At 39.9% G+C, this 288358-nt stretch overlaps 5 protein-coding genes and 1 long non-coding RNA gene across 11 annotated transcripts in view; 3 read left to right on the forward strand and 3 right to left on the reverse strand.

Annotated features, from left to right (window-relative positions):
• LOC124115755 (uncharacterized transporter slc-17.2-like) overlaps positions 1–8548 on the reverse strand; it is a 19955-nt gene extending 11407 nt beyond the window's left edge. Inside the window, exons 1-2 of one of the 2 annotated variants that reach the window (XM_046476873.2) lie at positions 8460–8548; positions 4290–4330 (exon numbers count right to left, since the gene is read on the reverse strand). In XM_046476873.2, coding sequence (XP_046332829.2) covers positions 4290–4317 — 28 coding nt within the window. In that variant the 5' untranslated portion in view covers positions 4318–4330; positions 8460–8548. Of the gene's footprint in view, positions 1–4289; positions 4361–8459 lie in introns of those variants that run through there. The other variant, XM_048382265.1, reaches the window with a different exon arrangement.
• A 15445-nt stretch (positions 8549–23993) lies between these two features.
• LOC124114199 (uncharacterized transporter slc-17.2-like) lies at positions 23994–41165 on the reverse strand. Of its 4 annotated transcripts, XM_046474803.2 has the most exons (10): positions 41047–41165; positions 39818–39943; positions 34144–34469; positions 32104–32337; positions 31024–31207; positions 28815–28951; positions 27425–27577; positions 25712–25844; positions 25175–25416; positions 23997–24705 (listed from the first exon to the last, which is right to left on the reverse strand). In XM_046474803.2, exons 2-10 carry the CDS (start codon positions 39831–39833, stop codon positions 24553–24555), a joined length of 1578 nt encoding a protein of 525 aa, XP_046330759.2. In that variant the 5' UTR covers positions 39834–39943; positions 41047–41165; the 3' UTR covers positions 23997–24552. The 4 variants fall into 4 exon arrangements, with proteins under 4 accessions (XP_046330760.2, XP_046330759.2, XP_046330754.2 ...); XM_046474798.2 differs by lacking the exons at positions 39818–39943; positions 41047–41165 and adding an exon at positions 37138–37754; XM_046474802.2 differs by lacking the exons at positions 39818–39943; positions 41047–41165 and adding an exon at positions 37771–37853 and having other exon boundaries at positions 23998–24705.
• Positions 41166–59092: 17927 nt separating this feature from the next.
• Positions 59093–80028, forward strand: LOC124114189 (uncharacterized transporter slc-17.2-like). Of its 2 annotated transcripts, none has more exons than XM_046474785.2 (11): positions 59093–59231; positions 67390–67488; positions 68041–68231; positions 68752–68985; positions 69092–69179; positions 69959–70054; positions 72417–72550; positions 73799–73948; positions 74554–74686; positions 76249–76490; positions 78526–80028. In XM_046474785.2, exons 2-11 carry the CDS (start codon positions 67452–67454, stop codon positions 78730–78732), a joined length of 1512 nt encoding a protein of 503 aa, XP_046330741.1. In that variant the 5' UTR covers positions 59093–59231; positions 67390–67451; the 3' UTR covers positions 78733–80028. The 2 variants fall into 2 exon arrangements, with proteins under 2 accessions (XP_046330741.1, XP_046330732.1); XM_046474776.2 differs by lacking the exon at positions 59093–59231 and adding an exon at positions 61935–62214.
• Positions 80029–85787: 5759 nt separating this feature from the next.
• Positions 85788–106364, forward strand: LOC124114182 (uncharacterized transporter slc-17.2-like). The gene is made up of 10 exons (XM_046474763.2): positions 85788–86029; positions 87735–87976; positions 93471–93704; positions 94518–94605; positions 95087–95182; positions 95681–95814; positions 96763–96912; positions 102266–102398; positions 103045–103286; positions 104554–106364. Exons 1-10 carry the CDS (start codon positions 85951–85953, stop codon positions 104776–104778), a joined length of 1623 nt encoding a protein of 540 aa, XP_046330719.2. The 5' UTR covers positions 85788–85950; the 3' UTR covers positions 104779–106364.
• Positions 106365–113026: 6662 nt separating this feature from the next.
• Positions 113027–170994, forward strand: LOC124115459 (protocadherin Fat 4-like). Its single transcript, XM_048381599.1, has 45 exons — positions 113027–116729; positions 117274–117345; positions 118504–119810; positions 120332–120439; positions 120812–120928; positions 122460–123908; positions 124338–124518; positions 125028–125122; positions 126063–126203; positions 126937–127045; positions 128316–128630; positions 129180–129319; positions 129623–131162; positions 131667–131884; positions 132589–132771; positions 134155–134305; positions 135021–135145; positions 135885–136009; positions 137236–137415; positions 138288–138417; positions 138840–138886; positions 139636–139777; positions 143918–144860; positions 147331–147516; positions 147790–147861; positions 149550–150829; positions 151241–151345; positions 153102–153221; positions 154329–155804; positions 156525–156702; positions 157299–157393; positions 157633–157773; positions 158667–158796; positions 159139–159432; positions 159861–160000; positions 162146–162323; positions 163672–163901; positions 165092–165271; positions 166051–166189; positions 166715–166839; positions 167319–167443; positions 168296–168469; positions 169050–169215; positions 169760–169809; positions 170516–170994. The coding sequence occupies exons 1-45, from the start codon at positions 116258–116260 to the stop codon at positions 170592–170594; spliced, it is 13953 nt and encodes a 4650-aa protein (XP_048237556.1). The 5' UTR covers positions 113027–116257; the 3' UTR covers positions 170595–170994.
• Positions 170995–235358: 64364 nt separating this feature from the next.
• Positions 235359–280793, reverse strand: LOC124114176. The gene is made up of 3 exons (XR_006857849.2): positions 280607–280793; positions 248314–248554; positions 235359–236634 (listed from the first exon to the last, which is right to left on the reverse strand). It is a non-coding gene; the product is annotated as an uncharacterized LOC124114176 (long non-coding RNA).
• Between the last annotated feature and the right edge of the window lie 7565 nt (positions 280794–288358).

Genomic DNA, 288358 nt, shown 5'->3' on the forward strand with positions numbered 1-288358 from the left:
TTGGTAAGCTGTCCATCTATTCCGTGAGTCATGTATCGTCCTTTGTTTGATCACATGGTTGTATTGTGTTAAAACAAGTGCATATTGAGTTTCTTATAGCATGTTCATCTCACGCCAGATGTTCATATGTCAACAAGACAACACTACGAATCGTTACTCTTTTAATTTGGCATTCTCACAGTAAATCAGGTGCTGGTCCGGATAAACTAAGTAATAAAAAGCTTGTTTCTTAATTATGTTAGTATTCGACTTAAGAGCATTTCAATGTCTCTATTGTTGGAGGATTTTTTTGACAAGATCAATGTCGAGGACGACGATGCCCAAACCCAAAAATTCAGTCAATCACATTTACATATATGTTGAAGTGATTCAGGTTGCATCCCGGCGTGTCAGCTTGACGTGGAAGGAAAGCATGAAGGCGTTAACCACTTCGGTGAAACCGACGAGCACAGGCATTGTGCTGACAAACCTAGAAACATAATCGGGGCCAACCGGGATTCGACCCACGATGATATGGTTCTGGCCTGCCCAAGGGATAACGACTCACCACAGCGAATTACAGCGCCCAAGACGACTGAGCCACCCATATCCCCATGTAGTGATGTAATTAGTCTCTAGCGACTGACCATGGTATCACGATATGTTTGTAAACGGATACAACCTATTTTAAATTTGGGTTAGAAATATGTTTCCTCTATAAGTGACTAAATACTACAACGTTCACTATGTTGTCAGTGGTTAAAATACAAACTGAAATAAGTTTAACAAAAGACAAATATATTTCTTAAGAGAAAGCATTGGAAATTGTCAAGTGGGTAAAGTAACGAAAACATGAAACAGTATTTATATATGATCAAAGTGAAAGAGTTTCTTGCTGTTCTTTGAAGTTTGTTTCCATTACTGAAATTAGTTAACATATTCGATGTTCTACATTAATGTCAATCACTGGATTGTCTGGTCCAGACTCCATTATTTACAGACCGCCGTCATATAGCTGAAATATTGCTGAGTGCGGCGTTAAACAACAAACAAACAAACAAATAAAACATTGATTAAAATATACGTCTAAAATCAGAATAATACGAAATTTAGGGTATTGACACCCTCACACGAAGAATCACGTCAGAATAAGTGTCAGCCAAGCGAAGTGCCATATCAAATCAGCCCAGACTATTTTTTTGTAAAGGGAGGATATCTGAACGACCACTGCTTCGTGTTCATGTGCATTGTGTTGAGAAGATCAGTATTCCTTCGCTTGGATGAAGTCGGCTGGCCTGAAAAGTGAAACAGAAGGCTTTCTGTTTGCTGTTCAGTACCAGTGACTCCCTACGCGTTCTCGGTGCCTTAGGTATGGTACCTCCATATCTGTTGACTGACATTGGCAGTGTACCAGGTTTACTATTAGGAATACATCCCTTCTGACAATCTAGGTAATGCAGGTGGCTTCAGTGTAGGGAATCTTCACATTCTCGGAAAAGTTCTGGGTGGGTTTGATAGGCAGAGCTTGAGGCAATGGCCCTGAACTGATGATGAGCCTGGCTGTGCCCAGATAACCCAAACCCTCTTTGCTGCATTTTTTATTTTAATCTTTACATAGTAAGACCGCATTAATATATTTAAAGCACGTTGTAATGAATGTGATATCCCCATGACAAAAGCCATGAACTCTGAAGCAAATGTGCAGACCTCCGATCAAGACCCCAGTTGTCGTGATTCAGGTAAATTGGTCACACAACACCAACTCATGTAAGGCGATCTTACTCCACAAACTATGACCACCGTGTTATGTGTAAAGGATTTCATCGCTTTATTTACACAGCCAGGTAACACAACACGTTATAGCGCACGCAAGCAGGACCCTTATAACACAGTACACACACCCGAGGTCCTGTATCTCCGTCTGATCACAGCCATGCTTAGGGTTTGTTTGTCACAATATTTATTTAATACTTTTCGTGTAATGGAACGTGTTCTTAAGCAACGTATTTAAACGAACAGTCATAATTTGAAATCATGTGGGTTAATGAGCATCGTGTTCGTCTTATGTGACGTACGTTACACAAAGTTGCGTTCTGGGATCTGCTCCTTAATGTAAATATAAAATGTAAAAACGCCAGAGAATAATCAGCTTGTATTATATGCCGAAACAGATTTGATGGACCTTATATGAATGGGTCATTGTAAAGCGACGATAACACGAGGCGGTCTCAACAAGGGTAAAAGTGTCCTGCTCTACCGGTAGCACCTGTCACAATATGTGTGTGTTTGTTTATTGACATGAGAACCTTAGTGCAAATGCAGGGACATAGTGTCAGGTTGCAGCCGGATAATGCAACGTTGCAACAGCCTTTTAGAGGCACCATAACATTGCGTACTGCCATGGCAGCCTCATTCTCCAGGCCTTTTCCCCATAGAACATGTCTGGGATGTCATAGATCGATGCCTACGACATGACCATAAGCAGCCAGCAACGCTAGCTCAGATGGACCAATGTTTCGTGCATTTGGAACAACATCCCCCAGGCTGTTTTTAATCATCTGGATTCTTTAAAATGCCGCCCCTGCCTCGCTTGTATCAACGGAATTGGTAACCACATTGACATTGTTTATTGCGTTGCTACATACCCCCTCTTTTAGGGCGTTTCTCTCTGTCTCCTTTTACCAGGTATGTGTTTTGTCAATGAGTGTGAGTGTGTTATGATAACACATTGATCAAACAAATGGCCAAATATTATGTCAACTTGCTAGTTTCAATAACATAAGATTTACACCACTTAATACGAACCACAGTAACTTTCATCCGTTTGTAGATTAATCCGCATCCAACATGAATGTGTCACTATTCCACATGTCATAATGATGCATGCAGACATGTCTGAGTATGCGGCCAAAGAAATAGGTATTTTAGGTGGCCGTGTATAAAATCCCAATTGGAATTCTGTGAGCAGGGAACACTATCACTTAGACTCCCCTGAAACGTTTCATTCATTCATTCATTCATTCATTCATTTGGATGATAATTAAAAAAAACAATGTCCGATTGATTCATCAACACTCTCACGTGTATCGGGGGCACGGGTGGCCCAGTCTTCTAAGGCGCCGCAATTCGCTGTACAGAGTTGCGTCCCTTGGGCACGCCAGAAACCTATGATTGTGGGTTCGAATCCCGGTTCGCCCCGATTATGTTTCTAGGTTTGTCAGCACCATACCCGTGCTCGTGGGTTTCACCGAAGTGGTAAACGTCTGAGACCTGCATCACTTCGGGCTTTCCTCCCCACATTAAGCTGACTTGCCGTGATATAACTGGAATACTGTTAAAAGCGGTGTTAAACCCAACTCACTCACTCACGTGTATCGTTAGTGTGAAGGACACAAGGAAAAGAGCTACGTCGTGAGAATTGGGTACCTGCTATCTCTTACTGTATACAGCCTTCTGTAGTGTGTTCGTGGTGTTACAGAAAGGAGTGTATAACAGTTTACCTAACCAAAGGTTATCATGCATAAAGATGGCAGGCATTGGCAAAAACACGTTCTTCCTCACCCACAAGTGTCGGGGACGTACGTGACACAATACTTTGCTTTACTTTGCTTGGATCCTTTGATCCTAGATTTGCCCGGACCCCGAACCCGTCCGTCCTCCTTTGTGTTCGCCGGAGTGATAAATATATGTGTCACTAGGTTGCATTTCAGTTTTAAAAGGATTGGGAAAAGACTGTTGTCTGTTATAACTGAAATACCGCTGCAAGACCAGTTAAACTATTTTACTCACTGCAAGTAGTGAATATTGTACTGTGTAGGCTTGCAATAAACTAACGCTCACGCTATTCGTAATTCATTTCCACACACTTATGCCCATATAGTTTTGCTTGTTTGTTCTAAAGTTTAACGCTGCACTCAGCAATATTCCAGCTATATGACGGCGGACTGTAAAAATAATCGAGTCTGGACCAGACAATCCAGCTATTGACATCATGAGCATCGATCCGCGCATTTGGGATACGATGACATGCAACAACCAAGACAGCGAGCCTGACCACACGATCCCGTTACTCGCCTCTTACAACAAGCATTGTCGCCTTTTACGGCAAGCATGGGTTGCTGAAGATCTATTCTACCACGGATCTTCACGGGCCATGCCCATATAGAGAATCAATTGTATTGCTATTGTATACATATTCTTCATGAATGTTTACTAAATCTGACATTACCAATATGCTGGTGTACATGTGCATATGTACTCCTGATAACGTATGACACTAATGATTACTGTAACACATGGTAAATACATACCTGATTCGTGAACAGCTGTTCCGGGCATGGTTTTTGTCAGACTGAAAGAAATATAGGCCATACAATGAAATCGTTCCAATGTGTGTCGTTGTCAGTAGGTCATCTGTGTCACAGAATATCGGGTATAGGTAGTGTATGCATACTTGTATGTCTATACTATACTATTGACGAACTGAGATAAGAGGAGAACGTTCCATTGTATTTTAGCACCTGGACTCCCATAATCCACACAGATAGCAGGCGTTAGTACACACGACTGGATGCTGTTGTTCTGAGTAATAACTGAAAGACAACATTCTGAAGTAGCTCAGTGATATTTGATGTCGTGGATGTGTGTGCCTTATTATTGATGAACAAGATGTTTCGGAATTTGGTGGATTCATTACAAAAAGAGGTTCGCATTTCTTTCTTTTTGTCAACAACCCTTAACTTGAATTACAACACATATATGTACATGAATATTCTTTACATAACACTCGTTACCTAACTAATTAAAAGATTAAGCGTCATGACTGTCGAAGATACATGCACATCAACTCCCTCAAAGACAGAAGCGAATTATATTCACCTGCACTTCCTCCAGATTGGTGTAAGTTGCCAAGCCTAAGATACCCTGGCTCCTCGTATTAGTCACCTCGATAATATATAACTTTAGTCAATGACAGATATCTATTAGACCACACTCCGGCGCAGTGGTGACTCAGCATAACACCACTGCCACAGGCGGTTGCATATCACGTGACGGACTTTTCTCTTGTTTGTAAACAATCGCGCTTGTTCAGAAATCAGTAGAACGGACTAATGCAAGTATTTAGGGGCGCTTTACATATTGTTTTGCATAATTATATAGATATGCTACTACAACTGCGACAGTGAGTTGCATGACAATATATATTTATATATCAAAGTTACCGTATCTCTAGCTCTCCGTTGGGCTTCGATGACAGCACGTGGAGCCGTACAACCAATGTAAGCAAAGGATTACTACGCAAAAACAAGTAGATTTCCACGTATTAGGATACTTTCGGAATGAACCGTAACCATTCTTGGACATTTGTTTATGAAAATGTGTAGACTTGTCAAACATGAAACGGATGAAAGGCATATGCAATATCTTGAATGGATTGTGAAAGATGTGACGAATCTTCACATGGCGCTGACCTGTGGCAGAGGTTCTATGCTGGCTTGCTGCCGGCCGCATGGAACTCTGGGTAGGAGTGTGCTGTTAGACGTTTAGAATAAAAACAAGTCCAAAGATTAGCTGACCTGTATTATTTACTCAAGCGGTTTCACAAATGTGATTTTTAAGTGTCTAATATTAGTGTATATATAGAGGATTTTCCATGTTGACGTAAATTCTCCCTACATAACAGACAGGGACGGGTCACCACCCCTTGCATTTGAGACTTAAAAAGTAGTCTATTCTTTAATAAATCATAAAAAAATTAGAAACAAAAAATATTTAGGGTCGCGAAAAGATTCTGTATCATACGTGTAGATGTGATTATATACAAAATCAACTTTAACAAAAACTATTCTTGAAAACTTCGAGACAGCTAACAGAAGCGAAAGAATACACGCTGGCCAAGTAACAAAAAATGCGCTTTATGAACGAACGGTCTCGATTAAGTAACAAATTGACAGACAAACAGAGCATTTTCAAGAGAATAACAAACGTTATGAAGCGATATTAACTCTATAAATGACCGTCTGCCATTATTTTGTCTTGTCAAATTGGAACTAAGGTAAAAAGGAAGTCAATTGTTTTTTAACAGGCTAGACACTTACGAAAAAGGGAGACAAATTGAGGGGAGGTCACTCTTGTATGACTATAGTTCCGTCAAAGTGTTATGTTCACAGCTGTGAAATATCAAGTGTTATGTTCACTGCAGTGAAATATCATTCGTTATATTCACTGCAAGGAAAATATCACTTTTCTCAACTTCGGAAAACTCAGTCTACCTCACTTAAGTATATAATAATGTATGTCACTTAACGCCTCACTCAGCCAATTACAGCTATGTGACGGCGATCTGTAACTGATTGAGTCTGGTCAATCCGGTGATTGACATTATAAGTATCGATCCACGCAGTTGGGAACTTGGGATACGATGACATGCAATCACCGACGCCTCTTACAACATTCACAGGATGCTGGTGGACCATCTTACCCGGAACCCTTACGGATACTGTCAACGCGCATGTTGACGGGGAATTAGCTCTTTGGGGAATAAAGGACAAAATCGACATCACTGTCCCGGAACACTTTAAGCACAACATGTAAACAATCAACAATTGCACAATGAGCGGAATACCTTCTCTGACAACACAAACACAGCGATGAGCGGACCTTCCAGCTCAGGCATACATGAGGTGAGCGTCGGAATACCCAGCTTGACTAACACCATGTAATGGTAACACATATATAGTAATGAACAACAATGGACAGACAAAGAGACAATGGCGTTGCTCTTGACATTGGACATACGGGCGTGATGAACCGTCACAGTTCAGTGGATATTCAATTAAGGCAATAAATGCCATACTATAAAAGCAGAAGTTAACGGGAAGTGATATGGTAGTCCAGGCTGACTGACAGTCACAATACAATGAAATGTTGGTAAGGAGTAACAACGGGGATTAGTGTCTTATAAATAATGACAAATGAATTAAGTAATAGAGACATATACATGTCATGGCTACTGGGTAATTAGCCTTTGGAATCAAATGTTCTTCAGACAATGGTAGTCGTAAATCAGTCGCTATGACAATAATATAAGTTACTGTACATGTCATCATATCTAACTGCGTAAAAAACATGTAACTCTATCATTACTCTAGCTATCTGATTGGCCAGTCGCATTCTTGTACACAGACATATTAGTCGGCTGTTCGGCATGTTTGTTTGTTTGTTTGTTGTTTAATGTCGCACTCAGCACTATTCCAGCGATATGACGACGGTCTGTAAATAATCGAGTCTGGACTAGACAATCCAGTGATTGATATCATGAGCATCGTTCTACGCAATTGGGATCGATGACATGCAACAACTAAGCCAGCGAGCCTGACCACCCGATCCCGTTAGTCGCCTTTTACGACAAGCATAGTCACCTTTTACGGCAAGCATAGGTTGCTGAAGACCTATTCTATCCCGGAATCTTCACGGGTCCTACACAAATGGGATACGATGACATGCATCAACCAAGTCAGTGATCCGTACACCCAGCTCGTGTGACATTTAACCGAGACATCTTGACAAACGACATACTTTCTACTAAAGGAAATCACACTTACGTTTGTTGTTGAGTCGGGAAAATACTTATATTGTATTAACACCGTAACTAGTAAGTGAGACGTATTTCACACGTGGATGTTTCACAAATTGACAGTCAGAGATACGTCTAAAGTCCGAGTAAACAAGTGTAACGGTAACCTAGTTCCGTTTGAGCGGGTCAGTGAACTGTTCACGTGTTTTATGTGTGTACCCTGTGACTGCGTTTGAACTGTAATACATGTAGAGAGAACCTTCTGGATGCTTGGTCATAACACTTCTAGATATTAAACACAAGTTGGAACGTGTAGTGTTTTTTTTGCTTGTTGTTTAACGCCACACTCAGAAATATTCTATATAAACTATATGACGATGGTCTGTTAATAATAAAGTCTCGACTAGACAATCCAGTGACTGACACCATGAGCATCGATCTACACAATTAGGATACGAAGACATGCATCAACCACGTCAATGATCCTGACCACCCGATCCCGTTAGTCGCCTCTTACGACAAGCATGCTTTGCTGAAGACCTCTTCTAACCCGGAATCTTCACGGGACTGTTCGGCATGTACACACATTATGACGACATGCCGTTGAAGTGACGTACGTGACACGTCACAGTTGACCCCGTTCCCACTGTTACCAAACTGAAAGTCTGTTGGTCGTCACAAGCTAGATCTTAGTGTCACACATAAATGTTGTGTCGACAATATCTTAGCGGAGTGTGCGCGGATGTGTGATACGGTCTCACGTGTACACTTCTCGACATTCCGTCTGCTTGTCCACAAGCCATTTCAGCTTGTAAAGCCCCAACCACACCGCAGGTGAAACATTTAACCGAGACATCTTGACAAAAGGCCCACATTCTATGAAACAGAACAAAAGCACACTTACGTTTGTTGTTGAGTTGGGAAAATTCACAGTTGAGGCGTATTTCAAACGTGGATGTTTCACAAATTGTCAGTCAGAGATACGTCAGAAGTCACAGTTGACAAGTGTAAAGGTGACCTAGTTCCATTTGAGCGGGTCAGTGAACTGTTCACGTGTTTTATTGTATACCTTATGCCTGCGGTTGAATTGCAATACATACAGGGAAAACCTTCTGGATGCATCGTCATAGCACTTCTACTTCTTGTATTGATCATACTGTAGTTTTAAATGCCAATGAGGCAAATACCTTTTCCATAACAGAACGAAACTGTCGGTAAATTATATTTGTTTTTATCAACAATGATACATAACACATGATTTATGCAAATGTATGCAAATTTTGTGAGTGTAGTGTGTTTCCGTTAAAGGCAGGATGAGCTTACCCTTTTCGCGAACAGCTGGTGTCATGACTGAGTTTTAGTGGTGCATGAATATCATATTCACCGCAATTTTACCTTGAAAGCCCAGGTGAATCTGGTTCGCGGGATAATTGAGACTAGTTTTTCTCTGAGGTTGTTGTTATATATTATAATATGAACACATGATGTCCCAAATGTTTCATTAGAATGATCAATTAATATATATTCTGACAAATATTGCAAATATTAGTCAAGCTGAGGACAATACGGTTTATGTAAGTAAAACCTGTCATTTACGAATTCAGAATTATAGAATTCAAAGTGATCACAAAAATACATCATGTGCTGAATGGGAATTTGGCAAGTGTGGTGGGATGAGTTCGAATGGTGGCTATTATAATTAACAACATGTCGAGAATATACCATATGCTTCCCATAGTCAGTCGGTGGTCAGTTTGACACGCCAACGTATACTGGTAGATATAGTAGATATACTGTAGGTAATGAAGATTGTATGATTTGGTTGGTTTGTTGTTTAACGCCGCACTCAGCAATATTCCAGCTATATGACGGCGGTCTGTAAAATAATGGAGTCTGGGCCAGACAATCCAGTGATTGATATCATGAGCATCATTCCACGCAATTGGGATCGATGACAAGCATCAACCAAGTCAGTGAGCCTGACCACCCGATCCCGTTAGTCGCCTTTTACGACAAGCATAGTCACCTTTTACGGCAAGCATGGGTTGCTGAAGACCTATTCTATCCCGGAATCTTCACGGGTCGAAGATTGTATGAAGATTTTCAGTCAATAATGTTCAGTTAACAATTTTATCAGAAACATATGGTGTATTTTACACTGTGTACTATTTGTGTGAACTTGATTTTCATGAATATAGGTATTTAGTTGTACGTTTTGTTATTTATTAAATGTAATGTTCCTTTAATATTCTACATATTATGTATTATATTGTATACGTATTATGATTAACTGCCATGATAACATATTTATATAACTATTTGGAGCGGCGTAGTTTTGATGGAGATAATTTGTCAGTCTTCGTTTTCGGACGAACAATTTCTTTAATTGTTCAGAACAACCAGTAACGTGAACGATTTTAATTGTTGTAAAATTTGAGGAAAATTAAGTGTGGAAGGTATTTGACTATAGCCTCATAATAGTTCACTCGCACATACAACCTACACTTGTCACACTCATCGTTCAAATCACGCGGTAAAATTGGAATTTTACACTCAAGACTCACACCGAGTCTATTGTTGAAAATGTCGCTGGACCCGGTGCTTATTGTGGAGAGTAACTATTGTCAGCTGTCAGTTTGGCGAACAACATGGCGCCGGAATGTTTTGTAATGATCTATAATGTCAGCCATGCGTCAAGCAGAACGTGTGGAGAATAACATCACGTGGTGAATGAAGTTGTATCTGAGAGTGTCTGTGACTGTGTCTGTGACTGTGTCTGTGACTGTATGTGTTTTGGTGTCCACCCACTTCACCTAATTTTTGAGTAAAAGTAATTTCCGTATTCGACGTAATAAGCGCCCGCGGCGATATTTGCTAATTATATTTGGTAGTGAACAATTTCAATTAGCAGATCAATTAGATCAATGTATGACTCATTTATTCGTGTATAATACGCACTCGTGTGTTATATGCATCCTTAATTGTGAGCAATTAAATCCTGGAAAAATATATCTGTCGTATATAAACATTTCAGGCTGTCGGCATAAACCACGAAATTTACGATCTTTCAACTCTGTTTTTTTTTCACCAAAATATTTTTTTCAATAGGAGCCCCCATTTCTAATTTTGTGAGCGCCCTGGGCGCTTATTACGTCGAATACGGTAGGTGATGTGGGTTTACTATGCTTGACTGGACTTAGGTAATTCTGTCATCGGGTCTGGAAGATCCTTCTCTTGAATTCTTTAGGGGTTACAAAATACTGAACAATTAACTAGTAGATGGTTTTTATTTTACATGTTTGTATATTACTTTCATGCACTGTCAACGTCGCTATAGAAATGCAATAATGTTGGACGCGACGTTAAACCCCTTTTTACCTCGCCTCACCTCATACACTGTTACAAACTAATACAGTGATCATGTCCTTTCAAACATTGTTACACATAAATAGAGCACTATAAAGCATACGCTGACCATAAATCTAGTTTAAGTCTAGATATCCAACACTGCAAGAAGATGAGTAATGGTGTCGGTATAGTCCAAATCAGATAAGTGGCCATTGATGAGTCTGTCCTCAGGGTGTTGGAAATGTCAAGATGTTTATGTCATTATTACTCCAAAGAGCTAAAGAAAGCTTTCAGCAAATGTGGATAGAAAAACTAAAAACTAGCAAATGTACATATACGTATTCTCTCTTCAAACAACAATTTATACTCGAAGAATATCTAATATCTGTTACAATAAAAAAATTCGAGTATCGCTAGCGCAGTTCAGAGCAGGATTTTATGATTTAAAGATCTATAAAGGTATATTTAAAAAGTCTAACAATATCTGTACATCTTGTAACCTTAATGTTGTAGAAAATGAGTTTCATTTTATGCTTGTGTGTAAACTCTATCGTCAATTAAGAAACAAGTATATTCCAAAGAAGTTTATAACTTACCCAAATATTAATTTGTTTTGCATACTCATGTCAACTTCAAATATAATAATTATTTTATTTACAAAATATTGCATTGTACATACATCATGCATTGTTAGTTAGAAGAAACACCCATACCTTGTAAATACGTTGAACTATGGGCCTATTCAGTTTGCAATGAATAAAACAATTTGAGTCTGTCCTCAGATTCCAGCAGCCCTTGGTCGATTGCAATATGGCGACGTTTTTAGGTGGTTGTGTAAGGTGACCACACTGCTGGGAGCGTTTAACAAAATCAAAGATGTTAGTGGCAAGCCCCCTAAGTGTATTCCACCCTTCGATGTTGATATTGGTCCAATGACCGCTGTAAGCAAAATGGTTCCACTGAACTTTATCCCAGTGAACACTCCCTACCCAAGTAGTCGTCACATAGTCAATCCTCTTTGTAGAGAATAGCAAGACCTAGATGTTGGATCTTGATTGAAAAGGCCTGAGAATAGATGGACAAAGCAGCCACGTATCTGGATATCTTCCAAAACTGCACTGGCATCATTGGTAGCTACTTTCTCAAAATCAGTCTGGAATACTTGGGGTCTCAGATTAAAATGATGTGGTTCTGGTTCACCCTTAATTACTTTGAAGCCGGCTGTGTAGGATGCTTTAGTCTTATTCGGTAGGACGCAGCGAACAAGAGCATGCATGATTCCTTGATGTTCAGCATGGAGGGTGTAAATTTGACAAAACCGCTTTGGGAAGGAGTAGATAGAACCATCTGCAAATATGGTCTCAGCTTCACATAAATGTTCCACATCTCCTCGTGTTGTGAAGACGAGAAGTGTGTCGTTGTCTCCTTGAGGACGTTTTCACCAGCAGTTTCAACAGTTATTTTCCCAGTTGGACGGATGCTCGTATCTTGGGTAGCTTGGGTAGATTATTTTTTATAGTGTCAAAAGTGGGAAATGCTGAAGAGCCTGGATTAGGATAATGTCGGATTTCTTTCAAAGTACACACAGTTCGTTATCGTAGATTTTGTTATCTCCTCCCTTGTACTCTCCAACAATCTGGACAAATGGTGTTTCTATGGACGTATAGACTTGCAACATCACGTTGACTCGATCCTGCTTCAAGCATACCAATGGCTCGGAGACGCACAGGCGTGGCATTTCGTAATGTGGAATAATTGCGTAATTTTGGTGTTTTTCTGAGTGGTTGTTGTCAGCACGATGCCAAACAATGCATATGGAATCCCGTAAACGCACATGTTTTATACCCATTCTTTGGTAGTGAAATGCATGTGGCTTGCATAAAAGTCAACTTTTGCATGGAATGCATGCTTTTCTGTAGCAGTTGCGTTTTTTGTGACTTAATTCCATACATGTGCTACAATATTGAAAACCAAACTTTACTTGTTTGAAAAATACACTACAATATTGGTGTCACTGGACCTTTTGTTGTTGAGTATATATACTGTCGTTCCTTTAGGTTCCTTTAGGTGTATTCATTGTATCCCAGTTCCGTAGATTGATGCTCATTATTTCAGTCACTTGATTAGCTGGTCTAGACTATATTATATATTTATATATTATATTATTTATTAAACAAATAAGAACCTATGGCATAGGTTTGGCAAGTACATTGCACGTACATTATACCTGAATGGCAGAAATCCCTACCATAGAAATAGAAGACAGTGGGCCATCCGCCGGCAAAGTTCACCTTACAGGGTAACGCAGAGAGAGGAAACACCAGAGCCACGTTGTCACAGAATGTGATGCTTATGAGACGACTTCTTTCGGCCCCCACAGAGAAAAGCTTCCAGCTAACATGAAACCCTACAACATGAGAATGAGGCATAATTTGTTATAGCTTACATTTCTGCGGAGAAAACAAATAAGTGCGGGAACATCTTTAATTTCAATTTATCAAAATTAATTGATAGACACGCACGCACATAATTTTACACAATATTGATAACTATTTTTTTAATATTCAATTTGAAGCCAAGAATTATGTTAGTGTAATGTGACATTCCTCGTGTACACATTCTGACACTTTCTTTGATAGCAAAATGATACCAACATTAAAGACACCAATCATTGCTCGGAGTACGAGCACTGCCCAGAGGGACCACCATGCCGTGACCGGCGTCAACAACGTGAGTACTGACATGGAGAACATTCCAGTCGCCACCACCTTCTTTGTTCCACATCGTTGTGTAAGGATTGAGCAGAAACCTGGAGCCCCAGAAAAGCCCACCAAGCACGAGGCCCTGTGTCTCCTTGTCCCACACCAGTTCCCCATCCTGTTTGAAAATATTTCAACATGCACTCTCAGACTGACAATAATAACACTGACTGAAATAAGAAATGCTATTGGCTTCAATAACAAACACGAAAGCTCTTGAAACTTGACCAGCATATTTATACTTCTCCAATATACTGCAGCATGTGCTGGCATGATCATGATAATGGTAAGAGTCAACGTTAATCATAATTTACCTCTCGCTCTTGTGAATTCACTGCAGATGTCTTAGTGTCACAAACATCACGTGAATGTTCTCCATCGGTGACATTGTTAATGACTCTGATGTCAGAGGTCGTTACAGTTATGTTCCTGTTGATTCCCATGTACAGGTTCCTCCCTGTGTCGTTCGTGAAGATGCTGACATTGTCGTCCGTTGAATAACCGTGTTTGAGTATGTCCACGAGTATGTGGTTCACCATGCAGGCGAAGGCTATGCTGAGGTCGCCGCGTTGAAGAAACGTATCTCCGATACCCATGGAGCCAATGAAAGCCGGGTGGAGAGGTACCAAGGCGGCGCCTCCCCATCTGCAAATGGTTGTAAGAAACAATTATCATTTTAATAAATTAGTAACGAAAGAACAGGAACAAAATGCCTGTCCAACGAAACACAAAGATGTCGTAACGAACAGTCACGCACACGTCGAAACATGTTGCCAAATGGATTAATAGGGAGATACGAACCGAATACACAGCCCATCGGACAGTCGGACTACACACAGGTTTATGCATTTCCAAAGAAGCGACAGGCCAATATCGTCAGCAAAACGGAACAGGTTTCGACCGCGACATGCCACATACATCAAGATCAAAGTGACGAGGTTTAGTGTGTAAACATTTGATTTTAAAAGGTTAAAATATGCTTATGTTGTAAATTCGTTAAGCCGACAGAATGATTGGTCAACAATGTAAAAACCGCCTCCGTGGTCTAGTGGTAGAGCGTCCGCCCGGAGAGCGGAAGGTCCGGGGTTCGATCCCCAGCTGCGTCATACCAAAAGACGTTAAAAGATGGTACTTGTTGTTACCCTGTCTGGCGCTCGGCATTAAGGGGCTAAAACAAAGACTGGTCGGCTCGGAGTCAGTATTCTGTGTCTTAGTTGGGTATTCATGTTAAACTGCTGCATGGTAAATATAACTATAAATCGGCATCAGTCCGGACTAGTACAAGCAGCCGCACACACAAAACATGTGCATGCACGTCGCTATATAAGCGCAATAATCTTGGACGCGACGTTAAACCCAATTTCACCTCACCTCAACAATGTAACATTAACACAAGGTTCGTCACACCAAATATGATTGCCGGTACACAATGAACCAGCTGTGTGCTCGTTATCTCTTTGAAAAAATAATTTTGTAACCAGACAGATGAATACCTATGTCAGTACAGAATGAACCAGCTGTGTGCATGTTATCTTTCGATATAATATTTCTAGCTGGTTCGTAAATTTCCCTATCACGCCTGTCAAGTAATATGCACCAATATTTATTCAACGACCCCATACTTCCGATCGACGAAACAGAAATAAATAGAGAGGAGAAAAGATAACAGTTATCGGTCATGCAAACATATTAGTCCTCTGGGTAAAAACAATACTTACACTGAAAATAATCTGTCCTGCTGCCATGTAACTTAAATATCATTTGAATGATCATCATGTGAGATAGTCTGTGGCCAGGAAAGCAAATAAAATTATCTGTCCATCTGCCATGGCCCGTCACGCGTTAATGGCGTGATTTTACCTGAAGTTCCTAGTAAGGACCATAAAACCATAAATCAGTTTTAAGCAGAAATCCGCGAATTATCTGCGACTTATTCGCAACTTTGTGGTGATTATTCGTAATTTTACAGCAGATCAAGACAACAAACGTTTGAGTTGTAATAAAGTAGTGGAATATAAGTACTGTAAATCTAGAAATTAATGCGTCTCCAAATTAATACGACTGCTGGCCCCTAGCCAAAATGCGACTCAAAATCTATGCGACTCCCCCCAACCCCATCCCTAGTGGAATGATGCATATCCTTACCTTAATCCAATCAAACAGCAAATAGCACCTCTTATCAGCACTGAGTAAAGCACGTCCGTAATAACAATAAACAGTGTTTTCCTAAATACAACACACAGGTTATATGTTTACTCTTTTGACTGGCATTTAGGAAGTTCAAAGGCAAAAAAATAATTGAACCAACAACAGTTCACTGATTGGAGTGGTCAATGATGGCTAGTTTGACACGAGTGGGTAGAACACTTGACCCCAGCAGTGATAGCAGAACAGAGATACGAATTGTTGAGACGTTTGTTTTTCTCACAAATGCTGTGAAACAATATGAATGGCCTCAAAAGATATGTTCACTTACTACACCTACATATTTGTTTTGAGAATTATGTATTTATATTGGAATATATGTGACGTATTGTCCATGTGTGAACTTGGTCTGGCTATTGTGAGACTGACTTTGACAAATTTAGTTATTTTGTCACTTACAGGTAAAATCAGATTTACCTTCTTGACATAATTATCTTGGACAATGTCACAGTCACACGATTTAGTAAGCAGTTTTCGATCCACATGCCCACATTGACACATATAATCACTGTTTCTATCGCAATATCGCAAATCAAAATATTATTCAGATGCAATTTCGGATTTAAATATTCTGTACGTTACAGATTTTGTTGATTTCAAACCTTTCAGATGACCATAATTGGAAATACTGATCTTGGAATCTATTTGACACAATATTTTTTGTGAATGAACAGAGTAAAATCAATGTGAATGCCATCTATTCATCAATCCAGTTTTAATAAAGATAGAATCAATTGACATAAACCATGTATTCGTATTACCTTCAGCACGATTACCATCTAATACTAGTTTGTACAATATATAAAGGATTTTGGTTGCATTTCCTGACATGATACGGGCCCAAAATGACACCATACGTGCAAATATTTGGATATAAAGGGGTTTTCTATGTTACTGTGTTTTATTTATTGAATTTATGAAAAACGATACTAAGACACTTATATTTCCATCTACTACCTCCAACGTTTCGCCATCTACTTGCAAAGATAGTAAGTGAGGGAGTTAAGATTTATAGTCAGATCGGCAATACGTCAGCCATATCGTGACTAAATCAAGTTGTACATACATAAATTTATATTATGAGACCTGTTGACAAAGGGCAGTAAAAGAACTAGATTATCACAAATACATGTAGGGATTGAAAACTACTATGTAACCATAACAACTGACTATTCATAACGATACATTATACAAATGGGCTATAGATGGCCAGCAACCAAAGTTAGTCCACCACACTAGGGACCGTGTGGACTTACGATACATCTGCTACCTACATGGTTCTCCAGCAGGATTTTCACCATCCCTCCCGCCGCCAACGATTGTAGACAATGTGAACCATCAATTAAAACTAACAAATATACTACGATTAAAATTTCGGTAGGCCTATCTTTACTTTGAACGATGTGAAAGCTACGTATACGTACCCTCTCAGGGAGGACAATTATTTTACTGTATTTTAACCCACTTCGAGGATACAACAACTAACAATCTCAGCTTCTCATTGAATCTACCAAGTTTAAAACATTTAGGTTTTTAACAAAACATATTAATCAAAATTGTTCAAACAATTCTATTTCCTTTAAACTAAATAATTAAATGAGAACTGAAACTATTAAAACGATCCTTGACAGATGATTTGAAATAATCATTCCTTATGATAGCAAAATACTAACAGTGTAGCAGAACATGCTTGACCGTGATTTTCTCATCACAAGGAATGGAGGATCCTCACCTTTCAATGAATATTCATATGTATATCTGCTGTGACCAATACGACGTCGTCGCATAATGGAGATCCTCACCTTTTGAATGAATATTCATGTATATATCTGCTGTGGCCAATACGACATCGTCGCATAATGGAGATCCTCACCTTTCAATGAATAGTCATGTATATATCTGCTGTGGCCAATACGACATCGTCGCATAATGGAGATCCTCACCTTTTGAATGAATATTCATGTATATATCTGCTGTGGCCAATACGACATCGTCGCATAATGGAGATCCTCACCTTTTGAATGAATATTCATGTATATATCTACTGTGGCCAATACGACATCGTCGCATAATGGAGATCCTCACCTTTTGAATGAATATTCATGTATATATCTGCTGTGACCAATACGACATCGTCGCATAATGGAGATCCTCACCTTTTGAATGAATATTCATGTATATATCTGCTGTGGCCAATACGACATCGTCGCATAATGGAGATCCTCACCTTTTGAATGAATATTCATGTATATATCTGCTGTGGCCAATACGACATCGTCGCATAATGGAGATCCTCACCTTTCAATGAATAGTCATGTATATATCTGCTGTGGCCAATACGACATCGTCGCATAATGGAGATCCTCACCTTTTGAATGAATATTCATGTATATATCTGCTGTGGCCAATACGACATCGTCGCATAATGGAGATCCTCACCTTTTGAATGAATATTCATGTATATATCTGCTGTGGCCAATATGACATCGTCGCATAATGGAGATCCTCACCTTTTGAATGAATATTCATGTATATATCTGCTGTGGCCAATACGACATCGTCGCATAATGGAGATCCTCACCTTTTGAATGAATAGTCATGTATATATCTGCTGTGGCCAATACGACATCGTCGCATAATGGAGATCCTCACCTTTCAATGAATAGTCATGTATATATCTGCTGTGGCCAATACGACATCGTCGCATAATGGAGATCCTCACCTTTTGAATGAATATTCATGTATATATCTGCTGTGGCCAATACGACATCGTCGCATAATGGAGATCCTCACCTTTTGAATGAATATTCATGTATATATCTACTGTGGCCAATACGACATCGTCGCATAATGGAGATCCTCACCTTTTGAATGAATATTCATGTATATATCTGCTGTGGCCAATACGACATCGTCGCATAATGGAGATCCTCACCTTTTGAATGAATATTCATGTATATATCTGCTGTGGCCAATACGACATTGTCGAATCTGGACTAACAAACAAAGTAAGTGTAACCGATAGTTGGTTTAATTTGATGTAATATATTTATAACTGCTTGGGTATCCCACTTCTTTTGAGTAAAAGCCCTTATGTAAAATCTAATTACAGGTTTAATATCACTATATGGCATAAGAAGTGCTGTCACAGATTTGTTGAGTGCTGCTTTTGCTGTAGCATCAGCCATTGTTGTACTTAACTTGTTATGCCAATATAACTAGACAACCAACAAATGACGATGTCGTATTTGCCAGTTGAAAGATGATTGTATAGCTCTTAAATATTTAAATAATTGGATGAGTCGAAGATACATTATTCAGTGCCTGACGACAAGAAATAGAATCAGAAACGATTATGAATTGTTTATATTTAGATTGGCGCTGAATGTACATTAAGGTTATTTGAATCGCCCTGGCTTCAGCAGTGAAAATAAAACTATTATAAGGTATCCTGGAAGATATGATTTCGATCCAACGACAGTGGCACTTGACACCTTGCCACCATACTTGGATCCATGGGTAAAGATTGAACGATGACTGTCATATTTTGTTCGTAATTGTACATTTTCTGGATGATATATAATTATCCCACGACACGAGGTGGGGCGGGAGATATAGGAACGGAGTTAATATGTAACCGTTATGACATGTGTTTGTCTTATTAATGTTTTATTTTGGTCTACTGTATATTCTTTTATGTATCTAGCTATTGCATATCTGCATGCTTTTTATTGACGAACTGAATATATTTTGATTCACAGATCATGTCGAGCTTTTCACTACTTTCATTTTCCTAACCTACGTACATTCTACCAACACACAAAATCTAAAGTATTACTGATTCAGACTTTATGTTATGAAGAACCATGCACATTTTGTATAATATTAGATTTTATCATTTGATGGTAGGCCTTTTCATTATGGTTTAACATAATGTAATTTCCACATTGTATAGAGATTTGCAGTTGATATCGGATCGAAAACATATATTCAGGTACATTCAATTGCATGTTTTGATTGTTTTGATAGTTTTGTTTATGGCTGACAGGTACACTACGACCACAATATGCATCCTTCAATTTCTCGATAATTTGCATGATATTAAAACATACTTTATAAATGTTTTCTGAAAACTCATAATTCATGTCAGGACGATGTCCTGCGTATAAGCGTGACAACAACCAAGTGATGAGAGGTATATATGCATGACATGTTGTGATAAGCAGCAGATCAACATGGCAACAACGGGTAATAGAAGAAGAAGAAGAAGAAGAAGAAGAAGAAGAAAAATAGTTTATTATTGTGTCACATATTATATATTAATGATGTGCAACAATAGAGGAAAAAATTAAAAACTTTGATAAAATATACAACATCCGACCAACAGGCCTATGGGACACACAGCACAATACAGTACATAATAAAATGGGAAAAATAAAGACGATACATACAAAGACCTAATCGCAGTACAATCTGTAATATGATAGTACTAATATTATGGATATATAAGGCAAATATTACCTGCTAAGGCTACTCCTACGGCGCAAGTACATTTGCCTTACTAGGGCGGCTAGGGGTTTAATCAACTTCTTGCTTTGTAAAAGGAACACGGCCCGGTTAACAGGAGATAAACAATGGTTGTAATAAACAATGGTTCTGATCTCATTATTTCCCGCCACAAGTCGTACCTTAAATCTGAGTAAAAACTACAACAGATCAAAAAGTGAACTTCATCCTCCACACAATCACTATTACAAAACTTACATGTCCTATTTTGCAGTGGTGTCTTAGGGCTAGTAAATTTACCAAGTTCTATTTCTAAAGGCAAAGTGCCACAGCGTAATTTACTGAGAATACTGCGTTGGGATCTATTCAGTATTGTAGTTACATATGGTTCAACTGACAAGAAGCTTTTAAAAAGCCTGTAAGTACGGAGTTTATTACCGTTTTCCTTGCCTCTATCATTCCATAGCTCTCTATACCACTCATTCTGATCTGATGAATACAGCCACGACTTTGCACAATTGAAATCATATCCGGATAAATGATAAAGATCGGGAACAGGCAGATGGGGACTGCTTAAGAACGCAAACACTCTGTTATTCCAAGACTTGCGGTAATTAGCCGACCACTTGCTAATGGCACTTAGTATTCTGTCTTGATCAACGGCACACAGCCTGTGCCAAAAACGTAAAGTTTCAATTTTCTGTCTAGTAAATTGTGAAATCCAGCCCATTTCGCCTCGTACTGACAAATTTGGAGTCTTACTACCCACAGATAAAAAGAAACGAGCGGCTCTGTGTTGTACATCGTTGATACAACTAAACTGTCTGATGCCCCAAATTGCAGAACCGTATGACAAGATAGGCTGGACTAAATTATCATAGAGTTTATTATAAACCTCGTACGGCATACCGCCAACAGATTTGAATTTGCATATCAAAACACCAAGTGCTCTATTAGCAGACTTTGCAATCTCTCTTGCGGTGAAATTCCAATCAAGATGTTCATGCAACCAAATGCCAAGATACTTGTAGGATTGCACAATATCCAGCTTATCTGAATTAATAGAAAACTTAAAATCTGACCTAACGGCCGAGCAAGGGCGGTAGTGTACAACCTCTGTTTTTTTTACATTAACCTGAAGTCGCCAACGCGAGGACCAATTAGTAACACAATCCAACATACGCTGTAAAGAATGTTCATCCGGGGCAATAAGGGCGATATCATCCGCATATAACACAATGCTCAACATATATCCATCCATCTGAATGCCACATCGCAGGCTGTTCATTCTTCAGCTAAGTCATTAACAAACACTGAAAATAAAGTTGGCGCCAAACCACACCCTTGACGGACGCCAGAATTTACAGGGAATGGGTCCGTTATATGACCATTTAATCTGACACGGGACCAAGTGTTATCATACATCGACTGAACTGCAGAGAAAAATCTACCGTTAATACCACGCTTCATATAGGTAATAGATGACAAGCCCGGAGAGCAGAAGGTTAGGGGTTCGACGTTAAAAGATGGTACTTGTTGTTAGCCTGACTGGCGCTCGGCATTAAGTTGCTAAAACAAGGACGGTCGGCTCGGAGTCAGTATACTGTGTCTGAGTGGGGTATTCATGTTAAACTGCGGCATCTCAGTGGGATATCGCTATAAAATCGGCATTAGTCCGGACTAGGATAATCAGACAGACACACATGCATGCACTTCGCAATATAAGTACAAAAACTTGGGACACAACGTTAAACCCCATTTTATCACAAGCGTCCCAGACTGTTGTATCCGCCATCTGTCCAGGAGGGATTGTCAGTTCGCTTCTAAGGGGTGGCTCGAAACCAGGGTTTCGTCAGTAAGCGATTAAGGGGCACTTATGATCTAGTACTGACTTACACTTGTTGTATTGAGCTTAAGTTATTAGCAAGGGTTTTCATACTTAGGTTTTCTAGTAATCCGTGGATAACAAAGTTTCCCGTGATTGTCTAGCTTTCCTTGCTCAAAGTGGCTGAGTCTGTAGTATATTACACTAATTCGATATTCAGACGGTTTTGTCTATTATATTGTCCAAGGGACTTATTTTAGTGATAGGCCCCATATTTATTTCCCGTTATTTAACCCAGCTGAAGTTATGCTCTAATTAGTTAATTAACTGAGGTGTTAATTGGACGAAGCAGACTAAACTGGCTGCCTCCGTATCTTGTCAATTTCTTGTCAAATTGTTGTTTTAGCTACTATCAATTTTTTACTGCAATACATTTGCTCTGATTTATTTGATCTGCGATCACTTTCAGTTTTTTAAAGTTTTATATTGTCGTCCTTTAATACGATCAGCTTCTAGTAATAAACCTGTGAACATATTACCACGTTTTATTATTACTTTGTTTCTTGTTTAATGACATCCCTGATCATTGGTGCACAGCTCCTTGATAAAAGGTATCTGCGGTTGCGGAACTGAGCCGCTCTAAAGAGGTATGTGTATGTTGTAGTGAGCAGTGTACATATTCATACTTCAAATGGACCGCCACCATGGGCTGGTGGTAGTGCGTTCGCCCAGAGAGCGGAAGGTTGGGGGTTCGTCGTTGAAAGTGAGTGAGTTAAAATTTAACGTCGTATCGGCATTATTTCAGCCATATAGCGACGAGACCAAGTTAAAATATTTAAAATTCAGTTATTTATGCAAAGTTTTATTTAAAAACAATTTATGAAACACACTTGAGCATAACAATATGATGTATACAGTTTTAAAACACGGGCCATAGGCCACCAGTAACCAAAGCTGTCCACCTCGCTGGGGATCATGGGGACTTACAATACCTCTGCTTCCTGCATGATACCCCAGCAGGATTTACGTCATCACTTTAGTTACTGGTGGTTGTGCGCAATACTCGACGTTAAAAGATGGTACTTGTTGTTACCCTGACTGGCCCTCGGCATTAAGTTGCTAAAACAAGGACTGGTCGGCTCGGAGTCGGTATATTGTCTGAGTGGGGTATTCATGTTAATCTGCGGCATGGTATCTCAGTGGGTTAGCAATATAAAGTCGGCATTAGTCCGGACTAGCATAATCAGACACACACACCTGGGGGCACTTCGCTATAGAAGATCAAAAATCTTGGACACAAGGTTAAACCCCATTTTATCTCATCCAACTTAAAATAGAATAGCTTGGTTGTTAATATATCTGTCAGTATTGAAGGAGAACAGTTGCATACTCATGCATCACAATCAACGAACACGTTGTGAGCATTCCAGTTGTGTTCATGGATATTAATAATACATATTTATGAAAAATATATGATTTTGCAGAGACGTAATATGAATTGGTATGACACAGAAGGCATTACTGGTTCCATCACACGTAAATCAAAAACATACGACCCGTGAAGATCCGGGATTGAATAGGTCTTCAGCAACCCATTCTTGCCGTAAAAGGTTACTGTGTTTGTCGTAAGAGGCGTCTAACGGGATCGAGTGATCAGGCTCGCTGACTTGGTTGACGCATGTCACCGCATCCCAATTACATGGATCGATGCTCATGATGTCAATCACTGGATTTCCAGGTCCAGACTCGATTATTTACAGACCGCCGTCATATTACTGAGTGCGGCGTTGAACAACGAACAAATCAACAACAAACAAATTACATATAGTGTCGGGGAAGTTTGATTATTGTCGAAAGCATAATCCATATCTGCATTCTGTAATGTCATTTCATATTTTGATAAGCCCACGATAGCATTTAATTCACTATTTATATATGTTCATTTGAACATGAAGAACTAAACATGTAGACAATGTTACTGCAGCTGCTCTCATCCCATATTTCACATTATTCTAGAAACTATAGAACCATGCAAGCATTTCGTTAAATTAAAAACAAGAACATATTTTATCACTAAAATATAATTGCCCTTTTATTTCCAAAACATGCAAACAAATCAACAATGCACAAATACCATACCATTTGACTAAAACAACACAGTGTCCATGGCAACTGAGTTAATATGCAAAGTGTTGCAAAAGATATAATCATTTAGTGAATAACTCATGCCGGAATTTCGATTGAGTGAGCATGGTTTTACGCCGCTTTTAGCAGTATTCTCGCAATATCACGACGGGGTCGGAATTATTTGTATCTGCTCATTTACTCTGAAATGGCGTGTTGCAGGTTGATCATTAAGAAGGAAGAGCTATTTCTTCCTCAGGTGTATCCCGGATGATTGCCCACTTCTGCACGTGACCCTGTCCAAGAATTAGGTACACAACAGTTCCGATCCCAAGCAGACCGGCGGTCAGGAAAAACACTATCTGCCACTGTTCTCTAGTTTTCTGAAAGCCGAGCAATAAAACAATCATCTGTGCGAATCAGAGTGAATAACAATAAAAAAAATGTGTTCAAGAGTTGGCGGTGGAGGATTTTCCTGGACATACTACACGAAAATGTTATAGAATGAACATATCCATAGATCTAAAGATAAATCACTTGCAAAACATTAAAACAGATGATCAATAAATATGTTTAAACTTTTACCTATATACTAGTATGTTGTTCACAACCTTGCTCTAAACCTTTATCACACGATCGTAGACTATCAAGTACAACTACGCGGATTCATACAGTTTGCACATCGGTTTTTCGATTCATACCTCAATGAACCAAAAAAAATACACAGTCAATCCTTAAATAAAGAAGCACACACATGACATACTCATATGTTCGTTCTATGTGTTAATTAACGTTGTTCTTTCTGATAACCATTTTCTGTAAAATTACGCCAAGGAGAAACATGCTTCTTACATCTTTCGTGACCTCAGCAACAACATAGGGCACCAGTATTCCAGGAATCATGCTCACGGCGTTGGAAACAGTCATAATTTTGGTGGCAAATACAGGCGCGATATCATAGAAGTTGACCAAGATTCCACAGAAGGCCAAACCGCCAAGGCCGATGGCTAACGTCAGAACGGCCACAGCGATGTGACTCTGGGTGCAGTCTAGATAGCTCAGTACGATCAACAACATGCCAGGAACAAGATGACCTGAAAGTAGGCATTGGATTACATATGTGGACACTGTGCATCAAAGTTCAAATTGCCAGCAGCAGCAGGGGTTACTCAATTGGACAATGACAGAAATGACTTCTCGTTGACGAAATGTATTTCTCATCTTTGAAAAATATGATCTTATAAGCCTAAATCGCATGAACAACCAGACCATTTTGGATTAGCAATTACAAATCTTGTATAAAGGTGTCATAGTGACCCAAAATGGAGACTCCATATTTATACTTTTCTATAAAATTATTTCCTGTAGCTACGGAAAACACGTACTTACCTATGACCGTCATGAGTTTCCTTGTGTACTTTACACTTAGCAACTGTTTCTCTATGAGAGCATCTGCACATAATGACCCGAGAAGAATTACGAGGAACATGGCCAGATAAGGGATGAAGGAATATACGCCATTCTGTTAATACAAGATGAGTTTGAATGAGTTGGGTTTAACGCCGCTCTTAACAGTATTCCAGTTATAACACGGCGTGAGAGCTGTGGGAGGAAAGCCCGAAGTGATGCAGGTCTCTGACGTTTATCACTTTGGTGAAACTCATGATCACTGGTATGGAGCTCACAAACTTAGAAACTAATCGGGTCGAACCGGGAATCGAACCCACGATCAATGGTTTCTTGCCTCCCCACGGGGCGCAACTCTGCAGAGGGAATTGCTGCGCCTTAGACGAATGGTCCTCTTGTTAACTTAAGGAACAACGATGATGAATTCTTTTTATAACCTACATGGCAAAAACACATATAACCGTGAAGGTTTTGCTGACTTGTCTACTCCATGTATTTCTAATCAAAACCCCTTTGCCACAACAGCTTGTGAGGGTTCTGGAATAACAAGTTATTGTGAAAAGGTAAAGGTAGTCCATCATGCATCGCTTTGTCGCTAATTGTTTCCCGTCATCCGGCAGTAATTCACATATTTTCTTAACCTTGAGATGATCATGCTTTTGTTCACATGTACCAATTAAAGCGTTGAAATTACTTCATTCGACATCTTCCTTGTTGTTCGAGGTTGAGAACAGATGCCAGTATGGGCTTCCATGTTTCACATGATTCAAACAATATTTGTCTTGTTAGCGCACAACGACCGATGCGTGAAATAGAATAGTAGATAACAATATATTGCTTTTCTTAAAACTCTCCTTAATGATATGCTTAGGAATATCATAAATAAATTCCAACGTGAATAGCCAGGCAATTGGTTGGTCAGTCACGCTGAACCGGGATTCGATTCCTCGCATGGGTGCACATGGGTATAGTGGGTACAATTCCTCATATGGGATGAAACCCCTTGTAGCCTAATGATTCGAGCGTCACGCATAAGACCCAGGTTCGATTCCCCACTTGGGTACAACGTGTGAAGTCCATTTCTGGTGTCCCCAGTCGTGATATTGCTGAAATACTACCGAAATGGCGTGAATGCATGCTTATTCACTCACTCAATAGCAAGAAGAAAAAAATCATATTTAAATACATCAATAAACTCATATGAGCTTATTGAACACTATATGAACAGTCTACCAACAAAATTCTAATATGGATTTAAGTTCCTGATGCTTCGTTTCCGTTGGGATATCGTACGACAAATATGGTAAATTAATCATGTACAGATGGATCTACGGGTAAGCAGTTTGAAACAAAAACAGGGTTTGTGTTGACAATGTTCTGTAACATTTGGCATCCTGGTTTATATAGTTGTTGATCCAATTATACAATTGTTAAAATCGAAAAAAATAAATTCATCCATAAAGTGTTTGAAAATTAAAACAAACTATGCCTGGGATTATTACAAAAACTACAATTTGGCATTGAGGTTTTTTTTTCAAAAACAACGTGTAGGTCTAAGGGTTTAATTTTAAAAAAAGAAATCTGGTCTTGCAGAGGAAAGAATACCTAGTCTCAAAACAAGACCCAGCAGCCCCTTACATTTCTGATTGTTTACTTTCATATTTGAATATTCAAGGTTTCAGTTTATCCACTGACCGATTTAATGTCGAAGCGCAGTACTTCCTTCATGTAGATGGGTAGGTTGGACATCATGAGGAAGATGCTCCAGTTATAGGTCACCTGAGCACATACTATAGCAAGGAAGGGTAAAGACGTGCATATATCTACCCATGGAGTAGGTATCTGTACCTGAAATTGAAAACAAGACACTGGACTAATAAAGGTAAAATAAATCCTCATTGTTGAAAAGTTCTTTTGAAGGGCTCCATACGATTCAAGATATATACAGATGAGCTGTTGATATTGTGAAAGAAATCATAAATCAATAGAAATATAAACAACTCGGGAAAAACAATTGAATTATCCCTTTGTCCCTATTTTTTACATTGGAAGTTCAGGTCAGTGGGAGTGGGAGTGGGTGCGGTGTGGGCGGGGGTGTAGTGTGCACGGGTGAACCTGTCGTCACAGGCGCTGCAATTCGCTGTGAAGGGAGGGAAACCTCCTCTGGGCGTGTAAAACCTGTAATCAAAGGTTCAGTTCCTAGATTCCCTAATTATGACTCTAGGTTTGTCAGCACTATGTACATGCTCGTGCTTTTCACTGAAGTGGTAAACGTCCAGGCTTCATTTTCCCAAACGAAGCCGACGCGCCACGAAATACACCAAATGATGTTTAAAACGGCGTTAAACCAAATTCACTCACTCACTCATAATGAATTGCCTGTAAGTTTCACATCCTCGCTCCCTAGAGTACAGAAAACACAGAACTGCTAAACGTTTACAGTTACATTCGATCATACATACGGTCATACAGTTCATGTAAAAGTAACCAAATTATTAGGAATCGATTAATAAGTATTGCTTTCCAGGCTAAATCTTGACCTATTATTGCGTGAATATTTCTGATTGATATCTTTGCTGTATTTCGTGCATTAGTGACTTCTCTGCGTGTTAATGATTCATGCTTGAAAGATGGAGCGTCTGTATTCATGCAGTCAAGCAGGCAAACACACAACACAATTTCTAACGACTGCACAAATACAAGGCATACTTATACATACATACATATTAGACATACTTAGGCATACATATATTCTTCAATCTTGCATAGCGCATCAGTAAACCGGTTCGATTTTTTGTCCGCATTACTCAAAATACATTAAAAGATGGTACTTGTTGCTTCCCTGCCTGATGGTCACCATAATGGTGATAAAACAGGGACTGGCATGGTAAATGTGGTATGTACGTCGTTATGTGATGAAAAGAAATTGAATGCGACGTTAATACTATACTTCACTAACTTTTCTTGATTGTTAATCTCTTTATTGCCAGACTCACATTGTCACATAATTAAATCATCTTTCTTGAGTAGACTTACAAAATAGCTTACAGATGCATGGTTATTAGAGAAAGATGTATTGACTCACTGACACGTCTTTCGTGGTCGACCTTCCAAGTGATGCTTCTATATACTGCAGTTCCTTTGGGTGTATTCTAGGATGGTGTGCCGGTTCATCGTACATGCAGAACATCCAGATGAACGTCCACAATAAGCCTAGGACACCTGAAAATAGTGAGTGAGTGAGTTTGGTTTAACGCCGCTTTTAACAGTATTCCAGTTATATCACGGCGTGTCAGCTTAATGTGGGAGGAAAGCCCGAAGTGATGCAGATCTCAGACGTTTACCACTTCGGTGAAACCCACGAGCACGGGTATGGTGCTGACATACCAAGAAACATAATCGGGGCGAGCCGGGATTCGAACCCATAATCATAGGTTTTTGGCGTGCCCAAGAGACGCAACTCTGCACAGCGAATCGCGGCGCCTTAGACGACTGGGCCACCCGTGCCCCCACCTGAAAATAATATCGTTTACACAAGACATCTGAAAATAATATCGTTTACTCAAGACATCTGAAAATAATATAGTTTACACAAGACATCCTGCTGAGTGCCCCAGACAGGGTTAACGCCGCTTGTCAACACCACCACAGCGGCGGACACCAGACATCGGTGTTATGAGTGCACGCGTAAACCACGAGGCTAGTCTACTGTCCCACATGCAGCTCAATGATAAACACATGACTCATACATATGCAGAACCATGGTACATACATGTTTTATGCTCGTTTGTTTATTTAGTGTTGTTTAACGCCTCACTCAGCAATATTCCAGATATATGACGGCGGTCTGTAAATAATCGAGGCCAGACCAGACAATCCAGTGATTGACATCATGAGCATCGACCCATGCAAATGACATGCATCAACATTGTCAGCGAGCCTGACCGCCCGATCCCTCTCACGACAAGCACAGTCCATGGGTTGCTGAAGACCTATTCTACCCCGGATCTTCACGGGTCGGTACGTACATGTAAATACATGTTATTTGATTATCTTTGGATATAACATATTATGATTTGTCTGTGTGTCATCGTCGATATGTGATAAATATATTTATGAATATAAAATATATTAATGAAAGTCAACTTTAATGTTGTCAAATATTTGACTAGGATACCCGCAACACCGCGATCACATTTCAATGAGATCATGTTCCACCACACATGTACATGCATACACACGAGACATGGCTTTTTTTTAGCCAAGAAACATATGCAGACAGAACGTCTGACTCGCAGGTACATATAATACCATATAGCCTCGTGATTGCATGTCGTGATACACCAATCATTGTGGGTTTTTTAAAGAAAAGGATCAAAGAAATTCCAATCCTATTGATTGTCAATAAAATATGTTGAATCGAAATATCAATATGCTTCATTTGCAAATAGCTACCAAACTGTATTTGTGGTATTATGTAGAGCATGGATGTCAATGAGGCTGCATGAAATAATTGCAAGAAGCGATAGACACTAGGAGTGTCACAATATACCCACCTCACACACTCAATTAGCCCTGTGTTTGTGTGGAGGCTGTGGAGTAGCCTAGTGGTGAAAGCGTTTGCACCGAAGACCCGGGTTCGATTCCCGACATGGGTACAATGTGTGAAGCCCATTTCTGGTGTCCCCCGCCGTGATATTGCTTGAATATTGCTAAAAGCGGCGTAAAACCATACTCACTCATTCCAACACATTTCTTTTGTCCCTCGCCGTGTTAGTACTGGAATATTGCTAAAAACGGCGTGAAAGAACATGCTCACTCAATCACCGTATAAAAGAAAATGAGGCGTCATCTTGTTGACAACGATTCAAATTCGGGATATACAGATTTCATTTCATAGTCCTATTCTTCTATTACCGTAACGTTTGACTTTGTTCAACAGATACTTTCCGCTTGTGGTGATTTTTCCGCAAAAAATGTATCAAAGTTGAAGTTGCAACACCATGCCATTATGGTTGGGGCAGGGTACAATGAGCTTGTTTGTTTGTTGTTTAACGCCGCACTCAGCAATATTCCAACTATATGACGGCGGTCTGTAAATAATCGAGTCTGGACCAGACAATCCAGTGATTGGCATCATGCGGATCGATCTACTTAATTGGGGTACGGTGACATGCACCAACAAGGTCTTTGAGCCTGACCACCTGATCTCGTCAGTCGCCTCTTACGACAAGGATGGGTTGCTGCAGACCTATATAGGGGTATAAAGAGAGTCAGACGCATATGATGCTTACCATAGAGATAGAACACGGAGGGCCATCCTCCGGCAAAGTTCACCTTGCAGAGGAACGCTGATAGAGGAAACACTAGAGCAGTTGCTGATATATTGCCGGAGTATGTGATGCATATGAGTCGACTTCGTTCTGTCGGAGGCGCCCATTTTCCCCAGACAGCAAACAGACCAGGAATAGTAAAACCCTACAATAAGCGGTCTATTAGCGAGATATATCACATAACTTGATCTGTTTCTTTGTATGTAAATAATCGAGTCTAACCAGACAATCAAGTGAGCATCGACCTACGCAATGGGATACGATGACATGCATCAACCACGTCAGTGAGACTGACGTTAGTCGCCTCTTACGACAAGTATAGTCACCTTTTACGGCTGTTGCTGAAGACCTACTCTAACCCGGATCTCACACATAATTTGGCTAGTTATGGTACAAAAACTATTTTCTTTAATCCATAGAAGAAGACCTGTTGTTTGGATTTTACAGAAAAGAGACTGTCTGTGAATTATCCGCGAATTATTGGCAATTTTACTGCAGAACCCGATAACAACCCTTTGCACTCTAGTGTACATTGTGCCTATGTGGAGCATCGAACATAGGACTTCGGTGTGAGACCCGTGAAGATCCGGGGTAGAACAGGTCTTCAGCAACCCATGCTTGCCGTAAAAGGTGACTATGCTTGTCGTAAGAGTCGCCTAACGGGATCGGATGGTCAGTCTCGTTGACTTGGTTGATGCATGTCATCGATCCCAATTCCGTGGATCGATGCTCATGATATTAATCACTGGATTGTCTGGTCCAGACTCGATTATTTACAGACCGCCGTCATATAGCTAGAAATAATGCTGAGTGCGGCGTTAAACTACAAACCAACAACAACAACAACTTCGGCGTGACGAGCGAAAGATTTAACAGCTTGGCTACCCCACCGCCCAGTTCAATCAGAAGAGTGCCTGGGAAATTAAACTGATACCATGGACATACATAGGTGGATCGGTATATTTAAATAACAATTAGATATCAAATAATTATATCAGCAAAATGTAAACATTCAACTTCCATTGATAAAATGACACTAACGTTAAAGACTCCCATAATTGCTCTGAGTACGAGCACTGCCCAGGGGGACCACCAGGCTGTGACCGGCGTCAACAACGTGAGTATTGACATGAAGAACATCCCAGTCGCCACCACTTTCTTTGATCCCCATCGTTGGATAAGAATTGAGCAGAAAATCTGGAGAGTCATGTAGCCCCAGAAAAGCCCTCCAAGCACGAGGCCCTGTGCCTGCTTGTCCCACACCAGCTCCCCATTCTGTTTGAAGATACATCAGTAAAATATATACTATTGTTTGTTTGCTTCTTTGTTGTTTAACGCCGCACTCAGCAATACTCCAGCTATATGACGGCTGTCTGAAAATAATAGAAAATTCACCAGACAATCCAGTGATTAACATCATGAGCATCGATCTAAGCAATTGGGAAACGATGATATGTATCAACAAGTAAGTGAGGCTGACCACCCGATCCCGTTAGTCGTCTCTCACGACAAGCATAGTCGCCTTTTACTGCAAGCACGGGTTGCTGAAGATCTATTCTACCCTGGATCTTCGCGGGGCAAAAAAGAGTTACAAACTGTCATTCAAACAAGCGCTAGACTTTCATGAATGAATATATGTAATGTTCATGGGTGGAAGATACAACTGTAATTAACATGTTTGACGGGACCAACAGGAAGCGGTTTGGTATAAAGAAAGGGTTACATACTCATTTGTGGAGCTGATCTGATCATTCGAAAGTCGCATGAGTGCATTCCTGCCTTTGATTAACCCACCCGAACCACCATCTGATTTATCAACTGATTTACCCACTTTTTAAACCACCTAAAGGACGTCTCATTTAGATAAGCATGTTCAGAATGAGAGTGCCAAAAAACTCCCTACAAAGTAGAGATAATTTATGGATAATTACTTCGCTATTTACTGTTAAGGGGACGTTTCGGTATAGATCCTTATACCATTGTCAAGCAAGGCACACTAGAATTATCTCTACTTTTTCATCCGTCAACTTCTAAGTAATGCCTATCAAACAACTCCACACACGACTGTATGCCAATAAAGAAGACTTCAACTTTCAAGGAGTCAACTTTCCCTCTAGGTCGAGCAGTATTCTAGCAGTTCCAGCCTTTGGTACGATCGAGCACGCTTGTTCTACCAAAATTTCTACCAAAAGCGCCATACGACTCTTGCTCAATACTAGTTTGATCAAGGTTCCAAAATTCAAGGCCTCAGTAACGCTTTCAAACGGTTTGATGGTAGACACGTGGAGGACGCATTCTTGACGCATCCGTTTCCAAAATAATGTCCAATGTAAATCCTTATTTTGACTTGTTCCATCCGTTGCCGTGCTTTTTTCAGGTGAACAATTTACTTGCCTTTGAATGTGTTTGTGACGGGTGCAACCGGTGGGGCAGGATACGATCACATTTTTGAGTACACCTGGTATCATTGAGTAAACTTAAATATCAGTACACATGTCTTTCTGTATGCTTGCAGTGTTCAGGTCTTTCGATGTGTGTTCTAACTGTGTGGTGTATTATTTGAATACAATAAACTTGACGGGCTACTCACAGGACGAAACATTTTATGTGTACTTAAAATGACATCACTGTCAGATATAAATCGCATTTCAATCATTAAAACGCTACCTTTTGAAACGCAGGATGTATTCCTAGCTGATTTGTTGTTCAGTCAATTCGTGTCGCACATGGGTTGCTAAAGACCTGGGCCTTGTTCCTCAAAGCGATCTTAGAGCTACGATGTTCCTAAGCCTATGTTAAAGTATGGGAGTTACGATCACCTTAGTGCTAAGGTCGCTTTGAGGAACGGGGTCCTGTTCTACCATGGATCTTCACGGGTCCTATTACCACGTAGTCATCCACACCATAGGCATGTTTTATAGGATTCCTGTTCATTATTTCTATTCGTATTCATTAATAACTTACGAATGACTTGTGGGATTCATGTTCATAGCAATATATTCAATAGCGATGGAATTCAGTCATTCCCGGAATATTAATTGACAGATGAAGAAATGGAGAGTCAATATGAATTATGCTTACCTCACGCTCCTGTGAATTGTCATCAAATGTTGGAGTGCCACATGAACGGTATGGAGACTCATCATCAGTGGCATTGCTCGTGAATCTTATGTTAGAGGTTGTGTTGATTCCCATGTACAGATATCTCGTTGTGTCGTTGGTGGAGATGGTGGCATTGTCGTTCACTGAATGGCCGTATTTTAGGATGTCCACCGCAGTGTGGTTGACCATGCAGACAATAGCCATGCTGAGGTCGCCGCGTTGAAGGAATGTATTCGCCATGCCGAAGGAGCTAATGAAAGCTATGAAATATCGGGTGGAGCGGTACCAAGGCGGGGGCCCTTCATCTGAAACATGTTGTAATATATCCTTTAATAAAGCGACAAAACCCTTTATATCTGTAGCAGGGCGTGGAGTCATCCCACAGATGACATCCTTACTTTGTCAGCTTGCTGACGGGGTTAACCTCTTTGGTCATGTGGACAAGGCGTCCGACCTCTGATCAGAAGGTCCGTGGTTCGAATCCCATCACGGGACTCGTAAATTGTATGGCCGCTACAAAATTGGCGCCCAACGTGGGGCTGAGCATGTTTATATTAAATTTGAGCAAAATAATCCTCAGTACCCTACTATGCGGCCCGGGGCGTGCCTTCTGTTGACTGGGGAGTATGTAGCAAGGCGTGGAGTCATCCCACAGATGACAGCTTGCTGACGGGGTTAACCTCTTTGGTCATGTTGGACAAGGCGCCCGAACCTCTGATCAGAAGGTCCGTTGTTCGAATCCCATCACGGGACTCGTAAATTTTATGGCCGCTACATATCCAATAGAAAACTCTGCGTAAAGCAGTGTCGATTGTACGATTCCGACTATATCATGAACATGAGTTTATGAATCACTATCAAATAGAGATGATACCAGGATCCACTTGCACAAAGCGATCTTAGAGCGAAGATGATCTTAACTCCCATAATTTAACATAGGCTTACAATAGTCTTGGCGCTAAGATCGTTTTGTGCAAGTGGACCCAGGTGTTCGCGAAAAGGTGAGCGTACCCAGTCCCACCCGTCACAAACACATGCAAAGGCAAGTCAACTGTTTACCAGCATGTACGTACGAAAATTGGACATTCGCCTTTTTAACCGGTATTGTGCAACTCTGGTAATGCTCTGGGTGTTACTATTGATAAGGTGAGGTTTGGTAGGAGATAAACAGACTTTGGGTTCAGCCAGTTTATGTGTAGACCTAATCGCGCTAAATTGAACCAAGCGAACCGCGTGAGTATTTCAATCTAAGGTAAGCGGAGTTAAATCTACAGGTTATTTAGCTCTATATTGAAAACACATTATTCGCGTCTCTATTCCGCAATGACAAAAAACAACTCGAACTGTTTGGTGTTGGCAAAGATTTTGTGTGAAGCGGTATGAGTTGAGTTGATTTTTTGTGTGGTTTGACCAATCAGAATCTAGTATTTACTACATTCATGACATCATTTCGAATTCCTGTTCCCTTTTACACGAATAGTCTTTTACACGGTTTTGTGAAATATAAGGCTTTTCTCTTTTAGAATCGCTCTTAAAGATGTAAAATTTAGTACAACGTAAAGAGCATCTCTTTGACAAAACATATTGAGTTCATTAATCACGACAAGCAACCTGTGACCTCTGCACGCCGATACCATGATGGCTAGACATTTTGTAATTGCTCTTTCAGTCAACTGTTATTACACCCAACGTTAAAGTCACACAACTGTCCATACAATTCTGTGATACATTTAAAGGATAAATGCTTAGTACTAATTGATGCAAAATTACATCAAGAGGTACTTCGGGGTAGATTACGGTTTAAAAGTCACGTGTCGCCAATAATCTGACAATTATTGTTAATTTAATTAATTGTCTTTTAAGTCATAAAATTGTATACGATAAAATGTACAGTTAACGCTAGTTAAAACCTTAGATGTTGATAATCAAACAATGTTACGAGTGCTTAACAAAACTCGTTTTCAAACTTAAATAAATAATAACCTTGACCACTTGTAAGAACACATAGGGTGGGCATACACAAAGATCGTATTATATTGACTATTAACTCCGTTTGATATAAGCGAATCATATCCAACTTTAGAAGAAACGAGCTTGAATGATTTGCTGGTTATGCTGTGCAACAGGTTGTTGCATTGATTTTCACATATTACAGTCAATAGACTCTGTTTTTGACATTAAATAATCAACAAACAGCTGCTAAGTTAATCCGTGTTTTTTAAAAATGATAATTAAATGAAACAATAAAGCAGACGCAGCGAATAACAAACGCGCTACGAGGTGTTACGGTTTACCTTTGGCGAGGAACTCACAGCATTCATTTACGAGGCACAGATTTTCGCCATTCCGACCTTCGAGTAGGTTATGCTATCTGTACAGTTACGAATGGATAATGAGAAAATAAATACGCAAACGTATAAAATGTCAATTATAAATGACCTTCATTGAATGGAGCCTATTGTTCAGATGACGACATGTAATCAACGCGTGACATCATGAACAAAATATGACGTATAAATACATTTGTCTCAACAAAGAAGCAATATGACGTATAAAGGCTCGCACTGACCAATAAGCATTGGTCATAACCGGTAAGATGCACATGTGCAAATAAGTACATGTGTAAAAGTAATTTATGATGCTGGACTATTGCTCAATCCGTCGTAATGTCATACTCGCTAACTAACTCATCTCAAATGATACTGAAATAAATAACACAACTGAGACTGTTATAATTATTAGTTGGTAAATATCGATTAACACACCACTGCTCATAATCAGGGCTTACGAATCACAGATAAAAACGTAATAAACTATATAATTTCTTAAAAAAAATGATGATGAAAATGACAAAATAACATTTACTCTGGTTCGGCTCACAAAAGTGACATGGCTAAGTACTTGGTAGATGTCGCGACAATACTATTACAATTTTCCGTACAAAGGCTGTAGGACTATAGAAGCAAATATTACCTCTGTGGTCTGTTGGATCGAGCGTCTGTGTAACGTGTCTGAGTGGGGTATCCATGTTACACTGAAGTATGGTGGCTGACGATATGTGCGCTTGCACTATAAAAACAGCCCAAATCACGACTAGTACAAGCAGCCAAACACACGCTATAGAATACACAAATCTTGAACGCGACGGTAAAAACAATCCACCTTGCCTTACTTCACAAAGAACAAACCGTCCCCGTGTGTATTTTTAGCTGAGGAAGTACGCTCCAACCACTAAATGTTGGCTTGCCAGGGCAAATCGAACACTGAACTGTTTGTTACCCTTTGAAGCTACATGTCACTTTAAGTTATCGCCTACTGGTGATCAGAAACAATTGATCCCTTTGGCGCCCAACATTCGACATAATATCTTGTACATTTATGTGCAAAAGCTGCTTATCTCTGCCAACATTTCAGTCGACTATCTTGCTTCACTTATCATGGCCGAGATGTGGTGTGTATCCCATCCGGGATCGATTTTTCACGTGAATGTCATTCCTCATATTATACAGCTTGCGGTTGTAGCCACGACGAAGGTATAACGTAGCAATTGTTGTAACCAATTACATGTAATACACACGAGACTAATCTATAGATGATTACACAAACCTCCGGTGGCATCACCTGTTCCCGACATGTTAACATAAACACACGTTTTCCTGACTGTGATAACCGTTTCCTCCAGATTTTGTGGTACACAAGCCAGATGGAGTTACCGTTCTTGAGTATCGACATCACTCAGGACGCACGTGTTCGCGGTGAGGACATATTCCATGTGATACTGTCATAAATATCCCCGTGTGGTCCTATGTCTGCATTTGTGGTACATATATAGTATTAGTTACTAATTACGTTACCCAAATCTATACATTTGGATGAACAAGCTTAAGATTTGACGATACCAGGACTCACAATTATAGGTGATCTATTGAACCAAAACATTTAAATTCATGTTAAGTAGTCATACAAAGTACATATTTACGCCCCGCAAAAGTCATATGTAATTTCACTGTTATCGACAACGAAACAAACAACTGTCTGATCATACAACCAGCACGTATACATATCGAAATCCCTGCTATAGGGTGCGCTGTACATAGCAGTGATTTCACAGTAGAGAGACGCACAACATGTACGCCATTCCTTTTCTTAACAGTGACCATGAATTGATTTCCGTTATTCACGGTGTAATGAAGACTAGAAAAGGGGTATTATATTGCGCCCGTGTGTGGGAATGGGGGTGGGAGTGTGTGTGTGGGGGGGTGTCGGGGGGGGGGGGGGGGGGGGGGAGGTAGGATTAGTCGTACTATAGTTGATGTACAATGTGTCATTTCTTCATATTTCCAAGCAAGAAGACCGAGTTAGCGAGGGGGAAAGTTTGGATACAGGACGTTTGGATGTCAGCATAGAGCAATGGAATGCAATCCGACTGGACACGGCGTTTTTGGTTCTTTGCATATAGAGGCATCTCCCCATGAGAGAGAGTCAGCCATACTGAAGGAACTCGTTTACGGACATGAGAGTGAAAGTTTTAATATTAATATTACCATACCAACGGTTAATATTCATCACCACGGGGACAGGTGTTTGCCTTAGGAATGCCTTTCAGCTAAATGAGTGAGTGAGTGAGTTGTGTTTAACGCCGCTTTTAACAATATTCCAGTTATTTCACGGCGTGTCAGCTTAATGTGGGAGGAAAGCCCGAAGTGATGCAGGTCTCAGACGTTTACCACTTCGGTGAAATCAACGAGCACGGGTATGGTGCTGACAAACCTAGAAACATAATCGGGGCGAACCGGAATTCAAACCCACAATCATAGGTTTCTGGCATACCCAAGGGACGCAACTCTGCACAGCGAATACCAGTGCCCCCTGTGAGTGTTTGAAGACGGCGTTGGTATGTTTGATGACGATAAATAGCACTAAAATATTACCATGCCTAATAACTTCATGATGACACAGGTGAGTAGAAAGGGACGTCTCTCAGATGTAATCATTATTGAAATTCCAAGACATTCCGTACGCAGTGACGAAAGTAGTTTCTGGGCGTGGCCAAATAGTTCACATTCACAAGGTAATGAATGCAGTAACACGTGACCAATTCAGCTACTCAAAATGCAGGAACGACAATGGAGTTTAATTATGTAGTGACGTACAGAATGGGACATGAGTGAGTGTGGTTTTACGCCGCTTTTAGCAATATTCCAGCAATATCACGGCAATATCACCAGAAGTGGGCAGCACACATTGTATCCAAGTCGAGACGTGACTTCTGTAATTGGCACAGATAATAAATAATGGCTTTATTGAATGTTCATAGGAGTACATTTGTATCAGTGCACTTTGCACATCAGGTTGACATATCTGACAGATACAGGTGAATTAGGACTTCGTTCAGTTCATAATCAGGTCTACAGGACTGTAGACATAGCACAAGCTCAACACGGAGAGTCTGTGGAGAAAGACACTCGAAGTCGGTTGGTCCAATGTTGATCAGTTTACACCAAACTTGATCCCGTGTATACTTAAGGTAATCACAGTGAACCACTGCGTGGACGGGGTCACTGGAGGTTCTACACATTTCTCACAAAGGAATATGTTATGAAGGAACATTATGGATTAGGAGCTGTGCTGGGGTCCTGCACAAGGTACTTACCTGAGCTGTCGTCCATGCTTGGTGAACCACAACAGTTCTTCGTCCGTTCACACCACGTTGTCTCATGGAACTTCCTAATAGTAGCTTTTTACAGTCTGTTTCTACCTCTTTTGACTGGAAATGTGCCTGTGGACAATTACCCATCTATTACATTTCTCAGAGTGTACTTGTGCATGAGTCTAATTGCATCATGTACAAATTCACGTTGTGTACATAATAGGCCATGCACATCACAGAGTAGTCTAGTCACGATACCTGATTAATCGTATTGGTGGTTATTCGAGACAGGTTATTCTCTGACGTACAGGTAGATGTTTTATATTCATTATATGCTAATTCTCATTGTTAATCCTTATCAGCCAGCCTGCACAAGCAGTGGAACAATGGCGCTTCTTCTTAATTGTTGTTGTGACTTTCATGACTTAATCCATGACAGGTGGTAATCAATGTTAGGGAAAGGCTGGCTGCTCCCCGGCACCATACCATTTACAGGCGTCTCAAAGTTTTGTGCAGGGTTGCGTCCCCTTTGGCCGACATATAGCTGGAATATTGCTGAGTGCGGCGTTAAACAACAAACAAACAAACAAACAAACAAGCAAACTTCTTTGATAGGCATTTAGAAGTTGGAGTACTAAGTAAGGATAAGAAATTTATGGATGAACAACTTCTTTATTACAATTAAGAGCGACGTTTCGGTGTAGGTTCTAACACTTGCTTGATAACGGTGTTAGAACCTACACCGAAACGTCGCTCTAAATTGTAATAAAGAAGTTGTTCATCCATAAAGTTCTTATCCTTAATTAAACAAGCAAACAACGTATATCAACGTCATTACTTACATGCATTATACAGAATTCACACAATTTGCCATGCAAACAGGCTTGCACTAGTTATATTACATAAATCGGTAAAATTACATGCAAATATAATGAATTCATCATATATGAAGGGGGCCACGCTGTGCAGAGTTCCGTCCCGTTGGCACTCCAGAAACCTATGATCGCGGGTTCGAATCCCAATACGGCCAGATAATGTTTCTAGGTTTGTTAGCACCATGCCCGTGCTCGTTGGTTTTACCACAATGGTAAACGCCTGAGACCTGCATCACTTCGGGGTTTCCTCCCACATTAAGCTGACACGCCGTGATATGACTGGAATACTGTACAAAGCGTTAACACGTCTTATATAACAACGAGTAGATAGAAGCACATATGTAGATGCAAACTTACCTATAGAAGAGACCGGCTTGCTTATCATTTGTTAAAGAGATCTCTTGTATAATGAAAATTGTTATAGACCAATCTGTTTTCAGCAACGTAACTGGTATCACTGAAGTTCAATGTTTGCCTGTGCAATATAGTTTGACAATACCGTACGTACCAGCTCTGTCCGTGCCCGCGATTGTGTTGACCTCATAAGCTCCAGCAGTTATCAAAACATTGTCTGTCACAACACAAAACAATGAAACATTCTTCATTTGGAATGTGAATAGTGCAAGCAGCAAGCTTACAGAAAGTAGAAACGATTTCATAATATAATGTATATATTTTTATTCTTTTTAAAAAAAATTAAAATGTGTATCGCGTTATAGAACGACTCTTCTTGATGTGGGAGGAAAGCCCGAAGTGATGCAGGTCTTCGACATTCACCACGGGCAGGAGTATGGCCCTGACAAGACTAGAAACATTATCAGGTCGACATGGGATTCGAGCAAAGGAGCATAAATTCGCACAACAACTGGTTCATCTTTGCCCCCGACCAGACCACTATACATTAAGGTTTGAATTAAAAAAATTAAGTGATATTGTAACGCGTTTCCTCAGTAGCTGGTAATACTTTCGTACCGTTCTTGATTATGAAACGCCTGTGACAGTTAGCTTAATCTTTATTTCAGTTGTAATGTGTATTTGCGTTTTCTGCTCACTAAATTTAACAGTATAAACCAGACGAATGTTTGCAATCATAGATATTCTGCCGATACGCATATTAACAACTATGCTAAACATCAGTTGAAGCTGTAGTGCTTTTTGTTCATAGCGTGTGCACATGTTAAATAGAAGGTGTTGGGATATTGACTCGAAATTCGGAAAACGTTTTTAGAGAAAATTGCGCCTTATGAATGCTTAACGAATCCATTATTTCACCAACATCTTCATGGGTAAAACCTGTAAATAAAGCGACAAAACCCTTTCTATATCAAATAGATATCTCTGCATAAAGCAGAGTCGATTGTACAATTCCGACTGTATCATGGGCATGTGTTTATGAACATCATCAAAAAGTAATGATACCAGGTGTTCGCGAAACTGGTGGCGCCGGTCACAAACACATGCAAATGCAACTCAGCTGTTCACCTGAAAAAACAACAACATGGCAACATATGGTACAAGTAAAAATAGGGGATTGCATCGGACATCATGTTCGTCACTGATGCGTCAAATTTGGAAATGTCCACCACATGTCTACCATAAAACGTTTTGAAAGCTTTACTGGGGCCTTGAATGTTGTAACCTTGATCAAACAACTTCTGAGCAAGAGTCGTATGACGCTCTTTGAAATCTTGATAGAAAGAGCATGCTTGATTGTACTTCAAAAGTTGCGAAATTTAAACACAAAAGGCTGGAGCTGATAACGTGATGATCTAAAATTACATAACTTACAAAGGGCGTCTGGGCACGCTATTTCAGAACATGTCTCGTGGAAATTAAGATGATTGCAAGTAGCTTTTGAAACAACCGTAAAATCGTAGCGCACAGCCTCAACACACGACACGGCGATTGAATTTCTGCTAACGCTTCAAGGCAATTAAACAAATGGTCTTATGTAAATGCCGAACTATTAGACGACTGACCCCAATCCCACCCAAGTTGGCTAAGTAAAACGTACTTTTATTATATTGTGGGTAGTGTGGTTACATGGCTTAGACCCGTGTCTTCCTCAAGTTCAGCATTGATAATACGTCAATCTGCGAAACAGTTTTCCTATCTCCTTGATTGAATCTCCATCGAGGGATGTCCAGACATTGTTTTGGGGCGTCCAGGCCTGGGGTCATCATCAAGGCAAGTTCTCGCAAATATCAAATATCTATATCAAATATAGATCTCTGCATAAAGCAGAGTCGATTGTACAATTCCGACTGTATAATGGGCATGTGTTTATGAATCATTATCAAAAAGTAATGATAGTAGGTGTTCGCGAAACTGGTGGCGCCGGTCACAAACACATGCAAAGGCAAATCAACTGTTCACCTGAAAAAAACAGGCCGGAACATATGGTACAAGTCTAAACAGGGAATTGCATCGGACATCATTTTGGTCACTGATGCGTCAAATTTGGAAATGTCCTCCACATGTCTACCATAAAACGTTTTGAAAGCTTAACTGAGGCTTTGAATGTTGAAACCTTGATCAAACAACTTCTAAGCAAGAATTGTATCACACTCTTTGAAATCTTGGTAGAAAAAGCATGTTTGATCTCAAAAGTTGCGAAATTTAAACACAACAGGCTGGAGCTGATAAGGGCGTCTGGGCACGCTATTTCAGAACATGTGGAAATTAAGATGATTGCAAGTAACCGTAAAATCATACCCCACAGTCTCAACACACGACACGGCGATTGAATTTCTGCTTACGCTTCAAGGCAATTAAACAAATGGTCTTATGTAAATGCCGAACTATTAGACGACTGACCCAAATCCCACCCAAGTTGGCTAAGTAAAACGTACTTGTATTATCTAGTGGGTAGTGTGGTTACATGGCTTAGACCCGTGTCTTCCTCGAGTTCAGTACTGGTAACATGTCAATATGACAGAACAGTTTTCTTATCTCCTTGATTGAATCTTCATTGAGGGACATCCAGACATTGTTCAGGGGCGTCCAGGCCTCGGGTCATCATCAAGGCTTGTTCTCCCAGCCTTAAACATAGCTGCCCAACGTTTAACAGTGGAATAGCCAGGGCACGTATCCCCATATACTTATGACATGAGGTCAAAAGAGTCAAAAAGCTGATGACTGATCGGTACTCGTCTTTTTCCATTTCTGTGTCCATTTGGATCCCTATTACGTTCAAATGGCTGTCACTCGCATACAAACGGCCTCAACAGATCAACTGAACTTGCAATGGACTACTCAAACATCGTTTGCAATCATAGATATTCTGCCGATACGTATATTAACAAATATGCAAAAAAACAGTTGAAGCTATTCGTAGCGTGTGCACATGTTAATATAATGAGTAGTGGCCATTGTACGTGAGATAAAAAGTTTAAAGTGTGATTGGTAGTGAGCAGTTGAATAGTATGTTGTCTATATCCTTCACTGAAGATCAGTGGTTGAAGTGAAGCCTTTGACTTTGCTTGTCGTAAGAGGCGTCGAACGGGATGGGGTGCTCAGGCTGACTTGGTTGATGCGTGTACTCGTATCCCAATTGCGTGGCCCGATGCTCATGATGTCAGTCACTGGATTATCTTATCCAGACTCGATTGTTTACATAGTCGCCTTTTACGGCAAGCATGGGTTGCTGAAAACCTATTCAACTCCGGATGTTCACGGGTTTGTAGAACATAAGAACACTGTAACAAGCTGCCATAGATATCAATATGCATTTCTTATTATTATTACACTAATATTGCAATAATGTAAGTTGTTTATGATGCAGACGTTATTGAAGATGAAATCTATTTTATATGGACACAATATAATGAAAATGGGAGTCAAGAAGTTTTCTATAAACTTTAATCAGTCAGTTTATTCGGAAATAAGGCCTCAGGCCCATGTACAGGTATATACCATTTAGTTTCAAGTGCAGAATGAAGTAATATTTACAGGTAAGAAGAACGAAGATAACATGCATCTTTAACATAATTGGCCAGGTTCTCAAGACAGTTTACATCAGAAGATTTTAACATTCTAACAAGTATGTCTGTACGATTATTACCAGTAATAAAGTCTAAATATGGGAAATATTTTTAGCGAATATCTTCATAAGAAGGGCAAACAAGGATGCAATGAATTTCATTTACAACTGCCTTTAACTAGCACAATGGAATAAAACGGAGTGACTCATCGATGCCATCCCTCCTTCTTGTGTGATGCATAATTCCCAGTTCTCCAGTACGTAAAAGTGTAAGCATTTCTTTTCATAATACATTTAATAGATACGGTTCAAGTGATAATGATGGTTTAAATATTGAATACAGTCAAAATTTCGAGCATCCAGACACTTGAGAATACCATGTGTGTGCATGACAGTCCTTAGCCCTCAGTATAAACTCATTTATAAAATATTCAGGATCACCAGCACCTTGAAATTCCTACGCATGTTCGAAGCCATGAAAATAAAACATATTCTTAACCAATGTATTTCTACCAACGGCATCAAACCTAACTAACATATATCGTAAAGCCGTTTTTTGGAGATCTCTCTTGAGACATATTAAGGAGCTTAAACCAGTATCTTAAACAGCTTGTGTAAGAATCAATATAAATATCATATCGACCACATTCGCCGAGCTCTGCAACATTTGTAGACTTGGAACTAATACCAAAAACAGATTTAGAAAACTTCGCTTGGAAACATTCGGGAATCAACCATTTATGAACACCCCAAATCTCCGAACCATATACAATAATTGGTCTAAATTGAGAGTTGAACATTTTATACAACTTTAGGAGCGATATATTTCGAAGCTTATAACTGAGCTGTTTTATAGAATTAAAGCTTTACTTTCAAAACCGTTCTCGGCCAACACAGCCTGTTTGAAAATATAATACCCAAATATCTGTAATATGTAGAAACCTATATACAGGCATATGCCTTGTCATGTCGCGTAGTTCCTTAACGTACCATCATTACAAAGAAACTAAGATATCAGTTTTATCCATGTCAACTTTTAAACCCCTATTGTTACAAAATTTGTGTAATAAGTCATCCGCATATAAGAGAAGAACTAATTCCAGTAAACCCGCATGTACAAATATCCCTCTGCCACCACACTGCTGAATGTCCTCTCCCAACTGATTATGTGTAACGAAAACAAAAACGCACCCTTGTCGTACACCACTGTGACTGATAAATTAATCTGCGATGCTACTTTTTGAACTTTTAACCCAAGCTAGAGGTTTAGAATAAATATCCTGTGTGATAGTTAATATTTTCCCATGAATTCCATTTGAGTGGAGAACAAACCAAAGACATTCCCTATTACAGTAAACTAACTCAAAGGCACCCCTTAGTTTAGTTCGTTATAACCGTAGTTCGTTATAAACAGATATACAGCATATATACAACAAAAGGCAGGGACTAAAAAATAAGTTGTCCGTTATAACCGTAGTTTACTGTAATAGAGTCGAAAGCTTTCTGAAAGTCTATAAACAAAATCTTCCTTTTGACAAATATTTCTACACTAATGATTGAAGAATAAACATGTTATCCACTGTGGAATATCCTTTTCGGAAGCCAGCAAATGGAATGGAAAAAAAATATAATGAAAATCTGAGACGAGAAGTTGATTGTATATTGACACTGTTTATGTACTGCTATGAAACGGTGAATCTAACTGAAACGCGACATAAAGGGAAGTATTAAAAAGTCGCAAGCTCATAGAAATGTACTTTATGTAACATCGATGACCCATATCCACTGCTCTTCGGTATGCTAGTGTTCAGCTTTACAAAGAAGACTCATCGCCTCGCATACAAGATGACCTGGTCCCTGTATGTGCTTTGTGTTGTATAAACATATATTCATTTCCACGTTGTGTATCACGTCACTTTCCGTGTGTTTGCATTAATGATATGGACCATTGCAATCTTAGATCAACGTACGCCTGTTCCAAGGTCACATGTTTAAGGCAGGATCCAGTCAATAAAGAAGACTCGGTGCATCCCGACCCAACGTGAGTAGCTAAATGTACCTTCATGAACAAATTAGACTTGAAAATACAATCTATGCATCTCAGGGGTAATTATCGATATACGTCATATAAATGAAAGCATATATTTTGCGTTTGTTGTCATGCACGTGTGCACATTATACCACATGCACACTCGCTGCGGTATATTGAATTTGGGCCTCTACGGCTGTAACTATCACTGTATCACCTTAAAAGTGTCATGGCGTACCTTGCCGAGGACGGCTGGTGTTGCCACCGTTGCTTCAAGTGTTGACTTCACAGGGTGGATTCCACAAAAGTGTTCATTTGAAAGAGTCTTCAGCCTGTCAAGTAAGCATATAACTCGAAGTGTGTCATTTTCGTCGTAACAATGTGGTATTAGTTTTAACACATGTGCATATATGTAACTGAGCAGATATGCCAAGATAGACACAATTTTATGGATAACAACTTCTTTAATACTGTGAAAAGCGACGTTTCGGTATAAATCCTTATACCGTTGTCAAGCAAGACTAGTTAGTTTGCTTAGTTGAGCAGATATGTGTTTGCCTTATCAATGTTTGATGTCGGTCGTGATGCTCGTGGTTACGTACAATAACCAACATACATATTTTCACACACGTACCATGTTAATGTCAATGTCTTAATATCAAACAGATATGTCATTGACACCGGGACGTAAAATAGGTCAAGTCATGGTCTATTTACCGTATCGCTTCTCTCCTTTCTTGCCCGCCGTCGGCACAGTTCGGCAAACTCCGGCGGTCGTCGACCTGTGGTGTCTGTGCGTTCATTGTTAGAGAATTGGTAACCCGCAAATGTCATTCTCGAGCGGTTTAAGGCATACTATTATCATCTATTGATTTGATATAGGTTATCTCGTATATTTTTGCTACCTTATACCTGTATGGAAAATGTTTTAGTAACATTTATTTTCGCGCAGTAGCGGGATTATCTAGTACTGGTAGATATTTCTCATGTAGTTATAGTCATTTTTGACACCTCAATAATTGTGCATATCGAGTTGTAACTCTTTTGTGGTAGCGTTGGATAGCTTATGTTCAGTGGGTTTGTTTGGTACTTGCATTTTAGTACTAAGTTTGCTGACTGCCTCCGTGGCCCAGTGGTAGAGCGTCCACCCGGAGAGCGGAAGGTCCGGGGTTCGATCCCAGGCCGCGGCATACCAAAAGACGTTAAAAGATGTTACCCTGTCTGGCGCTCGACATTAAGGGGCTAAAACAAGGACTGGTCGGCTCGGAGTCAGTATACTGTGTCTGGGTGGGGTATTCATGTTAAACTGCGTCATGGAATCTCAGTGAGCTAGCACTATAAATCGGCATCAGTCCGGACTAGTACAAGCAACCACACACACACACGTGCATGCACGTCGCTTTTTAAGTGCAATAATCTTGGACGCGACGTTAAACCCAATTTTACCTCACCTCACTAAATTTGCTATTCGGGTCTTCCCTATGTGAGGAGACACACTTGGGTTACCTCACCAGGTTATAGCCGTCCCGCTGTTGACAAGGACAGGTTGTCCTCTCCGACGTATGCGCTCACGGGTTAAAACCTTTACCGGAAGCATTAAATCTTCCCCCACCCCCATCCCCTTAACAACATCACTCACTACCAAACAAACAGGACAGAATGTCCAACCCATTGAAACCACTAAAATTATCAAAAATATACATCCAAACCAGGTTAAACCAACAAATCCACCCAACCCAAACTAGCAAAAACAATAAACACCCAAACGCCTCGCCAACTGATGAAGACCAAACAACTGTTCTAAACAAACCCCATCGCCATCAGCTACTCCGAATTTCATCCTTTTGGCCATCTCTGCTGTCTCTTCTACTCCAATATCTGACACGTTTGCACTCTTTCTAAAAAATGTCCAAATTCTGTACAAATGTATAAAGAAATGTGGAAGAGGGTTCAAGATCGCATCCCCATCCCAAACAGGCTCAATAAAGCATCACGAAATCCATCATCAGTTGGCAGATACCAAAATGGCCAAACCAGATTCAGGGAGTATACATATTAACCCCAGGGACACTACAGACGACATCAATGAATGCATAAAATTAACTCTCTTCACAACCACAAATCACAGAACACAAACACATAAAAGAAAAAAATCAACAAAGACAAACAGTATTTCTAACTTTCAAAGACTCATCCTACCTACCCATATCACATTCGGCGCAATAAATCACAAAGTACATCCAGTCAGGAAAACCAAGTCCTCAATGTACCATCTGCCGTTTTTTCCAAAACATATCAATTCACTGCAAAAAAAACCCATAAATGTGCCTCAAATGTGGCTCTGATTGACATTCAATCCACGAAAGCCTGTGTAAACTGCTGCGCCGAAGGCCACATAGCCATTACGAACAGATGCTCCTACAAACAAAAACAAATCCGCAGGATAAACAAGAACATCACACATGATGACCTACTGAGCAAAGCTGCAATCACATCATACTATCAAATACCCGAGGACTCACAATCATACACTAACCAAACACTAATCTCTACAATAAACACCATACCTGACTCCCACCTAACCCCCAACCCCGAACTACCACCCTTCCAAATCAACCTACTCTGGCTCCATTACATTACCCTCAAGGTCAGCTATCCCAATCCCAACTCACGAACACCACGCAACACAACATAAAAGACAACATCCAGGAAAAACTTCCTGGCACATAAAATCCAAACACTCAGACAGCCCCCTCACTACTAATTACATCACAGATGATACATACCAGCATAAACAATATCATAGAATTTGCCATTCTCATTTTTTAAAAAAACACCGCAAAAAACTGCACACCCTTGCCCTCATCGCCAGTCTATTCCAAATATTCTTCAAAACTGTCAAACTGTCCTTAACACACTAAATTAATAAAAGACAGCTAAATCGCAATCAAAATTCAGACCCCTCACAATGAGCATGAGCTTAGGGCACTCCCTTAACAAAATCCAGCCATTCATAATTCCCGTCCTAAGAACTAAAATATCACCCAAAAGTGCCTCCAAAATAAAGCCTACGATTTCATTCGGCAGAATAGACCCCGCCCTCCAAAAACCCCTGGGCCCTCTCATGACGAGATACAGTAAACTACGGTTATTACGAACACAAAGGGACAACTTATTTTAGTTCGTTATAACGGTAGTTCGTTATAAGCATATAAACAGCAAAATATATATACAACACATAGACGGGACTACAAAATGAGTTCGTTATATCGGTCAGTTCGTTATAAGCGTGTTCGTTATAACCGTAGTTCACTGTACTCTCCAAGTATTCAACTCCAAAACCCTCTTTAAAGGAGGCCCAAATGCTCTCTACTCACAGCAAGTCACATAAAATACACATACAAATTTGGCAAAACATTAATAGATTGGATTGGCAGCAACAATCTCATCTGTGTAAATGATAATCAACCAACACGGTGACCCTATGGTCAATTCTAACTACAAATCTCTCTCCAAACTTAGGGGGCACGGGTGGCCCAGTCGTCTAAGGGCCGCGATTAGCTGTGCAGAGTTGCGTCTCTTAGGCACGCCAGAAACCTATGATTGTGGGTCCAAATCCCGGTTCCCCCGATTATGTTTCTAGGTTTGTCAGCACCATACCCGTGCTCGTGGGTTTCACCGAAGTGGTAAACGTCTGAGACCTGCATCACTTCGGGTTTGCTTCCCACATTAAGCTAACACGCCGCGATATAACTGGAATACTGTTAAGTGCGGCGTTAAACCCAACTCACTCACTCACTCACTCACTCTCCAAACTTTAGCTGGGACGCTCATAATGACACCTGGGGCAGCGACCATTACCCCTTCAAATTACTTTTTACACAGCATCAAACTCCCCAACTCCTTCAGATCCTTCATTAGACCTAAATTCTCAGGAAATAAAATATAACTTGAAAAAAGCAGATTGGAAGTTGTTTACTAAACTTTTAAACAACATAAACATAACAACTATACAGAACATATCTAATTCAAATTTCACCAAAGTAATAAATGAAAGAGCCTACATCACTACATCCCAGAATCTAAAACATACACTGCCCACAACCAAGTGAATGAGTGAGTATGGTTTTACGCCACTTTTAGAAATATTCCAGCAATATCACGGCGGGGGACACCAGAAATGGGCTTCACACATTATATTCATGTCGGGAATCGAAACCGGGTCTTCGGCGTGACGAGCGAAAACTTTAACTTCTAGGCTACCCGACGTCCCCTCCACAACCGTGTAGCTTGGTGGTGCAAATAAATTATTAATGCACGAAAGCAAAGAAAAAAGTTACCTTTTTCTTTACTTATGGCTCCCTATATTACATACCAGCTCAACTGATATACATTATCAAACCCCATTAATTACCTCTTATTGTTAATCATTTAGTTTTCCCCAGATGGTACTTATACTTCAAAACACACTATTTTGTTCCACTTTTTAAATTCTTTTTTGCGTTAATTTCTTAGTTTATCCTCCCAGTTACATTTGTGGGGGACATGTATTCATAATTATATACTTTTTTAATACAATCATGGTTACTTAAATTAACCCTTCCCCGTCCATGAAATTGGAGCTCCAGAATTGGACGAGCTTTCTCGAGCTTTCTCGAGCTTTACGGCACTCGTTTAACCTGGCGACTTCCATTTCAGACTACGCTTGAAAAATATGTCGACACTGAACAAACAAACATTCCGGAATGTTTAATATATGGTTGCGATTGTATGGCAGTGCATCCCACATTCTGTGCAACGCCTCCTCTGTTCAAATGTTTATCCCACGGAAGCGAGAGATAGACGATAATTTGGACGGAATCAGTCGTACGGGCCTTAACTGTCGTTCGGAATACCCCGTGTTAACGTTTACGAGGTTGCATGATTAGAAAACACATTCCAACTGTCACTTTTATGATCTGGTAAGCCCCGCTTTGATTGATCGGATGAAAGGTCGCTCTGACGTGTCCCGTAAGGGGATGTCCTCAGATCTTTGTTTAACGATAGCGAGAACTAAGATGTGATTTTAATGAGATTGGTAATTACGGGGCAGTATTGAACTATTACTTCCTTACTCTGGTTCCATTGATCCAAACATTTTTGGATGTTTCATCTGGGTTGCAATTCAGAAACAATCTTACATTTCTGTATGAATGTTTGCATATACACAGGTCAAAGAACCAAACGGTACCTCCTACTCATGTGGATATATTAGTGTTTTAATATCTCTGAATCTTTATCAACTTTTTAGAAACTTTTTACTGCACGTGGATACGAAAGCACCCATGGCGGGGGATATGAGTATTTTATGCTTGTTCTTGTTTAATGACACCTGGTCTATTTGTCTTATCAATGTTTGATGTCGGTCGTAATGCTTGTTGTTACATAAAATAACCAACATACATATTTACACCCACGTTTGTTGTAATTTTAAACAGATGTGTCATTATATATCAGGGCACAATTTTGTCCTGTCTATCGAAACAATTGATGTTCGTCTAAATCAGCGTGTATATTGTGTATATTAATTTGTTTGTTTGTTGTTTAACGCCGCACTCAACAATATTCAAGCTATATGACAGCGGTCTGTACATAATCGAGTCTGGACCAGACGATCCAGTGATTGACATCAAGAGCATCGATCTACGTAATTTGAATACGATTGTGTACATTAACACATACATCATGTGAAATTGTGTACTGACACAAATACCTTTGGAGTTCTTGATACACGCGCTATATGAACTGAGACATATACAAAGTTTGAGGTTACACTATGTTCGTCCGGGGGGCACGGGGGCCCAGTCGTCTAAGGCGCCGCGATTCGATGTGCAGAGTTGCGTCCCTTGGTCACGCCAGAAACCTATGATTGTGGGTTCGAATCCCGGTTCGCCCCGATTATGTTTCTAGGTTTGTCAGCACCATACCCGTGCTCGTGGGTTTCACCGAAGTGGTAAACGTCTGAGACCTGCATCACTTCGGGCTTTCCTCCCACATTAAGCTGACACGCCGTGATATAACTGGAATTCTGTTAAAAGCGGCGTTAAACCCAACTCACTCACTCACTATGTTCGTCCAGATCTAGTCCATGTGTATGAAGGGGATATTTCATGTTTCGAGTGAATGTGGAGTGCCGTAAATTCGCCCTACCTAACACAGAGGGTCGTTTTACCACTTCTTGTAATTGCGACTTCCGTGTTTTCGAAATCTTAAAAAATATATAAAACAAATATAAAAAAATATTTAAGGTCACGGAAATTATTTACCATATAGATGTGATTATATGCAAATTCAGCTTAAAAAATATTCTTGTATCCTACGAGACAGATGTTGGTACCGAAAGAAAACACGCTGGTCAAATAACAAAACTGGCGCTTTGCGTCTCAATTGATGAGACATTTACAGAAATTTACAGTTTATAACCTTTTCGAGAGAATAACAAATGGCAGGAAGCGACATTAACTCCGTAAATAACCATTAGTCATTATTTTGCCATGTCAATGTGGAACTAACATTAAATGGTGGTGAACAGTCTGTGTACGGGCTAGACATTTTACGATAAAGGGAGACAAGGGTGTAGCTCTTGTATGACAATAGTTCCGTCCAAGTGAGAAATATCAAGCGTTATGTTCACTGCAGTAAAATATCAAGTGTTATGTTTACTGCAATGAAAAGTATTTAACACATGAAGTATATAGTAAATTATGCATGCCAACATATACATCACGTGCGTCGTAACAATAGTTTGTGTTGGCATTAATAGGCTTGTATGCATATTAAATACCTGACACGAATATGATGTTTGCAGTTCGATTTAAGAGCATTATTGTTGCTTTCATAAATGCCAATCACACATAACATGTTAGTTGTTAAAAATGATTTGTAGGACAGTAGGGTAGTCAAGAGGTTAAAGCGTTCGCCCTTCACGCCGGGTTCGATTCCCGATATGGATACAATATGTGAAGCCCATTTCTTTTTTTTAAACAATATTTATTTCCACTTGGTACAGTGAAATGGGATTGATAAACAGACAGAGCCTTTATAAATATTTCTCCCCGACAAAATTCGAACAAGCAGCAGTAGTAAAATTATACTGTAGTTTTGACTTGGTATTAGTTATATGTGGTACATCAAGGGTAAACAGTTGTTTGTCAAATTTATATGAGAGTGCATGTGTAGACAAATCTTTTGCTCATAGAGAAGAAATGATGTACAGAGTCAACAATATTCAGCAGTATTTCTTCGAAGCCCATTTCTGGTATCCCCGCCGTGATATTGCTGGAATGTTGCTAAAAGCGGTAAAAAACACACTCACTACAATTATTTGTGTTTGTTTTCACATTCGTGTATATATATATATCTACTACTTGTACTATTTGACCCTGAGCAGGATCCACAGATCACCAATCATCTGATGGTAAGACACGCTGGTGGAGGAAAGAGGGTTCACGGGGGGCGCGCTCGGCAAGTTTAATTCTCAGGGTTTAGACAAGGGTTGGGACCTTGCCCCAAAGCAGAGACCATACACCGGTTCCGGTATATGATCTCTGCCCGCAGTGAGACGCGTGTTGGCAAGTGGGAACTGAGCTGGGTGAGATTGATGGGCAACTGCATGTAAACCTTCTAACGCTTAACAGCCAGCTGAGAATGTATCATTATGTTCATCAGTGAGATAGGAAAGTAACATGAGTACACAAAGTAAATGAATGACCGGGGTAATAATTGTGTAGCAGCATGAGAAGACCTTAACGCACGGACAGCAACATAGATATACGATTTGCATTATTTTCAGTTTTATAGGAACATACATGTTTATGATATACATAGTAATGAAGACGAATCCTAATATATTTTATGTGTACAAAATATAATGAAATCAGGGACAAGAAGTTATTTTCCTTCTAAAAAGCGTTTCCGCATATTGATTCTAGGTATTCACTACCTTGAAGTGGTAAATGTGTCCGGAAGCACTACGTAGAAAAATGTCGCAAGCTCTTGTGCAATAATGGTTTCAATGTATAGTGATTTCTATTCCACATTATGTAACATCGGATACCCACATCCTTTCCTTTGTTAGTATTATTTATTCAACTGCACAAATAGGTCTCACAGTTTGACTAAGGAGCAGCAGTTTTTTGTGCAGCGCTGTGTCCCCTCGGGCACGCCACAAATCCCGTTGCGTCCCGATAATATGTCTAGGTCTATTAGCACCATACCCATGGTCTTTGGTGTCCCCCTATTTTGGTAAACGTCTAAGACGTCCATCACTTTGAGCTTTCCTCCAGCATCAAGCTGAAAGGCTGTGGTGAATCTGGATTGTTGTTCAAAGAGGTCTTAAACACAACTGTCTCACTCGACTCACATACACAATAGCCTTGTCCCGTATGTGCCCACTGTGGTATAAACGTGTTCCAAGGCGTAATTGTTCTCATAAGTGTTGACATTTCCACGTTGTCTGTCACGTCACTTTCCGGGTGTTTGCATTAATGATATGGACTATAGCAAGCCTATATCAACTAACGCCTGTATAAAGGTCACACGTTTAAGGCAGGAACTAGTCAATAAAGAAAACTCGGTGCATCCCGATCTCACGTGAGTAGTTAATGTACTACCATGAAAAACATAGACTTGAAAATACAATCTATGCATCTCAGGGGTAAGTATCGACATATGACACATGTAAGAATTTTGTTAAGAGTTATTTTGTGTTTGTTGTCATGCACGTGTGCAACATTATAACACACATACAATGATCGATTCCCCACATGGGTACAATTGGAGAAGCCCATTTCTGCTAGCCCCCGACGTGATAAACCTAGAATAACTACTTAAGGCGGCGTAAAACCATACTCACTCACTCACTCAATTGTTGGGTTCACGGAGTGGATTCCTTAAATGCGGTATTTGAAACAGTGGAACATGACCTTCATCTTGTCAGTTAAACATATCATTTATGTCGCACAAATGAGGTGTTAGTTTCAACAAATAAGTATATATGTAATAGATATTAGATATATTTGTCTGATCAATGTTTTATGTTGGTTTCGATGCTTGTGGTTACATCAAAATTCACATAAATATGTATACCCACGTTCCACGTTTGTCGTAATAACAAATTGATGTGTCCTTTTAATGCAGGCGAACGCCTCCGTGGTCTACTGGTAGAGCGTCCGCCCGGACAGCGGAAGCTCCGTGGTTCGATCACCGGCCGCGTCATACCAAAAGACGTTAAAGACGATACTTGTTGTTACCCTGTCTGGCGCTCGGCATTAATGGGGCTAAAACAAGGACTGGTCGGCCCTGAGGCAGTATACTGTGTCTGAGTGGGGTATTCATGTTAAACTACACACACACAATAATCTCGATTGCGACGTTAAACCCCATTTCACCTAAACGTTGGTGCAGGCGTAAATATTATGCAACAATTACATCAGCCTATCGTTCGTGTTTGTACAAACGTATGTATTGTGTATGTTAACATATTAGTTATGTCTATAATCGTAACAATGGAATGTGTTTGCTTTAATACAATTATGTACTTTACGTAACTAACACAAAAATCATGTTTGTCGTAACACTGTTTGACATTACACTGTGGTTGTCTAGTCCAGGTGTGTCTATTACAAATACCAACATAAGCATCACCTGCGTCGTAACGATGTTATAACTTTGCTTTAATACACTCGTGTGTGCGTTTACAGTTAATAGTGGACTAACATCTACCGCTGAAATGAACATATTTTACAGAAAAAATGTCCTTAAATTAGAGTTATAAAATATAATAAAAAGGAGCCAGAGACTTTCTTCCTGATGCTGCAGTAACTGAGACTTGCCAAACATTCTAGACTTGCATGGGGTGTATTGGATATATTCGTTTCAGGGTCTGTATAACAGACTATAGTCCTGCACCATGACCGTGGAATATATTAATTTAATGAAAAAACAAAATCTAGAAATGCATACAAAAGCAAGTCTAGCCAGCTCAAGCTAGCTCTATTCCATCTGAAATCAGCATAGGGAATTTTTTGTATTTTTAGAGTCAAGAAGGATATTTTGTTATATAAGATTTCAGAGACTAAATGTTAGTCTAAAGAGACTAGTAACAGGTAACATGTATAATGTGTGACGTCACATGTTCACGTTTCACGTGTAAAAAATAATGCTAATATGCACATCTTGTACGTCATATCAATGTTTTGTGTTTGCTTAAATACACGTGTGTTTGAAAAGTAACTGACATATTTATCATGTTTGCAGTAACACAGTTCTGTGTTTATTTTAATACACTTGCGTTCATAATTGACTGTCACATATATCATGTTCGTCTACACATTCGTGAGGGGCCACGGGTGGCTTCGTCATCTGAGGCGTCGCAATTCGCTGTGCAGAGTTGCGTCCCTTGAATACACCAGAAACCTATGATCGTGGGTTCGAATCCCGGTTGGCTCCGATTATGTTTCTAAGTTTGTCAGCACCATACCCGTGCTCGTGAGTTTCAGCAAAATAGTAAACGTCAGAGACCTGCATTACACCGGGCTTTCCTCCCACATTAAGCTGACACACGGTGATACTCCAATACACTTCTAGGGGGCGTTTCACCCAACTCACTCACTCACTCGATCTTTCATTCACATTCGTAAATATGTGTAACGGACAAAAATCTTTTGTTGTAGCAATGGTATGAGTTCGTTTTGATAAACGTGTATAATCTAAATCACATGCACCACATTTGTAGAGCGTCTAAACATTCGCGTACATGTGTAACACATACATCATATCTTGTTCGAGAGATAACATATGCTGCAAAAATCCACAATGGGCGTATGCCTCTGCATGATATAGCTGACGTATTCGTTACTTATAAGCATATGCTTATGTGGAAATAATACCTGCGCTGACCGCCGAGCACCTCAACTTTTGACCCTTCCTCGGATCTCTTCTTCCTGTATCATTAAACCCTTGACCGCTCTGGCCGTTTGGCATTGTTTCGGGATAACGTAAATGCCCTCTGAGACGTATGCACGCTAGCTACATAATACCAAACTGTACGAGCAATACGTTGAATGCTTATCGTAATGCACACCCTGTTGAAGCTGTAGTCACTCACTCGCTCACTGAAGCTGTAGTCCACTCGCTGAAGAGTGATCAGCTAGAACCTTCTGTTGATGTAAAATATGTGAATAAATTGATGAAAGTAAACTAATTTAAGAATGCAAAGTGAGTGGGTGAGTATGGTTTTACGCCGCTTTAAGCAATATTCCAGCAATATCAGGGCGGCGGACACTAAAAATTGGCTTCACACATGTGGGGAATAAAACCCGGGTCTTCGGCGTGAAGAGCGACCGCTTTGATGACAAGGCTACCCAACCCCCTCTAAAAATGCAAAGATTAAACACTAAACTTTTAAATTATCCCTCATCAGCCATCACCGACCAATCACACACACCAACAAAAAAACAATACGAAAAACGTCAATTGACAATGGCGTGACTACGGCCGAAACCTGTTTTTCGCAATGTTCTGTAAATTAATGGTGACACCTTATACACTATCTTGATGATATGTTGTAAGTTTAACATAAACAACTTTAACCATGTACATGAAAACGATTAAACCCTTTCCATAACCATACGAATATATATTAAAGGCAGAGTCCGACTTTTTCATGAGCAGGTGTTAATGAATCACTATAATGACACTGGGTGTTTGCGAACAGGTCCCACCGGTTGCTTTCGTCAGAAATATGTCTGTCGTTTTCATGGATACTCAAAAGGCTCATTCAAATTTTATATTACAAAGCTCATCGCATTAATGCTGATAAATAATCTATTCCAAAATCGTTAACAGCTGAACTGGAAACGTTTATTTTGACAAAATTATATGATATTATGATAGGGTATTACAACGGGGATCTATTTTTATCACTGATGCGTCAGAGTTGAAATGTTCTCCACGTGTCTCCCATGAAACCTTATAAAAGCTTTACTGAGGCCTTGAATGTTGTAACCCGATCAAACTACTCTTGCGTACGTTAATAATAGAATACTATATGACATTATATGACCGAAAATATTTTTAACCGGGGATATCCAAAGGGGATGGTTATAGGAAGCAGTGTTTTCATTTCTGACAACACGCTTTGTTGAATGCATATCAGTAAAAAGATGCCTCTCAGAGAACGACTATTCAATGCCACATATTTTGTCTTTCTTCTCTGCAAGGCGGGGATATAATTATTTTACCTTTAACATAGTATTTTTCTTTCTATTCAGCATTTCCAGTGAATATGATGTAGATGAAACACATGTCTTCAAGGGATTGTATGCAATTGTTTTGCTCGCGTCCTTGAGCGTAGACCATCTGTGACGAATCACTACGCCTGACGTCATTACAACTGCCAATTTCCCATTACAAGATGAATGTAGGGCAGTTGTAACTAGTTTGATTCGGATATAGAAGAGACGTCAACGCGGATGTTCAGACCTGTTACTGGTAGGTAGTCAATTTCTCTCTTTCTAAGCAATATTTTGCTAAATTGGCGTAACCAGAAGGTATGATTAGCCCGTCAAGTCTTTAAGACAGGAAGAAAATGAAGCCAAATGGATACAACTTTTATATTGTTCGTAACGACGTTTTAAGGTATTCCTCGCCCCTTCATTAGGTGAATTTGACTGAATGGACAAGCATGTGGCCGTAAGTCGGGGCGGCTTTATACCGGGACATCGACCCATGACACGAGCCCACATGTGAGCCCACAGCCCGGGGTGAGTTTGCTCTGGGGCGGAATTACACTGGGACACCGGCCAATGACACGACATGTAGTGGGGAGGTGGGTAAGTGCGCACGTTTGGGGCTGATGATATTACAGTGAGGAATCTGTTCGAAAGAAGAAGTTTCGTATTCGTCCAGAGAGATCGTAACCTTTGGTCCAGCTGCTTGTGGACTGGTTGATGTCTATCCAGCTGTCTGCAGCGCTGCATCAGGTTTATGACGTTGGTCCAAGAATAACTGAAGGCTTTTGCTACGTGAGTGTGTCTTACCCCTATCTGCATCATGTACATTTGGTTCAATCGCACTGTTCCGCTGTTCCTCCAGATGTTCCGGTGTTCCACTGTGTTTATATTCACCATGCATGTGCATTCACTGAGCTCTGTCACATGTTTCAGATTATTTCAGATTGTTTCGCCCTTGTCAGAAACCTGATCTATTTTACAGTTAACCCTTTCTTAGAGCAGCTAGTTGTGTTCGGTCAAGTCATTGTAGAAATGTTATCGTAGATATTCAGAGGAATTTACTAATTATGACACGCTTGTCAACACAATGCGCGATGATATCCAATACTATGGGAGTTTTCACGCCTCTTTCTACCTGAATGGATCGAATCAGATGGTCGTGCTTGGTGGCTTGCTTGACAGCTTGGCTCTGTACTACAACAACGTGGATCATTGTTCATGATACTGATCTCTGGATAATCTTGTCTACATTCTCTTACATATGTCGTTGCATGGCAGGGGTATAGCTTGAGGAACTAACAAACACTTACTTTTCTATGAGTACTGTGTGAGTGTGTGTGTGTGTGTGGGGGGGGGGGTGACCAGAACAGCAGAACACTATTACCATTTTCGTAAACATATGGATTCATCCCTGATTTGAAGTGATCCATTCATTTTTGAATTCTGCAGCTGTTGAAGCTCATTCCCCTTACACGCATGGGCAACGAGTACCCATGATAAACTGAACTTGGAGGTGGTAACAAGGAGAGAATCTTTTTTTATTTTCCTAACGAAAAATGTTAATACACATTTTATTATATATGTACTTGCTGATGTCTCTTTTTGTTTGGTATTCGTTATCTTAATAATACAGATGGACATATTTTTTAGTCAATTTGTAAAATAATTGAATATTTAGGCGTTTAATAAATTTCCTAAGTGCAAATTTTACACATTTTGACTGTAAAAATATACACACGATAAAATGAGCAAAGCTCAGGTGAAATATTCACTTTGTGTTGCAAGTCAAAATAGTGTAAACGAAAACCGCACAATTACCAAGTGACTTATCAAAACTTCGTCACCATTACCGATGCTACCCACAAAGATACCTACATTTGCTTATTATCTAGAAAACTGTATTTGACCATACGCCCTCATTACTATCCATAAAAGTGACTAATGCGCTTACGAATGGCGCAGCACAGGTCGCGAACCGGTCTAGATTTTTGCTACACATCCGGGTACTCACGGGGAAAAACAATAACAAAGGAAACAACCAGTCCAGGGAAATGCTTTAGAACAGTGCCCCTTTAACTGAACAGTGCCCCTTTAACTGAACAGTACTAGTGCCGACAATGTCCACACACAAAAACATACAAATAAACGTCGATGGACAATGGCGTGACTACGACCGAAACCTGTTTTTCGGAATGTTCTTCAAATTTATGGTGACACCTTATATAAAAAGTCACTGTCTTGATGATATGTTGTAAGTTTAACATAAACAACTTTAACCATGTAAATGAAAGCGATTAAACCCTTTCCATAATCATACGAATATCTGTTATACGAATAAGCAGAGTCATGTCTTTTTTTAATAAGTCAGTGTTAATGAATCACTATAACATAGAGATCATACCATGTGTTTGCGAACAGGTGAGCATATTCTGTTCCACCGATGGCACTCGTCAGACATAAATCTGACGTTTACATGGATGCCCAAAATGCTTATTCAAATTTTATATGACTAAGTTCATTGAGTTAATGCTAATAGATAATATATGCTAGAAATGTTAGAAACTGAACTGGAAACGTTAATTTTGACAAATTATATGATATTATGGTAGTGAATTACAAGGGGCATCTCTTTATATCACTGATGCGTCAGAGTTGAAATGTTCTCCACATGTCTCCCATGGAACGTTTTAAAAGCTTTACTGAGGCCTTGAATGTTGTAACCCGATCAAACTACTCTCGCGAATGGTTAATAATAGAATACTATATGACATTATACGACTAAAAACAATTTTAACCGGGGATATCCAAAGGGGATGGTTATAGGAAGCAGTGTTTTCATTTCTGACAACTTGCTTTGTTGAATTCATATCAGTAAAAATGTGCCTCTTAGGGAACGACTATTCAATGCCACATATTTTGTCTTTCTTCTCTGCAAGGCGGGGATATAATTATTTTACCTTTAACACAGTATTTCTCTTTTTATCCAGCATTTCCAGTGAATATGATGTAGATGAAACACATGTCTTCATGGGATTGTGTGCAACTGTTTTGCTCGCGTCCTTGAGCGTAGACCATCTGTGACGAATCACAACGCCTGACGTCATTACAACTGCCAATTTCCGGTTTATGAGATCACTTGGTACAAGGAGCCTGTTACAAGATAAAGATAATGCAGGGCAGTTGTAACTAGTTTGATTCAGATATAGAAGAGACGTCAACGCGGATGTACAGCCCTGTTGCTGGCAAGTAGTCAATTTCTCTCTTTCTAAGCAATATTTTGTGACACGCATTTGCTAATCCGACTTAACCAGATCATGTACATTTGAGTGATGTACATTTGGTTCAATCGCACTGTTCCGCTCTTCCTCCAGATGTCCCGTTGTTCCACTGTATGTATATGCATTATGCATGTGCATTCACTGAGCTCTGTCACATGTTTCAGATTATTTCACGCTTGTCAACACAATGCGCGATGATATCCAATAGTATGGCCTCTTTCTACCTGGATGGATCGAATCAGATGGTCATGCTTGGTGGCTTGCTTGACAGCTTAGCTTTCTACTACAACTACGTGGATCATTGATCATGATACTGGTCTCTGGATATTCTTTTCTGCATTGTTTTACATACGTCGTTGCACAGCAGGGGTGCAGCTTTAGGAACTAACAAACACTTTTTTATGAGTACTGTGTGAGTGTGTGTGAGGAGGGTGGGGGGTGGGGGGAGCGACCAGTACATTCGGCTCCTTTCGTGTTCCACAGTGTCACTGACTGTGATTACCACTTCTTCTTTATGTGCTCGGAGATCGTCGGCAACGGAAGGGGCCGAGGCTTTGATGTTTCGTCCGAAATGAGGCGTTGTGAATATCATAGTATATTTTACCTTTCACGGATGTGACACAGTTGCTTAGACCTATGCATATATGTTTCCTTTGTGTATAACGCGACGGCAATACGACGAGACTGGCTTAGATAGTTCAACAGGAACACTACTGCATTGAATTCCATTAATTCATACACGCATGGGCAACGCGTTACGCAACCCGTGTGCACCCCTTTCGTCTCTCGTGTGCAACGCATGACACTTATTACAGGGGGAACGAACTGTTTACCAAATGAGGACCCATGCTGAGCTGGTATGTCCTTGCTGATGTCTCAATATTAGATGTGATTTTGTTGAAAAATTCTGGTACTGTTGTGGCCTCTACAACATGTTAAAATGTTATGGCTATTCAAGTGTTTTTTGTGATTTGACATTAAACGTCTGTAGTACGACTTTCAGTGATCATGTTTATGAGGTTTGGCGGAGCATTGTTCTCATTGGATCCTAATACTTTATGATGGTTGGGTCTCTCGCAGCTCCATAGCCGTGACGCTGGAAAGGGAAGCATGAGAGTAGGTTATATCGTGGAGGATACGCTTGAGGGAGAGGGTTCTACTAATGAACAGGAAGAGACGTGAGCGCGGGGTTTTGTGTTAGATGGCCGTTGCGTAATGGCCGCCAGGAGAGGTAAACATTGAGCTAAAGCAGTGTTGTTTTCACGTGCTTGTTAGATAAATTCCCAGCGCTACTGTCAATGTATCTTCTACTTGATCCTACATACATCATTCTGGCATTTACAATATCTATTTTTTCAACGAACATTAATAGTTTACTTGTCATATCTTTTAGAATATTTGTCAATTGTGTTGAGTTTACAGGCAATGATTGTAATTTGTGGTGACATGTAAATATATTACGTCTCATGTAAAACATGAAGTAAGTAAGATAGTTAATATTAATATTCAAATCGCATTAAAATACAATGATAACAAGATACATATGTTATCCTAAACTAAAGCCTGTGTTCCACAGTCAGAGCCAGGAAGAAAACTGATTAAACACATTTTAGATACATTTAAACGTTAGTAGCATATAACCCTTGAAATTGAAAGATCTACAAAAAGATGTATTTCTTATAATAAAAGGTCCATAAGGGTATTTAGTAAAGTAATGTAACTCTTTCGAAAAAATAGTTCTCTTGATGTTCAATGCTGGACAATTCCCCGCACCCCACTTTTTGTTTGTCTTTGGTAAAAGTTAATAAGAGGAGGTTTGGTGGGGGACTAGAGGTATCTTTTCAGAGGGTGTGACTTCTGACATTACCCACTGTTTACTGTAGGATATTGGAAATGGACTGTCATGTTGTCTGACTGCAGATAGGATTTGTAACCTTAACAATCACTGGGGTTTCACATTAGGGGTCGTGAATTTTACAATTGCCCAAATGATCCTGCTGAGTATTGGTGCTTAGTGATGCCAAAGGTAACATATTATCATTAGCGGAAATTGGCAGTGAATACTTAATACCATGTATGTAGGATATCTTCAAGATTCAAGACACCCAACCAGTTCATGCATTCAATGGTAAAAGAAGACCAGACTTGATTAGAATCCGTGTTTATCTGTGACAACTTAGCAAGTGGTGATGAATTTTTATATTCGTATTATTATAATCTGTCAAACTGTATATAAATTTGTGTGATATCATAATATTCAAAGGGACAGTTCCCTACACCCTTCAATATCTTAAGGAATGAACGTTAGTTTATTGTATCGATTATATACATATCTCACTAAGTATATGTTTTGCATTTGCATGCATGAACGATGGGATTAAGGGAGAAAGGAAATATTTTCCTGAACGTTTCCAATAACTAGTGGAGGAAATTGGAAATGACTGAACCTGTAGATGAGAGAAAGAAAATAATAGTCAATGTTTTTATCATAAAAAACTCTCTGTTAAGTAAACAACAGTTGTTATTTTAGTACTTTCAAGAGGAATCCCAAACCTTCTCTTACTCTGTTATGATACATTATGTCAAAGTGAAAACAAAAACATTAACGTGCAACAAAGCATTTTCCATGGACTTGTTTATTTGCTTATTGTTGATATACACGTGTACAGATTAATCAAAACATATACTATATCAATGTAACTATATCACGTGTGAATGCGTGTAATACATGTACTTGCATATTGGCTCCCCAGTTCTCATAATGCTTCATATGAAGGCAAAACTGTGTCTTTAATTAACCTAATCTCTCATGTCAGTGACTGATTTCAAATCGCATGTCTTGGTGTTACACAGCCAGTGTCCCAACTCTCGTGTATCTACTTTACTGTTTCGCACTCGCGATCTAACTTTATAACATTTCGGGTCTTAGACATCCTCTTATACAGAGCAGATGCGTTCTGGACATTTTAGCTTTCGGCTCCATGGCCTTTACTGTCTTAAAAGTGACTTTATTAGTCTTCGGATGCTACGTCTAGTTATGGTCGCACCGATTAGATAACCCTTACCGACAGGGTGGGGATGGTGGTTGAAAAGCGAAACGGACAACCTTGTTTGTTGTAAATAAATGCTGGACGGCGATAACTTTGGTTATATATCGACTCCCTGTCTTTATGTCTTAAGTTGTTAATCGGGAACTGCGGTCGTAATTTATCAACTTATTCATCGATTGTTGCAAACTTGACTGATTTTTGTACACAATAAACACTAATTGATCATGAACTACTGGAGGCCACCTCTAGATATGACAAAGTACACGGACATGTAGGCCTTAAGAGCAATGCAATCCAGTATTCAAAATCGAATTTGGGAAATATTCATGTTGTGATGTGTCTAAAAATATTTATAGAAATTTATCTCCTTTAGGTTGTGACGCTGGTGTAGACATGGGAACCACCCACTTACTGTATGTTTTCAAAGTATATGTGGTGCATACAATTATTGCCTCTCAGGAATATGAATAAACGATTCAGAATAATGATGTTGGTGATTTTACGCACGTAGGTCACAATGGTACAAGTGATGTCAGTTATGTCATGTGTTCACCGCCATCCTTCAACCTTTGTACTGATTTTACTGTTATCACATGAGCTGATTCACTTTCCTGTCACTAATACCCTTCTATCAGCAGGAGTCATGTTCTCCGGCGAATCAGATAGTACACCCGGTTATAATTCGTTCACATCAATATGGGTTAATGCTAAGTCGGAACAATGTCATGATAGTTTATAAGGCTTATTCGCCAGATCTATGGACACGGCACTAACCGATATTGATGAACGTATTAAAGTGGTGACACAAAAAAGACAAATGTAGTTGTATTTAGAAACGGAGGTGGGTTAACAAAACATGAGAGGTGGTTTTATATAGACCATCTTCACTGCCAACATTCACTGGGACAACATTTTCACCGAAACATACGTTATTGTATGGTTCTTGTTGATGAGGTTCCTGATTTTCTTGTGGGTCCTTAATAAGAGTATTGTCTCTATTTTGCGGACAAAGACACATTTTTCACAATTTGATAAGATATGTTTTGTTTACATAACATACTGACAATCAAAGTGTGCCTAAGTCATGGTCGGGGCGGTCGGGTAGCCTAGTGGTTAAAGCATTCGCTCGTCACGCAGAAGACCCGGGTTCGATTCCCGACATGGGTACAATGTGTGAAGCCCATTTCTGGTGTCCCCCGCCGTGATATTGCTGGAATATTGCTTAAAGCGGCGTAAAACCATACTCACTCACTCACTCACTCACTCACTAAGTCATGGTCTGTCCGTCGTCTCCGTGACCACCGGGCCTGGTAAGCTGAGATAGGTATTCAGATGAACGTAGTCACGAAATAGCACAAACTAATCCAACAGTTGACTGCAGATAGAGTGAAATCCCGGATGTCAGGGCCTCCATTTATCCGGGCGATGTATACAAAAGGGCATTTCTTACACATCTGTAGGCGAGAACCCACTTCCGATAACTGGAGTCAAACATATTGTGTAAAATCGAATTCGAGGTCAGTGACTGGCCTCTCTCTGGTGATAACCTAAGGTCAGATTATGACGGACTGTACCTTCCTGGTTGTTTTTCGTTGATATGTTTCTTGTGTTTCAGTCGAATTCCCCCAACGCCTGTGTTTAAACGTTGTGGATTTAGAGTGTTTCATAAAAGGTCTTTCATCTTATCTAGTTTGAGTTATCATCATCGCTTTGACAATCTACAGATGTGACTGAAACTGTTTGTGGAGGGTCACCCCAGATAGGAGTAGTAACCAGGGTGACCTCATTCGTGAGCGTTGTATTTATGTACAGATGTGTCACTGCGATCATGAGAATAGACAAAATGCGCAACGATTGCTAACATGGTGCGATTTTAGGGTATGTAAGAAACAGATTCATGCACTTTTTCCTGTCATTTATCTTTCAGCATTGACTGGCACTCGTGTATTGATCTCTATTTCACCGTATCCACGAATCGTTTAGTTGTTTAAGCTGACCTGACATAATGAAATCACGCATCGTGTTACCCATGCATTCATATATAGGTCTGTATGTGTACATTAAAACCACAATTGTTAATGTTTTGTAGATAAATGAGGACAGGTGCGTGACTGGAATAAATGCATTGACGAGTGGATATCTTAACGAGCCATGACTACAAAGGAAGAAGTTATTCGGAAACCGAACAGTAAGTTATCCGCTCTGCAGAAATATGTCATTGTCACTGTGGCATACTTGGGGGTTAATGTGACACGCATACTACAGACATACTGCGTCTGTATATATTACATGTGATGTATCCGTCATAACAAAAGTTTAAAGTTTTCATCACTTCACTCACCTATTGTGTGCTTTGTGTCTTTCATCCAGGTGAACAATGACACTTTCACTGAGTATTGTTGGCTAACAATGTCTAAGCACTTGTTATATGCTTATGCACGGAGTACAGCTTGATATAAATGGATTACTATTACTATAATTACAATATTTCAGCTATTACACGACATGACAGCTTAACATAGTGACAAAACCCACACATAATTTACATTTTCCCCTTTCCAAAACAGATCGTTACAGGTATGATATTGGATGATAGTTTGGGCTTCTTGAGCAACTCAAGGATCCAATTCTGCGCCGTAGATCACTGCAACACTTGGTCTCAACATAAGGGTCCACAATTACAGCTACAACATAATGTTTGGTGGTACACCAATAGGGCAAATAATTTTTCAACTTTCAGTTCCGATATGGCGTACGAAACGATACCAGATGGCCCTTCTGTACTGTCTGGCCTTTCTTGTGCAAGGCATCCTCATGTACAACCTCAGCATCTCCATCGTGTGTATGGTGAAGCATGATCTACATGACAACGAGGTCAACACGGCGCCATTTTCCAACGAGACCACGACTAACAATACCAGGCTGGCAGAGGTTTCATCTTTGTCTTTCACTCTAATATTTCAAAAAGAATTAATCCTGTAAGACGTATCTTTTCTTAAGAAAAATGTACAATATGTTGAAGTAGCTTAAATAAATTATGTTAACTTATATCATTCCACTGAAAATACGAAACAACAGAAATATTCAATTTGAACCTGAGTTTCTTTGGAAAAAAGAATCGCCGACAATACGGCTTTGCAGAACAAAATATTGACAAATACGTTAAATGTATATTACAAGGATAAGAACACATTTATGTTTATTTATCCCTTTGTCATTTGGATCAGAGGTAAAATGGCGTTGTATAATACTTATTCTGGACCCTTTAATGGTTAATAAACATTCTTTCTTGACACTGGTTTATGGAGGCAATATTTCTGACTTTGGTGGCATATCCACGAGCCTTCTCTGCTACAGAGCCCTCTCAGCAAATACCATACAGTAAACAGTACAGAATAGCTCTGCGTGTATGCGTTCAATAAGAAACCCTTTATCACCTGTATTTCCCTAGGGTGGTGAGTTCCTGTGGTCCAAACAGATTCAAGGCCTGCTTCTTGGTGCCATGTTCTGGGGCTATATGGCAGCCCAGATACCCTCGGGGTGGCTGAGCCAGAGGTACGGTGCCAGGATGGTGGTGGGCATCGGAGTGGGTGGTGCGTCGGTCGTCACGCTTCTCTCTCCGTTAGCAGCTAGAACAAACATCTATCTCTTCCTGGCCACCAGACTGATATTTGGAGCATTGTTGGTAAGTTTAAGATTATTGTTAATATTATAACATAGTTCAAAGTTGTTTAATCTAATGCAGAATTTGAATCATAACTTGATCATGTTTGACAATGGATGTATTTCAGACAGTGATATACCCAAGTTTGGCAACTTTCTGGTCCAAGTGGGCACCGCCGAGCGAGTACAGCAGACTTTTAACTATCAGTCTACTAGGCGAGTGCAATGACAAAGTTGATTATCATGAAATATACTTTCAGGGACTATTTCATGCACAATAATCCTAAATACATGTTGGTATCAGTATGATTGCTATCCAAACTAGAATTGTGTTTGTAAGAACTTTAAATGTCCTTGACATCGTCCACAGCAGCATGCATCTCAATACTACTTTATATAACCTTATTACAAATCAAGGAAACAAATAACTTTTAATATTCATGCTGTGTTGTTTTCCTTAAACGATGAGGTCAATCACCTGTTGTTTCGCAATTGAGGGTGTGTAATTTTACTTTGGAACTTAAGCAATATTATGCATGTATTCCAGTCATGTTCATTTCTTCTTCTCTGTGATCTACTGGTAGAGTGTCTGCCCAGAGAGCGGAAGGTCCGGAGTTCGATCCCCGGCCGCGTCATACCTAAAGACGTTAGAAGATGGTACTTGTTGTTACCCTGCCTGGCGCTCGGAGTCAGTATACTGTGTCTGAGTGGGGTATTCATGTTACGCTACAGCATGGTATCTCAGTGGGCTAGCACTATAAATCGGCATCAGTCCGGACTAGTACAAGCAGCCAAACAAATACGCACGTCGCGATATAGGTGCAATAATCTTGGACGCGACGTTAAACCCGATTTCACCTCACCTCACCTCTTCTTTTTATCAAATTTATCCCAGGGCCTAATCATGACGCACTGGACAGTGTACACATTATGAATGTCTCTCATGCAAATGTAATGTCTTGGACATGTGCTCTTATCCTATGTCTGTGTTACAGGATGTACTATAGGCAATGCCGTCGTGTTTCCGATTGGTGGAATACTTTGCGGCGATGACGTCAGCCTTGGGTGGCCATTTGTGTTCTACATAACTGGTTAGTTGGCGTGTAAGACCCCGTGACATAACTGAACTGGGCGTTAAGAACAAACGGTAAAAATATACTTTTCAAACAAGTACATGTAGGCGTAACTCGGAAATAACTAAACATTTCCAAAATTGTAAGAAATATTAGTTTCCAGTAATAGTTGTAAGATAATAATGAACCAATTGGAAACACATTAAACACACCAGTGAGGTATCAGAGTGGACGTAATGAACGCCAGCTATCATGGAGGACGGAAGGGGTAAGATGGGAAATTTCACAATTGACGTTTAAAGATCACTATTGCGTAATACCACCACGATTTGTCAAAGATCCCATTTACAGCGATGGCGATTTGAGGGAGTCTGTCCCACTCCTCTTGCAGCCCTTGGCAAGTTAATCGGCGGCCTACGTATACTGTCCCTCCAGTAGTCTGATGAATGTTTGCAGCAATTTGATTCGCCGTTTGAGCTCGGCAACTTTGGAGATATAAATTTCGAAACAATTTTGAGAAGACAATTGCCTACCGTGATCATTTTCCATATTTGTGCTTGTAGGCCTCTGCGGCTTTGGGCCTTTTCACCAATTTAAAAAAAAACAGTTGGGTTTGGCCGAAATACGACCGAAATGATACCTTGTTTCATGTTGTTGCTATGACAGGACAGGCAGACTAAACAAAGGTGACTTCTCGTAGTCTATGGTTAGAGTAACTTCTCTATGATGTGGGGCAGTTGCTCAAACGGATGGACCGATGGATAGCCGCGAAAGGCCAGTAGAAACAAGAATTTTGCCTATATGTAGTTACGCCACTGCCGAAGAAACAGGTTTCGGTTGGAACTAGGTTAACTGTTGTCACTGTCCGGCTGATAAATCACTGCGATTTAGGCATAATATGTATGAATGCGCACATTCCAGGAAAACTTGCAATATTTAGGTAATGTTTGTGAGAGATGTCAACAGGTGTTTCCACGATAGAATTGAAGAATGACATTATATGATAAAGAGATTATCACGCTTGTGTGTTTTGGGATGTTACATATCCTGTATTAGGAATAAACATTGTATTTAGCGAGCTTAATGTGCTCACAGAATTCATGTCACACAACCTCTTCATCATGTAATGTCATTCTTAAATTCTGGCCGCCGTGGCGACCATATTTAGAAACCAATGAAAGGCTCTTAAAGCACCATCAATTTTAAAATTATATTGAGTCTTTTATAGGTGAAGCTGGTAGTGGGCCCTAACATCTTTGATCGTTTTTCGAATACCGTTTTGTCCTTGATTCAACATTTCGAGCATAACAGTCGGCGTTACTATAGTGACATGGGCACAACAAATTGGAAAACCACTGCACACTAGCCTGTCATCATGTGTCATGAAATCATCTGTATACATTGGAGGGTCAATAAAAAAAGTAGGATTGTGCATGTGGTTGGAAACCAAACTTGCCATGGACCACCCCCCAAAAAAACCCAAAACAATAACAACAAAAAACAAAAAAACACACACATAAAACAACCCGAAAAAACAAGCAACATTGTCGAGCTACATTTTGAGAGTCTGTTGGTTGGATGGTACTGTCAAAGTGTCATCATTCTGCATCTTTTGAACATAGCGAAACAAATTCAAGCAGGATTTAACTGTCCAGAGAGGGCAGGTCAACGTGCTTGTCAAAATCACTAGTGTGTCAATTAGGCCTTGGCTTGTCACACAGATACTGGTTTCGGTAGTTGACACAAGGGCTAGGGACCTACAGCGTTTCAAAGAGGGGTAAATTAATTTTAATAACATTTATGTAATCAATTTTTATAAATAGTTTAATCTGGTTTTAAATATCCACTAAGCACGGGGCACAATATGGATGTGATGTTAATGTAAATGTGAACCATTAGAAAATCCGAGTCTTGTTCAAGACATCACTATTTGCACTCAATATCCTTAGCCTGCAAATATACTGTGATTTCGTTTCTTCTTGACAGAATAGTTTGCACCAACTCCTCAATTCGCTGTACATATTTGTTCAAAAATGAGTGATACATTTGTTACGTCATAAGTCAGGGACCCGTGAAGATCCAGGGTATAATAGGTCTTCAGCATACCATGCTTTCCGTAAAAGGCGTCTATGCTTGTCATTAGAGGCGACTAACGGGATCGGGTGGTCAGTCTTGGTGACTTGGTTGATGCATGTCATCGTATCCCGACTGCGTGGATCGATGCTCATCATGTCAATCACTGGATTGTCTGGTCCAAACTCGATTATTTGCAGACCGCCGTCATAAAGCTGGAATATTGCTTAGTGCGGCGTTAAACAACAAACAATCAATCATAAGTGAGGTGAGGTACATATCACTGTGGCACTATTTTGTACATTAGGTGGTGTGTCGGCAATATGGAGCGTGCTGTGGATTGTCTTCGCTCGCAACACCCCATCTCAGTCCCCGGGCATATCAGCAGAGGAGAGAGAATACATTGAAGATAGTCTCAGACACCGGGTGTCCATGAAAAGAGTGAGTTTAAAACAGCAAAATACAAATTAAAGCAATGTTTACTCAGTGAAGATGAGCCACAAACAATTTAATCTGCATGGGTCTTGGCGATGTCAAATGTCAAGGTCATTTTAAAGGTCATTCACTCATGATGTGGCTCTCGACTGTAAGTTTTGTCTGTCCGGTGTGGAGGGGCAAGTTTATTAAACCGGATATACATGTAACTTTGTTTTTAACAAATATATAGTTTGTCGTTTACTGCAAAATACATTTGACATTCTGTCGTGTACTTGTCATATAGTGATGTCATCAAACCGGAAGTACATACTACTTTCTTTTTAAGGTAGCAAAAAAGAAATGGACATTCTGTTATAAAGTCGCACTACATATGGCATGGTTTTCAACAAAATCGGAAGTAAATTTTACGTTCTCGTGACGCGAACTAGAGACGAGGGCGCCCTCTTTGACTTGATAGTTATATTGTATAAAGCATATGTTGTTCAAAGCGCACATGATGTAATTAGATAGAAAAAGCATCAAGCTTTGTTATTCAAATAGCAGAAATAATAATTTTTGTGACCTTGATATTGCGGTGAAGGACAGCACATGGTTTTACCTTAAGCTTTCCCAGTACAGCAGTACAGGAAGCACTATAATTCACCGTCTTTAATGTGAAAATTGGAAGGTTCATGTTGAGTACAGAGTTCTAGGAACACCAAAAGGCGATAAAATTCTTTTGCCAACGCATTTATGAATAAATATTTAGAATTGCAGTATTTGTGTTATGTAAATAAGATGAAATTGAAAAAGGGAAACCATACTTGAGTGGCGACTTTCTTCTTTACGTCGATAATCTGGGATATCTTCATCAGTTGTAGGTCTTCAGGAACCTATGATTGCCGTACAAAAGCGTCATATGAGGCGACGAACGGGATCGGATGATCAGGCCCGCTGACTTTGTTTGATGCATGTCATCGTATCCCAATTGCGTGGATCGATGCTCATCATGTCAATCACTGGATTATCTTGTCCAGACTCGATTATTTACAGTCCGGCGTCATATAGCTGGAATATTGCTATATTGCTGAGTGCGGCGTTAAACAACAAACAAACAAAACAAACATTAGTTTTTTGTTGGGTTAGTGGGGAAGGGGAAGATTGATAAATTTAGAAATTATGAGTATTATTCAATGTCATTTGTCATTAACGGTAAATAAACCACGATGAAGAGATTCTCACAGTTTACTGAGATGATATTGATGATTGCAGGTCCGCACAACACCGTGGAGGAAAATGTTCACTTCCAGACCCGTCATCGCCGTCATCACAACGCATTTTCTATCCAACTTCGTTCTCTACATGCTTCTAACACAAGCACCAACCTATTACAATGACATCTTAAAGCTAGACATCAAAGCTGTGAGTTGCAAAGTAATAGTACTGTTCTTTGTCCTTGTAGCCAGTCCTGATGGAACAGTTTTATTCCACCCTTCCTGGGTGTCACAGGAGACGACAGTGTATAGGTTTGGATTCGTGTGTTTCTATTTGTATGGGTGTAATCTTTGAACCACGGAATCACAATTGTGGTCTTTGGGTTGTAGTGAGAATGATCTCTGTTTAGAGTGCCAATTTCCCTGTTGCAATGGCTGCAAGGTTGTTTCAGTGATATTGTATACTCCCCAGGGAGTTTGAGAATTAAAATCAAGTGAACACTGTTCCACCCACGAGGTAATGATAATGCGCACTGAGCATTCACTTGAGTAAAATGGCGCATTTTAAATTAACTGTTATTAGCATCTGCTAGACGAAGTGTCAAACCCTCGACTCGTCACTATTACTTAATATATTTTTGATCAGCACGACTGATTTAACAACACACGGTAATTATTGCGAGGAAAGAAGAAATAAACGCTTTTCCATGTGACTTATATATATATCACAATCATGACATTAATTTTATGAGACAATAAGTCCTTTCTCTAACGCTTCTTCCCAGACATTGATGACATCGTTTTGTTTTCCAGAACGGGGTATATTCGATGTTGCCAGTGATATGTATGGGCGTAGTCGTGTTTGCCGGAGGACAGCTGTGCGACTTCTTCATCTCAAGGAAGATATTCAGTGTTGGAGTGACGAGGAAGATCGTAAATGCTCTAGGTCGGTCCAGAATGGCCTCAAATTTGTCACCGCTACTTGCTACACCTCAAACTGATATATTTCATTATAATTTTGGCATTTTCCACTTCTTACTTAACATTTTCATCAAGGCATCAAATTGCTAATAATCGACTTTATTTTGATAATCCTTTAATTAGCTAGAAATATATATACCTACAGATATAACCACGCTTTATTGAATCTGGAACCAAATTGGAATTCAACTTAATGTTAATGTTAGGGTAGAGCACTGAAACAAGCAGACACTTTTATGACCCATCGGGTAAGATCTAGTTTTCAGTCATCTTTGTAAGCATTTAGTTTACAACAATACAGAATAAGACTTATGAAGGAACCATGACACAAATCGTGCCATACTCGAACGAGCGATCCAATTCTGTTCGGGAACATACAGAAATGATATCAGACATTAGAGCGCCCTTACTTATTGTTGTGTTTCACTGCTCCCGCTGCCTGCTAATTTATCTCCCGATGAATGAGTTTCTTTTTTTTATTCCTGAATTATCCACAGACCTGTGTTACTTGTGAAGTCTGCGTTTGGGTAAACCTTGGTTATTAAAGTACACATAACTTACTACCGCTTTTAAAAATATCTTGACTACTAACTTCGGTGATTCTCTCAGCGATAGAGAGTTAAAGTACTTTGTACCACAAAAAGCTTCACTCCAGCTTCCCTCTATCAACTTACACAACTGGTTCACTTGCAGTAAGCCCACTTGGTAACATTTACTGTGATTCCATGTATTTGTACGCATATTATTTGTCATTTCATACTTCATGCAAATATCAGTGAAACCGTTAGCTAAGCCAAAACCTACCGGACCGTTATCACTACTAAAATATACACAAGTGCGTACTTCGACCTGCTGTCCTATTACAAGAAGGTTCAAGACATGTACATGCTGATTCATATATTTCTTGCAAAACCCACAATTTAATAAGTCTTTATTGTAGGAATGTATTGTATGATTGTTTTTAAGATTTGAAAATGCTTCACTTAGAAAAGGATAACGAGCATTTCTTTGTTGTAAAAGTTTGGTGTAAACTTAACCGAATTTCTTGGGCACACAATTATATGTCTACTATTTTGTGTAAATGTGATAATGTGATAATGTGATAACCCCCGCCGTGATATTGCAGGAATGTACTATAAGCGGCGCCAAAGCATAACTCACTCTCTCACTTGTCTTTATGTGAAGCAATGTTTCTGAATCAAATGTCGAAATGGTCAGTCCACAATGTCACTTGGGCTTAGGGTATCAGGTGAAAAATATATGTGCCCATCGGCTTCATTTTCCTTATGGGGCGGTCGGGTAGCCTAGAGGTTAAGGCGTTCGCTCGTCACGCCAAGGACCCGGGTTCGATTCCCGACATGGGTACGATGTGTGAAGCCCATTTCAGGTGTGCCCCGCCGTGATATTGCTGGAATATTGCTTAAAGCGGCATAAAACTAAATTCACTCACTCATTTTCCTTATATTTAATTGTACCATTCACTGTTACCTTAAATCTAACTGATTCACTTCCATACTCTATGTCCAGGTACACTGTTTCCCGGGATCTTTATGGTCATTCTGGCTCAGGCAAAGCAGGGTCAAGATGTGTTCGCAGTGGCGTTGATGTGTCTGACCCTCGGCTTCATGGGCTTCGGCTTCAGCTCCTACTGCATCAACTACGGTGACATCGCGTTACAGTACGCCGGCACGCTGTCAGGCATAGGCAACGCCATCAGCTCCCTACCGGGAGTGGCGGCCCCCTATATTGTGTCACAGCTCACCCCAAATGTAAGTCACATATTAATGTATCTGTAATTTATCAGGCCAGGGTACTCAGCATGCTGGGGATATGGCTGTAAAGATCTGAAATTGACAAAAATTCCTTACTCACTGGCACATTAATGGCTCGGATGGTCAGGCGGTTGTTGGCGTGGCCTAGCACACCGATGGCATGGGCTTCGCACATGATATTAATTACTGATTGTTCTGGTATACAGTCGTTTGTATACAGGCAACCGACGTATGGCTGGGTGGGACATGAGGTGGGACATAAGGCAATCAACAAACACTTACATTTTCATAATCGAAACTGATCGTTGACATCAATCCAACCCAATCACCTTGAGTGGTTTAGGGTATAAATTAAGCAAGAGAGAAATATTGAAAACATGGTCAAGGGCGTTGTTTGTGCCAGGAGAATCGTCAAAAAGCCATTTCGCTTTAACAAGGTGACCGTTTCCAACGCGTTGTTGCGTGCAGGACGAATTGGGGTCTTACAAAATGCTCTAACCTTTTCATCACACCAATTCCGGACGAGATAGACCCCGTTCTGGCAGACCAAGCATAACGACAAGACGTACGAAGCAGTACCTGGCTCCGACAACGCCCCAAAAGTGACCCGTGTGTCTCTCTCGACCGTTAGAGGCCGCTTGATTGCTCACGGATTCAGAGCAAGACGTCCAATCATGAAACAAAGCCGCAGGGTGCAGAATTGCATAGGGCAGAACAGCATGTACAGTAGGCTAGGGAAACTGAAGATGGTCACACACAGTAGTCTCTGGTGAATCCCATTTTAACCTCATGTTCAAAGACGGCTGCAGACAAGTGTCAAGGTGAACGGTTCTATAACGTTACTATGGTAAACATGATAATTGTTTTGTATTGCTGTCATATCTCCAAGGTGTTGACACCAGGCCGGGTTTTGTTACTAAATGTTTACGTCAAGTTGGTGTCAGCCGTATGGAGTGACAAAGTCTCAGTCCTGATCTCAATCCCATTGGGCATGTGAGGTGCATGCTTGCATCTGCCTCTGCAACGGTGATTGACCTTTACATGGCAAGAGGCGTGGCAAAACATCCCTAAACGTCAAATTGAATGCAAAGACGTTGCCACATCAGAGTTGGCCGATCAAATTATGTTTTACATTAATGTTCTTCGGTCTATATCGTGACGTATCGGCGTCCCCGCATGGACCCGGCTCAGCAAGAACCAATCGCAATTTTCCAGTATGTCAATGCTCGTCCCCACGAAGCACGAATCTGTTGTGAATCTGAAGCTCAGAACATGAACATACTGCCATGACCGTGAACACACGGTGACTGGAGCTCAACCCAGTTAACGTCCACGTTAATCAGGGCCACAGAATCTGCAGCAAATATGTCAAGCCCTCAGGAAGAATTGGATACTCTTCAACAAGATGTGATCCGTTGGCTCCATGGTTCCATGGGCAGTATGTGTCTTGAAGGCAATGGTGGAGCCACCGGTGCAGGACTTCACGACTGCCGTGCATGAGACAGTGACGTGACCGCCATATGCAAATACGTTAACGTTTGATGAACTCGGTTTCAATTTGTAATCTTCCAAACACACACATACACAACACATCGCATGTTTGCCTTGTAGAGTGAGTGAGTTTGGTTTGACGTCTCTTTTAGCAATATTCCAGCAACACCAAGACGGGAAACATCAGAAATGAGCTGCACACATTGTACCCATGTCGGGAAATCGAAACTCGGGTCGGCCTGACGAGCGAACGCTTTAACCATTAGGTTACCCGACCGCCCCTTGTGTCTTGTAGAAGTTACAGAATTAATCTCCTGAAAACCCTATATTTCTTTCTTCTTTGAGGGAATATGTATGTACATACAGCAAAAGCAAGTAGGGACCCATCAAGACGTAACAATTTCCGCCTCCTACATATGGCTGTTGATTAAAGGTGACATGTTTATTAATATTTACTAAGAAAAGTAAACCTTAAGTTATCATATTAGCTCTCCGCTATTCAGTTGATGCCAGGAAACATAATGGGATTTTTCATTTTCAGGGTACCCGGCAAGAATGGCAACTGGCTTTCTATGTCACTGCTGCCATAGCAGGACTATCGGCCCTTGTTTTTACCCTGTTTGGTTCCGGTGAACTGCAACCATGGGCAACGCGACAATCTGCACAGGAAGTGATATTCATCGAAAAACCGAATCAAACTAAAACAGATTCTATGCTGAAGTGTCAAAAGGACGAAGATATGCCATGAAACACATATGATAAACACATAACGAAATAATCTTGGAATCACACGGAGATGTTGGTCCAAGACGGATTACATTTTCAACTTAATGGCTGGTATCAATCACAAGCACTCTATTGACATCGGGTATCATCAAAGTCTCCCGTCCCACGTTGAATACCCACCTCTTTGATGCTGACATCTCTATGGAGTACATCTTGCGACGGACATGACACCAAAACAACCAGGACAGTCATTGTAACCAGTCGATCCTCAGATACTGGCTCTAAAGATTTTTACGAGTACCAGAGACAGACTCTGGAACAAGTGGGTATGTTTCTTGAGTTTAGCATCGGTGCCGATTAAAACAGTAATTGAGTTCAGCTCCCACTGACTTACATGTTGCAGTCCATTGCAACCATTTTTACGAGTACCAGAGACAGACTCTGAAACAGTCTGTAGCAGACTCTGTAGCAGTCCATTGCAACCATTTTTACGAGTACCAGAGACAGACTCTGAAACAAGTGGGTATGTTTCTTGAGTTTATCATCGGTGCCGATTAAAACAGTAATTGAGTTCAGCTCCCACTGACCTACATGTTGCAGTCCATTGCAACCGACAAACACAGTATGAAGCTGAAGGATCATGGGCTATCAGTGCGGTTCTTAAATAGTTTTATATTTTCGGTTGTCCAAAAATGACCTGGAATTGATGAAACAATTTGCATAGCTAGTAACGATGGATACATTCCAAGCTGAAGTTATGGTACCGTGTTATGTTGGTGGCTTCCACTATGCTAACAGCAGCAGTAACATTCATCTTAACATCTGTCTTCCACATTGGTCGCTGATGAAGATCAGCTGGCTGTAGCCTACCTGTCATTACATAACCATTCATTTATACAGTGCATTCTGTTTTGTTGAGTGAAAGGTAGTGTAATATTCCAAGTTTGTACAGCTTAATAAGTTAACCTTATACAATGTTATGTGATATAGATAAAGGATGTTTGTTCGTCTAATTTTGTGTACATAAATAGCCACTTCAGGTAATATAGGAGGGAGAACATCTGCTTCCAATGTACAAATATGTATCTTAATACCTCAGGAAGAGAACCTACTCATCAACTAACCTCTCAAAACTGTTGGCCTCTTATCAATCATAATAGTCTTGGCTTTGTTATCCTTTGCTCTACATTATCATTGTTATTGTTTGTTATTGTGTATATATACTCCTACCTCAGCTCTGTAAATCATTAACCGATGAAAGAGCAAAAACATTCTCCGAAACGTTGTTTGCCTATCCACAATAAAGAAAAAAAAATGACATTCCTGTATGTAGACTGTGTTCCTAAATGTATACCATATCTTTGTGCATATCGAAGATCGATGTTCCTTTATAATATTGTTTTGGGGTAGACATTGCATCCCTACATCGCGGTACGTTTCGTAATTAGTTGTGTCTTATGTTCATATTTACTGTTATTTGAATAATTATATTCGTATCAATGTCATGGAACAGAGATAGACATGCAAAAGTCGCAGACGCGTAATTAAGCTCAAATGTACAAAACCGTCAAATTGTAATTACACACACGAATCATAGTCACGATGTTGACAATGTAACAGATGTTCTATTTGGAATAACATTTCTTTTTGGATTGAGTCAGAGTGAGGCACCGAATCGCCAGAAAACAAAGTCAGCGATCTAACCCACTAGTTGTTGTTGTTTGTTGTTTAATGCCGCACTCTGGACCCGACAATCCACTGATTGACATCATGAGCATCGATCCATGCAAATAAGATACGATGACATGCATACAGATGATACACGAAAGGGGAGATAAGAACATATTGGAAAGGACTATACGCTTGTTGTCAGAACAGGTACAGGACACTTCTACTTATCATTCACTACCACATGGAATATATTTATAAACATTCTTTTGACATTTTATTAATATTTTCTCAATTCAATAAAGCTGAAATTACTAAATATTATTACTTCTTTGGAGAATGAGCCCTGTTCATAACATCTAATACACTTAATAGTATTTGATCAGAACTGGGGGTATTTATTGGCATAATTGTGTCATCACATTGTTAATAATTTATATCCACACCGGTGACATTAAAACCAAAATTAAACATAAAGTTTGTATACGTTATTACAAGATGTAAGATTATTAGTAAGTTGAGGCATGGTCATAAAGTTGTTTCATCACATAGTCAGCGATTTACAGCTATGACCAGACTATACAAATACAATCCAAAGCTTGGGGTACAATGCCTGACAAATGACCTCCTGGTCCGGAAGTTTGTCAGATCGTAAGAATGGTTTGCTTTGGAGCCATTTAGCCACAGCATCTACAAGTTCGCTGTGAGTGAGTGAGTGGGTTTGGTTTAACGCCGCTTTTAACAGTATTACAGTAATATCACGGCGTGTCAGCTTAATGTGGGAGGAAAGCCCGAAGTGATGCAGGTTTCAGACGTTTACCACTTCGGCGAAACCCACGAGCACGGATATGGTGCTGACAAACCTAGACACATAGTCGGGGCGAACTGGGATTCGAACCCACAATCATAGGTTTCTGGCGTGCCCAAGGGACGCAACCCTGCACATCGAATCGCGGTGTCTTAGACGACTAGGCCACCCGTACTCCCAGTTCGCTGTGCACCCTCTGAAACTGCAGCAGGCTAAATCAAGCTATATCATTACTGAGGCAGCAAGTTCAATGGGTAACATCTCACCGATCTGAAATTGAGTTTATGGACATCGTTGAAGTATGTTGGCATCTGCATGAGCAGCATATACAGACCGTAGTTGGTCAGGAAGTTGTTGGCCATGTTTGCATACACGGGACGGGACGTGAACATACTTCGCCATGGAACACTGTGTACCTGCATGAATACATAGTATATATGTAGGCCCGATGATCATCATGGAATAATATAGTTCTTATCTTTCAAATTGCGATAGGGAAATTCATGATGTGTACAATCCGTTATTGTTTTAAATGGGATGATAAACATACTGGTATACAATTTATAGCGTTGGTTAACTTTGGATATTAGTCATACACCTTTTGAATAAAGGCAACATTCCTATGACGCTAATGAGACTATATCATTCACTAATCTCATTTAATCCTAACACCTGAACGGTGCTTGATACCGATCAGTATATGAGAAGTACTAAATAAATGTACTTTTTCAAACTTGTATTGGTAGAGTGAGTGTGTGAATGAGTCATGTAGTGGATGTGTAATATGTTGGCTGGTTGTTGTTTAACGCCGCACTCAGCAATATTCCAGTTCTATGACGGCGGTCTGCAAATAATCGAGTCTGGACCAGACAATCCAGTGATTGACAACATGGGCTTCGTTCCACGCAATAGGGATACAATGACATGCATCAACCAAGTCAGCGAGCCTGACCACACGATCCCGTTAGTCGCCTCTTACGACAAGCATATCCCCTTTCACGGCAAGCATGGATTGCTGAAGACCTATTCTACCCCGGATCTTCACGGGTGCTTTCCCACTCAGCCACCGAGGTTGCAACAAAAAGGCCCGCACTCAGCCACCAAGACTTCAACAAAAAGGCCCGCACTCAGCCACCGAGCCACTTGATGAAAAAATGAATTCTTTGATTTTTGAGATAAACATACTGTATTTCAATGTAGAGCTAGGTTACCTGTAGATTTAACCGCGCTAAATTTGGGGATAAGACATTTAGGCAAGAAGTAGGCATCCCCATGGGCACCAATTGTGCTGCCTCCTTACTGACCTATTTCTTTATGCACATGGATATGAAATCTTTTCTTAAGTTGATGGCAAAGTTTTGATACCTATATTTAATACAGGGAAGAAGGGCACCGAGCATCGAATGACGTTACTCGGCCCTTTAACGAACTCGGCAAGATAGTGACAATGACATTCAAAGCGGAGTTAAGTCCCAGTATGTTTGTGTGTGTTTACCTTATAAGTGGAAAGCGTTCGTGTGAAAGAAATTAATGTGGTTTGGCGGAGTTTTCAGCGAACAGTGCATTTATAGGTGTAGGATTAAAAGTTGCCAAATTTGCTTTGTCCCTAAATTCTCTTACGCTAAGTAAAACTGCAGTCAACATTTGGTCCTCTCAGGTTTTCAAGCAAGTCTTGCATTTTCAATTAATTTGAAACCGATAGAAGATAGCACTCTACATTGAAACATAATGTAACAGTTAGACCGCCACACTCGAACAACGTCCAAACATTGTATTTTAGATCTCACACAATTTGCGACAGAAAATTAACGATATCTTAAGTTGTTGTTTTTTTAATGATCTCGAACTTTTGCTTAATAATTATCAATCACACAAAAATAAATTGACAAAATATCTTATTTGGTTTGGTTCTGACCACCCTAATACTTTAATCAATCATTTATTTTTATTGGGGAAAAGGAATATTAATGTATGTGGAATAAAAGGAATCACTCCGAAAATAGATATACTTTTAAAACTACTTAAAACATTATATTCAATCGAGAAATTTATTGCTGTAAAAAGGATCATAAAAATAACTTAAACAAAAAATGGTCGCTTTTATTCTCAGCGTTTGATTCTTTGTTCTCTGCTCAAACGGGCCATGTTTGTTTAGTCTGATTGTGTGTTACAATCTTTTTGGTTTGAAATATGACAATGTTTGTTTCCAAACCTTTATTTTTTTTAAAGAGTGTATTGGTCATTCCATGCAATCCGAAATATGTTTTTGACGGAACACTGTATTACTCCACGGCTCTGGGAACAACAAAAGATTTTTTTTTTTAAAAACAACATAAAAAACATAAGTGATCATGAATGATAGATGACGTTATTCTGTTGCTTCAACTGACCAACCAGCTGTGAAAGTCCACAGGATGCAACTATCTCAACGATACTGTGACGATATGTACTGTAGCTCACAGGAGCAATTTCATTGTGAAACAATGCCTTGATATCATACAACTCATTTCTGTTGTTAAGACCCGTGACGATCCGGGGTGGAATAGGTCAACCCATGCTTGCCGTAAGAGGCGACTATGCTTGTTGTAAGAGGCCACTAACGGGATCGGGTGGCAAGACTCGCTGACTTGGTTGATACATGTCATCGTATCTCAATTGCGAGGATCGATGCTCACTTACTTGACTTTACTTGCCGCATTCGGGTGCTTCCATATTACGATTAATGTAGTAAAGTGGGAAACTTACCATACCAGTACTTTTATCAATAGCTAGGCAGTGCATAGATATTTTGGATTTGTTGACTTTAGATACTGTTGGATAGACAATCAACTCGAGTTGCATTTGGTACAACTTTCAGCCGCTTGCAAGCGCAACGATCGCTGGCTGATGTCGCTTCGTTCTCAAACCAAAATGGCGGCTGAGTTTGACAGCGGAACAGGAAATTTTTGTTAAAAAATCTGTGGTAAAACAGAGGGCTCGGATGACACAGCCGTCTGAACCGCAGCAATCGAGGGCAAGTGAGGCGTCCCTTATAAAAGCCATATTGCATTATGAAGGTTGTCAATATGTTCCATTAAGTATGCAAATTAATCGCCTTTACTTTCGATCAAATAACGTATGCTGTATTTTATTCGGAATAGTAATTAGCAGTTTTCAACGCTCTGCTAAGCATCACAGGCGTGTTATCAATGTAAGTTCGTTTCTGATCTGATAATAAACTGAATTTGAATATAAACTACTGTATTAATTATGTGTTGAGCTTATGAATAAAATATAATGTCGCAATGTATTAAATACGAAATATTTCGAACACCTTCTCGCCTGCATGTCAGGCTGACCACGACCGTGGTCAAGTGGATAGATCGTCTGCCCGGAGAGCAGAATTTCGGATCGTGCTTCTACCTGTGAAGATCCGGGGTAGAATAGGTGTTCAGCAACCCATGCTTGCCGTAAAAGGCGACTATGCTTGTTGTAAGAGGCGACTAACGGGATCGGGTGGTCAGGCTCGCTGACTTGGTTGATGCATGTCATCGTATCCCAATTGCGTGGATCGATGCTCATGATGTCAATCACTGGATTGTCTGGTCCAGATTCGATGATTTACAGACCGCCGTCATATAGCTGGAATATTGCTGAGTGCGGCGTTAAACAGCAAACCAGCCAACGGTGTGAAGCAGGACTGAAGCCCTGAAGACTCCCAGGACTTGGACTGTTGGCCAAACACGGTCACCCGTCCGACCATATCTGAATTGTGTGTGTTTGTTTGTTGCTTAACGCCGGAGCGAGATGGCCATGATGCGTAATTAAGCTGACATGTACAAATACGTAGATTTGTAATTGCACATACGAATCATTGCCACATAACAATGGTGACAATGTAACAGATTTTCTATTTGGGAATTTTTTGGTAAATTACAAATCCTAGTACCTTTTGGGGCTGAGTCAGAGTGAGGCACCTGATCGCCAGCACACAAAGTCAGTGACCTAACCACCTCGTTACGATGACTTACATCAACTAAATCAGCAAGCCAAACCAACCAATCCCATTAGTCTCCTCTTACAACAGGCATGGATGTTTGGTTTGGTTTGCTGTTTAACGCAGCACTCAGCAATATTCCAGCTATATGACGGCGGTCTTTAAATAATCGAGTCTGGACCAGACAATCCAGTGATTGACCTCATGAGCATCGATCCACTCAATTGGGATCGATGACATGCTTCAACCAAGTCAGCGAGCCTGACCTCCCGATCCCGTTAAGCGCCTCTTACGACAAGCATAGTCGCCTTTCACGGCAAGCATGGGTTCTTCACGGGTCTACAGCAGGCATGGGTTGCTGAAGCCCAAACCTTTCCCGTCTCTGCATTAGGGTCATCGTATACTCCAGTATATATTTATTTTTATGTCGGATAAGCAATAATCATTGGATTGAATGATAATCTTTATACGTGAGTTGTTCCATAACTGTCCATTACCATACGTAGGCGATGCTGTTGTAGTGGTATAAGTAGATAAGGTAATGCTGCGTGCGTTACCGAGTCCTAGCCAGGAATAGGCCAACGATTACCTATCACTGAGTCTGATACAGTTTGGGTGAGAGAATATGTGGTCGCTCACTATGAGCCAACAATGACTGCGAAGTGCAATACCATTCACCTCACGTGGTTTCCTACGTTGACTGAATAACGATTTAATTTTCTGATGCTTAAGATATCAAGCTGTTTCATACTGGTTAGTACGCTGTTCCACAACGCCACAATGGCTGGATGACGCATCTGACGAAACAGCTGAAGACGGCAAAGGGGACAGAGATGCCTCACGCGGAATTCATTCAAAAACCAAATAGTAAGTACTGCAGCGTCAGTTCTGTATTGAGTGGTCTGGATCTCCCACCACATCACTACAGCTTTCATCTCACGTCAAAACACACTGTTTCCCTATCGATTGCAAGCATGATGTCGCTTTTCCCAATCTAACCATGTGGGTATACAGGTTCTGTGAGCACATCTCGCCATAATGTGTAGAATGAAATATTCTTTCATTGATTGACTTTGCGGTCAGCTTGACTTTGCTGTCAGCTAGACTTTGATGTCAGCTTGACCTCGTTCAGCAGTTACTGTGGTTCGGAATTAGATGGATGCTTGTAAACGATTATGATATCTCATGTCAGGAATTTCTACATTATCATAACACTTGCAAATTTCTCCATGCACAAGAGGGCCGCCTTCGTGGTCTAGTGGTAGAGCGTCCGTCCGGAGAGCGCAAGGTTCGGGGTTCGATCCCCGACCGCGTCATGCCAAATCTACATCGGAATACTCCTCGCATGTCATTATCAAATTTCCTATTCTATTCATGATCACACATCCAGCCCATAATATTATGCGGATCAGCAGCTTATGGTATATTACTTTTAAATGTACGTCGGAGTGCTTGATTTGTGGCAGATGATAAACATTTACCCAGGACTATGAGAACTTAGTAGAATATTGTTAAAGAGTGTTTAGCGCTACCCCTGGGCAACTGGTTCCAAGGCATTGTCGCCTTTTACGGCAAGCATGGGTTGCTGAAGAACTATTCTAACCCGGGTCTTCACGAGTCTTGTACTGTTTGGAGTTTCTATTCAAACATATTGGCGATATGAGATTATACTTCATTATTTATACTAAGCTCTAAGGATATTTTGAAACGTTCACGCTACACAAAATGTCATTCAAGCAGGATCATAATTGTTGGCCTTACTGTAGAAGGGTTGTTTTTTTCCAAGACGGTGCATAAAGGAGTGCATAAAAGTACCCAAACATCCCCTTAGAATTTGTACCTGGTGTGAAAGCCTTGTTTTATTCCAGTTAAGTATCCACTTGTCACGTATTGGTCCGTAGAAAATAAGTTCACTACAGTGTTGGGTTGCCTGCATTTATGTCCGTGATAAAATTGTTAAATAAATTAATTATACATACACAGTGTCTGTATGTAAACTGTATGCTTCATCTGCAGCATTGTACATACACTGTATCTTCCTGTATGGTATTCTTCCATCGTTTATGTCAGTATTTTCCAATATTATATCAAGTTCAACATAGCAATATATCAATTCATTCCATAGTTCTAAGAAATTTCTGCTAAAAGCAGAGTCCATGGTACGATTCAAACTATACCATAAAGGCGAGCGTATCCTGCCCCACCGGGGACACACAAACGTCCTGTATTACAAACACCCGTCATAAACACATGCAAATGTAGTAATGGTGTCCCAATAAAATATATAAAATTAGATGCTTGAAAAAGCATTGGCTTTGGTGTTACTTAGAGTTCAAATTAAATAGCAAACAAAATTACACTTATTGATCTTACTGGTATTATTTATTGACAGTTGCATCCATCAGAACGTTTGGTATCTTCAAACACCCAGAAGTCAATGTTTTATGTGTCTTAATATTCCAATGGTATCTCCAGTCAATAAATATAACAAATGAAAACGACTCCACCACTCACAATTGAAAGTATATGTTCCTGGTCTCACCATTAGGCGCTCACTTATCTGTTCTGTTAGTTTCAGCATGGCACACAAAGCGCTACCAGCTGGCTCTCCTGTACAGTCTTGGGTTCGCTGTTCAGGGTATGCTCATGTACAACCTGAGCATATCTATAGTGTGCATGGTGAATCCCCAACACATCTCCCACAATGCTGGAGCCAACAACGTTAATGTTAGCACCGAGATGACAAGAATTGGCACCATGCCGCTAGAATGCAGCGATGCACACAACTTGACGACCTCGAGATCCTGTGGACAGGTGAGGGTGAATTCTATCAAACTGCCCGCCTGCCTACTTGATGACTACCTACCTTCCTACCGAAAATGTATTTATCTATCTATTCTTCTATCTGTCCATCTATCCGTCTACCCATCTACCTACCTACCAACACGCCTCTCAATCTATGTGGGGGCACGGGTGCCCAGTTGTCTAAGGCGCCGCGATTCGCTGTGCAGAGTTGCGTCACTTGGGCACGCCGGAAACCTATGATTGTGGGTTCGAATCCCGTTTCGCCCCGATTATGTTTCTAGGTTTGTCAGCACCGTGGTAAACGTCTAATACCTGCATCACTTGGGGCTTTCCTCACACATTAAGCTGACACGCCATGATATAACTGGAATACTGTTAAAAGCGGCGTTAAACCGAACTCACTCACTCACTCACTCAATCTATCTATTGTGACCAATACGCAATATGGTAGTACTTACAGAAACTTTTCTATCAGTTCTATTCCTCCATCTCTCTATCTATCCATCTATAAATTTATCTATCTATATGGCTACCTACATACCTACCCTGACCGTCCACAATTGACCAGTGAAAGTCCGGGTAGAGAATAGGTCTCCAGCAACCCATGCTTGCCGACTACACATATGTAGGCGACTACACATATGTATGCTTGTCGTAAAAGGCGACTAACGGATACCGGGTGGTCAGACTTGCTGACTTGGTTGATGCATGTCATCGTATCCCAATTGCGTGGATCGATGCTCATCATGTCAATCACTGGATTGTCTGGTCCAGACTCGATTATTTACAGACCGCCGTCATATAGCTGGAATATTGCTGATTGCGGCGTTAAACAGCAAACAACACACAAAACAAAACAAACCTACCTGCCTACATGTACGTATCTACATACCTATCTATCTATACTCTTTCATCTATTGTGGCAAATGCGCAGTATGGCCGTACTTACAATTCCATCATGCGAATGCCGTCCAGGTTGAATGAATGTGAATATTTTCATATTTATTAGCCTATATGTAAGAGTTTAGGAGGCTTCTTAACCTTTTCTGGCTCGAAGCATTGCATCTTTGGTTGGACAGAAAATTGCAGTGAAGGGGAACATTGGTTCAATGCGCCAATGCGTGGGACCTGTTGCGGCAAAGGGAAGTGTAGACAGTTATCAGCATTGTCTTTTAGAATTGCTTATTTATGCCGCAAGCATAACGTGGATATATACTGAGTCAAATTAAAAACTTCACATTTCTAAAAGTAATCCCATATATGATATACAACGGACAAATGTATCAGAGAAGGTATTTTTTAATCATTAATGTCAAAAGAAGGATTTTAATTAACGGTGGTAACCATAATTTGTTCCAAGCACCTACGGTATTCGGTAATAACCTCAACAGTTTAAATCATAAGTCCCAAGCACGAGAATCTGATGGCACACAAGTTCAGTAGCGTGTATGGCCACCATGTGCGTTGACAGCTGCCACACAACGCCTCCGCATGGACCTTGTGATGCTTGTGAACACATGATTGGGAAGACGACGCCATTGTTGCTGCAAAATGGTGCCAAGATCTTGCACATTCTGTGGTTGGTTCTGGAGAGTGCGCAGACTTTTGCCAAGAGCATCCCAGACGTGTACGATGGGATTGAGGTCGGGATACCTTGACGGCCAGTCCATGACGTTGACTCCCGCATTCTGAAGGAAATTCCTTGTCAAAATTCCTGTGTGGGGTCTGGCATTGTCGTGTTGGAAGATCAAACCGGGTTCATGTGCTGCCATAAAAGGCAGAAGTTCTGGTGCCAGTACCTGGTCGCTGTAAGCAGCAGCGTTGAGGTTGCCACGGATGACAAGAAGCCTGGAACGTGCATTGTCACAGAAAGCACACCACAACATGACACTTCCGCACAATTGACGTTGACGTCTGTGTAATTGAGTCAGAATCGGCCCGCAGTATGGCCGTTGTGCTTGAAGGTGAGCAGTTCTCAGACGGTTTCGAACAGTTTGCGCACTCAGTCTACCCCTAAACAGTTCATTTCTGGTTGATGTAGCCTTCAAAAATCGGTTACGGAGGTGACGTAAGACAATCTTACGATCCTCTGCATGTGACATCACACGTGGTCGACCTGGCCGAGGGCGATCAGCGGTGGTACCCGTTTGCAGTAGACGCGTCTGTAAATCATAAACAGTCCGTCGACTACAACCCATCGTTCTTGCGACTTCAGCTACGGACGTTCCCGTCTGCAACATGCCAATGGCACGTTCACGTTGCACATTTGAAAGGCGTGGCATGACAAATGGCCGTAAAGACTTTTGTTTTCTTGTGTTTTTCTTTTTTTTGTTAATGACTGCCAACAAGTATGGCTGAAAACACGTGCGGTATTATGGCCACGTGACCAGTTGCACGTGAAAAACCACTTTTGCCACTATAGTGCTGTGCACATGATTTTGATCGATTCACCTGCACAAAAACGGGTCTTATCTGAAGATAATACGTGGCCATTACTGTTTAAATACACAATAAGGATTGTGAAGTTTTTAATTTGGTTCAGTATATTTGAGCCGGCGAACTGTCAGAATCCGTGAATCCTCAACCTGGGAACTGTGGAGCAAGTCATGCTAGGTAAACGTTACTATCTGGCCTTGAGGTTGTATGGTTCATGGGTTATGTGCATATGAAATGGGTCTCGGTTGTTGGCTGCTGAGCATTGGACAGGAATGCTATCACAACAAGTAATACTGATATGTTGTATATGCGCTTCATAATTATTGGTTGATGTATGTAAAATGTTTTACCTATTTACACGAAGCCCTCTATGCATGAGCCGTTGGCTGGGGTGACCTTGAGAAGTCTGGTAATACAAGAAGTGATAATTATATGTTTTTTTATGATGATGTTTGGATAAGATTTTATCTATAATATTTATATGAAATAAATATTGACTGTTGAACATCAAAGTTATATTGGCTGTTGAGCCATGGAGAAATATTTTCTTCAGTTATGGGCTATTATGGCGTGTATGAACTACACATGACGGTAGACCTCTACAAATAGCGACATCACACAAACTAATTCTGTATACTGAATGACAGAGCTGTACTCTTGTATAGTAAGAACCAGATTGAAAGGGGGTTGCTTTAAAATGTCAAGCGTGTCGGATCCATGTTAATCGATGTTAAAAGCTTTAACAGTAGACTTTTAAACATACGTTACAGTTGTTGATGTTAATCAAAATGGAGCTTTCTCTCCTCTTTTGTTTCACGTCCTTAGTAGTTTGCATCTTTACGTAGCAGCGATGTAGATACTGTAAATCGTGAAATTAATGCGTCTCCAAAGAATGCGACCGTTGGCCCCTAGCCAAAAATGCGACTCAATATGAATGCGACACCCCCCTCCTCTCAAGTATCAGTGGATTTATATCTAATGAAAATACAAGAGAATCCTGTATATAGATATAATTATGTATAATTCCACTGGGGACGGGGTGCGGGGAGTCACATTGATATTAAGTCGCATTTTTTGCAAGGGGTCAACAGTCGTATTAATTTGGAGACGCGTTAATTTCCACATTCGAGAAGAAATTTATTCGGCTGCTATTTAGTTTAGTCCCCAAGGTCATGCTATTCACTTGTTAATAGCTTATATAGTTTACTTTTGCTTAATAACAATATTAATATTATATTGTTTTCAATTATTAACAAGCACAGAGGTATGCAACTGACAGCTGCTCATATCCAGTAAAGCAGAGAATTATTACATTGTATATTTTGTTCCAGGACAGGAACAGTTTCATATTGAATGTTAGCAGTGGACCATGTCCATGGTTGATTCTGATAGATTATTAATGTGCTAAAAACAATCTACATTTATATTGTATAAACTTCATTTCATGCTGGCAATGCCACCAACATTGTTATACCAGAGGCCTATATAAAATATATATTCCTACCAAGACACACTGGTTAAATAGTTTGAAGGCCTTTTATCTGCCTCTGCCACGTTACTGACAGAAATAACCAAAGACCTCACAACCCTTCTCGTCTCAAGCAAGGCATTCCTCAGAAGTGTGAGTTTGTGAAGAGTTTTATCTTCCAAAAGGGTGAGTTAATGGGTTGTCAGCTTGCCCAGATTGGTGAGTTAATGAATTCTTATATTACCCAGAAGGGTGAGTTAATGATTTGTTAGCTTTCCGTAGAAGGTGAGTCAATGGATTGTTATCTTCCCTAGAAGGGGGAGTCAATGGATTGTTATCTTCCCCAGATGGAAGGGTTAATGAATTGTGATCTTCCCCAGATGGGCGAGTTAATGAATTGTTATATTTCCCAGAAGGGTGAGTTAATGAATTGTTATCTTCCCTAGAAGGGGGAGTCAATGGATTGTTATCTTCCCCAGATGGGAGAGTTAATGAATCGTTGGCTTCTCTAGAAGGGGGAGTCACTGGATTGTTATCTTTTCTAGAAGGGTGAGTCAATGGATTGTTATCTTTTCTAGAAGGGTGGGTCAATGGATTGTTATCTGTACTGGAAGGGGGAGTGAATGGATTGTTATCTTCCCTAGAAGGGTGAGTAACTGGATTGTTATCTTCTCTAGAAGGGTGAGTAACTGGATTGTTATCTTCACTTGAAGGGGCAGTTAATGGATTGTTAACTTCTCTAGAAGGGTGAGTAACTGGATTGTTATCTTCACTGGAAGGGGGAGTTAATGGATTGTTATCTTCTCTAGAAGGGTGAGTAACTGGATTGTTATCTTCCCTAGAAGGGTGAGTCCATGGATTGTTATCTTCCCTAGAAGGGTGAGTCAATGGATTGTTATCTGTACTGGAAGGGGGAGTGAATGGATTGTTATCTTCACTGGAAGGGAGAGTTAATGGATTGTTATCTTCTCTAGAAGGGTGAGTAACTGGATTGTTATCTTCACTCGAAGGGGGAGTGAATGGATTGTTATCTTCTCTAGAAGGGTGAGTAACTGGATTGTTATCTTCACTGATAGGGGGAGTGAATGGATTGTTATCTTCCCTAGAAGGGGGAGTTAATGGATTGTTATCTTCTCTAGAAGGGCGAGTAACTGGATTGTTATCTTCACTGGAAGGGGGAGTCAATGGATTGTTATCTTCAATGGAAGGGTGAGTTAATGGATTGTTATCACCCCTAAAAGGGGGAGTTAATGAATTGTTATCTTCTCCAGAAGGGTGAGTCAATGGATTGTGATCTTCACTGGAAGGGGGAGTTAATGGATTGTTATCTTCCCTAAAAGGGGGAGTTAATGAATTGTTATCTTCTCCAGAAGGGTGAGTCAATGGATTGTTATCTTCACTGGAAGGGGGAGTTAATTGATTGTTATCTTCCCTAAAAGGGGGAGTTAATGGTTTTTAGCTTCTCCAGATGGGAGAGTTAATGAATTGTTAGCTTCCCCCGATTGGTCACTTAATGAATTGTTATATTCCCCAGAACGGTGAGTTAATGGATTGTTATGTTCCTATTTTAGTTAGTTAATGAGTTGTTATCTTTCCCAGAAGGGTGAATTCACGTGGTCCAAACAACTCCAAGGTCTTCTTCTCGGAGCCATGTTCTGGGGCTACATGGTAGGCCAACTATTCGCTGGTGTTTTGAGCCAGAGATTCGGTGCCCGCATGGTGATGGGGCTGGGGGTAGGAGCATCTGCTGTCCTCACTCTCTTCAGTCCTGTGGCTGCAAGGACAAACCCTTACCTCTTCCTGGCTATGAGGCTTCTGTTTGGTATATGTCTGGTGAGTAGCCATCGAGACAGATTGTTCTATAAGAAGGTGTTTCTTACGCATCGTACTCAACGTGGTGAAAGCAGCTGATGGCTATGGCACTCGGCATTTTCTATTTGCATAAAAAGGAAATGTAGTTTTGTGAAAATAAACACCCTGAGGCAGGATAGAGTTCAAATTTCACAAAAAACATTAATGGGGGGCCCATTGTCCCTAATTTCACCATTTTTGATTTTTAGTGTCTTTTGTTAGGAAGACGACATCAACCAAAGAATACATGATTGAGTTCTAATGAACAAAACGTGGTTTGATAATGACAATTGCTCTTTACTGATAAAGATGATGCGTTTCTATGTTTCAAGTCTGTTTTCTTACGTGTCCCTTAAACAATACAATAAGGCAAACTATGTATTATTTCGTAAAATGCTACGATTTAAATTCAATTCTAAATGGTAATTCACATTTAATGTCTGTAACAAATCTTGAAATTTTGAAATCAGTGCACAGTTTTATTCTATCTTCCTGCAGATTTAGAGATTTTGTCTGAGATGTTGGCTTTGTTATATGATACTGCTATGTTGGGGTGCTGGATGTAAACAATAACGTAATTGCAGTTACGAAAGATAATCCAGTAATTAAACACTTACAGAACAATACCAATATCTTTCATGTCAATTATACAACGTGTCCTATTTCCCATGTCACTTTCAATACGTACATTGTAATTTGTACGTGTATCATGTTTGGGAGATAAGCAAACTTTGCTTGTTTGCCAATCCCTCCACTTTATGGAAATAAATATGTTTATATCAAGTCTGTTTTCAGGCAGTGATATTTCCAAGCATGGCAACTTTCTGGGCCAAGTGGGCACCACCAAATGAATACAGCAGAATCGTATCTGTTTGCATAGCAGGTGATCATACTACTATTAATAATTTTCATACGTCATACATAGAAATTAATCTGAACTGTTCTCGCTCATCGAGGTATTACTAGCTGACATGTGATGTATCCGTGTCATCAGTTGACGAAATGTCTTGTGACATTTTGAAATGATTACATATTTTACATTAGATCAGTTACATTAGTTTTTTTCAATTTTTCACCCGACGTAGTGAAATTTGTTGTGAGGAAGAGCAATTACATATACTATGTTTTACCACCAAGAGAGTACCATACCTCCATAGTTGGGGTCTGAAGGATCTAAGGGATTAGTCAGTGGTCAACATGTTCTCAAATCAGAATCACGTAAGAAACCTGTTATCACATGTGCGTGGCATCAATACCAACCACAATAGGCCCGCTGATCCCGAGATAACATCGAGTGTTTAGTTAACAGGAATGTCGACGTATCGAATGTAGGTTGTATGCAGTGTTCACCTCCGATGTTACAGGGAGCACTGTAGGCAATGCTGTTGTTTACCCTATCGGTGGACTTCTCTGCGGGGATGGCGTCAGTCTTGGTTGGCCTTTCATATTCTACACAACAGGTGAACCACTTGCATACTGAACACTATTGTTCATTGTTTAATAGTCAACAGAGGTTAATTGGATTTTAAAGCTCATGTATACATGTTGTTTGTCTGTTCCATTAACGCCGCACTCAGCAATGTTCCAGCTTTATGGCGGGGGAATCACACACACACATATACGCACACGCACACACCCCCATCATCCATCCATCCACCCATCCATGCATACATACACACATACATACATACATACATATATACATACATGATGGTAACTGATTAGTGAAATCCACGAGCATGTACACAGTGCAAACAGAGGAATGATCATTATCGGAGTAAATCGGGATTCTAAACCACGACATTTAAATGTCTTGTTTGTACATGAATGCGGCTCAAGCATTTAATCGTTTCAATTTCAGACCCTGTATTTAAATTATTTTGGAGTGTACATGGACGTTTCATGATGTTCATCGTGAACAGACAATGCAGGTAATAATAAACTGTTTCATTTCTTAGGTGGCATAGCGGCACTATGGACTCTGCTGTGGGTTCTACTTGCCCGGAACCAACCGTCCCAAGCAGCGGGGATATCAGCAGAGGAGAAAGCATATATTGAAGCTTGTCTCCGACACAGAGTGCAATTGAGCAGAGTGGGTCATGCAAGTTAGCGTACACTTACATTGTTACAAGTAACATCATATATATATATATGTGTGTGTGTGTGTGTGTGTGTGTGTGTGTGTGTGTGTGTGTGTGTGTGTGTATATATATATATATGTTTGCACTACGTCTACAGATTCAGGGGCAGTGTAGTAGCCCAGTCGTTAGAGTGGTAGCCTGTATTTACCTTTTGTATTTGGCTGGAACATTGTTAACACCGGCTTGAATCTCATTCCCTCATGCACCCCTTCACTCACTCACCCATTTACAAACTCATTGACTCATCACCCAGTTATATATTTACACTACCCGTGAAGATCCGAGGTAGAATAGGTCTTCATCAACCCATGCTTGCCGTAAAAGGTGACTGCTTGTCGTAAGAGGCGACTAATGGGATCGGGTGGTCAGGCTCGCTGACTTGGTTGATGCATGCCATCGATCCCAATTGCGTGGATCGATGCTCATGTTGTCAAACACTTGATTGTCTGGTCCAGACCCGATTATTTACAGACCGCCGTCATAGAACTGGAATATTGATGAGTGCGGCGTTAAACAACAACTAACCAACATATTACGCATCCACTACATGACTCATTCACACACTCACTCTACAAATACAAGTTTGAAAAGGTGCATTTATTTAGTAATTCTCATATACTGATCGGTATCAAGCACCGTTCAGGTGTTAGGATTAAATGAGATTAGTGAATGATATAGTCTCATTAGCGTCATAGGAATGTTGCCTTTATTCAAAAGGTGTATGACTAATATTAAAAGTTAACCAACGCTATAAATTGTATACCAGTATGTTTATCATCCCATTTAAAACAATAACGGATTGTACATATCATGAATTTCCCTATCGCAATTTTAATGATAAGAACTATATTATTCCATGATGATCATCGGGCCTACATACATTCTATGTATTCATGCAGGTAAACAGTGTTCCATGGCGAAGTATGTTCACGTCCCGTCCCGTGTATGCAAACATGGCCAACAACTTCCTGACCAACTACGGTCTGTATATGCTGCTCACGCAGATGCCAACATACTTCAACGATGTCCATAAACTCAATTTCAGATCGGTGAGATGTTACCCATTGAACTTGCTGCCTCAGTAATGATATAGCTTGATTTAGCCTGCTGCAGTTTCAGAGGGTGCACAGCGAACTGGGAGAATGGGTTGCCCAGTCGTCTAAGACGCCGCGATTCGTTGTGCAGGGTTGCGTCCCTTGGGCACGCCAGAAACCTGATTGTTGGTTCGAATCCAGGTTCGCCCCGACTATGTTTCTAGGTTTGTCAGCACCATATCCGTGCTCGTGGGTCTCATCGAAGTGGTAAACGTCTGAGACCTGCATCACTTCGGGCTTTCCTCCCACATTAAGCTGACACGCCGCGATAATACTTTAATACTGTTAAAAGCGGCGTTAAACTAAACCCACTCACTCACTCACAGCGAACTTGTAGATGCTGTGGCTAAATGGGTCCAAAGCAAACCATTCTTACGATCAGACAAACTTCCGGACCAGGAGATCATTGGTGTGGCATTGTACCCCAAGCTTTGGATTGTATTTGTATAGTCTGGGCATAGCTGTAAATCGCTGACTATGTGATGAAACAACTTTATGACCATGCCTCAACTTACTGATAATCTTACATCTTGTAATAGCGTATACAAACTTTATGTTTAATTTTGGTTTTATAATTAATGTCAGCAATGTGATATAAATTATTAACAATATGATGACAAAATTATGCCAATAAATACCCCCAGTTCTGATCAAATAATATTAAGTAAGTGAGTACTATTAGAAGTAATATTATTTAGTTATTTCAGCTTTATTGAATTGAGAAAATATTAATAAAATGTCAAAAGGATGTTTATAAATATATTCCATGTGGCAGTGAATGATAAGTAGAAGTATCCTAGACCTTTGTCAGGTAGTTACTTTGGAAATCTTACGTGCGCTTGCCGACTTGCAAGCGTATAGTCCTTTCCAATAAGTTCTTATCTGCCCTTTCGTGAATTATCTCCCTTTATCAAGGCCACTTCCGGAGATGTTTTAGGTTCAAAATGGCGTCGAGCAAAAGAGCATTTATGCGGGAATGCAGAAGACGTAAATTTGCATTTTGACAAGTTAAATGTGCGTGAACTCAAGACCTACTTACGGAATCATGAAGAATACGTTTCAGGGAACAAGTCGGACTTGATTTTGTGGGCCAAAGGTGGAAGTGATCTTGGCAAACGATCTATTGAAGATGTAAATACAACCGATGTGGTCAATGTGAGACGAAGACGATTTGAGAAGTTTCTGTCACCTCTTGGCGAGCTTTTACCAAACCCATTACTCCTGAAACATGGCTGGGATAGCAATGTTGAACTTGTGCCATCATTAGGTCAAATGATTTGTATAATTATTTGGTTGTGAGCAAACAGCGGGCCCAAACAACGCTAAACGTCAATTGAAAGCTAAAGTTTTCTATGAAGACAGACACGTCCATACAGTCCACTATCACCATATATCCAAGTACTTTTCTCATTGTTATGTCAGTGCCAAGGTGATTCCTTCAATACCAACACAGAACAGGAAACTAAAACCGGATTCTTATATGTGGGTGTCCCTGTCCAAGGTTACTGGCCGAGTACATACTCCTGGTTCCAACTGTAGTGCAGGGTAAGTAGATCTAATAAATTACCATCAAACAGTAGCTCTAAGGTATCAATTTTTTTTATTGAAAAGTACCAGAACTGGATGTATGATTGTTCTGCAATTGAATGAATTTTGCAAAACATAACCAAGCAACAATATTGCATTTTCATGGTGCATTAGACCCTCTGTATACTATATGTGCATGGTATGAGGTGGTAATGCATAGCAACATTTTATTAATCCTACATTTTGTGTTATGCTACTTAAACTTTTGGCTCTGGAATTAGATGTGTTCATCCATTTTTAATTAAATAATCAGCGAACAATATATCTGTTTCAGTGAGGATGAATCCTGCAACCTTGTTGCTGCTGTCCTTTAAGCTTCAGCTGACATCTCAGAAAAGAAACTTGAGGGATTGCATGCATCTACTTCAATGGAATGCAAGTCGAACCAGCCAAGAAAACGCAAACTTAGCCCGGTTAAATTACAGGATATGCCATTCACAGAACACCAGTGGATAGAACATAAAAAGATATCAACAATTTCAAAGCAAGATGCTTCTTATGAAAGTGGTAAATCAACTGTTAAACCAATAAATGTGGATAGATTTGCTCGAAAACATGCAGGTTGGTTACTGACTCAAGAGGATGTTGTCAATATGGTTGAAGAAACAGATGTTACAATACCTTCCCTTCACTCAGTTGTTTTAAACTATGCAGACAGCTGTGATTTGAAATGTGAGGAGTGTGCCAGACATTTTTCACAGTATTTCAGTGATTTGTGCCTCTCAGAAAAAGACTGTGTAACCATAGAAACGAACACACGTGGACAAGCAAACAATGAATTGTGGAGCTCAGCAAGGGAAGGCCGATTAACCTCTTCCAATTTTGGACTTGTCTGTAAACTGAAACCATCAACTGCCCTTGATAATGCAGTTGAGACAAAGTTTGGATATTCATCATTTGATAATGATAGTAAAAAATGGGGACGTAGTCATGAGCCAATTGCAAGGCGAAAGCATGCAAATCTGCTGAAAAAAGATAATCCGAATGCAAAAGTTTTTACAGGTGGTCTCTTTGTGCGGAAGGAGTATCCTCATCTCGGATCAAGTCCTGATGGTGTTGTTCAGACTGGAGATGAAACTGGTCTTCTTGAAATTAATTGTCCTTACAAGTGGCGCCTTTCCACTATGCATGAGGCAGCAGAAGACCCACAATTCTGTTCTCCACTTGAGGAGTGGAATTCATTTGAAAGTAAACCATACATATTACTATCAAATACAAGGACAAATGGCTCTTTCCCAGATGAAGTGGTGTGATTTGATATTCTTGACTCTTAAGGACTGTCATGTGGATACACTTTGATTCAAAGTTCTGGGAGGGTTGCATCAATACCGTGAATGTCTTTTATATCAAAGCCATTCAGCCAGAGCTTTTCTCAACTCGTTTGAAACGAGGAAAGCAATTGTATCCTGTGTAATGGACTTTATTAAAAGGCCTTGCACATCAACCCAACTTTATATCTGAAACGTAAACACAGCAGCTTAAAGTGTGCGTTCAGTGGGTGGTCAACTTTAGTTCTTAAAGAACTATGTGTGTATGGACTCTTCACAAAGACGTGTTCATTCTACTAGCTGAAACAAATGTAGTTCCCTCTGTGCCTATTAAAATGGGATCATTTTAAAAATAAGGAAGACACAACCTTATAACCACTGAAAAGTTTAATTCAATCATAACATCATAAATATATATGTAAGTTTTACAAATCTGAATTTGAATTACTTATGCTGGGCAGGATTGATGATATTAATCATGTTAATTGTTTCACATCAGGATGTAAACAGGCTTCTGTCTTTTTCCCTTTTCAGTCGGATGTCATGTTTATGAAATGAGCACTGTCATAAAGCATGAAGAAGGGTCTTATGACATTAAAAGTTTCAATACCTGTCTAAATCCTAACGGCTGTTTGTCCTTTATGTCACCGGCTGTTATCGTTTAGTTATGGACAGTTGCAGAATTGAATCCCCAGTTGTGAGATACCAAAAGATTCTATTTAGGAGATAAACCTACTGTGTTTTCAATGTAGAGCTAGGTTACCTGTAGATTTAACCGCACTAAATTGAATTTGAAACCGAACGCGTATGTGTGGGTGTGTGTGTATGTGTTTACATCATAATATGAGCAGCAGACGACAAATGTCGTTTACGTCTTTGTTCAACTGATTTTTTCAAAACATATTTCCGAAGATGTTTGTGTTATTATAATCACCAGAATTGTCCAGATTGGAGAGTATAACGTCAAAATCTTCGTCACTCCATTCATCTGCAGGATCGACATAGACATCAGCAAAATTTCCTATGTCAAAAGTTCCCACTGACACGGAATTCGTGAGCTCCGCCATCTTTATGGGCAAGCACAAAGTGCACATGCATATCCCTACGCGGTAAATAGGCCGTTAAACCAGCTGTTTCAATCAGAGGGGGTTTATTGTGATTTAATAGCCTCTAATTGACCAAACAGAATCGAGTAAATTCCAAATTCATGGTAGAATAATATTTAATCGTGGGTACATCAATGGACATAGTGTTTCTCTCCAAGGTGCTGGCATTGGGATAAAGGGTTGAAGAAAGGACTGATTCGCGCAGTCAGTGTGTGTCCCCAATGGGGGAGTGTGACTGTGACAGGGTGTCTCAGGGAGCATCTGAACTAGCATTAGTATTAATATTAAAAGTCAAAAGTCCTAGCTAGTGCAATCAGACATGCGCATTCAACAGTTTTAGAATGACATATGCTTTTATAGTTTTTGCCAGTTACATGAACCAGACTTGTTAACGTTATTTGCCACGACTTTGACCATGGATGAACATAAATTTCATGGTCTAAAATAGAAGGCTGATATTTGAGTTTTCACGATGGACACTGTGTGTACACTGTAAAACATTTCAACACCACAGTGTGGAGGCTGAAGGTTTGTCAAGTGAACACACACTTTCCAAATTTTTGTGACTTTCTTGGCCAAAGTAATTGGAATGACCCCTTGCACAATCCGGAAATTCTTCACACGTTTAATTGCCATTTCAACATATATTCTTAAATTTACTCTGTGTCTTGTTTCTTCAACTTCTCTTCTTAAAAATCTTTTATTCGTAAATCGTGGAATGTGTAACTTCACACCTAAGGGTGTTGTCAGTTCAGAAATGGGAAATCCTTTATCAGCCATTATTGAATCCCCAGGTTCACAGAAATGTAGCAGGCCACATAATTTGGTAATTTGTTGATCACTAGTACTACCACACCAAAGATCAGACAAAAAAGTTATTACCCCAGCAGGACTAATACCAATCAATGATTTGTAAGTCATATGCGACTTGTAATTGGAGTATAAGAGGGTCCTGTTTGTAAGAGGTTGTGGTGTTTCAGTAAAGATTTCAGTACAGTCAATGATAACTCGGGTATTGGGGTATTTTCTAAATTTCTTAGGCATTGTTTTCTTAACGACTTTCATGTACAAGTTCATTTTCATGTTATTGTGTTGAAACCAGCCATGGTGTTTTCCTCGAGCACACTTAATCTTTGTTACCTAAAATCGTTGGATATTCCAGTTTGGGTATTCCAGTTTATTAGACATAGATTAGGTCAAGACAGCAAGTCCATATTATAGTATGGGGGCCTACTTCATGATGCCTGTATTGGAATTACCAAGTGTTCATGGTAACAGTAAGGTGCCTATGGAACTGTGCTTGAGCTTGTTGTCTGTATGGCTATACTTGTGTTTCCATGTTGACAGAATGGCGCCTACTCCATGGTGCCTGTTGTCTGCATGGGTATAGCTACGTTTGTTTGTGGCTTCCTGGCTGATCTGCTCATATCTAGGAAAATATGTTCCGTTGGGGTTACACGGAAGATCATCGTTACGCTCGGTATGTTAAGTTTAGTATATGTGAGTGAGTGAGTGCGTGGATCGATGTTCATGATGTCAATCCTTGGATTGTCTGGGCCAGACTCGATTATTACAGACCGCCGTCATACTGCTTGGATATTGCTGAGTGTGGCGTTAAACAACAATCAAACAAAAAGAATGATGAGTCCCCACTGATTATGAGTGAGTGAGTTGGGTGTAACGCCGCTTTTAACAGTATTCCAGTTATATCACGGCGTGACAGCTTAATGTAGGAGGAAAGCCCGAAGCGATGCAGGTCTCAGACGTTTACCACTTCGGTGAAACCCACGAGCACGGGTATGGTGCTGACAAACCTAGAAACATAATCGGGGCGAACCGGGATTCGAACCCACAATCATATGTTTCTGGCGTTCCCAAGGGACGCAACTCTGCACAGCGAATCGCGACGCCTTAGACGAGTGGGCCATCCGTGCCCCTTTAGTATATGAATATGTAGTATTTGAGTTACTACAAACATTAACTAGAAACAGCAAATCTATAATGTTGCATATGTATGACAGTTAATCTAGATGGTATCGCAGCTCGTCATATCCTAATGTTACCACATACTCACAGTTAAGAGTTATATTTCAAACAAATGATAAATTATTGATTTAATATTGCAGGTACGCTCTTTCCTGGAATTTGTATGGTTATATTGGCGCAGGCCGAGCGTGGCCAACACCTGTTTGCTGTCTCGATGCTGTGCCTTGCGGTGGGTTTTGTTGGGTTTGGGATGTGTGGATTCAGCACCAACTATGTCGACATCGCTCACCAGTACGCCGGCATTCTATCTGGTATAGGAAACGCAATCGCCTCTCTACCAGGAGTACTAGCTCCCTACGTCGTGTCAAGGCTTACTCCTAACGTGAGTCTACTAGTCAAATAAACACTGCAATTGTATTGCATTACCAATATTGTCTGAATTACGTCAACAATAATGATTGTATTACGTCAAAAATAGTTCCTGTATTACGTCAACAATAGTACCTCTATTACGTCGGCAAAAGTGCCTGTATTTACGTCAGCATTAATAACTGTATTACGTCAACAAAAGTACCTGTATTACGTCAACAATAGTACCTGTATTACGTCAACAAAAGTGCCTGTTTTTACATCAACAATAATGACTCTTTTACGTCAAAATAGTGCCTGTATTAGGTCAAAAATAGTGCCTGTATTACGTCAAAAATAGTGCATGTATTACATCAACAATAGTGCATGTATTACATCTACAATAATGCCTGTATATTACGTCAACAATGATGCATGTTTAAAGTCAACAATGGTGCTCTATTACGTCATCAATAAGGCCTTACTATGTCGAAAAATATGCCTGTTGTTTGTCATGAATGGTGTTTGTATTACGTTTTACTGTTCACTGAATCATAAGATAACGCATTCAGCGAGTTGATCTTATTTACATAATGTCATCAATTAGTGTTTCACTTTCCATACCAGAAACAGGTTTTCTCGAGCTGTCGATTTACATTGAATTTCCTCGGTGCGCTTACCTTATTTTAAGGGGTATGCATATTAATCCACTTTCATTGCAAAATGTTACCTAATTTATTTGTACAAGTGGAATTAAATAAATATAATTGGGCACTGTGCAGAACGGCAACGCTTCTCTGTTTGTGTGGCGTGACATATGTCTTTCTAGATGTCGCGCGTTTCTGTTTCTTTTCTAGTTTATATAGAGTAACATATTGCATTCTAAATAGCGTAACTGTGCACTGTGCTGTCGAAGGTGTCGGAGTTATTTAGTTGTTATCAATTTGTTTATAATATTTTTTTAACGACGCACTCTAATATTCAACCTATGTGACGTCTGTCGGTAAATCCTCGAAAACCCTATCATTTGGGATACGACAACTGGGATACAATGACATGCAAGAAACCAACTTATTGAAGACCATTTCTAACACGGGTCTTCACGGGGATTGTATATTACAAAAGCACCATAATGTCCGTATGAACGAATAATGGCTACAGAGTAGTTGTAAATAGTATTGATGTTGACGTTCTCACAAGCATTATAAAACCGGGTTAACGAAGTGTGATTGTATCATTTTTAATGGAGCACCATCTGAATAAATTCAAAAATATGTATATTCAGGTTATATACTTTCCAGGGTACCCGCTCTGAGTGGCAACTGGTCTTCTATGTGGCTGCTGGGGTTGTTTCTTTGGCGACGGTCATATTCATTCCGTTTGGATCAGGTGAGCTACAGTCGTGGGCGCAACCTAAAGAAGTGGAGCAAACCGTGTTCATTGGAAAACAAACTATGCAAGACGAGGCTCCTATTATTAATGATTGCCGAAAAGACGCAGAAGTCATTCATGTATTTAAGAATTGAATTTCACTTTGTGTGAGTTCACTGGAGTATGAACTTTCATAGTTTCGCAAGCTCCGATGTTCATACAGTTTGGTCCTCACTCTATGAAGGTTCATACTTCAATGAACTCAGACAGAGTGAAAGCCAATCCTTATATTTTTTTAAATCAATAGTTTTACCCCAAAGGACTTTGATCTTTGATCAAAAGAAAGTTTTCACTTTAAAAATAGTTGTATAAAAAGCAAAAAAGCTGGTACAGATTTGAACCCCCGCAGAAAACATTCGCCCAAATGCAACATGACCACAACCACAACGCAGATTTTCGAACGCAGCTTTCCAAATCATGTATTGTTGAAAACGTGCAAAACGTGATTTTGAGACATTGGTCCAAATGCACGTGCGTGATTGTGGCATAAATACCGACGTTGGATAGAGCAGGCATTCAGTAAGCAAAAAAACACCAAGAATATGCCCTGACTTACACAAGCGCAACGAAACAGAGCGATCGGTATGGCCAATATGGGGGCAACTCAACGTCAGATAGCCAGAACCTTCAACTGCTCCCAGACCACCATCAGCAAGTTGATAATCCGCTACCAACAGACAGGACAGACTCAAGACCGGCCAAGATCGGGAAGACCGAGAGTGACAACCGCTAAATCCGGCAGATTCACCTCCGAAACAGATGTGTGACGGCGACGTCAACGGCGGCAACAACACTAGGGCATGCCATCAGCAGACGAACAGTCCTTCGACGACTTCGTACGGCTGGTATACGAGCCTACAGACCCTTCCGTGGAATGGCCTTGACCCGTCTACACCGTCAACGCAGATTGCAATGGGCACGAACTTACGTCGGTGGCAGTGATGCGACAGAGTTCGAGTTTTTCGACGAAGGGGAGAGCGACTGGCGCCAAACTGCATTAGAAAAGTTCACCCGTTTGGAGGTGGAGGCGTCATGGTATGGGGTGGCATATGTGGCCAGATTACAACACGGCTAGTTATCATCCGAGGAAACCTGAATGCTCAGCGATACAGGGATGAAATGTTGAAACCGGTTGTGGTGCCCTTTATTCAACATCAGCCAAGAGGATTAATTTTGCAACAAGACAACGCAAGGCCTCACACCGCCCGAATTGTTCAAGACTACCTGAACAACGTTAACGTCAACATATTGCCATGGCCACCTTGTTCTCCAGACATGAACCCCATTGAACATCTCTGGGATCATGTTGATCGTCAGCTGAGACAACCTGTACCGCCTCCAGCGAACCGACAGGAACTTGAACAGACTCTATTGAACTTATGGAACAGGATTCCTGTTGACGTTATCCGCCGACTGACGACGTTAATGAGGAGGCGTGTGTTGGCGTGCATGGATGCCCAGGGTGGTCACATTCGCTATTGATGACGTGTTACCTGTCTACTGTCACTCAGTGTCATTGATGGACTCTTCATGCACTTTTTCAATGAACTCTGATTTGTGTAATTTTTAATTTGGACACCTTGACTTGATTGAGGAGAATGCAATATCGGCACTACAATGCATTTTCATTCTAATTCATGGAAAATGAGTTCTGTTTATAAAATAATCATCATTAATCTCACATATGCCTTTGTTTTTGGTGTTTCGTCAAGTGAAGTAGGTGAAAACTTTCTTTTGCCCGTTAGTTTATACACAATTATATTTCGTACGCGTGACTTCATGTTTACACTGACAGACATACAACAACCAGCTGTATCGTGGAATAAAATAGTTCCTCAAAACGAGAGGTGACATGCTCTCATGTATGCTCAACATGCTAAACAGAGACAACTTTTGTAGTTGCTTCAGAACGAATGTACTCAAATAAAATCCTCAGTAGATGAGAAAGGTCTGTTAAGAACTACCTCAGTGAGTCAGTCACAATGACCCCGCGTCGCAATACATTTACATCAAGTACAAGACGTCAAAATGGCCGACACGATAAACGTGACGGGAGAGATTTCCAAAGTTGTTAATGAACATATGTGTTCGTCATCATTGATCAACTCGCCGATCAAAGGTGATTAAAGAAGTGTCAGACAGACGCTAAGGTAAATTCACAGATTGCTGAAGACGGTCACTGTCAGCCTAGACACGGATCGAGTCGATACTACGATAGTTTGGATGTGCATTTCTTCGTTTTGTTCATGAGTATGGCCCGTAGCGAGGATATTCGTAAACAATTATGCAGTCAAAGTCTCTGACAATTCTAAATCTAAACTTAAAAGCTGAGTTCAAGATTAAAGATTCTAAATGATCAGAAAAAACGCTTCTGTGTGTTTTCGTGCTGGGGAATTCAAAGGGGTTTCCCCAGGAATGTGGAAGTAGTCCGTTAGTGTTTACGTCATTTCAAGAACACGGTTTCGTGAAAAACGTATGAACGTCAAATTGTGTCGTGTATACACTGATGAAGGTCAGTTTCGCGATCATGTGACCGACCTCTCGTCCAATGCATACATTGCACAAACCATAAACCATTGCATACACGTATGTCGACCATTTGTAGTGACGGACCAGTTATATATGTTGTATGGTAACGCTTTATCCAAATGCAACTTGGGCGATGCATAGGTAACCAAACTTTGTCAAGCATGTATTACTTCAAATGTTGAACATCATCGCGCATCAGATGGCCCCGATGTGGCGCAGAGTAGGGTAGTGTGCCATGTTATTCAAACTTTGCTTTGATCAAATCACCATCTTGAAACAAACATGCCATCGAACTAAAGTACGTTCAGTGTGTGAGTGAGTGAGTGGTTGGGGTGTTGAGTAAGTCAGTGAGTCAGTGACTGCAAAAATGAAGGCTTGAGTAAGTATCCCCCGTAAGCTACACGCATATATGTTTTCAGTGATAAAGTGTACTTACAGTACTTATACGTAAGCATACTTGGAGCGGCGTAAAGTAATATGCAGTTGTAGCTGATGTTGTATTATTGAGACCAATGTACAATGATATGAAGTTATTCTAAATATTATCAAAACATTAAAACAAAGAAAATTCTGTGTTTTGTCTGAAAAAGCGGATGAACAGGTTATCTTGACATGACGACTTTCATGTATAAGTCTTCATACATTTGCAATATTATCAGAACTTTAAACATGATACCTTTATATAAAATATTGTATGATGTTTAATGTTCTGACAAAACTAGAAATGTGTGAAACAATGTACTTATTTAACAATTTAATTTTTGTCGTTGATGTTATCATCACTGAAGAAATGTTTTCGTTATAGTGCATTGAGGGTTGAAATCAGATCAGCTGGTCGTACTCAGTGTTGAATCAGGGATGAGTTAGTTGGGTTTAATGCTGCTTTGAAAAGTATTTCAGTTATATCATGGCGTGTCAGCTTAATTTGGGAGCATGTCCAGAGTGCTTCAGACGTTTACCACTTTGGTGAAACCCAATAGCACGCTCTGTTGCTGACAAACCTAGAAACATAATCGCGGCGAACCAGACATCAAACATCCAACAATAGGTTTCTGGCGTGCCCAGGGGACACAAACTCTGCACAGCAAATTGGGGCGCCGTAGACGACTGGGCCACCCGTGTCCCGATGCAACAAAAACAGATCTATACAAGCACAGAAATTTCAGTAACATCTTAAGTACTGACAATACCATTGGTAATCTTATACACTAGGTGTTGCTGTCTGTAGCCGTATTTCTGTATGAAAATGACGAGCAAGGATGGAAGTTCGAGATCAAATGAATGAAAAATATAATCGAGAAGGTGTCAAGTGCACCTGGAACACGTGATTATGTAACACTTGCGACACGATCGCGGATGTGTTCCTATTCTGTCCGGTATGATGTTTGTTTGTTTGTTGATTAACGCCGCACGTAGCAAAATTCCAGCTACATGACGACGGTCTGTAAATAATCGAGTCTGGACCAGACAATCCAGTGGGGCATCGATCCACGCAATTGGGACAAATGACATGCATCAACCATGGCAGCGAGCCTGACCACCCGATCCCGTTAGTCGCCTCTTACGACAAGCATTTTTACGGCAAGTATGGGTTGCTGAAGACCTATTCTACCACGGATCTTCACGGGTCCTGTCGGGTATGACGGTGAGGTGTATTGGTAATAGTTTTTTTATGGTTGCTTATAACCATCGAATTATGTATCTAAACAAAGTAAACTGTTATTGTTTGTACTTCCTGGTATGTATAAACCAGGGATCGTTATCAGTTACCACACCTGGTGAGCCTGATCGGGGCTAAATGTCATATCATGCAGTTCAATCGACCACTTTCCCGTAGTACAAAGGTTACTGGACTACTGCTGACAGACTACTGATCATTGTGGAATTTTTCATACCAACAAGATCAACGCACCCTGGTATGGCTTAAGTATACTTTTCAGCACATCGAAATGTAGCGCCTTCAATATTTGTGATATCGAACACGTGGACCTTGTTCTCCTTCCTAAGCATAAAGCGCAGATTTGTCAATACAGCTTTTATCAACATGCTTGTTTGACCTAGGTATGACACAATCCATCGGAGCCCAACTCATTGTGATAACAGCTCTACTGTGAGGACCAGATTGGTGGGCACACGCTGTGCATTCATTCCTGGTTACAACGCTATTTGAAGCTTACCTGGTGACCCACGATCAAGTAAATATTTCGTCGTCTGAAAAAACAGCTACCACTACTACAGTATTGAGATAATGGCTATTTTGAAGCGTAGTCATTCAATACTGAAGGAATGAAAGAACCTGAAATATTTAGCTTTTTTTATTAGTTTGACAATCAGAAGCTTATTTCTAATATAAGTTTATTCTTTAGTGTTTAGTATCATCAAAATAAGCATTTTTTTTCTAAAATAGTTCCAGAATGTACTACACATAGGGTTTAGTGATTGTAGTGGACATGCAATCAAAAGTATGATTTAAAATACTGTTCAGCACAAGAACTTTTAAGTCTTAACTAAACACACGTATTAAGTTCATAGTGAAATTCAATACAGAAAAAAATCAAACCAGTGACCTTGACTTTTCGGGATTTCAGGCAAATACAGCAACTGAAAAGTAACTTCTTAAAAGTATGTTTGTTTGGGCTTAGCTGTCCTACAAACTTCACAAATTAATAAAATAATGCGCAAAACGTTTCATAATATTTAAACTGTGAGGCAGCAAAACACTAAAATTAGATTGATTGAGTGAGTGAGCATGGTTTACGCCGCTTTTAACAATATTCCAGCAACATCATGTCGGGAGACACCAGAAATGGGCTTTACACATTGTACCCGAGTATAGAACGGAACCCGGATTTTCAGCTGGACTAGCGAAAACTTGAACCACTATGCTACCCCATCGTCCCTAAAATTACATTGAAAAAGAGTAATTGACATAGCGCCAGGCTACACTATTTACTCAAGACTAGCGAAACGTTAAAATGAACGGATTGATGGGCATGAGAGATCACTGAAAAATTTATAATTGCAATGTAAGAAATTTGAGATTCAAATAGATGTAACCGTAAGTGTAACTCCACCCTACTCGACATTCACCACAAGCGTAAACATCATAGAGATCAAGAAGTGTTGACATGTTTATGGCAACAAACCTATATTTTGTATGCAAGTTGTGTGAGCGAGAGTGCTACTAGTAAGGTAAGACATGCTTAAATTACCCTTTTCTCGAACAACTGATGACTTCACTTATTTTCAGTGACCCTCTCAGGCAATTATTACCACCATTTTGTCTTTTAAGCCTATGGAATCTGTTTTATCGGATAATCGAGACTGGTTGTTCGCTGGGGTTGAGGTTTGATATTTGTCACTGGAAAGTCATCATAAACATATTTGTTTTAAATTTAGGAGTCCGAGTTTGGCAGACTGATCGATAAAGCAAAAGTTGGCGCTCGGACTTGAGACAAATTTAAGGTTTCGGCATTAGTGACACAAGTGTGGTCAATCGCAGAGGAATTGACACCTATATCAGCCTTGGGGGATTTTAAAGTATCTAAACCAAAGATGGTACTTGTTGTTACCCTGCCTGACGCTCCACATTGCGTGGATAAAACAAGGACTGGTCGGTTTGGAGTCAGTATACTGTGTGTGAATGGGGTATCCATGTTAAACTATGGCATGGTACCTCAGTGGGTTAGCACTACACACACACGCGGATCTTTACGGGTCGCGTGCATGTATGAGATTACAGTGGCTATGTCGATAAATAAACCTTGCACATGGACACCACAAATAGGGCTGGCAGGATTTCCAATTCATTGCTTTTCCTGTCTTACACATCCTGATCACATCTTCCATTTGTTCAAGACCTATTCGACCGCCTCCGTGGTCTAGTGGTAGAGCGTCCGCCCGGAGAGCGGAAGGTCCGGGCCGCGGGGTTCGATCCCCGGCAGAATCATACTAAAAGACGTTAAAAGATGGTACTTGTTCTTACCATGTCTGGCGCTCTGGCCAAAACAAGGACTGGTCGGCTCGGAGTCAGTATACTGTGTCTGAGTGGGGTATTCATGTTAAACTGCAGCATGGTATCTCAGTGTGCTTGCACTAAAATTCGGCATCAGTCCGGACTAGTACACGCAGACACACAATGCATGCACGTCGCTATATAAGTGCAATACGTGCCATTATCTTGGACGCGACGTTAAACTCCATTTCACCTCACCTCAAGACCTATTCTCTAAATGACTATCCCAACCTGATTTTCACTGTCGGGGAAAATAGCTTGTGTAATTTCCGTCATAACGTTATCTGAACGCATTGCTGGGACATATGTTATCTCCAATGTGACGCAGACGCAGGCAACTTGTAATGCAGCATAAGACGTGGTCAATTATATTGTTTGCTACTTCCTGAATAACGTCTTTATATTTAGCCTTATGTTCTGAACAAGCAGTTCTGAAGACTAAAGCTTAGCCCTCTGTCAGCTACCATTTTGTACACTGTCTGTGACGAAATATATCATTGGATATGTTGACATAGTGAAAATCGGCTAGCGATATTCCTCGGCCGTGTCGTCTTGTAGATAGACGTGGCGAGGTGAAATGAGGTTTATCGTCCACTTCAATATTATTGCATTTATATGGCGACGTGAATGCACGTGCGTGTGTGCATGCGCGCGCGCGTGTGTGCATTTGTGTATGTGTGTGTGTGTGTGCCTAGCCAACTGAGATACCATGGTGGACTTTAACATCATGTCGTGAATATCCCACTCAGAAACAAGCTGGCCACTCCTTACTCTAACCCCTAAATATCGAGCGCCAGTGAAACAACAAATACCTTCTTTTAACTGTTGGTATGGCGCGGCTTGGGATGGAACCATGACCTTCCGCTCCCCGAACCGACGATCTAGCCACTAGACCACGGGGTCTCCGAGTCCTCATCATGGACGTGGCTTTCGGTCCACTGTTTACGGGACTTGGTTGTAAAGCAAAGGTGATCACTGTTGAATATCGACCCGGTAGACGAGGAATGACAACCGAACTGGCAGGCCACTGAGAAAACTTTGTTCAACTTATGCACGGAACAATCGCCATATCAATTCCAGCAGTGTCATCTGTTTATGGTCGTGGTGATGCGTGGGAACTAGTTGTCCAGATGCTACATCATGTGACAAACGTAATACACCACGATGTTAGTCATTATGTAAACAAAAGGCAACAAAAGCCATTGCCACAATGAGACATTATACCAGAAGCAGAGTCCACTGTATTATTCTGACTATATCATAAGCGTCTGTTTATGATTCAATATCAAATAGTGATGATACAAAGTGTTCGCGAAAAGGTGACGTATCCTGCCCCACAGGACATAAACACAAACACTGTATATCAAAATAACAATAAATAAGAAATTCCAAAAGTATAAAAATATTAGATGGTGAATGAGTGAGTGAGTTAACATACAGTGTCCGTTATGTCATAGTTGATTTAATGATGTGCAGGTTATCATCTATGCAGAAGATGTATCCCCCCCCCCCCCGCCCTCTTAACAACCATCTAGTCTCAGTACCAAATCCCCACATATATCGCCTCCTCCGGTAACGACGGTCACCTTTTTTTCTCTTTCCTTTAAAAATGTACCAGATACAACGCCTTGTTGAATAATCAACAGCCGTTGATAATAGAAATCTAACCCGTATATGTGCCAGGCATACAGCTGTCGAAATAGATAACAGTGCAGATCATGTCTATACATGGACAAATTACTTCCTTGTAGGCCTCGTGACGTAACACCATGTGACACACAGAGGACTGTGAAGGTGCAGATACAGTCTAGCCAAGACATTTGTCGAGCGACCTGACAAAAACCCGTCCTGGTTTGTGTTCCTTACAGTTTCTGGTAAATCTGATTTTAATTTTAGTTTCTTCTATGTTGAAGTAACCTGTATCGTATTGACGCATGTACACCGAAATTTATCACGTTTGCGAAGCTGAATTTGTTTTAAGTCCAGATCAACACATGGAAATATGAAGCCTCAGTTGGTTGGGGCGGAATGGGATGGAACAGGGGTCGAAGGTAACAGTTGTCGTGAGTATTGTCATAAGAAACAGGATCGCTCTCTCTGTACGTCGGATGTTTTAATAATTGCGATCCCCACGGTTCAAACATATCCAACCACTCTTAATGTTTCAAATAGCAGAATCCTACTCAATCATTGTCAAATGGTCTATGTTGGACTACCTTTACAACTACATGATACGGAATCCTATGATAGTTACTTGGTTATTTTTCGAATGACAAGTTTAACAGTAACAAGTTTATTCAGTTTTGAAACAGCTGCCGTACATGATTCCAAGAGTACATTTCATATTACTAGGTACGACAATATGATGTTCATGTATGACTCTAGTACTGTACATCGTACCACCTTGTACGCTCTCAAAATAAATATTATCCTGTATCCAAATGTATATAAAAAGTCAACACCTAAGAACAACCAGCCCCGACTGTCCGCTGACTCCAATGGGCGCTTAAGGCAAAACAGTGGTGAAAATCACACGTATGGACCACCAAAATACCAGCATGGCCCGCTCGACTGACAGCACCTGGCTCTTACACAACCTGCATAAAAAACGTAAGTTTGCACAGTAGCGACCCTAGGCCTGCCACTCCATAACATACAATAACGAGAGAGACAAGAAAGTCCAGTGACACGACAGCTGCCAAACAAATTCGAAATATAAAATCTCTTTTTGCCATTCAAAGCTTGACTGCAATCCCAATTGCTTGATCACTACCAAACCAGGGCTTGTCCGTTATCATAAATGCATTGATGTTGAAGTGCGGCTCACAAGCCGTCTATGCCTGTGACCTTATACCCTTTTCATTGTGTACGTAGGCGTTCGTAAGAGATAACAGCTTCTAGCATATCGGTCATGTCATTGTGTATCCTCCCTTGTTGTGGGTCTATGGCTTCACACTTAAGGCAGGTGGTTTTACCTAATTAAAGTTCAGGATGACTCAAAGATAAAAAGGTAAGTGGGGGTGGTGGATGGATGGAGGATTATTGAGACACGTTGTGAATGGTTAACGATTGACTACTTTCATTTCAGGTTCATTACAATCGTTAATGAATGTTAAAATGTTTCATTACATTCCTTAAAGCTGCCTCAACGAATACTGTCGCCTCTCTGCGTCGCCATGACCAACGTCGGACCAGATCTGGACATCACCAAGTACAATTCTTGTACACGACGTATGAACTGAATGAGACCTGTGGCCATAGGAGAGAATGTGTGCAGAACGAGGTGGTTCAAGATAATGTCACTAACACAGCGTCGTGCATGCAAGTATACGTGTGTGTGGTTTCTTTACTTGTCCGAACTAATGGCGATTTGTAGTGTCAGCCCACTGAGATACCATACCTCAGTTTAACACGATACCCCACTCAGACACAGTATCCTCATCCGAGTCGACCAGTCCTTGTTTTATCCCTTAAGCGCCAGGCAGGGTACTAACAAATGGAATCTTTTATCGTATTTTGGTATGACACATGATCAGAATGAACCGGGATTGGAACCCACAGTCATAGGTTTCTTTCAAGCCTAAGGGACGTAACTCTACACAGCGAATTGCGTCGACTTACACGACTGGGCCCCCTTGTCCCCAGTATATAAAATGCTGTCTGTACACTGTACACTGTACATGGACTTGGCGGAAGAACCTGGATGGTCAATGATGAACATCAACCCACGTGACGGGTAATGATGACACTCTTACTGTATGTTCACCGAATGATCCGTGCAATGCAGCTGTTGTGATAGATAACAGTGCATCGTGTCCATACTTCCTTGTAGGCCTCGTGACGTAACACCACGTGACACACACAGAGGGCGGGTGCAGATACAGTCTAGCTCAGACTTGCCTTCCAGACAGTTGGCCTTTTTTCTTACATTCTCACGTATGACTGAATGTACTTTTAGTTCCTTATATGTCGACGGTATCTTACAGACGCATGCACACCGAAACCAATCACGTTTTCAAAGCTGAATTTAATTTGCAGCCTCGTTTGGTAGGGAGGGGATAGGATGGAGCCGTTGTCGGCACCCCTAATCGTGAGTGTTGTCATACCAACAGGATTGCTTTCTCTGTACGTCTAATGTTTTAATAATTGTGATCTCCGAAGTTCATGCATGTCCAGTCACTTTGAGTATTCTTTCAGTTTACGACAGCACATTTCTATGGTGGCCGCGAGTGGACTTTTCAGCTTCAATTGCTGTCGCGACAAAACAATAAGGTGGTAACGCGAGATAAGAAAGTGAAAGCACGCGACGAGAAAGCGATAACGCGAGACGACAAAGCGAAAGCGCGAGACGTGAAAGCGATAGCGCAAGACGAGAAAGCGAAAGCGAAAGCGCGAGACGAGAAAGCGAAAGCATGAGACGTGAAAGCGATAGCGCAAGACGAGAAAGCGAAAGCGCGAGACGAGAAAGCGAAAGCGCGAGATGAGAAAGCGATATGTATCTGTAATGCGTGAGAGATATGACAGTCGGTATTGGGAGAAAAGGTGCAGGTAGTTGACTTGAGGAATGTGACAATATGGTTTCTGTCAACCACCATCAACTTCAACTGCAGATGTTTATATACCATTCCGCCTAGTGTATGATTAGTAAATGGAGTGTGCTAATGTCTCTTCCTCCAATGCATGTACCATAGCCTAGTTATGTTGTGTCAAAATTAAATTGTTTGCCATTTTAATAAAGACATGATAAAAATGTGTTGCCTCATGTTGATACCTCGCATTAAAGTGTTCTTGTACATAACTTGTTATGTTTTGTTTTGTTGTGGCTTCTACCTCTTGTAATACAAATAAACAAAAAAGACGATGCCAATTGCCTGATGACAACAATATCCAGCGCTCACTAAACCAGGGCAGTTCAGTATAATATGAGCATTAGTTTAGTGACTCCGAGATCAAGAAGGTAAGTGCAAGCGTGCGTTTGGAATGGATTTCGTGGGGAATGATTGAAGTGAAAGGTGATTATCGGTTGATGTATGATAAATGGTGAATGTGTATGTTTGATAATAAAGGATGAACAAATTATGGTATCATCAATAATTTTTTATTATCTACTTTCATTTCAGGTTATATACAATCGTCCACCGATGTTCAAATGTTTCGTTATTTTATTTAAAGCTACAGGAACATACGCACCTTCCTCCAACACTGTGACGGCTACAACGAGCCTGCCAACTACATCAACCCCGACTACAACCCAAACTTCATCCACTGCCTTGAGCCTGTCAACTACATCAACCCCGACTACAACCCGAACTTCATCCACTGCCTCGACAGCTACAACCAGACCACCCTACAAAGCTATGACCGACGTCGGACTAGACCAGGACTGCACGAATGCGCACTGTAGTGTAATCCACAGCGCATGTGTAAAGGATGAGGCTGGGGACCGAAGATGTGAATGTGTGCAGAATTATTTGAAAACCGTGAATGGGCATTGTAAACAAGGTGAGACGTGAAATTAAAAAGTCACATTTCGATGTGGTTCTGTCGGTTCATCTTTCTATGAAATATACACACCAATATTCATTAAAGATGGGTGTTCTTACATATATCCGTCGATCACCGTCGGCTGCGTTTATGCATATTATGCATAATTATATATAATACTATGTGTGCCTTCTCAGATTTAGCAGAAGGCGTGTATTAGGTTAATATAAACACCACTATTCCACAAACTACTTTAGGATGACAGTGTGGATCGAATTGTTTGATATGACACATGAAAATAAGAAACGATAAGTAAAGGATTCAGTCCGGGATTCGACCCCAGCCTGCCAGAATGAGGCAACTATAGTGGCCACCACTCAAAGTCAGCCATCTAACCCACTCAGCCACCGAGGCTTCCACAAAGTAAAAGTCTGACAACTGGTAGTCTAGATCACGTACTTTATGTACCCCTCTGACAAGTGTAAATTGGCACGGCGCCCATGGCCGAAAGCTTTGTTTGTTTGTCGCTTGTTTATGACCATTAATAACCATTTGATTACAGCTCCAGCCATGCTGGTTGCCAAGGACACCCATAACATTACTGTGAAAGGCAGTCAACATGCTGGAGACGTGTGTAAGTACAGCAAGTCGTGCTCACCTGACCCACTCAGTGTAAGCCCTGATATAGTGAATGAGTGATTGACTCACCTACGGTATTTGTGTTGTACGGTGTTTTACGAGACACTCCCATTATATTACTAATAAACGGGTGTAAATTGTCTGATAGAGAATTAGCAGAGCAGTTTAGCGAATGTTTGTGGTTTCAACGTAATATTCTAGTTTATTTAAGACTAAGTCTCGAATAAATAGAGTTGTTGCTTAGTCTTGAGAAACCATGGGGTGTCTTAAACATACTTTGTGGAGAGCTGTGACGAATCTCTTCACGTTATGAATGAGTGATCAGTGTGTAGATACAAAGAGATTATTGCTGATATCCATGTATAGGATAACATCGCAAGACTCCGTGACTAAGGTAGCTTCATACACCATGAGCTATGTTCTGTAGACTCTGTTTGACGTCATGAGTTGGTGTTTACACGGCTTTTAGCAACATTTCAGAATTATGACTGAAGGGGATACTAGAAATTATATTCATTTTGGGAATCTATCCCGGGTCTTCGGCGTGACGAGCGACCTATTGGACCACTTGGCTACCCTATCGCCCAAATGTGGAACCTAAAAGAACCTATACGTACAAATTACATAGCGACACACTGGTTGATTTGATGATTATTAACGTTTCTTGGGCAGAAAATGAAGAAGAAATGTACGAAATCGAAGGGCTGATTGCTTTAACGTCGCTTTGAACTGTATCGCATGTGAACACATCGCGTGTATGAACATGTGAGCTTGAAGTAGGAGGAAAGTCCGAGAAGATGCATGTCTGAAATAAGATACGATGAAATGAGATTACACTTTATTATCTTGAAGCAAATTTGTGTTACATCAGCCCAAGGTCTCAGGTTATTGATATTGAAATTACCATTTTGTTGAAACCATCGAACACTGGTATGATAATGATTAATTAAAAATGATAATCAGGGCGAATCTTGGATTTGAACCAACGATTATAGAATTTGGAAACACCTTATGAACTCAACTCTGCATAGCAAAATTTGACTCCACAATATGACGGATACGTGTGTAAAAAGAAAGGAGGTTATATGAATTAGGTGGCCCACGTGTCAATGTTACAGCATGAACATATAGGACCGATCTGATTATGTTTCAGTTGGCAGTATTCCCTTCATCTCATTGGCCGACTTCTCGAGGTCAGAGTTCAACATTACCGTTCACATCCTCCCAGCTGGAAGTGGCATCAAGGCTCAGGTCACGCCCACGAACATAACATTGAAGTCAACGTCCAACACAGAAAACACACGGACAGACATCGTGTTACAGATCGACGCTCATGTACATTACATACACATATCGCAGGTGGTATCAGTGCATATTGTCTTTGAGGAAATCACAATCCATACTCGGATACTGCACTCCTTTCTCTATGAAGGAACAAAGGCGGAAACTATCATTGGAGATACCACATTCACGTCGCGGTATGGACAATCTGGGTACAAACTCTCAATTACTAGTAACGACAAATCCGACATTGTTGAAGCATTGTTTTTGTTGCAAGATTCTGGGCAAATCGTACTAAAGAAGGACATAGCCCTTCAAGGCTTGACAGGGTCTTCCCTTGTTGCATCAATAGAACTATCGTTTCAAGTAAACCTAACCCGCGATTCTGCATCCGAAGCTGTGGTATTAGCAGTTTATCACATTCTGATACTTAACGATGAGTATCATTACACTATCGATGAGAATAATAGTCCAAATAAGGCCATTATGCGGAATCAGCTTTTGGGTGATCATTCTTTTTTCAAAATCGCGGCACCTGATATGTCTTCAGTATTAAAATTTCAAAATAATGATGTCTTGGTAAGGGAACAACTCGATTATGAAATAGTATCGGACAGAGAAACTGAGTTTGATCTTTATGTATCCACGAATGACGCAGACGGATCGAAGGACGTTCGAATGTCTGGAAAACTGTTCGTGAAGAATGTGAACGACGAACCGCCTCATTTTGAAGAAACCCAATTATACCTCACCGTTCTGAGTGGTTCACCAAAGGGAACAATTCTTGGTGTAATACCTGTAAAAGATCAGGACACACCTTTATATGGCTTAACACTTTCTATCAAAGGACCATACAGTGCATACTTTATAATAGACAATGGAGGTACACTGTCAAGTTCAACTGATATACATATTGGACCCTCGAAGTTTCCACACAATTTCCATTTTTTGGTTTCGGCTAGTGACGGCGAATTGACATCAGACAACGATTGCATTGTGGATGTTACAATCAGAGTGGCGAATCAACACACGACTAATCTAAACATGTCATTCCCCGCCACGTTGCCAGAAGAGTCTCTCCCTGGCACCTTTGTGGCTGATGTCAGACAGATTAATTACACCAACTATCAGTTTACAGAGCGTGAGGCTTACTCCTATTTCCATCTCAACAAAACAACGGTAAGAACCGAAATTGGACTTTCATTACCTGTGATTTAAATGAAAATGATTAATGTTTTCATTGTGTGCAAGCATCGATCTTGCCAACAGGTTTTACATGAAAGAAGAATGAGTGAGCCAGTATGATTCTACACCGCTTTTAGCAATATTCCAGCAATATCACAGAGGGGACACATAGAAATGGTCTTCCCACATTGTACCCATGTATGGATTCGAACCCGGGTATTTGGTGTGGTGAGCGAACGCTTTAACGACTGGGCTACCCGACCGCCCCGAATGAATGAAGAAACACCAAGATATTATTCACGAAAACTTAAGATATATTGTAAATTAAATATATTTAATGTGCCAGTGTTGAAGAGACAAATGTGTATTTTCGTCCAGTTTGGATGTTTTTTAAGTGTCACCATCCTGATTGAATATTATTTAAGTGAATACCTGTTTTGCTCAGCAAGTGTTTGTGTTACCTCTGACATTAATATACTTGTGATTGAAGCTGCGAATAATAACATATTTTGCAGGGTAGTGTTACAACTGCGAGACGTCTTGATAGGGAGAAGAGCACTGACGCCCACACTGACTTTGGCATCAGCGGCCACATGGAGGATCAAGATATGTGCACCTTCATTGTTAGTGAATAGTTGATGTGCTAGTGTTATCTAATATGGTTTCCACCATTTAATATTCCCAGTGGGAGACTGAGGTTTTTGTTTGAGAGAGAATTTTTTAAAAGTAGGTGAATAAAGGGTCATACATACGCTTTCCTATAAATCAAATGATGTCGGGTAGAGGGAAAATTTTGCTTGATTTATTTGCAAAAAAAACTCAAGCCGGGGGTCGTAAGAGATTATTTTCAAGCGAATTGTAAATCCCGTTTTGATGTTTTTAGGTCCACTTGATCAGCTTAAGAATAATTTACTTATCCTGCAAATTGTCTAAATGATATGGCACAATGAATTTGAACTGGGTCTTTTCCTATTAATATGACCTTTGTTTTTCAGATTATTGGTGAACTCCATACTACTCTGTCTGATATTAATGACAACAGCCCAGTATTTCATTGTCCTGCCTGTGCGAGCGTTAAAGTCAAGGAAAATGTTGAACCCGGATACGTCTTGGTGAGTACCTGGTGTTCATGCTTACGGATTTGTTAGGCATGCGTGAGTACCATAAAGTTGGCAGAACAGAACTTTATTACGCCCAAGGCTACAAAAAGTAGTATGTTGAGGTTTAACAGGAGATGTGACGTATAATAGTGATGGCAACTATGATAGTTATTTAAATGTAGCCATTACTATTTTACAATATTTTGATAATTTTTTCAAGAAGATATTATTTTTACAATGAACATCTGTTGAAGTTTAAACATAGATGGATGTACAATAAGAGTCTTTGGTATGTATAATTGTCTTACTTCTTTAAAATATTCACATTTAAATATATAATGATATTCATCCGCAATGTCTTGGCTTTTACAAACAGTACACTTTCTATCTAATAAAGGGGCGTGATTCCATCTTCCACATTCATCGGTAAATAATGGCAAGACGTTCTGAACAGTAGTAGTGGTATGAACACTCGTTTTGGTAAATTACATAGATATGTTTCCAGTGAGATATTATCTTTAATGACTTTATAAAAAAATTCCTTTACTTGAATTTGTGACATCAGAATTCCACTGTTGTATAAACTGATCTTCCAAACAAGTTCTAATCACACATGTAAGCCAATCAACTGATGAAAATGACTGATTTATCCAAACATTGTTATTACCTGTCATAACAAGAATATGTTTTACAAACTTTAGCCAATTTTGGTGCCATAACTACTTTATTCCTGACAATGTATTGGACCAAGTGGACATTCAACACAAAAACATTTAAACCCATGAAATGTTCGTCCGTTATTATTGTTTTCGTGGACTAGAAAGACGAAGTGACTGTGTACATACATGCAAATTGAAGATATTACATCACAGGTTTTATCATGTTTTTCGAAATTGGCAAGAATCACCATAAAAGCATGCAATAAAAATAACTCTCTCCGGTTCTACAAATCTTAGGTGCCCCTCAAATACATTTTCAAGAGTGGTCAGGTTAAATGGATTTTACCAAGCGTCCAAGAAAAATCCACTTACATATCGATGTGCATGCACGTTTGTCGTAGCTATTCACACACTATTCACACACTGATGCGCCACTTAGACATTGAAAGTTGTATTCATATCTGATGCGCCTCCATGGTCTACTGGTAGGGCGTCCGCAAAGAGAGAGAAAGGTCAGGGGTTCCATCCCCGGCCTCACCATACCACAACTCATTAAAAGAGCGCAGGCAGGGTAACAACATATGCCATTAAGGGGCTAAAACAAAGTATACTGTGTCTGACAGTGGTATTCATGTTAACCTGCGGCATGGTATCTCAGTGGTCTAGTTTTATAAAACCAGCATTAGTTCGGACTAGTACACACAGCCACACACACGAGCATACACGTCGCTATATGAGTGCAATCATCTTGGAAGCGACGTCAAACCCAATTTTCCTTTGCCTCACCTCATATCTGATGCCTAGGAACACGTTAATCCTTGTGACTTTCGGAGACGCTAAATCCTATCCCTAAGTATCTCTGAATGAGGTTATGTTGTTTTCAGATCGAGGGAAGTATACAAGACGATGACGAAGGCAAAAACGGACAGTCAAACTTTATAATCAATGAAACGTCAGCCTTCACAATAGAAACAAGTAATGGAAAATCGTTCAAAATCCGAGTGAACACCACGCTTGACAGGGAGACAGTACCTGCATATTACTTAACCATTTACGCCGTAGATGGTGCAGCAGGCAGTGCAGTGCGGCAAACAAGTTCGACATATCTGAACATAAAGGTGGAGGATGTCAACGACAACCCTCCGGTTTTTACAACAACAACGACGTCCTTTCATGTGCAGGAGAACCAAGGTGGCGTTCTTGTTACAACGCTAAACGCTACAGACAGAGACGCGGGGTTGAATGGAAAGGTCTCCTTTCTAATAAAATCTGGTGGTCTTGGTTTCTTTAGTATTAATAATGGAACGCTCAAAACGACCAAAGGTATTGATAGGGAAGCTTATGCTTCTTTTGATTTGAATATTGTAGCCTTTGACGCTGGAAGTCCTCAGCTGAGTACATATCGGAATGTCACCATCGACATCATAGACGTGAATGATAACGCTCCTGTGTTTCATGGCATCGATGGCCAAGTGTTTCAAGTTGACGAAAATACTGCATGTTCGACGGATATTGTAACTGCTACTGCAACTGACTTAGATACAGGGAACAATGGTGTCATCGTATACAGTCTTGGAGGTAACGATAGTCACATGTTCTTAGTGGACAGCCACAACGGAGGTATTAGGTGTAAGACGCCACTAGATTATGAAAGAAAATCAGTGTATAAGGATTTAATCCTTTTAGCCACCGACCAGGGACAACCGCCTCTAAATTCAACATCTGCTATCACTGTGAATGTCTTGGACGTCAACGACAACCCTCCGATGTTCTCCAAGTCCAGCTACGAAGTTAATGTTACGAACACTGCGACGAAAGGTAGCATACCGCTTTTACTTCTCAGTGTACATGATGCTGATTCAGGAGAGAATGGAAATGTGTCATTATCTGTTGCAAGTTCACAGTATCCTAACCTATTTACAGTTACTTCAAACCTCATACGACTCACTACATCACCGCAGCTTACAAACAAAGACTATGTTTTCAACGTTATTGCAAACGACGGCGGAACTCCTTCGTTGTCTGCTACGACCACGGTAACGGTGCACGTCGACCAAAGTGTATCAAACGGACTAAAATTCAAGGACACTGACTTCAGTCTTACTGCCAAAGAAAACATTGACTACACAACGAAGGTTATTGGAAATGTCTCAGTAACGAATTCTGGAGAAAGTCCTTTGACGTTCTCAATAGATGCTGATTTCGGCAAATCGAACTTTTCAGTAAACAGTGCAGGGGATATTTTCTTTGCTGGCACATTTGACCGAGAGATACAAGACTCGTACAACCTAATTGTGAGAGTGACTCAACACGGTGCGGCTGATGTAGCAGTGGTAGGATATTCTTTTTCATGTATTACCAAACCAATTTAACGAGCATTTGTGTCTCCAGTTGAACCTCGGTGAAACGAGTAACATGTCCTGAACAATCGTCCTTTACGACTTTGACTTACCATAGACAACATACGTTTATGGACTAATATAGTTTGGACTAACGAGGCTCAACCTACACACGTGACCATTGGGTCTTTATGTACAGATGGGTATACACATTAGGTGTTAATGTACTTTGTGAGATGTTTTAAAGTCAACGATATGTGTTGTACAGGTATTTGATTACTAGTAGATATTGGTATAATTATGTTAAGCATTTACCTTTGTGTATGACGGAAATAGTGATCAAATAGGCTAAGTGTTCAGATTCTTTGGAGATTGTTGCTTTCATACTTCGTGTTTATGTATATTCGGGGCTGTATTTGGCAGGTGCGTGTCCATGTAGATGATGTCAACGACAACCCTCCGATCTTCACTCTTCAATCCGATCAACTGATCTTCAGCGAACCTGAGGACGTGAATGTCGACACAGTCATATCGACTGTCACTGCCAGTGACAAGGATGCGGGGGAAAACGGTCACGTGACATATTCCCTTCATCCAGTAACAGGTAATCTATTTTTATTGTAATGAATCCAGTTTACCACCAATGAAGATTCGGGTTAGAATTGGTTAACAGCAACCCATGCTTTTCGTAAGAGGCGACTAACGGGATGGGATGGTTGATGTATGTTTTTGTATCCCATGTGGGTAGATCGATGCTAATGATTTCAATCAATGGGTTGTCTGGTCTAGACTCCTTTGTTTACTGACCGCCATAACTGGAATAATGGCGTTAAACAGAAAACAACAAACCATCAAACCAACAATGGTTGGAGACTTTCAGATGTCAATAAATAACAATTAAGTAATATTGTTTTGCAAAAGTATGCTTGACTATTTTTTTGTTTTTAAATATGATGAAATAATGCCGATGCTTAAAACAATCGGACACTTAAGCCACATTGTCACGTTCTGGCATATTTCATAATCATTCCTACAGTAAACAGTAACAAATGTTCAAAATGCAAGAACACGACAAGTGATATTTATCAACTATTCATGTACATATCATTTCAGATTTTTCGATACACCCAACCAAAGGCAAATTAAAAGTAGCCAACGGCCTCGATGCGGATAATCCCTCTCGTCGGTCTTACAATATAACAATAACGGTATGGGTGTGAACGAGTCATTGTCGTATTAGCACTATCTCAGCGTTGTTGCAACAATGTGAAGGAACGGAGAGTCAAAGCGTGTTCTTGGTGTCATCGCAGATGAAGCAAAACTGCGGAATCTTGTTTCCTGACGTATTTAAAAATTGAAATTGTATTTGATCTCATTTAATATTTTTAGAGTTCATGATTTGTTCATAATGACGTCATGGGAGCAAGTGAGAAAGTACAATGTGGTTTATGATGTTGAACGAAATATTGTAGCTTTACCACAGTGACGATGAAAAAACATGTACATTGCTGTATACCGTTTCTCATGAGATAAAATTTGTCATTGTTTACTGACCGTCGTGTTGGTACCGTGACTGGTAGATATACATAAAAATAGCTTTATTAAGGCCTTTATAGGGGCATATTCAACTGCCTAAAGCCTTAATAGTTATCCATCCTCGGCAGTGTTTAAATCATATGCATGTTCAGTACATGTGTAAGATATTTTAGGAAGATATATTCTGTTACTGTTATTCCCCAATCAATTGTTACAGAAATAATGTTACGCATAACTCTTGTCATCTACGTCTACTGTTATTGTGCATCGCTTTGCAATTCAGAGAGAAAATGTAAGTAAACGTAAAATAAAGTAAAAGTGCAATTTCTAAATATTCTTGATCGCTTGAGCCACCCTCTAATAAGATTTAGATAAGGTTGGAAGCCTTTGGTGGCCCAGTCGTCCCTTGGACACGCTGGACCCTATATATCGTAGGTTCGAATCCCGGTTTCAGGGTTTGTCTTCACCATACACGTCCTTTTGGGTTTCACCAAGGTGTTAAGCGCTTGAGATCTGTATCACTTTGGGCTTTCTTCCCACACTAAGCTTACACGCCGCGATGTAACAGGAATTCTGTTGAACGTTTATTAAACTCTTTTTTTCTATTTGCAGGCGACGGACAATGGTATTCCAAGAAAAGGTGCAACTGTAACGGCAACAGTCCTTGTGACCGACGTCAACGACAACTCTCCAGTGTTCAGTTCACCGACGTACTCTTTCAGCGTAAAGGAAAACGCCGCTGTTAACTCTGAGGTCAGGTTGTTGACACGGGAGTACGAAGGAAATTGAAATCTGAGACGTGACACAAACCTATGACATGTTTTATTCATAACCATTTTGGTCCATCTTCCCGGGGCAAGAGAGTTAACTGACGATAAAAGTCCAGTTTCCACCCTTGCCGAACTAGGCTTGAATTCCTGGGCTCGATCGTAGCGCCACCAGTGGCTTTAGCGAGGTATGTCCCTATGGACCAATCAGATTCCACCTCTCGTATTACATGTGATGGCTCCAAACCAAATGGCGACGCTCGGTCAAGACGATCTGATCGATAATCCATATTTATAGTGTGATAAAACGGGTCTTACATCGCGAAGTGCACCAAATCAATCGAGCACCTTGATTAAAAACATACAAGGATTTGGCGGAATACATGCTTTGTAAATCCTGCAATTGCACGACGGTTTTCGAACCGGATTTCGATTTTCGTTGCGCGATTTTGTTAGACTCGTTAGTCAAGCCAAAATGTAACTCCGTAATATCAGCTAAGTTCGGCAAGGCCGGAAACTGGACTTTTATAGTCAGTTAACTCTCTTGCCTCGGGAAGATGCGGTCAAAATATTGGGGTTTTGGTATCCAAGCATGTAAAACATATTGTGGCCACATCCAAATTTATTAGTCACTGCGTTCCATTGCCATGTTGGTGCCTTTGTTTTTATGTCTGCTAACACTGTATCTTTTAATTAATGACGATGGTTTTAATACAAAGGTGTCCACAATACAAGCTACAGACGACGACTACAGCAAGGACACCAATGGCTTGGTCAGCTACGATATGGCGACATCAACACAGCCATGCCCTTTCTTCATTAAAGAAGGTAGGAACTCACACGACGGTAGATTCCCAATACCACTATAATTTTATGCTAAAATTAATGTTTTGTGTTACATAGCCGAACACAGTGAACCCATATTTGAATGCGATCCTTTCCTTTGAGTTTGAAATAGGTTTTAACGCATCGTAAATGTGATCGCTTGGGTAATACAATTCATGACATATTTTGCCGTTATGGTATGGTCTTCCTCAAGTCCCATGTATGAATCTGATGTTTCTCCACGGTTATATAGGTCCATGGTTTCTCGGTGTGTAGGTATCTTTGCGTTTCTGTATGATACTTAAGTTGTTGTTTGTCACTGATTCACTCAGTTCGTGCATCCATTGTTACGTAATAGTTTAGATAATATTCCTTATTTATAAGGATTTGATATTTTGTGCACAAATAGTGTGGATGGCGGGTGCTACCGGTAGGGCAGGACACGGTTGTCCTTGTCGTGAACACCTGGTGTCATCACTGATTTTCAGTGGTCCATTCATATACATTTCACAGTTATTTTGCCATGTACGCCAAATTTGTATCAGTTTTGGAGGATAATCTAGACTGGGTATTCTCTTGCATTGACAATATATATTATAATAACGTGCCACCTTAAAGTAGAAGTGAATCATAACAAACGCGAACTGGGCTCCTTGCTTAACCAGTTGCAGTGTCTTAAACAGCAGGTCAACCCGTATTACAACGAATATGATGAAACTTTGAAAAAAGAAACACACGCTTGTGGTAACCTGGAGTTGCATGTCAAAAGTAAATATGAATGTATATCTTTGATGAACTGCCACGTCTGTAAATATCGGTACAATGGAAAATGTCCCCTAACTGTAAGGCAGAAGTCTAATTTACTTGGGTTTTTCGATAACGTTTGTATGTTTCGTTGGGATGGGAGCGAAGTTAGCTTGACCTGAAAAATCCCAGATTCACTACACACACAAACATATTCATTTGAGAGTACGACCCGTGAAGATCCGGGGTAGAACGGGTAAAAGGCGACCATGATTGTCGTAAGAGGCGACTAACGGGTCGTCAGGGTTGCTGACTTTGGTTGATGCATGTCATCGTAGCCCAATTGATGCTTATGATGTCAATCACTAAATTGTCTGGTCCAGACACGATTATTTACAGACAGCGGTCATATAGCTGGAATATTGCTGGGTGCAACAAGCATGAGAGCACACGCACGTCATACAATATCGTACTCAATATATTCATCACTTGTAGGCGGTTTCCCAAATTAAGAATTCACTAATTTTAGTTTCAGATCCAAACACTAACGATGTACAGGGCAGCATCCAGGTCAAGGAGACACTGGACTATGAAAGTGTCAGGGCATACACGTGTATAGTCACGGCGCATGACAACCCAGAACGGTCCAGTCAGAAGAGCAGCACAGCCACAGTCAACATTGCTGTGGAGGATGTTAACGATAACGTCCCATTTTTTCTGAACGAGCCCTACATCGCCAATGTCAGTCGAGAAGGCGCAGAGAAAACTTTCACTTTTAACGTCACCGCCGACGATGTCGATACGGATGCAGTCAATGGTCAAATCCAATACAGCCTAGCAGACGGTAACAAATATATTTTGAAGTCTATGAATTTTTAGTAGTAGAATCCGGTGATAGATATCATGAGCATCGATCTACGCAATTGGGATACGATGACATGCAATAACGTAGCTAGTTAGTCGCCTCTTCCGACAAGCAGTGTCGTCTCTTACGCCAATCTGCTGATGATGACCTATATTCTAACCGGATCTTCACGTGTAGTAGTAGTAGTAGTAGTAGTTGTAGTATTATTATTATTATTATTATTATTATTAGTAGTAGTAGTAGTAGTAGTAGTAATAGTAGTAGTAGTAGTAGTAGTAGTAGTAGTAGTAGCAATAACAGCAACAGTAATAGTAACAGTAGTAGAATTGTTTTTATAATACATTATCATATAAAACTATCTGTACACAATAGAGATCAATAACTATCTGAAATATCTAGTTAAGTATATGTTTTAATACCCTATGTGTATGTTAAAATTATCCTCATATGATGCTTCGCAAATGTTTGGATTTTCGAAATTTTTATCGTCATATTGGTAAATTATTTTTGACATGGAATTATCTTCAGATCTGAAGACAACCAATCCGCTTTTCAAGATCGATCCGTTCACGGGGACTGTGTCAGTTGTGGACTCCCTTGCAACTGTTCCTGATTTTTTTAATTTGACCATAACAGCCAAAGATACCAAGCATAGCAACAGCACAACAGTAAGTAAAGACTGTCACTAATATAGATAATAATTAAGTTATCCATATATTTCAGGTACATGGCAAATAGTTCAAGGCTTCACCTGATGAAGGAGGAAGAAGTAGCTCTGAAACGTCGTATAAAGTAAAATTGAAGTTGCTATCCATAAAACATGTCATGATTTCAAATAGTGCGTAGATTTTGGGAAGTACAGGTGTTGAATCTTTATGAAAGGTAAAACAGATAAAAAAGGATATTTGCCATGATGAATTCATTGCCGTAGTTTGTCTTCATCTGCTTGGGACATACTTTTGTGTTTCCAGCTCACCATTTACATCATGGACAATAATCAGAGGCCAATGTTTATAAAGCCAAAGTACACCATCAGTATCGTCGAGGAAAGGGAGATCCTCAAGCCACTTATCCTCACCAAAGTGACAGCGAAAGACGATAACAAGCCAACCTGTAACTGCACGTATGAAATAGGTAGGACGCAGCAGGTGCCCCAAGTTATTGTGATAGCGCTTGGTGACTTAAGGTCAACCTGCAACTCTACGTATGAAATAGGTAAGACACAACAGGTGCCCGATGTCGGTGTGATAGCGCTTGGTGACTTTAGGTCACCCTATAACTGCACGTATGAAATAGGTAAGACACAACAGGAGCCCGATGTCGGTATGATAGCGCTTGGTGACTTTAGGTCACCCTATAACTGCATGTATGAAATAGGTAAGACACAACAGGTGCCCGATGTCGGTGTGATAGCGCTTGATGACTTTAGGTCATTCTGTAACTGCACGTATGAAATAGGTAAGACACAACAGGAGCCCGATGTCGGTGTGATAGCGCTTGATGACTTTAGGTCAATCTGCAACTGCACGTATGAAATAGGTAAGACACAACAGGAGCCCGATGTCGGTGTGATAGCGCTTGATGACTTTAGGTCATTCTGCAACTGCATGTATGAAATTGGTAAGACACAACAGGAGCCCGATGTCGGTGTGATAGCGCTTGATGACTTCAGGTCAACCTGTAACTGCATGTATGAAATAGGTAAGACACAACAGGAGCCCGATGTCGGTGTGATAGCGCTTGATGACTTTAGGTCATTCTGCAACTGCACGTATGAAATTGGTAAGACACAACAGGAGCCCGATGTCGGTGTGATAGCGCTTGATGACTTTAGGTCATTCTGTAACTGCACGTATGAAATTGGTAAGACACAACAGGAGCCCGATGTCGGTGTGATAGCGCTTGATGACTTTAGGTCAACCTGTAACTGCATGTATGAAATAGGTAAGACACAACAGGAGCCCGATGTCGGTGTGATAGCGCTTGATGACTTTAGGACAACCTGTAACTGCACGTATGAAATAGGTAAGACACAACAGGAGCCCGATGTCGGTGTGATAGCGCTTGGTGACTTTAGGTCACCCTATAACTGCACGTATGAAATAGGTAAGACACAACAGGAGCCCGATGTCGGTGTGATAGCGCTTGATGACTTTAGGTCAACCTGTAACTGCACGTATGACATAGGTAAGACACAACAGGTGCCCGATGTCGGTGTGATAGCGCTTGATGACTTTAGGTCAACCTGTAACTGCACGTATGAAATTGGTAAGACACAACAGGAGCCCGATGTCGGTGTGATAGCGCTTGATGACTTTAGGTCAATCTGCAACTGCACGTATGAAATTGGTAAGACACAACAGGAGCCCGATGTCGGTGTGATAGCGCTTGATGACTTTAGGTCATTCTGCAACTGCACGTATGAAATTGGTAAGACACAACAGGAGCCCGATGTCGGTGTGATAGCGCTTGATGACTTTAGGTCAACCTGTAACTGCACGTATGAAATTGGTAAGACACAACAGGAGCCCGATGTCGGTGTGATAGCGCTTGATAACTTTAGGTCAACCTGCAACTGCATGTATGAAATAGGTAAGACACAACAGGAGCCCGATGTCGGTGTGATAGCGCTTGATGACTTTAGGTCAACCTGCAACTGCATGTATGAAATAGGTAAGACACAACAGGAGCCCGATGTCGGTGTGATAGCGCTTTATGACAAAAGACCAACATGTAACTGAAATGGGTAAAACATAGCAGGAGCCCTATCTTGAATTGATTCTCCTATTGTGTGTCGTATTATTGGTACACATGGATCTGCTGCCGTGACGATGACGACAGACACAAGTTTCTAATATCACTTGTAAACCTGGTCTAGCCTCGGTTATTTACAGACCACCGCCACATAGCTTGACTTAACCAACCAAATCTTCTTGTTAAATCAAATCAGCACAAATCATTACCAACTATAAATATATTTGCGATGACGATTCTAGTGTCACATGTTCTTTCCAGATGGTTCAGAATATTTTACTATGGATAAAACGACCGGAAGCGTCCTTCAGGTAAAGTCTGTGGACAGAGAAACAACGGGTAATAATATAACGCTACATATCACAGCCACTGACCACGGGTCTCCTCCAAAGTCTACCGCTACGTTGCTTGTGATCAACATCGTTGACATCAACGACAATGCCCCATTCCTCAAGTCCCAGAACTTTACAGTTTCCCAGGTATGTCTGTTTTGCTGACACTGCATATATGTTTGCTCACGTATGTTATTTCTTCCAATGCTTTCGTTTGATTTAAATTTTAAATTTGTGGGATAGGTCGGTGTTTGTATACTGAAGAAAAAGTCTACAGTTCTGTGCTTTACTGTCTAGAGTTGCGTCCTTTTATAATGCCAGGATCCGCTGACCGTGGCTCCGAATCCCGATTCGCCGAGCTTTTGGGTCTTTTTTATCTTACATCGCAATCTCATCCTATCTTATTCCCATGCATACAAGTGGGGGATGAAGTCTAATCGTTGTCAAGAAATATGTAATTGTCTACTGGAAGAAATGCGGGTGGCACAGTCGTCTTAAGCGCCGCAATTCGCTGTGCAGAGTTGCGTCCCTTGGACACGCCGGAAACCTATGATTGTGTGTTCGAATCCATGTTCGCCCCGATTATGTTTCTAGGTGTGTCAGCACCATACCCGTACTCGTGGGTTTCACCGAAGTGGTAAACGTCTGAGACCTGCATCACTTCGGGCTTTCCTCCCACATTAAGCCGTGATATAACTGGAATACTGTTAAAAGCGGCGTTAAACCCAACTCACAACAACAACAACACAAGCGTTTGATACTATACATTGAATCGTTTAAGGCACAAATATATCTCCTCTGAAGACATATAAAATAATTCCAAGTCACCGTGACATCATACTTTATTGCAGAAGGCACCGATCAACACAGTAATCAGCCACGTAGCTTATACAGACGAGGATGAACCGTCAACATCACGTCCACGTTTCACCACTATGTTCAACACCAACAACAGCATACGACTCCGTGAAGATGGAGCGCTGGTTGTAACTCGATCTCTTTGGAACCCTGAGATGGAGAGTTATGATATTACGGTAATGATAATTCACTGGGCCAAATCTACCTCGGTAAAAGAAAAAAATCAAAAGTAGCGTGTTTACATTTAAATAATGTCATTATGTAGTTTGACGTGTCGCTGAAAGAAATTGTCAATTTCACAGAATATCGAACATTTCAGATACCGGTTCATTGTGATGCCACTTATCCGCTTCAACTTGTGTCCTTTGACTGCTAGTAATATAAATTACATAAGCAAGGGCTGTGGGTCTTGAATGTCGCAGTTATTTATTCACTTAATTGACAATGCGAGGTTATATTGTCATATGAGTACACTCGCCTGAGCGTATTATTGCATCGTGATATACAGACAGTTTTCTCCAGCCTTTAAATTATTTTTTATTGGTTGATTGAGTATGGTTTTGTGCCGCCTGTATCAGTATTCCAGCGTTAAATACCACGAGTGACACACGAAATGGGCGTTACTTGTACATACCACGTGGGGAGAATCACACCAGGGCGAACATAATAGTGAATCATAAACACATGCTATTGAGAAGTCGGAATCGTAATGGAATCTGCTTTTAGCAAAGTTTTCTTGTTATTATGGAAAGGGTTTTGGCGATTATATTTATTGTTTCGGAAGTGATATACTTTTATCAGAACACAGACACATGTCTCTGTAAATGATCTATGGTTGTATGACTTGCTTTTGTATTTTACTTTATTAATAAATGCTTCCTCTGATTTCATCATATGATATGAACCATAAATGTTCGGTGACAGCTTAGACATTTATCAATATAAGTAGACTTTCATACGTAGGTATTTCCAAAATATAAATTGTAGTTTGGGACGTATAAACTTATAGAAGATTCGTGCTTAACACCAGGTGACATATAAAGATTTCTGTATGTGGTTCATTGACACCTTCGTGTAATCATTTAACGTTATCATTCTCAGATATTTGGTTAAGACCACATCAAGGAAAATTCGTGCTTCTTATCAAAACACCTCTAACATTTCTTACCGATCCTAATAATGTGTATTTTCCCCCAAGTCGCATGCCAGACAATATTTTAATTTAGAACAGTAACTTGAGTCAAAATTTAGAAAAACGCCACCCAGTGAAATGAGGCAATAGTTTCTTCTGTGCCAGCCTATCGCCGATTATAGCTGTCAGATTGCTGATGCGGCGTTAAATAACTCACTCACTCACTCACTCACTCACTCACTCACTCACTCACTCACTCACTCACTCACTCACTCACTCACTCACTCACTCACTCACTCACTCACTCACTCACTCACTCACTCACTCACTCACTCACTCACTCACTCACTCACTCACTCGACACAATAGGTAAGATGTTAGGAACGGTTACACCTGCTAACCCGTACGTATCATTCCTTGTCACCAGATTGTGACGCAGGTTCTGGACAGGAAGAATGTCATCCAAGCGCTCCCCGAACACAGGAACTACACTGCAGAAAAGGAACATAAAAATACAGCCTCGGTCATCATCACTATACACCAGAAAAACAACACATATGCTCCACAGTTTACACGAGGTAAGCACGAATTTGTTACTCAACATTTCTTGTTTTATTCTTTCACTTTTCCTCTGACAAGAGATAGGTCTTTGTAGAGTGAATCATCCGAAGGCATAAACATTAAGAACTGCGAGTTTTTTTAGGAATGTGAAAACATTCAAGGCCTTATTAATCAAAGCTTTCAAAATGTTCTGTGGTAGACGTGTGGAGAACATATTCAAATTTTACGTATCAGAGAACAATAATGTCTGAAGCAATTCCCTTTTTGCCTTGAACCATATGTTCCATTTTTTTTTCGGGGGATCATTGACTAGCCTTTGCATGCCTTTATGGTGGAATGCTTATGATTCAGGAAATTCGATGCACTAAACCTTTATCATATATGTGGTTAAAAGTCCTTTTACGTGTGCTTGTATCAAAATAATACATAAATAATTCGACCAGTGAAGATCCGGGTTAGAATAGGTCTTCAGGTACCCATGCTTGCCGTAAACGACGACTAACGGGATCGGGTGGTCAGGCTCGCTGACGTGGTTGATGCATGTCATCGTATCCCAATTGCATGGATCGATGCTCTTGATGTCATTCACTGGATTGTCTTGACAAGACTCGATTATTTTCAGATCGCCGTCACATAGCTTGAATATTGCTGAGAGCGGCGTTAAACAACAAACAAACAAACATAAATAAATAACTCATTTACCGATATTACAGAGTATGTTTGCACCATCAGGTACATATACCACGGAGCTCTCCACTACAGCCAGGAGCTCCCAAGAGGTTCCAGTACCAGGATTCAAGGCAGTAGACAAGGACGGCGACAACATTACATATGCCATACTTTCCGGCAACTTCAGGGTAAGCCTGCGCATTGCCGAATGGTCCAACTGTAATTGCACAATTTAACAAAGCTATTACTATTCACCTTATGCGAGCTTAGTTTGAGTCAGTTTGAGTCATTTCACGTTGGTCCGGGGTAGAATAGGTCTTCAGCAACGCATGCTTGCTGTAAAAGGCGACTATGCTTATCGTAATAATGCGACTATGCTTATCGTAAAAAGGCGACTAACGGGATCGGGTGGTCAGGCTCGCTGACTTGGTTAATGCATGTCATAGTATCCGAATTACGTGGATCGATGCTCATGATGTCATTACTAGATTGTCTGGTCCAGACTCGATTATTTACAGACCGCCGTCTTATAGTTGGAATATTGCTGATTGCGGCGTTAAACAACAAACAAACAAACAAACATTTCACGTAGAGTCAGCTTATTGTGAGAGGAAGTAGGAGGCCAAATATCTCGTTTATGTAGAAACTCTCTTCTATCACGGATATGGTGTTGACAAACCTTTGACACAACTCAGAATAAATCTGGGATTCCAGCTCTTGATAATAAGATCCTGGCACACTTCCGAGACGCAACTCAAAAAATGAATAATGGTTTCCTTACGACTCATTGTCATGATCACTAGCTTGCTTTTGTATTGATAAATTTGTCTAGATTAGAAACCTTGCATTCAAACTTGCTACCTCTGCATACTGCTCGGAGTCATGGTACCATGGTCTGTTTTTCAAATAATTGTTTTGCTGTTTCAGGATACTTTCAGGATAAATAATGTAACTGGTGCAATCACGTTGACGTACGACATAGATGTTCATGTTCCTCATGTCATAAGCCTCACTATCAAAGCAACTGATGACGCCGAAGTGTTTAAGACAGGGTAAATGATTGTTCTTTTCATATCTTCACTTTTTGGTCATAGCATCATTGAAATATGATAATCACAGTATGAATTTCACATTTTGAATCAACCAGTCCACCAGTAGCGTTTCTTTGGAATAGCCTTGCCAGCTGTTTGAACAGACCTTGCCTTCTTTGGAGGAGGAGACGTTTGATATTTCCACTGCTATGACAACATTTCTGATTAGGAGCTAGCGTGCTGAAACATTTATTGTTGTCAATAATTCCTTACAGTATTCTCAGAGTTTTCATAACACATTTTAGTCTGTTGTCTTGGCTGTGTGACATGAAATGACTCGTCGATCATCCATAATCACATCATGTATTTTGTGAACTTTCTCCCCAGTGGTGGCAGTTGAAGGTCTTTCTGATCTTGGGTCACCCTCGAGTTTCTCTATGTCACTTTTGAATTCCGCTGCGCAATTCTTAACGCCTGCAAAGGAAGGATCGTCATGTCCTGAAGTTGGCAACATGTCCACATGGCTGACTACTGGAACCCGCCCCTTCAGTTGGAGATGCTTGACAGTGCGAACGCCAATTTTGTCAATTTTAATCAACAGAGAATAATTAGTAACTTTGATGTCTGGTTGTGTATTTGGTTCACATGCCGCATGACAGAGTGGAAAGTTTTGTACTTAATACATGCAAACTGTTATCTGTGTACGATACATCATTCGTAGTTATGCGCAGAACGTTAAAGACATGTCAAACAGTTAGTCAGTTCGATTTTACGTCACTTTTAGCAATATTCCAACAATATCACGGCGGGAAACTCAAGGCGTGGGAATCAAACAATGTACCCAAGTGGGGAATCGAAACCGGGGTTTCGGTGTAACGAACGAACCTATAGGCTACCCGCAGCCCGACCTGCGTTTGCATATATTTTAGAACTTGCATTTCAGGAAATAAGACCCTTCCGGGTTTTCGTCTATATTTGTGAAATATCAAATTGATGGATTCATGAACAGTCACACTATTAAGTGTCATAATGTATAAGCAACAGCATAAACAGTATTGCGCATTGTTTTATATAAATATTATCCGAATATCACTGAAACTTTGGGTACTTCTTTTAATATTACAATGGTTAATCGAGTGTACGTATTATATGACATTAATTTTATTTTCATCAGGGATTACATCACTTTAACTTAGTTACATTTGTGTGTAGGTTTCACCATAATCTCGTTGTTTGTCATGTTTCAGAACGTGTTTGGTTCAGATTACACTTGAAGGCTCATCAAGCAGGCAATGTTATTCTCCCTCTGAGCTGAGCCAACAGGTCGCGTCCAACACATCGCCACAGACACAGTTCATTGCTCCCCTTGGTGTTACGGCGGGCCTGTTGGCCCTAGCGATCATCGTATGCCTTGTCCTCATCGTCAAGTATGTACAGAAATGACCACGCAGTGATTGTATGTTTGTTTGTTGTTTAACGCCGCACTCAGCAATATTCCAGCTATATGACGGCGGTCTGTAAATAATCGAGTCTGAACCAGACAGTCCAACGATTGACATCATGAGCATTGATCCACACAATTGGAATACGATGACATGCATCAACCAAGTCAGCGAGCCTTACCACCCGATCCTGTTAGTCGCCTCTTAATACAACCACTGTCGCATTTTACGGTACGAATGGGTATCTGAAGACCTGTTCTTAATCGGATGTTCACGACTCGATCACGCAGTGAAGGTTCCTTGGTGACAACAAGAATATCATTTCGATGTTAACGTTGATGTTGCAGTGTGTACAGAATAAACATCAGTGATGTTAAGCCGAAGGCGTGTTTGAAAGGATGGATATACAATATGGTCTTGGCATCATATATGCCTATAAGCACCTTTCGAATTAGTTCATGAAAGCAAAGCATAAAGATACGATCACAAAGTGGCTCGCTACTGTCATAGTACAGTTGTTCTGAAGTGTTGTGAAGGTAGCTGTAAAAAGCATATAGTTTCCGTAGGCAGCTAGGGTTGTATACTCCACATGGAGTTGAGAATGATAACTGGAATGCACACTGATCTATGGTCGGGGAAGAAATAACCGCATTTGAGCAGATACTACTACCTGAGAAAGTGCGGTATAAAAATTACATGTTTTAAATATTAAAAATAATAATAATAATAATGATGATGATAATGAAAATAAAGATAATAAAAATAATTGTCATGTCAATTACATGTTTTTTACACTATTATATGCTATAAGCAGCTGTTATACATAGCATGTGTGTAATGCGAAAACTCTTCTGTAGACTTCGTCTGAAAAAAAGAAACGACACATCTGTAACGAATGCAACAACGAACCAGACCAACTACAGCAACTTATCTAAAGCCAGAGAAACTCCCGAACCTTACGAGCCGCTTGCTGATCCAAATCGATTTGTGAGTAGTAATGATTACCTGTTCATGCACGTGAGTGATTTTTATCACTGAGCGAAGCTTGGACTAATGTGTGAGGCCGCACCACGGCTCGTCAGCTTCATGTGGGACCCAATGTGACGCTTAGCAATTTGGTGAACCATGACTGCGGATTGCGTGTGGACAAACCAATAATCCACGATCGAATCTTGGATTCGAACCCAGGACAAGCAGACAACAACTGTGTGTTTAGCACTGCACGTGTTTTTCGCCTTAGTCCAATGTGTCACATGTGACGCATTTTCTATGAAACTAATTCTAGACCCTTTGAAACACATCAGTACATGGCTGTTCAAAGGTAAACCTTTGAATGTTCAATTTAACAGTAACGGGCTCAGTTTCACCAGAGTATAGATGCAATATTCACTTGTTACTTGTTATTGCAGTCGGAGGAGCCAGTGAGCAATCCAGGATATATTTCACACGACAGGAGGTAAAGTACTTTCAGTCTGTGTCCTTGTCTCAGTTCTATAAAGGTACATGATACGGTCATTTCCAAATATATATTTCCAAATATTTGTAATAAGCCATAAACATGTCCTTTCATGTGTTATCACCCATATCGAAAAAAAATGTAATTATGTCTGTCAGGTGTGCATGGCTGCTCTTTTTCGAGAAACGTGATATTGCCGCAATCCTTTGATTAATCTTGAAGCAGTGTGTGATCGTATTTATTGTTGAAATTCATTCTGTAATTTTGTAAAACGATGTATGTCCCTCTAGCTCCATTTACCTTCATATATTATGCCTAACGATTCGACCCGTGAAGATCCGGGGTAGAATAGATCTTCAGCAAGCCATTCTTGCCGTTAAAGGCGACTATGCTTGTCGTAAGAGGCGACTAACGGGATCGGGTGGTCAGGCTCGCTGACTTGGTTGATGCATGTCATGGTATCCCAATTGCGTGGATCGATGCTCATGATGTCAATCACTGGATTGTCTGGTCCAGACTCGATTACTTACAGACCGCCGTCATAAAGCTGGAATATTGCTGAGTGCGGCGTTACACAACAAACAAACCACAAACAAACTTAACAATTCATAATACCTTGAAGTAACTTGAATCGTCCTCCGTTGGTTTGTGACAGGCGCTCAATTTCTGTTGAAGTGCTACCTCTGACGTGAATTATATAGGCAATGTAATGTACCAGTATAACAGTGGTGAACATCTTTGTGTTTTAGTAGGACGAGTGCATGCGCACAACCGCCTCCACCCCCATGTGAACCCAGCCCAGTCAGCGATGAACAGCGGAGAGGACCATATAGACGCGGTGATGGGGGTAGAAGCTATGACGATCTTGAGAGGAGTCGCTTACCACGATATTAAGATTCTGAGAAAAAATACCAGAGGTGTTTTGTCGCGAATGATTTTGGATGCAGGTTCCGTTAGCATAATTGAGTATGCGGTTGCTCTCCGGCACTATGGTGAAGTTTGGTAGATATAGGTGGGGCCAACCATTGATGACAGAGCTAAAATGAAAATGATATCGAGTAACTAAAATTACCATTGCACCCGTGTATCATAATCATAATTGCTCTCTAGATGAACTATACACATTGATGAACTTGTTTTATGGTCAGAAACACACACATACACATACACACTACACACATACAAACGTGTATCAATACAATTTATGGTATGGCGTTTCATCACAGTTGAAATTGTCTGTAACATGTAAAGAAATTATGTTTTGTGGCCGAAGAGACCAACGCTCATGATGCAACAAATAAACATCAGAAGCTTCAACTTGAACTGATAGACGTAGATTTGAATTGGTTCTGCAGTGTACTTTCAGACTAACGATATTAACGATCGTCAAATGCACAAAATAGTTCACTTTCTCAGTTTTAACTTTTCTTACACACTGTCTATTGAAAACAGTTTCACTAGTTTCCTATTAAAAACAATCAGTAGTCCTCATATGGCCACGTATTTATATGCAAATGCGAGACAAAATACCGACATGTACATAAGTCTATTTTGCTATTTTAAACATTCCGATTATCCAGAGATTATACCTAACTTCCTTTCTATTATGATAAATAGGCTGGACCCATTCGGCACTAAAATCCCCGTTAGCACCCCTTAGCACAGAATTATTACCAGACGAATGTACCGCAATATTCATATTTTCATCCTGTTAACAATTCAGCTGTCCGTGTATGTGTGTTTTTATACGTGTATTTCGTTTTTCGTGATTGTGTACATATAATTTCGTGATTGTGTCCAACTTGTGATAGATGTAAGTATATAACTGAGCATTGTATTACTCTTCAAGCAAATCTATCTCTGTTACATCTATATTATCATGCCTTAGTCATATTGGTTTTGTGAGAGTGTATATTGTTTAACGCCATTGGTTCTGGTACGACAACAAGTAACTGATAGCATGAACATAGATCCACATCGCCAGTGTCCATTGAGAACAGGTCAGACATCCAAACACAGGGTGGGTAACGGTACCACTAGCTGTGCCAGCAGTGTCGCCATTTGGTATTAAATAATCCAATTAGATAATCTTTTTTAATGTTGCTGAATATGTTTACCACTCGTTTATATACTGTTTGTAAATATATAGATTCGAGCGATTTCTTCTTCGTTTTTTCTCTCTCCACACAAGCGCTTAACCAATTTTAAACGAATTGCAATTATTTATCAATAGAATAAACATTAATAGTTTTTTGAAATCATGTAGTAACGGTTAATGAGTGAGTGAGTTTGATTTAACGCCGTAACATGGCGTTAAAGGCTTTTTATGGGAGGCAAGACGTTTCCCTCTTTGGTGAAGCACGAGAACAATATGGTGTTGACAAACCTGGGATTCGAACTCATGATCATACGTGTAGGGCACGACTAAGCGACGCTGCACAGCTAAAAGCAACGTCTTAAGGACTCTGTCTTCCCCGCATCCTTTAGTCTTATAAAGTATTCTCAAACATGAACAAAATATCATTTTATGGTCAGACCACTGTATATACAACATATCTATTTCAACCAGCTTCAACCTTTTGAGGAACGATTGTGTGCTCTTTCTATAAATATTTCAAATAGCGACATACGACTCTTGCTAAAATAATTGTTTGATGAAAATGTTTGATGGGTGACCTGTGGAGGATGTTCGATGCGACATCAGCGCAATTCCCTATTTGACTGAACCATAATGTGTTTGTTTGTTCAGATGACTTGACTTTATGAAGGGTTGGGTTTCAGGTGGTAACCTCGGCTCACTCCATCTATTGTTGAAACGACGTCACATGAAACTTTGCGTGAAACTTATCAATGTCTGACCTCTTCAAGTATTTGCAACAGTGCGTTTATACGGCATCATGTTGCTATGGACCACAACGCAAACAGTACCAACTAATCGTTAAGCCAGAAACAATAATTTGTAAATGCTTAGTGAGAATAGCTGGAAAGAGCCATGCATCTGTAGGTGATATCCTACCTCATCGCCCCAAAACTACTATCCATATTTATGAAGGTATGAAAGTCAGATACGGTATTCTATTATTCGATCGTTCCAAATAAATGACATACAGTTTAGAATAAATGGTACTGAAGTAAACAGAGACAACGTCATCAATTTCCAAGTTGAACAGTATCACTGGACTCGGCAAATTCTCTAAAAAAGGTAGTTGAATTACGCATGATGATTCTTGTAATCACACCTTTCCGGAAAATCAGGAGATGAGTTATCACATTGTTATTTTTTAACAACGCTCATCATTTAGTTGTAGTATATGTAATGATACTTACAATTACACCTTTGTGCTTGTGCAAAACCAAGAGATGAGTATTGAGCAAAACATTTCATATTGTCCTTTTTTAATATATACTCAACATATTCAATGTTCGAAAAACCTTTAAAGGAGACTTCTTCTGGGCAATGCGTTTCCAGAACTAAAAGGGACTCGTTTAGTATATATGACAGGGTGATAGTGAGATGGATGATAGTATTGTTAAGAGGAGTTCGTACCCAGACATGAGGCAGGAACCCGCTCGGAAGGATTTTATTGTTCCTCCGGCATCCGCTATGCTTTAACACCAATTTCGATATCTGTGGTATCTGTGCTGTACGTTATAGAAAGTAATGTTAAACTAAATGAAAATGTTTCTAAACAAAATGCGACGAAAACCATTTCCCTAATGAGCAGAATTCTCAACTGAAAGCAGAGTTTTTGTACAATTGAAATGGAAATTTTCAGTGCAAGTTAAAAACCAGTCTAGATTATCCGCCGTAGCTTCATTAGATGAAATATGCATCATATTTGAAGAAAACATAAAATAACTAAGCGCATATTTTAGTCATAACTGGATCATGATTGTGAAGTAAAACTTCTTATTACCTGTACGTATTTTCTGCATCACAGTATGCAAGAAGAGGCTAATTATACACATTTGTTAATAAGTAAATGCAAGAAGTATAATCGTGCTTCCTTTTGTAATTAAGATGTGCTAATGCGATTTATTAACTGTCCCGCTGCAAATGAGTCTGTAAGAATCGTAGCGCGTGGTAGTTGAATGAATCGTACATAAAATACTCCAACATCCTTTTATTTCCTTAGCTGTGCCAGAGGCTGTGTCCTGATTTTGCTGACTCAAATGATCGCGTTTGATACAGATCCAGACACATATAATTCAGATCAACCACAGAATGGAGGAGGCGGGTAGAAAGGAATCTTTCGATGCAGTTCTTGGCAAATCCTTATGTGGTAGTTATTTCATTGCTTAAACTTCCCTTGAATTGAAACGGCGAAAGCTATATTGTTTCGTTTAAAATCGTGAGTGAGTGAGTGAGTTTTACGCCCCTTAAAGCGTTGTTCCAGAAATATCACGGTGAGGGACACTAGAAAGAGGCTTCACAACCCGGGTCATCGGCGTGACGAGCGAACGCTTTAACCACTAGGCTACCCCACCACCCCTAAGAAATACAAATTGGTATTGTAATGTTCATCAACTGGACAGTTTGCCTTTTTATAGGAATAGAACATTTCCACAAAAATATTTTGGACACACAACCCAGCATTTATGCTGCACTGCAGGCCAAACTAAAAGTTCTGTTGATATGAACTAATTGCAATGAAATCATATGGGTACAATTCTAGCATCAAATACTTTTTTTTAACAAGCATATACTTCCTAACAAACATAGTAAGTGAGTCATCAAGTATGGTTTTACAACGCTATTAACAATATTCCAGCGATATGACGACGTGCGACACCTGACACTGGCTTAATACATTATACAAATCCCTGTCGGGAATCGAAAAACATTTGCACTGTCGAGTGAGTGTGCTATCTGTTTACTACAACATGTCGTTATCTTCTTTAGAAGTGTTTGGTTATGTCTAAAGTAGAAGAAGCTTATCTGATAAACGTTCAACAATGGGGCCGTGGGAGCTGATTTTCAACTACCCTATGACAGATAGCAATATTCACGTCAGAACAAACGGATTATAACAGCCCCAGAGGACAATGAATAATATTTATCTCTTGATTTGGTTCTCACTTCCATTATTGGTCCCATGTGGTAACTATCAAGAACAGGATGAACAGATTTTCTGGCCAAGTTCAATATTTATATCCAGAAGTGGATTTCAAAGAAGACAATCAGAAGACACGAAGGACAATTCACCTGGTGTGCCAGTTTTAAACGGATACCACATTAAGCAACACAAACGTCAGTATTATGACGGCAAGAAGGACTTGCATAAACGTTTTATGAATCTGTCGCCGAACAGGACTACCATACCCCCATGTGCTTCTGTTCTACAATTCAATGCATCTCGAAATACATCTCATTATTTCAACAATACCTGCAACAATGTGTTTGGTCATGGCAACTCGAGTTTACAGATTGTCCTTGCACCCGGGCTAATGGAGCCACTGCTGAGACTGCAGATGTCTCAAGATGGAAGGAAGCTGTTGGCGAGCTTGTCTTACATGTTCAGGAATCTAAGCGAGAAGGACGTAAACATGATATCTTCCATTCTGCCTCGGGCCAATCCGTATATAGCCCCAGGGGGAGGCTTCATCCGACTCGTGCACAGTTTATGGGCATCCGGAGATGGAAAACAATTCATCCTCAGGATGGTGCGGAATCTCAACAACATCACATCCCGCCAAATCTCAACTGTACTGAATCTCATGTCTTCACAGAGAACGTCAACACGGCTTTCAGTGTTCACATATTTCCTGTCGGACAAAGCCGGACATGATCTAGTGAATGGTATCTTTGGTAGAAACGTCAGTGACAGTCTTCTAAAGTATGTGTCTTTCATATCCCAACTGCACAACAACACTCGACTTAGCATTTTCAACGATATTGTTTCACCTGGAAGCCATCTTAATACAATATTAATGGATAAAATCAGACATAACATGACATTTGATGTCACAAGAGGTAAGTTAAGAGACATTCATCAAATATACTATGAACGATGCCCTTGTTAAACAAACTGCCGGGCAAAAGAAAGTCTACACTCATGTTTGAAGGGGGATAAAATGAAACAAACAAGAAATGGTTTTTCGATGGTGATGCATTTGATACGGGCATCAGAGTGTTTTGGGTCATACGTTTTGTAGCCTAGTAACGTTTGGATAACGTGTGCAATTCAAGCGTATGCTTTCTTATGCCCTGCAGTTTATCTTCATGTTTCAATAACCATATGGTTAAAAGAAAAACACGACAGTAACATTCTTTTCCATTTTTACTTGTGTTCATGTCACACTGCATATCGATGGGAAACTGCCCCAACCTGTATATTTCGTTTTCTTTCATTTGTGTATTCGAGTTAATTTTACCTTTACAAGATATCTACATAAATGTCGATGTAAGCTGACCCACAGTGAAAGGCATTACACGTTTGATTACCGTGACCTTCCCGTGTAGCCACACTTCCTGCATATGTACAAACAACATAAGTACATTTTAGGTCAATCGTCCCTTAAATGTATTATGTTCTATCTGTATGATCGATGTTCTTTTCCGGCCGGGTCAGGCATGTATGTTTGATTACCGTGACCTTCCCGTGTAGCCACACTTCCTGCATATGTACAAACAACATAAGTACATTTTAGGTCAATCGTCCCTTAAATGTATTATGTTCTATCTGTATGATCGATGTTCTCTTCCGGCCGGGTCAGGAATGTATGTTTGATTACCGTGACCTTCCCGTGTAGCCACATTTCCTGCATATGTACAAACAACATAACTACTTTTTAGGTCAATCGTCCCTTAAATGTATTATGTTCTATCTGTATGATCGATGTTCTATTGCACAGTTAAATTAAATGACTTGTATACAGATCCATTTGATGTGAATTATGGTGTTAAACAAGGCTGTAAATTATCCCAAACTTTATTTTCTATTTACATCAATGGTCTTGCTGAGGAATTGAAAGGTTTACAATGTGGAATTGAAATAGAGAACTATATGTTATCTGTTCTCCTATATGCGGATGACCTAGCATTAATCGCCCCGGATGAAGATTCTCTACAGACAATGCTATGTATACTCAGTGAATGGTGCAGAAAGTGGAGGTTAGAAATAAACTGTGAGACAACACAAGCTGTGTATTTCAGACCCAAGTCTACAATCATTTCAGAATACCAGTTTAAATGTGGCTTAAATGTTGTACCATATACAGAGAGCTATAGATACCTGGGCATCTGGTTGAATCAACATATGACCATGCATAAGACTGTAAAAGAACTTTGTAAATCTGACAGTAGAGCACTATCTGCATTGTACACTAAATTTAGAAGTTGTGGTGGGATGTCCTATGAAGTGTATACCAAGTTGTACAATACCCTTATCAAGCCTGTTTTGTTCTATGGAGCTGGTATATGGGGGATTAACAAATACAGGGAGGTGCAAGTCATCCAAAACAAAGCTTGTAGATTTTTTCTAGTAACCGGTCAAAATGCATCTAACTTGGCGATTCGCAGCGATATGAGATGGTCATCAAGTAATGTGGATCAAAAGATAGAATTATTTAGACAATTCTTCAGATGTGAATCAATGCCAGATAGCAGAATTCCAAATATTATTCATAAGTGGGCAATGTATCAAAGTAAATCTCTTGATAAAAGAACTGAAATGCGGATACGAGACTTAAATGTGGAACGGATTATCAGTGACAGTGACAATGACAAGAAAAAAGTGAACTTACTGAAGGATATCTTGAAAGAGAAAGATAGTAAATCATGGTGTAAACAAGTGTGGGATGATGAGAACAAACCAAATGGTAACAAGCTAAGGACTTTCAGACTTTTCAAATTTGATGTGAATGTGAGCCACTATGTGAAATGTGTGAAGCGAAGGGATTATCGAAGTGTTTTATCTAAGTTTAGGTGTGGTAACCTCCCTCTATTAGTCGAAACAGGCCGCTATTCCAAGCCACCTATTCCTTTAAATGATAGAATATGTAAATTTTGTGCAGAAAAAAATAATTATGTTATTGAGGATGAGATCACACTTTTTAATAGATTGTTTTGTATACAGTGACCTGAGATATCAACTACTACACAAGGCAGCTGAATTAAATCAAGACTTTTATTATTTTAATAGCATTCAGCAATTATCTTATTTGATGCAAGAAGTGATTTTACAGCCGCTTTTAGCAACACATTATACAGCATGTATAGAAGGAGAGTGCATCTCTTCTAGTCTTAACATTGTATATAATATTTTTATTTTGTGTTTTATATTTAATAAAGTTATATGTTTTAAATGCTTTTATAGTGTCTCATAAGCCCTAGAGGCTGGATATTGTACTTTTAATGGCAACTTGCTTTTGTTTAAAATGTGTTTTATGTACAATATGTGACACTTAAATAAACATTTCTTCTTCTATTCCGGCCGGGTCAGGCATGCAAAACTGTTCCTGTAAAAACAATGTCAACGTAAAGCCTCCTGAAGCAGCGCTTGGACAATCCTGTGAACATTCAAAATGTCAAGTGAAACACAGTGTCTGCTGTCGAGGCAATGATGGGATTTTGTCCTGCATTTGTTTGTCGGGATACCTCAGAGCAGTCAATGGAACATGCATTACTGGTAAGTTCATGATAGACATGACCTACCCAAAAAATAAGCGACAAAAGTACTAAGTCTTTCATAATCATAACATAAGGCAGATCAATTGTACGAGTCCGACTACATCACAAGCAAATGTTTATTAATCATTAGCAAATAGTGGTGATACCAGTTGTACGTTGTTGTACATAAATTCACTGTTGATCTTTGGCTCTTTCTAAAGAAAATTTAATTTTACGACCGACAGTGTTTATTCACAACTGTGTTACTTATTGTGGACATGTTTACTTACAGCACCAACGAAAGTATTGGAAGAGAGTGTGCATGAATATTGGATCCACCCCAATGCCCAGTTAGGAACACTCGGTAGGTGATACATGTGGCAGGATCATTGTGTCAAACAACTTCATCTGTTGTTTCTCTTTAAAATAGACAAAGCTTTAAGTAATCTATAGTCCATGCCCCTTTTTGAAAAATTAAGGACGTTTTTATGATGGCGCTCATATAGGCAAAGTACAGTCACATTTGGCCGGAATATGTGTGAACGGAATTGATGCTGCATTAAGTAGATAATATCATAATTTAACATTAAAAGAATATAATAATCTGATAAGCTATTATTTTCTCACAATTTTACAAAATGTAGATTACACTCAGGTGAGTGGGTAAGTGAGCGTGAGAGGGTATGGTTTTAAGCCGCTTTCAGTAATAATGTTGCAATGTCTAGGCGGAGAATACAACAAATTAGCTTCACACATTATACCCATGCAGGGAATCGAACACCGGCCTTCGGCATGACAAGCAAAGGCTTTAACCTCAAGGCTACCTCAACGCTCCTGCTTTCAGGATATGTTAAGATATGTTGTAAATACAAATAGTATTATTTGGGTGACATGTCAATGAATGAAGCCTTTGGTCCTGCTTCATGTGCATGTTCTTACACAGTTAAACATTTGAAGGTCTTATACGAACGCCACTACTTATTTCACTGATATTGCTTCTGCTTAAATGCATATATTATTCGTCGGGGTTTAACAAAAACCGTCCTTCGTGATTACCTTCATTGCTGAGAATATGATGACTAAATGATTTCATCCTTTTAAAGTCACAAGTCTATAACCAGTGCAGATCCGGGTTAGAATTGGTCTTCAGAAGACCATGCTTGTAAGAGGCGACTAACGGGATCGGGTGGCCAGGCCCGATGATTGATGCATGTCGTATCCCAATTGCGTTGATCAATGCTTATGATGCTATTTACAGACATCCGTCATATAAATGGAGTTGGAAACAAACACAAGCTTATGGTATTATATCATCCTAAAGCACATCTGTAACGCCACCATAATTATGTTTAGACGATTGATTAGTTTTCACGGATGGACAGGTGGTTGTCAATTATGCATTACCTGAACCCACAGATCAGCGTCCACTCGGAACTGTTTTTTGGCTTTGACACTAAAGTGAATTATTCCAATTTTGTTACTCGGAAACTATGTGTCTGCAGCGGGGCTCTATCTAGCACCATATGAATTGAGGATAAGTAATAGTAGGCTTCGACTACGACGACACATGGTAGAAATATTATAAAATATGTGTATAATCCTGGAAGGTATAAAACATAATGTGTGTGCTGTTGTGTTATGTTATTTTACCTGTAAAGTTTCTTGTTCACGAGTTCGAGCCGACAGTTTCTCAAATGTCCTCAACAAAACACAGAGAAATGTCTGTAAAAGCTGTGTACTATTAGAACTCGTTGTCATTTATTGAAGAATGAGGGATTAGTTTTCCCCTTGAATACATGCACTGTGTCATTCAATAGGGATACCTAGCTAGTAATTGTTTTGGTAATATATTTATCATTATTAATAACTGACCTCCTGTTTCTTATAGTATCATGGTTTTTCTGGCGTTGTAACAATTTACATGTGTTGTGATGTAATATTATAATAGCGCCAGACATGCAAATAAGATTGCTGTAAGTTCTTGTGTAAAAACAGATATAACATATTCCTGAAAACTATCATCTCCTTTTTGATTATATTACTGATCCTCAGTGGCGACATTCAGTCTCCTCTCTCTCCCTGGAATACTACACGATCTTCAAGTCTCCGTCGACGTCGTTCCCCGAGGTAGTGGTATATCAGCCGTCGTCAACCAAAGCAACATCTCCTTGGTCCTCGTGTCGTCACCACGTTACAAGAACATTATGATACACGTTACAGCTTCAACAGGATACACTCACATCCATCAAGTACTACCAGTGCGGATTTCTACACTGGTCGACTCTAAACCTAAAACTGTCAACTTCTTTGTCCTGGATGGTACGCGGAATGGGACACTAGTTGCGGATATCATCTCGGAAGTTTTCAGCCAGGATTATCCGTATTTTAACATAACCAACAGCTATCCGGGTCAGATTGCTAACATTCTGTTCACTTTATCACAACGTGGGCAGTTGCTTTTGACACGAGACGTGGATTTGTATTTGCTAAGTGGGGATGACAGCATATGCTCTCTTGAGCTGTTCTTTAAAGTCACAGCTTGGGACAAAAGGTCAACCCGATCTGTGGTACTGGCGAAGGTTCACATTCTTATCATCAAGAATTCATTTAATTACTCTGTAGAAGAGAATCTTCTCAATATACCTGTGTTGAAGAACTCATTACGGCCATTCAGTCAACCTCAGTTCAACGTTTGTATATCTGATCTTAATAAGGTGTTTACGTACGAAAATGAAACTGTAATACTTCGAGAATATTTGGACTTTGAAAACCCTCATCATCACGATCTTCAATTTTCAGTCAGGATACGGACCCTAGATGGGCTACGAGAAACGTCCATTTCAGCAAATATTCATGTTCAGAATGTAAATGATGAACCCCCAGTATTTATACTTCCAGTGTATAGTTTCAGTATGCGCAAAGGTTCTCCAAGAGGAAGCATAGTCGGTATTGTCAAGGCCACTGATCCAGATACGCCCGAACAACACCTATCATATACCCTGCATGGGAAGGACAGACAGCTTTTTAGAATCGGAGCTGATGGGGCGATAAGTGTTGATGTCCTCAGTAATCTGAGCAGTGGTTTTAATTTGACGGTGTCAGTGTCAGATGGGGTGAGTCGGTCAGTTCGTGATAGTGTAGTGAAAGTGACCGTTGTAACACAGAATATTCCGATGAAAAACCTTCGTCTGATGTTTGATTTGCATATACCAGAACATTCCCCTAGAGGCATTCAAGTAGCAAGTCTGAAGACATACTCTTCAGCCATTTCTAATTACACAGACTATCATATTCTAGAGGCACAGAACACATTCAGGATAGACGGGAACACAGTGAGTAGTGAACATCGTCTAGCACATAGTGATTGAGATGGGCTTAACGTTGCTCTGAAAAGAGGTGCAATGCATTGCTTGATTCTGCTCTGCACGGGAGGGTTAGGCAGTTCAACGACGAATATCAATTCGTTGTTCTTACGTTTGCCCAGAATGATAACAGTGTACGGAGTAACTTAATATTTTAACCATTATTCGATTTTAAACAAATAATTTTAAAGTTGAACTTTAGAAGAACAATTATTTATATAAATATATAGAAATCATGTTATTTATCAATGCACAATATCTACGATAGTCTGATAGCAGCTTAAATAGCATATTAATAAAGTATTAATAAAAACGATGATCAGGATTTAAACAAATGGCGTTCAGGTACCATCTATAATTTCATTTTATTTCATTTCATAGGGCAGTATCTCCATCATACAGGATCTCGACAGGGAAGCCGGACATCACGTGCAAACATTCACAGTCATGGGCGTGGAGCGAGATACCACGCACTGTGGATTGGTGGTAGATATAGAGAGCATTCAATCTCATTCACATGCGACCCTAGTGCTTCCCGCTACACGAAATACCGGAGGACAGAGACCTGCTCATGTTCATATATTCAAATCGCATCTTGAAAATTTTATGAAAAAAATAATTATGCTTCAGACTGCTTCACGGTGTTGTTGCACGGGGTGCCTGAAAAGGAGCCCCAAAACACGCCAACACGCGTTTTTGTCAATCAACTAAGCCTAGTTCACATTCACATGAACACGTCTCTAACTTTGATACCAATTTCTAAACGTTGACCTCAATTAATGAATTATACAGATCCCGTGGGCCAAAAGGGGCCCTTATCCTACATGCACTTTGTCGCGTGTAACTTTACTGTCAGCGGGATACACTGCCCATTCATTTACAGAAACTTGTAGCATGATGCAAAGTAAGACGGATATTTGTAAGAATATCTTGCCTAAGCATGAGTCCATTCGGTAAATAGATATCAGTATTTTTGTTACTCATTACATATTATGTTACTTTAATTTGGTGCTTCGTTGTTCGTGTATGTGCTGTTCTTGCCTTCTGAAATGTATGTCAAGTGATAAGTGATATTGTTACCTATAACGTTTGAAACGACGCGCGTCACTGGATAATTGTTATGTATTTTGGTCGTCAGAATATGTTACGCCGCTTTTAGCAATATTCTAGCCAAAGGCACCATAAATGGTTTTCACACATTGTATCCATATGGGGAATCGAACCCAGGCCTTCAGCGTAAAGAACGAAGTTTTTAACCTCTCGGCTACACCACTGCCCTTATATGTTATGAGGTAGGCCTTAAAGAAAATGTACCAAGTGACGTCTCTGGTTTGGGCTTGCTCCTTACCAGTGTGGAAATGGTCAGATATTTATCAATATGTACTGTTCACATTGACACGGATCTTTTGAGTCCCACTTTCTGCGTGTCCATTTAACCTACGATTGGGCGAGGCATTCCAACTGCGTCTCGCCGCAAGGCAAGTTTCATTACTCACATTGTTAAAAGAGTAGGAGTATTTACTTTCCGATGTTGTAGCATCTTCGCGTAATGTATCCCAAGTAAAATAAATATTACGTCATACTGATACAGATACGGGTTAGAAATGGTCTTCAGCAACCCATGGTTGTCGATCTGACCGACGGGATCGGGGGATCAGGCTGGCTGACTTTGTTGATGCATGTCATCGTATCGCAATTGCGTAGAACGATGCTCATGTCTGGATTGTCTGGTACAGACTCTATTATTTACTGACAGCCGTCATATAACTTCTTTGATAGGCATTTAGAAGTTGGAGTACTAAGTAAGGATAAGAATTAATGGATGAACATCTTAATTGTAATAAAGAAGTTGTTCATCCATAAATCCTTTTCCTTACCTTGCCGTCATATAGCTGGAATATTGCTGAGTGTAGCGTTAAACAAAAAGAAAACAAACCAATTTGCTGGTAAATTCTATAATACGTCATTTATTGTTCATGGTGGCTCTTAATATGTAGAATAGACTGAAGTTTATTTTTTTTAATTTTGCTTCTCGGAACAATAATAGAAAATATATCCGATAGCCTACCAGAATCACAAGATTACGGATTGTCTCATTTCGTAAAGGAATAGTGTTATGCTCTCGTCGTTCCCTCGAAACAGATGATGCGAAAGTCGTCTAAACTCGTCGGTCATTCTCTAAATGTTAATAATATTCCTTCTTTGAAATGTGTTATGCGTCATTTACTTGGTTTCCTTTTAGATTCTTGGGACGCTACGTGTAGTAATAGATGACATCAATGACCACACTCCTCAGTTTGACTCCAGTTCATATGACATTTATTTATTGGAAAACGATGCTTCAGCGATTGGCAAAGTTGTGGTAAGACATGTACTATTCTTATATGTCGGTTATCGCCAACACCTTTAGTCCCTTGAATACATATGTGAACACTCACAATGTGACTCAATCATTCTACAGTCGAACCGGGTTGTTCCGAACATGGACCTGTCGAATCCCCGTTTGTGTCGAACTCACCTCCCATACTTGTACCGCATTTATTACTATTTAAACCTGGATGTGTCGAATTCCCGGTTGTCTCGAACTCAATTTATAGTCCTTATAGTGTTGTTGTTTTTCAAACCAAACTTAGCACAAGCTATGATTTTATCAAGTATACATGCAATGACCTGCACACAATACGGCGTCTTCAACTGATTCATAGCTGTCGAACCTCTGAGAAGTCCAATTATTTCCTGGGTACCCAGCGCTTCGAGACAACGGTGTTCGACTGTATTTTACCTTCCTGGTCGATTTATCTCATTCCTTTGATACGCTTATTAATGGTACTTCTACATTACTCTTCAATGTATAGTTAAGTGTATGTTAACTACTGTGTGTTAAGATATGACTTTTTATGATACATGTTAACTGCCGGGCAAAGAAACATACACACTTATCAAAATGTTATAGCCTGAAAACAGTCACCGAAACACTGAAAACCCAAGGTCCAAAACACAAATACTTACCTGTATCAAATACACCACCATCGAATACCCATTTCCTGTTTGTTTCATTTAACCGTCATCAAACGTGGGTGTATATACACTTTCGTTTGCCCGGCAGTTTAGTGTGACAATGTAAGGCCAGGGAGGGTATGCATTGCGTTTACAAATCTTGCATACATTTCAAGCCTACTTTCAAGTGTGATTAATCAAGCCATGTGAACAGTTTCATTTGTTGATATATTGGAATCAAGGCTCGTGTGTATGTTTCATAGAAGCACATGATAACGGTAGAGAAAGGTGAGAAAACCTTTTCCATAGTAATAACATCGGTGTAAACTTTCTTTTGCCTTGCAGTTTATAATATTATAACTGTTTTGGGAGCATTTATTAATGGCTTGAACATCACTGCCAAATAGTTTTCCATTATATTAATGGATGTAATGTAGAGTGAAGTGCTGACATCATGATATTCTTCTTCCAGCTAAAGGTTACGATCTTTGATCCCGATGAGGGCCAAAATGGAACATCACATTTTTCTTTGTTTGGCCAAAACCGGAACAGTTTTCGCGTGGACACAACCGATGGCAAAACTGCAAACATTAGCCCAAATACGACATTTGACAGAGAAACAATCCAAGATTTTGTTCTTAATCTCGTGGCCAAGGATGGCGACAGGAACAGATCAAGTGGAAATACAAGCTTCGCCTCCATCAAGGTCCACGTGATCGACATCAACGACAATGCCCCAGAATTTGACAGCGACAGTGGAACTCATTTAACTATTCGAGAAAATGCAGACACGTGTTGTTCAGAGAGCATAAGCGCTACCGATGAGGACTCAGGTGCAAATGGAAACGTGTCTTTCATTGTAGTAAGCGGAAAAGGGTATTTTGAGATAGGGCAGCAAACTGGCGTTCTTTGTACAACAGAGAAGCTGGACAGAGAGGTTTACGGAAGTATTAATATCTCACTTGAAGCATTCGATCACGGTGAACCGCAACTTAAGTCATTACGAAACTTTACGGTCAGCGTGCTTGATGAGAACGATAACGCACCAAGATTTAAAAATAACCTTCCTATTATTACAACATATCCGGAAAATAAGACGTGCAAATCTCTAAACATTACTATAATGGCAGAAGATGCCGATATAAACAAGACAGTAACCTACAACTTGTCAAGTAAATTTTTCAAGATCAACAGCTCCACTGGAGATATTTGGTGTAAACAGCCCCTGGATTTCGAAGCTCAGATGAAGCACACCTTGACCGTCTTTGCTGTGGATTCGGGGAAGCCTGTGAGAAGTGCGTCCACGATTGTTGTCGTCGATGTACAAGATGTCAACGATAACAAACCTATTTTCTCTAAATCTGTGTTTGAAATATGGTTTTTGAAATCTCACTGGGCTGCTAACAAGCCAGTGCTTGTGCTTGATGTCTCAGACGCCGATTCTGGAAAATATGGAGAAATCACATTTTATACACACAGTCAGAACCTTTCTCAGTATTTCACAGTTGCTGGTAATGTTGTTCGCACAGTAAGTTCACAGGCACCTTCTGTTGGTAACTACACATTTAACGTCACAGCTAAGGACGGAGGGTCCCCACCAAACTCAGCGACAGCGCAAGTAGTAATACACTTATTGACTATACAAACGTCTTTGCTCAATTCGTCTCGCCCACGTCCGGTTCTAATAGGTTATCCGCACAATGAGGTCCCCTTCACTGTTATTGAGAACAGAAACTACTCAACAAAGGCAATAGGTATGATCAATACAAACGTAAATCCTGTGCAGAAGATCACATACACACTTGTGGAAACAAGTGGACCATTCATATTGAACGCAAGCACGGGAAGTTTATTTTACAGAGACCAGTTTGACCGAGAGAAGAAATCTCTTCATCAGCTGATGATCAGAGCCCAATTGACGAATGGAAGTGATTACGATCTTGCTCTTGTGAGTCAGGGTGCAATATCTGTGCATTTATCTGTCTATCCATAGATAGGTAATGTGAGTTTGACACTCACGTATCTGTGCTTGTTTATCGGTTATTGATAATTGTCTGCATATGTGACAACATTTAAAATATTTATTTCTTATGTCAACTGGTCTTGCTAGGTCCTGTCTATTCACTGATAACGTTTTGGTGTTTAGCAGTCAGTGCTTGTCGTAAGAGGCGACTAAGGGATTCGGGTAGTAAGGCTCGCTAACTTGGTTGATGCATGTCATCGTATCCCATTGGCGTAAATGGATGCCCATGATGTCAGTCACTGGATTGTCTGGTCCAGACTCGAGTCATATAGCTGGGACATTGCGGTGTTAAACAACAAACAAACAAATAGATGATCACTGATAAATGATTATTACCTTTACAATGACTTGCGGGTCAGGGTATTCCACTTTTTGGAATGTGGGTACTATGGTAACTTCCTTGATGCGCCCTATGGGGAGGTGATGTAGTCGATGTGCAAAGTCGGGACCCTTAGTTTAGGGGTTCGAATTACACTAATTATCGCCCTGATTGTGTTGCTTGGTTTTCCTGTTCGAGTGTTTCACCAGATTGACAAACGATTTTCATCTGTTCAGCGTTTTCGCGTACACTAAATCTAAGCCCTTGGTTTAACTGAAATATTGTTCGAAGCGGCGTTAAACCAAACATGCTCATTCAATTTACAGGTAAATATCAGTGTTAGTGACGTCAATGACAACAAACCACGTTTCCAAACAGACAACCACCAACAAGTCTATCTGAAAGAGAGTGTAGCAATAGACACTGAAGTGATTGTTGTTAATACCACCGACCCTGATGCCGGAGCCAACGGCAATGTGACCTACACGCTGTCACCTCATGCAGGTACGTATTAAGATGCTACTACACTAGAACAGCGTTAATTCGAACTCCTGTAACTCGATGTGTGGCTGATTACGGTGTTGCTTGATATGATCATGACATCACCCGTCTAAGCACTAGGGTACGATGTCGTGTCTTTCGAACTACGGATAACGCCGTATGTTGTTAATGGTGTTTCTTGGTGTGTCCCTGGTATAATCCATATCTCGAACTACAGAAGTCTTGATATATGATGAATGTTCCTTTGTATGGTCCTGGCATACTCCATACCATGAAACTATGGATAAGTCGATCCATGGTTTATGATGGAGTATTTAAATATGGTCCTGACAGATCACATCTCGAACTACGGATTACTTGATATCTGCTCGAAGGACCCCTTCACGAAAATTCATATTTTAGAAAGAAATAACAATGTTTATCTAACTCGAACAATATTGGTACAATAGTATTTTTGTTTACATTTGTTTAATGATTACCTAACTGATGATTATTTACCTGTCATGCCCCAAATGTCAGTTTAAAATATCCTATTCTATATTTATTTGACGGATATTTATTAAAGTCGTATATTTTGTCTGACTATAATGTTGCTGAAGACTTTACAATCGGAGAGCAGACTGGAATTGTGAGAGTAGCCCGGATGTTGGATGTTGATTCTGGAAATAGCAGTGTTCGTCTTCTGCGGGTTACAGTAAGAATTTACTTCAACTAAATTTGAACAGAAACGTTCTATTGTATTACACGTCTGTGTCGCAATAAATGGTCGGTAAAATGTCTAGAAACTTAATTAAAAGACTTACATAAAAAGTTCATTTTGTTAACACCGCTATTTTATATGAAATGAATGTCATTGGTTAAATGTCTAGGCGCGAGAAACTTCATTTTTCCAAAACCGGAACAATTTTGTAAATAACTCAGTATGTTGTGTAGGCCAGTGATCAGGGAGATCCGCCACTGACGTCGTCGACAACATTACACATCGTCCTCGTGGACGTCAATGACAACGCTCCTGAATTTACCCAACACAGATACACCTTTCATGTGAAGGAAAATGCTGAAGTTAATGAGAAGGTAAGATCCTGTTGTACAGCTACTTTCGTCGTCAGTTAACTATATGCTCGTCTCTTGTTCTTAGTGTACTTTGTCCTTTTTTCATTAGCTTAGTCACTGGTTTTCAGTGATCCATTCAAATCATTTTCATCACATGTGTTTCTTTGCATCCAAGGGGGCACGGGTGGCCCAATCGTCTAAGGCGACGCGATTCGCTGTGCAGAGTTGCGTCCCTTGGGCACGCCAGAAACCTGTGATTGTGGGTTCGAATCACGGTTCGCCCCAATTATGTTTCTAGGTTTGTCAGCACCATACCCGTGCTCGTGGGTTTCACCGAACTGGTAAACGTCTGAGACCTGCATCACTTTGGGCTTTCCTTCCACATTAAGCTGACACGCCGGGATATAACTGGAATATTGTTAAAAGCGGCGCTAAACCAAACTCACCCACTCACTCACTCTTTGCATCCAATGGAATCTCTGGCGGAAGATAATCGAGAGTATTATCTGGCGTTGGTGTTTTTCATGTATATGTACAAGGGCGTGGTATTCGTGATAACTGTGAGTGAGTGAGTGAGTTGGGTTTAACGCCGCTATTAACAGTATTACAGTTATATCTCGGCATGTCAGCTTAATGTGGGAGGAAAGCCCGAAGTGATGCAGGTTTCAGACGTTTACCACTTCGCTGAAACCCACGAGCACGGGTATGGTGCTGACAATCCTAGAAACATAGTCGGGGCGAACCGTGATTTGAACCCACAATCATAGGTTACTGGTGTGCTCAAGGGACGCAACTCTGCACAGCGAATCCCGGCAATACAATGTAGGGGACCCAATCTTTTGTATTGTATTTAAACTTTGTTTAGAGTTCCACCCTTTGTTTGAAGGTCACCTTGCTATATTTGTTGTCGGCAGGTACATGGGAGTATTCCTTTGAGGGCGTACGACAGAGATTTAGACCATTCTACGAACGGACATGTGATTTACAACAGGACTATGGTTGCTGTTGGAGAACGAGGAAACTGCCCCTTCTACGTATCAGAAAGTAATGAATACCAAATATGTCAATACGTCATGTCTGTTTCTAGTTATGATTTATCCCGTCGTATGGGAGGAGAATTGCTGGGTACGGTTGTAGGCAAAACAAAAACGCTGTGTGAGAAAATTGTGTGTGTGGCGGGTGTTTCCTGTAGAGCATGACACGCTTACCCTTCCTGCGAACACCTGGTGTCATAACTGATTTTCAACGATCATTTCGTATAATTTCTATCGCTTGTTTGTCTATAACGCCCAATGGAATCTGTTTTGGCATATGATCGAGACCGATTATTCTCTGGCGTCGACGTTTTGAATAGATAAACAAATTATATATTTGCTCTTCTCACAGATGGCGATATCGGTGTAAATAGTAAACTCGACTATGAGACAAAACGAAACTACTGCTGCATCGCGACAGCCTCCGATAGTCCAGTCTACGGTAACAGCATGAATGCCAGAACCTTCGTAAATATCTACGTGGATGACGTCAACGACAATGCACCTGAATTTAAGAATATTCCTTATACAGTCAACATCAGTCATGATGCTGCAGTGGGCTCCGTAGTTACTGACGCCGTAGTAGCCATCGACAGCGATACCGCTGGGAACGGGGTCGTCACGTACTCCCTTATCAATGCATACAGTAAGCTACAGTAGAATATAAGTTGCATTCCTGAAAATGTATGGTTTGAGTGAGGACACTCAACTTGTTTCGTCCTTTGGGTGACACATAATATTTGTATAAGATCACAGAACAGTAAGTAAACAAAGTTGTACAGTAATCATATATTTTGATTTGTTTTTATTTCGTATGAAGAGATAATCTTCCCCGACGAGTTACATGGCGCGTATTATAACATGTAAATTTTATCTCAAGTCAACTATCATAGTTGGTTAAGTTACGGACGGCGCCGCAATAGATCATTTCGGCCTTTCCTCCCACATTAAGCTGACACGCTGTAATATAACTGGAATACTGTTCCAAGTGGCGTTAATCCCAACTCTCTATTTCTTTATGTGTTTCACAGTGTCTCATTAATGATTTAAGGAAATATTACTTTTTCTCAACAGAAATGAATTTCAGCATTGACGCATCTACCGGGATAATAACCGTCAAGCATCCTCTGTGGTCCTTGCCTCCAACAGTGACACTGACTGTTCTCGCAGTAGATATGCCACAGTCCGACACTCCATTGAACACCTCCGCAAACGTACGTAAACATTGACCATCTCCGCAAACATACGTAAACATTGAACACCTCCACAAACGTACATTAACATTGACCACCTCCACAAACTTACGTAAACATTGACCACCTCCGCAAACGTACGTAAACATTGAACACCTCCAGAAACGTACGTAAACATTGACCACCTCCGCAAACGTACGTAAGCATTAAACACCTCAACAAACGTACGTAAACACTGACCATCTCCGCAAACGTACGTAAACATTGACCACCTCCGCAAACGTACGTAAACATTGAACACCTCCACAAACGTACATAAACATTGACCACCACCGCAAACGTACGTAAACATTGACCGACTCCGCAAACGTACGTAAACATTGACAACCTCCGCAAACGTACGTAAACATTGATCACCTCCGGTAACGTACGTAAACATTGAACACCTCCGCAAACGAACATTAGCATGGACCATTTCCGCAAACGTACGTAAACATTGAACACCTCCGCAAACGTACGTAAACATTGAACACCTCCACAAACGTACATAAATATTGAACACCTCCACAAACGTACGTAAACATTGACCACCTCCGCAAACGTACGTAAACATTGACCACCTCCGCAAACGTACGTAAGCATTGAACACCTCCACAATCGAACGTACGTAAACATTGACCACCTCCGGAAACGTACGTAAACATTGAACACCTCCGCAAACGTACGTAAACATTGAACACCTCCGCAAACGTATGTAAACATTGACCACCTCCACAAACGTACATAAACATTGAACACACCCGCAAACGTACGTAAACACTGACCGCTTCCGCAAACGTACGTAAACTTTGACCACCCCCGCAAACGTACATAAACATTGAACACCTCCACAAACGTACGTTAACATTGAACACCTCCGCAAACGTACGTAATCATTGAACCCTTCCACAAACGTACGTAAACATTGACCTACTCCGCAAACGTATGTAAACATTGACCACCTCCGCAAACGTACGTAATCATTGAACACCTCCGCAAACGTACTTAAACAATTAAATAAGAGAAAACACTGTATACCTTAACGTGTTCGTGGATAATAAATTCATATTTCTGCTGATATATACATTATCGATATGCCACAAGTTGTTCATGGTTTTTATGTTATGAAACACTTTAATAATATATCTGGTTTATCTCTATTACCCTGATATTGTTAAAGTGAGCTCGTGGGTTTTCATACGTCCTTTTGTCCGTCCCCATTTCTTCTTATTCTTCTCCTTCTTCTTCTTCTCCTCCTCCTTCTTCTTCTTCTTCTTCTTCAAAACCACAAAACATCGAGATGGTAAACGTCTGAGACCTGCAGTACTTCAGGCTTTCCTCCCACATTAAGCTGACACGCCGTGATATAACTGGAATACTGTTAAAAGCGGCGTTAAACCCAACTCACTCACTCACTCACTCACTTGTATGCTATTTACATAACGTCTTGTACATGCCTCTGCAAGTTGCCATGCCTTCATAAAGATGAGCTTCTGTGTTACTGGTTTCTATGTCTCGGGGTTTTATGGTTACCACCATGCAGTGAGGTGACTGGCTCGATCACCCATGGATATTTATACCTAAAACCAATCAATTTGCCATTGAAATCATGATCACATCTCCAAAATAATTTGTTAACGATAATAGTATTTTAGTATATATTAAGAACACATATCATGTTTTATAACAATTCGTGTGCGTAGACACATCTTGTAAAGTTGATGAGTGACTGTCGCTTTTATTGACGAAGTAAAGGTACCGTGACGCATGTCAGCGAATTCAGGAATTGCTTATAGTCTGTGACATGTGTCACGGTGACTTTACTATCACCGACTATAAGCACATCGTGAACTCGCTGACACGCCATACATCATAACCAAGAACTGTGAATTCAAACGATCTGGTAGCTACGGGTCATGACTCCATACAGTAGGATGTGGCGTTTTCGGCCACCCGTGTCGAACCGCTAGTGCAGGACATGGCAATCTCTACAAGAGCCCGTAACGAGATATTGTGTATAAATATTGTGTATATATAAATCTTTCAATTTTTCATTTCTTTTTATTGCCAATAAACTATAAATATCAAGAATGATTTTAACCAGACATATAATATTTACAATTGTAGGTGGTTATAAGCATTTTCGGCAACCCTCGGCCTCGATTTCTGAAACATCGATATGATGCTACAGTCAAAGAGGAGGCTGAGCCATTGAATGACATCGTGCAGGTAGTTACAACAGGGCATCTCCACATCCAGGGCAACGCCAGCACACAGGAATACAACTACACACTACAGGCCGGAGGTGAGCAGCACACATACTGTACTTCAACATTAACATTAATGATAAGACATATGGATGAACAAGTGAGGTGAAATGGGGTTTAACGTCGCGTCCAAGATTATTGCACTTATATAGCGACGTGCATGCATGTGTGTGTGTGTGTGTGTGTGCGTGCGTGTGTGCGTGCGTGCGTGCGTGCGTGCGTGTGTGTCCGTGTGTGTTTGTGTGTGTGTGTGGCTGCTTGTACTAGTCCGGACTGATTCCGATTTATAGTGCTAGCACACTGAGATACCATGCCGCAGTTTAACATGAATACCCCACTCAGACACAGTATACTGACTCCGAGCCGACCAGTCCTTGTTTTACCCCCTTCATGCCGAGCACCAGACAGGGGCGGACGCTCTACCATTAGACCACGGAGGCGGTCCATATGGATGAATAACTTTTTTATTCCAATTCGGAACGATGTTTCGGTGTATGTTCTTTACAGCGTTATCAAGCAAGTGATATACAAAGTATGGTTGACAAGTATATATACAGGTGTGAGGCAGTGTTTATACAGGATGTACTTACAATGGAGTGGAGAAGACTGTTATGTACATTGTACACAAAAGGGGTGATATATGCTAAACATCGTAACCGGTGAGGTCAATGGTGTAAGCAAAGGGATTATAACTGATTGGGGTCTTCGATAAATTGATGGTACGCATTGGCATACAATAGCCTTGATCATGGTTGGTGTCTTTTGATGTTGATGGCTTCATGGAGTTTTCTGAATTTGAATTCTTTAAGGTAGATTGTAACCGCAACATAAACTTTGCCTATGCTGTACCCATAATGCTGTACCCAATTGAATATTCGTTTTGGGTTTTTATCTTAAAATTAGGGTATGGGACTTATTCAATGAAAATTGGCAGATATTGATATGTCATAAAGTGATGGATAATTACCAAGCCTTTGTTTACATCAGTTGAGCTTGGCAGATTAATTATGATTTATAACTGTTTTATCTTAGGTATGGATTTGGAGATTCCGAGCCAGGAATTGATTTGTTGTGACCTTAGTAGAATCTGCATGTAAAATTGCATTTCCAGCTGAAGATCAAATTTCCATGACTGTGTACCTAGATATGCTAGGTCCCGACTATACACAGAAGCGATCAATCAGTACCGCTTTATCCATCAGCTATCTCAAATTCTCGTTCAAGCTATCTCAAATTCTCGTTTAATCTTACCCTATCAAAAAGAAACGGAGTACCAATGTCAGATCCGTAATTATAGTGTCGAGACTGGAAATTGGTATCTCAACGATAATCCTTTAATCACTGATAACAACAGCCTCCAAAGTTCGGTTGCTTCTCTTGTGGCAGAGTTCTCCGACTACTTCCGAATCAACAACAGCAACGGCATGGTGAGTCAGACGCGGCCGGTAGACCGGGAGGTGACGGGGGGCATGATGCTGCTGTACGTCACAGTGAGTGAGGGCGTGTCTCTGACCAGGAGGGACACCGCCGTCATCAACGTCACTGTAGATGACATCAATGACAACGTGCCCGTATTCACACCGGCGCAACAGATACAGACATTTGTCACCACCCAGGTCAGGGATACCTGTTTATAGCATAATGTTTCCGTAAAATTATCAATATACAAAAATATCTGATTTTTAAAAGATGGCTTGACGCTATTGATGCGAAATATTTTCGGTATCCCCTGACTTAGTATATTTATGAGATGAAAATCTATGTGTTTAATGTAAAGCTACCTGTAGACTAAGGTTGCTAACTTGAACATGGAACAGAAAGCTCAGGGTGATGTTTCGGTCTTAGATTTAGCGTCGTTCTTCCTTGATATTATTTCACGCGAATACTTCAATTGGTAGTTGCAAAGATAGTGAGATGCATGGATTAATTCCAATGTTTTTAAATAGGGTTCCGATATCACGATAATAGCCGCTGTAACACTGGCTTTTCGACAGTGTACTTTACCCGCATGCATGAGAGGCAGTGTAACATCTAGATCTTGCTGCAAACCTGAAGTTGAAACGTCTAGAGGATTTGACGTGCAATCGACCTTTCCCAAACTACATTGGTTAATCTCATTATTTGATACTGCCTACGTACAATGTATGGAAAAGAAGTAATTCCCATGAACATTAGCTTCCGTCTTTGTGTGACAGTCAAACCGTCTGTTTAATCAGACGCTTATAGTTTTGAACCTCGGGTTGACGCTATTTTTCAGGGCATTATCATTTGCAGAAGCCTGAGGTCTTCCATTAACTGCCCGACGAAGGAGGGCAGTTGAAAAGACCGAGGGCTTCTGCAAATGATAATGCCCTGAAAAATAGCGTTACCGTTATTATAGCTAAAATGGATGGAATTTTGTATCAAATAAAAAGAAACAACAATATCGGTTTTGAAACATTTACTGCAATCAACACAAATGTCACTGACCCACTTTTACAAATATGGAAACGTCATAGAACAAACCAGATGGCGTCACTATTTAACGTGACGTCTCCTATACCTACCCTATAACGTTACCTGACAAGGGGCGTGATAATGGCCCGTCGTCATATGAGGGCATTATCAAGTTACAGTGGCCCGCTGATTCTTGATAACATGCGGGCGGTTTACTGATAATTCGATCCATTTTAGCTATAATCGAGCATAAGAACGTCAATGTGACGACCATTCTACAATGATAAGCCACAAGTATCATGGTTGGTGTGGAAAAAGCATAAATACAACAATTTACCTTGTTTGACATTAACATGACATTTTCTATAAGACAACTCATGTGGGTCACGTGATTGGCCGTGTTGCATCCTACGACAACGACGACCCAGCAATGTCTTCTGCCGTGTACAGACCGGTCATAGCCAATAGGTGCATCTCTGTAGACACCTCCGGTCAACTTACAGTTAGAGAACCTTTGGTCAAGGAAGGAGTTGAGGTCTACACAATACAGGTACGTTGATGTTGATATGTGTATGACCATACATGTATCACATTTATAATTATCACATCACGGACTTGTTGTGAACTTTACTATTCAGGATGCTAATAATAAATTTAATCCTTACAAATGCATTAGCATAACTTTAAATAAAAATTAAATGATAAACTTGTTGTTACGCAAATATTAAACATCTCCACTCATATCAATTTGATCATTTGATTCTGTACAGATCACGTGATATTGCCAATGACAATGAAACATATCGCCAATCTAGACTCTCAATTGTCTGTTTAGAAATCGGGTCACCGGTTCACAAATGTGTCAGACATAACGACTTGTTGTCCTTAAATCCCCATGACAAGAAGACGATATTTCAGACAAATAAACCCTATAGGAACTTCCTGTCAGTGTTTCATGTTTCTAAACATCTGATTTGATTGTGTCAGTAGTTGATTGACCCCGTGATGATCCGGGTTAGATTTCGTCTTCCTCATCCCATGCTTGTCGTAAGAGGTGATTAACGGGATCGGGTCTGGCTCGCTACATTTGGATGATGCATGTCATCGTACCTCAATTACGTATGTCAATGCTCACGATGTCACTCACTGGATTGTCTGGTCCTAACGCGATTATTATTATTTTTATTATTATTATTATTATTATTATTATTATTATTATAGCTGAATATTGCTGATTGTGACGTTAATCAACAAACAATCAGCCAGTGTATTTGGCATGATTGCGTCAGTAATTTGCATGTCTCTTCATGTCATAACGCATGGCAACAGCTGATGGTGAGCGTGTCTGATGGCTCCATCCTCCATGGCGTGTCCAACATTACCCGGCTTACTCAGCAAAACACGTCCGCTCTGATTATAATTCACGTCAAGCAGTTGCAAAACTCTCATGCACCAACATTCACACAAGGTAAGTATGTGTCTATGAAGGTATATCTGTATTGCCTAACGCTCAATATAGCCAACTTTTAGTCTTAACTTACACAAGTCATCGTGCGAGCATGTGCCGTATATGAAATGCATTTTGATAAAATGTCCATGAAGATGTGATTGAAAGTGTCATTGTGTAAACTATACATTGAATCAACTTTATGAACCTTTTCACCTACCATTTCTAGGTTCCTATCATGACATTTGTGTACAATGTAATATTAAGTCTTTGAAAGGCATTTAGAAGTGATACACATAAGGATGAGAGTTTATGGATATCAATTTCTTTATTATGAAGAACACAACTTTTCTGAGTAAATGCTTACGCCTTCATCAGGTGAAATGATTTCCCCTGTTCCTCACAATAAAGAAGTTGACATTCACAAATTTTCTCCCCCAATGTGATATTGTTTACACATATATTTCCAATTTTCGGTTATATCCTATGGACACTTATATTCGCTTTTACATGTTGTTACATTTACTCTTGTTGCTCATTGTATAGATTTATACGAGGCAAACATCTCGTCAACATCCCGTCAGCACACAACGATTCTCATCCCAGAGTTCAACGCAACTGACGGAGACGGCGATAACATTACATATTCCATTGTATCTGGCAACGTCAGGGTAGGTATCCACGGCACCGGGCCATTACAACACTGGGATGATGATTGCATTGATAGGAAGGAATGTAATTCGTCACACTTCAAACCATCTGTACATGTATGCCTGTTTAATAACATGACACAATTTCACATCACGAAATATCTTAAGTGAATGAGTGAATTTGGTTTAACGCCGCGTTTTCCAGTTATTTCCCGGCATGTCAGCTTAATATTGGAGGAAAGCCCAAAGTGGTGCAGGTCTAAGAAATCCACGATCACGGGTATGGTGTTAACAACCCTAGGTACATTATCGAGGCCAACCGGGCTTGGAACCCATAATGATAGGTTTCTGGCGTGTCCAAGGGTCAGCAACTCTGCACAGCGTACTGCCACGCCTTAAACGACTGGGCCACCCGTGTCCTCAAATACCTTAAGAACTGGTCCCTAATACAATGTTATACAAACGTTATACAAAACCTTCATAATGGTTTTACATTGCAGGATTTATTCCATGTAGACAGAGCGTCTGGAGTTCTTTCCCTCCAGTATGACGTTGACAGTACAATTCCTCCCGTTATGAACCTCACTGTAGAAGCGGTGGACAGCGGATTTGTATCGAAATCCAGGTCTGTTACATATCATAGTTCTTACCTTGTTGCATGTTCAAGACCGCCTCCGTGGTCTTGTGGATAGAGTGTCTGCCATGAAATCGGAAGGTCGATGGTTCGATTCCCGAGCGGGTCATACCAAAAGACATTAAATTCTGGTGTTTGTTTTACCCTGCCTGGCGCTTGGCATTGAGGGGATAACACATGGACTGGTCGGCTCGGTGTTAGTATACTGTGTCTAAGTGGTGTATCCGTGCGAAAGTACGGCATGGTATTTCAGTGGGCTAGCACTATAAAACCGACAGTAGTCCGGACGAGTACGAGTAGACACACACACGCGTGCGCGTTACAAGTGTAATAATCTTGAACGCGACGTTAAACTCCATCACACCTCACCTCAACTCAACTCACCTTCTGTTGTACAAGGTTTTGTCCTGCATGGAGTTTGTTTTCATGACAGCCTGCCTCACTCAAAATGTAAAACAGGAAATGAATTTAAGCCAACAGTGTTTGCATTGTTTTAAACATGCCTGTGTTGATTAAATATTTTGTGCAAATTATTTTATTGCAAATATAATTGACGAACAAATAGATTAGCGCCGTGTTGATGCATCGCATCAAAAGTGCTCTGGTATCTCTTTTTGGAATGAGTGAGTGAGTGAGTTAATATTTAAAGTCACATCGGCAATATTTCAGCCATTTCGTGACTTTCTCTTTTTGGAACAAATACTTGCTATAATTATTTGCAACGTTATACATCTGCTCTGTGAAGGAGTGGTACGCATTAGATCCTGTTGTAACTGACACTCATCATTGATCATCGGTCGGACCCTGTTAAAGATCTGTATAGGTTTCTTTGTCTGTGCACAGCACGTGTGTCATCATCATCAGACAGGAAGGCTCTGACGCCAGACAGTGCTACTCCTCAAATGAATTAAATCTCCAGATTCAGACTGAGATAAACAAGGTGTATCCGGTCGTCGTTGGTGTGGTCGCTGGCCTACTGGTTGCTGCTGTTGTTGTAGCCATTGTGTTGGCTGTTAAGTAAGATATTGCTCTTATTGATCTTGTGAGTAAAGCGACTCGATCACATATACAGTGATTTGACATCCAAGACAAACCGGTCTATATAGTTTGCAAAAAGTAAACGTTAACTTTTATTTAAAGCAACAAAACCCTGTCCATAAACAATAGAAGTTTTGGCTAAAAGCAGTGTCGATTGCACGATTCCGACTATATCATGAGCATGAGTTTATAAATCACTATCAAATTGTGAGGATATGAGGTGTTCGCAAAAAAGGTGAGCGTGTCCTGCCCCACCGGTGGCAACCGTCACAAACTCACGCAAAGGCAAGTCAATTGCCCACCTGAAAAAAACACGAGAACATATGGTACAAGTCAAAAAAGGGAATTGCATCGGACATAATTTTTGTACCTGATGCGTCAAATTTTGAACAAATACTTTCAGAAAGTATTATCAAAGCAACTGACTGAACAATTACCAGTATTGAATGTAAAATAAATTATTGCTTCACATACGGTTACTGATTTATAACGTATATACTGTATGCGGCGTAACATCATGTGAAAGGCAAATCAATATGTATGTCTATCTCATACCCAGACTGTGCATGTCACGGAAGTTACTGAGTCAGCTATATTGCACCAACACCGTGCTCTCATCGACGGTGGATCAGAATGGACAGCGCATGCGGTATGCAAGGTCAAGTGTTGACCGGGACTACAGAGAGGCACGGCCGTACACTAGTATTGATGATCTGAGTGAAGTTGTGAGTTATTAGCCTGTTAAGCTGATCTGATTAGAGGAATAAGTAATTCACCTGTATAGCTAATCTGAGTGAAATAGTAAGTTACTAGTGTTGGTCTGTTAAGCTGGTTTGAGGAAAGTAGTGAGTTACTAGCCTGTACAGCTGTTCTGATAAGTACTTCACCTGTATAGCTAATCTCACCAAAGCAGTGCCGTAGCCAGCCGGGTGGGAGGCAGTTGCCCCCCCCCTCCCCCCCCCCCCAAAAAAAGGTAACTACGGCCTTGCAAAATAATACGTAATTTATCTATATAGGTGGTCTGATCAAAGTAATACGTAATTCATCTATATAGCTGACCTTATCGAAGTAAATAAGTAATTAACTGATTAGAGTAATGCGTAATACACCTGCATAGCTAGTTATTATTTATATGTTTAATGCAATGTACGAATAGTAATAACAGAAGTGTAGATGTAATGTTATTCAAGTTCTGTGTCAGTTTTAGATAATTTAACCCCCTACCCAGGTGCTCACATTTCTATTCCAACCACTTCGTATTTGTTCCAGTTTTACATTGATTATGGTTCCCTAAGCAAGACGGGTGGTACTCAGCGAAGGTAAGGTCAAAACACATACAATATACTTACACAAGCACAATTGATAGCATCCATTGGGCTGGTCCACTCCTTCTTTAAAACACTGTATCTTTTCCATCATTTGTTTCAACACATGTGATGGGGTAGCATATGTTTTCGCGCCCATAATAAAAGGAAATGCCTTTCTTCATCTATCTACCCAATTGTTACTTCGAATATTTTCCACCTAATACGTGCTGTGACTGAATCTTTCCCGACCTCCTGTTTTTTCACTGATTAGCGCCATGACACGTGTAGTGAGTGAGTATGGTTTTACGCCGCTTTTAGAAATATTCCAGCAATATCACGGCGGGGGACACCAGAAATGGGCTTCACACATTGTACCCATGTCGGGAATCGAACCCGGGTCTTCAGCGTGACGAGCGAACGCTTTAACCACCAGGCTACCCGACCGCCCCAATGACACGTGGAAGTGGGATCGATTTGACTGTGTGTTTACTGTCAATACATAGTAATTATCATATAAAACGTCAACGCCAGTCCCTATTAACTGCCGAAACTGATTAAATAGTTATGAAAATATTATAAATGGATACAACAATCGATGATGGCACAGGGTGTTCAACCTTCATCAGCTCTTCTGCATTTAGCTATATTGAATACTTTCAGTGATATTCGCAAGTGGTTTTACATATTTCATATTTCTGATATGTTGTTAATGTTGCAGTCACACGTACAGTGCCGCTGATCCAGACTACGAGTCGATCCAGAACGACGCAAGTGACAGATACAAGGGACATCTGTAGGGTGTTCCACGTACATTTAAGAACATCTCTGGAACATTTGGCAGTGTGTGCGGCAGCACCGCGTGTGCAAACAGGACGTTGTATACTAGGGGTAGCCTCATAATAATATACTACGGGATACCTTGATCGTAGACTTCTGGAAACGTACATGGAGGGATTATCTCGCTTTAATTTGTTTGGCATCACCCAGAACTGGCAGCTGACAAATCATTTTCAGAATCAGAATCAGAATCAGTTTATTCTCAGAAACCACAAAAGGTGGTACAAGAGCATATTACAATATATAATTATGCATATGTACAAAAAGCAGACAAGATGGCAATTAATATCAACATGTGATTACCTAGCATTTTTAATACTAATGGACATTTTTACAATAAATCTCGAATAAATTTTTTTAGATCCTGTGTGTTTGTTGTTGATAAGAGTTCTACAGATTTTATAATATTTGGCCATTCAGTATAATTTGGTGAGAGAAATGTTCGCCTCTCTCTTTTAAAATAATTACATCTGAATAAGTAGTGAAATTCATCAGCAATAGATGGGGAATTACATAACTTACAAGTTCTATTTTCCTTTGGAATATTTTTCCATCGTCCAGTCTCATTAGGTAAATTATGATTACAGGTTCGAAATCGTAGTATTGGAATTGCTATTCGTTTTGGCAATAGAAGATATTTATCGAGAACCGGAATGTCCTTTAAATGTTTATAGTATAAGCCTTTAGAACTAGAATTAACGTCACTTCTTTTGAACTGCTAGAATTCTCGAATGTTAACAATAATATTCAAATGAATCCACACCAAGGAATTATCGGGTGTTGTGAGTGTGCAACAGTTGAAAGACGCCCGGACTAGATGTGAGCTTCATCGCTTGGCTCGCTATGATCTTCAATTATGACGTCATTAGGTATTGACGTTTTACTGTCATTTTGAAATAGAACGGGAAGTCCATATGTTGGTAAGTTCCCCAGATGATGCATGTCATACGGCAGATGTATCGGTCGATTCCGGTCATGGTAAGGTGGGAAGGAAAGTACGTATCTCACCAAATACAATTATCATTAAGGCATAAGGGACATCAGCAGAATTGATGCCATGACCTAGCTTACTTCGTTTACGACCTCGTAAGTGAGGCGCCATTACTGTGACAATGTAAAGGTCAAATCCATTCCAGACAGTAATTGCTTCAAAATTACCATTTGAATATCAGATAAATATAAATTTAGATGCGACAAGGATAATATAGACCCTGTCTAATTAAGTTAATAGATTTAAATATTTCCAATCGTGTTTTGCAAGTATGCAGTACATCAGAACGTACTGAAAACACATGGTGTTAGTACATCGTCCTGAAAGCAAGGAATTCTTTCTTCAGTTGTATTTTAGCTTTGATTTTCGACATGTCCGGCCGACGATATTATGGCGTAAACAAATGCTGTTTTTAATTTGTTTTGTTTTGTCTTGTCAGTGAATCGAACACGAAACAAATTCGACACAAATACAATACACATCCATACATGTGAAATTTGGAATATCACCCACAAGCAATCAAAAATAAACACGTTCTGATATTTGCCCTTGTGCATTTATTTGAAAGGAATCAGGAATCAGATTGGGTCTCAGCATCGCGGCTCGCAAGTATATGCGTATATTTATTTTTGTTTTTTGTACTATTTGTCGGACACAATGACTGACACGACCTTTAGTATGAGAAAGTCCAATATTAAACGATACTGTTTAAATGTCGTACCTAAAAGAACATCGTAACCCAAGTCCGTGGATCGAAGCTCATGATATCAATCACTGGATTGTCTGGTCCAGACTCGATTATTTGATTATTTACAGCCCGCCGTCATATACCTGGAATATTGCTGTGCGTGGCGTTAAACAGCAAACAAACAAACAAAACCTAAAAGAAATGTTATATACCCCAGCGAACCAATGTCCATATTGAACTCTCACATTGATGGAGGAGCAGTGTAGGAAATCCCTTCTTGGTGCCACCCCCACACGCCTTCACCATGTGATATTACTTGAATATTAAAACTTACCTGGCCTTCACGCCAAGCTTTGAAAAGCTAGATGTCACACAAATCTGTCAGTTGGATTAGACTGAGCTTTCAAACATTGAAGCATTCTTAAAAAAACACAATACAAAAATATCTCTCGATCCGTCAGTTCGACTCTGGATAAGTATCTTTATGACATAATTGGAGATGGGCGAGTACGGTGTGTGTGAATCAGAGAGACTAGTAACTAACACCACGAGTAAGATCAGCGCCATCCCTATCCCCACGCGGCGTGAGGATGACGAGGAGTATTGTGACGTTCTGTTTGACGTAGCTTAAATCCATTTGCATTACTTTGCGGCTTGTTAGCGACTCGGAGAAAACTCCAAAGTGTCGGAGGTGGTGAACGATTGTCACTTTTATGAACAATGAGAACTGTATGGTGCTGTCATAATCGGGGTGACTCGGTTTTTCAATCACGAACAACGGATCCTACCACTGCCAAGGGACGAAACCATGCATACGCAGCGGAGGGGTCTGTTTCGCAATCGCGTGTTCTATGTATATGTACACAGTTTACAAAAAGGAAGAAAGCATGACATGGGTTTCGCACAATAGATTTCGAAAATTGTTTCTCATTTGTACAATTTTAAAATGATCTTCTAAGGATCCTCTGTGTTGTCAGTATCAAAATTGATTTTGATAGCAGAAAATGCTTTTCTGATAAATAAATCTATGTGTTCAAGAGGTCTGAGGTGTTGTCTTGGTTCCACAGAGATGACTCTCACAGGCTACAAAAAACACGTTCACCGCTGTTCTCCCTGTGGTATTTGCACACACTGGCGTGGCTCCCGAATGTTGTAAACGTCTAAAGACCGCTACTGAATTGGACTCTCCTACTACTTTAACCTGACATGTGACATATAGAGATTATTACCTGAGTGTGTTCCCGTACCGAAAATAGCATTTCTCAGGCATACAATTTGCATTATCCAGCCTTGGTGATATTCACGATACGGAAACATACGAGGGTAATGCTATTTTATCATTATAATGTCATTTTCTTTAAAATAATAAATGCTTAAGACGTAATGTCACTCAGTGAAGTACCTTAAAATCGCGCATGGGTATAATATGAGTGAGCTGCCCCTTCCTGTTTAAGCATATTCAACAAGTTAGTCAAATGTTTATTTTGAAAGAAGGCGTCGTATTGACGTATGGAGCTTGAAAGCAGTTCACACTAGGCGACCTAATTTGCATATTTGTCGGATCATCATACAAACCTGATGAAACAAAACACTGTAATGTTCACCCAAACTTATTTTGTTCAAGAAGAGCTAGGCAGCATTCCATGTTGGCAATTGAAAACAGCAAAAAATATCGGTCATTCATCTCTTGCAACCCGATCAGCAGCTAATGCTACAAAAATGATGGCTCTGAAAGATCGATGGTTGCAAGTGACAATTCCATGTGCAAGCTACGTTCAATTGGGTTGTTATCCTCACTTATGATGAACTGCTGGTCTGTTTTGGTCCCTTGTGGGATGACCTTACAGTCCATCAGTGTGACCTAGTTATAACACTTTGATATTCAAAACCTAATTAGATTTTACTCGACGTATTTATCCTGTTCCTTTAACAGCATCACGCCGATCACTTGTAGAAGGCGCCGTCCTGCTGTGTACAATGCAAACAATACACGTTCTGGTAGCTGTTGGAGTTACCTAACATTGTTGTTTATGATAGTAAATTGAATAAGGTAGTTTTGAAAACGCATATAAATGTTTCAAGGCCATTCTCTCTAAGGTCAGAGGTAAATGTGCTCCAAAGACTTCAAACAATTTAAGAAAGTTATTTTGATAAGCATTGATGTTGATATTTCCAATAAATACATCTCTTGTAAAATTCACGTTCTTTCAACTTGCTTTAATAAAGCACACTAGACTGAATGACCTTTTTGATCAAATACTATCCTGCGACGGGTACAGCTGTTCTGGCGCAGCCAACTTGGATTATAAATTTCAGGAAATGTCAATTATTAGTAATTATTAGCAGTACATGACCATCTGCATGATTAGTACCTGATCTATTTAGAGATGTCCTTTTAATCTTACTAACCTTTGATGCTTGTGCGTATGGGCATTCCTACGCTTACAGTCATTATTGTAGCAGTTTGAAATTCGATATCCTTTAAACTGTACGAAATAGGTATGCCAACTGACATAGAGTTTCAATAAAGTTCAGTTTTTAATTTCCTTATTTTTTTGTGTAATAATAAACAAAAGCCTGATATCAATAAGTCGGTGTCGGAGTCTTAAAGTTATATCGTGTGTTATGCGTTATCCCGCAAGATTACAGTAATAAATTTGCAGCGATAGTCCCGTTTAGTGTATTGACTTTCGTCAGTCGTATTTGTTTCTCCCTTTCTCTGTTACCTCAGCAAACAGAGCAAGTATCACCGTCGATTGGAAAAACATTTGGCTGTATCCTGCGACTACACTGTAGCAATACTTGGTGTGGACCATCAATTACAACCTTTGTCAAGGGCAGATTACCAAGACGTTTGCAGTACCAGCTACATTACATCATTATCGCCGTAGGGAACGGAAATTATATGTTTGCAGTTTGCTCTGCCTGCGTGCCTGCCTGCGTGCCTGCCTGCGTGCGTGCGTGCGTGCCTGCGTGCCTGCGTGCGTGCGTGCGTGCGTGCGTGCGTGCGTGTGTGCGTGCGTGGCAAATACGCCAGGATATACACTTTGGAAATTGTGAAGCTTTAGGAACACCGACGTGCCTCTGTGCGATAAATGTTAAATTGAAATAGCATGGGATGTTTTTATTCAAGCAACATACATTCTGATAAATATGTAGTTCCCTAATCGTGATTTACACCGGAATACAAATTTAATGATGTATTCGCCACCTGTCAGATAGCCGCTCACAAGCCACATCGAAGCAGCTCTCTAACCAAACAAAATCTTAACCCGTTGAATGAGGCACTCATCAGTGGAGGCCTATTCTCACACAGCGACATGAATCAATTTAAGTTATATACTGAAAACCAAAAGAAACGCGAAATCTTCAAGTTCCTATTTAATATGGGAAAATGGTTGTGAAAACGGTTGGCTGCTATGGTTCCATTGTAATTGGATTTAATTGTTTCAAAATGACCCTAACCAGAGTTAAGGGCAGTAAACTCTTAATCCACAGCGCTCAGACGCACCGACGTTGAAGTCAGCGTGGGATGGATACGCACGAAATGCACGTGCTGCTTATGCCGCAAAAACTGTCCGTGAAGATGTTGTCTTTAAAAGCCACGAAAGTGTCAGTGTGAATCATTCACTCATCAACGTCAGTGACAATGCCACGACTGTCACAGATCGATCGAGAGAGAGCTATTGGGCAACTTCAAGCTGGTGAGAGTGTTCAGAGAGTTGCAAACACCTTTAACGTCCACGTTTCCAGCATCTACCGTCTGCAGGAAAGATTCCAGACAACCAACGGCACCAGAGACAGGCATCGTACCGGCAGACCACGTGTGACAACACGACGTCAGGACCGTCACATTCACAGGTCATATCTGCAAGGACGTTTCCTGTCGGCCAGTGACACTGCTAGGAACGTCGTTGGAAACCACGGGAGGGCTGTAAGTTCCAACACAGTAAGACGGCGACTTCGTGACAGAGGGCTTCAGTGTAGGCGACCATCACAAGGTCCTGTTCTCACTCAACGTCACCGTCTCCTGAGACTACAGTAGGCCCAAGCACGCTTGAATTGGCGTCATCAGCAGTGGAGAAGAGTTCTGTTCTCTGATGAAAGTCGGTATTGTGTTGATCGTGCCGATGGACGTGTTAGAGTATGGCAACGTCGCGGTGAGCGCTATCATGACCGGTGTGCCCTTGAACGGAACTCGTTGGGTGGTCTTAGTGTCATGGTTTGGGGTGGAATAGGGTTAAATCAGAGAACTCACCTTGTAATCTGTCAGAACGTTGGAGCTGATAGGGGCAATGGTGTCACTGCTCAGCGTTACATCGATCAAGTGTTGAGGCCCCATGTTGTACCGTTTTTTGCAAGACATGGCAACTTCCAATTTCAACAGGATAACGCTCGTCCCCACACTGCCAGGATTACTCAAGCCTTCTTGCAACAGCACAATATCAACACCATGCCCTCGTCGGCTCTTAGTCCTGATCTCAACCCTATTGAACACTTGTGGGATGAAGTGCAGAGACGTTTGAACATGGCGCGTCCGAGGCCAAGGACAGCTGCACAGCTCGAGGTTACCATCCTGCAGGTGTGGCGTCACATCCCCATGAACACTATCAACCGTCTTATTCACTCCATGCACAGACGGTGTGTAGCGCTTGTGAATGCAAATGGGGGCCATGCCAGGTATTGAGGTGTACCCATACTTCAGTTGACTTCAGCATGGTCACGTGGTGTTGTGTTGATGGATACAGAAGATGTCTGATGTCCAGAGAACTGACTCTTTCTTATTGCTAATGAATTGTGTTGTATCCATCATTATTATGTTTATACCAGCTGAAACAAAATACATCATGTTTCCTATACCTTCTTCATTCGCGTTTCTTTTGGTGTTCAGTATATATCAATAAACCTAAATGTTTAGTTTAAACAAAGAAAAGTCACATTTCTTTGTCCTTTGGCGTATTTCGTTACGTGGACATCTGTGACAAAACTCTTTCTGTGGCGTACAACGTACAATCACAGATGAAAGACGAAAGATGCCATATGAGAAACTACAGAGCAATTACCCGTCTTCGTTAAAAATTATTGACACGTGGAGAATTTGGAATGTAACATTTAGCGAGTGACATGGTTGTATAGCAGACAAATCCCTGTCCTTAATTTAAAGATATCTGTTAAATATCGATAAAAAAACATTTCTCTTGGATCCTTCGGCATTGTGTAACAGCGAATCGTTTTCTCTACACAATACTCAAATTCTGCTGTAGACCTCTAGGCATATATATGATTGATTTTGGAGGGAAATTATTGGCCGTCAGTTGCCTGCTTGTGGACACATAGCATTGGATTATGATGACACACAAATTATTGGACAGCCATGCAGTATGACGAGCACTATGACACTGGTATCATATATCATTTCACACAACCATGTTAAGAAATAAAACCACAGCAACATAGAAGTTCCAATTTCATTAGAACAACTACCAGTGGCAAAACAATGACGGATGAGTATGAGTGTTGAAACACGTTGGTAAGATTCGTTGGGATGAAATTCGCTTCTCTACCGTATGTCTGTAGAAACAATTTGATCAGCAAAAGAAAGAGTCTTTATGGATGTCAACTTCTTTATTATAAGGAACATAACGTTTCGGAGAAAATGCTTACTCCTTCATCAGTTGAAATTTCACTTGATGAAGGAGTAACAATATAAACCGAAACGTGGTGTTCCTCATAATAAAGACGTTGACATCCATACATTCTCTTCCTCATGTGTATCACTTCTAAATAATGCTTTTCAAAGACTTGATCAGCAAAGCTTGGAAAAACATGTTTAATCGAATAATATTCTCGATGCGGACATAAATGTTTGAGTGCAGTCACTGCTATAACTTAGCGCCAAAATGGAGTAAGTGTCCAGAAATAGTCTGGACACAGTGCTGGTTACCAATAGATGTTGGCAATGTGGCTAAAATGTCATGGAAATAGCCAGTGAACTTGGGTGGTAACCTTTACCTGTATTGCCATCCGATGGTGTTGTTTGTCTTTTGTCAAGACATACTATTTGTTTCATATATAGTTCTGTATATCAATTGTTCTTTATATTGCGTGGATAGATTTGCATGAAACACAGTCGAGGTATGACGTCAGCTGGTCTGTTTTGAAACCATTTCTTGGTAAATAATTTCAAACGAGAAAGAAGACGCTCTCTGAGAATTCTTTTATTTTATATTGTCGTCATTAAATCTCTTGATATCAAAGTATCACACATGCATCCATCTGTTCAGCGTTGTCTGTATAAAACCAGTTCCGACATAAGTGACGGTGATTGCTTTATTGGCTCTCAGAGAGTAGAGTTATGAGGTATGGGAATCTAAAAGCCTGTTCCAGCTCACGCAACGTGTCACAAGCAATGGCTGGTTGTCATAACACGTATAAAAAGACATCAGGTTCAGAGACGAAGAATTCCTTTAGCTACGCCCACTTACACGGAGTCCCATTGTGGATGATGCAAATAATATTGAGTGCACTCTTTACATAGTATATTGCGCATATTGTGTTTGAAACATGACGGTAATAAATGCGTTTTGTGAAATGACAAGTGACGCAGCTGTTTTTGCAAAACCCACTGGTGTGTGTGACACATCAAATCACCACCGTTGCCAATAGGGCACTGACATTTGTAGTGTCACTTTGATATTTAAAGCTTGAGATATTTTAGAGTGCAACATTGCTGCAATATCAACTATTTCTTTCATCTAATCACATGTTCTTCCTCAGCTTAAGCTGATTATTACCGTTTACTTGCCGCATTCCACGCTCGGAATCCCAGGGCGCTTGTCGATTAGTGGCAGTAATCGCCATTCTTCTATAACCCTGTTTGTTCTTTCCGAAGAAAGACCCTTACTTCGCCTCATCGCAATAGTTTCCAAGGGGCCGTCGGGTAGCCTAGTTGTTAAAGCGTTCGCTCGTCACGCCGAAGACCCGGGTATGACTCCCGACATGTGTACAACGTGTGAAGCCCATTTCTGGTGTCCCCCGCCGTAATATTGCTGGAATATTGCTAAGCAGCGTAAAACCATACTCACTAACCATTAAAATATAAGCGACAAAAAATAGTTCAAAATCACAAGATTTCTACCATTCCACATTTGTACCAATGGCAACGGTCACACACACAGGCAAAGGCAAGTCAAATTATCACCTGAAAGAACAGGATATAATTATGAACCAAGTGTCAAACTATTTAACACTAAACAAAGAAACTGTTGACATATTCAACTTCGCACCTAACGATATGCAAGGAATCAGTTGCACTTGTTTTGAGGGCAGGGCGTTTATGTTGATGGAAAATTGGTAATCTGTGGGTATTCCGGGCCGGCATAGGTCCAAATACCCATCAACAACACGTCGTTAGGGAGGATATTAATGACGGTCGAGGGATTACAATGTGTGACCTGGCTGAATATATCAAAGGATACCAATGCTTATGCTTGTAACCATAGGTCCAACATTCGATTAGTTACAGGCCAGTCTGTTTTGGTTGGAATATCACCACCTGCGTTGTACACTCACTCATCGCAGTTCTCAAATACCCTCTTGGTTGCACACCGGACTTTGATATAATGGCGTATCAAACCCTTTGAGAATCTAAGCACTTTCATTTTAGTTTAAACCACAGATTCCAGTGCGCCTTGATCCATCAATCAAATGAACTTCAGCAGAACTCAAAAACAAGGCATGCCCCGTGCAGTGGTTGGTGTCACGTGACCATGATTTTCACGTGCATAACGATTTCCTGACGCCAAAGTAGGCCATGGTTCTGATCCAGTCAACTGTCACTCACTTTTGTTCATCCGTTTTTGTAACCTTCTGAGCATAACCACAGATTGGATCTCTAGTTAACTGAACCCTGTACTTAGGCGAAGAGACCTCCCATGCCCTACATTGCTCCGAAACCCTATAATGTATCGAGGTAGCCGATGCCAAAGCATTTGTAAACGTTGCAATTGTGCTTTGGAATTCGATGGACGAAAACTGGAAGAAAAGTACTTAGCCTACGCCACGATCTCTTGATCTCTTGAACGTATTCCGTCTAAAATGTATGTCTCTCATATTAGCTCTTTACGAATCTTGACTAACTATTTACATGGTTCCTAATGGGCTACAAAAACTCAATGTTTCCGTTTTTTTAAAGAAAATATCGAATTGAACGCAAACTACTGCGAGTGTTCTTTATGATACACGTTCATCCAAATGTATTTAACAAGCACGTTTATTAATGAAATATGTACAAAAATACGATGATAAAGGAACAGGAAGCAGATTGGCTCTAATCCGTATTCCGTCCAGCAAGACGCATAATCAGTAGCAACACAACTTTAATGATTCGATGGGAGGAATTGTGGGGAATGTTAGTTTAAAGGGAAGTCTACAAGTTAGAAGTGTACGAAGTGAATTCTATTCCCATATCGGGCAAATGTTTTAAGAATGATAGTACACGCTTGAAATTTGGATTTGACCAAAACGTTGAAAAGTTATCAATGGGTTGAGTGAGTTAATATATTTAACGTCGCATCGGCATTATTTCAGCCATATAGCGACAAGAACAATATACATATTTATACAATTGTGTAATGAATACAACGTTATATGTTGAAACAAATTTGTCAAACATATTTGGGCATAACAATCTCATTTGTAACTGTTTAAAACAAAGCAACCTGTAACTAAAACAAGGCCGCCTCGCTCTGGATCATGGGGACTTATGTATTTATGTCATCACTTTAGCCACTGGTGGTTGTGCACAATCCTAGCCAATATTAGAAAATGCTCAGCAATGAGTTGGCTTAAAAAACTGGTTTGTGATAGTTACATCGAATATGAAATCAATCACAATGTACGTGTCACACAGGGGGACAAAAATATGATACAGACCAATTTCTTTCAAGAAACTAAGATGACACTGGAAAAAAGATCTTTCAGATTTACTGTTTGGTAATGTGAATTGCTATTGCGAAGTCAACACAGTTGCAGGTTGAATTCATAAAGTATATTGATGCCTACCTGGGTGTCCCACCTCTTTTGCATGAGGTCCCGAGGATACCTTTTGATGGTTGGTTTGAAATCGCAGCACGGGACAAGGAGTGGATATGGCGGTTTGTCAAGAGCTGCTTTAGCTGCAGCATCGGTTTTTTACTTACCTGCTATGGCTACATGACTTGGTAACCAGGAAAAGACGATGTCACATGAGTAAAGACTATTGTAAAGTCCTAAAATGTACAGGATTGTAGGGTGATATGATGAGACACATTTCAGTGCCTGAAGGCAAGACAATGAATCTGAAAATATTTTGGAGTCTGTACATTGATTTTGTTGTTGAATATAGGTCCAAGCTGTGACATAGCTTTGTTCCCAGCAGTAAAGTTTGAAATATTGAGAGTAGGGTCTACCCCGGCTTTATCATCTGCCAGTGAGAAGACATAAGTCGGTAAGGTGATATTATCTTTAGATCTATTTTAGATTCAGTGATGTGTGGTTGAATTCTGGTTCCATGTGATGGAACCAGGTTAGACAAAGTTCGAAATATGTTTTCATACAGAGGTTTTTTGAGATAAGAGGTGGGTACCAAGACCCTCAATCCAATTTCATGTAAATCCTTTACAATTCTGTTTCCACGTTGTGTCATATGCCTTCTCTAGGTCGAAAAAGATTTATACAGTATGTTGTTTTTGACACTGGAATTTTTAATAAAGGATTCGTAACGCACCAAATGGTCAATGGTGATTCTGTTTTTTCGGAATGTCACCCAGAAGGTTGCTCCATGGTTGTATGAATACAGCTAGTTAATTATATGAGACGGTAAATGGATGGATTAGTATCATCCCTCCAGGCTTGGGTAATAGGAAGGAGAGAAATTGTCCATATTTCAGCAAATATATAGAGTAGAGTTTCCATACATGAATCGGGCAAGTGTTTCGGGAGCTGATAACGAATGTTGTCGGCTTCTGCTGCACTGTCATGAGCCTGTCCTGGGGCAGTATGTAGTTCATGGCGTGAAATGTTTCATTATAGTCCTCACCATTATCAGAGTTAAAACCTTTTTCTTTCCTGTTGTTTTTGAAACCACTGAAGTTCAGGGTTATAATTTGATGATAAGGAATGTTTTGTTAAAGTTTCGCCAAGTTTGTTGGCAATTTCAGATTTAGTTATTGATAGTTTGCTCAAATTTTCCACACGTTGGACATGGGTGTGCGAGAAATGATTACAGATACATAGTTTCTCCAGGATTAACGTTCATTTTGTTTAAAAGTACGTCTCGCTTTGCCGCCCGTGATTTTAACTTACATTAGTCAGGTTATGGACGGAGTATGTCGGCGGAAATATTTCTCATCTTTCTTCCTATTTTTTAAAGTTTGTTTACATTCATTATCAAACCATTGTTTACGTATGTGAGGGTTTCCAGAAGAGTTAGAAAAGCTTTCGTCTCCAATAGCATTTAACTGATCTGAAAATAGGATCGAGCATTCCTGAAAATGTCAGGTTGTAGTTTTTCTGTACATTGCGTGGTATAGAGACAAATTAACTCTTGTAAAGCTGCACATTGCTGAAGGGATTGATAGTTGTAAGTAATTTTGGAAAATGGTGACTTCCACAAAGGTCATCATGGACTGAACATTCAAATATGTTTAAAATATTTGAACCCGAGAGTGAAAGATCAAGGGCAGAGATATGCCAGTGGCAGCATGCATATAAATATTAGATCCATCATTGAAGATACATAAATCTTTGTTTAAGATAAAATCTTCAAGGACTTTCCCCTTATTATTTGAATCAGTACACTCACATAGAGTATTATGACCGTTTACATCGCCTATGAATATACATGGCTAAACTGATCTGATTGACGGACAGTTGAGGAAGGTGGAGAATACAGTGAACATAATGTTAACACTATGTTCTGAGTTACACTGACAGTAACAGTTTGAAGATTAGTATTGAGTGGAACAGGCCTATGGATTATGCCCTGCCTCACCAGGATAGAAGAACCTCCTGTAGCGTTATCCCCAGAATGGGAAAACGCGTGGTAAGAACTGTACAAACGGATACCAAATTGATCTGTGTTTTTAGGTAAGTTCTTGTGAGGTAGGATAGAAAGCCGACGTTTTAAAATTTTGAATCAATAGCTGTATTCCATTACAAATTCTTCTTAAGACCTTTGTAATTCCATTGCATCATGTTTTGTGGATTCATGGCGGTGTTTCCAAAGGGGATAGATTTATCTCGTGAACGTGAGGACTTTGTAGTTCTCCTATTTGTGTCATGTGGAGATATAGTTACCTCCATGTCCAGAGGACCAAAGGTAAGGTAAGTTCTTGGAGACAAAATGCCAACGGTTTAAAATTTTGAATCAATAGCTGTATTTCATTACAATTCTACTTGAGACTTTTGTAATTCCATTGCATAATGTTCTGCGGATTCACGGTGGTGCTTCTACAGGGGGATATATCTCGTGAACGTGAGGAATGTGTATTTCTCCCATTTGTTTCATGTGGTGATGGAGTTACCTCCATGTCCAGAGGACCAAAGGATACACTGACCTCTATGGGGACCTCAAAAGTAGAGATGGCCTGCTCTTTTTGCTGCCTTCGTTCTAATTATTTTCTTTCTCTCTTTGTAAGATTAACAATTTCTGGTTCTGGTTCAGGTACTGGTTTTGGAGTCTGAGACTCGACATGTTTTACGGTTTTTGGTTTTGGAGGTGTCACAGAAGGAGACACATTCTACCCTGGGTCCCCACGGTGACAAAAGTTATCAAAACGTTATTGGATTGAAAACAGTCACGTAACACTGCAAAGGTGAGGTCCAAAATAACCTGTAATACTCAAATCAAATACATGTACATCGAATAATCATTTCTTTTTTAATTTGTAGCCACCATCTAACATGGGTATTCATTTTAATTGCAGTTTATATAGCAAGACTTATATTTCATAAAATATATCAGAACATTTTTTTACAAATGCCATGAGTGTATATAATGTGCAGAATATATACATAAGGGTTTATGTTCAAGTACGATGTTCCAAATATGGCGTTTACTGACCAGTATGCAGAAGGAGGGGGAGGGCGGGGGGTGATGCTTTAAGCCCTAGTGTGCAACGGGATTGAAAAGGTCTGTTTTAGAGATCATTTCGTGGGGGAGATCGAGCGTCTCACTATCAACCCGTTGCTGTGGTTACCGTTTTGTTAACAGCTGTTTTCGACATTAAGGTATCGGGGTCAATTTAACCGCTAGCGGTGTTCGTTTTTTGTCTGAACACAATTTCACATTTATGGAAAATATGTTTACATTTCTGGCACAGGTTGCTATACATATGTACCTTTCTAAACGTTTAATAGTTTGTAGTTAATCTGGGATATAGAAGTGTCAGGATTACTCCCTATAGCCCACAGTGATGACACTTTGTACTGCTTAGACTAAAAGACAAACGAATGATGGGCCACGGTAGCGGTTGTTTTATTGCCCACTGTCCTACCTTCTCTGTTTTCTACTAATCATAGATATTCGCCTTCATTTAATTAGGATACTGTTGATGTCATTCACATCATTTGTCACTACAGCGGTTAACCAAAATGGCTTCACTCACGAATCACTATATGTGACTGCACGGTGCCCAGTGTAGTGGGAATAGCATGAGTGAGACGTATACGTAGTAGTGTTGCTGCATCGTCGGATTCAATTAGCTGGGTTGTGTTCCACCTTGTGTTCGTCGTGACACAAATCTGTTTGATGGTGTTCTTAGTGACACAAATCTGCTTTGTTTGTCCTTAGTGACACAAAACTGCTTGACTTTCGTATCATGGAGCTTCTCGCATTTCTCACTTGTCACCAGTCAAGAACCATCTTGACGTTAAACTCATGCTTGAGTGGATTATGATTGAAAACTCCTGTTGCCTTACTCACAACTAAAGATAAACAACATTGTCAGTGCTCGGAAGTTGACATCGCCGTATTGGAGCTATCTACAGATTCAATTCGCACCACGTCCAAAATGTTTAATTGGGAAGATATACAAATAACTTGTCGTAAAAGTATTACATAATGTCAGGACAGAAAATGATACACAAATGTGATTGTATCTGGCGTCGTAATTTTTCAATCACCCGGAAACACTGACACAATGTGATGGTCTTTGGCTAATTTTAATCTTTTCGATAACAGTTGCTGACATTTCCTACAGCAGCCTTCAAGTAAGAAAATACATATTTAATTATATCCAGTACATGACATGAATTGAACATTAATGTGAATGTGAATGTCTGTACTCGTTGTTTGAGCGAATGTTAATATCGATTACAACTTGCTTCACTTTTGACTTCACTCGTCTCCTCACTTTAACCTAAAATGTCAAAAAAAACAGAAACATTGTTGCATTAAACCATACTCGCTCACTTCTCAAACCAATTATACCAAAATTTGGACCAGTCAAACTGGTGAACTCATTGTCTTGTTTGGTGTGTTTCTGTATAACGGGAACATGTGCCAGTTTACTCACACCATATTGTACGCCATTCGTATCGACGAAAGAGTGGCTTGAAATACGGCGAATACGAGAGTTCAACACTAACATCAGATACCCTTAAGATGCCGCAGGTAGTGAACGAACGTCACTTTAATAACCAATGGTATAATGCTGTCTGATTTTCAAATCACGAACAACAGATACTACCACTGGCAAGGTACACTACCATACATACCCACAAACACTTAGCAGACCATGCTGCCTAACCCTAGATCGAGCTTACTAGATCATTAAAGTTGATTTGGTTTTCGTTATCGCGTGTACTGTGCATATGTGCACAGTTTACAAGATGAAAGAAGGAATTACACAGTTTCACAAAATAGGTTTCGAAACGTGTTTCTCATTTGAACAATTGTACACTTATCTTTGAAGGATCCTCTGTGTTGTCCGTGTCATAAAATTATTGTGGTAACAGTAAATAAATACTTTTCTGGTCAATAACTCTGTGTTCAAGTATAGTGTGCTTGTCGACCTAATATGCATATTTATCGGTTTGTGACATAGGTCACATATGTATTCTTGCAACCCGATCAGAAGCGGCAAAAAGATGACGCCTAAAGAGCCATGGTTGCAAATGATAATTCCATGTGCAAGCTACGTTCAGTTAGATTCTTCTCCTCACTTATGACGAACTGCTGGTCTGTTTCTGTCCCTTTAGGATGGCCTTACAGTGCATCAGGGTGACCTGGTTATTACACTTTAATGATCAAAACCTAATTAGATTTTCCTTGACGTATTTATCCTATTTCGTTAAACCATTTAGACAATCATTTGGAGAAGGCGCCATCATGCCGTTTACAATGCAAACACTACACCATCTAGTTGCTATTGGAATTACCTGCCGTTAGTGTTGATAATAGTAAATCGAATAAGGTGGTTTTGTAAGCACATTTAAATATTTCAAGACCATTCACTACAAGGTTGGAAATGTGCCTAAGGCTTTAAACAATTTAAGAAAGTTGTATAAAATATCACTGATGTCGACATGTATGATAAATAATTCTCTTGTAAGTGACAGCCGTTCTTTTATCTTGTTTTAAAAAAGCACACTGGAAAGTATGGCCTTTGTAGTAATAACTGTCATATCTCGGGCACAGACGTTCTGTCGCAGCCGACCTGGATAATAAATTTCAGGAAATGTCAATTATTGGTATGTCACGTGACAGTTTGCGTGATTAGTACCTGATCTGTTTAGTGATGTGTCTCATTTTACTAGCATTTGATGCGTGTGCGTACAGTCATTCCTACGCTTTCAATCACGTAGCAGTTTGAAATTCGATCTCTTTCAAACTGTACTGTGCCTACTGACATTGAGTTGTACTCAAATTTCAGTTGGTAATTTTCCTTGATTTGTGTTGTAATAATAAATTAAACCCTGACATGAACAAGTCAGTGCTAGAAGTCATGGGCTGTGCCTTATCCCGCAAAGTAACAGTAAATATTTGCAGCGATAGTCCCGTTGAGAGTTTTTTACTTTGACATTTGTATTTGTTTCTCCCTGTCTCTGTTACCTCAACAAATACTGCAAGTCTCACTGTCGATTGGGAAAACATGTGGCAGCATCCGGCGACTGGACTGTAGCAATACTTGGTGTGGGCCCTCAGTTTCAACCTTTGTCAAGAGTATTATACCAACTCGTTTGCAATCCCCGCTACATGAAATATTGCATCATTATCGCCGAAGACATCGGACATTATATGTTGGTCAGTCAGGATGTGGGTGGTTGGGGTGCTTTTCAAGACTAAACATTTTAATGTGCGTGCGTGCGTGTTGGTGGAAAATGCGTCCGGCTTTATACATCGGACACTGAAAAGCTTCAGGAATACCGACGTGTCTCTTCTTTTAATGCTAACGCCAAATTACATGTTTTTTATTCAAGTGACACACATTCTGAAAAAATATGTCGTTCCCTAAACGACTAATTTAGACCAGAATACAAATGTTTTCGCCACCTGTCAGATGGTCGCTAATAGGCCACGTCGATGCAGCCTTCTAACAAGAGAAAATATTTTCTCGTAGAATGAGGCATACTCACCTCACGACCTATTCTCACACAGCGACATGAAATCCGTATAAAATTATTTTTAAGGGGTGGGCAATATATTTCTGACAGGGTGGTCTTATTGGATAAATATGAAAGAGCCACGTCATTTAATCGGGGAAGCTGTCACGAAAATAATTAAATTAACTAGGTAAGAATATCAAAAGCGAAACCAAAACCTACACTATATGTGTCCCCAAATTGTCCTTTCATCTGTTAAACCTCACTTACTTAGGCGTACACCGTCCAATCACAGATGAAAGACGAAGTATGCAATCTTAAGAACAAAAGAACAAGTATTCGAATACGTACCCGACACATGGGGAATTTGGAGTGTAACATATAGCGAGTGGCATGGTTGTATAGCAGACACAACGCACATGTAAACACAAGCGAAAAAACATAGTTTAACACGTCCCATTTTAATTCTGGAAACCCAAAAGTCCAGAAACTCTACGGTCTTTAACCAGGCTCGGTCAAAGGTATTTACAAAATTAAACATGCTGTTTTCATGGGAACATACCAAGGAAGAAAAAATGAAAAAAAAATTGTTCAAAAACTCAATATTTACACTAACAATAACTATGGTCACAACGTTTAGGGACAAAAGCGTCAAGGATCATATGTTTGACTTGTCGGATAGTGGTGTACAAAGTTCTTTTCAAACTTTTTACAAAATCGAGTTGTCTTAACACGAATGCCTCTGTGGTGTCTGTTGATATATCGTGTTGGATAAACATGTTTTCCGCCAATAAGTTATATGTTTGTTGATATGTCCTACCTGGTTTTTTTCTTTTTCATTTAACCAGTAATGTAATTCTGTATGGCATGTTATCGATAAGGTGTTTATTAAGGCCCTGATTTTGTTCGTTCAGTATATTTCTGCATACTTGACAGCTACTTGATTCTCTCCACACAACAGCCTCATACTAGAGAAGGCTTTTATGCGTATATATAATTGGTTTTGGAAGGAAGTTATTTGCCTTCAGTTGCCTGCTTGTGGATACATATAAAAAGATTATTATGACACACAAATGATTGGACTGTTATGCAACAGGAAGAGTGAGTGAGTGAGTGAGTTGGGTTTAACGCCGCTTTTAACAGTATTCCAGTCATATCACGGCGTGTCAGCTTAATTGTGGGAGGAAAGCCCGAAGTGATGCAGGTCTCAGACGTTTACCACTTGGGTGAAACCCACGAGCACGGGTATGGTGCTGACAAACCTAGAAAAATAATCGGGGCGAACCGGGATTCGAACCCACAATCATAGGTTTTTGGCGTGCCCAAGGGACGCAACTCTGCACAGCGAATCGCGGCGCCTTAGACGACTGGGCCACCCGTGCCCCCCGCAACAGGAAGAGCTCCATGACACTAGTGTTATACATTATTCAACATTGACATTATATGGAATAAAAACAAAGCAAAATGAAGAAGCCCTAATTTCATAAGAAAAACTACTGGTAGTAAAGTAATATTACAATGATGCTCAAATCAAGAGATGAATGTCATGTCACTGCAGCTGCCGTATATCTGTAGACATTATTTGATCAGCAAATTGGAAATAGCTGTTTAATCGAATAATATTCTCAAACATTTGAGTTGTCGGTGATATACCTTTGCGCCAAAATAGAGTTAGTGGCGAGAAAGAGTCATGGCACAGTGCTGGTAACCAATAGCAGTCGGCAAGTTCTAAACATCAGTCTCGCAAGCGTTAAGTATGTCATTTAAATACCCAATGAACATGGTTGGTAACCGTTACCTGTATCCGCAACCGAGGGTGTTTTTTGTCTTCTGTCGAGACATGCTACTTGTACCATGTATGTTCCATATATTGTGTGGATAGTTTACATGTTCACAGGCGAGGTATCATGTCAATGGTCTGTTTTGAAAGATAACAGCTTTTTCTTGGTTAATCATTTAAACGCTTATATGATTTCATTTGACTTTCAAACGAAACAGAAGATGCTACCTGAGAATTCTATTACTTTATAATGTTGGCTTAACATCTCTTGATGTTAATGTATCACACCCACATAAAATTGATTAGCAATGTCATCTCGTCAGAGTAAACCCAGTTCCGACATAAGTGACAGTGATTGCTTTATTGGCTCTCAGAGAGAAGAGTTATGAGCTGTGGGAATCTAATAGCCCACTACAACCCACACAAGGTGTCTCAGACAATGGTTGGTTCTCATAACGTGTTCCAGAAATTATTAAAAGGCATCAGTTGTAGAGACGAGGAAATCCATCAGCTACATCCTCTTAACCGGAGTCCCACTGGAGATGATGCAAGTAATATTGAGTAAAGTGCCTTTACATGGTATATTGCGTATATTGTGTATGGAACATGACGGTAATAAATGCGTTTATTCTGTGATGCGCCAATTATTGCAAAACCCAGTGGTGCGTGTCAAGCACCCAATCGCCTCCGTGGTCATTATGACACGACATTTGTAATGTCACTTTGATATTTGAAGCTTGAGATATTTTAGAGTGCAACTTTGCTGCAATATTTTACTTTTTCTTTCATCTAATCACATGGTCTTCCTCAGCTGAAGCCGATGATTAATGTTTTACTTGCTATGTTCCACGTTCGCAATCCCAGGGCGCTTGTCGATTAGTGGCAGTAATCGCCGTTCTTCTATAACCTTGCTTGTTCTTTCCAAAGAAAGACCCTTACTTTCTCTCATCGCAATAGGTTGCCATGATGCATATATGGCGTCTGAACTGTCAAACCTGTAAAACCTTCAAAATATAAGCAACGAACCCCATTCCATAATATATAGATGTCTCTGCTGAAACATGTCTGCAAATTCGACTACACCATGAGGATGGATGTTTCTGAATCACTATCAAAAGATTATTCTATGTTGTTTATTGATGAACTTGCTGATGAAATAGAATCTACATGTGGATCTGGTGTTCAGCTTCACCCAGATATCATTCAATTATTTCTGCTTCTTTTGGCTGACGATGTAGCACTTACTTCATCCCTAATTATTGGTCTTAAGGAAGAAATTGACACTTCGGACAATTTAGATAAAACCAAAATATATGCTTACAAACATGTTGTAGAATACTGGTGTCGAATTGTAAATTTTCCTGAAAACCGATGTGTAAAAAAATTATGTTATTACATGCTGTCGTTATCTGCGAATAATGGAAAGACCAACTGGGTATCTAAGTTTAAGCACTTGCTCTACTTCTATGGTTTAAGTTATATTCGGGTACATCAATCTGTCGGAAACGTTCTAACAACCAAGATGTGAGAGAGTATGTTTACTGTGTAACAAATTGTATATGGAAGATGAGTACCATTTTCTCCTTGTTTGTGATGTGTATCAATCCATCAGAAACTGTTATATACCAGCAAAATTCTGAGACAATGCTTCTACAACTATATTTAATCCGCTCGTGTTCAGTAAAAATGGAGATATTTAAAAGAATCTTTTTTCATGTGTGTACGTCTACAAAACTAAAAAGAACTGTGATAGAACACAATAACACTGTCTCTCTATTGTAACATTATGTGATATAGGTCAAAGGCCAACAAACCTAAAGTCGAATAATTCCATGTGTATCCTGCACTATCAATGGCACCAGTCACAAATTCCGGGCCAACAGAGGTCCAAATATCCATTAACAAGTCATTAGGGAAGATGTTAATGACGGTCGAGTGATTACAATGTGTGACCTGGCTGTAAATGTCATTGGATAGCAAGCTCATGCTCACGCTTGTAACAATAGGACCAAGATTCGATTGGTTACAGGCCGGTCTATTTTGGTTGGAATATCACCAACTGCATGGTACACGACTATCCATGCACCCATCATTGCAGTTCTGAAATACCCTCTTGGTTGGACACCTGACGTTGTTGTAATTGCGTATCAACCCCCTTGAGAATCCATGCACTTTCATTTTAGTCTGAATCTCAGATTCTATAACCTGATGAACAGTTCGGCTTGACCCATCAATCACATTCTTTGACCTTCAACAGAAATATAAAACCATGGCATGTAGGCCTTGGTTCTAACCCAGTCAACTGTCACTCACTTTCATTCATCGGGTTCTGCAACCTTCGAGTACAACCACAGATTGGAGCTCTAGTTTACGTGAAACCTGTACTTTAGCGAAGGTTTCTTCAATGCCCTAAATTGTTTCGAAAACCTGTAATGTAACCGATGCCAAAGCATTTGTAAACGTTGCAATTGTGCTTTAGAATTCGAAGGACGAGACGAGTGTTCTTGCTGATTGACATTCATCCAAATGTATCCTTGACAAGCACGTTTAGTCATCCAATATTTACCAAAATACGATGATAAAGGAACGTGAAGCAGACACAACTTGAATGATTCGATGGGAAGAATTGTGGGAATGTTGGTTTAAAGAGAAGTGTACGAGTTACAATGGGGAGAGTGAGTAAGTTACAATTTAACGTCGCAGCAGCATTATGCCAGCCAAGTTGATAAATAAAGAAAATCTTTCAGATTTACTGTTTGGTAATGTGAATTCCTTGCGATTGCAAAGTCCACACAGTCAAGCAAATTATGCTTTCTTATTATTATTTTCATTATCAAACCATGTTTTACGTATATGAGGGTTTGCAGGGGACTTAGGAATACTTTCGTCCCCAATAGAATTTAACTGATCTGAAAATAGTTGTGTAGGATCCGGAATATTTCCTGAAAAGTCAGGTTGTAGTTTTTCTGTACATGGTGTGGAATAAAGACCAATTGTCTCTTGTAAAGTTGCACATTGTTGAAGGTGGTTCGTCAGTGAGATTGATAGTTGTAAGTAATTTTGGAAAATGGTCACTTCCACAAAGGTCATCATGGACTGACCATTCAAATCTGTTATATTGAGAATATTTGAGAGTGAAAGATCAAGGGCAGGGTATTGCCAGTGGCAGGATAAGTATTAGATCCGTCATTGAAGATACATACATGTAAATCATTGTTTGAGATACAATCTTCAAGGACGTTTCCCTTATTATTTGTATCTGAACTCCCCCATTTTTCATTATGACCGTTTAAATCGCCCATGAATATGCGGGTCTTAGAGAACTGATCATACAAAGTCTGAAGATCTGATTGACGGACAGTTGAGAAGGTGGAAGATACAGTGAAGAAAATATGGAAACACTATGTTCTTAGTTATACTGACAGCAACAGTTGAAGATTGAAGGTATTGAGTGGAACAGAGCTATGGATTATGTCCTGCCTCACCAGGTTAGAAGAACCTCTTGTAGCGTTATCAACAGGAGGGGAAAACGAGTGGTAAGAACTGTACTGACGGATATCAAATTTATCTGTGTTTTAAGGTATGTTCTTGGAGACAAAATGCCAACGGCTTAAAATTTTGAATCAATAGTTGTATGTCATTAAATTCTACTTGAGACGTTTGTAATTCCATTGTATAATGTTCTGTGTATTCATGGTGTTGCTTCTTCGGGAGATATATCTCGTGAACGCGCGGAAGACTTTGTATTTCTCCTATTTGTGTCATGTGAAGATATAACTACCTCCATGTCCAGAGGACCAAAGGAGACATGGACCTCTATGGGGAACTCAAAAGTTGAGATGGATTGCTCTTTTTGCTGCATTTGTTTTAATGATTTTCTTCCTTTCTTTGTAAGATTAACACTTTCTGGTTCTGGTGCAGGTACTGGTTTTGGAGTCTGAGACTCGACATACATTATACGGTTTTTGGTTTTAGAGGTGTCACAGAAGTAGTCACAGCGGAAGCGGTAGGGATAGGTTGAACAGACTTGACTCATGTCAGTCTGGGTGACAATAGAGGCTGGGGACACATTCTACCCTGGGCCCCCACGGTGACAAAAGTTATCAAAACGTTACTGGGTTGAAAACAGTCGCCGTAACACTGCAAACGAAAGGTCCAAAATACATCTATGATACTCATATCAAATACATGAACATCGAATAATCATTTCTTGTTTGTTTTATTTTTAGCCACCACCTAACATGGGTTTACATTTTCATTTACTCGGCAGTATATATAGCAAGCATTATATTTCATAAAATGTATTAGGATATTTTATTTACAAATGCGATAAGAGTATTAATGTGCAGAATGAATTCTTCAGAGTTTATGTTCAAGTACGATGTTCCTAAAATGAAGATAACTGACAAATATGCAGAAGGAGAAACATGTTTTAAGGCCCTATTGTGTAACATTACAGTTTCATCTAAGCATAAATAATTCGCAGAATCCCAATCGAAGAGGACTGTTTTAGACATCATTGCATGGCGAAGATCGAGGCTGTCACTATCAAACCCTTGCTGTGGCTACCGTTTTGTTAATAGTACTAGCTGTTTTCGATATGAAGGTGTCGGGCTCAATTTCGGTCACAATTTCAGATTTATATAAAAATATTGTTACATTTCTGGAACAGGTTGCGATACGTATGTACCTTTCTAAATGTTTAATAGTTTGTAGTTCATCTGGGATATAGAAGTGTCAGCATAACTCCCTATAGCCCTTAGTGGTGACACATAGTACTGCTTAGACTAAAAGACAAACGAATGATGGTCCACGGTAGCCGTTGTTTTATTGCCCACTCGCCTACCTGCTCTGTTTTCTACTAATCAGAGAGATCCGCCTTCATTTAATTACAGTTGATGTCATTCACATCATTTGTCACTACAGCGGTTAATCAAACGGGCTTCACTCACGAATCACTATATGTGGCTGCACGGTGCCCACTGTACAGGAAATAGCATGGGTGAGACGTAGACGTAGTCGTGTTGCTGCAGCGTCGGATTCAATGAGCTGGGTTGTGTTCCAGATTGTGTTCTTGGTGACACAAATCTGTTTGATGGTGTCTTAGTGACACAAATCTGCTTTGTCGTGTCCTCAGTGACACAAATCTTCTTGACTTTCGGATCATGGAGCTTCTCGCATTTTTCACTTGTCACCAGTCCGGAACCATCTGGACGTTAAACTCATGCTTGAGTGGATTATGATATAATACTCCCATTGCCTTACTTACAACTAAAGATAAACAACATTGTCAGTGTTCGGAAGTTGACATCGCCGTATTGGAACTATCTACAGATTCATTTCGCACCACGTCCAAAATGTTTAATTGGGAAGATATACAAATAACTTGTCGTAAAAGTATTACATAATGTCAGGACAGAACATGATACACAAATGTGATTGTATCTGGCGTCGTAATTTTTCAATCACCCTGGCTAATTTTAATCAACAATTTGACAACAGTTGCTGACATTTCCTACAGCAGCCATCAAATAAGACAATACATCCTTAATTATATCGAGTACATGACATGAATTGAACATTTATGTGAATGTGAATGTGAATGTACATGTACATGTATGTCCCTTGGAAAATTTGTTTCGGTGATGTAATTGTGGTGCTATTGTTGTAAAGAAATGTGTCCCTTTGCTGACAGGATAGATTATAGGAGAGATAGAATCCAAGATTCATCATTCATGTACATGTCAGCACAATGTCTGTACTCGTTGTTTGAGCGAATGTTAATATCGATTACGACTTGCTTCACGTTTGACTTTACTCGTCTCCTCCCTTTCACCTAAAATGTGCAATAAACCAGAAACATTGTTGCATTAAATCATACTCGCTCACTTCTCAAACCAATTATACCAAAATTTAGACCAGTCAAACTGGTGAACTCATTGTCTTGTTTGGTGTGTTTCTGTATAACGGGAACATATGCCAGTTTACTCACACCATATTGTACGCCATTCGTATCGACGAAAGAGTGGCTTGAAATACGGCGAATACGAGAGTTCAACACTAACATCAGATACCCTTAAGATGCCGCAGGTAGTGAACGAACGTCACTTTAATAACCAATGGTATAATGCTGTCTGATTTTCAAATCACGAACAACAGATACTACCACTGGCAAGGTACACTACCATACATACCCACAAACACTTAGCAGACCATGCTGCCTAACCCTAGATCGAGTTAACTAGATCATTAAAAGATCATTAAAGTTGATTTGGTTTTCGTAATCGCAGTTTACAAGATGACAGAAGGAATGACACAGTTTTACAAAATAGGTTTCGAAACGTGTTTCTCATTTGAACAATTGTACACTTATCTTTGAAGGATCCTCTGTGTTGTCCGTGTCATAAAATTATTGTGATAACAGTAAATTAATCCTTTTCTGGTCAATAACTGTGTTCTAGGATTGTGTCCTTGGCGTCCTAATATGCATATTTATCGCATTGTGACACACGTCATGTTTTATTTATACGTTCAGTTAGATTCTTCTTCTCACTTATGACGAACTGCTGGTCTGTTTCTGTCACTTGTAGGATGGCCTTACAGTGCATCAGGGTGACCTAGATATTACACTTTAATGATCAAAACCTAATTAGATTTTCCTTGACGTATTTATCCTATTTCGTTAAACCATTTAGACAATCATTTGGAGAAGGCGCCATCATGCCGTTTACAATGCAAACACTACACCATCTAGTTGCTATTGGAATTACCTGCCGTTAGTGTTGATAATAGTAAATCGAATAAGGTGGTTTTGTAAGCACATTTAAATATTTCAAGACCATTCACTACAAGGTTGGAAATGTGCCTAAGGCTTTAAACAATTTAAGAAAGTTGTATAAAATATCACTGATGTCGACATTTACAATAAATAATTCTCTTGTAAGTGACAGCCGTTCTTTCATCTTGTTTTAAAAAAGCACACTGGAAAGTATGGCCTTTGTAGTAATAACTGTCATATCTCGGGCACAGACGTTCTGTCGCAGCCGACCTGGATAATACATTTCAGGAAATGTCAATTATTGGTATGTCACGTGACAGTTTGCGTGATTAGTACCTGATCTGTTTAGTGATGTGTCTCATTTTACTAGCATTTGATGCGTGTGCGTACAGTCATTCCTAAACTTTCAATCACGTAGCAGTTTGAAATTCGATCTCATTCAAACTGTACTGTGCCTACTGACATTGAGTTGTACTCAAATTTCAGTTGGTACTTTTCCTTGATTTGTGTTGTAATAATAAATTAAACCCTGACATGAACAAGTCAGTGCTAGAAGTCATGGGCTGTGCCTTATCCCGCAAAGTAACAGTAAATATTTGCAGCGATAGTCCCGTTGAGAGTTTTTTACTTTCGACATTTGTATTTGTTTCTCCCTGTCTCTGTTACCTCAACAAATACTGCAAGTCTCACTGTCGATTGGGAAAACATGTGGCAGCATCCGGCGACTGGACTGTAGCAATACTTGGTGTGGACCCTCAGTTTCAACCTTTGTCAAGAGTATATTACCAACTCGTTTGCAATTCCCGCTACATGAAATATTGCATCATTATCGCCGAAGGGATCGGACATGTTTGTCAGTCAGGATGTGGGTGGTTGGGGTGCTTTTCAAGACTAAACATTTTAATGTGCATGCGTGCGTGTTGGTGGAAAATGCGTCCGGCTTTATACATCGGACACTGAAAGGCTTCAGGAGTACCGATGTGTCTCTTCTGTTAATGTTAACGCCAAATTACATGTTTTTTATTCAAGTGACACACATTCTGAAAAAATATGTCGTTCCCTAAACGACTAATTTACACCAGAATACAAATGTTTTCGCCACCTGTCAGATGTTCGCTAATAGGCCACGTCGATGCAGCCTTCTAACAAGAGAAAATATTTTCTCGTAGAATGAGGCATACTCACCTCACGACCTATTCTCACACAGCGACATGAAATCCGTATAAAATTATTTTTAAGGGGTGGGCAATATATTTCTGACAGGGTGGTCTTATTGGATATATATGAAAGAGCCACGTCATTTAATCGGGGAAGCTGTCACAAAAATAATTAAGTTAACTAGGTAAGAATATCAAATGCGAAACCAAAACCTACACTATATGTGTCCCCAAATTGTCCTTTCATCTGTTAAACCTCACTTACTTAGGCGTACACCGTCCAATCACAGATGAAAGACGAAGTATGCAATCTTAAGAACATTAGAGCAAGTATTCGAATAAGTACCCGACACATGGGGAATTTGGAGTGTAACATATAGCGAGTGGCATGGTTGTATAGCAGACACAACGCACATGTAAATACAAGCGACAAAACATAGTTTAACACGTCCCATTTTAATTCTGGAAACCCAAAAGTCCAGAAACTCTACGGTCTTTGCCCAGGCTCGGTCAAAGGTATTTACAAAATTAAACATGATGTTTTCATGGGAACATACCAAGGAAGAAAAAATGAAAAAAAAATTGTTCAAAAACTCAATATTTACACTAACAATAACTATGGTCACAACGTTTGGGGACAAAAGCGTCAAGGATCATATGTTTGACTTGTCGGATAGTGGTGTACAAAGTTCTTTTCAAACTTTTTACAAAATCGAGTTGTCTTAACACGAATGCCTCTGTGATGTCTGTTGATATATCGTGTTGGATAAACATGTTTTCCGCCAATAAGTTATATGTTTGTTGATATGTCCTACCTGGTTTTTTTCTTTTTCATTTAACCAGTAATGTAATTCTGTATGGCATGTTATCGATAAGGTGTTTATTAAGGCTAGTAATGCTGTAATTGATGTTCAAAGATTATATATATACTTGACAAAAAAAGTGAATCGGGAATTTTTGTTTACTCCTCACCACAAAAAGGTCTCCCCAAAATATTCATGATCCCTGATTTTGTTCGTTCAGTATATTTCTGCATACTTGACAGCTACTTGATTCTCTCCACACAACAGCCTCATACTAGAGAAGGCTTTTGTGCGTATATATAATTGGTTTTGGAGGGAAATTATTTGCCTTCAGTTGCCTGCTTGTGGATACATATAACTAGTGTTATACATTATTCAACATTGACATTATATTGAATAAAAACAAAGCAAAATGAAGAAGCCCTAATTTCATAAGAAAAACTACTGGTAGTAAAGTAATATTACAATGATGCTCAAATCAAGAGATGAATGTCATGTCACTGCAGTTGCCGTATATCTGTAGACATTTTTTTATCAGCAAATTTGAAATAGCTGTTTAATCGAATAATATTCTCGAACATTTGAGTTGTCGGTGATATACCTTTGCGCCAAAATAGAGTTAGTGGCGAGAAAGAGTCATGGCACAGTGCTGGTAACCAATAGAAGTCGGCAAGTTCTGACATCTGTCTCGCAAGCGTTAAGTATGTCATTTAAATACCCAATGGATTAGGTTGGTAACCGTTACCTGTATCCGCAACCGAGGGTGTTTTTTGTCTTCTGTCGAGACATGCTACTTGTACCATGTGTGTTCCATATATTGTGTGGATAGTTTACATGTTCACAGGCGAGGTATCATGTCAATGGTCTGTTTTGAAAGATAACAGCATTTTCTTGGTTAATCATTTAAACGCTTATATGATTTCATTTGACTTTCAAACGAAACAGAAGATGCTACCTGAGAATTCTATTACTTTATAATGTTGGCTTAACATCTCTTGATGTTAATGTATCACACCCACATAAAATTGATCAGCAATGTCATCTCGTCAGAGTAAACCCAGTTCCGACATAAGTGACAGTGATTGCTTTATTGGCTCTCAGAGAGAAGAGTTATGAGCTGTGGGAATCTAATAGCCCACTACAACCCACACAAGGTGTCTCAGACAATGGTTGGTTCTCATAACGTGTTCCAGAAAGTATTAAAAGGCATCAGTTGTAGAGACGAGGAAATCCATCAGCTACATCCTCTTACCCGGAGTCCCACTGGAGATGATGCAAGTAATATTGAGTAAAGTGCCTTTACATGGTATATTGCGTATATTGTGTATGGAACATGACGGTAATAAATGCGTTTATTCTGTGATGCGCCAATTATTGCAAAACCCAGTGGTGCGTGTCAAGCACCCAATCGCCTCCGTGGTCATTATGACACGACATTTGTAATGTCACTTTGATATTTGAAGCTTGAGATATTTTAGAGTGCAACTTTGCTGCAATATTTTACTTTTTCTTTCATCTAATCACATGGTCTTCCTCAGCTGAAGCCGATGATTAATGTTTTACTTGCTATGTTCCACGTTCGCAATCCCAGGGCGCTTGTCGATTAGTGGCAGTAATCGCCGTTCTTCTATAACCTTGCTTGTTCTTTCCAAAGAAAGACCCTTACTTTCTCTCATCGCAATAGGTTGCCCATGATGCATCTATGGCGTCTGAACTGTCAAACCTGTAAAATCTTCAAAATATAAGCAACGAAACCCATTCCATAATATATAGATGTCTCTGCTGAAACATGTCTGCAAATTCGACTACACCATGAGGATGGATGTTTCTGAATCACTATCAAAAGATTATTCTATGTTGTTTATTGATGAACTTGCTGATGAAATAGAATCTACATGTGGATCTGGTGTTCAGCTTCACCCAGATATCATTCAATTATTTCTGCTTCTTTTGGCTGACGATGTAGCACTTACTTCATCCCTAATTATTGGTCTTAAGGAAGAAATTGACACTTCGGACAATTTAGATAAAACCAAAATATATGCTTACAAACATGTTGTAGAATACTGGTGTCGAATTGTAAATTTTCCTGAAAACCGATGTGTAAAAAAATTATGTTATTACATGCTGTCGTTATCTGCGAATAATGGAAAGACCAACTGGGTATCTAAATTTAAGCACGTGCTTTACTTCTATGGTTTTAGTTATATTCGGGTACATCAATCTGTCGGAAACGTTCTAACAACCAAGATGTGAGAGAGTATGTTTACTGTGTAACAAATTGTATATGGAAGATGAGTACCATTTTCTCCTTGTTTGTGATGTGTATCAATCCATCAGAAACTGTTATATACCAGCAAAATTCTGAGACAATGCTTCTACAACTATATTTAATCCGCTCGTGTTCAGTAAAAATGGAGATATTTAAAAGAATCTTTTTTCATGTGTGTACGTCTACAAAACTAAAAAGAACTGTGATAGAACACAATAACACTGTCTCTCTATTGTAACATTATGTGATATAGGTCAAAGGCCAACAAACCTAAAGTCGAATAATTCCATGTGTATCCTGCACTATCAATGGCACCAGTCACAAATTCCGGGCCAACAGAGGTCCAAATATCCATTAACAAGTCATTAGGGAAGATGTTAATGACGGTCGAGTGATTACAATGTGTGACCTGGCTGTAAATGTCATTGGATAGCAAGCTCATGCTCACGCTTGTAACAATAGGACCAAGATTCGATTGGTTACAGGCCGGTCTATTTTGGTTGGAATATCACCAACTGCATGGTACACGACTATCCATGCACCCATCATTGCAGTTCTGAAATACCCTCTTGGTTGGACACCTGACGTTGTTGTAATTGCGTATCAACCCCCTTGAGAATCCATGCACTTTCATTTTAGTCTGAATCTCAGATTCTATAACCTGATGAACAGTTCGGCTTGACCCATCAATCACATTCTTTGACCTTCAACAGAAATATAAAACAATGGCATGTAGGCCTTGGTTCTAACCCAGTCAACTGTCACTCACTTTCATTCATCGGGTTCTGCAACCTTCGAGTACAACCACAGATTGGAGCTCTAGTTTACGTGAAACCTGTACTTTAGCGAAGGTTTCTTCAATGCCCTAAATTGTTTCGAAAACCTGTAATGTAACCGATGCCAAAGCATTTGTAAACGTTGCAATTGTGCTTTAGAATTCGAAGGACGAGACGAGTGTTCTTGCTGATTGACATTCATCCAAATGTATCCTTGACAAGCACGTTTAGTCATCCAATATTTACCAAAATACGATGATAAAGGAACGTGAAGCAGACACAACTTGAATGATTCGATGGGAAGAATTGTGGGAATGTTGGTTTAAAGAGAAGTGTACGAGTTACAATGGGGAGAGTGAGTAAGTTACAATTTAACGTCGCAGCAGCATTATGCCATAAATAAAGATATGATAAATAAAGAAAATCTTTCAGATTTACTTTTTGGTAATGTGAATTCCTTGCGATTGCAAAGTCCAAACAGTCAAGCAAATTATGCTTTCTTATTATTATTTTCATTATCAAACCATGTTTTACGTATATGAGGGTTTGCAGGGGACTTAGGAATACTTTCGTCCCCAATAGAATTTAACTGATTTGAAAATAGTTGTGTAGGATCCGGAATATTTCCTGAAAAGTCAGGTTGTAGTTTTTCTGTACATGGTGTGGAATAAAGACCAATTGTCTCTTGTAAAGTTGCACATTGTTGAAGGTGGTTCGTCAGTGAGATTGATAGTTGTAAGTAATTTTGGAAAATGGTCACTTCCACAAAGGTCATCAAGGACTGACCATTCAAATCTGTTATATTGAGAATATTTGAGAGTGAAAGATCAAGGGCAGGGTATTGCCAGTGGCAGGATAAGTATTAGATCCGTCATTAAAGATACATACATGTAAATCATTGTTTGAGATACAATCTTCAAGGACGTTTCCCTTATTATTTGTATCTGAACTCCCCCATTTTTCATTATGACCGTTTAAATCGCCCATGAATATGCGGGTCTTAGAGAACTGATCATACAAAGTCTGAAGATCTGATTGACGGACAGTTGAGAAGGTGGAAGATACAGTGAAGAAAATATGGAAACACTATGTTCTTAGTTATACTGACAGCAACAGTTGAAGATTGAAGGTATTGAGTGGAACAGAGCTATGGATTATGTCCTGCCTCACCAGGTTAGAAGAACCTCTTGTAGCGTTATCAACAGGAGGGGGAAAACGAGTGGTAAGAACTGTACTGACGGATATCAAATTTATCTGTGTTTTAAGGTATGTTCTTGGAGACAAAATGCCAACGGTTTAAAATTTTGAATCAATAGTTGTATGTCATTAAATTCTACTTGAGACGTTTGTAATTCCATTGTATAATGTTCTGTGTATTCATGGTGTTGCTTCTTCGGGAGATATATCTCGTGAACGCGCGGAAGACTTTGTATTTCTCCTATTTGTGTCATGTGAAGATATAACTACCTCCATGTCCAGAGGACCAAAGGAGACATGGACCTTTATGGGGAACTCAAAAGTTGAGATGGATTGCTCTTTTTGCTGCATTTGTTTTAATGATTTTCTTCCTTTCTTTGTAAGATTAACACTTTCTGGTTCTGGTGCAGGTACTGGTTTTGGAGTCTGAGACTCGACATACATTATACGGTTTTTGGTTTTAGAGGTGTCACAGAAGTAGTCACAGCGGAAGCGGTAGGGATAGGTTGAACAGACTTGACTCATGTCAGTCTGGCTGACAATAGAGGCTGGGGACACATTCTACCCTGGGCCCCCACGGTAACAAAAGTTATCAAAACGTTACTGGGTTGAAAACAGTCGCCGTAACACTGCAAACGAAAGGTCCAAAATACATCTATGATACTCATATCAAATACATGAACATCGAATAATCATTTCTTGTTTGTTTTATTTTTAGCCACCACCTAACATGGGTTTACATTTTCATTTACTCGGCAGTATATATAGCAAGCATTATATTTCATAAAATGTATTAGGATATTTTATTTACAAATGCGATAAGAGTATTAATGTGCAGAATGAATTCTTCAGAGTTTATGTTCAAGTACGATGTTCCTAAAATGAAGATAACTGACAAATATGCAGAAGGAGAAACATGTTTTAAGGCCCTATTGTGTAACATTACAGTTTCATCTAAGCATAAATAATTCGCAGAATCCCAATCGAAGAGGACTGTTTTAGACATCATTGCATGGCGAAGATCGAGGCTGTCACTATCAAACCCTTGCTGTGGCTACCGTTTTGTTAATAGTACTAGCTGTTTTCGATATGAAGGTGTCGGGCTCAATTTCGGTCACAATTTCAGATTTATATAAAAATATTGTTACATTTCTGGAACAGGTTGCGATACGTATGTACCTTTCTAAATGTTTAATAGTTTGTAGTTCATCTGGGATATAGAAGTGTCAGCATAACTCCCTATAGCCCTTAGTGGTGACACATAGTACTGCTTAGACTAAAAGACAAACGAATGATGGTCCACGGTAGCCGTTGTTTTATTGCCCACTCGCCTACCTGCTCTGTTTTCTACTAATCAGAGAGATCCGCCTTCATTTAATTACAGTTGATGTCATTCACATCATTTGTCACTACAGCGGTTAATCAAACGGGCTTCACTCACGAATCACTATATGTGGCTGCACGGTGCCCACTGTACAGGAAATAGCATGGGTGAGACGTAGACGTAGTCGTGTTGCTGCAGCGTCGGATTCAATGAGCTGGGTTGTGTTCCAGATTGTGTTCTTGGTGACACAAATCTGTTTGATGGTGTCTTAGTGACACAAATCTGCTTTGTCGTGTCCTCAGTGACGAAAATCTTCTTGACTTTCGGATCATGGAGCTTCTCGCATTTTTCACTTGTCACCAGTCCGGAACCATCTGGACGTTAAACTCATGCTTGAGTGGATTATGATATAATACTCCCATTGCCTTACTTACAACTAAAGATAAACAACATTGTCAGTGTTCGGAAGTTGACATCGCCGTATTGGAACTATCTACAGATTCATTTCGCACCACGTCCAAAATGTTTAATTGGGAAGATATACAAATAACTTGTCGTAAAAGTATTACATAATGTCAGGACAGAACATGATACACAAATGTGATTGTATCTGGCGTCGTAATTTTTCAATCACCCTGGCTAATTTTAATCAACAATTTGACAACAGTTGCTGACATTTCCTACAGCAGCCATCAAATAAGACAATACATCCTTAATTATATCCAGTACATGACATGAATTGAACATTTATGTGAATGTGAATGTGAATGTACATGTACATGTATGTCCCTTGGAAAATTTGTTTCGGTGATGTAATTGTGGTGCTATTGTTGTAAAGAAATGTGTCCCTTTGCTGACAGGATAGATTATAGGAGAGATAGAATCCAAGATTCTTCATTTATGTACATATCAGCACAATGTCTGTACTCGTTGTTTGAGCAAATGTTAATATCGATTACGACTTGCTTCACGTTTGACTTTACTCGTCTCCTCCCTTTCACCTAAAATGTCCAATAAACCAGAAACATTGTTGCATTAAATCATACTCACTTACTTCTCAAACCAATTATACCAAAATTTAGACCAGTCAAACTGGTGAACTCATTGTCTTGTTTGGTGTGTTTCTGTATAACGGGAACATATGCCAGTTTACTCACACCATATTGTACGCCATTCGTATCGACGAAAGAGTGGCTTGAAATACGGCGAATACGAGAGTTCAACACTAACATCAGATACCCTTAAGATGCCGCAGGTAGTGAACGAACGTCACTTTAATAACCAATGGTATAATGCTGTCTGATTTTCAAATCACGAACAACAGATACTACCACTGGCAAGGTACACTACCATACATACCCACAAACACTTAGCAGACCATGCTGCCTAACCCTAGATCGAGTTAACTAGATCATTAAAAGATCATTAAAGTTGATTTGGTTTTCGTAATCGCAGTTTACAAGATGACAGAAGGAATGACACAGTTTTACAAAATAGGTTTCGAAACGTGTTTCTCATTTGAACAATTGTACACTTATCTTTGAAGGATCCTCTGTGTTGTCCGTGTCATAAAATTATTGTGATAACAGTAAATTAATCCTTTTCTGATCAATAACTGTGTTCTAGGATTGTGTCCTTGGCGTCCTAATATGCATATTTATCGCATTGTGACACACGTCATGTTTTATTTATACGTTCAGTTAGATTCTTCTTCTCACTTATGACGAACTGCTGGTCTGTTTCTGTCACTTGTAGGATGGCCTTACAGTGCATCAGGGTGACCTAGATATTACACTTTAATGATCAAAACCTAATTAGATTTTCCTTGACGTATTTATCCTATTTCGTTAAACCATTTAGACAATCATTTGGAGAAGGCGCCATCATGCCGTTTACAATGCAAACACTACACCATCTAGTTGCTATTGGAATTACCTGCCGTTAGTGTTGATAATAGTAAATCGAATAAGGTGGTTTTGTAAGCACATTTAAATATTTCAAGACCATTCACTACAAGGTTGGAAATGTGCCTAAGGCTTTAAACAATTTAAGAAAGTTGTATAAAATATCACTGATGTCGACATTTACAATAAATAATTCTCTTGTAAGTGACAGCCGTTCTTTCATCTTGTTTTAAAAAAGCACACTGGAAAGTATGGCCTTTGTAGTAATAACTGTCATATCTCGGGCACAGACGTTCTGTCGCAGCCGACCTGGATAATAAATTTCAGGAAATGTCAATTATTGGTATGTCACGTGACAGTTTGCGTAATTAGTACCTGATCTGTTTAGTGATGTGTCTCATTTTACTAGCATTTGATGCGTGTGCGTACAGTCATTCCTACGCTTTCAATCACGTAGCAGTTTGAAATTCGATCTCATTCAAACTGTACTGTGCCTACTGACATTGAGTTGTACTCAAATTTCAGTTGGTACTTTTCCTTGATTTGTGTTGTAATAATAAATTAAACCCTGACATGAACAAGTCAGTGCTAGAAGTCATGGGCTGTGCCTATCCCGCAAAGTAACAGTAAATATTTGCAGCGATAGTCCCGTTGAGAGTTTTTTACTTTCGACATTTGTATTTGTTTCTCCCTGTCTCTGTTACCTCAACAAATACTGCAAGTCTCACTGTCGATTGGGAAAACATGTGGCAGCATCCGGCGACTGGACTGTAGCAATACTTGGTGTGGACCCTCAGTTTCAACCTTTGTCAAGAGTATATTACCAACTCGTTTGCAATTCCCGCTACATGAAATATTGCATCATTATCGCCGAAGGGATCGGACATGTTTGTCAGTCAGGATGTGGGTGGTTGGGGTGCTTTTCAAGACTAAACGTTTAATGTGCGTGCGTGCGTGTTGGTGGAAAATGCGTCCGGCTTTATACATCGGACACTGAAAGGCTTCAGGAGTACCGATGTGTCTCTTCTGTTAATGTTAACGCCAAATTACATGTTTTTTATTCAAGTGACACACATTCTGAAAAAATATGTCGTTCCCTCAACGACTAATTTAGACCAGAATACAAATGTTTTCGCCACCTGTCAGATCGTCGCTAATAGGCCACGTCGATGCAGCCTTCTAACAAGAGAAAATATTTTCTCGTAGAATGAGGCATACTCACCTCACGACCTATTCTCACACAGCGACATGAAATCCGTATAAAATTATCTTTAAGGGGTGGGCAATATATTTCTGACAGGGTGGTCTTATTGGATATATATGAAAGAGCCACGTCATTTAATCGGGGAAGCTGTCACAAAAATAATTAAGTTAACTAGGTAAGAATATCAAATGCGAAACCAAAACCTACACTATATGTGTCCCCAAATTGTCCTTTCATCTGTTAAACCCCACTTACTTAGGCGTACACCGTCCTCTGTGGTGTCTGTTGATATATCGTGTTGGATAAACATGTTTTCCGCCAATAAGTTATATGTTTGTTGATATGTCCTACCTGGTTTTTTTCTTTTTCATTTAACCAGTAATGTAATTCTGTATGGCATGTTATCGATAAGGTGTTTATTAAGGCTAGTAATGCTGTAATTGATGTTCAAAGATTATATATATACTTGACAAAAGAGGTGAATCGGGAATTTTTGTTTACTCCTCACCACAAAAAGGTCTCCCCAAAATATTCATGATCCCTGATTTTGTTCGTTCAGTATATTTCTGCATACTTGACAGCTACTTGATTCTCTCCACACAACAGCCTCATACTAGAGAAGGCTTTTGTGCGTATATATAATTGGTTTTGGAGGGAAATTATTTGCCTTCAGTTGCCTGCTTGTGGATACATATAACTAGTGTTATACATTATTCAACATTGACATTATATGGAATAAAAACAAAGCAAAATGAAGAAGCCCTAATTTCATAAGAAAAACTACTGGTAGTAAAGTAATATTACAATGATGCTCAAATCAAGAGATGAATGTCATGTCACTGCAGTTGCCGTATATCTGTAGACATTTTTTTATCAGCAAATTTGAAATAGCTGTTTAATCGAATAATATTCTCGAACATTTGAGTTGTCGGTGATATACCTTTGCGCCAAAATAGAGTTAGTGGCGAGAAAGAGTCATGGCACAGTGCTGGTAACCAATAGAAGTCGGCAAGTTCTGACATCTGTCTCGCAAGCGTTAAGTATGTCATTTAAATACCCAATGGATTAGGTTGGTAACCGTTACCTGTATCCGCAACCGAGGGTGTTTTTTGTCTTCTGTCGAGACATGCTACTTGTACCATGTATGTTCCATATATTGTGTGGATAGTTTACATGTTCACAGGCGAGGTATCATGTCAATGGTCTGTTTTGAAAGATAACAGCTTTTTCTTGGTTAATCATTTAAACGCTTATATGATTTCATTTGACTTTCAAACGAAACAGAAGATGCTACCTGAGAATTCTATTACTTTATAATGTTGGCTTAACATCTCTTGATGTTAATGTATCACACCCACATAAAATTGATCAGCAATGTCATCTCGTCAGAGTAAACCCAGTTCCGACATAAGTGACAGTGATTGCTTTATTGGCTCTCAGAGAGAAGAGTTATGAGCTGTGGGAATCTAATAGCCCACTACAACCCACACAAGGTGTCTCAGACAATGGTTGGTTCTCATAACGTGTTCCAGAAAGTATTAAAAGGCATCAGTTGTAGAGACGAGGAAATCCATCAGCTACATCCTCTTACCCGGAGTCCCACTGGAGATGATGCAAGTAATATTGAGTAAAGTGCCTTTACATGGTATATTGCGTATATTGTGTATGGAACATGACGGTAATAAATGCCTTTATTCTGTGATGCGCCAATTATTGCAAAACCCAGTGGTGCGTGTCAAGCACCCAATCGCCTCCGTGGTCATTATGACACGACATTTGTAATGTCACTTTGATATTTGAAGCTTGAGATATTTTAGAGTGCAACTTTGCTGCAATATTTTACTTTTTCTTTCATCTAATCACATGGTCTTCCTCAGCTGAAGCCGATGATTAATGTTTTACTTGCTATGTTCCACGTTCGCAATCCCAGGGCGCTTGTCGATTAGTGGCAGTAATCGCCGTTCTTCTATAACCTTGCTTGTTCTTTCCAAAGAAAGACCCTTACTTTCTCTCATCGCAATAGGTTGCCCATGATGCATCTATGGCGTTGAACTGTCAAACCTGTAAAATCTTCAAAATATCAGCAACGAAACCCATTCCATAATATATAGATGTCTCTGCTGAAACATGTCTGCAAATTCGACTACACCATGAGGATGGATGTTTCTGAATCACTATCAAAAGATTATTCTATGTTGTTTATTGATGAACTTGCTGATGAAATAGAATCTACATGTGGATCTGGTGTTCAGCTTCACCCAGATATCATTCAATTATTTCTGCTTCTTTTGGCTGACGATGTAGCACTTACTTCATCCCTAATTATGGGTCTTAAGGAAGAAATTGACACTTCGGACAATTTAGATAAAACCAAAATATATGCTTACAAACATGTTGTAGAATACTGGTGTCGAATTGTAAATTTTCCTGAAAACCGATGTGTAAAAAAATTATGTTATTACATGCTGTCGTTATCTGCGAATAATGGAAAGACCAACTGGGTATCTAAATTTAAGCACGTGCTTTACTTCTATGGTTTTAGTTATATTCGGGTACATCAATCTGTCGGAAACGTTCTAACAACCAAGATGTGAGAGAGTATGTTTACTGTGTAACAAATTGTATATGGAAGATGAGTACCATTTTCTCCTTGTTTGTGATGTGTATCAATCCATCAGAAACTGTTATATACCAGCAAAATTCTGAGACAATGCTTCTACAACTATATTTAATCCGCTCGTGTTCAGTAAAAATGGAGATATTTAAAAGAATCTTTTTTCATGTGTGTACGTCTACAAAACTAAAAAGAACTGTGATAGAACACAATAACACTGTCTCTCTATTGTAACATTATGTGATATAGGTCAAAGGCCAACAAACCTAAAGTCGAATAATTCCATGTGTATCCTGCACTATCAATGGCACCAGTCACAAATTCCGGGCCAACAGAGGTCCAAATATCCATTAACAAGTCATTAGGGAAGATGTTAATGACGGTCGAGTGATTACAATGTGTGACCTGGCTGTAAATGTCATTGGATAGCAAGCTCATGCTCACGCTTGTAACAATAGGACCAAGATTCGATTGGTTACAGGCCGGTCTATTTTGGTTGGAATATCACCAACTGCATGGTACACGACTATCCATGCACCCATCATTGCAGTTCTGAAATACCCTCTTGGTTGGACACCTGACGTTGTTGTAATGGCGTATCAACCCCCTTGAGAATCCATGCACTTTCATTTTAGTCTGAATCTCAGATTCTATAACCTGGTGAACAGTTCGGCTTGATCCATCAATCACATTCTTTGACCTTCAACAGAAATATATAACCATGGCATGTAGGCCTTGGTTCTGACCCAGTCAACTGTCACTCACTTTCATTCATCGGGTTCTGCAACCTTCGAGTACAACCACAGATTGGAGCTCTAGTTTACGTGAAACCTGTACTTTAGCGAAGGTTTCTTCAATGCCCTAAATTGTTTCGAAAACCTGTAATGTAACAGATGCCAAAGCATTTGTAAACGTTGCAATTGTGCTTTAGAATTCGAAGGACGAGACGAGTGTTCTTGCTGATTGACATTCATCCAAATGTATCCTTGACAAGCACGTTTAGTCATCCAATATTTACCAAAATACGATGATAAAGGAACGTGAAGCAGACACAACTTGAATGATTCGATGGGAGGAATTGTGGGAATGTTGGTTTAAAGAGAAGTGTACGAGTTACAATGGGGAGAGTGAGTGAGTTACAATTTAACGTCGCAGCAGCGTTATGCCAGCCAAGTTGATAAATAAAGAAAATCTTTCAGATTTACTGTTTGGTAATGTGAATCTCTTGCGATTGCAAAGTCCACACAGTCAAGCAAAATATGCTTTCTTATTATTATTTTCATTATCAAACCATGGTTTACGTATATGAGGGTTTGCAGAGGACTTAGGAATGCTTTCGTCCCCAATAGAATTGAACTGATCTGAAAATAGTTGTGTAGGATCCGGAATATTTCCTAAAAAAGTCAGGTTGTAGTTTTTCTGTACATGGTGTGGAATAAAGACCAATTGTCTCTTGTAAAGTTGCACATTGTTGAAGGTGGTTCGTCAGTGAGATTGATAGTTGTAAGTAATTTTGGAAAATGGTCACTTCAACAAAGGTCATCATGGACTGACCATTCAAATCTGTTTAAAATATTTTAACTTGAGAGAATATTTGAGAGTGAAAGATCAAGGGCAGAGTATTGCCAGTGGCAGGATGCATATAAGTAGTAGATCCATCATTGAAGATACATACATGTAAATCATTGTTTGAGATACAATCTTCAAGGACGTTTCCCTTATTTGTATCAGTACTCTCCCATTTTTCATTATGACCGTTTAAATCGCCCATGAATATGCGGGTCTTAGAGAACTGATCATACACAGTCTGAAGATCTGATTGACGGACAGTTGAGAAGGTGGAAGATACAGTATGGAAAATATGGAAACACTATGTTCTTAGTTATACTGACAGCAACAGTTGAAGATTGGTATTGAGTGGAACAGAGCTATGGATTATGTCCTGCCTCACCAGGTTAGAAGAACCTCTTGTACCGTTATCAACAGGAGAGGAAAACGAGTGGTAAGAACTGTATTGACGGATATCAAATTTATCTGTGTTTTAAGGTAAGTTCTTGGAGACAAAATGCCAACGGCTTAAAATTTTGAATCAATAGCTGTATTTCATTAAAATTCTACTTGAGACGTTTGTAATTCCATTGTATAATGTTCTGTGTATTCATGGTGATGCTTCTTCAGTAGATATATCTCGTGAACGCGCGGAAGACTTTGTATTTCTCCTATTTGTTTCACGTGGTGATGGAGTTACCTCCATGTCCAGAGGACCAAAGGAGACATGGACCTCTATGAGGACCTCAAAAGTTGAGATGGACTGCTCTTTTTGCTGCATTTGTTTTTATTATTTTCTTCCTTTCTTTATAAGATTAACAATTTCTGGTTTTGGTACTGGTACTGGTTTTGGAGTCTGAGACTCGACATACATTATACGGTTTTTGGTTTTAGAGGTGTCACAGAAGTAGTCACAGCGGAAGCGGTAGGGATAGGTTGAACAGACTTGACTCATGTCCGTCTGGCTGACAATAGAGGCTGGGGACACATTTTACCCTGGGACCCCACGGTGACAAAAGTTATCAAAACGTTACTGGGTTGAAAACAGTCGCCGTAACACTGCAAACGAAAGGTCCAAAATACATCTATGATACTAATATCAAATACATGAACATCGAATAATCATTTCTTGTTTGTTTCATTTTTAGCCACCACCTTACATGGGTGTACATTTTCATTTACTCGGCAGTATATATAGCAAGCATTATATTTCATAAAATGTATTAGGATATTTTATTTACAAATGCTATAAGAGTATTAATGTGCAGAATGAATTCATCAGAGTTTATATTCAAGTACGATGTTCCTAATATGGCGATAACTGACAAATATGCAGAAGGAGAAGCATGTTTTAAGCCCTATTTGTAACGTTACAGCTTTATCGAAGCATAAATAATTCGCAGAATCCCAATTGAAGAGGACTGTCTTCAATATTGTCGCATGGCGAAGATCGAGGCTGTCACTATCAACCCCTTGCTGTGGCTACCGTTTTGTTAATAGTACGTAGCTGTTTTCGACATTAAGGTGTCGTGCTCAACGTAATTGAACACAATTTCAGATTTATAAAAACATATGTTTACATTTCTGGAACAGGTTGCGATACATATATACCTTTCTAAATGTTTAATAGTTTCTGGTTCATCTGGGATATAGAAGTGTCAGCATAACTCCCTATAGCCCTTAGTGGTGACACATAGTACTGCTTAGACTAAAAGACAAACGAATGATGGTCCACGGTAGCCGTTGTTTTATTGCCCACTCGCCTACCTGCTCTGTTTTCTACTTATCAGAGAGATCGCCTTCATTTAATTAGGATACAGTTGATGTCATTCACATCATTCGTCACTACAGCGGTTAACCAAACGGGCTTCACTCACGAATCACTATATGTGACTGTGCGGTGCCCAGTGTACAGGGAATAGCATGGGTGAGACGTAGACGTGGTAGTGTTGCTGCAGCGTCGGATTCAATGAGCTGGGTTGTGCTCCACCTTGTGTTCTTAGTGACACAAATCGGCTTTGTTGTGTCCTCAGTGACACAAATCTTCTTGACATTGAGCTTCTCGCATTTTTCACTTGTCACCAGTCCGGAACCATCTGGACGTTAAACTCATGCTTGAGTGTATTATGATTAAAAACCTTACCTTACTCACAACTAAAGATAAACAACATTGTCAGTGTTCGGAAGTTGAAATCGCCGTATGGAACTATATACAGATTCAATTCGCACCACGTCCAAAATGTTTAATTGGGAAGATATACAAATAACTTGTCGTAAAAGTATTACATAATGTCAGGACAGAAAATGGTACACAAATGTGATTGTATCTGGCGCCGTAATTTTTCAATCACCCGCAAACACTGACACAATGTGATGGTCTTTGGCTAATTTTAATCATTTCGACAACAGTTGCTGACATTTCCTACAGCAGCCTTCAAATAAGACAATACATCCTTAATTATATCCAGTACATGACATGAATTGAACATTTATGTGAATGTGAATGTGAATGTACATGTATGTCCCTTGGAAAATTTGTTTCGTTGATGTAATTGTGGTGCTATTGTTGTATAGAACTGTGTCCCTATGCTGACAGGATAGATTATAGGAGAGATAGAATCCAAGATTCATCATTCATGTACATGTCAGCACAATGTCTGTACTCGTTGTTTGAGCGAATGTTAATATCGATTACGACTTACTTCACGTTTGACTTTACTCGTCTCCTCCCTTTAACCTAAAATGTGCAATAAAACAGAAACATTGTTGCATTAAACCATACTCACTCAAGTCTCAAACCTCTTATACCACAATTTGGACCTTTAAGCGTTCACGTTGTTTGTAGTCAACCTGGTGAGGTCATTGTCTTGTATGGTGTGTTTCTGTATAACGGGAACATGTGCCAGGTTACTCACAACCTTGAAATACGGCGAAATATGGTGCACAGTGACGCACATGCATACCTTCAGACACCCTTAAGTAGAGAACGATCGTCACGTTAAGAACCAATGAGAATGATGTAGTGCTGTCGGATTTTCAAATCATGAACAACGGATCCTACCACCTGCAAGGTACACTACCATACATGCCCACAAACACTTAGCAGACACTTGCTGCCTAACCCTAGATCGAGCTTACTAGATAATTAAAGTTAATTTGGTTTTCGTAATCGCAGTTTACAAGATGACTGAAGGAATGACACAGTTTCACAGAATAGGTTTTGAAACGTGTGTCTCATTTGAACAATTTTACATGTGTTGTCCGTGTCATAAAATTATTGTGATAACAGTAAATTAATACTTTTCTGGTCAATAACTCTGTGTTCAATGATTGTGTCCTTGGCGGCCTAATATGCATGTTTATCGTATTGTGACATAAGTCATGTTTTATTTCTTGCAACCCGATCAGCAGCGGCACAACGATGACGCCTAAAGAACCATGGTTGCAAAATGACAATTCCATGTGCAAGCTACGTTCAAATAGATTCTTATCCTAACTTATGCCGAACTGCTGGTCTGTTTCTGTCCCTTGTAGGATGGCCTTACAGTGCATCAGGCTGACCTGGTTATTACACTTTAATTATCAAAACCTAATTAGATTTTACTTGACGTATTTATCCTATTTCGTTAAACCATTTAGATAATCATTTGGAGAAGGCGCCTTCATGCCGTTTACAATGCAAACACTACACCATCTTGTTGCTATTGGAATTACCTGCCATTAGTGTTGATAATAGTAAATCGAATAAGGTGGTTTTGAAGGCAAATTTAAATATTTCAAGACCATTCACTACAAGGTTGGAAATGTGCCAAAGGCTTCAAACAATTTAAGAAAGTTGTATAAAATATCACTGATGTCGACATTTACAATAAATAATTCTCTTGTAAGTGACAGCCGTTCTTTCATCTTGTTTTAAAAAAGCACACTGGAAAGTATGGCCTTTGTAGTAATAACTGTCATATCTCGGGCACAGACGTTCTGTCGCAGCCGACCTGGATAATAAATTTCAGGAAATGTCAATTACTGGTATGTCACGTGACAGTTTGCGTGATTAGTACCTGATCTGTTTAGTGATGTCCCTTATCTAACTAGCATTTGATGCGTGTGCGTACAGTCTTTCCTAAGCTTTCAATCACGTAGCAGTTTGAAATTCGATCTCATTCAAACTGTACTATGCCTACTGTCATTGAGTTGTACTCAAATTTCAGTTGGTAATTTTCCTTGATTTGTGTTGTAATGATAAATTAAACCCTGACATGAACAAGTCAGTGCTAGAAGTCATGGGCTGTGCCTTATCCCGCAAAGTAACAGTAAATATTTGCAGCGATAATCCAGTTGAGAGTTTTTGACTTTCGACATTTGTATTTGTTTCTCCCTGTCTCTGTTACCTCAACAAACACTGCAAGTCTCACTGTCGATTGGGAAAACATGTGGCAGCATCCGGCGACTGGACTGTAGCAATACTTGGTGTGGACCCTCAGTTTCAACCTTTGTCAAGAGCACATTACCAACTCGTTTGCAATCCCAGCTACATAAAATATTGCATCATTATTGCCGAAGAGATCGGACATTATATGTTGGTCAGTCAGGATGTGGGTGGTTGGGGTGCTTTTCAAGACTAAACATTTTAATGTGCATGCGTGCGTGTTGGTGGAAAATGCGTCCGGCTTTATACATTGGACACTGAAAAGCTTCAGGAATACCGATGTGTCTCTTCTGTTGATGTTAACGCAAAATGACATGTTTTTTATTCAAGTGACACACATTCTGAAAAAAACCATGTCGTTCCCTCAACGACTAATTTAGACCAGAATACAAATGTTTTCGCCACCTGTCAGATGGTCGCTAATAGGCCACGTCGATGCAACTCTCTAACAACAGAAAATGTTTTCTCGTAAAATGAGATATACTCACCTGACAACGGGAGACCTTTTCTCACACAGCGACATGAAATCCGTATAAAATTATTTTTAAGGGGTAGGACATATATTTCTGTCTGGGTGGTATTATTGGATCAGTATGAAAGAGCCACGCCGTTTAATAGGGGAAGCTGTCATAAAAATACTTAAATTAACAAGGTAAGAATATCAAATGCGAAACCAAATCCTATACTATATGTGCCCCCAAATGTTCCTTTCAATGTACCAACCTAAATGGATAGTTTACACTGTGTCTTCGATCGTATTTTGTTATGTGGACATCTGTTACAACTCACTTCCTTAGGCGTACAACGTTCAATCACAGATGAAAGACGAAGTATGCCATCTTAAGAACATTAGAGCAAGTATTCGAATAAGTACCCGACACATGGGGAATTTGGAGTGTAACATTTAACGAGTGGCGTTGTTGTATAGCAGACACAACGCACATGTAAATACAAGCGACAAAACATAGTTGACATATCATTTTAAGAAATATGTACTGAGTCCATTCTACATTTCCGACAATATTGTGCCTGTTCACAAACAGATGAGCGTACCCTGCCCCAATGGTAGCACCCGTCACAAACACATACAACGGAAATTAAAGTGTTTACATGAAAGGAAAAACCTCCATATAATGAGATATTTGATAGATGTGTTCTTAATAACCTTTTGAAAGTTTTACTAAAACCTTGAATACTGTAACCCTGATCAAACATCTTTTGAGCGAGAGTCTTTGAAATCTTTGTACAAAGAGCGTGTTCGACTGTGCCTCAAAAGCTATACATAGACGCCGAAGGCTGGAACTGCTGGATTTTTGCTCCCCATAAACGGAAAGTTGAAGTCATCCCTCTCGTCATACAGTCTATCACTCTGAATCTTTATGCATAGATCTAGATATGAAACAGATGAGGCGGTGTCACTGGTTTCCTTTCTTTGTAGTTGGTAAATCAGTGGAAGGGAAATGGCTATTCGACCATAACTAAAGGATATCCGATCACCGATATACCTCAAACTTCTTGGCCAATTGCTCTTATTTTTGCCGAGCAGACATTGCAGTTCATGTGCATAACAAATAGCACGGAGGGGAACACAAATAAGGAAATCTCGCATTTCACATATTGTTTTCTCGGTTCATTTCAAATGACATTTGCTATCATTGTTAACAAATTTGATGAAAGTGATGTGACAATAACTTTGGCCACAACGTTTAGGGACAAAAGCGTCTTGGATGTTTGACTTGTCTGATAGTGGGGTGCAAAGTTCTTTTCAAACCTTTTACAAAATCGAACTTGGTTCGTTTCTAAGATTGCAAACATTCATACGGATCTTTTGAGTTGTTGAGATTCCACATCCAAATTGGATATTTGCCTCGTACGAAGCAGCATATTATTGCAGAAAAGGTCTATTACATCTATCTTAACACGAATCACTAATGCCTCTGTGATGTCTGTTGATATATTGTGTTGGATAAACATGTTTTCCGCCAATAATTCTGTATGGCATGTTATCGATAAGGTGTTTATTAAGGCTAGTAGTAATGCTGCAATTGAATTTCAAAGATTCTATATATACTTGACAAAAAAGTGAATCGTGAATTTTTGTTTAGTCCTCACCACAAAAAGGTCTCCCCAAAAATATTTATGATCCCTGATTTTTTTGTTTAGTACATTTCTGCATATTTTGACAGCTACTTGTTTCTCTCCACACAACAGCCTCATATTAAAGTAGGCTTTTAATTAGTTTTGGAGGGAAGTTATGTGCCTTCAGTTACCTGCTTGTGGATGCATATGATTCGATTATTGTGACACACAAATGATTGGACTGTTATGCAACAGGAAGAGCTCCATGACACTGGTGTTATATATTTTTCAACATTCACATTTTATGGAATAAAAACAAAGCAAAATGAAGAGGCCCTAATTTCATAAGATAAAATTCTGGCAGTAAAGTAATATTACAATGATGCTCAAATCTAAAGATGAATGTCATGTCACTGCAGTTGCCGTATATCTGTAGCAACAATTTGATCAGCAAATTTGAAATAGCTGTTTAATCGAATAATATTCTCGAACATTTGAGTTGTCGGTGATATAACCTTTGCGCCAAAATAGGGTTAGTGGCCAGAAATAGTCATGACACAGTGCTGGTAACCAATAGAAGTCGGCAAGTTCTGACATCTGTCTCGCAAGTGTTAAGTATTTCATGTAAATACCCAATGGATTAGGTTGGTAACCGCTACCTGTATCCGAAACCGAGGGTATTTTTTGTCTTCTGTCGAGACATGCTACTTGTACCATGTATGTTCCATATATTGTGTGGATAGTTTACATGTTCACAGGCGAGGTATCATGTCAATGGTCTGTTTTGAAAGATAACAGCTTTTTCTTGGTTAATCATTTAAACGCTTATATGATTTCATTTGACTTTCAAACGAAACAGAAGATGCTACCTGAGAATTCTATTACTTTATAATGTTGGCTTAACATCTCTTGATGTTAATGTATCACACCCACATAAAATTGATTAGCAATGTCATCTCGTCAGAGTAAACCCAGTTTCGACATAAGTGACAGTGATTGCTTTATTGGCTCTCAGAGAGAAGAGTTATGAGCTGTGGGAATTTAATAGCCCACTACAACCCACACAAGGTGTCTCAGACAATGGTTGGTTCTCATAGGTTGTTCCACAAATTTTAAAAAGGCACCAGTTGTAGAGACGAGGAAATGCATCCGCTACATCCTCTTACCCGGAGTCCCACTGGAGATGATGCAAGTAATATTGAGTAAAGTGCCATACATGGTATATTGCGTATATTGTGTATGGAACATGACGGTAATAAATGGGTTTTGTCTGTGATGCGCCAGTTATTGCAAAACCCAGTGGTGCGTGTCACGCACCCAATCGCCTCCGTGGTCATTATGACACGACATTTGTAGTGTCACTTTGATATTTGAAGCTTGAGATATTTTAGAGTGCAACTTTGCTGCAATATTTTACTATTTCTTTCATCTCATCCACATATTCTTCCTCAGCTGAAGCTGATGATTACTGTTTTACTTGCCATTTGCCAGGTTCGCAATCCCAGGGCGCTTGTCGATTAGTGGCAGTAATCGCCGTTCTTCTATAACCTTCCTTCCTTCCTTACTTTCTCTCATCGCAATATGTTCCTCATGATGCATCATGAGGCGTCTGAACAATCAAACCTGTAAAACGTTAAAAATATCAGCAACGAAACTCATTCCATAATAAAAAGATGTCTCTGCTGAAACGTGTGTGCCAATTCGACTACACCATGAGGATGGATGTTTCTGAATCACTATCAAAAGATGATTCTATGTTGTTCTCAGTGTTTATTGATGAACTTGCTGATGAAATAGAATCTACATGTGGATCTGGTGTTCAGCTACACCGCGATATCATTCAATTATTTCTGTTTTTGTTTGCTGACGATGCAGCATTTACTTCATCCCCAATTATTGGTCTTAAGAAACAAATTGACACTTTGGGCAGTTTTTGTTCTTATTACAATTTGTCTGTTAATTTAGATAAAACCAAAACATATGCTTACAAAAGTGTTGAAAAATACGTGTGTCGAATTATAAAATGTGTAAATATTCCTTAAAAACGATATGTAAAAAAATGTTATTATATGTTGATGTTGTTGTTATCTGCAAATATTGGAAAGATCTACTGGGTATCTAGGATTAAGCACTTGCGCTACTCCTATAGTTTTAGTTATATTTGGGAACATCAATCCGTCGTAAACGTTCTAACATTTATTTCAGAATTTACATTTCGATTAAAGTCTTCCAACAACCAAAGTGGCATGACGCCCTCCAAAACAGTTAAAAAACTTCTTTGTATGAAACGTCAGTTGGTCTAGAAATGTACCTGAACGTCATTAATATCTCTGTGTTTAGAACTATCTTGCAAAACTAAGATGTACTTACCATAAGTTAAGAATGGAAGCCGGACGATACTGCAAACAACCAAGATGTGAGAGAGTATGTCTATTGTGTAACAAATTGTACACAGAAGATGAATACCATTTTCTCCTTGCATGTGATATGTGTCAGTCGGTCAGTAACTGTACATGTTATATACCAGCAGAAATCTGAATCAGTCATTCTACAAATAAATTTAAAACGCTCGTGTTCAGTAAAAATGAAGATATTAAAAGAATCCTTTTGCATGAGCATAAGTCTACAAAACTAAGAAGAAATGTTATAGAACACAATAACACTGTCTCTCTATTGTAACTCTATGTGACATAGGCCAAAGGCCAACAAACCTAAAGTCGAATAATTCCATGTGTTCGCGAAAACATAAGCATAACCTGCCCTGCCAATGGCACCAGTCACAAATACATGCAAAGGCAACTCAAATGATCACCTAACAGAACAGGATATAATTCTTTACAAAGTGCCAAACCATTTGGGACCAAACAGAGAACCGCTTTATATATTCAACTTTGCGATCTACGATATGAATGAATCAGTTGCACTTGTTTTCAGTGCAGTGCGTTTATGAAGATGGACAATTGGTATTATGTGGGTATTCCGGGCCAACATAGGTCCAAATACCCATTAACAACAAGTCATAAGGGAGGATATTAATGACGGACGAGTGATTACAACGTCTGACCTGGCTGAATATATCAGCGGACACATGCTCACGCTTGCAACCATAAGGTCAAGATTCGATTGGTTACAGGTCGGTCTGTTTTGGTTGGAATATCACCAACTGCGTGGTACACGAATATCCATACACTCACTCATTGCAGTTCTCAAATACCCTCTTGGTTTGACACCTGACTTTGCTGTAATGGCGTATCAAACCCCCTTGAGAACCCTTGCACTTTCATTATAGTCTTAATCTAAAATTATATAACCTGGTGAACAGTTCGCCTTGATCCATCAATTACATTGTTTGACCTTCAACAGAAATAAAAAACAGTCATGCCCCAAGCACAGATTGGTGTCATGTGACCATGGTTTTCACGTGCAATACGATTTCCTGACGCCAAAGTAGGCATTGGTTCTGACACAGTTAACTTTCACTTACTTTTGTTGATCGGGTTTCGCAACCTTCTCAGCATAACCACAGACTGGAGCTCTAGTTTACATGAAACCTGTAGTTAAGCGAAGGTTTCTTCCTTGCCCTAAATTGTTTCGAAACCCTGTAGTTTATTACCGCAACCACTGCCCGAGCATTTGAAGAGCTTAGGGCCAATGTTATGTGGAGTCTGTTTTGAGAAAAGTGATGAAAACACATAATATTATGCATGTTAATGAACTTTTTTTTCCCGATAAATTCCTAGACATTGACGCATTCTGACAGCGGAGATATAAATGGTGTTATAAAAGCACTCAAATAAAGGAAATAAACTTACGTTTTTAATTTGTGTAAGAATGGAAAGGGCCAAGGTCTGTATTTTTGCCCTTTTGACCCTCAGGCATTTGCATGGGATTTAATAAGTGAGATTAATCAACTACTACTGAAAGTTCAAACATATGCTATTGACGTACTTTTATATGATTTAAACTAATGCTAAATTTGTTGAAATAGTTGAAATATGATAATAAGGTGTTCAAACTTTCAAAATCTCTCTCAGACAACCAGTCTCAACCACACACGGAAATGAGAGCTAAAAAGGCCAAAATCTAGCAAAGTGACTTAAATTTGGCCCTTTTGAAACTTGACTTTGGTTCTTTTATAGAATTTTAAGTAGCTATATTTCAAAAACGCATTAATGAAAACATACAATATTTTTTTCTACAGATAGACAAGAACTCATAGATGTTAATTATGCAATAATATGCAAAAAGGGCCAAAGTGCATTTTGACCCCTTTTAGCTCTAAGCTCTTCATTTGTAAACGTTGTAGTTCTGCTTTAGAACTCGATGGACGAAAAGGGGAGAAGAGTGCTTAGCGTACACCACAAACTGAACGTGTTCCTTCTAACATATGTCTCCTTTACGAATCTTTACCAACTATTCACATGATTCCTAATGGGCTATACAAACTCACTGTTTCCGTTATTGCAAGTTAAAAGAAAATATTAAATTGAGCGCAAATTACTGCGAGTGTTCTTGTTGATGCACATTCATCCAAATGTATCCTGATTAATCCCAAATGTACAAACACGCGATGAGAAAGCAACATGGAGCAGATTGGCCCTAATCTGTATTCCGTCCCGCAAGGTCATCAGTAGTAACACAACTTCAATGTTACGATGGGAGGAAATGAGCGAAATGTTTGTTTAAAGGGAAGTGTACGAGTTAGAGCCAATTATCAATACTTGTATTTTGAGTTCCATTCCCATATTCTGACAACGTGTTTAGATTGCAAGTATAGACTTTAAAATTGGATTTGAACAAAACATTACAAAAGTTATCAAAACGTTACTGGGTTGAAAATACTACAAACGTATGGTCCAAAATATAATTATGATCAATTGTATCAACTACATGACCATCGAATTACTATTTTTTGTTTGTTTCATTTTTAGCCACTATCAAACATGGCTGTACATTTTTCTTTGCCCGGCAGTTTCAGCAGCAAGCATTATTATGTATTTTATTAAAATATGTGAACGTTTTATTTACAAATAGCATGAGTGTATTATGGTGAAGAATGAATACACAATGGTTTATGTCCAAGTAGGATATTCCTAATATGACGATTACTGACAAAGATGCAGAAGGCGGGTGGTGTTTTAAGCCTTAGTCTGCAACATTACATATCAAAGCATTAATCTTTCACCGGAGTGTTTGAGTGACATTTTACGCCGCCTTTAGCAATATTCAGCAATATCACGGCGGGGGACACCAGAAATGTACACAGATTGTACCCATGTGGGGATCGAACCCTGTTTCACGGGAACGCAACGAGATTGAAGAGGACTGTTTGTGATAGGTATTCACATTGATTTTATCTGCACTCAGCAATATCATTGCATAGAGGGGATCGATGCTCTCACTATCAACCCCTTACTGTGGTTACTGTTTTGTCAACAGAACGTATCTGTTTTCGACATGAAGGTGTCGGGCTCAACGTAACCACCAGCTGTGTTCATTTCTTATCTGATCACAATCTCACATTTATGGAAAATATGTTTACATTTCTGGCACAGAAGTGTCAGCAATCCTCCCTACAGCCCACAGTGGTGACACATAGTACTGCTTAGAATAAACGACCAACGAATCATGGGCTTCGTAAGTTTTTAATCACCCACCACTGACACAATGTGATTGTCTTTCACCAATTTTCAACATTCCGACGAGAGTAGTTGCGACAGCAATCTTCAAGTAAGACAATACATCTTGTACGTGTACCTAGTACAGGACATTAAACGAACAGTTGTATTATAGATGAAATACTAGCATCAGAATGACGAGGAAAATGTATGTCCTTTGGAACACAAGTGGTCGATCCGATGATGTAATTGTGTTGCAATAGGTTGTGCAGATCTGTGTCCCTATGCTGCCAGGATAGATTATAGCAGTGATAGAATCTAACATTCATCACGTATCTACATGACAGCACAATGTCTATATTCGTTTCCACCATGTTTCAAGTTTTTCCGTTTTGTTCAAAGACAACAACTACAATGCCCCAAGCATAGCCATCTACTTGGTATGACCGAAACAAAACACGATCAGACTATTTACTCACTGCTGTTACTAACACAGTTCAATGTCATTAGCAATTGATCGAAATAAATCTCTGCATAGGTCTCAGGTCTACGAACTGATACTGCGTGTTATATCCGCCTTGTAATCTTGTCAGCGTGAATCCCGTTTGAGCATGAGTGACTGTGATTTCTTTATTGGCTTTCAGTGAGTAGCGTTATGACATGTGGGAATCTATGAGCCCACTCAGAGTCATACAATGTGTCATAGACAATGGCTGGTTGCAATAACGTGTTCCAGAAATTGAAAGAGACATAAGTTGCACAGATGGGAATTCAATTAGCTGGACTCTGTTATCAGAGTCCAAGTGAAGAAGATGCACGCACTATTGCATGTTACGTATATTTGTGATGTCAAGTATTGTGGATAGAGTATGAAATCAGTGGGAGATGATATGTGATATAACATGGATGCAGCTGTTATTTCCAAACCAAGTGATGCATCGGGAAACATCACATCGTCCACATTGGCATAACCTTCAAAGATGACTTGGGCTGTATACTCAGGGGGGGGGGGGGGGGGGGGGGGGGGAGAATTGAGTCGCATGCACAATGATCCATTGGTCGGGGTAATAATGCAGCACCTTGACTTACTTACTTACTTTGGAGATTTAACGTGCGCTTTCCGACTGATGCGTATTTCGCAAACGGGCCCGGCCAGGCCATTTAATGTGTTTCCGAAAGGGGCGAAAGTGGTCTGTGCAACCCAAGAGGGGGGTTTAGGGGTTGCTTATATAGAATTTGGGAATTTTTTAGATTTGGAATAGATGCCGATGGGGTTGGGGAGGAGAACTAAGGGAGCTGGGTATGGTGGATGTTTGTTTGTTTGAACATGTGGATTATTATTTATACCAGGTCCCACCTCCAAAGAAATGCTCACAGACTTGTGTGAGAACCGAGTGATTACAATGAGTAGCGTAGCTGATGTAATAGTTGTATCTTTGAACAACGATTGCGTGGATTGTTGATCGAGCTGACAAAAGGTTGTAATTGCCAAGACGCGTTTATTTACAGGCCGACCTGTATGAGCTCCGATAATGCTGAGAGTCACCTAAAACAACAACAACAACCTTCAGTGACTCACTACAGTTCTCATATATGTTAATTGCAATGTTTCTTTGATATAGAGTGGTTTATCAATTCCGTGTGGATTCATGTAGTTTCAATTTAGTCAAACGTTGATTCAGATTGTTAAATAAAAGCGACAAAACCCTTTTCTGTATTCAAAAGACATCTCTGCAAAAAGTAGAGTCGATTGTACGAGTCCAGCTGTATCATGAGCACTTATAACAGAAAGTGATGACACCAGTTGGTCAGACCAGATTTGTTACAGACCGGCCTCGTTGCTGGAATATCGTTGTGTATTCGTACGCGAAACATTAAAGAATAATCACACGCTCGCACCCTGCAGTTCTCCAATGTATTGGTTAGATATCTGAAGTTGATGCAGTGCCCTATCCTTTACGATAAGACTCAATGTACTTTCATGTTTATCATAACATGGTGGACCAGTGTGACTTGATCCGTCAATTCAACTGAAAGCACAACCAAGGCATGCCCCGAGCGGAGTATGCCGTCGCATGGCCAAGGTTCTCACACAAGACAATTTCCTTATGCCAACGCAGGTCTTGTATCTTATGCAGTCAACTTTCGTTCACCTCTCTTCCCTCGGGATTGCGAATTTCTGAGCATTACCGCAGATGGGGACTTTAAACTACAAGAAACCTATACTTTAGTGATGGTTTCATACGTCCACTAAATTGAACCGACACCCTGTAATTCCTCCACGGAAAACGAGCATTTGTAAACCAAGGGATTTGGGTGAGAACTAGATGGGAAAACGTAGAGGAAAACTACTTATCCTTCACCGTGATTTATAAATGTTCACTTGAACTTCTAAACAGTCTAACGTGTTGGGAAAATGTCTCCTTATATCAGCTCCTTTACAAATCTTTACAGACTATTCACTTAGTTTTTCAAGGACTATAAAATCTCATGTTCCATTATCGTGACTTAAAAACACAAAATTGGTGCGAAATCGGGACGTGTAGTTATGATGTACACTGATTCAAATTTATCATTTTATGAAGTTTAAATTAAATTGTTAACTGTTTGATTAGCATGCTAGACGTTGTTTCTGGTTGATTGCAATGAGCTGAAGTTGTTATCCATAAAGTTGAACGTTTTCTTATTCGCATTCTAAATGGACTAAACATATTACATATGAACAGAAAAGAAGTTGGCCCGTGTTGTTATTCCAACCCAGAAACAGCGTAATTGGTAGTATTAGGACTCATGATTCGATGTATGTTATCTGTTGTATACTACAAGGGGTAGTGTAGATAATTGTGTAATTTTTAATCAATAATTGCCATTTGTATTCCATTCCTATCGAGAAGATCCGGTAAGATTATAGATCTTCAGCAGCTCATGGTTGTCGTAAAGGGTGATTAATGGTATCGAGTGGTCAGGCTGACTTGGTGATGCATGTCATCGTATGGCAATTGCGTAGATCGATGTTCATGCTGTCAGTCACTGGAATAACTGGTCTAATAACACGATTATTTACAAACCGACGCCATAAAGCAGGAACATAGTTGAGTGCGGCGCTAAACAACAAACAAACAAATTGTATTCCATTGATCTCAATGTCCACAGCATGTCCATCTGTGATTTCTTTATATTAATTTCCCCTTAGCCAAAGCTCATCATTAGATGATTGTAAAATGGGACGCACTAACAGGAAGGGAGTTTTAAGCTGTGGTGTGCAATAATACAGCTTTATCATGGCCGTTTTTAATAATATTCCAGCTTTTCGGCGAGTCGGCTTGGTGTGAGAGGAAAGCCCGACGCGATGCCGGTCTTAGATGTCAACCACTTAGGAAAAGCCATGACATGGTGCTGACAAACCAAGAAGCATAATGAAAACGCCTTAGGACACACCTCCACCAAGCGAATCGCAGCACCTTCGATGAGGAGCAAAGTGAGGTGTACTTTATAAAAATGATTAAAGATGTATTTTGTTATTAAAGACGCAGAATATTCTAGCGGATTGCCTCGTATCCCATAGTTCCCGTGTACTGTACAGCTAACTATGAACGTTCGATAGGGATAAGGTAACTTGATTCGACTAAACATGGACTTCTTCTGTCATGTAATCACTCAATTAGTCTAATGTTCCACAGTAGCTTACAATTGGATATTCTTGCACTAAGGCATAATTATGCAAGTTGCTGAACCATTTCTGTAATAATATGAAACTGTGATAAATTATATGTCCATCTGTCTGTCTTTCCTTCTCTTAAGGCTTAATGACCTCGGAATGATGAGTGAAGAGTGGAACGAAAAGTGGCTTGTGAATGAGGCGAAAAGTGGCCCAGTCGTCTGAGGCGCCGCGATTCGCTGTGCAGAGTTGCGTCCCTTGGGTACGCCAGAAACCTATGATTGTGGGTTCGAATCCCGGTTCGCCGAATCACGGTTTGTCAGCACCATACCTGCATCACTTCGTGCTTTCCTCCCACATTAAGCTGACACGCCGTGATATGACTGGAATACTGTTAAAAGCGGCGTTAAACCCAACTCACTCACTCACTCACTCTTTGGTCGGATTTCGTCAGCCTTCCTTTATACCTCACTTTTGGGTCTTTGACACATCGCTTTTACAATTTCATATGGCACATTAAACCTTTTAGTCGTAATGGGTTATTGAGAAGGATGTTCGTTCGTGACCTTCATGGCGCCAGATCGCCAGATCGCCTTCAACTTTTGCTGAATGAGAGCAGATGGATGGAGCGCCTGAGGAAGACGGGGGGAGCTGTGGATAGAGCGAGGAGGGGTACGCTACTCGTCACAACACAGCGACACTAACGTGGTACCCCTTCAGAGGAACATTATTCACTCCATGGTACCCTTACTGACATTAGTAGAACTACAGAGGACCGCAGTTACACAATGGTCCCCTGACTGATATGGCACCCGTACAGATGACGGTAAGCTACATGATGTTCCTGTGACAAAGTATTCCAATAAAGGAATATCAGTTGCACCATGTTACACCATGGTAACTTTACTGACATAGGAAGAAATTACTTCAAAATGGTATTAACGGTAGATTTTTCACTCTGGTAAACAACATGTACTCAAATTTAAAATCACGTGTCATGGTAAATGGTAAGACATCAGATCCTTTTCCATGTCATGCTGGCGTGCGACAAGGGGAAATGTATCCCCATTTCCTTTCTCAATTTATCCAAATGATCTTGAGACATTTCTAAATGAACAGCGGTGTAATGGCTGTACTATTTGACGATGATAATACTTTTCTATATGTTACATTATTACTTCTGCTTTGTGCTGATGTGGGTACTATTCTTTTCGTCGAGAGACCTGATTCCTTGCAGTCCATTGATGCTATGCATACTTACTGCATTAAAAGACAATTATTAGTCAACGGTAGAAAGAGTAAAAGTGTTATATTTGCGTCTGGGGGATCTAAGGTAAAAAAAAATAATTTTGGATATGTAATCAATGAAATGTCATATAATCAATAAATATGTCTTTTTTCCAAAACATTATTTGTTTTGCTTCATTAGCATACAGAAATATAATACTGATCAGCCATAACATAGGTGCTGAACATATATCAAATATGCAAATGCCCTGAATGTTTTCCTACAGTTAATACAGCTCTCTTAGCAAAGTTTTTAGTTCCATGTAAGTAGAAAAATGACATTGATATTTTTATATACTTTATCTTGGTGTTTTCAATGGATACCGTGAGTCAATGCAACGTGGCAACGTGGCTTAAAAACAGTACCCCAAACTTCATGATTAAAGGCGAATTTGAAAGAATGTCACTCCGTTTAAAGGTATATAAGAGAACAAACTTCTGGCATAAAACAGCGCTAGCTCAGCTAGCATAAAACAGCTAGTAGCTCAGAAACCCTCACACTTATAATCATAATAAAGTTGATCATGATTCAAGAAGCTATGGAAAAAAAATAATAAATGCAATATTAGCAATATTGCAACAATATCACGGTGGCTTATACCAGCAATAAGCTTCACACATTGTACCAAGGCCGCGAATCGAACCCGCGCCAAGTCTAACATTATTAACTAGAAATAAGACATGAAGAACATTTGCATCCGGCAACCTTCAGCAAATCTTTAATTTTCTTGGTAAGTTTCAACTATTTTTATGTATTTCACACTTAAATGAACAAAATGCACCCCCAAATTTTGACATTTTTTTGGAAGGTTTCCGGGAGGTATCCGGAAAACGGAAACCTATACTTTTTTGCTGTGCGTGATGGATAATCCTTGTGCAGTTACGACTATGGATCTCACAAGCCGTGTCGAATATACTTCAAAAGACCAGGGTTTTTTCAAGAATGGCAATGCAATATCAAATCTAGTTCTAAAGGCAATCTGTATAAGTTAATCAAGCCTGAGCTCTCCTTTGAAAAATACCTGTTACTTAACAAAATATATACACTCTTCAAAAAACGAAACGCCCAGGTAGTATGTAGTTTATTGAAATTGACTAAACAAATAATTCGGTATATAAATTGGATATATGTTATTGAAAATGTTGGTGGCCTGATATTCGACAAACGCTGCGTCAAAACGCAGCCATTTTCGATTTGCAATGACTTGTACGGCATTGTTTTCACACTTGTTCAAACTTACATCCAGGAAAACAGTAAAGCAAAATGCACGTGCAAGTTATGGCATTCGTAACTCGTGGTAGTTGCTATAAAAAGGCAAGCATAAGACAATAATTTGTCATTCAATTGTCAACATTATTCAAGTTCGAAAATGCCGGGACTCAGAGCTGCCGATCTGAACATCGCCATAGGACGTATTTAAAGAGGGGAATCACAGTCTTCTGTTGCACGCCACTTACACGTCCACCACAGCACCATTTGCCGCCCTTGTAACCGATACACACAGTCCAATTCCACTGCAGACCGTCCGAGAACCGGCCGACCAAGAGTTACCACCCCTGCACAGGATCGCTACATTCGACAGCGACGCTTGCGTTGGTGCCAATCCTTACAGCCTTCGAATTTGAGAAACTGGAGACGAGTGTGGTTTTGCGATGAATCACGATTTCTTTTTCACCGGCGACATGGAAGACAATGTGTTTATCGTCGTCGAAATGAGCGTTTTGCCGCACATGGTGTACGTGAATTCGACAATTTCGGTGGTGGTAGTGTCATGGTGTGGGGGCCATATCCTTCACCCCGAGATCTGACATGGTTGTGGTTCAGAGACATTTGACAGCAAATCGCTACATGAATCAAATTCTGCAACCTCACCTACTTCCAATGATTGACCGCCAGGGGGAGCTGTTTCAACAGGACAACGCTCCGCCGCACACAGATCGTGTCACGGTAGACTACCTACATAATGCCAACATCAACGGCTTGCCCTGGCCGTCGAGATCTCCAGATCTCAACCCACTCGAACACCTCTGGGATGAACTCGATTGACGTCTACGTCAAGGTCAGAGCACGCCGCAGACACTGCCTCAACTGGCCAACGCTTTACAAGCAGAATGGCTCAGAATTCCGCAGGACAGAATTCGTACACTTATCCAGTGACTGTGCAGAGTCGTGATTGCTGCCCGGGGCGGTCACACGAGATACACACGAGAGTTCAGCGCAACCTTATGTGACATGACAATGAACAGTTTTCAATGCCTTTGTACAACGACAACCTGTGACTATCGAGCTACAAACTTTCATATTTGTATCTATGTAATTAAATTAAATATATTGACTTTATTAAGTAAAATAAATGTATTACAAATCTACCTGTGCGTTCCTTTTTTTGAAGAGTGTATATCCCTCTATTAAAATTTAGAACTTGTAATCACATATTTCAGGTAGAGACCGGTAATGGAACAAAACTCACTTGAGAAGAATGAACTTGAGGACTATGTACTTCCCCTGTAGAAGCTGATGAATATTATTGTTTATTTACATGTGACCTTTTTGCTCTCTAAAGATCTCTCCACATTCCCCAATAGGTATTAATTGTAAAGACTATTTTCCACCGGCATCATATTTACCTCTATACTCATGAATGAGTTCTAAAAGCCTTCACCCTGATGTAATTTATACATGCAATGTATGTAAACAAAGTCGTAAATTGTTCCATGTATATTTATCTAATGTTAAATATATATTGTACTCTTGTACCACCGTGGGTGGTTTTGAGTAAATAAATGAATCTGAATCTGAATCTGGTAGCCATACAGTTGATGGTATCCTGCCTGATGCGTTACCCTGAAGTGCGCCCAGTGTCGGTCTCTCTGCCCTTGACCGCGCAGGACTCGTATCCCCGTTATTTTGGTGTCACCCGATATTTCGAGAAAACTGGTATTACATGTCCTGAAGATCCAGTTTGTTGAATATATGCGTTTGAAAACATTTCGCCCGAGGCCATATTTGTTTCCTGATCTGATCTGGCATCACAGGCTGACAAGGGCAATGAGTCTCCTTGTAATCTAAGCGTTCGAAATGCATCACATGTGAAAGACTATTTCGCATTATCTAGGTTACTGCAATAGTGATAATGATTTTGTTTGAGTACAACCTGAGCATAACCTGACATTTCAAATCACATAATATAATTGTCTCGCTGACATAAACAGTGAAGTCAGCGGATTAAGGTTGTGTTTAAGTAACGCCTGTATTTATAACTGTATAAAATGGAAAGCGGAAAGTCCTTTTCCTTCTGATTAAGTTGCATATCCGTTGTTCTACACAGAGTGTAATATTGTGCACACTCCATTCAACCATTGCACGTCTGTTCTGGGATGGAAGAATGAGTTAACATGCTGCTAGCTATTTGAATTTCACGTTTAATGTCCGACAAATCGTTTGTTCATCCTTTTCACAAGATTGAAACATTCCTGACAAAGCAGATAAACTTTGATCACTAATCGAATGGAAGCGTGAGCATTTCATTGTGACGTGGATGCATGGAAGTCACACATCACACGGAAAAGGTCGATATTCTCTAAAACTGAAGGTTATATTTCGTTCACAAGAAGAGGGGATGTCTTTGTTCCTGGAAAGATGAAAGGGGATGATGACACATGGTTCGTGTGTCTTCATTTTGTATATATTTCCTTTTGTGATTTGTGCAGAAGGGACCTTTAAATTTTTTTGAATGTCATTAAGTGCCCGCATGATTTCTTCCTGCAATGATTGTGTTTCAGAAGTCCAGGAAATTGTGCTAAGCGCGCTGCGAAGTATGTTATGTTTACACACACGAAACAAACGTTCCAGTTAATGCATGGTATTCTGCTTTTACATTAGACAGAACGGACTTTAAATTGGAACATTTGTTCATGTCACTTCTGGTTTGTCTGGTCGATATTCGATTGTCTAAATTATATTGCTACAATATAATGCTGTGCGGGGAAATGCATGCAAACAATCCCAGATGTACAATGTCCACATGGATACCATTTAGGACGTCCCCCGCAGTGTAAGCGACGTAAAACAATATTCATTCATTCTCTATTTTTGAAGAGCTCCTGACCAGCAAATTAGGAGCTTGGAGCCTATCATTATATCAACATATTTGTATCTAGCACCTAAACGCAATGTCAAATATGTAGATGTAGATTTGCTGTAAATACGTGCAAAATATAAAGTCATCTAAATGTGTTGTTTTGTTTGTATATAGGTAGCGTGAAGAGACCAATCATCCCATTAGGGTGTTCGGGTTAATAATGTACCTTAGCGTCCATTGCGAGCGTGGAAATCTCCACACTACTTATGACAAGAGGACTGACTTCCAAACTTTCCAAAAGTCATCTTCCTCTTTATGTCGAGAAACATTTGGTGTTCACTTCCGACAACTTTTGAGGTACAATCAACCATGCTCTTTCACAGAGCGTCATATGACTCTTGCTGAAACGTTGCTCAATGTTACGACAATAAAGTGCTCAGTAAAGCACTCAAAATGATTTATGGTGAAAATATGGAAGACATTTCCAAACTTGACGCATCATGATCAGTGACAAAGAATATGTTTGAAGGAGTTTTGAGTGAGTGAGTGAGTGAGTGTGGTTTTACGCCGCTTTTAGCAATATTCCAGCAATATCACGGCGGGGGACACCAGAAATGGGCTTCCAGATTGTACCCATGTCGGGAATCGAACCCGGGTCTTCGGCGTGACGAGCGAACGTTTTAACCACTAGGCTACCCGACCGCCCCGAAGGAGTTTTGAAATGTACCATGCGTTGTTTTTTCTTCAGCTGAACAATTGACTTGCCTTTGCATGTATTTGTGAGGGTGTATACGCTGAACCATTTCACGAACACCTGGTGCCATCACTCTTTGACAGTGATTCATCCACATGCCCATGATTTAGCCGGAATTGTAAGTCGAGATTTCTTATGAATATGAAAAGGGTTTCGTCGTTCTAATTTAAATGAGCAGTTTTAAGTGCCATTAACGATCGATTGTTGGTGAATAAAAGCGTGAAGTGTATTTTCCAAAAGTCAAACTAAATTTTAAGTTGAAGGTTTTATTATTAAAATGGATAGTTATGGTGGTTAAAATCTCATTTACTTGTCACATTGCATTGCCATTAAAGTACGTAGATAAATATATATATTTCGTCATCAGGTTATAAGTACAAGGATTTGGATACTATGGCCTCGTGAGCAATTATGCCTCCAAGATTTGGCCCACAAACCTGGCAAAGCAAATCCAAATTTCGTTTTCTTATGGTATGATCACTCAGTAAGATCTCGATTGAATGGAAATACACGTAAATATACGCTACAAAATCCTTTCCATAATCACCAAAAAAACTCTGTAAAAAGCTGATTGTATTGTACGATTCCGACCGTGTCACCAGCCATGAATCACCATCAAACAGCGATTATTTCAATTGTTTCGAAAAGAGGCCTTAAATGCTGTACCCCTGATCCAACAAATTTAGAGCGACATTCGTATGACGCTCTTTGGAAACTTAATAGAAAGAGCGTGCTCAATTATACCTCAAATGTTGTGAAATGTTGACACGAAAGACTAGAGCTTTTGGAATATTGCTCGACAAAAAGGGAAAGTTAACTATTGGAAATTTAAAGTCATGCATCTACACTTAAACCCATTTTAATTCTCGGATAACATAAGATAATTTCAAATATGTTTGATTCTTGTTAGGTTTCCACCATTTCATCAGCCGGAAGTAAAATGCACAAAACCTACAATTCAAGCATCCTTTGGATTAAACGCCGCTTTGAAAATTATAACGTTATATCACGGCGTGTCAGCCCGAAATAATACATGACTTGGACGTTTACCATTTTAGATAAACCCTTGAGCATTCCCAGAATCACAGTCAGGGCAATTTGAGATTCGAATGGACGTTGGTACGAATATGTCAACCCACAGACACTCTGCGCAGATATGTGTGGTGTGTCAGACGGCCCGTGCTCTCTCTCTTTATTGCAATAATAGATGGAATTACAAATGAACGTTCCACGGCTCATGTCATGATGGAGACTTTGGAAAGGTAACCGATGTGACATGGCAGTGCCACGACTGAATTATTTAGACCAGATATGGACACCAGACCAGACACCGAAACACCAAATTCAAACACTGCACAAATCGATCCATGTACGAACGAGACTACATTGGGTGATGTTGAGTGTGTCTGCATATTTAATAGGTAACATGTAAAGTTATGTTTGTAATCTGTTCCATGTTTATGTACAATGCAGAGCTCGGATTGAATATCATAAAAAATAGTATTTTAATTAGTTTCAGTACGATAATGCATCAATGCTGTTGAGGTAAGCGCCAATCAGATTCCTCACGGGAGTCTTGTCTCGGAATGGAGCTGGAGTAGTATAATGGCTAAAGCTTTTCGCCGAAGGCCCGGTTCGATTCTCCATATGGGTACAATATGTTAAGTCCATTTCCGGTGTACCCTGCCGTGGTATTGCTGGAATACTGTTAAAGGCGTAAAACTATATTCACTCACTCACTCTTGTCTATCTTGTCCTAACAACATTTTTTGTTCATTCAAACAATTGTGTATGTGCTGTTTTATTCATAAATATATTTTGTAATTATATACATGTTTGTTAGTATATGAAAGTAACCACGTATTCTACGTGTACATATTAGGTACTAAATTGAACTTTTTTGTTTGTTGTTTATCGCCGCACTCAGCAATACTGTGGCCATATGCCGGCGGTCTGTAAATAATCGAGTCTGGGCCAGACAATACAGAGATTGACAATCCAGTACCTCAGTCCACGCAATCGAGATACGATGACAATCAGTCAACCAAGCCTGACCACCAGATCCATTTAGTCGCCGCTTACGACACGACAAGAATAGGTTGCTGGGGACTATGACTAGAACAGTGACACGGAGTTTAGTCGTAAGCTATGGGCAGACGGAACAACACCCGATTTACAAAAAACAAACAAATACAAATATCCTCCGAAGCAACCATATAATTTTTCAAATACAGCATCCTCCACGTTATGAATTAGTTGACATGAATATTGACAGGTAGCATACTTCCATGAGTCAATATCATCAAGCACGTGTTTTATTTGAATCAGGTACAGTTAATATCTTATGACTACCCGTGTGTCCATGGTGAATATATGAGCTTATATCCTTCGGAATAATTATGCCTACCACGATCCTAATTGGAATCGTGCCAGAGAAAAACTATTATTGAAAACGAGTACATCACGATTAGTGAGAACGTCTAAGATTGGACGACACAGCTGAATGTGATCAGTATTCTGTCTTTGTGTTTTCGCCGTTCCGTAATACGACTTTATCATGCAATACTAACAAAATGTATACATTAATTCTATCATAAACGTCTTAAAAAAACTCATAAACTCAGCACCATTAATCAGATATCGTGACAGATTAATTATTAATCGCTTAATATAATATGACACGATTCATAATCCTTTGTATTGAATATAACAGGGATTAAACCACAATAAATGTAGACAGTAGATATAATTTTAAGATTTGACGCTGTATGCATACAATTTTCAAATGGACTTTGTTCTAACATTTTAAGCTTTTGGGTATTTTATCGCACAAAACTTCATTTTTTTTGTTTTCAGATCAAACTGTGAATGCTTCAGGTATTCTGTTTATGTTTATAATTTGGTGGATAGTCGCTTGCCAGTACAGAAACGAAATACAATATTTACACCGCCCTTCTATGCGTCATTCACTTCAACGGATAAATTACTTCTTGTGATTCAAGTTTAGAAGACACAAATAAGGTTTTAATGCCGCATTTTGGTTAAACATTTCACATGAAAAATAATATGAGGTTGAAGACAGAGTAGAGGAATGCACACATGTTGGATTACAGAAAGGTTCATCGTGTTGGTTCAGCAGTCAGCCGAAGAAGTTTGCAAGATCCGTTCACAAATCCCTTGTGTATGGAATTGGTTTCAATGGCTTTTGTAAAATGTTGCTAAAAGTCTGATATTGTTTTGTCTAGTCCAAGAAACAGGAACGCACGCCATTTCCACGCCACTTCTCTCCACTAAAACCTTGCCCGGTATTGACATAAGGTCATGTTGTAGTCCTTGGTTTAGGAGGTTTATTACAAAATAAATATTTATGTCACTCTCGCCTCGCTGTCCGCACACGAGCATCGACGGCCTTCAATGACCTCATGCGATGTCTTCAAAATACGCCGAGAGGTCCATTGGTGCCGAATCGTACCAGCTGAAACAACAAAAGAAAAGACATGAACTTTAATCAAAATACCCATTGACATATCGATTGAATCCTTTTCTGCTGGTGGCAAAAAACTATATATTTTTAACTGTGCATAAAACTGTTTTGATCAAGTTAATCACTATTTGACAGTGATTCTTGAATCGTGGAAGGGACTCTATGATTTAGCAGAGGTTTCTTATTATGGATTTATTATTATTATTAATAGTTTTGACGCTCTTAGTTATCCGTCACATTATAAACTGCTTCATGTTCAGGAGGTGTATCAGAATCATTGATAAAATATCATACTTGCCCATGTGATCTATGATCAACAAGTTTATATCAATGCAACACATCTGTCTGTAATTACAGGTACATGTACTGAAAGGTATACAATCGCCCCTATGGTGAAAATAATGCACGAATGTATTATAAGAAAGGACGAGTTTTACAGGCATGTCGGATAATGGAATATTGTTTGCGATGACAAGCGTAGTTGTTTACCAGTAATATGACGGCTGTCTGTAAATGATCAAGTTTGGACAAGACAACCCAGTGATTGACATCAAGGATATACGCAATTTGGTTACTTTGACATGCATCAACCAAGTCAGTGAGCCTGACCACCCGATCCCTTTAGTCGCCTCTTCACTTAGTATCACGGTATCGCTAAATGGATCGTTCAAGGTAGCTGCAAACAGTTTGTCGGGAACATATATTTGTGTGTTCTGGAATTACAGAGTTAAGGGTTAAATTGGTAGAGCACTTAAATGGTTTGGGTATTCCTCCGTATATTTAGGAGATAAACATACTGTGTTTTCATTGTAGAGCTAGGTTACCTGTAGATTTAACCGCTCTAAATTGAATTTGGAACGGAACGCGCGCGGTTAAATTTACAGGTAACCTTACTTTACATTAAAAACACGGTATGTTTATCTCCATTCGACCATGACTAAATAAAACGCGAACTCTTTGGTGTTAGCAAATATACTGAGTGAAGCGGCATGAGTGAGTCCAGTGTTTTGAGTGAGTTATCGATCTGAATTACGGAATCACCGAACAAAATAAGGCGATGTATATACTCAAGCAGTTTGTTTACATTGTAATACTTCACTCGAACATATGACAGGCATTGACAGCATATAAGCACGGCAACTTTGTAAGCTAACATGAGGTGGGCATCCCTAAAGAAAACAAAGCAAGCTTTGCAAGGCTTTCGCTCTACATCTACACTATTATGACGTCATATCGCTCATTCTGACGCAAAAGATATGACGTCACAGCCGTTTGTAGAAAAGCCCCAAATTCCAAGCTCTCTGTTGTCTCCAAACCGTTAACACATTCCCTTTGTAGATTTCTATCGTGTTTTCTGCACGAAATGTATTGCCACACATCCTTTGAATATTGTAGTAACGGCATCTGCGCATTTTGTAACCTGTAATTGTAGAATAATGATATAATTATTTAAATATGCCTACCGACAATGACTGAAAATAGTACTATTCTATGAATATTAGCTTCCGCGGTGACGCAGCCGTCAAACCAGCTGTTTCAATCAGAGGGGTTTATTGTGATTTAATAGCCTCTGATTGGCCAATCAGAATCGAGTAAATTTCAAATTCACAGTAGAATTATAAGTAGAACACATGCAAATTGCTAAGACTCTTTACGGATTCTGACAATAGACATGTTGTCAAATGGCACTGATAAATAAATTATTATAAATGTGCAGTAACGTAACCACCAATGACGTCACGGGGTACGCAGAAAAAAAATTAATTACGCCGATTTTGAGATCTCATGTACTACCAAGACATTGCAATAAAAGATGTTTTTCATTTACAAAATAAATACAAATATTAAGTTCATGAAGATTTTCACATGATAACTTGAAATAGAGCAAAACATGCAAGGGGATCTAAATATATATTAATTATTTTGAAAACAGTAGATATGTAGAAATTGAAATGTTCATTGATGGCGCCACGACAAGTGAATGTGTCAACTTGTTCAGATCACGGCTTTTGTTGACAAGAAAAACATAAGAATTATGTTTCATTGGTTACTTTTATCTAAGACTGGAGCTAAGTTCTTGCATAAGATGTTTTAAAAACTAAAATGCGAACTCTAAAAGATTAGGCAGGATATTGGGTGACTTGGCATTGGTTAAGCCAAACGTTTTAAGTGGGTACTCGATCTTAATTAATGAAACACCGGTGACAACATATGGCACATAAGGATATGATGCGCGCGAATACCTTCCATCATTATTATTTGAAAGTGATTCGTAAACAAATGTTTATGATTTCGTCGGAATCACACAATGGACTCTGCCCCGCCGATGACGTTAGACATTAAACTTAGTTATTACACAGTATCATCATGACAACAGTACTTCGATAGGTTGTAACGTCATCAACAATTTAGACGTCAACGTTTACAATGACGTCATAAAATCAAGAATTATCCGAAATGCTTATCGTAGAAATACATTTTTTTTCTCCAACTTGAATCATATGGATAGTGATATTTAATACCTACTTCATCATTAGCTAATATATGGAATACAAATTCCGTTCTATTCTACGGATATGGCAATTTTGGAATGAATATAATAAGATTTAAACGTGCAGAATATCCCATGATCTTCCAAAGAGCGTGGCAGAATATCCCATGATCTTCCAAAGAGCGTGGCTATGTCATTATATACTTGGGAAGTCAAAATGAAACATGTGACATAAGTTTGTAGTATCCATTATCCATCAGTGATATTGTTGATTGGTTGGTTGGTTGTTAAACGCCGCACTCAGCAATATTCCAGCTTTATGACGACGGTCTGTAAATAATAGAGTCTGAACCAGACAATCAAGTGATTAATATCATGAGCATTGATCCACGCAATTTGGTATCGAGGGCATGCATCAACCAAGTCAGCGAGCCTAACCACCCGATCCCGTTAGTCGCCTCTTACGACAAGCATAGTCACCTTTTACGGTAAGCATGGGTTGCTGAAGACCTATTCTACCCCGGATATAATCAGGTAGTGGAATGCCACTGAGGCATCGGTACTCCTGCGGGATGCCACAAAGAACCCGTCCTAGACCACGTGTATCTCGTTTACGGCAATCACAGTCACTCAAGCGGATATTGAAGCAAGCTTAATTATGTTTATTTCAGGAACAGCTAATCACCCTAACCTTTATCACCAAAGAAATGTTAGTGCGGATCTAAAAACACATAATTTAAAGGATTCGAAGCCGGAAGGCTTTTGTCTGTTGTTCTTCTCGTTTACCGTGGGTTTAAGTTAATAAATACTGTGTTCATAAAATGTAGTTAATTTAATCATGTCTGAGAGAAATAATTTACTTAGGTTTACTTTTGTCTGCTAACTATCCAGTTGATGTGGTGCTATGGGAAACATGATGATCCATTGGTTGATGATGTCATTGCATTCATATGTTTCAAATGTCGGCATAGAACATCTTAACAACACTATATATATAGTAGGTATCTCCATGGGTTTAACTAATCCCCTCACCAATCTGATCTCTTTCTCTCTGCATACCTTAATTAAGTCAAAGAAAGAACGCTTTACCAAATGGTTAAACACGCTATGTGCCAAGATAAATGAGTAGCGTCACCCCAACTATCCACCACAGTTAGAAATCAAAGAAACATTTACATATGGTAACCAGTGTCTTATCTGGATCTATGTAGAGGCATTCAAAAGGATGACGGCCTCTAGATCTGTACCAAGGTGTACAACAAGCGTGAAGTTCCAGTTCATGTTGAGCAATCTACCCTTATCTTAGGTACTTTTGAGCATGTAATTTGTTTTCGATTTTAACGGAAACCGTGTCCATGCCCACAAGAAATCTCTGCTTGAAACAGAGTTGATTATACGATTCCGACTTCATCACGAGTATATGTGTTTATGAAGCACTATCAAATTGTGATAATATTGTTATGTGTTCGCGAACAGGTGAGTGTATCCTTCCCCAATGGTGGCACCCGCCACAAACACATGCAAAGGCACGTCAATTGTTTTCCTGAAGAAACACGGGAACAGGATTATGGATCAAAACTAGGGCATTGCACCGGACATTAGTTTTGTCATTCAAAGTTGGAATATCCTCCATGTGTCTACCATATTAAACTGTTTTACTGATGATTGAATGTTGCAACCTTTGCGCAAGAGTCGTGTAACGCTCTTTGAAATCTGGGAAGAAAGAACATGACACATTTGACTTACAAATAAGGCTTTCAATCAAGATGTCACCATCAAAGGACTGGATTCGTCATTGCAAAAATACTATGGTAAACTGAGTAATGAGACACGTCGACAATATGAGCTTAACAGGGAGGATTCGCATCTCCTTACCCACTGTATGTCACTCAATGTGTCAGTTGCAGCTGCTACCGGCGGAGCAGGATACGCTTACTCTTGGCGTGAACACCCGGTGGCATCACTGATTTTCAGTGACCCATTCACATAAGTGTTATCACTATAATGCCCAATAAATTTACGTTTTGAATGCATGTCTGTTGTGCAGGTCTTTGAGTATTGCGGGAATGTAGTGTAACTAAAACTTCGGGAAAAATTTGATTTAAAATTAATTAACATTATGATATTTTACTCCAGGCTTACAGCGTTAGTTTCAACTGCAAATTCCATGGATTGAATTATCAATATCATCTGATAATTTGAAAACGGTTACAGTTTTATCATCTATATATACGTTCGACACATTGTCTCATAGGTTTTCGAGTGTATATTGGTATTAAGTACGAGCTGAATTCCCACCTCCTATATCCGATGATTGCCATGTGGGATTTTTTTCTCAAACCGACAGCCATATTTCTAATACACTTGTCAGGAACATCTAGTTTAGAAATGTATTTGTACGCACAATAACAACAAAGCACAAAGCCACATTTAAGATGGAAAGTGAGTTGAATAAATAAATTAACAAAAAAAAACAATTATAGGAAATTGTATCGATAAAATACATGAAACTGAAATATGTGTTTGCAACCTTTCACTAAATTAGTGATCATATCAAACGTTAGTTATGAGCCAAACAACGTAATGTGTAACTATTACATGACAATAATTATATCACATGAGAAATAGTGACATATAGAATGAACATGACCGTGGACCATAAATATTGTAGCCGTAGCAAGATACCTTTAATACGGGATGGAGATTTATTAATGCCATTAGGATTACGATTTGCAAATATGACTTTTTCTGTGATTAATGGTCACATGGAGACCTCTTGTCTTAACATATTAAACATCCAATTCGCGTTAGTTGATGTATAACGTTAAAAGTTCAACGGGATAAAATAATGAATAATGGGTCCTGGGGCAAATACCCATAAGTAATGTCATTTACTAACTTCTTCTCAGTTGGAATGATTGTCATGGACCGGTTATTGTATGAATTCATTGGTTGAAATCAATATCACGTGTAGAAGATCATATTTTCCGTGACAAATATGACATTTTGGCTATTGTCTCATTGTAAAGCTTATCTATCAATCAGCAATTCACGCCTTGTCACACGTAGCTGGTTTGTTGAAGCGTATTGACTATTATCTCTATACAATACGCATAAAACAGACCGCCTCTGTGGTCTAGTGGAGCGGAAGGTCCGGGGTTCGATCCCCGGCCGCGTCATACCGAAAGACGTTAAAAGATGGTACTTGTTGTTACCCTATCTGGCGCTCGGCATTAAGGGGCTGAAACAAGGAGTGGTCGGCTCGGAGTCAGTATACTGTGTCTGAGTGGGGTATTCATGTTAAACTGTGGCATGGTATCTCAGTGAGCTAGCACTATAAATCGGCATCAGTCCGAAATACTACAAGCAGCCACACACACTCACACACACACACACACACACGCCGCTATATAAGTGCAATAATCTTGGGCGCGACGTTAAACCCAATTTTACCTCACCTCACCATAAACCAAAATCTAACGCGTGTTCGGTATTTGTGTGTATAAATAAAAGCGACAAAGCTAAACAGACGGACAACAGAATGTACATGCATATACCCATGTTGACCAATATGGGTTTGATATACCCATGTTGGCGTGAAGAAATGGTTATTCTATGGTCATGTATTGGAAACGAGTATCACAGTTGTGTTTTGGACCTAACGTTTACAGCGTTGCTGGGACTGTTTTGAGCCTACTACTGTTTTTTAATGAAACCCAGTTTTCAAGTGAATACTTTCTATTGTCTGGCAGTTAATGCTATGTGTTGGGTGAGTGACAATGACATCCGCTACCTTGATCACAAGTCCAAGTACTTGTTGTAGCCCTGCCTGGCACTCGGCATCACGAGTCTGCACGGTGTCAGTATACTGTGTCTGAGTGTGATATTCATGTTAAACTGCAGCATGGTATCTCAGTGGGCTAGCACTATAAGACCAGCCTTGGTCTAGGGCAAGCAGCCACACACTCAAACACGTGCATGCAAGTCTCTGTATAAGGGCAATAATCTTGATCGTCACGTTAAACCCCATTTCACCTCACCTCACCCCACAAATGAATGTACAGTGTCTCATAAGTCCATATCTGCATCCAACCCGTTCTCAAGGTTAAGCAGGATGGACAGACAGTATACTATTTTGAAGGACAATGTCACACTAACTGAAATCGAGTAGGGGATGCAAGGTCGTCAAGGCATCTAAGGCGCCTCAGTTCACTGAGCCGAGTTACCTTCACTAAGTATTGCCAGAAAACTTTGATTATGGTTTACACTTCATTACCTACAGAGTTTCAATCTACGTAGATAGTAAGTCCTACGTAGGCGATAGTAAGTCCTACGTAAGAGATAATAAGTCCTACGTAGGAGATGATAAGTCCTACGTAGGAGATATTAAGTCCTACGTAGGAGATAGTTATTCTAGGCCATAATAAGTCCTACGTAGGAGATACTTAGACAACAAAAATTCACCGTGACCCTACTACGCTACCATAGTCAATCAGATAAGTTAACAGGGGTGGGAGAAACCTTGAAAACTGAGAAATTTGAGAAAACAACTGTGATTATCTACCTAAATGAAACGGACATGTTACCAAACGAGGTACAGGAATATATGAAAATGTTAAACATCAACGACAGAGAATAACTAGTTTCGATTATCCGCCGAAACAGATTCCATTGCCAATCGCAAATGAAATTAAATGATTTCAGTCATTTTTTTTGTCGAAGAAATCAAGCTCCTAAACACAACAATACGTCAGTCATGAAACACGTGACCTCGGAAAGCACGTGCAAGGGGGCATGCCAGAATCACCATTCACTCAGACTCGGTAGTGGGCAGACCCATATTTTTTTTTCTTGGAACCAGACTCTTAAAGACGCTTTATGAAACACATTTAATTGCAACGTGCTGAACATTTATATGCCATGGACCTGTTGCAGGTGAGCACACGTCAGAATATTGTTGCCCAAATGCTGCATGTTTCTAAGCAGATTGTGGGCCAGATACCAACAAACATATCACGTCGATGATCGACGCCGCTATGGACGTCCAATGGCTTCGACTCCAGCCCATATCGTTTTGTGGGTGGGTCCATAATGGCATGGGGTGGTATCACAATGACTGATCGAACTGCACGCCACATTATTCATGGAAATGCAGGGGCACAGGTAAATACTATCGAGGTATTATCAGTTGCACAACGTGTTGGGCATTGTTACATCCTTCAAGATAGCAATGCACGTGCTCATTGTGCCATGATTGTGACCCAGTTCCTCCAACAGCAAAACATCCATGTCATGCCAAGATTAGCATTCAGTCGTGACCTTTCCCACATTGAACACGCGTGGGACGTCATTGGCAGACGTGTACGTCAATGTCAAAATCCATCCACTACTATCAATGAAATCGGTGTTGCTTTCACGGAAGAGTGGAAAAGTATGAGTCAAGCTGACATTGGTCGAATCATCAGAAGCATCCATCTAGTCGTCCTGAAGATGTGACGTCGGAAATACAAGTTGAAGCTGTTTACTACGGAAGCGTAGTATGGCCACGGTGATTTTTTTGTCTACGTATCGCCTACGTAGGACGTATTATCTCCTACGTAGGACTTAGTATCTTCTACGTAGGACTTAATATCTCCTACGTACATGTAGGGGATACTAAGTCCTACGTAGGAGATAGTGATTATGGGCCATACTAAGTCCTACGTAAGAGATGGTAAGTTCTGCGTAGGAGATACTAAGTCATACATAGGCGATAGTAAGTACTACGTAGGAGATACTAAGTCCTACGGAGGAGATAGTAATTCTTGGCCATACTAAGTCCTATGTAGGAGAAAGTAAGTTCTACGTAGGAGATAGTAAATCCTACGTAGGAGATAGTAAGTCCTACGTAGGATATACTAAGTCCTACGTAGGAGATAGTAATTCTTAGCCATACTAAGTCCTATGTAGGAGATAGTAAGTCCTACGTAGGCGATAGTAAGTCCTACGTAGAAGATACTAAGTCCTACGTAGAAGATACAAAGTCCTACGTAGAAGATACTAAGTCCTACGTAGGAGATACTTAGATAAAAAAAAAACATTCACCGTGGCCCCACTACGCTTCCGTAGTTTTCCGCATGTTTATGTCCATTATAATATATCAGTATATGGCTGACATCATTGGGACCAGTTTTGGGTGAGTACAGCCCATATGAACTGGCATGCACAACATGAGCATGTTGTCCGTAATACCAAGGCGTACCAAGAGTGTTAACAGAAGATCACCAGCTGACAGGGCTAAACACATTCAGGTACCTTTTGACCAGAATCCTGATAAATATCGAACCCTGTCAGTTTAATGTTGCATTCAAGGGACAACGTCAAGGAAAGCTCTGTTCATTTTGCTACTGCTTCAGAATGTTGCTTTGCATGACTACCCCATGCTCCTAACTTTCCTCACCTAGCATCATTTTTATCTCTTTCCGAAATTTAAATCATATCTGTGTGGCAGAGATTTCAGGCCCCCTTCTTTGTTGGCGGCGTGGTAAGAAGACATTGGGAGATGGAGGAAATAAGAAATAAATCACAGAAATCAATCGTTTGGTCAAGCCTATACTACAGCATAAACCACATTGCGATATACGCAAAAAGTAATAATAAGAATGTCCTATCCACGAACTATCCACGAATTGGATAGTAAATGGGAATGTCTTAAATAACACTGATCAAAATTCATTACACGCATACGCGCACGCACACGCGTACACGCGCGCACACACACACACACACACACACACACACACACACACACACACACGGGGGCACGGGTGGCCCAGTCGTCTAAGGCGCCGCAATTCGCTGTGCAGGGTTGCGTCCCTTGGGCAAGCTAGAAACCTATGATTGTGGGTTCGAATTCCGGTTCGCCCCGATTATGTTTCCGTGCCCGTGGGTTTCACCGAAGTGGTAAACGTCTGAGACCTGCATCACTTCGGGCTTTCATCCCACATTAAGCTGACACGCCGTGATATAACTGGAATACTGTTAAAAGCGACGTTAAACCCAACTCACCCAATACACACACACACACACACACACACACACACACACACACACACACACACACACACACACACACACACACACAAACACTTCCCCATTCTCTCCTTGTCCACTGTCCACTGTCTCTTCACTTGTGTCATTCTTTATATTTCTTCTTTTTTTCAATTAAATCTGAGTCTCAACGGGGTCCCCCATTTCTGTAATGCGATGACGCATGAACAAACAATGTCCTATCATTAATAAATGATATATCTGCAGTTTGCCAATTAGTAAGTTAGATTTTTGCCAGATAAAATTATTTTTCTCTTACAGCGAAAATATTATACTTTAACTAGGTGCTTATTGTGCAAATAACAAGATGTACATGGCTGTGATGCAGGATTCTAATCTACTTTCAGAGATATATCAACAAGAGAACTGGAATCAGGAGAATCGCCTGTCATCTTGCGAAAAACAGGGATCCATCATGTCAGAACAATGCAGTGATACGTTCATGAAAGGCACTGAGATTTTGTTGATGTGTTACTAACAATCTAACTTTCGACATGATTGGATGATTTGTGTCGGTAATAAACTTTTATTGCTTGTTAACATTTACTGTAATGTATAATGGCGTACTGTGACATTTGTAAGGCATGCATGATAAACGGCGTATCGAAAAAGAACGTAAACAGCTTATACAGTGGAAGCCTGACTCCTTTGCAGGATATCATCAGCATCCACGGCTTGTAAAATCCTCGTAGCTTCAATATAGATGCACAGCAACATTGTCGGTTCTATTCAATGTCCTTGCCCAATATGACTTCAAAGATATCTGTGATCTACTGTGTGTTCGGCATGTAGCTTGTAATGATACAGCGTATCTCTTAGCTTCAACATAACGTTATCACTTCAAGTAATACTGTTCCTTAAATACAACATAAAGATAAAACAGTTTGCAAAACGATATCTTACAACTCTCACAGCGCGAAATGACAAGTTGGGCTCACGAAATTTTCTTTGGGATTTGAAACCTTAAAACCGTATCAGAAAGTCTAGACGTTACTTTATCTGTAAAAAAACACCAGAAGGGGAATATGTCTGTCCTACCCCTCGTTGTATGCTAGTATTACAAGAACAAGTTATGAGTGTGTGAGTTTGGTTTAACGCCGCACTTAACATTATTCCAGTTATATCACGGCGTGTCAGCTTAATGTGGGAGGAAAGCCCGAAGTGATGCAGGTCCTAGACGTTTACCACTTCGGTGAAACCAACGAGCACGGGTATGGTGCTGACAAACCTAAAAACATAATCGGGGCGAACCGGGATTCGAGCCCACAATCATAGGTTTCTGGCGTGGCCAAGGGGCATGATTCTGCACAGTGAATCGCGGCGCCTTAGACGACTAGGCCACCCCTGCCCCCGAACAAGTTATGAATTGTATCACATGATGACATTTTCGGGAAGGTCAGTGAGACACACATAATCCCAGTTTCATCTGAAATTCTTCTTAAGGATGTGAACACAATTTCGAAGCAGGTATGTAGGACCCATACCGATCCCGGATGTCAAACCAATGCCAAACGGCGCCATGCTCAGGATGGTATACTATACACACGGTGTCATTTCCGATTTGACATGTTGAAGCGATCTGTCCGTCTTGATATCGATGTCCTTTCATATTTTTGTCTATATTTACTTAGCACGGGGTACTCTTTACTGTCCTTTCTTTCTGTTGTTTGCGTTAGGCTTGCAGTTGAGAAATAAAATATCTTTATAAGGTTCGTGGCCATGCTATTCCTCAAATATCTTCAACAGAATAAAAATATACAAAGGGTCTACTATTCGAATGGATGAGGGTCTTTAGATTTGTCAACATAATGCCGTAATCGGCTTTTCAAAAATTCAACAAGAAACACGACTATACATGAGGTAATATACCCTTGTATTACAGTAAACTACGGTTATAACGAACACGCTTATAACGAACTGACGGATATAACGAACTTATTGTTTTGGTCCCGACTAAAACAGATTATTCGCGGACAGGCAAGTCACAGAGTCTGGCCATCCGATCCACGGAAATCATCTCCTGTGACCGGAAATGATGCTGAGAAACTATTTTAACCTGGGATTGACGGTGTAAAAATGGGAGTCATTACCTGTCGCCATATGATCCTGGTTGGTAGTTATCAAAAGATCTTTTCCCCCATCTGAATGGAACGCGTACCCCTCTCTTTCCCCAGCGTAAAGGCAACTTTGGAGAGGGGCAGTCACATAACGTAGAGTAACGGTTATAGTAACATTCCTTTGTGCAGTCCAAATATCTCGCCGTAACGGATGTGAAAACACAGCACAGCACTACGCATGACAGGAAGAGCAGTATTGTTCTTGACATAATTTCTGAAACAGAAATGGAAATTGTGTCATTATTCGTGTGGAAAGTGGGAAGAACGAGATGGACATTTATTGGATGTACTATAAGATATTGTAACAACAAAGAACGTTTCTTCTGCAGAAACTAGATACATATACAAATTTAAACGTCTTTAACTCGATATTTAGCTTAGGAAAATGTAGCATGAACTTTCTTACTAAACGATTAAGTAGAAATCGATATGTTTCAACTGTTAACACGCAATGTTAGGGAGACCAAACATACAGGTAATGTGTTATCTGAATATATATACCTTAATTCTGTTGTATTTTTTATACTGAACCGCAAAAGAAACGTCATCATGGATAGATATATGAGAAACCTTATTTGTCCAAACACTGTAAACATACTTTTAGATATATTAAAGAGATGAAACCGACCTAAAGGTTGAAAATAAAGTGTCAAATGTTCCTAAAGTGAAACACAACACTAGTCTCTGAGAACATGGCATCACAAGTCAGAATCCTGTGTGTCCACCGTGTGTATTGATGACTGCCGTGCAACGTCGATATATGGAATGGATGAAGCGGTTGGTGAAGGCCAAAGGCATTTGAGCCCACACTCTGAGGAACGCCTGGCGCAGTTCAGCTGCAGTTGTCGGCTTTGGTCGGACGTCATTCAGCCGTTTTTTAATCTCGTCCCACAGGTGCTCAATGGGATTTAAATCGGGACTGAGGGCAGGCCACTGCATGGTTCTGATGCCATTCTGCTGGAGGAAGTCTCTTGTTGCTCTCGCAGTGTGGGCACGGGCGTTATCATGCTGAAACTCGTGGTTGCGGCGACGTGCCAAATGAAGTATGGCGTGTGGTCTCAAGACTTGATCAATGAACCGAGCTGCTGTGACACCATTGCCTCTCCCAGGACCGATGTTCTGGAAGACCACAGGGCCGACCCTCTGTGCAAGACTAAATCCACCCCACACAATGATGCTCGGACCACCCCACGAGTCTCTCTCAACAACACAAGCATCCGAATAACGTTCCCCACGGCGTCGCCAGACGCTCTCTCTCTCTCTGCCATCTGCTGTTGAGATACAGTAACGGCTCTCGTCTGAGAAGGGGGCTCTTTTCCACTGCTGGTGGCGCCAATGCTTTTGCTGTGTTGCCCACTGAAGACGGTCCCGGCGATGACGTGGTGTCAGAATGGGTCCTCAGTTTGGCCTGTGACAATGGAGGTGTCTGCTCGTCAATCGTCGACGCGCGGTGTCCGCACTAATGTGTCGCTGGTGTGTCCCCATGGTCTGTCGAGCAGTTTCCGTAGCAACAAAGCGATCTTAAAGATGCTGTCGCACAATCTGACGATCCTGACGTCGGGTGGTGACCCTTGGTCTTCCACTACGTGGTCGGCCATCTGTAGTGTTGGCGGTCTGTTACCGTTGCTGGAGCCTGTATATTGTCCTTACGTGGACTTGAAATGCATTGGCTACATGCCGGGCGGTTTGTCCAGTTTGCAATCGTCCAAGGGCTTAGTGTCGCTGATTTCTTGACAATCTTGGCATGTTCAATAACGAATGAATTTTATCCGATCTGGGTGGATTTGTATAGGGCAAGAAATGGGGGAACGCATGTGCATTTCACTTTGCACGGAACTCACTTTCATCGGGAACCATGACCGTTGCCGAGATGCGTTTAGGCGATCGGTTTTATTGTCATCTGCTTTGTTTTTTATCATCAAATTTCATTTTTCCGGACAAGGTAATGTTAAATTTTAGAAACTTTGACAAAAATTACCCAGATATTTAAATGACAATTTTTCATGCAATGTAACTAGAGGTGACGTTTCTTTTGCGGTTCAGTATATATGTACACGACAGAATTCAGATCGGCATATATAGATTTATAATGTGTGTGCGTGAGTATGTGCGTGTGTCTTGCTCGCTCAATAGAGGCAACTTGTGTCCCCGTAGACAACTCAGATTCACAAACTGTCTTTTCTTTTTCTACCGAGTGTGCTAAACAAATTCTTTCATAAATATATAATGTCAACGCTAGAGAGTAATCATTCACGATTATCTGCCGAAACATATTTCATTGTGCGTGAGGGGCAAAATAGTGAAAGGTTGAAATTGATTTGAATGGATCACTGAAAGTCAGTGATGACCAGGTGTTCGCGAACATGATGGTGGAAGACGAATGCATCATACTGATCTCCAGTTCATCACATACAACTGAAAAGGGGATCATACCAAAATATTACGACCCAGACAAAAAATATAATTGATTCAGTGCATGAAATGAAAGCTATGTCAACAGCAGTGCATTTTTACAGACGTGAGGCAAAGAAATCATCTAAAATCACATCGAAATTCTTGAAATAAATGTGTCTGAGAAAAAGTAAGTTTTAGCGGCACAGTCGTAGCTATAACGACGCTGAACACGCATATGTCTCAAGACAAAAAGCAGTTCAGAGAATTGTGTAATGGTAGCATTGCTTTAAAAATACATTTTGACATTCTATAAGTACAATAAAACCATTAGTGTTTTCTATTTGATGTCATTTCATTCAACAGCACATACGTGTAGATGTATAACAAGATATAACCGAAAAAAAGATAATATTCTTTTGGTCTACAAAATTACAAAGTTAGAGCACAGAACTTAACTGTTACAAAAATGGACCTTTTAATGTAGCTGGTCATTTTTAACTATGAAACCTGATGCAGATCATGTATGTTATAAGATACAACAGCTGCAGTGTGATTCAAAGAGAAAGAAACGAGGCAACGTGGAAGCGCCTGATAAGAATCTACACAATACTTAAATGTGAGACATATGATCTTAAATTCGCAACTCATCACGTTAAAGTCGACCTGCTAGATTAGTGTCAGTGCTTGAACAACGGATATATCCACCCCCATCAATCTCCTTCTCCTAAGAGCTACCTAGCTGGCGGAAACACAAATGGCGCCATTAATCAGGCGGAGTGAACACCCACAGACAATGTTTGTTGATCGATACGGATGACAAAGTCCGATGTTTAACGAAACGCACTTTTTCAAGTCATCTCATCTTAGGATTCTATCCACGCGGTTACTTTTTCCACTAAATTTCAGCAGAGTCAACACAGCAATAGCAGATTAAAACGAAGGACTCAACATTTCTTCTCCATCTTCCGTTCATTACTCTTCCATCAACAAATGACACACAGTATTTCGGTTCTGTTGGAAATGTTTTCAACTGGACCGGCAACCAAGTCGAAGCCATTAATCTTTTAGCCTGTTTATTCAAGTGTGTTCGCTGAACCGTGCACTTAATATAAATTTACGGTACGGCATCATCGTACATTGAAGGTAATTGGCTGTATGGCTTACATTGTGGCAGTGTTCGCATAACTAACACCAACAAGAGGTTCGTAGTCTCTGGACCTTAACTCTTAACTTTTTTACAAAATATCCAGCCATGATAACAAATTCACCAATTGTATTGTACACAATGTCATCGCGGATAATCTTTTTTTTTTATCACAATTAGCTATATATAGAAAGAATACCCCCTGTTTGATAGTGGCTAAGAGGAAACAGACAAGAAACGTAATTCTATAGTAAGGTATTTGATACGGGGGCCATAGTAGTTTTGTTTAAGTTTGCATTGTTTTCAGCCTTGTAACGTTTTGTTAACGCATGTGGTTTTGTGGTCAACTCGTATTTTCACGTGTATATCTTTTGCCCAGCAGTTTTGATACGGAAGACTGTGGTCCACACTCTGGTGTCCTTGTTCTTTAATTAATACCACGTGAGAATGGATTTTTGTCAACTGATCATTTAATATTCATAACAAAATTGAACTAAGAAACATTTGAAGGATTTATATCAACTTTGCCAGTACTGCCAATCAGCCGAGGCTAGCCCTAATTTAATTAAAGTATTGGCATTATGCTTGTCGTGCAGTGATCATGTCAAAAATAACATCAAATCATCTTTGAAGTGTTGCATTTTTATGTTAACGTCGTCACTACACAATGAACAATTCAATTGAGCTTTATATGATGTGCCTCAAGGCGGCTGTTGTTATATTCATATCACAGAAGCGTATGAAGTACACTCGTGCTGTCAAACTGTCTGCAACTGGGGCCTTGTATGGTTTATTCTGAACGACAGACTGACATGTCTTGTTTTAGTTCCCTCAATTTATTATGATTCATTCTCTTTTTTGCTCCTGTTATATCGAGCAACAGATATTTTTTTTATTCCAGATATTCCACAGAACAAAATAAAAGAAAACTTATTTCCACAAGCATTAGCAAGCTCTGCTAAAAACAGAAACTATTGTATGATATCAAATTGTATCCTAATAGGAATACCGACGAAATTATTCTGAAATGCATTTACTTTAAGATTGTCAAAACATTTAGTTGATAATTATTGTCCATTGAATACAAATAGCTGTTTGTTTCTTCTCTTTGTCTGAACAGACAAGAACCGTGGTAACAATGGTAAATGTACGCCTTCTTCCGGTGCTTCCAAATCCCAGAGCCAGACTGAAGCGGCCATAAAACTATCCGCCACAGCGCCCCCTGTCGGGGAAATGACTATTTGCAGATGGTATACGGATTCTGACTACCTTAATCGGATTTAACGGCCTTTACAAGATCAATGGCAACTCTTGATTTCCGTTTTGTATTGTCTGCATTTGGTATAGCCTCGTTGGTGACAATCACGATGTAGAGTTACACAAAATGAAGTGTGAACGCACCCTCGTTATTTCAACGATATACTATATACAGGTATATTGACTTCGAATTCGTACATAAGGTATAGTTGTCCGTTTTGATTTCTGCGTTGCTCGTATTTGAAATGGAATCGTATTATATTTTAAGATGCGATACATCACGATCAATATACAGAAGGCTGTCGAAAGCTTCATCCGATCTGTCTTCAACCACAAGGTGAGGTGAGGTGAAATCGGGTTTAACGTCGCGTCCAAGATTATTGTACTTATATAGCGACGTGCATGTACGTGTGTGTGTTTGTGTGGCTGCTTGTACTAGTTCGGACTGATAGCAGTTTATAGTGCTAGCCCACTAAGTACCATGCCGCAGTTTAACATGAATACCCCACTCAGACACAGTATACTGACTCCGAGCCGACCAGTCCTTGTTTTAGCCCCTTAATGCCGAGCGCCCGACAGGGTAACAACAAGTAACATCTTTTAACGTCTTTTGGTATGACGCGGCCGGGGATCGAACCCCGGACCTTCCGCTCTCCGGGCGAACGCTCTACCACTAGACCACAGAGGCGGTCTTCAAGCACAAGAGTCGAGCGAGCTGTTTTCACCACTTGGGCATGATGCATTAAGATATTCCCATTCATCTCATCGTCACATTTATCTATGTCTATTATATAAAAATCGCTTCCTTCTAAAGATAATCGGATTGGAATTATAACTGACATACCAGTCATGTGCGTCATGTGTTATAGTCATCCAACGAAACGAAAAAGATTTGTACAATTGATTGATATACACTCTACTTTTGCAGCAAATTCATCAAAGGTGACATTTATCAATCGGGATAAAACAGCAGACCAACACAGGATTTCATCATTCTTTAAATCTCTTTACCAAGTTATATAACTATCAAAACTCCAGTAATAGTCCTATTTCCGAGAGACCACGTCACGTGTGGGTGACTTGTGTAATTTGCTGTAACTTTAATTTCCGCTCTCTTCTTTGCATCCAAGTCAGGACGATCGTGTTCCCTATTTATTATACGTGTTTTATCAGCCGAAATCGTTATCGATACTACAATGAGAAATGAGTGTTAACACGGATAAGGACTGAACGATTGAGGTTTATGTGCACTTCTTAGAACGGCATCCCCACACAACTCGATGTATCAGTGACAGCGCTGGAAACTCGCACATGACGCTACCAACTTTTTTTTATAGTGCGGTGTGTGTATGGCAGCGTGCGTTTTAGTGTGTGTGCTATGGCGATATTTATTGGGAGAGTCACTGTTAATGGACACATTTGTGAATACTGATTTGATTGGTTTCAACGCCGATCTGGCCAGTATTTCAGCCATAATATTACGTGTCCGTTTAATGTGAGTGGAAGCCCAAAGCTACGAAGCTCATAGGTGTAACCTGATTATTCCCTTAGTCATGCTACCAGACCCCCATAGCAACTGTCTCGTAGCTTACATACCAGTGACAGAATAATAACAATAATAATAATAATAATAATAATAATAATAATCAACAGCTACAACAGGTTACAGCTAGGCTGCTCCAATGCGCTATACATTAATAATACCCACGGCCAATTCGTATGCACTTTCCCTGTGCCCCGTTTGCAGGACCACGTGCCACCACATGTAATCCCTGATTTGAGGAGAATATCCTCTGTCAGGAATCCGACCCAGAAGACCAGTTATCGTCCCCGTTTTGCAACAGATCCATCGACAGCGACGATTGCGTTTATGCCATACAACGTGTTTATCGGGGAGCTGTTTCAACAGGACAACAGGAGAACGCTCCGCCGCAAACAGCTCGTGTCACGGTAGATTACCTTCATAATGCCAACATCAACGGCTTGCCCTGGCCGTCGAGATCTCAGGATCTCAAACCAATCGAACACCTCTGGGATGAACTCGATCGACGTGTACGTCAACGTGAGAACACACCACAGACACTCCCACAACTGGCCAACGTATTACAAGCAGAATGGCTTAGAATTCCGCAAAACAGAATTCGTACACTTATCCAGTCTGTGCCGAGGAGATGCAGAGCCGTGAATGCTGCCCGGGGCGGTCTCACGAGATTCTGAGTTCAGCGCAACCTTGTTGCCTTATGTGACATGAGACCGCCTCCGTGGTCTAGTGGTAGAGCGTCCGCCCGGAGAGCGGAAGGTCCGGGGTTCGATCCCCGGCCGCGTCATACCAAAAGACGTTAAAAGATGGTACTTGTTACCCTGTCTGGCGCTCGGCATTAAGGGGCTAAAACAAGGACTGGTCGGCTCGGAGTCAGTATACTGTGTCTGAGTGGGGTATTCATGTTAAACTGCGGCATGGTATCTCAGTGAGCTAGCACTATAAATCGGCATTAGTCCGGACTAGTACAAGCAGCCTCACACATACATACACGTGCATGCACGTCGCTATATAAGTGCAATAATCTTGGACGCGACGTTAAACCCCATTTCACCTCACCACCTTATGTGACATGACAATGAACAGTTTTCAATGCCTTTGTACAACGAGAATATGTGACTATCGAGCTCCAAAATTTCATATTTGTATCTATGATATTGAATTAATAATATCGACTTTATTAGGTAAAAACAAATTACGAAAAAATCTATCTGTGAGTTTCTTTTTTTAAAAGAGTGTATACGATTTAACGTATGACACGTGATAAACCCTTAGCCGTTTGACAATTCCTAGATATCGAGTGTTCATTATAAAGGTTCTTACACTTGAAACCTTGAGTTAAAATGCTGCATGCAGGTATACTGCTTATGCCTCGTCTCTCATATACTAATGGCGTTTTTATACGATTCATGTGTATAATTAAAATAAGCACAATACGAAAAGATATTGTTACAGAACTACAAGACTTAATTAATTTTCCAATATATTTGTACTGCTAAAAAGATCGATGATGTTCTATTAAATCACATGTTATGAAGTATAATAACCCCTTAAGCATATCATACCTCATTTTAATTCTTGTATTCTCAAATTTCGCAGTAGCCTATGTAACCAGGTATAGGTTGAAAGGATAAATACAAATAGATCATTCTTCAAAGGACAGTAGAGGATTCGGATTTAATTGATAGACGAGATGAGACGAAATTAGATATAAACTAGTCACGTTCAAGATCATTGCACTTATATAGCGACGAGCATGCACGTGTGTGTGTCTGCTTGCACTAGCCCTGACTAATGCCGTTTAGTACATGTAATGTTATCCCGTGGTTTAACATGGATACCCTAATCACACACAGTATGACTCTGAGCCGAGGTGTCCTATATTCCCCTGAATGCCGAGCGTCAGGCGTGGTAACAAGAAGTACCATATTTAACGTTTTAGGTTTGACACGGCCGGGAATTGAACCACCGATCTTCCGCTCTCCGGGAAGTTGCTCTGTTGACTACCTCAGCATCTGTATAAACTATGCAAACCATTTGTAATCAAAACTCTGATGAAATGAGGAAAACATTATTATCAAAGAATTGTAAGGATTTGTTTGAGTGCAAAGGTAACTATTAATGAACCCTTTATTGGACATCATCATATTTTGAAAATCTGTTGAATCATATCGAATTTTGTCATGGTATAAGAAGAAAATAACGTTATATGTAAGTATTGTATTTTAAACTACCATTGGTTGGTTGGTCTGTTGTTTAACGCCGCACTCAGCAATATTCCAGCTATATGACGACGGTCTGTAAATAATCGAGTCTGGACCAGACAATCCAGTGATTAATATCATGAACATCGATCTACGCAATTGGGATGGATGACATGTATCAACCAAGTCAGCGAGCCTGACCACCCGATCCCGTTAGTCGCCTTTTTACGACAAGCATAGTCGCCTTTTACGGCAAGTATCGGTTGCTGAAGACCTATTCTACCCCGGAATCTTCACGGATCTTTAAACTACCAAACGAGCTAAAGGGAGATCATGTAACTTGGCAGTCGCATTAAATTTGATACAACTCCCGCAACCACAACCTTGTCTGTGGGTCCATATTCATATTGTTGCTTCAATACTACGCATCTTTGAATTTCATTTGTTAATCCGTAACACTTGTCGAAACAATGAAATTCAAAGATGACCTAACAACAAAACACTGACCATACGCTGGACAATAACTTGTCTATGTCAGTATGAATTGCTTACGGATCTTTCTGGAGAAAGATGAAATTGAACGCTTTATGAATTTGGTCTTTATGAATTTGGGTAAAAAATGAGCTGATTACTCCAGTCGTGGTCATGGGACGAAAACAAGGTCCTCGGGTACTTTGTTTTAGTATAATGTCCTCGCCAAGAGAAGTTATTTGTATCATGAGTACCACTCGACAGTTAATGAATACTGGATTGACACATAGACAGTGTCTTAGTAATTAATATGAAACTATGTCTAGAACTGGCATAAAATGGACAACATGCCATGAATCACACCCTCATTTGAGGTGACCCGAGGTACGGCAAATTCTTATATCCATGTAATGTCTTTACTGAATTGTCAATGAAAGAGAATAGCAAGTCTAGATTATCCGCAGAAACAGATTCACACAGGGGTTCATTTGCTGCCTATATGTAGTCATCAACTACAAGACTGAAAAACTTTAATCAGTGGATTATACAATTAAATACAAAGGTATTTTTGGTAGTTTAATTGCCAATCTGTACACACCTAGTTCCTTTAATGGCCAATTCTTACAAAAGAAACATGAAATGCTTTGCAACTAATATCGGTTGCCCATACCAGCCTTCATAATAAAAGAGTATTTTTATGCAAAAGATAGTGTTTTAGGTTCTCTGTAATTGCCATGAAAATGAGTTTCGAAATTTAGATTATCTTATTTCATTTACATACAGTCCAATGCATCTAATATACCACTTCTTGCTTTGAACGTCTTAAACTCGTGGGTTGGTATTGCAGACCAGACCGTCTGATAGAAAATCGTAATTGCGATGTTCCTGCAACTGAACTTTGAAGGCAGATCCTTTACCAACCTAATAATTGTATACAGAGGAGGCTAATATTCGTAATCTGAACTTTTGTGATGGGCATTGCTTCCGGACAACCAGACAACCACATTATATTAGTCACTAATTGATGATGATAACATTAAAATGCAGTTGAATTTATGGAGAACTGACAGAGTGCAGCGTCTGGCCAGTGCGATGACGGAACACGTGAGCGAGTGAGTGAGTGAAACTAGTGATGATAGCAGATGTTCCTGAAAAGGTGAGCGTATCCTGTCCCACCGCTATCTTGAACTGTGACCGCTTAGAAGCGGGAATCGGTAATGGTATAAAACCTCACACGTATAATTTAAACGAAAAAAGGATTTTTCAAAGTGAAAAAATATCGAATATTGATGTGAATTGAATCAATTGTTATTTATCATGGCGTCCAACTCCAATAATTACTATCCTGCTAATTACTTCATTCCAGATAGTGTCATATTTCAGTTTTCCGTACAACAGGGACACACGTGTAATGTACAAATGTATATATTTATTCCTTAATATATTTGGAGCTTGTGCGGATCAGGAGAATTTTATGACTATAATAAAAGGTAAGTAATTACATTGTACTACAACTTTTCATTTTCATCACGGGGGGACAAATTAAAAGGTGCTTAATCACGGAATAGGTACATGTAGTTCATTTCCGATCACATTAGTTCTATTGGTCATATCGACCAGAATTAGAGGAACTGTAACCTGAGTCACTGTTTTCCTCGTTCAGGAACAGAACACAATCTGGCGACAGTTGTGACCTTTTCAGGATTTCTCTGTACTAAATGTTATATCTCATTAACAGAAAACTTTATTAATTTGACCGTGGTGTTGTACGATCTATCTACGGAGTGATCGGTCGGAATGCTGTTTACTGTGAAACCATGATCACTCCTCTTTTGCTATCCGATGTATTGTGTAAATGATGAATTGATCCAAATGAGAAAGTTGGTCAGTTGTGTCTAGTGCATTTCCCAAACTGACCGGTGATCACTTGCCTACAGGAACGGAAAAGGTCGACAGAGTGCTATTTAATGAAATGTAGCTCATTTAGCAGGCGATCTTGACACGCGTCATCTTGGGTAATTGGTGCCTTGTTACAATTTCTGGTGCTTGAACAAGATTGCATAGAGTTATCGAGTGATATGCTGCCTGAAGAGGCATATACATCAAAGTAGGCCGCGGTTGAATATCAGATTAATGGTGGCTAGAAATCTATACATCCAAACGGTGTTTTGAACCCAACGCAAAGTCTCAACTTTGTACCAATTATTTCACCTGTTACCAATGGGTACATGTTTGCAACATCGATTCCAATCAAACAATATACATTAAAAGAGAATACCAAACCACTGAAAAGAGTGTGTACGTTTATTTTTAAATTTAATTTATTTGCATTCATGACTGCGATAAAAGGGAGATAACGAATAAAACTTCCGGGCTTGATGGTTCTTTTCTGTCAATGTATAGAAATGTATCATTTGTCTGATGTGAGTTTTTTGTACAAAATCATTTTTGAGTTTTAGATTTTTTATTTGTAAGATTTGGGATTGTTACTACAAATGCCTTTATATATCTTATAAACTGTTTTATCAAGTAAGATGACACTTTTGCTTTTTTTACCATAACATGAATAGTCAATTACAGATACAGTCAAATATCATACTGTCATCTCTCATTAACCATATCACATTGCACAGCCAATATTTGTATCAGTCCTTACTTTACGGCTAAAGATTTCACCATTTTATTTCAACGTAAAAGGGTTCCCTGCCGACATATTATTGAATATTGCTATTCAAAACGCACTGTAAAACACAGACTAAATTTTATGCATCTGCTTATGAGGAACAGTATGTTTGCGCTATTCGTCCTTCTTGATTACTCAACAGATTTTGTTGTAAATGTTGGCAATGTCGAAAAGGTTCAGCACCAAGTATTGTACATTGTTAGTTCCAATTGGCGAATCAACCTCTGCTATGTCGTCATTGTCTTTCAGCATACCACAAGTGTCAGTTATCGGTCCATTGCTTTTCACAAACTTCAGGCTGCCACTCTGTGATATACTCCAGAAGCACCTGTACCGCTTCCCTGCCTAGCTGATGACACACAGAATCAGTGTCTGTCACGTCATCTCAAGGGTACTATTGCGATCGAGCGCCTCAAGAAATGCACCAGTGAATACATTGTCCAACCACAACTACCGTTCGTCAAGAAAGCAGAATGTCTGTCACTGACCTAACGTTCATTCTCGTCACCCCGATCACTTTGAAACTTACAATGAATGTAAATTTGAACTTTTTCGTAATCAAGTGTTATTATTCAAACGTAAACGCTTTTGCACCAATGCAAAGTAAGAATATCTCATGGGGAGGTGCCAGGATGCCAAACACACTCAGCTATCAAGACTCAGTTAGTTTTAACTCACTTTAGGGGGTCACGGATGGCCCAGTCGTCTAAAGGCGCCGCGATTCGCTGTGCAAAGTTGCGTCCCTTAGGCACGCTAGAAACCTATGAATGTGGGTTCGAATCCCGGTACACCCCGATTATGTTTCTAGGTTTGTCAGCACCATACCCGTGCTCGTGGGTTTCACCAAAGTGGTAAACGTCTGAAACGTGCGTCACTTCGGGCTTTCCTCCCACATTAAGCTGACACGCCGCGATATAACTGGACTACTGTTAAAAGCGGCGTTAAAACCAAACTCACTCACTCGATCAACTCACTTTAATCTGTTACTTTTGCGGACAGGATCAACACATTACTGCTTATTCTGCATGACTGAGTGAGTGAATGGTCTTTGACATTGCAGTCGGTGTGTGAATGAAGTTACATTGCTCTTTTCCACTGAAGTCAGTGAGTGAATGGGGTTACATTGTCCTCCAAATGAAGTCAGTGAGTGAATGAGGTTACAATGTCCTCCAAATGAAGTCAGTGAGTGAATGAGGTTACATTGTCCTCCAAATGAAGTCAGTGAGTGAATGAGGTCACATTGTCCCCCAAATACAGTCAGTGAGTGTATGAGGTTACATTGTCCCCTTAATGAAGTCAGTGAGTGAATGAGGTTACATTGTCCTCCAAATGAAGTCAGTGAGTGAATGAGGTTACATTGTCCTCCAAATGAAGTCAGTGAGTGAATGAGGTTACATTGTCCTCCAAATGAAGTCAGTGAGTGAATGGGGTTACATTGTCCCCCAAATACAGTCAGTGAGTGAATGAGGTTACATTGTCCTCCAAATGAAGTCAGTGAGTGAATGGGGTTACATTGTCCCCCAAATACAGTCAGTGAGTGAATGAGGTTACATTGTCCTCCAAATGAAGTCAGTGAGTGACTGAGGTTACATTGTCCTTCAAATGAAGTCAGTGAGTGAAGGGAATTACATTGGTGTAATCAAAGCAACCCCGGAACGCTTGTTACCGGTTTGAAACGTCTCCTTATATATGCATACATGACCCTTTCTGTGGATAGCAACTACTTTTAGTTTTGGTCACGAAAGTTGATTTACAAAAAAGGGTCAGGTATTCATCTTCTTCTAACTTCGCAATGGCCGTACAAAAGACTTCATTCTCTGTGTATAGCCACTACGAACAACCTTGGCGAAACAATTAGAATGGTTTCATTTGATTAATTTGGTGCTTTAATCATCCTTTTTACAGTACATGCTGTGCCTGTCTTAGTAGTCATATTTAATCCAATTATTCATCAGCTCCTATCTCCCATTGTGATCCCAACGGTAGACATTTAATAATTCGCATCCAGCAAGAATTCCATTTCATTGTTCCCAGTACTATTCCTGGATACACTTCAATACTGGAAGTGCCCGGATATTGCAAATGTCGCCGACAACGCAGCTCACAATAAACATATACAAATGTTCCAGGTTTGATATATAGCAACGAGTCAGCAGTTCTTTGTTTATTGTCGATGTTATTTTAGGTTGGATGTACCAGACCATATTGCAGTAGTCTGGTCGCGTGTGAGTCTTGATTTTGAGATACTTCTAATCGCATAAATAAAAGGTCATTTAAGATGGTAATGTGCCTCGACATACGATCAGTGTATTTCCTGTTTTGCAACGTAGTTATGTACATTGACACTGTCATATTCCAAGTTTCTCGGTCTCATGCACTAGGAATTGGGGCTGGGTAAAGATAATAAATAACACAGAGCAATGTCCTCATGCAAGTTCATGTTATGACGACGGGCATTGCAAAGACCTAAAACCCCTTTCAACAGTATTGCAATTATAGAAGACGAAGAAGAACTAGAATAGGTCTTCAGCAACCCATGCTTGCCGTAAAAGGCGACTATGCTTGTCGTAAGAGGCGACTATCGGGATCGGGCGGCCAGGCTCGCTGACTTAGTTGATGCATGTCATCGCATCTCAATTTCCTTAATCGATGCTCATGATGACAATCACTAGATTTTCTGGTACCAGACTCGATTATTTCCTGACCGCCGTCATATACCTGGAACATTGCTGAGTGCGGTATTAAACAACAAACAAACAAACAAACACATATGTTTGCCGGGTGAACATGCAAGACTCGATTATTTACTTGATGCACAATGTAGCTGAGATATTGCTGACAAACAAACTTGACTTCATCTCCATGCTTTAAGAAAGGACTGAAGTGTTTCAGATAAAATAGACTTAGTGCAACCCAGGTTAGGCATAGTGAGTGAGTGAGTTTGATTTTACGCCGCTTTTATCAATATTCCAGCAATATCACGGCGGGGGACACCAGAAATGGGCTTCACACATTGTACCCATGTCGGGAATCGAACCCGGGTGTTCGGCGTGACGAGCGAACGCTTTAACCACTAGGCTACCCGACCGCCCCCGGTTAGGCATAGGGCCATACTGTAGACATGAGAACACAGCGGTCTGTTCCTGGCCACACCAAATGGTACAATATCGCGCCCTTGACTAGTAGGTCACCTGGGCCCCGTGTCACGATTATCGTAGCTCCGATATTTTAAAATTGATTTATTACAGTCGTGGTGTTACGATTTCTTTGTAAAACGGTGCCTTACATATATAATTTTAACGTATCAATTTTCTGTCACTTTTACTGCTAATGATTGCTGTACATTAGTGTAAATTATATTGATTTTATTACTAACCTGGTTGGAATTATATTCAGGGTTTATTTATTTAACAGTCTTGTATTCTCTATTATCAGATTAAGTACTATCTAAGATATATACTCAACAACAAAAGTTCCTGTGACACCAATATTTTAGTGTAGTTTTCAAACAAGTAAAGTTTGGTTTTCAACATTGTAGTACATGTATGGAATCAAGTCACAAAAACGCAACTGCTACAGAAAAGCATGCATTTCATGCAAAAGTTGACTTTTATGCAAGCCCCATGCATTTCACTACCCAAGAATGGGTATAAAAACATGTGCGTTAACGGGATTCCATATGCATTGTTTAGCATCGTGCTGACAACAACCAATCAGAAAAACAACAACATTACGCAATTATTCAACATTACGAAATGCCACGCCTTACCGAAAATTAGCATCTGCGAGCCATTTGTATGCTTGAAGCAGGATTGAGTCAGCGTGATGTTGCAAGACAACTTAACGTCCACAGAAGCACCATTCGGTGTTTATGGCAACGTTGGCAACAGACGAATGCAGTCAGAGACCATCCTCGGAGTGGCAGGCCACGCGTAACCAAAAATCGACAAGAGAACTGGATTCGAACAACACACCTACGAAATCGATTCCAGCCAGCAACAGTGACTGCAAGAAGCATCCCTGGCCTTCGACAAATATCTTCACAAACCGTACGTCGTCGCCTCAGATGTGCAGGGATTGTCGCCAGAAGACCAGCCAGACGTCCCATTTTGACAGGAAGTCACCGTCAAGCAAGTCTACAGTGGTGCAGACAGCGTCTACGCTGGACGGCCATGCAGTGGGTTCTATTCACTGACGAGTCTCGTGTTCACCTCAGCCACAGCGATAGACGGATTCGAGGTGAACGTTACGTCAATCATTGTGTCATGGAAGAAGATCGGTTCGGGGGCGGCAGCGTTATGGTATGGGGTGGGATAACAGCAAGACAGAGGACCCGTTTGATAGTGATAGAGGGAAATCTCAATGGACAGCGCTACCTCGACGAGATCATCGGCCCTGTTGTTCTAACGTTTTTGCGTCGTCATGGCCGAGGCATTACCTTTCAACATGACAACGCCCGGCCTCATATAGCTCGACTTGTTAAGGATTCTCTTCAACAAAACAACGTGAATGTCATCCCCTGGCCGGCTCGATCCCCTGATCTCTCACCAATCGAGCGCATGTGCGATGAAATGGATCGGCGCCTTCGACGTCAACCACGTGTTCCAAAGACACTCCAGGAACTTCGAAACATGCTCCAGCAGATATGGACAGATATCCCACAGGACTTTGTGGGACTTTGTCCATTCCATGAGACGAAGATGTGTTGCTTGCATCGCAACCAGAGGTGGACACACACGCTATTGATTTGTAAATTGACATTTTGGCTTGTTCATGGTTTTTTTATTACACCACGCATTTTCTGAAGTCAGTATGGCAAATTAAACCATTTGAACACTTACAGGAGTCTTTTATCTGTTGCAAACCGAAATTGTTTCAGATTTGGTAAAAAACATAACTTTGCATTAGATCTTATTCAATGTCACAGAAACGTTTGTTGTTCAGTATATCTACATGCAAAAAGATCTTTCAGACTTTTCTACAGAATCTTTACAATATGTTCAATTTATCATTTTCTCTTGAATGATCGTTCTTTCTTGCAAGCAATGATGCTTATGTCTTATCGATCGATACGTTTTAATGTGAGATTTCCACATTCTGTCAGACACATAACATAAGATTTCAATGATTTTGTACTGTATCTAGTGACCTGTTTTTTTCTTTTTTCATATTTACCAATACTTACGTACAATTTCGTTTTTATTCTACACGTTCCGTAGATGCGTCATTTAGAACTGTTGATGTTAACTTCCGTCTGTATTGGCTTGGTCGAGAATTCATCAAATGCGTCACTCAAATCTATCAAAATCAGTTTCGAAATATACTTTATTTTGGTAAACAGTCAAGGGCATGTTGATATCATTACATATATATTGCGCGTCATGTGATCATCGTATGAAACATGGAAATTCGGTCATACAAATTTGCTTGCGAATACGAAATTATGGAAATCATTTAAAGGTTATTTATAGCTCTAGAGCATGCATAATTAATCATTTCTTTGTTTGTTAATAATATGATATTCCAATATTTAAAAGCTTAATCAAATCACAGCATTATTAGTTTTCTTTCAGACAGATAACAATATCACTATTCCGATTTCCTGAAAATTGCAGCTTTGTGAAAGAAAAAAACAGAGAAGTGCCAATTTAATATCAATTATGACTATAAAACCGGCTGATGGAGGAAGTCGTGTGTCGCCATTTTACATCCTGTTCTCCAGAATTGAATACAAAGCAGGCGAAATCAACGTCTAATCCTGACGACCACACATAATCACTGCTCCAGATTTTGGCGGAACGTTGAACGCTAAAATAGCAGCCAGGTCGTCGCTGATGGGCCGCGTAGGCTTGTCAGAAAGCTGGTCCAATCCAAATAATAGACAAAGTGTATGTGGGAGTCATTTGTCATCCATTACACACTTAGCTGGGTTTAATGATGGATTAATTTGGTTTTAATGGGCTACCCTTGGCTCCAAACGACTCCTACAAAGATTAAGAGATTGACTGAGACTATGGACCGCCGTGCTAATCTCAAGGGAAGGATTTGCCAAACTTTGTTCCTCAACTCTTGTAAAGCCTGTCAAATTGACCTTTACCAACTTTCTTCTTGAATTATGCAATTTTATTTATCGGTCAATAATCTGGTCCATAATATGGTTATGCAGCGTTAAATCACTGAAACTAAACAGAGTCGTTCATGTCCAGAGTGACGTTAACGTTCAGATAAAAATGGTTGATTGGTTTGCATTTGAATGAACCATGACGTGCGTTATAATATATTGTGGCGCAGCTTTTCGTGTTGTGTGACTGGTTTGATCATGTAATGTGAGTCCTGGCCGTGTCCACACTTGTTCGGGATGCTTGGCAATAGTAATGTAGCCAGGCTGTTTTCATTTGAGTTGTATCAATTTCTTTTATCTGCATAAAGCGAATTCTTCTTATAACCACGGTCCGTTGATGTGGATTAACAATCAGTGGATATTAAAGCCGTATCTGGTTGACAAATAGCCACAGATGGGACAAGGTGGTCGTTCACAATTAGAAACCAGCGGGCGTTTACTTTGTGAATTCACATGTAACATTTCACGTGGGTTGTCCTAACAATCTCATAGTATTCCATTATCAGGTCATTATAGGCATATCACCAAAGCAGCATGACGATGTGTTATTAAAGACAGGTCCAGCTGCGTACTGAATTTCATTTATCTGTCGCCCTCGCTCAATAGGGGTGGGGGTGTTACAGTGGGGGTGTTGTTGTATAAGGTTAACCCATACGTGTGTGTCTGATACGACTGGTGGTTTGAAATGTCACATCGTTTGTGATTATTTGTTCTCCATGGTAAGAGCGACTTGGCATCAAGCCTGTATGTTACAGTGTTAGTTACGGTAAGGTATGTAGTTAGGTTAGATACGGCTATACGGCGAGATAGGGAAGGTTACGTTAGGTACGGGTAGGTTAGGTTAAGTTGAGGATAACTGATGTTCTTAGCAAAGTCTACTTCTGTCTTATAATATAGTTTCACAGTCGTTGCAATGCTAAATGTATTGTGGACTATATTTTTATTACTTATTATGATGTCATTCGACTCAAAAGTTGTTTCGTCAGGGTTACAACAAACAAGGCCTCAGATGGTAGACATTTGGTAGAAATGTGGAGGACATTTCCAACTTTAATGCATCAGGGACACAAATTATGCCCAATGTAATTCCCTATTTTGACTTATACCAATGTTAGCATGTGATTAATTGACTTGCTTTTGCATGTGTTTGTGACGGATGCCACCTGTGTATCATCACTATTTGAGAGTGCAATAGGATATAGTCGGAATCGTACATTGGACTCTGCTTTTGACCATTACTTCTGATTGTTTATCCGGTTTAATTGTCGCTTCTACTTTTAATTAATAGACTTATCAACTTCTTAGTTACGTGCAACAATGGTACCTGGTATTCCATGCTAGACGATTGAGCCTACTGTATTCATGAATGTTGCCATGTGTCACATGCGTTGCAAATTTAATTAGTGGCTGTTCACATACCAGCAGACAGCCTCCGTAGTGTAGTGGTAGAGCGTCCGCCTGGATGGCGGAAAGTTGGGGGTTCGATCCCCGGCCGCATCATACCAAAAGACGTTACAGGATGGTACTTGTTGTTACCCTGCCTGGCGGTCGGCATTAAGGGACTAAAACAAGGACTGGTCATGATCAGGTCGGAGTCAGTATATTGTGTCTGACTTGGGTATTCATGTTTAACTCAACATGGTATTTCAGTGTGCTTGCACTATAAAATCAGCCTTAGTCCGAACTGGTACAAACACACACACGTGTGCATGCACGCCGCTATATAAATGCAATAATCTTGAACGCTACATTAACCCCATTCACACCACCTGATACCAGCAACTATCTTAGGTCTTTGTACACCAGACCGGAGAAGCCAAAACCATCAGCATTCAGCTGTACTATATAACAAAAAACTCTCACACTTAAGTAACCAATGGAGGTAACACATGGATGACTTAAATTCCTGTTGATTCAATGTCCCATATAACAGTGAGTGAGTGAGTTTGATTTAACGCCGCTTTCAACAGTATTTCGGTTGTATCACAGCACATAAGCTTGAATTGGGAAGAAAGCCTGAAGGGAGACAAATCCACTTTCCACTTTCCCGAAACCAGGATCACTTAAATCTTATTCAAACACAAGATCGTAAGTTTCTGGCATACCTTTGTGACGCAACTCTTCACAACGGTATAGACGAACGGAACACCCGTGAATTGGTATATTGTGTGTCCTAACGGTATTAATTTCTGTCGTTATTCACTTTAAACTTCAAATATATTTCTATGTTTACATATGTTATCCATTGTTATGAGAACACATAGTATTGAATTTTGCCCTTTTTAATGTTATTTTTCGTTTTGGCGTTATTTTGATGGAATGGGGGTACTGAACGCAAAGAGTCAAGTCAACAGCTATGGAATGGCTTCATCAGGACTTAATGGTTGTCGGATCAGTGTAAACATATACCACTAATGCACAGGTCATATGCGACGGCACGATGCGTCAGTATTTACTTGATCATAACTGTGATATGGCTGGGATAAAAGCGGTATCAAATATCCTCCACGACTCTTCATCGGAGCCAATGTACGTGTGCGTACGTGATGTAGATATAAACATCACCATGACGTAAGGATAACTCAACTGGGTCAACACATAGTTTCAATCCTTTTCCTTTTCGCGAACACCCGGTGTCATCAAGGATTTTCAGTGATCTATTCACACAGTTTTCACCACTGTTTAGGGCCGCATCCGTGGTCTAGTGGTAGAGCGTCCGCCCGGAAGCGGAAGGTCCGTGGTTCGATCCCCTGCCGCGTCATATCAAAAGACGTTAAAACATGGTACTTGTTGTTACCCTGTCTGGCGCTCGGCATTAAGGGGCTCAAACAAGGACTGGTCGGCTTGGAGTTAGTATACTGTGTTTGAGTGGGGTATTCATGTCGTACTGCGGCACGGTATCTCAGTTGGCTAGCACCATAAATCTGCATCAATCGTACAAGCAGCACACACACACACACACACACACACACACACACACACACACACACGTGCATGCACGTCGCTATGTAAGTGCAATAATCTTGGACACGACGTTAAACCCATTTCACCACAGTTTAGCCCTTTCCACCCAGTGGAACCCGTTTCGTGGTCAAATCGAGCCCTTAACGTTTTATTTATGAAATTAAAGACATCGTTATTATTCGTCCTGTTTAGAAACTGGCTTGCATATTAACGATTTTACTACCAATTTATCTGATATAAAGTTACATTAAATGAATCACGACAATGCTTCTTGCGGGCCAAAAGGTCCCAAATTGTACCCCAAAAAATATGACATTTGTCAAAATTTGTTTAAACGTGTTTAATGTGTTTTCATCTCCGTCACAATTGCAACATTTGGTCGACGTCAGCGGTTACTCGAGACCTGTATAAAGTTGGTCAAAGTGTCGTCTTCAATAACATGGCCGTTTATTACAGGTGATTTCTAACTCGCGTTGAATACAGATTGCACTCTAAAAGGATAACATGAGATTTAAACGATCTGCAGTCCTCCATGTCATGTCACTACAAGTCACTTGTACCAGGAAGTGTTACACATTTCTGTTAACCAACGAACAAGATCACATGTGGATTAAGTTACTTCGTTTCAATTGTAATGTGTCGCGAAACGCAAGTGTTAATTTTTTATGGGAAATGTGGAATCTAGGGAAGCGAAGTAGCTTTTTTCACATACTTCCTTGATCTGTTTTGTTTGTTGTTTAATGCCGCACTCAGCAGTTTTCAAACGATATGGCGGTCTGTGAATAATCGTGTCTTGATCAGACAATCCAGTGACAATCCACCTCTGTGGTGGACTGGCTCCCACTTTATACTTGCTTAGGAACGTAACATTTAATATTCCATTGGGAACGGGATATTTTACAAAACAATCATTCTTTCCCAAAGTAAGAAATGAATGACCTGGTAATACATTTACATCTCTTCATAGATAAGAAGAAGAAGAAGCTACAAAACCTTTTCCATATTCATCAGAAATCGATTGTACGATTCCGACTACATCATGAGCATGTGTTCTTGAATCACTGTCAAATAGTGATTGTGCTCGGTGTTTACGAAAAGGTGAGCGTATCCTGCCATACCGGTGGCACCGTCACAAATACATGCAAAGGCAAATCAATTGTTCACCTGAAAAAAGGGAATGTATGGTACAAGTCAAAATAAGGAAGTGCATCGGACATCATTTTTGTCACTGATGCGACAAAATTGGAAATGTCCTCCACATGTCTGCCACAAAACGTTTTGAAAGCTTTTCAGATGTCTTGTATGTTGTAACCTTGATCAAACTTCGTTTGAGGAACAGTCGTGTGATGCTCTTTGAACTCTCCGTAGAAAGAACATTCTTGATTGTACCTCAAAAGTTGAAATGAAACCGAGTATACAGCCTTAAAATATGTTAAAGGAAACAGAACATTAGCTCGATATCTCTGAGGTCACATCAATTGTTTTTACACGTTCAAACAGTTGTCTGAATTCGCACGCATGTATTTGTTCATTTCATAGTGCCCAAATTAGTCAGGAGCTGCCGCCACGTGTATCCGTGTGCATGTCACGATAACTGGGTCACAGTTTATTCCTGGGAATATACCAACTGCACTTTTCGATATGTATATTGAAGTGACATGCTTCCTTTGCCATAACGTGACACATGCACGAAAGCAATTCTTGACTGTGTACATTAATGTAATCCCATGCCCTTGCATTTTGTTATAAATCTCATGTTTTTATCAAATTTTTGAAACGTCATCATGTCATTAGGAAAACAAACACATCATTGCACAATATAACACGCACACCTATTAGGGTTTCTGACATGAACAAATCAAATATAATAGTAGATACACTTTGTTTCACAAATCTCGACTAAGCGGGAAAGCTGATATGAGCTTTAATGGGGTTTAATAAAACGGGCAGTATGATTCGTCCAATATTTGTATAATTGACGTTGTCATTGAACACACTCAACCATCACTCGTGCCATATCGTATTCACATCGTATAGCCTTGACGTTACGGTGAATGTAGGGTGTGGTAGTTGAGTGGTTAGAACATAAATAGTCATGCCAATTAGCCGGTTTCGATTCCCAAATTGGGTACAATTGTGTGATGCCTTCGTGATCCTTGGTGTACTCTTCATAAGTTGATGATATTGTTTGTTTTGTTTGTTTTAATGCCGCGCTCAGCAATATTCCAGCTATATGACGGCGGTCAGTAAATAATCGAGTCTGGGCCAGACAATCCAGTGATTGACATCATGAGCATCGATCCACGAAATTGGGATACGATGCCATTCATCAACCACGTCAGCGAGCCTGACCACCCGATCCCGTTAGTCGCCTCTCCCGACAAGCATAGTCGCCTTTTACGGCAAGCATGGGTTGCTGAAGACCTATTCTACCCCGGATCTTCACGGGTCAATCGATGGTATTGATGATAAGACCATATTGTACACAGAAATGTCTTGAACAATCAACTCATATATGAGCCAATCTAGTCATGTGTAAAGTTACACGACAAAAAATTCGTTTGTCTTAAAGGTACAGTATTGCAACTCTCTTGATGTCGCATTATTGTCTTACTGCACGAGCGTTTTGCGTGCAGTGTTATAATGGGGTTTATGTTATTTCATGTGATAAAATTGGGTTTATGTTATTGCATGTGAATTAATGGGGTTTATGTTATTATTCAGTTAGTTGATGATTGCATGGAACGTCAATGCACAAGCGTAACAACACACCCCTGTACACTCTGTGTGACTTTGCCTTAATGCGATGCTTCAACATCACAGGCAACCAGTCACAGTTACAACAAAGGTTAGCCACGCTTCATTGCATATAATGCATAGTAAGCACATTTTGATAGTGACACTCCCTTGACACACAATACACCTTTTAGAATTTCATTTTGTAGCGAGTAAAGGTTATCCGGTAATGTTTATCTATGGAATTGCACTGCACGTATATCGCTTGCGATTAAGATACACCACGCCACGTATAAAGAAGCCACAGAAGAGCATTGCACTGCATGCAATCAAAAATATACGCTCCCTAAGTGTTTCGTAAGTGAATGTTATCTAAGAGCTATTCTCAGACTTACATGAAATGGGAGTTAATGTACAAACTAACCACTAAGCAATGGAAGCTGGCTTAGTTAATCTACACTCTGTGCTGCAGGTATTACATGCCAGTATTCTCAATTCACAGCCAATTCAAAAGCATTACCTTCAGAATCTGTCAGCTTACAAGTAGTATATGTTGGCGAAGGTATTGAATCCCACCATGGCATTCGTGTCGTTGCTTTCAACTAGTTATTGAGATATTTCCAAATTGCACGCATCAGTGACCAAGATCATGGCTGAAGCTGTAACCTATTTTGACTTGAAAATTGACTTGCCCTTGCCTGAATGTCACCGGTGTGGCAGGATTTGATAGTGATTCATAAACACGTGCTAGTTATAAACAGTGAAGTACGTTTTTAACGAACACGCTTATAACGAACTGACGGATATAACGAACTATTTTTTGGGTCCCGCCCATTTGCTGTGTATATTCCGTACATTTGCTTATAACGAACTACGGTTATAACGAATTAAAACTAGTGGTCGGAATCGTATGATGGACTCTGCTTTTAGTTTATATTTCTTATGATTCTAGAAATGGTTTGGGTCGCTTTTATTTATAGACATAACCAACTATGTTTTCGATTTATGTTTGTTTGTTGGTTGGTTGGTTGGTAAACGCCACACTCAGTAATATTCCAGCTATATGATCATGACGGTGGTCTGTAAATAATCAAGGCTGGACCAGACAATCCAGTGATTGAACATCTGTCTATCAATTGGGTCAGCAAGCCCACCCGATCCCGTTTACCGTTAGCCGCCTCTTACGACAAACATGAGTTCCAGAAGACCAATTCCAACCCGGATCTTCACAGGTTCGATTCCTGCATGTGGTAACCCTAGTTATAATCGAAACGTGCGCTGTAGCAAGACACTAACACATATACCGCGAAACTGAAATACATCCGGAGACTGTGTACATTAATTACAACGTCTTCAGAGAAAAAATACAGTGTTCCGTAATGATGATGTATTCATCCAACTGAATGACTGCTTAACACATACGTAGAATGATAGTGTTGGGGTCGACACCACTTTGTATATCAGTTATATCACGAACACGATAACATAGCTCGTAGAGGATTACGGCTTTGATGACAAACCACCGAGTGGTCTAATCTTGGAAACGACTATATCACTACGGGCCTTCCTCCCACATCAAGCTAAAGCCAACTGTGTCTCTTAAGCCCTTAGTTTAACACCGCTGTGGCTATAATTGTCCAGACAATTTGAAGATTAATTATTCATTACTATGTGGATCTTAAATAAGGTGAAAAGGTGAGATGAGGTTAACTGGGTTAAACCCGCGTTCTATCACACTTTCATAACGAGTGTGTGTGTGTGTGTGTGTGTGTGTGTGTGTGTGTGTGTGTGTGTGTGTGTGTGTTCAACATGGATATCCCGCTCAGATACAGTGAGTGAGTGAGTTTGGTTTTACGCCGCTTTTAGCAATATTCCAGCAATATTCCAGCAATATCACGGCGGGGGACACCAGAAACGGGCTTCACACATTGTACCCATGTCGGGAATCGAACCCGGGTGTTCGGCGTGACGAGCGAACGCTTTAACCACTAGGCTACCCGACCGCCCCTCAGATACAGTATAATGACTACGAGCCGATCAGTCCTTCTGTTTCCCCTTAATGCCGAGCGCCAGGCAGGATAACATCAAGTACCATCAAGAACCCCGCCCGTCCGCTTTACGGGTTATCCTCCAGAATACGGAGGCGGCGTCATCCATCTGAAGTTACAGTTTAACACCGTTGTATCGAACTTTGATGTGTCGAACTAACGCTTGACTCGAAGTTCTTTTTTCTTCATTTTCAGTGGTGACGAACCTCGGCTAACTCGAATTATTTATATAGGTCCTTTCAACGTTGACACAATGTTGTTTGACTGAATTCATTAAATAAACCAGTGAATGATCTGACTGCATATGAACCTTAACATACAGGAATGAAAAAATGTATCAAGAATTCTGATGTGTTTCTCATCCGCTATTGACAGCTGCTCTTTGGAAAGTGAAAGTAGTCACCATTTTTTTAAAATTCAATGTACAATTCTAGGAAGTCATCAGTGCAACATGATTTTGTTAACCATCAACGTTGTTTTTATGACGTTTTGAGTGTCATGTGTCTAGCCATCAGGGTGAAAAACGGGTTATCACGCGAAGAATTAATTTAACTATTCATGTTCTTGCATTTTCCTATTGTGTGTAGGAAAGCCGTTATTGAAATGTTGGGTTTGTATGTATCACAGACATCTGTCGTTACTTTTTACCGCGACAAGATTGATTGACGTTGCAACACACGCGTTTTACAAATATTCCAATAATAACGGTTGAAATACAACAATTGCCAACATTTAGAAAAATGTACAAGCTTTACACATTTGTACCCGTATTTAAATAATAATGACTCTCGGAATAGAATCCGACCTCGGCAACGTTGGACAAGTCCATGAACAGAGGGTTAAATTTGGTATTTCCCCCATCTTCTCCATTTCTCCTAATACCGATTGTCATATCTCTTGCACTTTAGGGTGAGATCGTTCGGCCATTGCGTTTATCTACGTTGCCTAGCTACATCTACGGGGAACAACTCACTAGACACTTCTTTCCGTCGTCTAATTTACGAAGTCATCAAGTTACGAGCGCATGTTCGAATCTCAAGAAATGACGTCATGATAGAACAATGTTTTATCATGATGTAAACTACGCTTCGTTCTTTATTGTTCTTCGTCATTTATCGCGTAGCTATCTTATAAATGGATCTCGACACACGAATGCAGATTCAATGATATTTGTATATCTTTCCTTGAATAAATAAAATTAAATGGGCATATTTTCCTTGACAGGCTAATTGATATGCACGCCCAAATGCAAGTGCACTAATTGATATGTTCACCAAATGTCCATTAACATTAAAGCTATGCGTATTGAAATATGGATTTCAATCTGCTTTCCTATTATGTACAGGAATAGTACTACAGTATTCGATATTTTTTTAATATCCTGTATGTACAGGAATAATACTACAGTATTCGAGATTTTTTGAATATCCTGTATGGACAGGAATAATACTACAGTATTCGAGATTTTTTTAATATCCTGTATGTACAGGAATAGTAATACATACAGTATTCGCGATTTTTTTAATATCCTGTATGTACAGCAATAATACTACAGTATTCGAGATTTTTGGAATATCCTGTATGTACAAGAATAATACCTAAGTATTCGAGATTTTTGGAATATCCTGTATGTACAGTATAAATGACGAGGGGCCTTTATCAGCTAACAGACTAGATTTTATTCATTACAACTCCCTGGGTATTGAGTGACGACGATTGATACGACTGCATTTGGCCCCAACAGTGTTGTTTAAAGATAATTATATTGGTTTCATGACAGGCAAGCATGTCCTCGTGAGATTTCAAGATCAGACAGGATCGGTCGAGGATCGATCGGAGATCCACACATAGGAACAGTCGCAAGGATCTCTGTGGAGGACAGGGGGCACGGGGGGCCCAGTCGCCTAAGGCGCCGCGATTCGATGTGCAGAATTGCGTCCCTTGGGCACGCCAGAAACCTATGATTGTGGGTTCGAATCCCGGTTCGCCCCGATTATGTTTCTAGGTTTGTCAGCACCATACCCGTGCTCGTGGGTTTCACCGAAGTGGTAAACGTCTGAGACCTGCATCACTTTGGGCTTTCCTCCCACATTAAGCTGACACGCCGTGATATAACTGGAATACTGTTAAAAGCGGCGTTAAACCTAACTCACTCACTCACTCACTGTGGAGGACAGCAAGCATTGGCCTCTGTCTACAGTGCTGGTTTGTTTCTTTGCTGTTTAACGCCACACTCAGCAATATTCCAGCTATATAACGGTGGCCTGTACATAATCGAGCCTGGACCAGACAATCCAGTGATTGACATCATGAGCATCGACCCACGAAATTGGTATACGATGACATACAGTCCAGGTAGTGCCACGTGAATAGGTACATGTTTAAATCAACTTGAACATTGTGATTATTGATTATTAACTCAGCCTTACCAGTACTTTGAGTGAACTGTATTACATCGTATTACAAGTATTCAAGTTAATCCAGTTGTCTTAATCCCTTAGTTTACTCAGTGTGAGAGTTCGGTTTGACGCCGCTTCAAGCAGTATGTCAGTTACCAGCGTGTCAGGCAGTCTCGGAAGGAATGACCGATGTGATGCATATCTTAGACGTCGACCACTTTGGGGAAACATAGGAACACAAGGCTACAGAAACACAATCAGGGCCAATTGAGGATTCGAATCACGACCATATTTTTTGGCACGTTTAAATTGTTTAGTAAATCTGTATATGAGGCTGAACATGCTCCCAGTAATACGCCAAAAGAATAATCTGTTATTCAGACAATATAAATGTCTTCTCTGCTGGACGACTCCCATCAATATTCACGTAAACACGTCCAGACCTATTATACGTCATCATTAAATATGATTTGATCGATGTTTGGTCTTTGAGATATATAATACGAATTAAATGCAACGTGTAGAATCAACTGCGGATATAACATGGTCACATTGAGTGTATTATCGGATGACCAATCCAATTTAACCCCTCAGCAGGATAATTAACATAGGTGTTCACGTGCGTGGGGACATCGGATGTAAGGAAATGAAACGTCCATCCTTCCTGGACTTTGGTATATTGATTAGATTTTGTTCACATGAGATGAGAAATGTGGTTTATTTATGTGAGTACTAATGTAGTCGGCCACAACCGGGACATATCAGTCATACAACTTACAATAATAAGCATGTTCCAACAAACAAACTAAACGCGGCAACATCCTGTCTATAACCATGTACAAATGACTATATCCTAAGCATGTGTATATGATTTATTATTAATTGGGGATAATACTATGTGTTCACAAAACAGGTGAGCGTACCCTGTTATCAGTGGTAACCGTCATAAACACTTGCAAAGGCAAGTCAAGGGTTCACCTGAACAAACACGGAACATATGGTACAAGTCAGTATAAGGAATTGCATCAGACCTTCGGTCATGGATGCCTCAAATTCGGAAATGTCCTCCACATGTATCCCATTAAACTTTTTGAAAACCTAACTAAGCCTTTAAATAGTGTAACCCTGGATAACCGTCACTTGACGCACTTTGAAGTTTCTTAGAGAGAAAGAGAGAGAGTGGTTGATACACAAATCATGTGATCCCTCCAGAAAAGTACTTATAGCTTGTTTTTTGGAAAAAAGAAATCAACGTGTCGGTATCTTTATACTAACGTCGAAGGATTTAGATCGCGCAAAAAAGGTTATTTTGGAAACAACGACATTAAATAACTGTTTTATTCAGATATATTTGTAACCTTCTTCAAGTTGATTGCTACCCTCGTCCGTGTTTGTATAATGTCGGAAACGAAACATATGTACTTCAGGGACCTTATTGGAAATCTAATGACATCTTGGAATAGCTTACCTATTATGAGCTACAAGAATTATTACTGATGATTAGACACTTCATATGTCAGGCCATTACTTTAGCTGTGATTGAGTTCTTGGTATGTCTCATAAACATCGAGTATGTAAAGACACCAGTGTGTATAGGCAAACGATGGAGTGTTTGTTTGTCGCTCAGATACAGACATGTACCTCAGCTTATATTTATGTTAATTTGTGGTGAGGCGAGGTGAAATTTGGTTAAAACGTCGCGTCCAAGATTTTGCACTTATACAGCGACGTGCATGCACGTGTGTGTGTGTGTGTGTGTGTGTGTGTGTGTGTGTGTGTGTGTGTGTGTGTGTGTGTGTGTGTGTGTGTGTGTGTGTGTGTGTGTGTGTGTGTGTGTGTGTGTGTGTGTGTGGCTGCTTGTACTAGTCCGGACTGATGCCGATTTATAGTGCTAGCTCACTGAGATACCATGCCGCAGTTTAACATGAATACCCCACTCAGACACAGTGTTCTGACTTCGAGCCGACCAGTCCTTGTTTTAGCCCCTTAATGCCGAGCACCAGACAGGGTAACAACAAGTACCATCTTTTAACGTCTTTTGGTATGACGCGACCGGGGATCGAACCCCGGACCGTCCACTCTCCGGGCTAATTAGTGGAGGACATTGCACATGTTTCAGGTGAATGTTAGTGTTGAGTTTGCAGTTCCCACTATGAAACCTTATTCAGTGCTTCATCTAGATCTTTGCATTGAAATAATAACGATGGCAGCCTCTGTACCAAGCTGTTCGACGGGATGATTTAGATTTTCCAATCGTGAATTATCCCTTCATGTCGAGCAACATGCCATCAGCTCTAGCTTATGACGTCAGCATGTCTAGGTTGCTTATGTATTTTAGGGCACGTGTATTTGTTATATTTCTTAGAAAGAAACCATTTTTCCTCATAGATGAGCTTTTCATTCAATGTTACGCCATCATGGGCCAGGTGATGGCATTACAAATATATCACGGTGGACATTCGGAGAAATATGACACGTCGTTTGTCATACAGAACATAGATTACGGGTGCTACTATTGGATCAGGACATGCGAGCCCTTATCACCTAGTGTCATCATTGATTTTCTGTGATCCATTTCCATATAATCATCATTTTGCCTTTTAAGTCCCATGGAATCTGTTCCGACAAACACACGAGATTGATTATAATTATCTGGTATTGACGTTCCGAATGTATATTTGGCATCACTCAAAAGGAAAGCCATGTTATTGTATCAAGCTTTTCATTGCTAATTTCCAGCCAATGGCGGAATTATATTAAAATGATACAGGAATCCCTACAACACAAATCGTTAATTAAATATTTACAGTTATTAAGACCAACAGGCAAATGAAAACTTTCATAATACACTGGGCTGGTGGGGTAGCCTAGTGGTTAAAGCGTTCGCTCGTCACGCCGAATGCCCGTGTTCGATTCCCCATATTGGTACAATGTATGAAGCCCATTTCTGATATTGCTGAAATATTGCTAGAAGGGCAATATACTATTTGTATATTTAACAATATACTATTTGTAGATGCAAGTTCCCAAGTGCGCACGTCTCATATGGTTGTCCCAGCTGCCGGGAACTGCAACCTTTAGGTGACGTCTTCACAGACACTGACATTTGATGGAGACCAACACGCCTACGACCAACTTCTGGATGAAAATGTCTCTATATCCCTATCCTGGTAACACGTGTAAAGTACATTGTGTGACAGGCTAAGTGAGGTGAAGTGAAATGGGGTTTAACGTCGCGTCCAAGATTATTGCACTTATATAGCTTGTGTGTATGTGCGTGCCTGAGTGCGTGCGTGTGTGTGTGTGCTTGTACTAGTCAGGACTGATGCCGATTTATAGCGCTAACTCATTGAGATACCATGTCGCAGTTTAACATGAATACCCCACTCAGACACAGTAAACTGACTCCGAGCCGACCAGTCCTTGTTTTAGCTCCTTAATGCCGAGCACCAGACAACAGCAGGTAACGACAACAGGTAAAGAGAAAACTAGGAAGGTTTTTTATGTGTTGCCTCTTCAATGAAAATCTCTTATTTAGATTAGACGACGCCAATTTCATTCTTTGCATGCCTATATAATTACATCCAAATGCACACTTGGTCTTACATTACAAAGTAATGGAATAATCAACGAAACGGAATTTTAATAAGCTTAAGTAAGATTCGTTTCAAAAGGTCACATTGGTCCTTGCTGTAGTTACTTAATTACTTTAAAACACACATGTTGTAATCTAAACAGCCAAACTGTCAGTTCGTTGAGAACAAACGAAAGTCTAGAAACCAAAAGTTTGTCCAGATACCTAGAACTACGTGTTGGTATATTTACAAACAACTCCGAAGTTTAGAAGCGGCTAATTATTTAAAACAATTTCTTTAAGACCTACAGCTTCACCAGCGCTTAGTGTTTTGCCATGCGTGAATCCACAATTCATAATAGTTCAGTGCACCTCATTGTTATTCATCATAAGCATGCATACCATATCTGTCATATCTCTCGACACTGAATGCAAGGGGTTGTTATTCCCTCCGCTGTATGATCATCATAATCATGTCATATACCATAGCATTATTTTAATAAAAAACGCAATAATAGCATAACAAGATATCATGTTAAAACAAGACGCGACTGTGAAGATAACAAAATCGTAAAATACAAAACAATCAAGACGGTTGAGCCTTTTTCCATTGTATAACTCTGTTTCATGTGACTGAAAAAAAATCAGCTAATGCTTGAGTGAAAATGAGAAAAGCATTAGCCTTTTAGGCTTTCAGGAGCATAATAGCCAAAGAAGTTTGTTTTTCCTACCTTTACGCGTGCAGAGCTCCTTCCTGTTTAGAGTAGGACTGTCGCTCCTGCTATGACTTGTGCTATTGCCACGATCGACTTAATAATTTATAGCCAGTCTCTCTCGCCTGTTGCTGATGCTGAGTCCCTCGCTCTCCCACACCCACCTATAGTAAGCCCACACTCTTGTGGTAAACTCCGCAACGCTCCCTGACATCTCCGGTCTTACGAATTGATTTGACGAAAGCCAGAAGTCACGTGATTGCTGATTATCAGTCGGGTAAACCAATACCCGTCCACAGCACCCAGCAGGGGTCGCAAAGTGAGTCAAATGAGGCGATTGTTTTATGGAATTAGACAGTGCTTTCTTTGCGATCTGTCAATATGGGAGCGACAGTTGTCATCTCTCATAGCAAATGGGATGGTAGGAGTGTGGAAGACTGACTTAATGAGTGGTGTATGCGCGCGTGTGTATCTGTGTGTGGTGTGTGTGTGTGTGTGTGTGGTGTGTGTGTGTGTGTGTGTGTGTGTGTGTGTGTGTGTGTGTGTGTGTGTGTGTGTGTGTGTGTAATAGAACGACAGATTGATATTTGATATGTTTTAGGGTTCCACTCAGTTTGAGTACCATGTTGTATGTGGAGAGTAGTTGCATGATCTATGTTATTGGTCGACTTAATATTTGTTCATGCTTTTTGAACACTCGTCTATCTAAAGGGTGCGGTCGGGTAGTGGCTAAAGCGTTCGCTCGTCACGCCGAACACCCGGGTTCGATTCCAAATATGGGTAAAATGTGTGAAGCCCATTTCTGGTGTCCCCCGCCATGATATTGCTGGAATATTGCTAGAAACGGCGTAAAACCATACTCACTCACTAAACTGGGGTATCTTCGTCTGGGTATGATTTTATAGAGGCATGTAGAGTATGAGCAATAGTTGGTACATTAGTTCTTGATGCCAGTCCTTGCCCTCAGAGGTTATTAGCTTCAGTAGCGTTATTTCAAGAATTCATACAAACGTTTTCGCTACTCAATATTGTAATGAAATATACAATGAAAGAAATGATCATGTTCGTATTGTAATTAACTTTCAATGAATGTTCCTCAAATCCTTTGTTATAATACTGTACAAAACATCACAGACGTTTAATAAATATGGACAAAAACTACCTCCGCATGACGGTAAGATCATATTCCCTTGCAGGTTTGAGCAAAGCCAAAGAAGACCTATTATTGCTTTTTCCAGGGTTTAGCGGCTATTTCATACTCGTGACAAAGATAAGAACACATCAATCTGTCTCAACTCAAAATAATAGTAATGAATATATCAACCACTTTGGTAAGTAAAAGCATAAGTAGAATCATGCATGTTTTACAGAAATAGTACTACGCAAGGGAGGCTGGTATAACACGACATTGGCATAAATAAGTTTCAAATATTATTATTGGTGACTCTAGGGAGCAACTGTACAATAGTAAATGTATGGTATTGTAATACTTAAACGCTCCATTGCTATTTCAATATAGATAGTGCGTGCAAAAGTGGGATATAACGTCGTTATTGCAATAAAATTGTTATGATATTATGACAGCAAATATTGGTAATAAATAAAAGCGACAAAACCATTTCCATATTCATAAGAAATATTCTGAAAAGAAACAGTCGATTTTACGATTCCGACTACATCATTAGCATGTGTTTGTGCATCACTATCAAATAGTGATGGTGCCAGATGTTTGCGAAAAGGTGAGCGTATCCTGCCTCACATGTGGCACCCGTCGCAAATACATGCAAAGGCTAGTGAATTGTCACCTGAGTATTGTCTCTCTCGTTAATATAAATGTATGGACACACACTTATCATACTACCGGTTGTTTAGCGCGGCATCATTTTAACAAATTGATAATGTGAAGTTTACACGATATACAGCTTTTCCAGCTTATACAGCTTGAGACGTCGGTCACATGACTGCGAAATTGACGTTCATAAGTGTATGAACAACACAATATTCCAGTAATAAGTTTTTCACGAGACTGTTTTCTTGACATGACGTATACACTGACGGGCTACTTCCATATTCCTGGGGCAACCCCTCAATCCCATGTTGAGTGCAAAAACGACGAAATACAACACGTTACAAAGACATAATAATTATTATTACCAAACACTATTAGCAAACAGATATACAAACTGCAAAAGAAATAAAATATAACCACATATCAAAAGCTAAAATCAGTTCGTTAAACGCTAATATTATCCATTAAAGATACAGAGGCGATATGTCATTGATAATAACGAGATGGAAAATGACGTTAACAATATGACAAACGATAAAAAGGAGATGCCATAGAGTACAAAGATATAAAAACTATTATAGCGGGATATGACATTTTAATCACAGAATATCAAATATAACAATGAGGAAATTACAAGAGATGTCAACGATAACAACGATACGTTACAAAATATAGTAAATATGTGTCAAAGAAGATAGTTCAAATATATGTCAAAGAAGATAGTTCAAATAAATGTCAACGAAGATAAGATAAGTAGATTACAGAATAACAGCGATGTTAAACATAACAAAGTATGCATAAGAAAACAAAGACATATGCCAACGATAGTAAAGGGTGTCTAAATATAACTAGATGTAAAATATTTCAAGATAAAAACGCAATGTCAAATGGATGTATAAAATAGAAACGATCTGTCAAAGGAAACAACGAAAATTCAAAGATAACGATTTGTCAAATATAGCAACAATATGTTTGAAGTGTTTACAAGATTTTCAAAGGTTTGAAACTTATATGTATTTACAACTTTGATATCCAGTGATCTGGAGTGAATTATATTCCCAGAAAAGGGGCGTGTATCTGCTTTATCGTTTAATCGGATATGGTGATTGGTCTGTTTTTTAAACAAGACATCATCATGTTGTTTCTGTTTGGCGGCGCGTTGAATGCATGTGCCACTTTTGCACGGCTACCATGTGTATTTATTTATTTTATTTTATTTTTTTTTTTTTTTTTTTTGGGGGGGGGGGGGTTAATGAATGGTGTTTAACGTCTCACGCAGCGTCAAGGCAGGATTATCACGGCGACCTGTTAATTAACGAGTCTGAAACATACAAACAACGATTCGTGCCATCGAGTAACGATGCCACATGTTCATTCAGCTGACAGAGCCTGAACACCGAATCCATTTTAGTCAAATCCGACAAGCATACTTTGATCAGATTCCATCCAGAAATCCCAAGACATTGAGACGTCGGATGTAGGCACCTGTTGAGGAAATAGTATAGCATGTATTTAGGGCTCTAAATGATCAATACTTCGTCCGTTCTGACGAACTGACTTAATGAAACCCATTCAAGTATTACTTTAACTTATCCCATACAAGTGTTTGCATATTTGAGAGAAATATATATCAAATATATGACGTAAACCTTCAACGCCTCCCACAAAACGGATTCCATGGAGCGTAAAAGGCAAAATAGCGGTAATATTACATGAATGGATCGCTGAGAATCAGTAATGCACCAGGTGTTTGGGAAAAGGGTAAGCGTGCCCTGCCCCAACTTGCACAGATAGTTTGCGTGGGCAAAATGGTAAATACCCTTAAGAAGTCTAGAATTGAAGACACATTTACAGCTGCGCTACCTTTACTGCCGTTGGATAAAATGGAAGCTGTCTAGCCCCCCTTTGCAGACAGTCCTTGGGCACCTTGATAACCTGGTGATTTATGACCATTCGATAGTAAGGATAGTCCTAAGAGGATTGAAATGTATATTGTACAATCAGCAAAGTTTGTTCCCTGTAGTTCAAATACAAACCGTTCAGTGTTAACATGCAACTCTTTTCAACTCTATTGCGAAGCAGCTATGGTTCATTTAGAATCCTGAATGCATTTGTTGACTGCAGAGACTTTACTCTCGTTCACGAATATTGAAGAGCTTTAACATTTAGGCACTTGCACAATGTCATTAACAAGAGATGAGCTTTCATTTCATTTGACACAGATACGAGGATGAATATTCCTAATGCTTTGGCGTTTTTTAAGTCAAATATTTTCTTTTACGCCAAATAAGCGCTAATTTTCCATCTATTCACATTTGTAAAACGTCAAGCCGAGATCACGACACGAAATATATGTACAAGTGCGTTAAAGAGAAATTAAGAAGAAATTATCGTTCAAGGAAGAACAATACATGTTGTTACCATCTGAGGAAGAACTATCTCCAAAGAGATACACACCATATATAGTTCATCAATTTTTCCCATTTCAAACAAGCATAAGCATCTTCCCAGAAGAAAATGACGCTTAAGAGCATCTCAGAGCTTTTCAGGTTTCATTATTGACAAAACAGCATTATTCTTGAGTGGGAACAATTCTGTAATCTGCCGCAACCCGGCACTTAAATTCAACAGAGCATCATAGTTCCCAACAGTTACCATGGTAACGTCATGCACACGCACTGTCGCTTCACATGGAACTGCAGAATGGTCGATCACAAATACATTCCATTTTTCATATCTGTCAAAATAAGACCCCAATCTCGTATGGAGTGATTTCAAGTTGTTGTCCAGTTTTAAAGCTAGAGCACGGGATATTAAAAGCTTTTACTGTTGTCGTATAATAGGAATAATCTTAATTGTGATGTTAAGTTCAACTTCGCCGTTATCACGCGTGTCAGAAATGCGTAATAATTCCCTATTAAATAATATTGAGTGACAGTAAACGATTTATAATCGGTTTTTCAATCCCATTCGTCTGTAAATGATACCCACAATCAATATTCGGTATTTGTTTAGATTGACATTTACGTTACCATTACGCACCAGACAATATCTACAATAAATGTGTCATACGTTTTACTTTGTTTGAAAGATTAGATAAACCGGTACATCATGTTGTTAAAAAATATATACACATGTAGGGTGGTCCAAGTCCTTACGAAAACAAATCGACATTTATACGTATGAATCAACTTTTTTGTAAAATTATATAAGTATTTCTGATGTACAGATATCGAAATATGACAACACTGTATCGATAATACTTTCAACATTGTGTGAAAGGGACAATCCTCGTAATTTGGGGTAAAAAATCTCTACTTCATCAATCTACACTCTACTCAATATAAAATTAATACATTTCGGAGCAATGTTACTTTCAGCTTAAAAACTACTGGTAAACGTTTGAAAGACAAATATACGAATAACGGCGTATCGTAATTATATAATTCGCGTGTCCCACTCCTGTAGACACTGTACATTTCTGAAGAAAACAAAAACATTGGAACGGTGCTGAGATGCTAACATTTTCCATGTCAAAATCCAATAAGCTTCTACTATGATTCCCGAGTGAGTTGTTAAGTGAAATATGGTAGACTAAGTATATAATAATCCCTTCCGGTGGGAAACGTGTATACTGGTGAACGAAAAGGGAAGTAACGTGTTATACATCAATGGTCTTCGAAAGACGAATAACGAAATAGATGTACGTCATTCAGGATTGTGAAAGACGAATAACGAAAAACGATATGGTTCGTTAAGTGAAAAGCGCATAACGAACAAGGAAATATTTGGTTATTTGTTTTTCCGAATCTCGAATGACCAATAACGATTAAACTCCTGATGAGTGCAATCAAGTAATCAAACTAAAGAAAAGCCATTGATGTAAACAAACTCTTTTCTCTGAAAGGAATTTATACAAACTAGGGGAGACTTTTGGTTGACATATGTACACTCTTATAAGTATACACATATCAAAAGGATAGCAGGTGCTCGCGAATAGAGCTAATTGTGTATGTTGATATTCTGTTGATATGTTGATATTTTCAAAAGAAAAAAGACAAGTTTGTGAATCCTCCATTAAAGGGGCAAGGTCATGAACGATACAATCCAGTCTGACACATGACTTCAAGAAGCAAAAAACGAACACCTATGGACGTTCCTTACACGCGAATTGAAACGCGTTTCTGTGATCTGAAACCCGGAAAGGACATTGGTAAACAGTGATTATCAATCATAGCACAAATATAACTCTAATTGGCATGTTGAAAATAGACAGCGAATTTGACAACAGTGTAATTCAGAATCCTTCCCATGGGTGTTTAACTGATTACATAAAATAAACATCTAATCATAGAATAAGATCAAAAAGAGACATTTTACATCTGCTGAATTAACCACCGGAGGAGAACAACTCAAGATGTTTAAGTCCAATTAATTCAAAGGTCAGTGCCGTGGGGGAATTCATACTCCTAAATAAGACACATGAAAAGAAAGAGATTCAAACAAATTCATCAAAACTCTACACTTAAGAATTATTTGTCAAAGACAAGAAAATCAGAAGTTCGCAAAACGTGTATGTGGTGATCTTTGAAAAGGAACCATGATATCAAGATTGTGAAGATTTAGTGCGTTGGTATTAATCATGGCATCTGAACGTCATCCCATTGGACTGTAATTCAAATTCTTCTTGATGTTTTTCATATTGTCACATATTGCATATCATCATAACCTTCGGGGCAAAGGAAAGTATACACTTCAAAATTGGATTTGAACACAGAATTACAAACATTATCAAAATGTTACTAGGCTGAAAACGGTTGCCGGGAACTGCAAATGTAAGGTCCAAAACACAACTATGATACCCGAATCAAATACATCGCCATGGAATAACCATTGTTTGTTTGTTTGTTTCGTTTTTATCCACCACCAATCATAGGTGTATATTTTCTTTTGCCCTGAAGTTAAGATTCTGACTTCTTTCAGTCGATGAGTTCATATAGAAGTTACCCCCGTGGTATTGTCTATTACGCGTTATAGAGTATGCGAGCAAGCGCTCAAATTCCCTCATGAACCTGCCTGGGGCCTAACATGCAATCATCGTCAACTGCCTCGGAGCCGGATTTGTACTGACAGGTTTATAGCAAGGATCAAGCACTCAGCTGCAGGTAAAAGGTATGTAGACCGACAAATTGATATAGATGTAAGGCTATCAACTTCAAAGAGATTTAATTGCCACCATTACCTCCCAAAGTGTGATACAACATATAAGAAGGTGACAACAGAACCCATCGAGGGAAGACATTTGATGCAAATTAAAGTACGCTTTCACATGAACTGCTATATCATGTTCATGTGGGACAATGTACTGCAATAATCTACCATGTCAAGTAATTTTCATGAAAACTTCATTTCCGTTCATCAGATGCGTTAAGCAGCCAGGAAGTAATCACACGAAGCTAATTTATAGATCTGTTATCAGGTAAATTGTGTGTCTCCAAATTATGATGGTTTAATGCAATGAGAAATTTATTCGTCTTGTGAAGAGGAAATATATTTTTTTCACTGAGTACATTTTGATTCGGTTGGGGTCTGTAAGAATAGCATCATACAACAGTGAATATGGACTGGGATATCGGGTATCACGAGACGATTAATGAAGTCTTTTATAATTGCAGGATGTAAATAACCGTCTAATAAAAGTTACTTTTGTTTCAGTCTGTGTTTTGGCAATAATAACATTTGATTTATATAGATACGTATATATACTTTGTGGAGACAACTCCTTGAGGCAGCATAGAATGAAATATTCCTTTTTCAGTACCCAGTTTGGGAACCGTGAAGATCAGGGGTAGAATAGGTTTTCAGCAACTCATGCTTGCCGTAAAAGGCGACTATGCTTGCCATAAGAGGCGAGTCACGGGATCGGGTGGTGAGCCTTGCTGACTTGGTTGATGCATTTCATCGTATCCCAATTGCGTGGA

The sequence above is a fragment of the Haliotis rufescens genome, unplaced genomic scaffold (genome assembly GCF_023055435.1).
Source record: "Haliotis rufescens isolate VD_foot unplaced genomic scaffold, xgHalRufe1.0.p SCAF_4, whole genome shotgun sequence".
In the NCBI taxonomy this organism is placed as follows: domain Eukaryota; kingdom Metazoa; phylum Mollusca; class Gastropoda; order Lepetellida; family Haliotidae; genus Haliotis; species Haliotis rufescens.

Coding starts and splice junctions, on each gene's coding strand:
- LOC124115459 (XM_048381599.1), top strand. CDS start 116,258: ATGATAAATGGTGAATGTGTATGTTTGATAATAAAGGATGAACAAATT. Junction 124,519..125,027: donor TTCCCTTCATCCAGTAACAG/GTAATCTATTTT, acceptor ATATCATTTCAG/ATTTTTCGATACACCCAACC. Junction 138,418..138,839: donor TTGCTGATCCAAATCGATTT/GTGAGTAGTAAT, acceptor TTGTTATTGCAG/TCGGAGGAGCCAGTGAGCAA.
- LOC124114199 (XM_046474798.2), bottom strand. CDS start 37,192: ATGGATACCCCACTCAGACACGTTACACAGACGCTCGATCCAACAGAC. Junction 34,470..37,137: donor CGATCCAACAGACCACAGAG/GTAATATTTGCT, acceptor AACATGTTTCAG/ATGAAGGGCCCCCGCCTTGG. Junction 25,845..27,424: donor TGCGCTTCGACATTAAATCG/GTCAGTGGATAA, acceptor TTGTATTAACAG/AATGGCGTATATTCCTTCAT.
- LOC124114189 (XM_046474785.2), top strand. CDS start 67,452: ATGACTACAAAGGAAGAAGTTATTCGGAAACCGAACA. Junction 68,986..69,091: donor TGATATTTGGAGCATTGTTG/GTAAGTTTAAGA, acceptor GATGTATTTCAG/ACAGTGATATACCCAAGTTT. Junction 74,687..76,248: donor GAAGATCGTAAATGCTCTAG/GTCGGTCCAGAA, acceptor CTCTATGTCCAG/GTACACTGTTTCCCGGGATC.
- LOC124114182 (XM_046474763.2), top strand. CDS start 85,951: ATGACGCATCTGACGAAACAGCTGAAGACGGCAAAGGGGACAGAGATG. Junction 87,977..93,470: donor CCTCGAGATCCTGTGGACAG/GTGAGGGTGAAT, acceptor TATCTTTCCCAG/AAGGGTGAATTCACGTGGTC. Junction 95,815..96,762: donor ACAGAGTGCAATTGAGCAGA/GTGGGTCATGCA, acceptor GTATTCATGCAG/GTAAACAGTGTTCCATGGCG.